Source organism: Culex pipiens, chromosome 3 (genome assembly GCF_016801865.2).
Source record: "Culex pipiens pallens isolate TS chromosome 3, TS_CPP_V2, whole genome shotgun sequence".
NCBI lineage: Eukaryota > Metazoa > Arthropoda > Insecta > Diptera > Culicidae > Culex > Culex pipiens.
Window position 1 is genome coordinate 135,624,183 of NC_068939.1, and position 258,389 is coordinate 135,882,571.

General features: G+C 38.5%; 16 protein-coding genes and 1 pseudogene across 26 annotated transcripts; 10 read left to right on the forward strand and 7 right to left on the reverse strand.

The window, feature by feature from the left end:
• Nucleotides 1-5,956: 5,956 nt before the first annotated feature.
• On the reverse strand, nucleotides 5,957-17,872 carry LOC120413761 (dynein axonemal heavy chain 8). Its single transcript, XM_039574696.1, has 2 exons — nucleotides 17,710-17,872; nucleotides 5,957-6,171 (listed from the first exon to the last, which is right to left on the reverse strand). The coding sequence occupies exons 1-2, from the start codon at nucleotides 17,870-17,872 to the stop codon at nucleotides 5,957-5,959; spliced, it is 378 nt and encodes a 125-aa protein (XP_039430630.1).
• An 8,513-nt stretch (nucleotides 17,873-26,385) lies between these two features.
• Nucleotides 26,386-31,749, forward strand: LOC120413797 (coiled-coil domain-containing protein 149). The gene is made up of 5 exons (XM_039574747.2): nucleotides 26,386-26,663; nucleotides 26,732-27,427; nucleotides 27,489-27,570; nucleotides 30,574-30,718; nucleotides 30,804-31,749. The coding sequence occupies exons 1-5, from the start codon at nucleotides 26,532-26,534 to the stop codon at nucleotides 31,348-31,350; spliced, it is 1,602 nt and encodes a 533-aa protein (XP_039430681.1). The 5' UTR covers nucleotides 26,386-26,531; the 3' UTR covers nucleotides 31,351-31,749.
• Nucleotides 31,750-39,393: 7,644 nt separating this feature from the next.
• On the forward strand, nucleotides 39,394-44,383 carry LOC120413753 (bumetanide-sensitive sodium-(potassium)-chloride cotransporter-like). The gene is made up of 9 exons (XM_039574685.2): nucleotides 39,394-39,784; nucleotides 39,976-40,081; nucleotides 40,973-41,351; nucleotides 41,636-42,174; nucleotides 42,230-43,206; nucleotides 43,287-43,543; nucleotides 43,603-43,819; nucleotides 43,878-44,148; nucleotides 44,213-44,383. Exons 1-9 carry the CDS (start codon nucleotides 39,597-39,599, stop codon nucleotides 44,324-44,326), a joined length of 3,048 nt encoding a protein of 1,015 aa, XP_039430619.1. The 5' UTR covers nucleotides 39,394-39,596; the 3' UTR covers nucleotides 44,327-44,383.
• A 3,416-nt stretch (nucleotides 44,384-47,799) lies between these two features.
• LOC120413777 (bumetanide-sensitive sodium-(potassium)-chloride cotransporter) lies at nucleotides 47,800-64,302 on the forward strand. Its single transcript, XM_039574720.2, has 10 exons — nucleotides 47,800-48,084; nucleotides 52,402-52,654; nucleotides 57,387-57,483; nucleotides 60,922-61,306; nucleotides 61,369-61,904; nucleotides 61,969-62,945; nucleotides 63,003-63,262; nucleotides 63,322-63,601; nucleotides 63,665-63,938; nucleotides 64,007-64,302. The coding sequence occupies exons 2-10, from the start codon at nucleotides 52,410-52,412 to the stop codon at nucleotides 64,118-64,120; spliced, it is 3,168 nt and encodes a 1,055-aa protein (XP_039430654.1). The 5' UTR covers nucleotides 47,800-48,084; nucleotides 52,402-52,409; the 3' UTR covers nucleotides 64,121-64,302.
• A 5,548-nt stretch (nucleotides 64,303-69,850) lies between these two features.
• LOC120413763 (A-kinase anchor protein 17A) lies at nucleotides 69,851-77,241 on the reverse strand. Of its 3 annotated transcripts, XM_039574700.2 has the most exons (6): nucleotides 77,077-77,241; nucleotides 76,493-76,678; nucleotides 75,969-76,447; nucleotides 75,655-75,912; nucleotides 75,155-75,362; nucleotides 69,851-71,591 (listed from the first exon to the last, which is right to left on the reverse strand). In XM_039574700.2, the coding sequence occupies exons 2-6, from the start codon at nucleotides 76,541-76,543 to the stop codon at nucleotides 70,032-70,034; spliced, it is 2,556 nt and encodes an 851-aa protein (XP_039430634.1). In that variant the 5' UTR covers nucleotides 76,544-76,678; nucleotides 77,077-77,241; the 3' UTR covers nucleotides 69,851-70,031. The 3 variants fall into 3 exon arrangements, with proteins under 3 accessions (XP_039430634.1, XP_039430631.1, XP_039430633.1); XM_039574697.2 differs by having other exon boundaries at nucleotides 76,493-77,241; XM_039574699.2 differs by having other exon boundaries at nucleotides 75,969-76,429; nucleotides 76,493-77,240.
• A 3,726-nt stretch (nucleotides 77,242-80,967) lies between these two features.
• LOC120413792 (chromatin assembly factor 1 p55 subunit) lies at nucleotides 80,968-82,915 on the forward strand. Its single transcript, XM_039574742.2, has 3 exons — nucleotides 80,968-81,111; nucleotides 81,240-81,416; nucleotides 81,487-82,915. Exons 2-3 carry the CDS (start codon nucleotides 81,395-81,397, stop codon nucleotides 82,752-82,754), a joined length of 1,290 nt encoding a protein of 429 aa, XP_039430676.1. The 5' UTR covers nucleotides 80,968-81,111; nucleotides 81,240-81,394; the 3' UTR covers nucleotides 82,755-82,915.
• An 8,372-nt stretch (nucleotides 82,916-91,287) lies between these two features.
• Nucleotides 91,288-93,751, reverse strand: LOC120413755 (leucine-rich repeat transmembrane protein FLRT2-like). Its single transcript, XM_039574689.1, has 2 exons — nucleotides 93,545-93,751; nucleotides 91,288-93,487 (listed from the first exon to the last, which is right to left on the reverse strand). The coding sequence occupies exons 1-2, from the start codon at nucleotides 93,577-93,579 to the stop codon at nucleotides 92,326-92,328; spliced, it is 1,197 nt and encodes a 398-aa protein (XP_039430623.1). The 5' UTR covers nucleotides 93,580-93,751; the 3' UTR covers nucleotides 91,288-92,325.
• Nucleotides 93,752-93,968: 217 nt separating this feature from the next.
• LOC120413754 (pre-mRNA 3' end processing protein WDR33) lies at nucleotides 93,969-129,850 on the forward strand. Its single transcript, XM_039574687.2, has 8 exons — nucleotides 93,969-94,583; nucleotides 106,443-106,712; nucleotides 106,801-106,952; nucleotides 108,693-108,790; nucleotides 117,154-117,280; nucleotides 117,345-117,578; nucleotides 117,638-118,191; nucleotides 128,364-129,850. The coding sequence occupies exons 1-8, from the start codon at nucleotides 94,320-94,322 to the stop codon at nucleotides 129,626-129,628; spliced, it is 2,964 nt and encodes a 987-aa protein (XP_039430621.1). The 5' UTR covers nucleotides 93,969-94,319; the 3' UTR covers nucleotides 129,629-129,850.
• Nucleotides 129,851-140,897: 11,047 nt separating this feature from the next.
• LOC120413798 (SAP domain-containing ribonucleoprotein) lies at nucleotides 140,898-142,740 on the reverse strand. Its single transcript, XM_052709353.1, has 4 exons — nucleotides 142,531-142,740; nucleotides 142,288-142,381; nucleotides 141,283-142,228; nucleotides 140,898-141,137 (listed from the first exon to the last, which is right to left on the reverse strand). Exons 1-3 carry the CDS (start codon nucleotides 142,558-142,560, stop codon nucleotides 141,357-141,359), a joined length of 996 nt encoding a protein of 331 aa, XP_052565313.1. The 5' UTR covers nucleotides 142,561-142,740; the 3' UTR covers nucleotides 140,898-141,137; nucleotides 141,283-141,356.
• Nucleotides 142,741-142,788: 48 nt separating this feature from the next.
• Nucleotides 142,789-144,922, forward strand: LOC128093395 (uncharacterized; annotated as a pseudogene).
• An 11,078-nt stretch (nucleotides 144,923-156,000) lies between these two features.
• On the forward strand, nucleotides 156,001-201,305 carry LOC120413802 (neprilysin-2). 6 transcript variants are annotated; one of them, XM_039574757.2, is made up of 8 exons: nucleotides 156,001-156,154; nucleotides 156,873-157,119; nucleotides 190,589-190,722; nucleotides 196,433-196,561; nucleotides 196,635-196,880; nucleotides 196,947-197,161; nucleotides 198,987-199,956; nucleotides 200,022-201,305. In XM_039574757.2, the coding sequence occupies exons 2-8, from the start codon at nucleotides 157,088-157,090 to the stop codon at nucleotides 200,609-200,611; spliced, it is 2,316 nt and encodes a 771-aa protein (XP_039430691.1). In that variant the 5' UTR covers nucleotides 156,001-156,154; nucleotides 156,873-157,087; the 3' UTR covers nucleotides 200,612-201,305. The 6 variants fall into 6 exon arrangements, with proteins under 6 accessions (XP_039430691.1, XP_039430693.1, XP_039430692.1 ...); XM_039574759.2 differs by lacking the exon at nucleotides 156,001-156,154 and adding an exon at nucleotides 156,210-156,230; XM_039574758.2 differs by lacking the exon at nucleotides 156,001-156,154 and adding an exon at nucleotides 156,416-156,435.
• On the reverse strand, nucleotides 184,712-208,051 carry LOC120413803 (ATPase family AAA domain-containing protein 3A homolog). Of its 2 annotated transcripts, XR_005604979.2 has the most exons (3): nucleotides 207,685-208,051; nucleotides 205,964-207,614; nucleotides 184,712-184,848 (listed from the first exon to the last, which is right to left on the reverse strand). XR_005604979.2 is itself a non-coding variant. In XM_039574760.2 (2 exons), the coding sequence occupies exons 1-2, from the start codon at nucleotides 207,902-207,904 to the stop codon at nucleotides 206,035-206,037; spliced, it is 1,800 nt and encodes a 599-aa protein (XP_039430694.1). In that variant the 5' UTR covers nucleotides 207,905-208,051; the 3' UTR covers nucleotides 205,518-206,034. The 2 variants fall into 2 exon arrangements, 1 of the variants encoding a protein (XP_039430694.1); XM_039574760.2 differs by lacking the exon at nucleotides 184,712-184,848 and having other exon boundaries at nucleotides 205,518-207,614.
• Nucleotides 208,052-208,531: 480 nt separating this feature from the next.
• Nucleotides 208,532-210,146, forward strand: LOC120413795 (guanine nucleotide-binding protein subunit beta-like protein). Its single transcript, XM_052709357.1, has one exon. The coding sequence runs from the start codon at nucleotides 208,941-208,943 to the stop codon at nucleotides 209,256-209,258; it is 318 nt and encodes a 105-aa protein (XP_052565317.1). The 5' UTR covers nucleotides 208,532-208,940; the 3' UTR covers nucleotides 209,259-210,146.
• On the reverse strand, nucleotides 209,414-209,990 carry LOC128093396 (26S proteasome regulatory subunit 6A-B-like). Its single transcript, XM_052709975.1, has 3 exons — nucleotides 209,953-209,990; nucleotides 209,638-209,815; nucleotides 209,414-209,560 (listed from the first exon to the last, which is right to left on the reverse strand). Exons 1-3 carry the CDS (start codon nucleotides 209,988-209,990, stop codon nucleotides 209,414-209,416), a joined length of 363 nt encoding a protein of 120 aa, XP_052565935.1.
• Nucleotides 210,147-213,126: 2,980 nt separating the features above from the next.
• LOC120413778 (uncharacterized) lies at nucleotides 213,127-228,068 on the forward strand. 2 transcript variants are annotated; one of them, XM_039574722.2, is made up of 5 exons: nucleotides 213,127-213,615; nucleotides 213,675-214,003; nucleotides 214,061-214,321; nucleotides 214,520-215,363; nucleotides 226,788-228,068. In XM_039574722.2, the coding sequence occupies exons 1-5, from the start codon at nucleotides 213,426-213,428 to the stop codon at nucleotides 226,841-226,843; spliced, it is 1,680 nt and encodes a 559-aa protein (XP_039430656.1). In that variant the 5' UTR covers nucleotides 213,127-213,425; the 3' UTR covers nucleotides 226,844-228,068. The 2 variants fall into 2 exon arrangements, with proteins under 2 accessions (XP_039430656.1, XP_039430655.1); XM_039574721.2 differs by having other exon boundaries at nucleotides 214,061-215,363.
• A 4,129-nt stretch (nucleotides 228,069-232,197) lies between these two features.
• LOC120413757 (thiamine transporter 1-like) lies at nucleotides 232,198-234,451 on the forward strand. The gene is made up of 3 exons (XM_039574692.2): nucleotides 232,198-232,491; nucleotides 232,858-233,036; nucleotides 233,098-234,451. The coding sequence occupies exons 2-3, from the start codon at nucleotides 232,911-232,913 to the stop codon at nucleotides 234,304-234,306; spliced, it is 1,335 nt and encodes a 444-aa protein (XP_039430626.1). The 5' UTR covers nucleotides 232,198-232,491; nucleotides 232,858-232,910; the 3' UTR covers nucleotides 234,307-234,451.
• Nucleotides 234,332-253,136, reverse strand: LOC120413756 (protein kinase C-binding protein 1-like). Of its 2 annotated transcripts, none has more exons than XM_039574690.2 (7): nucleotides 252,940-253,136; nucleotides 244,216-244,497; nucleotides 242,819-244,029; nucleotides 242,582-242,756; nucleotides 240,245-242,517; nucleotides 239,531-240,181; nucleotides 234,332-234,793 (listed from the first exon to the last, which is right to left on the reverse strand). In XM_039574690.2, the coding sequence occupies exons 2-7, from the start codon at nucleotides 244,493-244,495 to the stop codon at nucleotides 234,536-234,538; spliced, it is 4,848 nt and encodes a 1,615-aa protein (XP_039430624.1). In that variant the 5' UTR covers nucleotides 244,496-244,497; nucleotides 252,940-253,136; the 3' UTR covers nucleotides 234,332-234,535. The 2 variants fall into 2 exon arrangements, with proteins under 2 accessions (XP_039430624.1, XP_039430625.1); XM_039574691.2 differs by lacking the exon at nucleotides 234,332-234,793 and adding an exon at nucleotides 239,305-239,447 and having other exon boundaries at nucleotides 252,940-253,134.
• Nucleotides 253,137-258,389: the final 5,253 nt, after the last annotated feature.

The following is a 258,389-nucleotide window of genomic DNA, read 5'->3' on the forward strand; positions in this document are numbered from 1 at the left end:
ACACAAAACACTCAAGAAATCTTGAAACACAGCAAAAAAACACACAAAAAAATGCATAACACATTACAATACACTTGATGCTAATTTATCGAATATATCATACCTAATTGTACTTGTTGGAAACTAATGACAGCTAAAAATGTGCTAATCCTACAAACATGATGAAAACTGAGGAACAGAAACTAGGAAGAATCTGGATTGTATATATACAACTAACTTATTGAAACAAAACAAACAAAAATAATAAAGTATTTAATTTTTAAGAGCAAAATGTTCATCATTTAGGACGAAAGAAAGCCAAAGACAAAATTTTCTTCTTCTGATCATATTCCAGGTTTGAAGTCAATAGGGTCGTGGTGTTACATCGTGCTGCCACCTGGTTTTTTTAAGTGCAAGAGTGGAAAAGTGCTGAGTCATCGTCTAAAAATAGACGGCGTCCTATCTCGCCCAGCAAAATGAAGTCGATAAAGTAGTCGGTTTCGAAGGAGAAAAGGTGGAAAATGTGGTCTAAAAATAGCGACGCCATCTCCCTTTGGCATCAAAGTAAGTCTGCAATTAAGGACTAACATTTAATAGCTTCTTTTTTTTTGTCTAAAACATCGATTAAAACCCAGACATGCACTTGTACTGCACTTGGCTAGCACGCGTGCTATTTTAACGGATAGCACTGCGCTTCTGATCATAGTACTCGTCCTGGCACCCTAACTAAGATGATGTTGCCCTTTGTGTATTCGACAATTCCTGTCACGATCACTAGCAGCGCTCGTTGCACTTAAGGTAAGTGCTAAATTTGAAGTTCCCGTGCAGAGCGTGCCATTGCACGTCTGATTAAAACTCATATTGACATTTATAATTATTTTCCAAAAAAAAAACTGTATATTGTGAAAATTTTAATGATTGAATCTATAGAAATCTTCCAAACATGACTTGTAAGTGATTTTTGGCACATTTATTGAGTTTTGACTTCATTAGCCAAAGATATAAAGTTGTTTGGTATAAATATATGAATTTTATAAAATTTAGATGCTTTTTGGTATAATTTGTGTTAATCGAAGTTTCAAGTTGTCAAAATTGCTTTTGAATGTTCTTGACAAGCCATCTGCAAAAATATGTAGGTCATTCTCCTCCAAGTCACACAGCACAGTCTGCGATCAGCAGGGAAGCGAGTCAGACGTGCGTCCCTCACAAACCAAAAAAGTGCTAAAAAGTGCAAAAAATGCCTCAGGGCAAGAAAAAGAGGCGGTCCTCACCAGCAGGATCGGCAGATTTGAAGAAGCTAAAGAATGCCGAAGCGCTACCTGCAAAGCCAGGCAGTTTGAGCAAGGACGCTCAAAATTCGTCTGGAAACCAGTTCGCTACCCTCCCTGTGGACGTGAGCGAGAAGGAAGAATTTGAACGACGGGAAAAGTTGCCACCCATTTTTGTGAAAACATCGTCATCGGATTCGGTGCGAAAGTGGCTGACCGGGTTTATCAAATCTGGTGCTTTACGAGCTTTCATTCGATTGTGTGCTGATGGACTCAAAATTCTGCTACCTACCAGAAAGGATTACAACTACGTTCGAGATTTCCTGAACAACACAAAGATTGAATACTACAGCCATGACGATCCAGGTGAACGCCCCATGAAACAGGTCCTCCGAGGCCTGTACGACATGGATGTGAGTGTGCTGAAAGAAGAGCTCAAAACTCTTAAGTTGAACGTGATCGAAGTCTTCAAGATGACGAGACACAACAAGGACATCAAGTATCGTGATCAACTGTACCTGGTTCATCTCGAGAAAGGATTGACAACGCCGTCTGAGCTGAAAGCAGTTCGGGCAATTTTCAACATCATCATGACTTGGGAACGTTATCGTCCAGTGCACCGTGACGTGACGCAGTGTTCGAACTGTTTGCAGTTTGGACATGGTGGAAGGAACTGTTTCATCAAGAGTCGTTGTGCAACCTGCGGAGGTGAGCACAAAACTCAAGCTTGTGAAACAATCAACGAGAACATTGAAGCCAAGTGCTTCAATTGCGGCGGCGACCATTCGACCAAGAATCGAAGCTGCCCAAAACGAGCTGAGTTTGTGAAAATTCGGCAGCAAGCGACGACGAGGCACCAACCTAATCGTCGCAAAACACCACCAACTTTTACGGACGTGGATTTTCCTGCTTTGGCGTCACCTGTAGTGGGATCTGTTCGAGTGGTTCCAAATCTGCAGCCATTGCCGTTGAATCAGCGGCAAAAAGTTGCAGAGAATACAACACCTCCTGGCTTCAGTCAGCAACCGAGGGAAAACCAGCATCAACGGATGAAGGCAGCAGTGACCTGTTTTCACCACAAGAACTTTTGAACATTTTCATCGAGATGACAACAACACTGCGTGGTTGCAAAACTCGTGCGGAACAAGTAAGAACGCTTGGAGGATTTATCTTAAAATACAGTTCGTAGTTTACTCGTTCTAATGATTTGTGAATATTTCAATGAATTTACTTTTTTAGTTTTAAGTTAGGATTAGTTGTTAAAGTGATTTTTTTTTCTTTTTTACCCAAATGTATTCGATTCAATGCAAAAATGTAAAACAATTTGAAGTAAATAAATGAATGTGAACAGTTAATAAGAAAACGAAAAATATAACAAAGATGAAGAGCATGTAGCCATACCACTTAGAATGTAAATGAAATGTAATTATTATAAGAAAGTTCAATAAAGACATAATTAATTTCAAAAAAAAAAAATTTCAAGTCACACAGCAGTTGCCCCGACCCCTTTTCAACTTGAGTGAAACTTTGTTCAAAGAGGTAATTTTGGTCCCTGATCACAAATCCGAGGCCCGTTTTTTGATCAATCGTGACGGTGGAGCGATACGACCCCTTCCATTTTCGAACATGCGTAAAAATACGTGTTTTTTAAATAATTTGCAGCGTGAAATTGTGATGGATTGGAAATTTGGTAACTTTGATGTAAAATTTGATGCCCGATTTGATGACGTAGGGGAACTATACCCTTTTTCAGCCTATTTCTATCATCGGCCTATCAGCACTTTGATCATGAATTACAGCTTTCATAAAGTGTTTTTGACTGTTACAAAGTAATAAATAGCTCAAATAAAAGTGAGCAAGCAACTCTCCATTGTTGATACATTCGAAAATGTTGATTTAATAGCGGAAAACGGCAAAAGTGATGAGTCGAACGGCTTAGAATGATTAAAATGGGTATATTTCCCCTACTCAAAATTCTGAAAAAACGTATCTATCATCGAAAAAAATACAATAGTTTTAAAACCTCCACCATTTTTTGTCACTCGACTGTAAAGATTTTGGGACAGGTAATTTTAAGGGAAACTTATTGTAGGTTATTTGTTTCATTTAGATCAAAAAGTTTCATTTGAAAATTTTGGGTTTTTGTAACTTTGCAGGGATATTTTTTAGAGAGTCGGTTGTGGACGGTGGAGCAGCGCGCACGCTTTGCAGTTTATTCGTGTTTCGAGCGTAATTTTTTTCAATGATTGGTGTTTTTTGTGCTTTTGTTAAGATTACATTAATTGTTTTGTGATTTTAAAAGCCCATCCTATATCATCGTTGATCAGAAAGCACGGCGCCGGGTAAATTTTGCTTCAATTTTTCAAATAATGTGTTAAATTTTCACGGTGAAAAAGTCATTTCTGTAGAATCGGTTATCGAAAGACACGCTGACATTTAGGATAGACCATTAGTGCACTGGCCACGGGGACGCCCAGACTCGTTTTTGCATTTCAATCTCTTCCATTTTCATTGTATCGCTGTTTAGATTTAATTTTAAACGCGTTAACTAATTTGTAAAAACTGTAAAAATATACTGATAAGTCCATCCCATAGCACTACAGCTCGATTGGCACGCGTTCGATTAAAATTTTTTCTTAATTTAATTACCTTTCACATGATGAGCACTGCCTACTAAGATATTTTTTATGATGATAATATTTTATTGAAACATAAAAATTATAACAAGTTTTGACAAAATTCATGGGAATTAATTTATAGCATTCATTACAAAACTCTGTATGCAGTGCCCATCGTGTGAAAGGTAATTAAATTAAGAAATTTTGGAGAAAGGCACTTTTTTTTCAGGAAATTGGGCATATCTCTGTGATTGATTCTAAAATGTTTTAAAATGTAATGGTGTAATGTGGCAGAGGATTGAACAAATATTTGTTGGTTCCTATTGGGTGATAAACAGCTTATTAAATAAATAATCTATGTTTGCATTGTTTAATGCTCAAACTTGTATCCGGGCAATGTGTTGCTGTTATTTCATGACAAATTGTACAATGAAAAGATTTACTTTCGGTCGTATCGGGGTTTTCAGCTTGGAATTTGGGGTAATTTAAAAGAAAGCTAGAAATCTGGTAAATTTGGTTCGATTTTTTTTTATTGGAGATCAAATATTGGTCAAATATAGTTGGTTAGAGTCCCCAAGGCATATTCATAAGAAGTTTGAGTGATATCAACAAGAATGCACCGATTATCTGTGACTTTTTTGAACAAATATCCCATAAAATCGAAAAATAATCTTCAAAAAAAAAGTTGCACTAGACCCCCCGACGAAATATTTCGGTATACCCCGCAAAATGTCGGGAAAGAGTCCTTCTTTCACGGTGCCAAATATCAGACAAACCGATTTTTTTATCTTTGAGGTCTCGAAAAAATACACCGTGCAATGCTATGCTTTGCAGGATTATTTTCTAAAGTGTAACACCAAATTTTCATGTCATAACAATATCAGGTTGCAAATTACTGAAAAACACGTCTTTTTACGCATGTTCAAAACTGGAAGGGGTCGTACCGATCCACCGTCATGAGATATCAAAAAACGGGCCTCGGATTCGTGTTTTGGGACCAAAATTACATCTTAGAACAAAGTTTCACGCAAGTTGAAGAGGGGTCGGGGCAACTTTTTCCGATTTCGTGTGAGTTGGCAGAGAATGAAATTATAATTGTTCCTACCAAATCCGTCTACGTTGAGACTTTGAGCTCCCGCTGTAGAGGTCAGATCAATCTACAAAATGTTGTTTATAAAACGCAGATGAAAAAAAGAAAATACAAAAATCATTGAAAGTGAAAAACCAATAGTGTCAGGGAGAACTAGGGAGTTTCGTAAAAACACGGACGCATAAACATTTTTTATCAACAATTAGCTTTTAAATTGCAATTGCCCGTTTTTCAATAAATCATCATCATCATCATCGTTGTACCTCGCAAATTTATTCAAATCAACTCAATAATTGCATTTCTCTCGAATTTGTTGACAAGGACGTTCTTTCATGTTTTGATTGCCAACACAACACGACGGGAATCAATTTGCGTCCGGGTGGTTAATTTTCCCGCGGATTATTTCATTTATTGCTACAGGTTCAAACATTTGGTTTATCTTTCTGCTTCAGCTCATTTGTTTGGTATTGGAAGGTGCTCTGCCATCTAAAAGTTCAAACACAACAACGAAAAAAAATCAAATTATTCGCTCTACAACATTGCCTTGGCGTTCTCGATTGCGAGATTCCTACTCGAAACTAGGTGTTCGAAGGCTTGATTGTTGAGGCAATTGCAAACCTCTTTTACACCTTAGCTTTCATCTACCCCGGGATTCGAACTGACGACCTTTGGATTGTGAGTCCAACTGCCTACCAGCGACTCCACCGAAACAGGACCCAGGGAGACGACTCCTACACCTGGACTGAGCTAACGACCTAACCTTTAGGTTATTCCGGGGCCAACATTTACTTCCCGTCCGATGGAAGGCGTGATCAGACAAATCTCGTCTCGAAAAATGCCACCGAGACCGTCTGGGATCGAACCCAGGCCGACTGGGTGAGAGGCAATCACGCTTACCCCTACACCACGGTTCCCGGCACAACAACGCTGGGTGCTTTTTTGTGGAAATAATAAAAACTATGGAAACAAGTGCGTGTACCTACTTCATTAATATTTGACCATTATTTGATATCACAGAGCAGTGTCACACCGCGCAATGTCCAGTGCCGCGGGCTAGAGTCCGTCTCGCAGTCGATGGAACCGACGAACTTCTTGTCGGTTCGCTGCGGTATGCGGTTGATCGGACACTCGTACAGCCTCGGATCCTTGCTGGCGGTGGAGTTAATTACGTAGATGTAAATCACCGGCATCTGTTCGTACAGAATCTTGGCCTGGACTGAGGTTCCACCCCAAGTTGCACCCCATATCAATCAAGAGCGGGAAATCCATTAGCCACGGAACTTTGAAAACAATCCGATTGCTGTGGAACAAAACAAAACTTACCTTCCAAGAACAAACCACTCACGTAAACACCTTCCTGGGGGGGCGCCGTGGATGTCCTACTTGTTGTAACGCGTTATCTGATTCTGCAGAACAACCGAATCCAGCGCCCAACCTTTGTGAGCACGTGTTACTTCCTAGAAAGGGACAGACATCAAATTTCGGGTTGATTTGGAAAGTTAAATGCCACCGTGTCTTCCAAAATGTCAGATTATTTTTATTAGGACAAAGCGAACTTTATCCTATTTATTATTCGGCCAATGAAATAACCCGGTTTTGATTTTCGTGAAATTTTGGTCCCCAAAATCCAAAAGCGTCCGATATATGCATTAATCTTTCTTTGCAAAACTTTTGTTATCGTGTATGTTCAAAGTCCTTTTTTAAAGTGAAACAATGATGTGAATCTAAATTATCCTTCATGGAAATTATCTCACCAAGAGATGAGGGACCTAATCTTCAAAATATAGGAGTAAACAGTTTCAATTGTAGATTTTTTGCCATGCGATATTTTTAAATAAAAACTGCCTAATTTTTTTGGAATCAAAATAACATGAAACCAAGGTTAAAAATAGCTGTCCCAATTCACCTCTTTTGTCGGTTTGATCCCATCGTATTTTTGTATACTATTGTCTTTTTGGGTACATACACAATCAAGTTTTCACTTGACACACAAATACACACACGCATGAGCATCACTCACGTACGTGATCGTTATTAATTTACCCAACGAAAAAACTGAGTGGGGCAAAGTCAAGGAAATATTCAATTTGATATAATTTATTTTTTGCACGATTCACACCTCTAAACTGCTGCAGGGTCAGTAGATTTTCGAATCAGATATAGAATACTTATTAGACAAAGAATCCTATCAGCAGTACGCTAAGTCTTCAGGGGTATCATAGTAATTAAACCTGTAAGTAAAATAAGTTTTTTTTATAAAGCGTTAATTTAACATTACCGTACCATTGATAAGTTGTGGGTTCAAATCCCACCTGCACCAAGTGGAATCTTTTTCGCGATCTCTGAAACACTCAAACGCTCGGGTAGTCATTTGACCCCTATTTTTTCCACTTGCTAGATTTGATCTAGATTTGTATATATTTTGAACTGTCAGAAAGGGGACAAACATGGTCCATTTTTACCGGAGATATTCCGGAATCCGTTGGGGTACCTTGGCCCTTTTATTTGGGTTTTTGGTCAATATAACAAAATCTATTCCACAGAACTAAAAGCTTTATTTCTCTTGTTTTATTTTTAGTATTTTAATTTGCATATATCTTGTTTAGTTTATGTTTGTTTTTGGTAGTATTTGGCCTATTCTACCACCTCCTTTCATTACATTTTGCCAATCTAATTTATTCATGTTTTTACAGTCACTTTTTCAATTTTTTGCTTGTTTTTTCACATTTTCTGCTATAGAGTGGTACCATTATCATTTAAATTGTAAAAAAAATGCGTACACGCAGAAAAATGAGGCATATTTGAATCAACAAAACGTTTTGTTGATTTGAAAATCATGATTTTTGTTGAATCAACGCTAAACGTCAAATCAGCTTTTTCAAAACAACAAAAGACTTTTGTGGAATTGAGAAAATCAAGGTTTGTTTCTACGCAATTTTGTTGTTGATTATATTCAACAAACATTTTGTTGATTTAAACCTCGTACAGGCTGATTCTACAAAACATTTTTCTGCGTGTAGAGTTGACCCCTAAAAAAATACATTTTTAAAAATATTGGCAAAGTCACATAAAACAAGTCAAACTTCCAACCCTAAAATTTTCTAAAATTTTAAGAGTTCTTCTTTCAAATGCTTTTTGAAGATCAAAAATTGGTTAAAAAATTGATTTTTGGCGAATTTTTAGATAGAAGCCCGTCTAGAGGCGGGGTTAGGTTGTAGAGGGTTAAACAAATTAATAAAAACATCAATATCACGAAATTAAACAGAGTAATCCAGCTCACAGATGAATGGCAGTCGACTTAACACCCATTCCCCAGTCAACTTTGCCGAGCATCATCTTCACTCTTCATAACCCACTAAGAACCCACTAAACGATCTTGCTAATTAAAGAGCATCAGGATGATGAGTTGAAGAGACATGTAGCACTAGCCTCACTCACGCTTATCCGGTATGCATGGTGTTCATGCTGCTAGAGTAGCATGTCGGTGCTGGAGCTTTACCTCCTTTCTGCTCCTGACAGAAACTCGAATACACGCTGAGCACTGTATTCTGCTCCGACAGCAGGGTAGGTCGAGCTTTGCTGGGAAAATGTGAGTGAGGACGCTGTAATTAAATTAATCCTCGAAGCTTAAACCAACCGTTCCCTGGAGGTGCATTGTCCGGTTAGGAGGGAGGGAAATTGGTGGTAAATTAAATTATCTATGAAGTATCCACAAATTAACCCCTTATCAACCCGAATGTTGAATTTATTTTTATTTTAAATTTGGATATCACAATGGTACGCCAAAAACCAGCAACTATCTCCATGTTACAAGGGAAAAAACAGCAATCATTGCAGGTAAAATTGCTCCCCAGGATAAAATCGTAAAAGTGTGAGGGTTGTATGTCCGTTGTGTTTTCTCAGCTTCACAGCGAAAAAAACACGTGACCAGCCAGCGTTGGCATGACGTCAATCCAGTGGTGGTATTTCAACTTCCATACCTCATTCATAAGTAGGCTTAGTGATTTTTCACGCTGAAAAATTGCAAATTTCGCGGGGACCTTATTTTCAAAATACCAAATTTCACGGAAATCTCGCGGAGCGTGAAAATGTTGAAATAACTCTAAAAATCTTATGCTTTAATTACAGAATCTACTTTTTATGCTTCATTATATATTATTTTTCAACAAACTAAAAAAATCTTCATTTATTTTGAAAGCGACACAAAAAAAAACTTTTCCTTATTTTCAAAAAAGTTTCCACGTGGTTTATGGATTGGTTCTATATATATGTTGAAACAAAATGTAGGCCATGTGTTTTCTCATTTATTGAAATGTTTTTTTTTTTTTTTTTAATATTCGACTAATATACACCCAAAGGAAAAATATATCTCAAAATCTGAGCAATTCTCTACCAAAACCGGAAATGGATTTTATTTGTATTTTTTTATTTGACTCAAACTTTGTGGGGGCCTTCCCTATGACCAAATAAGCTATTTTGCGTCATTGGTTCACCCATACAAGTCTCCATACAATTTTGGCTGCTATCCATACAAAAATGGTATGTAAATATTCAAACAGCTGTAACTTTTGAGTGAATTTTCTGATCAATTTGGTGTCTTCGGCAAAGTTGTAGGTATTGTTGAGGACCTTTGAGAAAAATATAGGTACACGGAAAAAAAAATTTGCAGATTTTTTTATCAACTTTTTTTTCACTAAAACTCAATTTCCCAAAATACGTATTTTTTGATTTTCGAGATTTTTTGATATGTTTTAGGGGACAAAAATCCGCAACTTTTGAGCTATAGAGAAACATGGTCAAAAAATCTGCCGCCAAGTTATGAATTTTTGAAAAAATAGTGATTTTTGGAAAAAATCAAAGTTTCATGCAAAAACAAGTTTGACATTATTTTTGCCTTCCTCACTGAGGTAAGGCTATAATCCTGCTCGAAAAATGAACTTTTGAAATACAGCTCGTAGACCTATATTCATGTATACCTATCGACTCAGAATCGAAAACTGAACAAATGTCTGTGTGTGTGTGTGTATGTGTGTGTGTGTGTATGTATGTATGTGTTCAAAATTCTTGCCAAGTTTTCTCAGCACTGGCTGGACCGATTTTGATCAAACCGGTTGCATTCGACTTGGTTTAGGGTCCCATACATCGCTATTGAATTGTTTGAAGTTTCGATAAGTAGTTCAAAAGTTATATATAAAAATGTGTTTTCACATTTAACCGGATCTCATTTATATGCATGAAAACTATGTCCGGATCCATCATCCAACCCATCGTTGGTTAGGTAATCGAAAAACCTTTCCAACGAATCCAAAACACTGAAGATCTGGCAACCCTGTCTCGAGATATGGCCACTTAAGTGATATTGATGCACTTTTTGGAAGCCGAATCTCACTTAAATGTATGTAAACGAAGTCCGGATCCATCATCCGACCCATCGTTGGTTAGGTAATCGAGAGACCTTTCCAACGAGTCCAAAACATAGAAGATCTGGCAACCCTGTCTCGAGATATGTCCTCTTAAGTGATATTGATGCACTTTTTTGAAGCCGGATCCCACTTAAATGTATGTAAACTATGTCCGGATCCACCATTCGACCCATCGTTGGTTAGGTTATCAAATAACCTTTCCAACGAGTCCAAAACATTGAAGATCTGGCAACCCTGTCTCGAGATATGGCAACTTAAGTGATATTGATGCTCTTTTTGGAAGCCGGATCTCACTTAAATGTATGTAAACTATGTCCGGCTCCACCATCCGACCCATCGTTGGTTAGGTAATCGAAAAACCTTTCCAACGAATCCAAAACACTGAAGATCTGGCAACCCCGTCTCGAGATATGGCCACTTAAGTAATATTTATGTACTTTTTGGAAGCCGGATCTCACTTAAATGTATGTAAACTATGTCCGGATCCACCATCCGACCCATTGTTGGTTAGGTAATCAAAAAACCTTTCCAACGAGTCCAAAACATTGAAGATCTGGCAACCCTGTCTCGAGATATGGCCACTTAAGTGATATTGATGCTCTTTTTGGAAGCCGGATCTCACTTAAATGTATGTAAACTATGTCCGGATCCACCATCCGACCCATCGTTGGTTAGGTAATCGAAAAACCTTTCCAACGAATCCAAAACACTGAAGATCTGGCAACCCTGTCTCGAGATATGGCCACTTAAGTGATATTGATGCACTTTTTGGAAGCCGGATCTCACTTAAATGTATGTAAACTATGTCCGGATCCTCCATCCGACCCATCGTTGATTAGGTTATCAAATAACCTTTCCAACGAGTCCAAAACATTGAAGATCTGGCAACCCTGTCTCGAGATATGGCCACTTAAGTAATATTTATGTACTTTTTGGAAGCCGGATCTCACTTAAATGTATGTAAACTATGTCCGGCTCCACCATCCGACCCATCGTTGGTTAGGTAATCGAAAAACCTTTCCAACGAATCCAAAACACTGAAGATCTGGCAACCCCGTCTCGAGATATGGCCACTTAAGTGATATTGATGCTCTTTTTGGAAGCCGGATCTCACTTAAATGTATGTAAACTATGTCCGGATCCACCATCCAACCCATCGTTGGTTAGGTAATCTAGGTTGACTAGAGGTGGGCAAAAAAAGAGCGAGCCGCTCAAAGAGCCGGTTCACTGAAAAGAGCTAAAGAACCGTGGCTCACAAAAAAAGAACCGCGGTTCTTTTTTAAACTTCGTTTTTTTTAAAGAACCGGCTCAAGATGGCATGATTTTTGTTATAAACATAATTTATTGAATCTCAAAAAAATGTGAGTCTTAAATTGTTTTTGAGAGTTGAAAATGCAATTTCAAATATTTCAATGCTTATAAAAATTAATCCCAAAAGTAAATGATTTTTTAAACAACATGAAAAAAAAACTTTTCACTTTACAACTGTTTGTACATTAAAGTATTACTGGAATTTAAATTGAGCATTTCAAATTGCATAATTTGTAGAATATTTCGAAAAATCTACTGAATTTTAGAGATTTTGGAAAAAAATAATTTTTTTTGTCCTATTTAACTTAAGCGTTTATAGACTTAATCGATTAAATCAGAATGTAGGGAAGAGTTCAAAGAATGTTTTCTCCAAATAAAATATCAGCATTAGTTCAATTCTTGCAGAAATAAACGCATTTTTTTTTTTAATCGAATAATTTGCAAATCCAATGTGAAATAACTTATAAAATCACACGATTCCTAAAAAAACCATTTCATCCAAATTTTGAAAAAGAGCGAAAGAGCCGTTCAAAAGAGCGGCACTTTCTGTCTCATTAAGGTTTGATAAAAACCTATCCAACGATAGTTCGCATAGAAGACTCACACAAAATTTCTATCATGATATCTGAGATCCGACCTCCAAAAAGTGTATACAAAACACTTAAGTGCTGATTACTTTTGATAGGGTTATCAGATCTTTGATGTTTTGGGCTCATTTGAAAGGTCCTTCAATTGTCTAACTAACGACGAGTCACATGATGGACTTGGACATAATTTTCATCGAAATATCTGAGATCTGGCCTCCAAAAAGTGTATAAATAACACTTAAGTGTTAATAACTTTCTATAGGGTTGTCAGATCGTTAATGTTTTAGGCTCATTTGAAAGTTCTTTCAATCATCTAACTAACGACGGGTTGCATGATGGACCCGGATATCATTTGCGAAAAATTCCGTACATAAATTCCGGCCTGTTAAAAATCCGCGGAGAGAGTCGAAAATCCGTACGGTAAGGAAAAATTCCGTACAGTTGGTAGCCTTAGTTATGGCGCTCACGTCACATAGTCAAATCAATGAAAATTATTGATTTAGCTTGTTTATTGCTGTTATGAAGCAATGCAAAAGTTTTCAAAACATATAAAGTGATGGCAGAATTTGGAAAAATCGGCATTTTTATTTTACTTAATGGGCTGTCTCTTGGCTGAAGTGACAGAAACTAATTGTTCAGAAAGAATTTACCTACAAGATTCTGGTATTGGTTTTGATGGCAACTTTAACATGCTGCCAATTAAAATTACGACTTCCTGGATTAATATGAATACCGTAATCTGGGGCGAATCGGGACTTCAGTCTTAATACACCCAAACGAAAAATATATCTCAAAATCTGCAACAGTGGATTTGCTGCAGAAAATGTTATATTTTATTACATTTTTTGCAGCAAGCCCATGAATCATTTTTGCCCGCGTGTAAACACGTCAGCGATCTGCAGTTCTCACCAACACATAGAATGCTGGCGCGTCCCCGAGCAACACTCTAGAGAGAACATTATGTTCGCGCTCTGTCCCTCACTATTCATCAAGCGTCCATGGCGCGGTGGTAGCGTGTCGGATCAGCAACCTAGAAGTTGATGGTTCAATCCTCGTTCTGTTAAGATTTTTTTTTCTGCAATACAATCAATCTGCCGTCGGTAATGTCGATAATTGTCGGTAACGGGCAAAAATGTCATACCCCTATATCGCAAAAAATGCATGAGGACAGTTTTCATGCAGATTCTGATATACTTTCATGCCGCCATGTATCACAATCATGCGACCGACGGTTGGGTGTAGGGACAGCAGTTTTTAGAGCACTTAAAGCTTTTATATTTGGAAATGGATGTACACATTTTGTTGGTCTGAGTTTGTTCTAACCGAAACCAACCAGAAAAATCAAAATATTGTGCTCCAAAATGGTTAAAACTGCTGTCCCAATTCGCCCCATGTGTCCCGATTGACCCCAGTTTACGGTACAGAACATTATTGGTAGGACAATTTGACTCATTTTTCAAGATTTTAGAATGAAACATGATATTTTCTATGAAAACAGAATATTTCTTTAAAAAAATCGCAAATCGCGAGTTATCAACAATTTTTGGTTTTTTTCGTAGTAAGAAAATATTGTTCCTGAGGCAAAAACCTATCGAAATCCGGGTGAGCCCGAAGGTTTCCGCCACATTGCCTTTTTTTGGGACACACAAGTGAGGGTGATTATTTAAATATAATCAAAAATATCTCAAAAACTTAACCACACTTATAGTGTAAACTATCCACGTTTTCAAGCTAATAAACCAATATTTTTTGTTTAATAAGTTGCTCTTTATATTACGAAATGAACTAGCGACACAAAAAGACGAAACGACAAACACTTGAGATTTGTAAATATTTGTCGTACAAATTGAAATAAAACTTCCAGGTTTTTCCACAACCCAAACATTCCTCTCATTTAATTTCACCCTTGAACAGGCACATTGTCATGCCGTTAGTTAAATCATGCTTCACGCTTCATCGCAATACTACGCCTTGTTCCTTATCACTACTCGCACCTACGACAGCGTTCCGGTTCGGTTAAGGTAGAGTAATTATAATACCTGGACCTAAAATAAAAACTAATAACCTCGGTAACCGGCTCATAGATTGTCGCTGTCAACATTTTTAAGCGTGAAAAATTGACCAGACTTTCGCAAATGAAGTGTTATGCCAGAGAGACAAAACAGCCCCCTCTTGATAGAGGATAATAAATTATCTTCGTATCATACAGTATCGAAACATACGACCTGTCTTTATCAGAGATTTTCTCTTTATACAACGAAAGCACAGCTCTTCCACAGCACCTCACCATTCTACAGCTATGAGAGTTGAGTAAAAATGACTTTGAAAGAGAAGCGCGAAAAAAACTAATTTTTATGCAAATTCACCTCGTGTTACGCTTTTAACGGTGATGACAATCTCGTTAAAAAGGATTAGATTATTAAAAAGTGCCGCCAGTGTCACCGTCGTGTCACACTGCGTCAATCTTCCTTGGCGATTGAGTCAATTATTTAAGACACTATGATGACATCAGTAGTTCGAGCTCGAAGTAATGTTAAATTAATTGAAAATAAATGTCTACAAAAACCAACATTCACTTTAATGTTGAGTTTCACTGGTTCTTGGTTCTGGTTCTTATTATTTTTTATTTTGTCAGCATGTTTTACGTAACAAATCCGAAAATGGTAAATATTCATTAACAGGTTCTGAGTCATGAGCTTTTGAAAAAGGTGGGTTTTTTGGGGGATCAATCGAAACTAAAATACCATGCTTCTCCATAGATATGAGTACTCAGTACATTTTGCAAGACGCATGGTGCTTTAAGTTGGGTCATTCTCTGCCAACTCACACGAAAACGGAAAAAGATGCCCGACCCCTCTTCGATTTCCGTGAAACTTTGTCTTAAGGGGTAATTGTGGTCCCTAAAGACGAATCCGAAGTCCATTTTTCGATACCTCTGGCGGTGGGGCGGTACGACCTCTTCCATTTTTCTGATTTTTTAATAAGAATGTTTTGTAGCTCGAAAAGCGGTAAGAGAAAGAAATTCGGTGTCAAAGGGAATTTTAAGTGAAATTATGAAAGTGACATTTTAAGTGAAATGGGTTCCGGAAAAACGTATTTTTCATCATGAAAGTTAAAAAATAGTTTAAAAATCAAATGCCATTTCTCACAATTTAACTGTAAAAAAATGTGATTTATGTAATTTTCTTGGAAATTTAATTTAATTTTCAAATTTGCAATAACCTTAAAAGGTCATTTTTTCATTTACAACTATTTTCATTTTAAAATTACGTGTTTTTTTAACTTTGCAGGGTATCCCGTCGCTATCTTTTTACTTCTTACTTACTTTACTTTATCAGCAACAGGTCTATCGACCCAACGCTGAACTAATCGAAGATTTCCACACGCAACCTAGACTTCGGTCAAATTTACCGAAATTCTCCGTCTTTTTAACGGAAATTCTCTGATAGAGCGTCTCTATCAGAGAATGCTCCGTCAAAGCTTTATCAGACATTCTCTGATAAAGTTCATGAGGTTCACGCAGGAAGATTTGACAGATGAATTCTTTGATTGTATTGGTGAACTCCTTGGCAAAAGCTTTGTTGCCAAATCTCACCGCTTGGGCAGCGCTAGCGTCGTTCCGGTAAAAATGCACGCACACCACTGCAACAGTGTATTTGTGTTAGTAAGGCTGAAATCTTGCTTTGGGAGATTGAAAACAGGCGATGAAACAGTTTTAGAACATTTATTTTACTAATATTTTACACTATGCTATGCTATATTTATTTTACTAATATTTTACACTGTCAAAGCACACTGTTGTTGATCTGGATCTTCCGGATGAGGATTTGGTTCGGTTGGCCACGAGATGTTGGTTGTTCCAACAGAGGAAAAAATAAAGTAAAAATCTACCCGTACATGACAAAATACAGAATTATTTACACACAGCATTCAAATACACATTTATTTACACTTACTTGTTAGTAACCGCGATAGTTCAAACATTTTTTCCTTAATTTCCCTCACAGAAAATGGAAAAAAACGGCACCGCCACAGCGAACAAAACAGACGCGATATTTGATTCAATTTGTCATGGCAGACATTGGCTGCTACGATGGGATGTTCAAATACTACGATGACAAAACAAATGATAGGGTCGTTCAAATACAGTGGACTCTCTGGCTGTCGATCTTCTCGATACCAATATTTCTCCAGCTGTCAATAAATTTGTCAGTCCCTTCAAATAGATTGCTTTGATTTTTCGTTCTATAATTTGATAACTCCCGCTCTCGACGGTCCCTTCAATATTGACAACGAGAGAGTCCACTGTATTGCGTACATAAACAATTGAACAAGAAAATTTTATTTCCGTCTTTTTGCTTAAAATGTTAAAATGCCTAATCTAATCTAATCTAATCTAATCATTTTGACATTTTGACATTTTGACATTTTGACATTTTGTCATTTTGTCATTTTGTCATTTTGTCATTTTGTCATTTTGTCATTTTGACATTTTGACATTTTGACATTTTGACATTTTGACATTTTGACAATTTGACAATTTGACAATTTGACAATTTGACAATTTGACAATTTGACAATTTGGCAGTTTGACAGTTTGACAATTTGACAATTTGACAATTTGACAATTTGACAATTTGACAATTTGACAATTTGACAATTTGACATTTTGACATTTTGACATTTTGACATTTTGACATTTTGACATTTTGACATTTTGACATTTTGACATTTTGACATTTTGACATTTTGACATTTTGACATTTTGACATTTTGACATTTTGACATTTTGACATTTTGACATTTTGACATTTTGACATTTTGACATTTTGACATTTTGACATTTTGACATTTTGACATTTTGACATTTTGACATTTTGACATTTTGACATTTTGACATTTTGACATTTTGACATTTTGACATTTTGACATTTTGACATTTTGACATTTTGACATTTTGACATTTTGACATTTTGACATTTTGACATTTTGACATTTTGACATTTTGACATTTTGACAATTTGACATTTTGACAATTTGACAATTTGACAATCATACAATTAAACAGTTTTAAAACAATTTTGGAAAATTTTCAAATAATTAATTGGATAACGTCATTTTTGTATGCCCCATTTCACATAATCGCTGAATGCTCCCCGTCTGAGATGACGGCTTATGCCGATAACCACCACTTGGGGCGCAAAGATCTTTGGATGAATTAGGAGTGAATTCTCGTGTACGATACAATATTGTGCTCATGTGTGCGTTAAATTTGTTTACTTGGATGAACTCAAACCAAAAAGTTTATCAGAGAATCTCTGATAGACGATTATCAGAGATCGGTCTGATAAGCGCCAGGTTTCTATAGATATACTAACTCATCCACCACCTCATATCTTTCTCCATCTATTTCCACCTCCGAAACACCTTCACCTGCACTGCCACGCGCTCTGCCAGCAACCAGATACTTGGTCTTGGCAGTGTTGATGGTCAGTCCGATCTTCGCAGCTTCCCGCTTGAAAGGTACGAACGCCTCCTCCACTGAACGACGATCGATACCAATGATGTCGATGGCGTCAGCGTATCCAAGCAGCATGTGCGATGTGGTGATGAGTGTTTCCGTTCTTTTTACTTACTAACTGCACTTATATTTCATAGGCACTAGATTAATGATAAAGATAATTTTGATAATAAAAAATGTTTTAACAATTCATAAATGCATCGAATATCTGTTTTAATTGCCTCAGTTTCCTGTTCTCTTTTATGTTTTTTAAAGTGTGTTTCAAACCCACCATACACCATCACAAAACGCACATATCCTAGCGGAAGCCTTCCTTGGATAGCTGTTTCTAGATGTCAATGATACAAAACAACATGCCGATACAGATTCTTGTGAATGCGCAGCTCCAGCCGTCCGTAATTAACAGTTTGTGGGGTCGGTTTTTGGTCGCTCCAACGCTCCTTGCAAGATTTTCGACGAACTGGATGCCCCGGCCCGAGATGGTCCAAGCTTGTTGATGTAAGGCCGGCATGTGCACCTCGTTTACCTCCTGGTAGAACCACATCAGCTTGTTGCGCATATTCGGTAGGAACAACCGATTTATCTCGTCTAGCTGAGATCAAAAGAGTTCAGTGAAATTGGCTGGGCGTGAGCCTTCATTGCCTCGCATTCCAGAGAACACGCTTTAAGATATTATCTAGAGTGCAAGTCGACCGGTTGTCACGCATGAAAATCACCCGGCGATTTATGCAGAACCTGTACTCATCATGTTTCCCTCGAAAATGTGGTCCATGATCTGATGACTATAGCAAATCCGGTGGCGTCCATCAGTAGCTGGAAGGTCAATTCCAGCTGGTGGTCCATCTCACCCGGGCGAGCCTTCCGCTCGGCGCTGTGAATCGGGTGATTCCGTCATGACGTCGACGGCAGGTTCAAAAAACGAGTTTTCGCGCATATTTCATGAATCAAGAAGCCCGAGTGGTGTGGCGTGGAATTGTCATGTTATTTATTATTATTTTTTTTTTCACGTGATCACACGACGGATGCAAAAAAAAAGAAAAATTTAAAGGTTCAAACAACGTTTCCACTTCCACGTGCAGGGTCGGCAATGCCAGCTATGACGAATATTTTCTGTCTGTTATTTTTTTCATCCTCTGCATAATAAGACAATTCTGAAGTTGATGTCAATAAACGCTTCAGTTTCATCAAGGTCTATCATTTGGGCTCCCTAAATATGTTCCAATTGATAAAAGGATCCAAATGATTGGGTTGACGCAGGGATGCCACTCGGTTTTTTTTAAAATGTGTGTAAATAAGTCTGTGTTTGTATGTGCATTTGTCTAAAATTCAAATATACCAATGTACAGTTAATGAAATCCATCAGAAACTGCGTTTCTAAGCATTTGAAGACTCACGAAAAAAGTTTCGAGAGTTGTTTTTTACAAAATATTAATTTAATGCAGTTTTCAAAAGTCTGTGCACCTCAGAAAATGTCTGGCACAAGCACAAAAGCAGTGAAACACGGACAAACCTGTGCATCTGGCATCCTTGGGTTGACGGAGCAAAAAATTTCCAAGCCCAAACAGTTTCTAAGCAAATGTCTGCTCTTGAAAAAACAAATGCAACCGGTATATGCACTTCAACGAGTTATTTTTTTTTTGCTCAACCAATCAAACTAATTTAAGAATTGATGTCAAAATGTCATGCCAATTATTGCCGGCATTTTTTATAGTTCAAGGCCGAACAATCACTAAAATTAAGCCAAATCAGCTGCTCAATAGTAGCTCGCCACCCTAGTGCCTTCAATTAAGTTTGTTTTTAAAAACTGGGAAGTCACGTGTTTGGTTGCCATTGGCAAAATACCATTAGCAACTTCGATGGATCCGAACCACGTGTTGATATTTGTTATCAAGGGTGGCGTTACCCTCGAGCACGAAAACCGGTGCCGTAACCGTGACCTTATTTGCCGGTTGCACCAACCCCAGCACCAGCAATATTGGTAGGTTCTGCTGATGACATTCAGAATGCCACGTAGCAACAACCTGTAGTGCACAAGAAAAGTTCGTTTTGCGATTGGAAATGGACGCAGGAACAAGAGACGGTACTCTCCCCTTGATATGCAACCTAGAAAACGGACCCCGTAATCAATAATAATTCGATTATTATGTTTTCAGGTTCAGATGCGACATAAACCGGACGAAGGTGTGGGGTCGCTTACCGGTAAATAAAACCGAAGAGTTCAGTTACGGTGAAACAGGCTAAGTCACGTTATGAGGTCTCATTTCCGGTTCTGCATTGGCACTTTTCTACAGAGTTGGAATATAAATCACCCTAACCTTAACAAGTGTATCTTGATAATCAAATGCAAATAAAATTAATCCATAAAAATAATTGAAACAATACAAACACAAATATTTATTGTTTTTTTATTTTAAAGTTTAGCAGCCCCCTCAACAAAAGAAATCATTTAAATTCCCGAATCAGTTACTCCATCAAAGCTCATGCAAAATTGCTTCACGAACAACTGATTTATGTCCGAATGCAGTCATCCTTGTTAAAAACATGCACATCGTTCAGCAAACTCAACCAACTGTATATTTTTTAATTCCAGCGAATTTTTCGATGTCAGAACCATGTAATCCAATAGAAGCAACCGAACGATACCATTTGAGGCAGTGTCACAAAATAAAACAAAATCATTTTGTCTCAATTCATTTACAAATTGACTTTCGACATTTTTTTCATTACCATTAAGTTTTTTATTCATTTTTCGTCTTGTTATTATTCTTATTTTTCATTGTTTTTTTTCACACTTACTACCAGTCTTTGTGAGGGGATACTGAGCTAAATTTGCTCTCCATCCGCATTGACCTCGGTCTCGTGGCGCAGGGGTAGCGGCTTCGGCTGCCGATCCCGATGATGCTATGAGACGCGGGTTCGATTCCCGCCTTATCCACTGAGCTTCTATCGGATGGTGAAGTAAAACGTCGGTCCCGGTTTCTCCTGTCTCGTCAGAGGCGCTGGAGCAGAAATCCCACGTTAGAGGAAGGCCATGCCCCGGGGGGCGTAGTGCCAATAGTTTCGTTTTTCGCATTGACCTTTTCTCATCTATGATTTTCCTTTTCATAAGTAGTTAGAATCAAAGCCGGGGATCGGGGAGGGAGCATCAGGGCAGTGGACAGTATGCTGTAATGGCGGAGACTGGATGTGGATAGTGGAAGACCAGAACTACGTCACAAGGGGGAAATAGATAATTAATTATACAATTCTAGAGGATTGTCTAATTTCTACATCTATTGACCTCTGTCAGTCTCCAGCTGTCTGCCGCGCCCTTTTAGGCCCCCAACAGGGTGCGAGCTCTGTTTTTCCCCTTGCTCCCTTTGAGTCTGAGCCACTGTAATTCTAGGCAACCGCTACATAGGTCATCCTTGTGGCCCTGTTGGTTATCAAATCAAATCAAATCAAATCAAAACTTAAAACAATGCAATAACTTACGAAGTTCTACACAGCTAAAAAAGTAGTAATCCAGCTGCGTGTAAAAGCCCTGGGTGTTAAAGAAATATTATATTATTTTCTGCAATTTTATGTGATTTTACACCCTGAAATATGTAGCCCATCACCATCAGTATGGGAAACCTACTTGACTGAAATGTCAAGCTCATACATGCGTTTATCCTTACAGCTTTTCATCGGTCTGATGGCCGAATGGACTAAGGCGCAAATCCTTACCTTATTTCAATTTTCAATTCGGTTTTATTGGTGAATAATCAAGATACAATGAGTTATTTTGAAGTGCATAACAGAGTTTTGGAGTTCCTTTCAGCTGTGTGTTGCATCATAATCCATTTTGGAACAATTTTTTCTTTAACTAAGGCACTAGCAAGAGTAAGAAAAAATTAAAAACAAAACTTACAGAAATTAAATACTTTAGAATCTTTAAATACTTTAAATAATTTAAATATTTTCAATACTTAAAATTCATTAAATACTTAAAATGCATTCAATACTTTAAATTAATTAAATACACTAAATACTTTAAATACTTTAAAAACTTTATTTACTTTAAATAACTAAACCAAATAAAATTAAATCAAATAAATTATTTTATAAAAAAAATCCCAATATGAATATTTGCTGTACAGTACAAAAAATTACAATTGCACGAAGAAAAAAAATTAAAAACACTGCTGCTATTCCGTTGCCGACGATCCATCTAACATCTTCCGTCTGCGCCTTGAAAAACTTGCTCATTCTTGAGAGAATTGCTCTTAAAATTAAAACTCTCACAATGAACTAACTATCACAATAACCATAGCTGATCGTTTTAACACAATATGCACACATTTCGAATAAATTACAGCCAGCATTACAATCTGCCAAGCACTGACAACTTCAAAAATTCATGGAACTCCAAAACGAACATCGCCATCCACCCACTCCCTCTCTCCCACCGCTTGAACAGGTCAATTCCGCCAGTTTGTCGGACTGGAACAGAAAAATGAAACACTCTCCTAACAGACAACATTTACGATACGCAGTCACGGATGATTGCTCCAAAGATCTCCGAATTGATTCGCTGTATCATAACATCATATTCGATTTGTCACGCGAGCACGCACTCTGCTGGAAGAAAACGAGCAAACATCAAACTGAACTGTTTCCTATATCTACTTGTTTCGGCAGAACTCAGTCTGACGGGAGCCCTCGGGCCATCGTTGTCGTACTTGAAAAGCTTTAAAAACGACACCATCAAAATTTGTCCCAACACCCATCGACTGGGATCAAACAAGTGTGGGAAAGCTAAATTTCGGCGTGATCGGTCCCCCATTATTTATGTAAAAGTCTTTATGATTTATGACTCTAACGTGTGATATGTGAAGGCGTTCTTGCTCTACTGATGGATTGGTCAATAAGAGTTTTTTTTTTTTCAGCATTTCCATAGAAAAGCCGATTTAAACCATAAAAGCTTCAATGCTATTGTCGAACTTTGTTAAAGAGTATTAAACGTTTAACACGGCCTCAATTTTTAATTGACCTATTCTTAGCACATGGAAGGGAAATGAAATTGAAATGAAATTAAAATGGTGACCCAATTTCAAAATGGGTCAAAAATACTTCCATCATGCATGTACCGCAAGGGGTGCTGACTTTAAACAACGCTGTTTAGATTTATTGGACTTTACTACCCGGAAATGCAGATTTGTTCCACGACCAATTTCGAGCCATTGATGAAAACTCGGATGAAATTTGAAACTTGTCCTTTTTCTAAATTTTCAAATTGGTAGGCAATGAGATAGTTTTGCGATTACTTTTTACAAATGGAAAAATATAGCAACATCATATCAAAATTTTTAATTTCTACATTTCTGAATCTGCAGAACAAAAAGAACAAAAGGTTGGGTTTAAAAAAATTAGATTGGACAGCTATGCCTTTATGCAAAGTTTAGTTTAAAGAAGCGGTGACGGTAAATTTTAACGTAAAAAAATACAATTCAAACAAAGAATTGATAAAGCAACATTTGTTGCGAAAACAATATTGAAGAAACAGTTTTTTATAATGAAATATTTTTACAAAAATACGTAAGGATCATAAAAACCTCTTAGAATTATTTGTTTATTCAAATTAAGAGGCAGTATTTGTAAATATTGCTCGGTTTGTTCTAGAGGTCGTATCGAGGTGCTCCGATTTGGATGAAACTTTCAGCGTTTGTTTGTCTATACATGAGATGAACTCATGCCAAATATGAGCCCTCTACGACAAAGGGAAGTGGGGTAAAACGGGCTTTGAAGTTCGAGGTCGAAAAAACATACAAAATCTTAAAATTGGTCACATTTCCGTAAAACTTTATCAATTCCAACTCTCTTAGATGCATTCGAAAGGTCTTTCGAAGCCCTTCAAAATGTGCCATAGACATCCAGGATTGGTTTGACTTTTTCTCTTAGCTTTTGCAAATTACTGACAAAAAATGATTTTTTTAAAACCTTAATATCTTTTTGCAACAGCCTCCAACATCCATACTCCCAAAGGTCAAAAGATAGGTAATTTCATGGACTCTAAGCCTCCGGAATTAAGTTTTTGGCCAATCGCAGTTTTTCTCATAGTTTTTCGATTTTTCTATAACAAATATTTTACAACGTTAGTTTTTGCCCTGTAGGCCGCCATAGCGGCTCTTTTTGGTCTCAATTTTGTCATATTCGGAATCCTTGGACAATTTCACGTAAGTTAGAAGTAGTGGAGTTGTCATTTTGATGCAAAAAATAATTAAATAAAACATTTTTCAAAAAATAAATAGATACTATTAACCCTATGATCAATACATCAAATACTGTATCAAGTATTCTAAATGGCAATTTTATATGTATATGTACTCTTATGTGGTTGATCTCACTTATCGGTACGGAAGTAATGTCCGGATCCATCATGCGACCTATCGTCGCATGGATAATCGAGAGACCTTCCAAATGAGTCTGAACCCCTATCTAAAGTTATGGGCACTTAAGTAATATCTGCAAACAGTTAAGCTTCCCTGACATTTTTGAAAACATATGACAGGGGAATAATTCTCCACCAACTCACACGGAATCGATTTGCGTGATATTTACTTTTGTCCCTGATCACGAATCCGAGCTCCATTTTTCGATAACTCGAGATGGAGGGGTGGTACGACTCCTATCATTTGATAACATTCGGAAAAAGACGTGCCGTCATCTAAGACGAATCAGGACACATGGGGCGAATTGGGGCAGCTGTTTTAGCAATGTTGCAGCCTAATATTTAGAAATAAGAAAAAAAATACAAAAATTGTTTCAAAAATTATGCAATTTTTCGTTAATTAACTGTAAATTTTTTTAGCATGCGCAGGATTATTTTTCAGAGTGCAACAATGTTCTACAAAATTGTTGAGCAGGCAATTACAAAAAAATGAGGTATAAACAAAAGGAGTTTGCTTGTAACCATCACGAGTTATCACGATTTTACGAAAGAAATATCGAAAATGTTGCAACCCTGTTTCTAGTTATGATGTACTTTCCAACGAATTAATAGATAAGATGCAAATTATTTGCGGATCTTTTTCGTGATGCATTTTTGGTAAGTAGGAAGGAAGGCACCAACCTTATAGGTGGATTAGGTTAGTAAAATACCTAAAGATACTCTAGTACTATTTATAAAATGTACTTTTTTTACTTTTAAGTTGAAAAGCTCATTTTTCCCAATTTCTTTCCATGCTTCGCTGTATATCAGCTACCAAAGGTTTGATCAAGAATGTTAAAAAATAGAATGCGGGAGAGAATTTTTGAAGCCTATTTTATTCTAGATTGATGGGGATGTACACTATTTATAAGATTAAATAATAAAATAATAAATATATTCAGGGTTTTAACTCAAAGCTCAACTTTATCTAAACTTCACTGAAATATATTTTCATAATAAATTCCATTTTACATCCAAAAATGATTATTGCACTTTTTTCACTGTGATTTCAAAATTTAACAAATATTGCATTTTTTCAAAAAAACATAATTTTGCCTGAATTAACAGATCTGTCGTGCACTTTACCTCAACAGTTGACACTTGGACCGCTAAAAATTGTGAAAATAGAGTTTTTGTTATTAGAAGTGAATAATGATTTATTTAAAGTTGATACCTTGTTGATTGTAGAAAAAAGGTGTCAAAGTAGTTTCTGTTTTAAGCTGAATATACCGAAAAAATACTCAATCATTACAAAAAAAATTGTATTCGAATAAATGTTGCTTTAAACGTTTATCGATTACTGCACCGTATAATCTGTGAAAATTAATGATTTTATCTCCAACTGCCTTATCTGCCAAGATAGGCTTATCTTACCCTCTAGCCCGAGCTCCCACCTAATTCGATTTCCGCCCCCGCGTGTAAACGTCACCAAATTTTGATCTGTCCCGAAACAACCGTGCCGACACGTGTTTCGTTCCACTATGCGTTATGCTCGTATTCTCCCCCTAATTTGCTGAATGACACCATCAAGCGACCTGGGTGTATTTCACATGTGCGTGAGTTCGCTCGGTCCCCGTAGACTCTGTGCTCGATCGTAAAGTCCCCCAGCTTCCCACGTTAGAACGTTTTGGTGGGGCTCTCAAATGTGTGTAAACGTGTTTGGCCGCTTGGAAGCCCGATGGTGTCTTCCGTACCAGGTGCGATAAGCGCTTTTTCCCAACGAAAATAATTCGGAAAGTTGCGTGGGAAACTAGTTTGTATCACAGCCAATGATACAATACATTCGAAAAGTGTCTCTTACCCACTGGCAGAGCGCAAGCTTCGGTGAAGCTTTTGGGCGAAAAGCGTATTTCAGGGTTCGTCGCTCCACGTGCATGCGCATTCAAGTCTCCCTGGGCTCTTGCGGCTGCTAGCGCAAAGACGCGTCTGCGATTTGAACAAAAACCGTTGGAATGAATTTCCAATTGGAAACATTTCGACGCTCAACTTCGTCGAGTCTTTCCCTCGGTTTGTGCGATGTTTTTGAGGGGTTCAAAACAGCATAAAATTTTCCACTAACACATGCGCCTCGAAACAAGCTGGCTTGTTGTTTACGAAAAGTCACAACAGAGATTGCAACGCACGAAACATGTTGTTGGTGCACTTTTTGACGTTTCACGACATGCACTAGTAGGAAAAATCGATTTCTATCCAACTAGAAGCAAGTGTGCATAACATGTTGTCACGAAAGTGAGCTTATTCTAGTCCCATTGAGGTGTAAATATGTAAAAAAGAGTAGTTTCAATGATATCACACGAAGTTAAGTATTATGTAGATAGCGGGAAAAAATCTGGAAAGGCTAAAGAAAGCGGTGAAATGGCACTGAAAACGGGTAGTTTCGATTTTGAGGAGCATATGGAAAAATACGATTTAGAGGTACCAGATAAAATTTTAAACTTTAAAATTCTATAGAATCTTGAGCTAAGAGTTCCGACCTGTTTCAGAACTCTGCCATCCATCGGAAGCTGCAGAGCAAAGTGGAAGCGCTGCAAATCATGCGAAACGAGCTCGAAAAGTATCGCTCCGAGCGGGATCAGTTCAAGCTGATGGCGGAAACTCTTCAGATGCGATACTCGGCCATCAAGAGCAGTCTCAACTCGACCGAACTGCAAGCGGCGGGATTCGGTCACGGGTCCGCCGTCAGTCTAATCGTCAACCAAACCCGCGAACGGAACCTGTCCCTCACGACCGAGGTGGAGGCACTCCGGCAGCGGGTTCACGAGCTCGAAGGTGACATCAAAGTACTGCGGACGAAAAACTCCGACCTGAAAGCCAATCGCCGCAAACTCAAATCATCCGAGCAGGTCAAGCTCAACGCCAACGGAGACATTCTGTGGCAGGAGGAAAAGTCCAAGCTGATCGCGCAGATGGAAGGCATCAAGAAGAAGAACGCCCAACTGCAGTACGACTTCCGGTCCCTGCTGGATGAGAAGGAAGAGGTCGTCATGGAACGGGATGCGTACAAGTGCAAAGCCCACCGGCTAAACCACGAGCTGAGCATTGTACTGAAAGGGGACAAGTCCCAGCGGGCGATACTCGACGTTGATGGGCTGATTTTGGAGAACAAACATCAGCTGGAAAAGATCGCGAATCTGGAGAACGAGCTGGCGCTGGCGAAACAGTCTGCTGCAAAGTATAAGGTGTGTTATTAGAAATTGTTCTCAGTTTTTTTAATTATACTAACAATTTTCTTTTCTAAAGACCATGCTGGACACCAAACGCAAGAAGGGAATAATTAAGCTGGGAAATAACAACAACCAAATGATCATGTCGCATACGCAAGGTTACTAACAATTTCTGTTGTATAATGTTGTTGTATCGTTTCATATTTCATTTATTTCGAAAACATTTGATTTTTTACATATTTTCCCTACGAAAAACTTTACTTGTACAGTTTGGTTTTATATTTTAAGTTTTACATTTTTAAGTTTACTTGTTGTATTCAGATTTGATTTACAGTTAAACCTCGCATAGTGCGCAGGCGTTATGCTTTGTATTTCTTCGATCACTCTAAAACAACATAATATTTTTACAATCTCTTTGAAGCTCATTGTAGATTGGAACAAGACGAACAAATTGCTTTAAAACAATTGCAAAAATATTATGTTGTTTAAGAGTAATCGAAGAAATACAAACCGTAACGCCTACGCACTATGCGAGATAGTACATATATTTTGGGTTCGTTTTTGAAAAACGTACCATGAGATTGAACACTTTTTTGAGAACTATTTTTTCTCCGTGAACTCGTGATGGTTACAACCAAACCCCTTATGAACATTTTTTTTGTTGTAATTTTCTGTTCTGCAATTTTGTAGAACATTGTTACACTCTGAAAAATAATCCTGCAAAGTTTTAAAAAACACAAATTTTAAAATGAAAATTCTTGTTTAAGTGAAAAAAATACCTATCTGGGTTATTGCGGGTTCGAAAAGGTTATTAAATTTCATATAAAATGACATAAAAAAAAATTAAAGTTAAGTAACGAAAAATTGTAGAATTTTTGAAACCATTTTTGTGTTTTTTCGATGAAAAATACGATATTTCAGAATTCTACGCCATTAAATCGGTCATCCAATTTTACATAAAAGTCGCTTTGACACCAAATTTCCAAACCATCACCATTAGAGGGTGACGAGCGGAAATTCCCGGGAAATCGACCATTTTTGGACCTCTCGATTCCCGGGAAATTTGGTCGAGACTCCCGGGAAATTTTATTCTTATAAATATCGAAGCAAAATTATATAAACTGATCAGGAAATCATTTGGAAAAATTCTAAATTGTTTAGAACATTGGAAGTTCAATGTTCGATGTCCCAAAATTTATCTTGAAGCATACTTAGCAATTACACCCAGAGATGAAATCTAAAGTTTTTTTTAATTATTTTCATTTATTTATTCTAAGAGGAAAAAGCCTTTTCAAAATAATTTCAATTTCCATATCTGGAGCTTTTTTTTTTTTTGAAAAGGTCCAATAAACCAAATTTTCAGTTTTTGCTTTTAGGGTGTTTTTAAATACCCCTGACCAGACGTGCATTGGCACGCTCTGCACTGCACCTTCAAATTTCGCACTTACCTTAAGTGCAACGCGCACAGCGCTTGCCCAGTGCTAGTGCTATTATTTAGCACTCCCGGATAGCACTCTCTCACCATTTTTGAAGATTTTTCGCGATGATCTAAAAGAAATAAAATTTTGCTTGTGATTTGCATAAGGTAAAAAATTTATGCCACACAAAGAACAGAACCATGGACCTTTCACATCCAAGTCTTGCACGTTAGCACTGCACTATATTTTCTGATAAAAACTAGTGGAAATATTTGCACCACATTCTAGTGGTTGTGACAGAAGTTTTCGAATAAACAAAGGGCAACACCATCTTAGTTACCGTTTTAGTTAGAGTGCCAGGGCGAGTGCTATGATCAGAAGCGCAGTGCTATCCGTTAAAATAGCACGCGTGCTAGTCAAGTGCAGTGCCAGTGCATGTCTGCCCCTGACTCAAGGTGGTCCAGATATCCTCTCTCAAGCATAGCAATCCTCCTTAGGGTAATTTCGCTGTATCAAGGTAATTTCCTTTGTTGATGTCAATAAGTATAAGTCAATTATATTTTGGAAAAAAAACAATTGTGAACATTCGTGCTTCCCTGATAACTGTAATTTTTTCTCAATTAATATTTACAGTTAACCTTAAAAAGGAAAAAAAGTTTAAATTGTTGTTTTTAATTCGTTGTTTATCATATTACAAATATCCCGATACTGGGAAATTATATATTAGCTAGTTTTTTTACTTCACAAAAATCAAACAACAAGCTTGTGAAACTTTTGAAAAATCACTCGGTGTGAATAAAGATTCGTTAACATTTAAACTACAATTTTGAGTCCCAAAAAGCACAAGAGACGATCTAGTGTTTGCAGACTCAGAAAAAAATCAAAAGGTAGATATAGTTCCTCATTGAATTGAAAAGAAACAATATTATTACATTACCTTTTAAATTATTACCACTATTGGCATAGAAAAAAAAACTCCCGGGTCCCGGGAATTCCCGGGTAATGGCCAAATTCAACTCTCGATTCCCGGGAATTTGAAAATCTCGAGAATCGTCACCCTCTAATCACCATTTTAGGCTACTTTTTTTTTTAAAACACGTCTTTTTTCGATTGTTCAAAAATGGAAGGGGTCGTACCACCCTGATCAGGGAAAAATACCCCTAAGAAACCCAAAGTTTGAGGCAAATCAAAGAAGAGTTGGGGCAACTTTTTCCAAATTCGTGTGAGTTGGGGGAGAATTACCATTTTCAGTCACAGTTTGAGATATAACTAAATTCCAAATTGACTTTTTTGGACCTTGAAAATAATTATTCCTGTAACAATCTTCAGAGTTGACAAATCTCTACGATGTCTTTGGCAAAGGTTTTCCATGAAGTTAACAGACTCAAAAATGGAACAAGAAAACAAAAGGCATCGCTTTAATGTAGTAACCCCATTTAAATTTCGAAGCCGGCTGACACATGGAGGATCCAAAAGCACTTTAAAAGCAAAAAAAAATAAAATTTTGTTTATTGGACCTTTGAAAAACACTCTAGATATACAGGATAATTGCCCTCAAATGCAAATTTTACAGTATGTGTAACATCTTAGTAAATATTTCAAAGTCTAATTTTTATTTTTTTTATGTAGGTAGGGATTTAAAAATTTGCTTCATTTTCACAGGGCAATTAATGTTCGTTTTTTTTTGTTTTTAAAATCATAAAAATATCGATAAACTATTAACCCCATTTTCTCAACTTTCAGTAAAAGAACTTTTGCAGCGCGGCACCGTCGAAGAATTGCCACTGAAGGCGGCCACCATATCGGAGCTCAAATCTCTCTGCCTGGCTCTGCTGGACAATGTCAACGACAAAAGTCTCGCGCTATCCCACCAGAAACGAACCAACAAGTATGTTTTCGCAAACGATTCTCACCTTGATGTCTCGTTTCGAGCGCTGAAGAAACAACAAATTCTCGTTCTAAATTCGTTTCAGGCTATTGGCGGCGAAAATTTCCGAACTGGAGCAGCGAATTCAGGTTCTAACTGGTTCTAATGGGGCGGCCCTGTCATGCCTGTCACCTTCGCAGATCTTACTGAATGGCTATTCCTCGGCTACCGTTGACCTAGATCTTAGCGAGGAAATTAAGAAACTCAAGGCCTCGAGTCAGTCTGAGATGTCCGACAGTGGTGGAGGACGAGCAAGATTGGCAGCCAGAACCAACGGAGTAGGTCACTGCCTTGAGGGAACCAGTTCCAACACATCGCAAGGCCTTCCAACGGAGCTTCTCTCGTCCGAGTCGAACAAAAGTCTACCGAGCTGCTCCGAACTTGGTGACCCTGACTTTGGCAATGAGTCTTCTTCCGACTTTACGTCCAATGCCGAGGAAACCGGTGGCATTCTGCTGGAGCCGTACATTAACGCCGACCGGAATCTAAGGACCGACGGCGAGTCGACGCTTCCCGAACTGCCGCCCGAAATTGCTGAGCTGGTCCGGCAATTGTCCAAGAGCATCGATGACGGCGGCGATGGTGCTAATTGAAGACGGAACGGAATGATTAACACTTTGAGCAGCTTTTTAGCACTTTTAATCATGCAGAAAGGTGCCAGGCTGCGCGTTACATGTTTTGGACGGGCATACGTGCTTAACAAACAACTGTATAGTTGTTTTGATCACATATTATTTGAACACAATTTTATGATGATCGAAAAATATTTCCGCGTGGCACACACACAAATCTGGCGTTTTTTTTAAAAAAAGGTCCAATAAACCAAATTTTCAGGTTTTGCTTTTTGAGTGTGTTTTAATACCCCTGACTCAAGGCGGTTTCAAAAACACCCACAAAGCAAAAACTGTAAATTTGGTTTATTGGACCATTTCAAAAAAAAACTCCAGACATATTCACATAATAGCATGTAAAATAAAAGCTCCAACCATGAATCTACTCGTAACTCATTAACGTGAAAGTTGTCCTTCTCCCAAAATGGTTTTCTAGTGAAACGTCTTAACTTTCAAGATTGCTTGACGTATCTCTCCTATTGGGGCTCATGCTTAAACCACGTGGCCATCTGAGAGGGTGGGGGAGGTCTGGCGAAAATCACGATCGAAAGATGTATTCAGTAATGTTAAGCCGTTAGTAATTTCCAATAAAATCTGATTATCAATCTAAAATGCTCGGTATCTAATTCAGATTAAAAAATATCTGCCCCAGAATGAATGAGCATGTAGCGGTTCAAGTGTGGTCAAGCTTTCAGGTGCTCTAAAACCTGCTGTCCCTATTCAGCATGTAATCCCAATTCGCTCCAGATGACGGTATATGATTTTGTGAAGAAATAAAAATCGTAGCCAAAAAGTATCACAACGTGTAGAGTACTATTCTCAACAACTTGTAGATGAAATTTTTAAAAAATATTGTCAGGGAAGCAAAATTTATATCTTTTAAGCAAAAAATCATGTCACTGACAACCTGCTATAAATGCTATAAATGGTTTCTATAGGAGGTCTAATTTAGAAATTCATTTTTGAGGGATTTAATAGCTCAGTAAAGAAGTACACATATCTCAGTGCGATTCAATTTTGTATGGAAATTTGTGCGAGTAATTTTTTTTTCATTTACAAAATCCACGAATAAAGCAGTACAGTCATGCCTCGGTTTAGCACCGCATATGGGGGATGCAAAACCGAGGCGTGCATAACTGAGGCACAGTGCTTATGGGATTTTGGCTATATGGGAGACATTGGCTATAATCCTATGAAAAATCATCCTACACCCAAAACTGGCAGCGCTAGTCCGAGAGAATGATGGTCTCGAGTCGAGAGAATAGTGGTACCATTCACGGACGCAGAGAACACAGCTCGAGATGGGCGATAGAACTATTCTTTCGAGGTTCATTTGCAAAAAAAAGTTCATCCGTCAAACAAAAAACCAAAAGTGTCGACAACGGGAATCGAACCAGAGACCTTTGACAAACCAATCCAATGACTTTGCTGCCTCGGCCATCACAGCTTGGTGACCAAGGAGAAGTCAGAAGTCGATGTATGACACTTGTTGGAGATTTATTGATTCAACTAACGAATGAACTCATTTGTTATGATGGTGTGAGTTGGTACCATTATTCTATCGATTTTGGCACTGAGCCCTCAATAAATTTTGAGAGAACGATTATCTCGACTCTGAATTTTGGGTGTATGAATCGGGATGATGTCAGCTATCCATTGCAATTATAATTACATGAAAATTTTCACAAAAATACGTATTTTTTATTTTCTCAAAAAAAAACCTTTCAATATTTGTTATTGCAATATGGGTGTCTAATGATCGGGTTTTTTTCATTCATTTCGAATGTAATACCATTTTTTCGAAAAAACGTACTAAAAATTTTAACAAAACTAGGTTTTTTCGAAAAATACTCAAAATTTCAGTTTTTTTGCAACATGGGTATCAAACGATAGGAAATTTTTTTCATACACCCAAAGTTAAAGAACGAGGGGATAGTCCTCACGAAAATAAACGTGAGGAAAGTGCTATTTTGCGAAAGTATAGTCCTCTCGCGTGTTCATTCGTTCATTGGAACAGTTCATCCTATCGAGTGGCTTATATGGACAAATGACCGCCACTTAGTCACCGAACCATGGTGGCCCATACGGCAAAATCACGGTTCAATATGCCGAAAGTCTTGGGTTCGAGTCTCGGTACCGGTACTTTTTTTTATAGATGAACTTTTTTTGAAGATGAACCCATGAGTAAAGTACTCTCGGTAATTTCGGGATTTATCCTCTCCGTCGGCACACAGTACCATTTTACTACCGAATAGTGCTCTTTATCCTCTCGTATGCCGAGGCCCAGTTCTGGGTGTACAATTCGAATGTAATGACAACATTTTTTTGAAAATACTCAAAATTTTCACAAAACTACGTATTTTCGAAAAAAATACTCAAAATTTATGCAAAAAAAAGCAAAGCAATCCACTTTAACGACCCCCGGGTCTTTTGTGGTCTCTGTTGCAAGTTTCTGCTCATTTCTAGGCGTCCGAAGGTTATGTGTGGTGAGTCACCCAAAACCACTTTTACGAAAATGGACCGACGTTTTACTTCCCCATCCGATAGAAAGCCAGGAGGATAAGGCGGGAATCGAACCCGCGCCCCATAGCAACTTAGGGATCGGCAGCCGAAGCCGCTAACCACCGCGCCACGAGGCCCTCCAAAATTTATGAAAAAATCCCGATATTTCCGGAATCCCATGTTGTGAAAACTAAAATGTTTAGTATTTTTTCAAAAATACGTAGTTTTGTGAAAATTTTGAGTTATTATAACAATAATGTTGAGGATTTTTTCGAGAAACATTGCATTTTCAAAATACAGGAAAAACACGTATTTTTGTGATTTTTTAATGTAATTATAAGTGCATGGATAGCTGACATCATCCCGATTCCAAAGCACTATAATTTTTGATGTTTGCATGATTTTTCATACTTTTATAGCCAATGTCTCCCATATAGCCAAAATCCCATAAGCTCTGTGCTTCAGTTATGCACTGGGCCGTGCTTAACCGAGGCAGCTGCACGAATCATAACTGGGGTAGTGCAAAACCGAGGCGTGCAAATCCGGGGCATGACGTACTCATATATGAAAAATACCTTTTTTCGGATTTCTAACTACCGTCAGTGGGGGTGACTATGGGTCAAAAAACGATACACCTCTCGTATTTTCTTAATAACAAAAACAATTTAAATAACATTGAAAATCTCTCAACGTAGATTTGTTCTTAGATAGTTTACGAACATTTTCCCAAAATATGGTGGATTTTGATGAACACTACCTTAAATGCCAATTGTTTGAAAATTGACCCAATATCACCCCTTAGAGGGGGTGTCATTGGGTCAAATGAAACTAAAATGATGCTCAAATACGATATGGTAAAAACAAGTCATCCAACAGTGTTTCTTGTTCGAAGGAATCGTATTGACATGCTACAATGTTTGAAGTGGAGATTTTCAAACATTTGGGTAGTTTTCGAGCAATTCCAACAAAAATATTAGAAAAATGATTTTTCGAGAGGTCATTTTTGGCCAAAAACGTACCCCAACTTTAGACATCTGCCAAAATAACAGGATTTGTTCTAGGAATGAGATTTTTTCAGCGAAGTCATCTTAAGATGTCCCCTACACAACCCTTTCAAAAGAATTCATTTTCATTGAGAAGAACCTGAGAAAAGGTAAAATCCGTAAAAAATCACTTGGCCCAATCTCACCCCCAGACCCAATGTCACCCCCACTGACGGTACGCCATTAAATCAGGCGACCAATTTTCCATAAAACTTTCTTGACACCAAATTTCCAAACCATCACAATTTCAGGCTGCAAATTATTGAAAAACACATATTTTTTCGGTTGTTCAAAAATGGAAGGGGTCGTACCGCCCCACAGTCACGAGATATCGAAAAATGGATTCGGATTCGTGATGAGGAACAACAGGCTAACTTGCTTCTTAAAACATACGGTAAAAAACGGTAATATTATTACACCTTAATGAGACAATTGCATTCCTCTAATGTTAGGATTGAACAAAAAAAAAACAAATTAAATCGACCATTAAATGGTATGGTAATGGTGATGGTATCTATAAGTTCCAAAATAAATTCAAACCTTCCACCCCGGAATCCGAGCTGACAATTGCGAGTCCTGCTGTCAACCAGTGACTCTACCGAAGGTGTGTTGTTTATAATCAAACCAGGGAGACGACTTCTACACCTGGAATAGCCTAAAAACCTTACAACAACTATGGCCGGGACCGACGTTTTGATGACACATTACTCGTCTCAAGAACCCAGGCCGACTGGGGTGAGAGACTACCATGCTTACCACTAAACCACCGACCCAGACATTTTAAAGATTATCGATTAGCCAAAAAGGACCATTTGTCATTGTTTATCGTGATCGGATACCTCAAATTAAATAAAATCAATTTCGAAACATCAAATCCAGTGCAAACTGCACGCTCTAAAGACATTTAGCTAGTTAACACATTGTGACGCATTAGTTTAAGTCAACAACAAAATTGATTGTATAATTTATTAAGCAAATGCGAAAGTAATTGAGTCTGTTATATAAAAGACAAATAAATTTTAAAAATAAAGTATTTATATCAACGCATCCGTAAATGGTTCAAAACGTCTTCCAACGTGACACTTATTAGAAATTTCCTTTAAAACCAAATCTATATCTTTGGATTTAGTTTAAAAAAAAAATAAAGGTTGTTTAGTTGAGCAACCAGAAGCATTATTGAAGTTGAAATTTTAATTAAGGTGCTAACAAAGAAATTCACTAAAAATCATCAACAGATTTTCTTGGAAAAGTTCGGGAGCGATTTTCTTTTGCGTGATTTGCCTCCTCTCTCTTTCGCTTGTGAAGAAAGCTCGCAAGCAAAATTGTTTTTTTTTTTTTTTTTGAATACTTACTTTTTGAATAGGGTATTTTAACCATTAGTGGACCCCCTAGTAGAGCCGAAGCACATTTTTCACAAATTTTCAATATTTGAAGCACTTTTTCATAACCCTTTGTATAAAACAATGAAATCTGAAGTCTTTTGAACAATTTTGACTTTTTGTTTCATCAGTTATTTGTTTCTGAGCAGAAAAATTGCCAATTGAAAAAAAAAGTTTTTTTGCCTATTATGGACCCCCTTTTCCTATAGTGGACCCGGGTCCATAATCCGATTGTGGACCCGGGTCCACTATAGGCAAACTGTTATTTTTATACCAAATTTAACCGACATTTGATGTTTTGATGCACGGAGTAGGTCTAATGATAGATATAATGAATAAAAGATGGGTTTTCCTCACTTTTCATCATAAACAAATATGTCTTGTTAACAAATTTGTAAACATAAAAATAATAAAAAAAAGTAATCTTGATGCAAATTTTTCCATACACCCAAAATTCAGAGTCGAGATAATCGTTCTCTCAAAATTTATTGAGGGCTCAGTGCCAAAATCGATAGAATAATGGTACCAACTCACACCATCATAACAAATGAGTTCATTCGTTAGTTGAATCAATAAATCTCCAACAAGTGTCATACATCGACTTCTGACTTCTCCTTGGTCACCAAGCTGTGATGGCCGAGGCAGCTAAGTCATTGGATTGGTTTGTCAAAGGTCTCTGGTTCGATTCCCGTTGTCGACACTTTTGGTTTTTTGTTTGACGGATGAACTTTTTTTTGCAAATGAACCTCGAGAGAATAGTTCTATCGCCCATCTCGAGCTGTGTTCTCTGCGTCCGTGAATGGTACCACTATTCTCTCGACTCGAGACCATCATTCTCTCGGACTAGCGCTGCCAGTTTTGGGTGTATTAATTACATAAATGGTTGACTGAAACTAAACAATACATTTGTTTATAGTTGCTGATAAAACCACGCATGTTTATTGAAAAAAAATGTTTTGTTATTGATTTATTATTATAAAATATCATTTCAAACTGCAATTATGATGCTTCAGTTAAGTACAATTAACTATAGTTTTGATTAATTATAAATTCTTACGGCTTCAGCATTTTTGGTACTTTTAACATGAAAACAGCTATATTTATACCCATAATTGAAAAAAATATGCGTTTAGGTTGATAACAACAAGCATTTATTGTATGTTTAAGAGAAACTTTTGCTTCAATACACAGTTTTCATCATTTTTGAAGGTTTAATTAACAGGGGTCCACTTTTGGAAAAGTTTGGATTTTCGTTGTCCCCCCTAATTTTTGCTCGAAAATTGCAGTTCTTTGCTTTATTTTAGTAAAGATCCTTAAACTTACATTATTTCGACTTGCTGAAGTTAAATAATCAGTCAAAAAATGATTGAATGGTTAATTCAATCATAAAATAAAAATGCAGTTTTGTTGTGAAAATGTTAGTGGCCATGGCTGATTTCAGATGTCGAACTCAAAACACTTATTTTGGTGAAAAGGACAATTCAATGTCAGTCAACATTGTTCTATATGATGCTGAACATGCCAAATAAAAGATGTGTAGACAACAACACGCTTGAAATTGTGATTTTATTGAATTTTTCATCAAAAACCCTTCAGAGGGTCCACTATAGGAAAGGGGTCCACTAATGGATAACGTACCCTACTTAAAAATTTTGTAATTGAAATACGCAATTTTTGGTACCCAAAAAAGTTCTCAGCTTTTTTGGACCACTTTAATCACCAAACAAAAAAATATTGTTCTTAATGTTTGGCCAAGGAACTCCGAGGGTGACATTAGCAAAGATTTAGCTAATGACGTTTTTGGATCGAGAGAAAGCGGTATCAACCTATAAGGGAACTGGAGCATCTTACGACAAATTTGGTGAGATCAAACCATTATAAAATATTATAATTATAATACTATATGAAAACTAAATATTTCACTTCAGACTCACACTCATACTAACACATTTACAACTCATATCCTATACAAAAAAATCAATAATTTACATTGGCCCGATGAAATCCCTCTTAACCCCTTCCAAACCACCCAAAAAAATCCGTTCAATTTAAAAAGTCGCAACTAGTGAACAAAAAACACATTCCCCCAAATCCTCACGGGACTATATGGGCGTAGCCTTGGAGCACAGTGTGGAAATTTACTTTCTCCGATATTTTTTATTGTACCGGGCAACAGTCAAATTGTCTAAGAATGTTGAATTGACCATTGTGGCACCCCTTACAGCATGGTGGAGCACTTTTGTTTGACTTGGAATGGCTGAATTTATATTTAAATTAATTAGAAAATATCTTATGTTAAAACCAAACGTTCACCCAACTGGCAGTCGCATGATTGTGATGCATGGCGGCATGAAAGTATATCAGAATCTGCATGAAATCTGTCCTCATGCATTTTTTGCGATATAGGGGTATGACATTTTTGCCCGTTACCGACAATTATCGGCATTACCGACGGCTTTTTGGTTGTATTTCACAAAAAAAAAACACTTAGCAGAACGAGGATTGAACCACCAACTTCTTGGTTGTTGATCCGACACGCTACCACCGCGCCATGGACACTTGATGAAAAGTGAGTGAAAGAGCACCAACATATGCTTCTCTTGGGAGTGTTGCTCTTGGACGGGCCAGCATTATATGTGTTGGTGAGAACTGCAGATCGCTAAAATTTTTACACGCGGGCAAAAATGATCTACGGGCTTGCTGCAAAAAATGTTATAAAATATGACATTTTCTGCAGCAAATCCAATGTTGCAGATTTTGAGATATATTTTTCCTTTGGGTGTTGCAGAGGACGATAACTTTGGAACAGCGATGCAAACTTGAGCGCTACTAGATAACATGTTCCGAAGATATCCACGGAAAAGGTGCCCTTGCTCAAATAACAACAGTTAGCACTGCAAATTTAGAAAAACTGTCCCGAGCTGCCTAAAACAGAATCGCCAAAGTCGTTGCCTCGGAATATATGAGTGCCAAGGAAGGAGGAATATTAGCACCTAGGAATGAATCGTGGTGGACCAATTCATTGATTCCATAGCAATGTCTTTGATTTTAGCTATAAAAGCCAGTGCATTTTAAAGCTACACTGGTTCGGACGATCGGCATGGTCACGTTACGATCGTCCGCCGTACGAAAGTTTTCGAAATTTGTGAAGAGAATTTGGATAAGAAGGAGTAGTTTATAAACGAGTTGCCGCATAGAACGATCCTGAAACAATAAATGCATCAGAAGAAGGATTAAAAGTGTGTTATCAGAAGAGAAACCAATCGATATTGTGGTCAGTGACCACAGTTGAATTCAAAGCAAAATGAATCGATTCACGGTTAAAACAGTGATACCCATAAACGGTCAAGGGTATGAAAACCAGGCGTTTAAGCAAATAAGTGACGAAAACCACCAGAATGAACCACCATCGGGAAACCACAACTCGTTGAATGGTCTTGATGCATCCACTGCAGTCGAGGACCGGCGTATCAGCATAATGGGGATCACCAGGTAGATTAAAATTTAATGGAGTTTGGACTCAAAAGTTCAAGTGCACCCAAATTCACGAAGAAAACGATGTAAAATTGTTACCATGTGCAGTGTATCGTGATGATGCCACACGCCGATTGATGAACAAAGTGTCAAATCGTTCTTCAATTAATTAGCGTTGAACCGAGGCCTGATCGTGTATTTTATTTTAGAGATCCACTGCCAAGGTTGGATGCCTATAGGACGTCAACGCGCAAAAATAAGCGTCCATCGATTGGGGAACTGCATGGGGACAGTGATCCCAAGGAAAAGAAACAGGTAATTGTGATGGGTGTACGACCAAAACGCACTGAATTGTAACACAACCCGACACTTCAGTTTCGTTAAGGTATGATAGAATTGGGCTTCCTGAACACACTCCAAACAACAGAATATAATTTTAGTTAATTTCTGTCTTCTGACTTTCTGTCAATAAATAAAACAGTAGAGTTTTGGTATAAATATTATGGAATTATCTTCAACAACCACGGTAGCATTTATACCCGAAATATACAAATCTATTAACTGACAGAAAGTTCACTAAAAATCAATTATAACGACTTAAGTGTGTTCCGGAAGCCTAAATCTATTATATCTTGATGTTCTTTGAAGCGTTTACTCAAATCAACTTTAAAATTGTCTAGTTGTGTAATAGAACAAGAAGAGCCATGTTGCTGTACACTGGCTACACCTTAAACAAATTAAGAATTACTGGCAGACATTGACTAGCCCGTCCCGAAAAGTGAAACTCTTCAAAAAAATTATATATGTACATGAATTATTATTAGAATTCTATTAAGGCACAATGCGTCAACATGAAATTTATGTCTTCATGCATTTCTTTGGATTTGGATGTGCATGGTACTTTATTTAGTGTTATTTTTCAAAGTTCTCCCTAACCAAATGTGTGCATTTTTGCTTTGTATTAATATTTGTATCAATATTTTAAATTAAAGTCTCATGACTTAAAGAATACTATGACATAGTAAATTAAACGGTTAGTTATTATGTATTTTGTAACTTTTCTTCTTCAGTTGATTTACTCGATCCCTTAACTTTGTTCCCAACATTGAATTGATCAGTCATTTCAACGGAAGTCCATATCTCAGCTTAGGGTAATGCTCTAAATAAAAAAATATAACAAACGCACTTAATTTTCTATCCTTACAGGATGCCGACGTCGAGGAGGCTGGCCAATCCGGACACCACATTCGCCTGGGCTGGATCCAGGGAGTGCTGACGCCATGTCTGCTCAACATCTGGGGTGTGATGCTCTTTCTGCGGCTCAGCTGGGTCGTGGCCGAGGCGGGAATCATCCAGAGCTTGATGATCACGGCGCTGTCGTACGTGGTGTGCGTCATTACGACCCTGTCGCTGTCGGCCCTCTGCACCAACGGACAGGTCAAGAGTGGCGGCATGTACTACATCATATCCCGCTCGTTGGGTCCGGAGTTTGGCGCGTCCGTTGGTGTTGTGTTTGCGTTTGCTAATGCCGTGAATGCCTCGATGAATACGATTGGATTCTGCAGCTCGTTGAACGGTTTGTTGAGTAGGTTGATGGGTTGGTTTCTACACAGAAAAAAATAATGTAAATTTGGAAGCTTTAATTTTGGAAGGTTGAATATTACCTCTTTTATGATGTAATTTTACCTCAATTTAGACTGAAAAAGTGACATTACACCAGAAAAGTGGTAAAATTACACATTTCCAGAGGTAAAATTACACCTTTTTTCTGACATAAAAGATGTACTCCTTCCCAGATGTAATATTACCATGATTTTTTTTTCTGTGTAGGGGGGAAGTCTGAGTCTGATTCTGTTACTGTTCTTTCAGAAAGCTACAATGTGCAAATTGTTGACGGAGACATCAACGACATCCGTATCGTCGGGACAATTGCTTTGCTGATCATGGTGGCAATCTGCGCAGTTGGAATGGATTGGGAGGTCAAAGCTCAGAACTTTCTGCTGGTGGCCATTCTGTTGGCTATCGGAAGCTTCATTGTTGGTGCCATCATCGGACCTACGGATGATGAGGAAAAGGCCAAGGGATTTCTAGGAATCACTGGTGGAGTTGTCGACCAAAATCTTGGACCCGGGTATCGATTCAGTGAAGGAATTCAGCAGAATTTCTTCAGCGTGTTTGCAATTTTCTTTCCGAGTGTCACTGGCATCCAGAGTGGAGCCAACATCTGTGGCGACTTGAAGGATCCTGCGACGGCCATTCCCAAAGGCACACTGCTGGCGTGTCTGATTTCGGGCATTTCCTATATTGTGTTTATGGTGGTAGCCGGTATGTCTGCTGTGCGAGATGCCTCGGGCAGTTTGGCTGATTTGGTTGGAAACAACTTCACCTCATGCAGCACGGAACTTAATGTAAGACTATTAATGGTTTTGTACAAACACAACTTTGAAGTTATTTTTTCCACAGAACTGTCACTACGGTCTAAACAACGATTACGGAATACTGCAGCTGATGGCGATCTCCAGCTGGTTGACCTACATCGGATGCTGGGCAGCTACTCTCAGTACTGCACTAACAAATTTGCTCTCCGTGCCACGACTTATTCAAGCTCTTGGTATCGATCAGATCTACCCGGGTCTGATCTTTTTTTCCAAAGGATACGGCAAGCACGGAGAGCCTTACCGAGGATACGTTCTTGTGTTTTTGGTGTCGTTTACATTTATCATGATTGCTAACCTGAACGTGATTGCACCGTTGATCACCAACTTCTTCCTGGCGGCTTACGCCCTGGTCAACTTCTGTACCTTCCATGCAGCCACGGTGAAGCCTCTCGGATGGCGACCAACCTTCAAATATTACCATCCCTGGCTGAGCATGCTCGGAACAATCCTATGTATTGCCATCATGTTTTTGATCGATGTCGTATCGACGTTCTGCGCCCTCGTCATTATCTTCATGCTCTACCTGCTAGTCATCTACCGCAAACCGAACGTCAACTGGGGTTCCTCAACGCAAGCGGCAGCCTACAAGTCGGCACTCAACGCTGCCATCAATTTGGAACAAGTCGGAGAACACGTCAAGAACTACAACCCACAGCTGCTCGTGCTCACAGGAAAACCACTTCATCGACCATCGCTGCTGAACTTTGCGAACTTGATAACGAAAAACCACTCGCTCCTGATTGCCGGACACGTGATGGAGGAAAAGCTAACGTTCAAAAAGCGCCAGGTACTTATGACGGAGGGGAAGAAATTGATGAACGAGCTTAAGCTGAAATCTTTCTACACGATCACGGACGGATTGCCCATCGAGGATGGTGTTCGCACGATGATGCAGTCGACTGGCTTCGGAAAGCTGACGCCCAATATTCTGATGGTTGGCTACAAGACAACTTGGCGCTCGTGTAACTCCGATGAGCTGAAGCAGTACTACAACATTTTACAGTAAGTTGTGGCAGTTGCAAACCCCTTTATTTCTTGTAAGGCGCCAACAATCACCAATAACTTGGTTTATCTACCATCAGTACGGCGTTCGACAATCGGCTGGCCCTCACCATCCTGCGTCTGCCCAACGGAATCGACTGTTCCCATCTCATCCCGGATAGTGATACCGTGGACCCGCAGGATCTGCAACCGGGAGCGGTTTCTCCGGCAGCTTTCGCCAACAGCCCGGCTGCTCAACGGCTTCAGAAGGGACTGATGCCGGTCAACTCCAACCTTGACCTCCACGGCATGGTTCCAAGCAGTGGCCAAAACACGGTTACCGCACCGAATCCCGAAGGTTAGTATTATTTTTAACTTGAGATTTCAGTCAAATTTGACCGTTTGTTATTTCCACAGCCCTGCAGAAATCCACCCTCGCGGCTACCAAAGAATTCTGCTTGTTTACTGGAAAGCAACCTGCCGGTTACATCGACGTCTGGTGGCTGTACGACGACGGTGGACTCACGATTCTGCTTCCGTACATCATTTCCACGCGGTCCAAGTGGTCCGACTGTCAAATCCGGGTGTTTGCCCTGGCCACCAACCGGGCCAGCATGGAGGAGGAACGCAACAAGTGAGTACTTCAAAAGCCTCGAAATCTTACTGCATCTAATCATAATCGACCCCAACAGCATGATAACCCTGCTTGAGAAGCTGCGCATCAATTACGTCACGCTGACGATGGTCACGGTTAAGGACAAACCCCAGGAGGCCACCATCCAGATGCACCGGGCGCTGATCGACACGGTGCTGGAGGACCAGGAAACGGATACCTTCGTGAGCGAGTCGGAACGAATTCAGCTGGAGGAGAAAACCAACCGACAGCTGCGGCTGAGGGAACTCCTGCTGCAGTACTCCAAGAACGCATCGTTGATCGTGCTGTCGATGCCGATTCCGAGAAAGGTAAAAATGAAAGTTTGTTCGTTGAGGTTGGGCATTCTTCTGATCGTTTTTTGAACGCTTACAGGGAATCGTATCGGCACAGCTATACATGTCCTGGCTGGAAATGTTGACGAAAGATATGCCCCCGTTCCTGTTGGTTCGAGGAAACCAAACTTCGGTGCTGACCTTCTATTCATAAGTGAATAAAATTCACAATATGATGAAATAAAATGCTAATAATTTATTGAAAAAAATATCCAGTTTTATAAGTTCCAACTTTCATGAAATCCGAAATATGAAATAAAACATACTGCGCCCCCATCTCCATCACCTAGACATACTCAATTTATGGAGACGCATGGTTCAAGAGTCAACCCGATTGCCAATTACCCGCAGACAACCTCGATTGGCTCATGGCAAACCTTGCTCTATTTTCCCACAACTCGCGGTTCATCAGCTCCCGGCTGGGCATGTCACGCGGCTGTTACACACGCGGCAGTACGAGAAAAAAAGCACATCGGCACCGTGCGTGAACAGAAAAGCTAAATATTTAATCGCTTGTTGGCACCCAGCTGCCTGCGGAAAGTCGTTGTCGTTGAAGATCTTTGTGACATCAGCAGCCCGGAACGATACCAGAAAACAACAATATCTCCCACAAATATACACTATCAATACGTCACACGTTAGGTGGCCGTTAAGTTCTAATAGGTAGCAGCAATGATTACCCGGACTAAATTCTCTCCATCAGGGAATGTTGACCACAGACACTTGTTGTGATAAGACTTGATCAATGGTAAAATTGTACATGGATACATTTGAAATAAATAAAACACTGTTGAAAAAAGAAAAAATGGCCTATACTAATAACTAAAAAAGTTTGTCAAAAATAAGGGGTTATTACGAGTAACCATGCGCCTCCTTCAAAATGAAAAGCTGGTATGAAAAAAAAATTGCGACGGATATCTTTTGCTTATCTCTTTTCCGATGGTTTGTCAAAAAAAGCCATTTTGAATTATTAGTTCGTTTATAGAAGATTTCATCAAAAAATAAATCTGCATTCATACTAACGTGGAATGAAAATATTCGAAATCTATACCTCGGTAAGCAAATTAACGATCAATTTGATCTTTTCAGTTAAACTTAAAGATTCCCATCTCGTACCATTTTTTTCAAATCATTTTTGGCCATAACAAGACAACTTTAGACGTCTTTGAATAACGAAAATTTGCGCACCTAATTTTCAATTTATCGCAATCTGATTAAAAAAATGCGGTGCGTCGAAAAACATTGATTTTCATTAAAAAAAATCTAGGCAAATAAAACTCCATCATTTTTGAAAATTATTTGTAATTTTTTGGCCCTGGTGGAGGTTTCAGCATTTTAAGTTTGCATACGACTCTTTTAAAAATATGGCTAGATTTTGATGACTTCAAACTATTTTTTTCTGAAAGCTCAATAAACCATCTTTCGGAGTAATGTTTTTTCTAAATGTGGTTTTTAACATTTTTTCGGACCACCCTAGAACGGCAAAGCAAGGTTTTTTCGCACGCTTGCATTCCTTGCTTTAGAATCAGACTATCATCCCTGAAAAGTTATCAGCAAGTCAGCAAAAATTTAAAAAAAAATCTATGGAAACTTTGCTTACAAAAATGATAAAATTCATTCTGGAAGGTTAATAATTGATTCTGAAAAATAGGAATTCAAAATAGAACAGAAAGATATTTGAACAAAAAATATGTCAATTTTAGGGCCTTCGTAACCTCCAAGACTACTTTGTATTTTTCTCTAAAACAAAACGAACTTTAATTGATCTTCAGTTGAAAGCATTTGGATGACTTGAAGATGATCTAAATATTTTAGATTTTTTTGTTAATAGATCAAAAACCAATCGAAAAACAGTTTGTTATGTATAACAATGGATGAGTTATGAGGCCGTCCCAAAAAAAATGAAAAGTTGTCAAATCTTCGGTGCTCACCCCTAGAATGATAGATTAGGATGTCAGGAACAATGTTTTCATACAACAAAAAAATCCAAAAATGGTTTACAACTCGCGCGCGGAACTTGAATGAAAAAAGTGCATTTTTCGAGTATTTTTCAGAAATGCGAGTAACAATCATACTAAAGTCATTCAAATTTGGTCGCCTTGGGCTTCAAGTTATAGTTTAATGTCCCCTGAACAAATTCCTGTACAGACATAGTCCATAAAAGCTTGTGTTTGGGCATAACAGGGCGTTTTAGGGAGAAAAAACTGTATTTTTTAGCCAAAAAATTTCAAAAATCACTCCCCAAAATGAGCCAAAAAAATTTGCAGCCAAAACTAATGCATTCAGCTTGTAGGAAATTTTACGGAGATCATTTTGTTTTTTTTTAACATTCAATTTATGTCCACGCAAAGCCGATATATTTGCATTTTAGTGAACAAAAAGAGAAGAATTTTCAAAATTCTTGGTATATGAGCGTTTTTAGCATAAAACATGGGCTACTATGATTACAATCGGGAAGGAAATTTGGAAATTTTTATTTTGCTCGCTCAAAAACGATATTTGTTAATGATATTTCATGAAAAAACATGAGAATTTCTCACAATGTGACGTAAACGACATATTTATAAGTACTGCTCGGTGCTCTTCTCGATATGAACAAATAAAGCTCTAATTGGTAACTTTTTTGAAAAAATAAGTTTTTTATAAATGATTTTTTTTCATTCGAATGTACATACGTCACATTATGAGAAAATCTCATGTTATGAAATGTTATTAACAAATATCGTTTTTGAGCGAGCAAAATAAAAATTTCCAAAATATATGCCTCTCCGTTTGTAATCATAGTAGCCCATGTTTAATGCTAAAAACGCTCAAACACCAAGAATTTTGAAAATTCTTCTCTTTTTGTTTACTAAAATGCAAATATCTCGGCTTTGCGTGGACATAAATTGAATGTTAAAAAAAAAACAAAACGATCTCCATAAAATTTACTATAAGCTGAATGCATTAGTTTTGGCTGCAAATTTTTTTGGCTCGTTTTGGGGAGTGATTTTTGAAATTTTTTGGCTAAAAAATACAGTTTTTTCTCCCTAAAACGCCCTGTTATGCCCAAATACAAGCTTTTATGGACTATGTCTGTACAGGAATTTGTTCAGGGGACATTAAACTATAACTTGAAGCCCAAGGCGACGCATTTCTGAAAAATACTCGAAAAATGCACTTTTTTCATTCAAGTTCCGCGCGCGAGTTGTAAACCATTTTTGGGAATTTTTTGTTGTATGAAAACATTGTTCCTGACATCCTAATCTATCATTCTAGGGGTGAGCACCGAAGATTTGACAACTTTTCATTTTTTTGGGACGGCCTAATGAGTTATGTTTGTCTTTGCCATTTATTTGAGAGAAATTGACAAATTGACATTAATGAGATTTTTTAAATATTTAAAGCATTTAGCTGTAAAAAAACAGTTAAATGAGTCAAAAAATTAAGTCGAAAAATAAATAAAGCCACAACAATCTTTAAATAACAGAAAATATACTAAACCTGGTACAGATTTTCACCCCATCAACCCCTGCGTAGTGTACCGACTAACCGCGCGCGCCCATTGTGGGCGGCTAATTTACACCCCCTTTGCTGGGCTAGAACCTATATATAATGGGTAGGCGACTAATGGTACTTTTCACAGTTGATCGCGTCGCGACAGTCGCGAGGGTGGACTCCGTCGGGCAGTCCTCAGCAATTTCCAAAAGAGACAGAATAGTCGTGTTCGCGCTCGGTGGTGGTGGCGGGTGACTTCTACGCTGGTTCCAGAAAAGAACCCTTATCTCGGTGTTTAAAACAGGCTTCTGAAGTGATGCGTAGAAGTTTAATTTGGAACGTGATTTTCGGTGTTTTACTAAGGCCAGTGTCTCATCGTCAGGTGGGCGAACCTGCGTCGAGGAAAACTTGGACAAACGTTTAGTTGTGATTAGTGTAAGTGTGTCTGGGAATGATTACGACTGGTGATGCATAAATATACAAGCGAACAAAATGTTCCACTAAAATCCTTGTGACCGATAGTGCTTGAACGGAAAAAAATGAAAGTGATCAGGAAAACATTATAGGTCAAATCAGTAAAATTTTAATCATAAGATTTGGATTAAATTTGGTTTAGCAGTTGTTCGGCCGAATAGTAAGACCAGTATTTTCTGAGAAATTTTTTATTTATTTTCTTATTTAGCCACTAGAGTGCTCCTAGCCGAAAAAATGCGTTCATGGACATGTTTCGCAAAAGACGTAATTTTGAAAGAGGGGAAAAAAACATCCGGATCGACTTTCAGCGGTTTGAACAAAATTTACTCAATTTTAAAGGAAATATACGTTGATGATCGAAATATCTTGAAACAGATCAATTGAAACTTCTACATTTTTTTAAAGTTTTCCCCAAACGTGGAAAACGTTGATCATCATAATTTTTTGACATAGGACTATGTCTTTACTTACTACACTGGGGGGCCAGTTCAAAATTTCGATCCCAAGCGTCACATTTGGCGAACGTTATTTCAAACGGTAATATCTTCATCCAGACACATTGGAATTACATATTTTTTGGACCATTCGATTCGGAAAACCTTCAGCAATTTTCTATAAAATTCTCAGTATTGGCAGAATAGTATAACTTTTCGAACAATTCAATGTTTTAAAATGCTTAGAAATAGCTAACAAAACGAACGCTCTTGAGGGGAAAACCGCCGCAGCAGAACTGGTCGTCGACGATCGTGAAAAGAGGGGAAGTAATAGCGAAGTAGAAGTATAAAAATGCGTTCTTCCCTTTCCACTGCACTTAGTTGCCACCGAGATGCTGAACAAGTCGGGTCGGCTCATAATATCTGAGCCGCAGACGGGTGAAGCAACAGCAGCAATGAGAGATAGAGCCCTAGCAACGCAAATTCTCTCTTCCGGAGAAGGATTTCTTCTACAAAATTACCTTTATTTTCTAGAGAAAGAGAGAATCGGAGAGCAGCACCGAAGAGGGCAAATTGTGTGCGAATGCCGTAGAATGACACACCAAATGCCGTAGGATGGCAGATTCAAGAAAATTGCCAAATGCGCGTTCACCCACACATACCACACACACTCCCGTTTCATAGTACACGCTGATTGGGTTCGATGCGTCGAGTTTCCCTTCCACGGATGTTCGATTGATGTATCTAAATTCGTCACCTGAAAAGGCCATCAGAGACTGCGACCAACTACAGATACACCCGGGGACGAGCAAAACCGCCAGCGGAGGCAACTTTTAAGCAGTGGAGTAAAATCGCTTTACCTAGTAGACTGTGTGAAAATTGTTGTAGCCCTGTTGTATGGGTTAGTACAACGAATCTACTATGAGCTCGTGTAATTGGTCACGGCCCCGGGATGCACAGCCGGGTTAGTCAGGAAGCTTCCCCCAATTCGTTCGAAGATTTCGTTTACGCCAGTGGTGGCCACAACCTGGAGTGGCCGGTGCCCTCAAAGAAGGTTCCCCCGGGGCCTGGGGGGACATTCACAGAACCATACGAGTTGTGGCAATATGGGTATAAAAATTCATGGTTTTTGATACTGAATATGAGAATGGCCATTCCCCTGCCCTCAAAGAAGGTTCTTCCGGTGCCTGGGGGACATTTACAGAACCATACGAGTTTTGGCAATATGGGTATTAAAATTTATGGTTTTTGATACTGAACATGATAATGGGCATTTCGACAGTGGTGGCCAAAACCTGGAGTGGCCGCTGCCCTCAAAGAAGGTTCCCCCGGGGCCTGGGGGGACATTTACAGAACCATACGATTTGTGGCAATATGGGTATCAAAATTCATGGTTTTTGATACTGAACATGAAAATTGCCATTTCGACAGTGGTGGCCACAACCAGGAGTGGCCGGTGATCTCAAAGCAGGTTCCCCAGGGGCCCGGAGGGCCTTTTACAGAACCATACGATTTGTGGCAATATGGGTATCAAAATTCATTCAAATAAAATAATCCTATTCCAGATTTCACTAGCAATCCAAAAACTCATTCAAATTGTTTGGTCCTATGTCTTTCGGTTATGTCTCTGACATACCATCTTGAACTTTTTTAAGTGGGTACAGAAAAACCATCATTTCGAGCTGGAAATCTAAAAGAAGCCTTGTCATATTTTCAGATGTTGTTGCCAAACTTGAGTCGATTTTTTACCTCTTCAATGCTATTTAATGCACACGAAAGTTTGGCACATCCCCTTTCATCGCTTGATGTTTTTGAATATTTTGCCTATGGGACGAATTTTCGCCTGTTTTAATTTTGTAGTGTTTTTAGGCCACGCTGACATGATTTATGGTTCAAATCATATCAATTCTTATAGGAAATGATGCAGGGAAGCACGCCTTTTTTATATTGAAATCATTGTTTTGATTAATTCTCTTCTGAGAACCGTTTTTGGGCTAATTGAGTGTACACTACAGAAAAGTTTAATTGGTTGGGTTTATAGTCAACTGTAAGGTATTCTTTTTTTCAATTTTGGATGTTAGCTGAATCAACATCTTTTGTGTGCTTTAGTTATAAAATGTAACGTTTTCATGATATTTCACAATTTTTATTAGTCTTATTTAAACTTATTGGATATCTCGAATCGAAAAAAAAACAATTATTTTATTGTATTTTTCTAGTTTCAAATTCGGCTGCCAGACTTAAAGCTCAACTTAGTGATTTTACCTTGATTTTTATACAAAATTTATGTTACCGTCAACTGGAGCGAATTGGAGCTACAGTCTGAATAGGGACAGGATGTTTAAAAGCACTTGAAAGCTTCAAATCCGGAAATGAATGCACACATTTTGTTGCTCTGAATCTGGTCTAACCAAAATCACTCAAAAGTACCAAAATATTAGGCTAAAACATTGCCAAAACTGCTGTCCCAATTCGCCCCATGTGTTCTGATTCCCCCAAAATGACTTTATTACAAATAATTGCAACTTTAACTTTGTATATTTTTTTTTGCCCAAACGGACATAAAAATTTGCAATAGGAAAGAAATAGAAACCCTGTGATTTTGTTAATAGTGCAGATTTCAATCAGACAAAATAGTATTTTGAAAAGGCCACTGTATAATTTCACCAGATTCTGTTAGTCGCAGAATCCGAATACGGTACCAACATTTATGAAAACAGTAGTAGTAGAAACAGTAATTTTCTAGAATTTTGCAAATTTTAATTCCAATTTTTTTATTTGAATGAAATTTTGTCCAGAGAATTCAAGTCACTTTTTATTACTCAAAGTTAAGTTCCCAAAATATTTTTTTTTATTTTAGGAATTTACCGATCAACAAAGATTTATAAATAAAAATTGTTCTTTTGCAAAAGTGCATTCCCTTAAACTGAAATAAATCGAACACTTTAACATGAATTGCTTTCAACATGAAAAAAAGTAATTTTCGATTGCAAATTTTATTTTTGCCAAAATGTTTTTCTATGACCACATTTCGTTATTTATTGCAAAATCAAATTTTTTCGCACTATCCTAAACTCTGGTGCTAAAGATGCCTTTTTAAATTCCCTTTTGGGATTTTTGAGAAATCATCTATTGTGTTAAAAAAATAAAAAAAAATTCTGGACAGTCCTCATCAAAGCCAACAACTTTGCCGAAGACACTAAATCGATCACAAAATTTCTTTCCAAGATACAGATTTTTGAATATTCACATATCCATTCTCATGACCAGCCAATGGCTTCTTTTGACATATTCCCTGTGGACAAAGTCTCATGGAAATTTTAAAAAAAAGCATAAAGTGAAGTGTATTTGTTAAAACGTAGAGAATTACTCAATTTCAAAATCCTATTTACAGTCTTGCTTATTTTTTTAACTATTTGAATTTTGGAGAATCATTTTGATTCTCAGTTTTTAAGCGAATAATCGTGTCACAATAAAGTTGTGGGGTTCCTTTAAACTATGTTTTACATCAAAGTTCATGTTCAAACTTCCGCAGGTAATAAATTCATTATAACTAAAAAGTTAGAAGAAAAAAACACTTAAGATTCAATACAAATTCCAATCTAAAGAAAGAAATACCTCATTGACTCACACTAAAAAAAATCATGTATCACAGAACAATGCAATACAATGCTAAAATTACGCAGTATATACGTGCTTCAACCCACTCTACCCAAAGTGGTTGTCTTATCTTGTTCTCGATATCGAAGAAAATCTTCCACACCCGATTACTTCATCGTTCCCCGTCGACGCGAGATAAACTGCGTAATAATGCTCATCATGATCTATATCTAATACGGTGCAGGTCCCACGATGAAAGTCGATCGTTTCTCGATAACTCGCATCAGCAATCGCATTCTGGGCAGTTTCACCGGCGGCAGAAGCAACAATGCCAACATCAGCAACACTAACAACAACAGCGTAACTCTGGAACCGTCGGCTACTTTCACCATCAGTGGGACGGATGGCGGTTCCACGGTGGACATTGACAGCTATACCGTCTCCTCGGTGGGGTCTGATGACAACGGGCGGCGGTACAGCTACAATCATCTCACGAGGTGAGTCATTTTTGTCAGGCGAGGTATTATCTGTTGTACACTTAATTTGATTCATTTAAAATAATTGAGAAATTTACAACGCTTTCGCAAATCAAAATTGTTGTGTCTTTTAAATGAAAATGTTTTTAAATTTTTATCTAGAAAGCCAAGTATTTAGTTTACACTAAAGAGGCTAGGTCTTAAAAACAATACGCTCGGTTTTTTTTATTTCTATCCAACTACAACCTTAATTTAATTTTAAGTTCAAAAGTAATAATGATTGTAAAAAAAATATTTAAAAAACCATTCGCACCATTCCATTACCTGCTATTGCAACAAAAAATCATTTTAGTTCAGCGTTGTAATCAAAAACGATAGCACTCTTCGACCAAAATCAGCAGGTTGAAGTACACAGCTGCCAAATTTATAACAGGGGTGACCCAAGTGCGGCCAGCGGGTCGAATCCGGAAGCTAACCGGTTTGGTCCAATCCATGCGACGGTTCTAATAAGCTTTATTGGGCCAAGAACCCCGCAAACAAGCAATATATTTTGTGAAATTTTGACAACTTTAGTCAGGCTCAATCGCAAGTAGAGGTAACTGATTTGAAAAGTTTAATCAATATATTTAAAGTACATTATAGTCTATTTTTACGATTTATGTACAAACAAAAAGATATTCAAACAATATTAATAAAACATATTTTTTTGAATATATTCGGCTATTACATTAATATTTTAATAGATGCAATGGATTCCAGCTATCGGCAGTCGCGTATTTGAATATTCTACACACTTTGTAAGGGCACTTGTAAGAAACGTCAAAACACGTAACTACCGAAGGGATAAAAAAGGGTTTTTTCTAATATCCTTTCTATCGAAACTTCTCTTATTTTAAAAGCAGTGTTGGAACTCTTCAAAAAAGTCATTGCTTATAAACTTTTGGCTTGGTTGAAAATAATTGTGCGAGCGTTTCAAAAAATCTAACTTTTTTTTAATTCTAGGAACTTGTTGTGCTCGCCAATCAAAGCAACTTCGTTCAAGACGCAGGCATTTCATTCCGTAATCTACGACTTCTACGAGCAAGTTTACCAAAGCATCAGAGCAACCCATCAAAATCAGTTTTTCACATACATATAGCAATTGGGTCCTAACATCGAGTTGTATGGCTGTTTCGTCACACACAACGATAAAGTTTTTTTTTCTGAGCAAAATTTCATTTTAAATTCTTGACAGAAATATATGACCGAGCCACGTAGCCCAGTGGTAACGCTTCCGCCTCGTAAGCGGTAGATCGGGGTTCAAATCCCGGCTCGGACCAACACAACTGGTGATCTTTTTCCTTCTGGAATCGATTGCTTAGTAAAGGGAAGGTAGTGTATCGTCACAAACTGGACCTTATCAGGACACCTTAGGGAGGCGACCTATGGAATGTTAACATTAACCTTAACATGTTAACATTAAGTTGAGAATGTAACTGCCACTGAATCCGCTTTGTAAATACCGGCCCCGATACTCTTCAAGGGTGTTCCCCTCAGGAACTGGGAAAGATTTACTTTTACTTACTTTTACTTACAGAAATATATTGTTTAATAAATTGTTTGAAAACTCGTTCAAGAGTGCTTAAAAAAATGTGGGTTTACACAATTATTATTGAACCGCTTTATCAATAATAGAAAGTTAAAAATATTGAACCAGTAGTAAATATGAAGACTTTCAAGTGAAATTCTCCGGAAAAACGATTCCCGAGGACCATTTTTGAAAGTTTTGACGTTTTAAGCATTTTCAAAATAAGTAATGGTGCTCATAGGATATTTTTTATAAGATACAAGCCTTACCCGACAAACTTCGTCCTGCCTTTTTTCGTTTGTTGACGTTTTTAACTTTTTGGCTTATTCAGCCTCCTGTGATCAAATTTTGATTTTTCGTAACTTTTCCCATACAATCTGCAGATTTTCCGGAATCGGTTCCAGAGTGGCCAAAGTTGTAACTTTTTGGCGTAAGAACCTTCCTTGGACTTATACAAACCTAAAGCAACAAAAAACACCTCGTTCCGACGCTTCGTATTGAAATGATTCGCGCTCGAACAAAACCGTCGACTTAAGTTATATAGAAGATAGGGGAAAGTGGGGCTAAGTACCTAGCTTAAAAAAAGCTCGGTAAAACCCATAAAAACGTGAAAAATCAGTCGGATATTTTGATTATCATCTTATTTCAGGTCTTGAGATTTCTTTCGTTTTTAAAGGAGATAATAATATCTTATTATTAACTTTAACTTTTTTTTCAAAAAACTAGCATTATTCAGAAGGTAAAATATAAATACCATATCATATCATAATATTTTGGGATATTTTTTTTACATTTTTTTATCAGTATTGATGCAACTTTATGTATTCGTTACCCACCAAGCTGAGTTGTTTCAGTAATTCGTACTTTTTTTTTCATAATAAAAATCCGTATGGTATACTTGCACCACCAAAACAAGGGTTTTTACATGCTCCTGATAAAAAATAACCAAATGATAAACCATACTTTAAAATGGGTGCAAATTATTGGTAGGGACACTGCTTATTTAGGAAAAAAAATCATTTAGATATACAGCAATTCCCCACGAAAACAGCATGGAAAAAAAACAAAAATGCTCAGAACGAGCTCAAAAATTTTCTGGGGGTTCCCTGGCCGAATTAATTAGACCCGTATTTTTTTGTTTGGCCATTAGGGTGACCTACGCCGTGTTAGGGTGGTCTGTAAAATGGCCATTTTCGTCGATTTTCGTAAAAACCACTTTTTTCAAAAAATCATAACTCCTCGCCATTTCAACCGATTTCAATTGTCTTATACGCAAATGAAAGGTGATAAGTTGGCCTTTCAAAGAAAAAAAAAGAAGTTTCAAAAATCTAGCCTAACATATGAAAAGGTCGAATGAAACTTTAAAATGCCGTTTTGACGGTGTCTGGACCAAAGAGCCTATGTCTGGAAATATTTTTATCGGATTCCCCGGACATTTTTACATAACATACTAAAAAATGGGAGGAGTTCATTAACAGGATTCCGAGATATGATTTTTTGAAAATAAAATCTGTGTTTTTCGACGCGCCGCGCACAAAAACACAAAAATGACAAAATCGGCAAAAAATCAACTTTTTCCACTAAAACTGCGATAACTTAAAAATTTCAGCGATGACCTATACTTGTCTGGGTACCAAAAGTTGCGTCTTTCAATTACAAAAATTTTGGTACCCAGACATTAATAGGTCATCGCTGAAATTTTTAAGTTATCGCAGTTTTACTAGAAAAAGTTGATTTTTTGCCGATTTTGTCATTTTCGTGTTTTTGCTCGCGGCGCGTCGAAAAACACGGATTTTATTTTCAAAAAATCATATCTCGGAATCCTGTTAATGAACTCCTCCCATTTTTTAGTATGTTATGGAAAAATGTCCGGGAAATCCGATAAAAATATTTCCAGACATAGGCTCTTTTGTCTAGACACCGTCAAAACGGCATTTTAAAGTTTCATTCGACCTTTTCATATGTTAGGCTAGATTTTTGAAACTTCTTTTTTTTTTCTTTGAAAGGCCAACTTATCACCTTTCATTTGCGTATAAGACAATTGAAATCGGTTGAAATGGCGAGGTGTTCTGATTTTTTGAAAAAAGTGGTTTTTGCGAAAATCGACGAAAATTGCCATTTTACAGACCACCCTAACACGGCGTAGGTCACCCTAATGGCCAAACAAAAAAATACGGGTCTAATTAATTCGGCCAGGGAACCCCCAGAAAATTTTTGAGCTCGTTCTGAGCACTTTTGTTTTTTTCCATGCTGTTTTCGTGGGGAATTGCTGTACAAATAACACAAAAACAAATTCTTAGCCTTATTTTGTGCTTGTCAAATGTTATAAGGAAGCAAAGGTTTTGAAAAAAACCTCATTCAATCTTATGTCCCGTGGCGTTTATGTCGTTTTGGTGGTTATGTGGTAGTAGAATCAACTAATTGCTAGCAACAATTCCTCATACTGGAAATATCAAACTTGTAAAAATTTAAGGCCGTACGAGCGATGGTTCCTCTTTCTCCATATGATCGTCTTGCCCCACATTCCCCTAACTCTAATCACGTCTTTGTTTCATGTTATCAAAAGACCTCCTGACAAGAATTAAGAAAAAACTGCCCTTGGTGAAGCAACATTCAACTTTGCAGATTAGCTTAAAATATATACAGACTACCCAGATTAAATCATGCCTAGTAATCATGGTCCAATTTTGGATGCAATAATATCCGAGGCCAAGGCTCAAATACTCCCGAATCCGGGATGCATTTTATCACCGAGCAATAGCTAATTTACAACCGCTCTTGATAAGAGTAAGAGCTAAGAATTGGATTGAATGAAGCCATCCAGGTAGTACTAAGCTACCATCAGGGCGCACGGTTGTTATCACTTGACTTGATTTTTGCTATTCCGCGAGAAAGCCCTTTTCTAAAGCTTGGAACGAAAGGGTGGAAATATAATTACTGTGGGATCCACACAATTCAGTTCATTCAGTAAAGGGTGTTCAATGAGTGCACACAATTGACGGTTAATTTCCGTTAGCTATTAGTGACTTGTTTCTTTGTTAATGCGAAAATGACACGAACCGGGAGCTTTAAACATGCGGTGATATTGGATTTTGGCAAACTAGTGTGTAATGTGACTAGGTTAGAAAGTGATTGAAAACTGTGTGTGGTTTTTATTTATTCTTCATTTGTTCTAATCGTTTTTAGAGAACCTCTGCCACGCTTAGAATATTATCGAACATCAAAACGTGGCCTGAAACGGCCATCGATTGGGGAGCTACATGGAGACCTCGACAGAAAGCCGGTAAGTAATAGGATCACTTTTTTTTATTTTTATGTGCAAAAACAATGATCGGCAAGTTGACATTTTGCGATTAACCCTAAACTGCCCAAGTTTTTTTTTCCAATATTTTTATTTTTCGTTTGTTCATGTGGTAATTTTGAGGAACTTTTGTTCTACAAAAACTTTACTTCTCTTGTTTTATGTTTTTCTTGTTTTATTTTCAGTAACTTTGCATTTATCTTGTTCAGTTTATCTATGTTTTTGATAATTTTTGGCCTATTCTACCACCTCCTATCATTACATTTTGCCTTTCTATTTTTTTCATGTTTTAAAGCCACTTTGTCTCAATTTTTTGCTTGTGTTTCACATTTTCTGCTCTAGAATGGCACCATTATCATTTAATTGTAAAAATGCATAGAGGCATAGTCTGGGGCACTATAAAAATTACTACATACTTCTTATTACTTAAAAAATAAAGGACTTGTTAGTGAAAACACAGCCAGTCTTGAAATGATTTTTTTTTAAACATTGCATTTCCAATGCTTTTAAAAGATCAAAAATTGGTTGGCAATTTTTTTTAGATCGAAGCCCGTCTAGCGGCGGGATTTTGTTGTAGAGGGTTAACTATAGTCCATTTTGATCGAACAAATTTGAAACCCATTTTAAACTTTTTTCATTTAAATTTTGTATTTCGAGATAGAATGTTACCATTTTGTTTCTTTCGAGCTTGTATAGAGATTACGATTTACTTTACAACTGTTTCAGATACTGACTAGGTAAGTTTCGTAGAAATCTTTTGTATCAAAACTTGAGATTTAGGAAAAGGGTGGTGTGGCTTTCAGAAATGGTAATAAATAGTTATGATAACTGCTGTTCAACTTGTTTGCTACTATTTCTTGTGTGTTGTTGAGTTGTGTCAAGTTGTCAGTTGAAATTAAATGCGGAAGAAATTATGTTCAACAAAAATCACTTTTCCACTTCAGATTGCCATAAATAACAGTCAAGTGGCGCTCTACTTTATTCAATTACGGCTGGTTCAGATAATAAACTTTAGACTCATTCATAACAGCTTGCTAGACATCTTATCCTATACTGCTTATCGCAAGTCAAACACATTGTAAAGTTTTACGCAGGAACTCCATTTCGGTGGCAACGAACCGTACTGCTCTTTGCAATCGAGAAGTGCGTTCCTTTTTTTTTGCAATAAAATGCACCGTTTTCTTGTTATAGCCTTTAGAGGGTTAAATTCAGGTTAAAATATGTAATTTTTAGGTTTTTTTTAATGGCGTCCATGTAGTCCAAACTAGCTGAGTAAATAATCTACAATTTTAATTTTTGGGGTGTTCAAATCGCTAAGAATTTAACTTTAGGCAAATTAAGATTTTGAATTGTTTTCATTTTGCCTTAATTTTGCAACTGACGTAAATTTATCGTCTTTATGAATTTTTCCAATCTTACGGTAAATAAGTATTTCAGAATCAGTCTTAAAATATGTAATGCAGAGTGGGGCAAAGGTGCGCACCTAATGTCAATCGTTCTGTCACCAGTGAACATGCAATATTTTTGATTCGTTGTATATACCAAATGGTACCCTTGTCTATGGCCTTGTCCCGAACCAAAAAATGATGTGCGCACCTTGCCCCGTATGTAAGGCAAAGGTGCGCACTATGCGGGGCAATGTGAATTTTTAGTTAATTTTTGTGTAAAAGTTAACTTTTCATCAAGTTTTCAATTGAGGGTTGTTTTTTACCACAAATGAAGATAATTTTATGGTACAGTAACTTATTTAAACTAAGTAGTACTCATATAACTAAAGTTTAATTTTTAGGGTTAATAACCTTCCCTTTTTCGCATAAGTTATATTTTTTGGTCCTATTTTTTCAGAGATACTATTGTTTTGTGATTTTGAATCAATACCATTAGAAATAAAAGTTATCCAATGTGTTTGAATTTTTTCATTCAAATATGTAAGGATGAACCTTTTGCCTCGCAAATTTCTTTTTAGGAAAAATTATGGTGAAAAATAAGAAGAAGAGGAATTTCAATAATTCTTTAAGGGTTAGCAAGGTAATTGACTAGGCTAAACACTAGTTAAATGGTTTCAAAGATTTAGTGAACCTGAAGTTTTGTAAACTTCAAATATAAGATCAAAATAGCCCAAAAGTGACTTTTCCCATTACCTTCACAAACTTAAATTTTTTCACTTTATTTTTGTAATTACATAAATTTACCCTAAAACAAGTCGAAACCCCAAATATGAGCTTTTTAGGGTTTTTTCATAAAATTATTTTAATTAGGTCCTTTTCGGTACTGGGACCTGGTTAGGACAGAGTCGGCTTTTGTAATAACATTGTTCTTATTGCTAAGAGTAATTACAGAGCTTTTTAGGTTGAAATTAAGCATTTTAAACAGCCGGATCCTGAGATGACAGATTTCGTGAGTTGCGCGTATTCACCGACAGATGGCCAGTGGGCCTCGTCGGAGTCCGCCCATTAAATACGCAACTCAACATTTGCAAGGGAAACTTTTTTTTCGTGACGGTTTTCGCGGCACGCTCACTTCAACTGTTCTAAACTAATATTTGAACGTGGCGTATCTCTAAACAAGTTTTTAAGAAAATGATTCTTGACTGCCAATTTTGTCGTTTTACACCGAAACAAGACAAAAACAATATTTATTTAAACTATTTGCCATTTAAAAAAAATAATTGCTAGATAATATCAAAGGCCGCTATCTTAGGCCCACTGGGCCCACAAAAAGGGGTACGCTCAGTTTGTATGGGAGCTGTCAACATGCTCCCGGGCTGATTTAAAAGGCTGGTGTGCACCTTCGCCCAGTGCGCACTTTTGCCCCGTACTACTCCAAGCTTCTGCTCGATCCTAATAGTTCGAAGGCTTGAATGGGGAGAGCACCCAAACCTTTGTTTACTCCAAAGATCCTTCAACCCCAGGATTCGAACTGAGATTACGAGTCCAACCGCTGACCAGCGAATCCACTCCATTTCAAATCGTGCAGTGGGCCGATGCATATACACTCAAACCCCGATGGTTTGACACCAACTGTTGTCAAACAAACGGGGTCACGTTTTAGTGTGACACCCCTTTTACACGCAGTTCACACAAACTACTAAACGTTTGTTTTGATAGTGTGCGTGAGCGCCGTGTAAAAAAAAGTGACAGTTCGTCACTTTTTAGTTTGACTTTGACCAACCAAAGGGATATAGACTAAAACCAACCACCGAGGGTTAAGTGTAGATGCCTCTGTGCTCTCTTATGCTAGAGAGCCCACAGACATCGATGTACTGAAGCGGCCAGCCCCACTTCTTGAAATGTACAGCAGAGGTGATTCTTTGAACTGGGCACAAATGTTTTTTTTAACAACACACGCAATTTTCCAGGTTGCAAATCATGGTTTATTTATCATACTTTATTACTTTATCCCGTTTTCCCCTCCCCCCAGGAAAAGCAAGAAGAGGAGGAAAAACCAGACGCCCACGGCCACGGCATCAAGCTGGGATGGATCGAAGGCGTACTGATCCCGTGCCTGCTCAACATCTGGGGCGTGATGCTGTTCCTGCGGCTCAGCTGGGTCGTCTCACAGGCCGGAATCGTCGAGTCGCTGATCATCATTGGCATCTCGTACCTGGTGTGCGTCATTACGGCCCTCTCGCTGTCGGCCATCTGCACCAACGGGCAGGTCAAGGGCGGTGGCATTTACTATCTCATTTCGCGCTCGCTGGGACCGGAGTTTGGCGCGTCGGTGGGGGTGGTGTTTGCCTTTGCCAACTGCGTCCAGGCCGCGCTCAACACGATCGGGTTCTGCAGCTCGCTGAACGATTTGCTTAGTACGGTTGATATTGGTGGTTTTTGGATGGTGGGATATTTGACGAGTTCTTTTTTTTTTCAGAATCCTACGACACTAAAATCGTTGATGGTGGAGTCAACGACGTGCGGATTGTGGGTTCGATCGCGATCGTCGTGATGGTGATCATCTGCGCCGTCGGCATGGAGTGGGAGGCAAAGGCGCAGAACTTTCTGATCGTCGCCATTGTGATCGCCATTTTCAACTTCCTGATCGGAGTTGTGGTCGGACCAAGTTCGGACGCATCGGTGGCGCAAGGGTTCATGGGCTTCTCTTCGGCGGTCTTCCAAGCGAACATGAAGGCGGACTACCGGTTCAGCGAAAACTCCCAGCAGTCTTTCTTCAGCGTCTTTGCGATATTCTTTCCGAGTGTGACGGGCGTCCAGGCTGGCGCGAATATCTGCGGTGACCTTAAGGATCCCGCCAGTGCCATTCCGAAGGGCACCCTGCTGGCGCTGCTCATCTCGGCGATCTCGTACGTAACGTTTGTGTTTTTCGCTGGTGGAGCTGCCCTGCGAGACGCTTCCGGCAACATTACCGATCTCGTCAACGGGACGTTCGTGACGTGTACGGCGGAAAGTGTGAGTAACTGAGGTGGGGTGTGAGTTATTGGGAAGGTATTCAAGCGAACTTTTCCGTTTTCAGAACTGCGCCTACGGACTGCACAACGACTACACGGTGATGCAGCTGATGTCGCTGTCGTCGGCCATCATCTACGCGGGATGCTTCGCGGCTACGCTCAGTACCGCTCTGACCAATCTCCTCTCGGTTCCGAGGATCATCCAGGCGCTGGGTATCGATCGCATCTACCCGGGATTGATTTTCTTCTCCAAGGGTTACGGCAAGCACGGAGAGCCATACCGTGGTTATGTGCTGGTACTCATCGTGTCCGTACTGTTCGTACTGATCGCGGATATCAACGCAATTGCTCCTCTGATCTCCAACTTTTACTTGGCCTCGTACGCGCTGATCAATTTCTGCACGTTCCATGCGGCTACGGTGAAGCCTCTCGGCTGGCGACCTACGTTCCGGTTCTACCATCCGTGGATCAGCTTGCTCGGTTCGATCATGTGCATCGTGATCATGTTCCAGCTGAACTACATGTTTACGATCGTAACGGTAACGATCATTTTTGTGCTTTATCTGGTGGTCGTCTATCGTAATCCGGACGTCAACTGGGGTTCCTCTACCCAAGAGCAAATCTACAAAAGCGCCCTCTCCTCTACGCTCAAGCTGCAAAACATTGGCGATCACGTCAAGAACTACCACCCGTCGATCCTGGTTCTAGCGGGTAACCCGATGAATCGACCACCCCTCATCGACCTTGCTAACCTCATCACCAAGAACCACTCGCTAATGATCGTTGGCGACATCATCAAAGAACGTCTCTCACATCGCAAGCGCAAGCAACTCAACTCCGAGTGCACCAAGTTCCTGGAGATTCGCAAGATTCGCGGCTTCTACCAACCCATCGACGGAATGTCCATCGAGGAGGGCGTCCACGCGTTGATCCAAACCTCGGGCGTGGGCAAGCTCTCGCCCAACATTGTCCTGATGGGCTACAAGGCCGACTGGATGACCTGCCCGGTGAAGGATCTGCTCACGTACTACAACGTCCTGCAGTGAGTACAGTTAAATTGAGTTCAACAATATTCACCAAACTGATTGTTTTCCCGCAGCGATTCCTTCGACTGCCGAATGTCGCTGGCGATCCTGCGACTCCCGAACGGATTGGACTTTTCCCACCTCACGACCGAGATCGTAGCGGAACCTGCCGGAATGCCAGCCGCCGTCGGTAGCAACTCCAACTTCCAAACCATCTCGACCGTCCTCACCGACGGACTGCGCCCACCGCGCAAGCTCATGCACGTCGACTCGAACCTCAACCTGGACTCGGCGAACGGCAGCAACGACAACACGCTCACCATTCCGCAGCAAGGTAGCGGCGTAGACATTGCTGGATGTAACTTCCCTTACGCAAGATATTTCCATTAACAGCTCCCTTGCCGAACCGGCGTACCCTCGAGGCCCAACGGAACAGCATCGTCTACTCGACGCGAGGGGGCTCGAGCGTCCCGAAGGAGATCCTGGACCGGCTCAGCGTGTTCCAGAAGAAGCAATCCAAGGGCACCATCGACGTCTGGTGGCTGTACGACGACGGCGGTCTAACGATGCTCGTTCCGCACATCATCTCGCTCCGGTCCAAGTGGTCCCAGTGCAAGATCCGCGTGTTTGCCCTCACCAACCGCCAGATGGAGTTGGAGGTGGAAGAGCGAAAGTGAGTACTCGTAAACTGTCTCAAGGTCGAGGATCATTTACAATTTCCCCACCCCTGCTTCAGCATGGCAAACCTCCTCACCAAGCTACGCATCGACTACTCCTCGCTGACGATGCTGCAGGGCGTAACGAATGCGCCGCGTCAGGAAACCGTCGACATGCACCAGCGGCTGCTGCAGCACTTTACCGAAAGCGACGGCACCCAGATACCGATTGGCGAGCACGAGCGGGTGGCGCTGCAGGAGAAGACGAGTCGCCAGCTGCGGCTGCGCGAAATGCTGCTAGAGCACTCGAACGGGGCGAACCTGATCGTGATGTCGATGCCGATGCCGAGGCTGGTGAGTTCTTCATATAGATATTAAAACACAAGAGTTCACTAATCGCGGCGATTGCCTGCTTCTTCCAGGGAACCGTGTCCGCTCCGTTGTACATGTCTTGGCTGGAAATGCTCACGAAGGACATGCCACCGTTCCTGTTGGTGCGCGGCAACCAGACGTCTGTGCTCACGTTCTACTCCTAAATTTTGTTGCTATTAGTGCAGAATATCGTTATCAGTATTATTGCTCTGTTTTGTTTATTAGGATTAGTTTAAAATATTTCACGTTTAAGTGCCAAATGTAGACTATTAAAAAATAGTATTTGCCAAAAAATATAAAATCTTGCTTACTAACTTATAAGAGCACAATGCATTTATGCTCCAAACGCTTGCAGGTTCTTCTCGAGCATTGTCGTGCCCGTAGTGAACGGCCAGTCTTACCAGCATTTTGTACATGGTGCACTTTGTACGTCGAGATTGTGCGTGTGTTTGCGAGCAATACAATTAGGGGAAGGGGGGGCAGAATGGACCAGGGGGGCAGAATGGGCCACCCTTGGTTTTGGGCTTTAGAATGGATTTAGACCAATTGTAAGGCAAGGGTCTTATAAAGGACGTCAAATAACTTCACCATACCGAAAACGACGTTCGAATTCATTGTATTTTTCGAATTATGAGCAAAAATGTAAATTATTGACAAAACTACGTAAATGTTGTTTATTTCGAGGTTTTTAAATAAGCTTTCTGAAAAGCTGGAATGTTTGAAAAAGTTTGCTCAATGCTTATAACGTTACTAGATGCTACTACCAAGGTATACAAACAACAACGGAACCTTAAAATCATTTAGAGACTTGGTGGTGGAAGTGTTAAATTAAAATCCACTTAGGGGCAGAATGGACCACCCTTATCCTGCCTTCTAAAAACAATCAAAAGTTATGAAATTTGGATTAAATGGATTATTTCACTCCTGGTAGCTTCACAAATCACGTTTAATGCAATATTAGTTGATTTTTTAGTTGTTTTGATGATTATTTGTAAAAATAGTGTCCTTTTTCAACATATTAACACTATTTTCAAAAAAATTGTTTTGATAAGTGACTATTTTTATTAAAGTGGTCTAACTTCATGGAAACTATGTTAGAAAGGTACCTTAAGTCATTTCTTATCTCCCTTCAACGTTTTATTAGACAAAATGGCTTGTTTTCTAAGGTGGCCCATTCTGCCCCGCACCCTGGAAAAAAAGTCGAAAAAACTTTTTTTTTTAAAGTGGCTCAAAAATTGTTTTAAGCTAAAAAATTTCATCAACCAAGTATACAACATTGAAGGGAACATCCCAAAGCATAAGCCTACTACACTGAATTCATAAGTTTTCATGTTTTTCTATGGTTTTTGGCGCATTTTACTTAGGCGGGCCATTCTGCCCCCCCTCCCCCTATCAACGTGGGAACCTTCTTTGGTGAATCTATCTGTTCGCTTATATAGTATCGCACGGTATGTTGCTGCTTCCACACACCAGAAAACTGTTGCGTTGCAGACATCATCTCTACTTGGGACGTAAGATTCAAGTACCTAGTAAAAGTCGCCGAGGACATTCGATGGTAATACGCGGCAGCTTCAGGAATTTTGGATTGACACCGTAGACAGGACAAAGTTCTGTACAAAAAAAGCTCTGCTAAAAATTTATCTATGCTTTGCGCCGCAAATGACATGACTCTTTGACGTGTTGGGTATGTTACAGAGTGGCATTCATTGCAAACTTGTAACGTGAATTAAATGTCTAGTGAAAGTAAATTCATCAGAAAAAAACACTTCCACGCAATAAACATTGCCAGTATTTTGCTAGGTTTCCTTCGCAGTATTTGAACTCACACCTTGTATAACTTAACGGTTCAGAACGAGGTTCAGAAACTTCTTCTACTTTTATCGTTGGATAGATGCCGTAATCGATGCCTAGACACACAAAAATCCACTGATTTTCCAATGTTACCAAAACCAATAACTTGGTACCCGCGTAATACTCAGTTTCTCACTCTCCTTTTTTTATAACTTCACTTATTATTTCCGCAGATTCACTCTTCACACTGATATCCATATCAGTTTTCCGTTGTTAACTTTCGATCGCCCTACCAACGAATGGACGAAAGGTTCTGAAAATAAATTAAAATTTTAATTTTAGGGTTATCCACACTAAGAGAAATTGTGTTTACATAGATCATAGTAGTAAAATAGTAGTTTATGCAACAAGTTGGAAAAAGAACTTGATTTTTCAGCACTCGTCTTATGTATGTACTAACAGGGTGGCCACTCAAGTCGGGAAATCGGGAAAAAGTCGGGAATTCGCCAAAATCCGCAAAAAATCGGGAAAAAGTCAGGAATTTCTGATTTTTTGTCAAAAAGTCGGGAAAAGTCGGGAATCCTCTATTTTGAAAATTATTTTCTATATCTTGAAAATTATTTAAATATTTTGTACAGTTTTCAATTTTAATTCACTCAATTCTTCCTTAGGATTTAAGTCTTTTCACTATTTCAATCTACTTGAGAATGAAGCGGTTATTTAAGACATTAAAATCCCGAATAAATATTTGTTGCATTTGACACAGATATTCATGATATTTTTTATGAAACAAATGATTGATTTTTATTCATTTTGTCAAATTGAATCAATGTTTGAAAAAAGATTTAAGTTTGCTTTTTTTTGTGGTAAATATTTTTGATTGTTTTACTAAATTCATTAAGTCACCTCAAATATTTTTTTTTACAAATGTTTCCCTTGAACTTTCTGTGAGTATGGGTAAATTACTATAGATATAGCTTGATTTTGGTTATCGGAAAACTTAAATATCGAATGAAGTCCAAGCGTTGTTCTTTATGGAAAAAATGGAAAAAAAAGTTATTTTCGTTTTGAAAACATGAAAAAAAATATTGCAATTGCAAACAAATATTAAAGTAATTTTTATTTAAAAACGAAAACGAAGTTGACTTTATAGCTGTCGGCCACCATTGCTAGTACCAACCACTAGTGTCTTCCTTTTTATCTACAAGGACTTCGCCGCCCTGGGCTCCTAAGTGTATAAAAGTATGGCACGGAGCGACGGCGCCGAATACCCATATTTACACAAAGAATTTTAGAGCGCCCGCCGCGGGATTCGAACCGGCGACCTCTGGATTGGGAGTCCAGTGCGCGGTCCGATTGATCCACACGGGCGGGAATTTTTATTTAAGTTATTGCAAATATGTTTAAAGAATTTGTCTCTTTAAACATTTCGCCTAAAATAAGTGGTGAAACATAGAAACTTACCAATCTGAATTTTTAATTGAAAATAATGAAACCCGTTTAATACTGACAACTATGTAAATCTAAATTGATTGAAAATTCCAATATAAAAATTTACAAAATAAAAACAGAACATTTTGAAATCTTTTTTAACCAACTGAACAAAAATAATTAATTTCCTTATTTTACGAAAATTGTCAATAGTTTGATTCGCTATAATTCATTTGGATATTTTCGATGGTTGATATTGACTTTTTTTATAAAAAGTTTATATTTGTTTTAAATCATTTTTTAGATAAGAAATGTAGGGGAGAGTGGGGAGATTTGATCCCCTTTTTTTGTATCGCACATAACTCTGTCAATTTCCACAAAACTATAAACTTTTTGCATGAATTGAAAGCTTAAACATTCATCTATGTTTGGCTAATAAGGGTATTTCATCAGATGAACTCTTCGAATCATGCCAAGCGTTTTAAAAAAATATTTTAAACCGCCATTTTCAAAATGTTGGGGGTAATTTGATCTCCCCATTCAACATTTTGAAGAAATCTTAAGCAAAAGTTTCTTATTCATCCAAACTTTTAATTTTCTATAAGTTACAGCAATTTCACATAAAACCTGTACGTTTGTGTTCAAAATATAACAAGTTTAGTATGTCAAATATTTAAAAACTTAAAATATTATTTTTTAGACCACAATTAAGCATGTTTACAAAAGCTGGAAATTTTTGTTTACAAAACTTTTGAAAAAAGGTTCAAACTGCAGTAAGTTATGTACAACTATACTAAAGGAAACTATGTATGAAAACCCAGCCCAATTAATTAATCTTGAGGCTGATTCCAGTGACTGTAAAAATGCAAGGATCAAGTCTCCCTAAGCGCACTTTTTTAAACAATTGATTGTAAAAATAGTATGACGATAAATTTAACATCAAATGCGTAAGGGTTTTGGAGTTGATAAGTTTATCAAACAATTCATGTATAAAAAAAATTTTTTTGAATATTTTTTGAGTGTTTCTATACATATCAAAACAAAGAAAAAAAGATCTCTTGGAAGTTTTTTGCAGCTCGTTTTAGAAAAATGTGTGTAACTCAATCTAAACATTTTTAAATTTTTTTCTTTGTTTTCTACAATGAGTTTTAGTTAATTTCGCACAACTTTCTAGAACAAAGCTAATTGTTTTACCCGAATGCTGACGAGATTCAGGCTTGGGATCAAGTCTCCTCACTCTCCCCTATATTATTTGAGTGTCTGGAAAAGTCGGGAATTTGAAAATGGGATTTTAGTGGTCACCCTGGTACTAGTACTAGACTGGTGCTGCAAAAAACCTAGTTTTGCTACGAGTTGCTTACAATAGTTTTTGCAATTCCCAAAAACCCATTTTGATTGGCATTTTGTGTCACACATCCTTGTATTAACCCGGGCATGGTCTTCGGGTCTATATGACCCAAGAGCATCTTAAAAGTTATCGTAACTTTTTACCATTGGCACCTACACTCAAAATCAGAAGTATCCCTCAAAAGGATACTTTCTATCCTTTTTTCAAGTTCACCCGGCGTCACCCTTTCAAAAGGGTATGTGAAAATCAGTACATTTTCGATACCCTTTTAAAAGGGTGATGACGGGTGTACTTGAAAAAGGATACTTTTGACTTTGAGTGTACAGAGCTAAAATTTGATGACTCTGTGTAAGACCCCCAAAAAAAGAATTCGGAATCTTAATGTTAATAGATGATGGTGTCTTCACTTTTGGGGCAATGGCTGTAAATGATGCTTCTAAATTCAGGGTCCAGAAATATGTAGTAAATTGAAATGAAAAAATAATCACTAACTGCTTGTACAAATAACACAATGAAACCCATTTTTTGATTGATACATTCTGAACCAAGATTTTAATGTTTTTTCTAAAACAAACATGGCCGCCAAATGGCCGATCGGGAATGATGCTTATCAGAGCCTTAAGCCATTTTGAATGTCTTGGCCGCAAATGAAAGGCTAGGATGTCTGCTTCAGAATTCCGACTCGAAGAACTGGTTTTGTACACTGTGGCAATCGGGAACCTGCTACAACGAAAAAAGGCCTTTTTGAGGCCCCGACTTTGAGGACCTGTATAAGAGATAATTTGTCCAAAGTAGACACCGGTTCCGTAACCATTTCTTTTTTTTTTTGTTTTTTGTAAATCATTACATACTCCCCTGACTGTTTGGGAGCGGTTCCGGCCAACTGTGGCCAATCTGGAACCGGTTCCGGGGTACTAGCAAAACGGTTCCAATAATGGTCTCGATAGAAACCCGTCGTGTTGCATAGTAAACTTTATGCATTGAAAACTATGACCATCTAAGGTCACGCAAAATTCTTTGACCCACCCTGGTGACTCCGGAACCGATTACCGGTGGCCACTGGAAGACACTGTTGGAATATGCTAGGCACCATATCATGCGACATGTCAAACATCATGAAATTAAAAATTCTGACCGTCTAAAGTTATGCAGATATCCACCGACTCAACCTGGTCACTCCGGAACCATCCATTTTAACGACCCACAGATTAACATTAGAATTAAAAATTCTCTTGACCGCGTATCTTCGGAAATCCGCAACTATTAGCTATAAGCAAACTAGCAATTCATGTGATTTGTCACTTGGAGAGATAAAAGGCCTTCCTTTTGTTACATTCATCTTACTTTATTCTCGTAGAAGCTCTGAGCTTACGACTCGAAAAGGTCCAATCGTTTGCAGTTCAATCCTTACCGCATATATTAGCATTCAACACATTTCACTTGCATTTGCATCCTTCTATCTAAAGTTCTAAAATAATGAGAAACGGAAAAAAAGAAAACAATCTCTACTTGGAACTGACCCGCTCCTCGCGCCGCTTGGGCGACCGGCGATGCTTCGGACTGTCGCCGCCATCCACCGATTGGGACTTGCGCTTGCGGTCCGATCGCTCCGAGTGCGACTTGTGGCGTCTGCGGCTGCTCCGTTCGTTACTTCGATTTCGCCGCTTGGAGTGGCGCTCATCGCCGGACGAGTCGTCATTACGTCTTTCGCGGCCCTTCCGAGCTTCTGCTTGGGGTGTGTTGGAGCGGGACTTGGCGTTGGTCTTGGAAGGGGAGCGCTTTTGTGACTTTGAGCGGGTGCTGCTGCTGCTGCGGGAAGTTCTGGCCCGTTTGTGGTTGTTGGTTTCGGAGGTGGCGGCGGCGGCGTCCTCGGTTTGTTCGTCCAGTTTGTTTTGTTCTTGCTCGGCCTTGCGGTCCTCTTCCTCCTGCTGTTTGCGCAGATGTTCGCGAACTTCTTCCTCGATTTCCTTGGCGCTGCGGACGAGCTTGTCGGTTTGGAGTACGATGCGGTGCTTGCGGAAGGATTCGGGCACGGTTTCGTCTTCCGGTTCCTTGGAGTGCGAGTGGCGGTGATGGGACCGGGTGCGCTGCCTTGAACGGTGCCGGTAGCGGGACCGGGAACGCGATCTTGACTTTGTCTTTGAGCGTGAGTCTCTCATCGTGGAAGCTAGGTGTTTGGCGGTCGGTTTGGACATTTGGACGAGTTTTTTCGACTTGGAGTTGGACCGGCTGCGCGACCGTCTGCTGCGGGTACTCGAGCGGCTTCGGCGGCTGCGGCTGCGAGATCTGCGACGACTTCGGCTTCGGCTACGACTCGAGCTGCTTCTGCGACTGCGGCTGCGCGACCTGCGACGGCGGGACCGGCTTCTGCTTCTGGATCTGGACCTGGATCTTGAGTACGACCTATCGCGGTAGTCGTAGTCTCCGTCTTCCCTATCGCGGTAGTCGAACCGGCCCCGGTATCCGCCTCGTCCTCGGCCACCTCCACGTGGATATCTGGAGGCACGAGGAGCGCCACGATAGCCGCGGTACGCCATCGCGCTGGCATAGTAGTTCGCTCTCTGCGCGTAAAACGGATCGTACGCGTACGGATATCCCATCGCGGCCCAATCGAAGCCCGGGTACATCCCAGGATATGCTCCCGGTGGCATGACGGGTGGGACCGACGGATACGGAGCCACCGCTCCGGCCCCTTCCTGGTGGTTTTCAGCATGTTCGCGCTGCTTGCCGTCCGCCTCCGACTCGGAAGAGCTCAAATCGGACATTGATTTCTTCTTTTTCTTCTTCTTTTTCCCATCCGACGGTTGATCGTTCAGAATGCTGTCGTCGGAGCTGATCGTGTTGACGCTGGGCGAGCGCGAACGTGTGGCCGAACTCTGGCCGGACGTTCCGAGGAAGTTCTTTAACAGGTTGCCATCCTTGACCTGCTTCACCCGATGACGCATCTTCTCAATCTCCTTCTCCTGAGCGGCCTTCAGTTTGTCCGCCTTCTTGTTGGTCGACGCGCTCGACTTCTTCGCCGGATCCACCTTGGACTGCTTGCCGTCAAACAGCTTTTGCTTCAGCTGAAAGAAAAAAAATCGTTAGACTCAGGGATGTTACAGGAGAAGTTTAGAAAATTCTGCGCCAAATCCACGCCGTCCCAAAACCCAATCCTCGCGAAATCCGCGCCATATTATGAAAAAATAATTCGCGACAAACATACAAGAAAGTTTCGATTTATTTTATTTTTTATGAAAAAAAGAAAGAATTTGAAAACAAAAATTAAACTCGTTTTCTGTTAAAAGGCGGAAGATATGCCAAAATCACAAGCAATTCTCTACGAAATCGGTTTTTTGCATCATTAGTTTGTCCATATAATTTTCCATACTAATTTGGCAGCTATCCATGCCGAAGACACCAAAGCCCTACAACGTCATCCAACAAAGTTAGATTTTGGTTGACACCCTGGAAGGTCGTCACCCTGCATGTCAATAACTAAGATAGCCCTTATCAAGTACAACAACTCTTCCGAAGACACCATTTGGCTAGGACGTCAAATAAAGGAGTTATCAATTTATTCCACTTAATTTTGCCATTCCGAACACTGTGCAGTGTCCTGATGCAAACAATGATCGAGCTCGAGCTGTCACAGCCTTGCGAAGTATGTTGGCTGACATATCGGGCTGACAAAAAACTTTTGCTATAGAAAGAGATAGGAAACCTGATGCAAACAAACGTCCAGGCGAGATGGACCAACTATGGTATCAGCAGTCGTATGACAGAAACAAAAAAAAATCAAACCTCCAGCTGTATTGTAAACATACTTTGAAAGTGTTGGTAAATTTCTGACTAGAAAGCCTTATTTTTGCGTTCAAAAAAATTTTTTTTTCTGCAACCATGGATTTTTCCAACCTGGTTCAACCTGCATTAGTTTATAAAGAATGTTAACTTATAACCATTAAATCTCATCCAATTTGGTCGATTCAGTTACAAGTAATGGTGAAAAACCTAAAAAACGTAAAAAATCTCGATTTTGCTCTGGGCGGGAAGGGGCTAAATCAGTATCGAATAAAAAATGCATAACTCGGTCCAAGAAACTTTTTCCACAACCTGGAAATTTCTGAATAGTTGGCATTTGATGTCCCCTAAAACATGTCAAAAAAAAATAGTGTTTTTTTGCAAATCAAGTTTTAGTGACAAAAAGTTGAATTAAAAATCACCAATTTTTTTTACCGTGTATCATTTTTTTCAGTGTAGTCCTTATCAATACCTACAACTTTGCCGAAGACACTAAATCGATCAAAAAATTCCTTCAAAAGATACAGATTTTTGAATTTTCATACATCATTTTTGTATGGACAGCTGCCAAATTTGTATGGAAAAATATATGGACAAACTATTGCATCAATGGCTTCTTTGGGCATACCGAAAGCACAAAAAAAATCGAATGACCAAAATCTGAGAGAATTGCTCAGAGGGTTAAAACAAAAATGCTCCAAAGTTATCAGATTTTCTTTATTATAAGATGGTGACAAATAATTATAGTATTTAAAAATTCAGCAGTTTTATTCATTTTGTTTAAAAGGTCTAGAATTTGAAAATTAGAAATTCAAGAATTTACGAAGTTAAGAATTCAAGAATTAAAGAATCTAAAAATTTAAGAATTTAAGTATTTTTTTTTTTTTTTTTTTTTTTTTTTGGGAGGGTGGTCCAGCCGCACATCGTTGATGTTGAAACCTCTAAACTGGGCCCTCGTCCTGTCACGTCCGTCAGTAGTCTTGTCGTACATTACAACTAGAATCAGATCTGCCAATGAATTAGTACACTTCGACCAAATAAACACTGACGCTGTATGGATCTGACTCTAGAATAAATGCACAGTGGTGTGTTATTCATAAGTCCAACTTATTCAATTATTCATTTAAGTCCAAATATTCATTTGCTAACTACTTTGGATTGAAAATCTAAACTTTAATCTAAAATCCTCTAAACTTAATGTTCAAAAGCAAACGTTCCTTTAACTGTTGTAGTACTACTTCTATCAAAAACAATAATAATTTATGAACTGATATACAAATAGGATAGAAATCAAGATTTGAAAAAGAAATGACCATTTACGTCAAAAGATCCGTAGTTCCTCGATTCGCAACAATGGTCGATACAACCATAATCCGAAAACCGTTAGTTCAACAGATCAACGAATTTTGTCCGATATCATTACATTATTGATTGATCGAGACTCTATGGGCAATTTGACATAAAAGAATGCCTAGTATTCTACATCAATCAAAGTTTATTGACAGCATTACTCTAACTTAACAATTGCAGCTAACTTTAACATCAAATAGATTTGGAAAGGATATAGATTTATATTCAATGCTAATGCTAAGCAACAAATCAATTGTACTATCCTGAAGTCCCAACCTAAATCCCACATTGTGATAGTGAAAAAGTCACAGAAGCAGCGGTGTCTTGTGCAATTGTGATATTTTCACTATCGGAGAACTACCTAGTTCACGAAGACAGCTTATCGGTCAACGCTTAAGCCCTGGGGCTGCGGCAAAGCGAGTTCTCGTAGCATGAAGTGGTGTCCATAGTGCTTATAAAAAAGAATGTATACCCAAATTTTAACTAATGCACTAGGATCAAATCATGCCCCTTGACTTTACAAGGCCCAGGGAAAAATTTAAGAATTTAAGTATTTAAGAATTTAAGAATTTAAGAATTTAAAATTTAAAAATTTATAAATTTTAGAATTTAAGAATTTAAGAATTTAAGAATCTACGAATTTAAGAATTCAAGAATTTGAGAATTTAAGAATTTAAGAATTTAAGAATTTAAGAATTTAAGAATTTAAGAATTTAAGAATTTAAGAATTTAAGAATTTAAGAATTTAAGAATTTAAGAATTTAAGAATTTAAGAATTTAAGAATTTAAGAATTTAAGAATTTAAGAATTTAAGAATTTAAGAATTTAAGAATTTAAGAATTTAAGAATTCAAGAATTTAAGAATTTAAGAATTTAAGAATTTGAGAACTGAGGAATTGAGGAATTTAAGAATTTAAGAATTTAATAATTTAAGAACTTAAATTTTTGGTGTTTAGAATTTAAGATTATTTAAATTTTGAATTTCCGTTTTTTTCTGAATTTTTAAGATTTTGATATAAAAAAAACCCGCAACAATCAAACAAGTTCTGAAGAATATAATTCTAAAAATTTGAATTTTGTGTATTGGAGCTTTAATTTTTTAATGTTTTTATCTCTTTAATTTTTTTCCTTACGAATGTATAAATTTAGAAAAAATGTCCTTCTACAGGTTAGGGGAAATATACCCATTTTAATCACTCTAACCCGTTCGACCAATTCTCATAACTTGTGTAGTTTTCCGCTATTTATTCAACATTTTCAGATACATCAACAATGGAGAGTTACTTGCTCACATTTAATTGAGCTGTTTATTACTTTGGAACAGTCAAAAACACTTTATGAAAGCTGTATTTCATGATCAAAGTGCTGTTAGGCCAATAATGGAAATAGGCTTAGAAATGGTATATTTGCACTAATTCCCATCTAAATTTCAAAGGCCGAGAGAAACGCAAAATTAGCCAGCAAATCCGCGCGATCCGCGCCTCGTCCTCAACCTCACCTTGATCCGCTCAAACAGCGCGTCCAGCAACCGGATACTCTCCAGCTTGCGCTGCGTCTCCATCAGCTTGCGCTCCTCCGCCAGGATCTTCAGGCTGATTTCGTCCGTTTCCTTCTGGCGCAGCTTCTGCAGGTGCTTCTCCTTGCGGCGTTGCTCGCGCTGCATCCGCTTCAGCTCGTCGGCCTTGCGCAGATCCTCCTGGCGCTTTCTGCGAATCGAAAAAAAAACGGTACAAGTAGGGGAAACCATACAGAAATGTCCGCCGTCAACCCGGCGTCCGGTTCGTCACCGTTATTTTATAGCACTTTACACTTTTATCGCTTCCGACAGTGCCGCTGTTGGAAAGAACTTAAGGGGGGTTACGGGGTAAAAGGGGGTGGAAGGACGCCCCGGTGATCGAACCTTCCACTGCTGGACTCGAGCCCACCCAGGTGGGAGGCCCAGGGGAAGGTAGGACACCGTGGCGAACGCGCTGCTCTGAAAGTAAGATGAATTCAAACCTCTCGCGGTCCTTCTTCGCTTCCTCCTCGGCGAGTCGTTTTTTCTCGAGTTCCTCCTTTTCGCGATCGGTCGCAATCAGCCGGTCGCGCACGATCTTGCGCTTCTTGATGGTCGAATCGCTGAGGTGCTTGGTGCGGTCAAACTCGACCGCAATGGACACGGCCAGGTTTTTGTCGCCCTCCTTCCGCACCAGCTTCATCCCGCGGAACTCGTCCATCGCCTTGACGAAGCCCACGTACTCGGTGAACTGGACGTAGCTGCGAGGGGAAGTTATCGATCACTCTTGAACAACAATCTGAACCAAAACTCTCACCCCTCAAAGTACATCTCCTGGTCGAAGCTGAACTTTTGCATGCCGGACATGTGCGCCTTCATCTGGGCCCGGTACGGGTCGCAGATCGGAATGTCCACGCAGCGCACGTCGCCAAACTTTTCAAAAATGCGCTTGAAGATGCTCTCGCTCGGCTTGGCGTTGTCCTCGTTCTCCTGGTGCCGCGGACAGAACCACTTGATCGGCAGGTTCGCAAAGTGGATCGTGTCCGGCCGCTCACCCGCCTTCATCTCGTCCATGTTCTTCGCGTCCCGGAAGAACGAATCCCAGTCGTGGCGCGTCGGGAAGTCTTCCTTAGCCTCGGACGCGCGCAGCTTCACCGACTCAGAAAACCCCGCCAGTCGGATCGGACGCCCGTCCAAACGGCCCAGCACATGACGCAACTTGCTGCGGTCCTCCAGCTCGCCCTCGAACCGGATTTGGCCAACGGTGCTCTTGGATACCTGCGACAAAGAGCGAATCTGTTCAGAAAGGGGTAAGTTTCCCGCGCAATCCGCAGAACCTACCTTCAGCACCGAAAACTTGTCCGGCAGTATCATCTGGCGCATCTTCTCCATGACCTCGTAGTTGGAGATGCTCTTTCCGGTGATGGCATTCGGCAGGGCCACCGACACATTAAACTTGGCCGACGGCTTGAGGTACAAACTGTGCGGCAAATACAGCGCCACACAATCGCTGACATCCTGGATCGTCTGTATCATTTCGTCGTTTTTATTTTGTTTCAATCACCAGTGTTTATGGTTTTTTTCCGACACCGAATTCAAAGTTCATTTCAAGCACCAAAATAGTTTCATGGTTTTCGTTCCAAGTTCACACACACGGTTTTCACAAATAGTCGCAATTTTTGAGTGTCCCCCGAAAGGAAAGAGGAAAAAATCCAAACATGAGAGTGAAAGAAAGCAAAACAGAAATTAGTGTGCCCTTAAAAAGAGGAATCCCGTCCCACAGCCCGACCTCCAAACCTAACGGTCCCTGAAAAAAGGTATTAAACACTTCCGACGATGTCCCGCGCCAAGGGGCGTAGTCCCGACCCCCCTTCCGTTGATTCCACTTGAAACCTCCTCCTCAAATGAGGCGAAACGATACCGACAGGAATGTGACCTCAGCAGCTTCCGGCAAATCCGACCACCGTTTCTGGGCGGCTGGTCGCAGGTTCCGTTTCTCCGACGCTCAAGATGGTGAATTTTGTCCGCCTGCACCACGCACTGTCTGAGATGGTGAAGTTTTGAAGACCCACTTTTTTCTTTTATTTCGGTTTGACAGATTTTGACACATCGACCGTCAGCGGAGGGGGATTCGCCATCTACTTGGTCATTTTTTGAAGGAATCTCGTGCAGGATTAGGGGAAATTTGCCTATTTTTTATCAGTAACCTATTGAAAATATAAAAAAAAACTTAAAATAGTTTGAACCCCGTTGGTAAGTCAAAGTCAAACTAAAAAGTGACTTTTCACTTTTTTTTTCATTTTAATGCAAAAAAAAAATTGACAAGACAACATGGTCCCCTTGGAACGAGCTGTCAAGTAGGAGCTTTTCTGTCAAGAAGGACCGCGAGGTTAATTTTTCAAAATTGATTTAAAAATCCATTTTAAAATCTTTGTGGTCGTACAAAGGGTCATTGAACTCAGAAAAATAAGCTTTATCGCTGTGAACAATAATATCAGCAATCTAAACTTCACTTTAGGTTTTTTTTATTCTTATTTTTATTTTTTTATTGCTTATTGCAAGATAAAATCACGTTTCTCCTTCGCTGTGAGTGACAGGAGATTTTTGTCGCCTAACCACCGCAGTGTAAAAATCAGCAAGTTGAACTGAAATTTTGCGTTGAATTGGCTGTCAACTTGGCTTGTTTTGAATATTTTCCAAAAAGTCAGCTGAAAATTCAAGGCAACCTTTGACAACAGCGAAAAATTTGTTCTGCGGTTGTCATGCGACCATTATCTTGCGGTCGTATCACCGCGCGTGAACTCTAATTATTGACGCCCGCAGTATTATATTCATGTATTTCTAGACCTTTTTTAGGTCCTATTATCAAATGTAAACATTGATTTTGTACCAGGGGGACGACATCTATATCTCACTACAGGCAGCTCGACCGCAGCCATCACAGCACAGATCAAAAGAGAGCTGTCATTTACGGCATCATAACAAAGCAACTGTGCACTGTAAAAAGTACAAACATTGCAGGCATAAAATGAAACGAATTTATGTGAAATTTAACCGCAATTTACGTTTAAAACGGTAGTGTATGTTTTTGACATGATATTTCTCAATTTATGTGCAATATAAACTACTAAAGTTGGGATCATAAAGAACACATCTGACCGATGATTTCATTTAAAGTTGTACTATTAAATGAAACGTTTAACCAAAGATGAAGTTTAACTACTGTGAAATCTGCCTTTAATACAGTAATTCTGGAGTTTTTTTTTTTTTTTTGATAGGTCCAATAAACCAAATTTCCAGTTTTTGCTTTTTGGGTGTTTTTGAAACCGCCTTGAGTCAGGGGTATTAAAAACACCCAAAAAGCAATAACTGAAAATTTGGTTTATTGGTCCTTTTCAAAAAAACTCCTGAATTCAGCATTTACGTTTCAAAAAATTTTAATATTTAAAATTAAAAAAATATTTTTGTTTTTCCTGTGTGCAGTTTGCTGGCGATATCAATCTCAACCCCCTAGATGGCTGCCGTTAACATTCCCTTGTTTTGTTCTAAGCTTGCTGTTTTTCCTATCTATAGTTAGCATAAGAGAGCACAGAGGACTCGATTAGTTTATAGAACCTAATAAAAAGTCAAGATATTTTTTATTTTAGATTTATAAACTTTTTAAACTTTTCAATTAAAAAAATATTTTAAGATCTTTGTTTTGTTTTAATTTTTAAACTTTATTTCCTTTTTGATTTTTTTAAATCTTATTTTTTCAATTTTTAATTTCTTTAATAAAGAAAATCAATTGAATATTTTTTATTTTGTTAATTTTTAAAATGAAATACCCGATTCAAGCGAGGAGGACGTCACTCCGCGATAACACACTAAAACGCACAAAAACGAGCTCGAAAAGCATCAACGCTACTCATCGTGCCGAGTTTTCACATAACGCCACCTTAAAGCAAGTTATCGCAAGTTAACGCGCGTTAAAGCGGTCAGCGACTGCTCGACTTTGAACTAAGCAAAATCGTTCTTGCAGCCTTGCCATCTCAAATCGAGTAGTTTTTAATCGAGTTTGGCAACTCGGTGTTTGTTTTGCTTTTCCTGCAGTTTTTGTAAATAAACAAAGCAATCTGCAATCCGCGAGTTTATTTTTTTTCAGGTCGGTGACAAAAACGCTGCAGGTTTGACGCTCCGCTGGCGGTCCCAAGGGACAGGGGGAATATTCCCGAGTCAGCGGTACGAGGAGATGTTTTCACCGATGGCTGGTCCGGCGAATTCGGTTTGACAGGGCAGAAGCAAATGCTTCAGGTTTTGTGGAGGAGCCCGCAGAACCAGCGAAAGACGGTCTACATCTCGGTGGAGGAAGGACCGAGTGGAGATGGTGGGGCACATGCAGGCCACGTACGACACGAACACGTTTGATTCTAGAGCGAATCGGGCGTTGGAGATTGACACGCCGGAAGAAGTTGATAGATTTTTGGGACCGTGAGGTGAATACGGGGATGAGGAACTTGTATCGAGGCTGAACGGGACCGAGCGGGTTGAGATCTTGGAGACACCAAGGACATTTCCGCCATCCGGTTGTTCCCTGCTAGGGCCACCAGCAGGCCAAGCGGGTATAAGTTCGTGTCGGGTACGTTTGCTACCTCAAGCTGTGGGACAACGAAACGGGCGACGTCGTGTCACACGTTAGCTCATTTCAATTTCGATTCAAGTGGTAGTTTGACAGTTCGCTCCATAAGAAATACATTACTCACTACCAATACCAATCGGGTACTCCATTATCTATTTTTTTTAAGTTTGCCCCTAGCGCTTGAGAGTGGAGATTTAGCGTCGATACATCAGAAAATTATTTTACTTTGGAGTCAAGTTTGGAGTATTGCGCAATTCTCACTAACTTGGACTTCGCACTAAATTATTGCTATCGATCGCACTATAGAGTTATCTACGTGCGCATGTATTGCGTGTACGTACCAAGGGGTTGGAAACTCGTAGAGCTATAATTATTATGTTAACCAGTATATCAAAATATATGTTAGTATACTAATTATTTCCTTTACATATCGCCAGTATACTAACCAATATATTGAGAGTATCTTAATATACTAACAGTTTATTGCTTTTCGGTTAGTATACTAACAAGTATACTGGAATATCGTTAGTATACTCAGTATTCTTAAGTAATATTAGAGTTTCCAGCCCCTTGGTACGTACAGGAAAAAAGATTGAGGTGAGAGTTGGCCTAGATAACTCTATTGCGACTTGTCAAACTGGCTTGGAAAATTTTAATTTTCTCAAAAAATGATCAAAGCGAGCCGATGTTGCTCACCTGTCAATCGCAATTTTATAGTGCGAATGTCCAGTTTGGTGGAAACTGCGACTGAAAATGTAAATAAACAACTGCTGGTTGCCAAGTTTTTGGAAATTTTGTTGCCAAAAGTGCGGGCCAAATCCAAGTTACAGTGAAAGGATTAATATTTTGGGAGTATGTAATTTTTTAAGTTAGAGACCCAAACATGCGAACTCAAATTCTGCATTTTGAAATTTAATCATTAATATTTAAAAGAAATCAACGTTTAAATTTTAAATTATGTAGATATTTTGAAATCAAAGGTTTTGATTTTCGGTTCAAAGATCAGAAATTACTCACTCATTGCCGATCCTATCTTTGCCGACGCAACCATTCGTGGGCGAACACGACTCGCTAGCTGACTACCTCCGTCCGAGACTCCGTCGAACTCGAGCCAAATCGACTCGAGGCTCGATCCAAAATTCTCATCGAGGAGCTACGTCATTTCCAGCTGGTCCCTTCATCGTGACATTTGAAACGACCAGGTAAAAGTCCGATGCCCTCCGGTCCGTCCTGCTGTCAAAGTACGCAGCCAGAGCGTGCGGCATTTTTGCACAAAAGAAGCGCCGAATCCTCACTTCAACAAGCTGCCGTCAGAAAAGTCGCCCGGTGCCTGGTGTCGCAAGTAAGTTATTTGCAAATTTTGCTTGTTTCAATAGTTGCTTTTGCGTAAAATTAATTCGAAAACGATGGTTTAGTAGTTGATTGCACGGAGGAAGTTGAAAATAACCGTTAATTTACACCATTTCCCAGGTAAATCTCCGGTCAATCGACGAGCGTGTCTGGCAAAATCGAGTGCAACGGAAGGTGGAGGAGAAGGGAAGTGACAAGCTCTTCAATTTGGCGGGTTTTGCTCTTTGCGCGAAGTAGAAGAAGGAGGAAAGCAAGCCGAACAAGTCGCAGTCAAAATGGGTGATCGTGGAGATGGAGGTTGGTTGTTTGGATTTCTGCGTTTTATTTTTGATGATTTATTGATGTTTTTTTGTTTTGTTCGGAACAGCTGAAGCCTTCGATGATGCCGTTGAGGAGCGGGTCATCAACGAGGAGTACAAGATCTGGAAAAAGAACACCCCGTTTCTGTACGATCTGGTGATGACCCATGCGCTCGAGTGGCCTTCGCTGACGGCGCAGTGGCTGCCGGATGTGACAAAGCCGGAAGGCAAGGACTACTCGGTGCACCGGTTAATCCTTGGAACGCACACTTCGGATGAGCAGAACCATCTGCTGATTGCGAGTGTCCAGCTGCCGAACGAGGACGCTCAGTTTGATGCGAGCCATTACGACAACGAGAAGGGCGAGTTTGGCGGGTTTGGATCGGTTTCGGGCAAGATTGAAATCGAGATTAAGATCAATCACGAGGGCGAAGTGAACCGAGCTCGGTACATGCCCCAGAATCCGTGCGTCATTGCCACCAAGACGCCGTCGAGCGACGTGCTGGTGTTTGACTATACCAAACATCCGAGCAAACCGGAACCAAGTGGCGAATGCCATCCGGATTTGCGCCTGCGAGGACACCAAAAGGAGGGTTACGGGCTGTCGTGGAACCCGAACCTCAACGGCTATCTGCTGTCCGCCAGTGATGACCATACGATCTGTCTGTGGGACATCAACGCCACCCCGAAGGAACACCGGATTATCGACGCCAAGAACATCTTCACCGGTCACACGGCGGTCGTTGAGGACGTCGCTTGGCACTTGCTGCACGAGTCGCTGTTCGGTTCCGTGGCCGACGACCAGAAGCTCATGATCTGGGACACGCGCTGTAACAACACCTCCAAACCGTCCCACACTGTCGATGCACACACGGCCGAAGTCAACTGTCTCAGCTTCAACCCGTACTCGGAGTTCATCCTGGCGACCGGTTCGGCCGACAAAACCGTTGCCCTGTGGGATCTGCGCAACCTCAAGCTCAAACTGCACTCGTTCGAGTCGCACAAGGACGAAATCTTCCAGGTCCAATGGTCGCCCCATAACGAAACCATCCTGGCCTCGTCCGGCACCGACCGGCGGTTGCACGTGTGGGATCTGTCCAAGATCGGCGAAGAGCAGAGCGCCGAAGACACCGAGGACGGACCGCCCGAGCTGCTGTTCATCCACGGCGGCCACACCGCCAAGATTTCCGACTTTTCGTGGAACCCCAACGAACCGTGGGTCATCTGTTCCGTGTCCGAGGACAACATCATGCAGGTCTGGCAGATGGCCGAGAATATCTACAACGACGAGGAACCCGACGTCCCGGCCAGCGAAATCGAGGCGGGTGCCCCGTAAGTTGTGTATTTTTTAATAAACCTTGTTTTAACTTCTTTTTACAAACAATAATTGTCCAAACAACAATTCATACACACAAACACACATTGTAATTCCAAAACTGTAGCGTAGCGAGTAAGCAACATAAATCTAATAAACGTCTTAATGTTCTATGAGAAGCAGTTATTGATTATTTTTTGTACTAGTTATGTTGAGAAATTCCCTTGTTTTGTATGTCGGAATTGGAAAATTGGAATCTGTGTAATGTAAAATGTTATAGAAAACTATCATCGGGTTCGATTTACAAAATTTTAGATTTTCTAACAAATATTCCATTATTTTTCGTCAGAAATAGTAAAACTGTTTTATAGTAAACTCATATGATATTTTAATCGAAGATGGTATTAAAAATTGATTTGCAATCAAGTGATAATTATTTTTGAAAAATCGTTCATGAAAATCCGAACTTGTGGCAAATGGGCAGTATTCATGATTGCTGAGAGTCGCAGGACCCTCGCCCTTTGCTATTAGTAAGTATCCAGCAAAACAAAGGGTATAGCATGCATTTGATACTGTCAACTCCCATTCGGCTGTGTTCTCGTCGCTGTCATGTTGTAAACTGGAGCCGAGGGAGGTCCTGTTGTGAATTCTAGTTGGAGGTGATCCGAAGATCATTGAAGAAGGTAGAATTCGCCATCACCCAAGACACGAAGGCACGAAGGATAGACCATGTCTTGGGGGGTGAAAGGATGATAGGAATTAGTGATAATACCACAATTTAATATTTGTCTTTCTCTCTTATTTCAGACAAAATGTCTGGTCCGAATCCAAGGTGTTGCAGAAATCTTCCACTATACAGAATGGGGTCTTCCTTCTATCATTTCCTGTATTTTGAAAAAGGTGGTGCCCCGAATGTGGACATATAGTTTATCACATTTACTCCATACGGTGTGAACGTGACATGCTGTATGTTTGCTCTTGGTGCATTGGCTATTTTCAAAACAAGATAGATGTTTCCTATTCTTTTAAGATACAATTTAGTAAAATCTATCCATCTATTTATTTTGCTCTTGCTATAACTTGTCTCTTACCCCCTAAACTTTAAATACTCAATTATTCTAACTTAGAATCGCAATTCATTATTGTAGAAATGTAACTGCTGAAAATAATTTGGTAAGAAATTTGGGCATAACTGTTTATATGATTAAAGGTACGTTCAATCTTTTTTAATATATGTATATGTTAACTATTCAAGTTTGTTTGTCTTGTCCCATATTTCACAACTTCAGTTGTTATCTTGTAAACTTCTCGTTACAAGTTGGTAGTTCTGTCTAGTTGCAAAATAAGGTTTCTGTATTCTTTCTTTCTGTGTTAGTCTGTTATTCAATGTTCGATTTTATTTTACATTGTACTTATCCCATTTTTTCTCTTTTTCTCTTTCATGTACCTTGCGAGCATACGATGACCGAAAAAGTCATTGTTTCAACCAACACACGTGTATTTTTCAAAAAGTCGCGAAACAGAACAAGTATTTTTATAAGTGCGTGAATATCAATCGGTCGTTGAAGCTCAAAAAAATGTGAGAACAATATCGCGCCGTGGTTCAGTGATAATAAGGCGAAGAACGTAGACGACGATTCCGCATGAAGAATATAGCGGAAATTATGTGTTAATTGCACAATGGATGAAGGTTTGAGGTTGACACTATCAAAAGGGAATGGTAAGATGCAATAGTAATATTGCTAGGTTTGGTAGTGTCAAAAGGTAAGATCAAGGAATAAGGATTATATGAAACTATATTGTCATAATTATTGTATTCACTGAAATATCTATCCGCTTTCTACCCCCAATGTGTCCTGCACTGGGGGTGCCTGGGGTAACTTCGAGTTGACCTGGGCCGCCCGAGGAATTATGTCGTAGGTGGCTCGTGTACAGGTTCACTCACCTCTCCTCGCGGCAAGGTTTTCCGTAGGTCTACACTCGAACATGCAACATGGGACAGCATGAATCTTCAGCTGAAGCCGGACGAATGTATTCCGAAATTACAGAATTACAGAAAAATCGTTCATGAAAATCCGAACTTGCTCTCACTTCAGCATTTATCAAAAGATGCTTTATCCTCCTCAACATTACCTTGGTTTGGTACGGTATCTCCACGCATCCTTCCTCCCCTGTAGATTCTGTGTAATGAGATCCGTTCTCAGAATCCTCTCTGCGGTAAACACAACGTAGTAGGGCTGGCCGCTATAATTTTTGTAATACATTTTAGAGTGTTTTCGGATGTACTACAAATATTAATATCGACAAGAAAAGTGCTTGGGGCGTAATCTAATCAAAAGACTCTCCACCATGCTTTCATCGGACTGGCTGCGTTTGTGTTAGATTGGATTAGATTAGCAGGGTGGCCACTCAAGCCGGGAAATCTGGAAAGTCGGGAATTCACCAAAATCCGCAAAAAATCGGGAAAAAGTCGGGAATTAGTAATTTTTCGTCAAAAAGTCGGGAATCCCAAGCATACTCTTTTCAAAATTATTTTCTAAATCTTGAAAATTATTTTAATATTTTGTACAATTTTCAATTTAAATTCACTCAATTCTAGATTAAATTTTCAAAAGGTCCTATCTGCATAGGAAACTCATGAGGGATAGGTTGTTTTGAAAATTTAAACTAGAATTCTTCCTTAGAAACTTACATTAAATTCGATGCCAACATTTCAAAAAGCATCATGTACAAACTATGCGTTTTGAGAAAATGTTGAGCATCCATTTTCAATTCCCATTTTAATATAAAAGCAAAATAAGATGTTCTAATGGAGTCCGTTTTGCGATGCCTGTCCGTCGGGTCGCATGTTTTTTCGCGATGTTCTGCCGTTCTACGCATAATTGTCCCATGTCAGTTTTGGACGATTTTGACTTTATGACATTTTTAAGTTTAGTCTGATGTGACACATAAAATCTGGTACTTTGTTCGGAAACTCATTAAAAACAACACCAAGTTTGTTTGTCCCTTCGATAGACTTCTACGCATAATTGTCCCACCAAGTATTTTCTTACACGGAATCATTAGTTTTACTAAGCATTATGTCTTGTTTACCTATTGTATAGCAAGAGAATCACAAATAAGGGTGATAAACTGCTAACTGGGCCAATAAGGGACACATAGGGCGAATAGAAACCCACGGGACAATTATGCGTAGAAACACAGAAATCGGTTGAAAAATTTCAATCGCGTTTTTCTGAACATGGGACAATTATGCGTAGAACGGCAGTGTTCGTCGTCGGTTTTTTTTATGTATGTTTGTCTATTCCTTTCTATTGACGTGGCTATTTTTTCTTCTTCTTAGTTAGATTGTAAAGTTCAAATATCGCGATCGTCTTTCTCGTTAGTCAGTCGGGTTTCTTTGTTCTATGATTCGCGATTGTTTCATGGGAAGATTCGTTCTTAATTGCGTTAGCATAATATAAATTATATTTGACCATTCGTTTCCCGCGAAAATACCTTTTAGCATTATAGCTCGTAAAGCACGGTGACAAATATTGTTTCAACGCGATTGTTCAAGTCCTTCAGATAACTCATAACTCATCAGTAATTAATTGGTCGCTCATCTAATCTAATCTAATCTAATCTAACACAAACGTAGCCAGTCCGATGAAAGCATGCTGGAAAGTCTTGTGATTAGATTACGCCGCAAGCACTTTTCTTGTCAATATTAATAATTGAAGTACATCCGAGAACACCCGAAAATGTATTACAAAAATTAAAGCGGCCAGCCCTACTACGTTGTGTTTACCGCAGAGAGGATTCTGAGAACGGATCACATTTCAGAGAATCTACAGGGGAGGAAGGATGCGTGGACATACCGTACCAAACGCTCCGATTTATGATTGCATGTTTTGTATGGTGTGTCTAGTGTGCGGTTAAACAATAATATATAATACAAATATAATATAAAATAGAATATAATGTAATTGGAAAGTCCTCACCAAGTTCCTCGATGATGCTGCTTTTCCTATTTGAGTCGTTCCTCTCTAGACTCAAAGATAAGATGAAGCGACGTTTCCAGTGCTATCTTGCGTCACCGGAAAATTAGCGCAACAGCTACACCCTTCGATCACGCTAATTTCGCTATTTTTCACGTTTTTCAACCCGTTTCGTATACACCGTCGTCCAATCAACCAAACCAAATTTCCAAGACTATTATTACACTCATCTCCCCTAAACAGCAGAAGTCTGCCACGAATACAAAAAAGTCTGCAAATCGACGGTAAACACACTGGTCAAAGTGACGCTTGTGACGTTCGTTCGTTTTGACATTTTGGCTCTTTTTTCCGCACACGTTCCCAGAATCAAGATGGGACGGGAAAATTACGAAACCGAATGATCGGTGCAGTACAAAAACCAAGAACATATTTGGACACATTCTAAACAACAACGAAACGCCTTTTTTTAACTCATGCAAATTTCCAGCCTGCGGTGTCATCGTCCAACCAAATATGCACTCAATGAGTGCCATTCTCAGCTCTTCGTTCTTGCCAAGAGACACCAACACACTCCAACGCTCTCACTCTCACTCTCTTCTTTATTTTCTTCGAAACGTCAAACACCACGAGCATGATCGAAAACAATTTTATCGAAAATCACTATAAAAACACTTTTTTTCAACTAAACTTTATCATCTCTGCATAGATGCCATCGTCATGAATCGAATGACATTAGTTTGGCTTGGCTGAAACTTAATTTTCAACCAAATAAACGCGTTTTTTTTCCTGAACTACGCGACGACGTGTAGTGCACGTTCGACTTCTCTCGTCCTTTTCTTAAAAAAATTGGCAAGATTTTTTCCGTAAACTTTTTCTCAACAGCCCTCCAAAAGTTTCAGGTTTCCGAATATTTACGTACCATTTTTGTAGAGACAGCTGCCAAAATAGTATGAAGACTTGTATGGGTAAACCAATGACACAAAATTACTTCTTTGGGTAGATCGCCCTCAAATTGATTTCCGGTTTTGGTACAGAACTGCTCATAAGAGAATTATCAAAGTAAGCTTAACTGGTTTTTCCAGTAATTAATTGGTCGCTCATCTTATAAAAACTAAAAAGTATAAATAGTCTCAGGTCAACTCTACGTAAATGTGTTACGCTGAGTATAATATTTCACCTTTTAATTACACATCATTTTGATTCTATCTTTCCACAGCCGGCTGTCTAAGATTGAATCATTTATGCTAAACTCAACACCAAATAACCGGGAATGGTCTCATCCGCATCCGATTGTTTGCCTTGAGAATGCATAATACATCACACCATTAAACAAAATTTATTGATTATTGGGTCGCATCATCATCCTCTATGTTGATTCCTGGTCATTACCCTTTCGCACTAACAAAATCCCAAGTAGAAGTAGTTTTCCGGCACACGCGGGGGTGTGGATATCGTATAGAACCCACCCTTGGTAGCAGCCTGTGCTAACTAACATTCCCGTCCCATCCCCTCGAGATCTACAAACTGATATGGCGGGCGCCGTTGGTGGCCAACGACTGTTTCCTGTTAGCAACGGCTCTAGTTTTGATGATCGTGATGTTTTATCTTTTCAGCGCATTCATGCATGCTGTTGATAAGGGAAACATCATTTGATCGTTGAAGCGTGTGACCGGTTGTGCTGATGGGATATTATGGTCCTGTTCAGCAACGGAGAAGGACAACCATGGGTGGTCTCTCATGCTCATGCTCATGCTCAAAAGCAAAATAAGATGTTCTAATGAGCGATGAAAGCGTTGCTTTTATTGATACTTGATCATCCAAATTCAATAAAATATTATTTCCGTAATTTTATTTGAGAAAAAAAAACATAACTTCTTTTGAAATCACCAACGTCTATATCACCCTGCTGTCATTGAGGGGGACGCTTTATTATGATTCGTTTTTCTTCGCCGAATGTACATGGCGCTTTTTTCATGATGCTTTTTTTTCGTCACGAGGTTCATGTAGTCTTTTATTTGACAGGTTGACAGGGCTATATAAACAGGCACTGCTGATGGCAGAGATTTTGTTTATGTTACTTTATTTAAAATCATGATTAAACAGACTTTACTGAAGTAACTTTTGCTCATTTTTGGTGGAGAGGTAGCTTATTAGGAGTACTTTCAGAATATGCAATAACCCAGAAAGTGTCAAAATGTACATTATGCCTTTTGAAATGTTACCGTCGAACTTACAAAAAAAAAACTAACTATTCCTCCCCATTATCCAACAGATTTAAACCTGTTCCTAACAGATTTTACGAACAAGAATATTGAGATTCAAATAAAAAATTCAATATATTGCAAAAAGCTGTGATTTCTATCAACACAAGTATGAAACGACGGCAACGTGTCGCTCCATCTCCGGGGGGGAATCCCAAGCATACTCTTTTCAAAATTATTTTCTAAATCTTGAAAATTATTTTAATATTTTGTACAATTTTCAATTTAAATTCACTCAATTCTTGCTTAGGAACTTACATTAAATTTATGGTTTCTTTTCACTATTTCAATCTATTTGAGAATGAAGCGGTTATTTAAGACATTAAAATTCCTTATAAATATGGGATGCATTTGATACAGATATTCAATATTCATGATATTTTTTATGAAACAAAGGATTTTTATTATTTGTGTATATCAAACATGAGATAACATCTATCTTAAAACAAAAGATTCAAACTTGAGTTTGAAGTTTGTTTTTTTTGTGGTAAATATTTTTTATTGTTTAACTTAATTCATTAAGTCATTCCCAATATTTGTTTTACAAATGTTTCCCTTGAACCTTCTGTGAGTATGGGTAAATTACTATAGATGATAGCTATTGGAAAACTTAAATATCGAATAAAATCCAATCGTTGTTCGTTCTGAATGCAAAAAAGTAATTTTCGTTTGAAAACATAAAAAAATATTGAAATTGCAAAAAAAAATATTTTTTTTTTCGATGGTTGATATTGACTTTTTTTTAAAGAGTTTTTAGTTTCTAATCATTCTTTAAATAAGTAATGCCTATTATTTGAGTTTCTGGAAAAGTCGGGAATTTGAAAATAAGGTTTGAGTGGTCACCCTGGATTAGGAGAAATTCTCATCTGTTTGGCAGGTTAAGCGTTCGCTCCTAACTCCTGAACTTTGCTGATTTTCACTATTAAAGAAACTAATTTTGTTAAACTATTGAAATAAACTTGCTTGCTCACTTCCTAAATGAGCTGTTTATCACTAGCTGGATTTCAGTTGAAAAAGCTTGCAATTGAACGTCAAAGAGCTGATATGCCAACATTAGAAGCACGATTGCATTAGATACTGTTCCCCTTATTAGTATTGGAATATTATTTAAAACAATCACAACAAATTAAATTTTGATGATTTATTATGTAATTTTTTTAAAAGAAATATCGATCGTCTTTGTTTCCGGGAAAAATATTCCGGATAAAGTATTTTTTTTTTTTAGTTTATTTATTGTCTTTTCCAGATAATAATGTCAATTCCGGATAGCGTACATTCCGAAAAACTTATTATCCAGAATACGGGATTCTGGATTTTGTCATAGAATCAAAAATTGAAGAAATCATAATTTCAAGCTATAAGTGAGCGTTATTTTGGGATTTTTTTTTTGTATGGAAATTTTCCATGACGGGGATTATGGATGGTCCCTTTTATAATGTAACGCACGCTGGCTCCAAATTCAATGAATCTCCTACATCTGAGAATTGATAAAGATTGGACAACTATTGCGCTCTCCACATGTAAAAAACTGAAACAGTTGCTTTTCTCCATACATTTTGGCGATTTTCCCCATATAAACTTCAAGCGATTAGAGGGAGGGGTTCCCGTGGTCAGAATGAGCTCAAATTTGGAATTTAGCCTAGTCAATCTTTGTTTTAGGGGGTAGCCCCGAGAAAGCCCGAATTTAGATTACCCTACTGTCCATACAAAAATGGTTTATGAAAATTAAAAAATCTGTATCTTTTGAAGGAATTTTTTTGATCGATTTAGAGTCTTCGGCAAAGTTGTAGGTATGGTTAAGAACTTCACTGAAAAAAATAAATTATACACGGTAAAATTCTTTTTGGTGATTTTTAATTTCACTTGGTCACTAAAACTTGATTTGCAAAAAAAACTATTTTTTCTTATATGTTTTAAGGGACATCAAAATCTAACTTTTCAGAAATTAGAAATTAGCTCTTTTAGGGAAAATAAATTTTGAGAAAAAACCCTAAAGCTGAGAAAATTATTTTGTTTTTGTGAACTTTGTTGATACGACCCTTAGTTGCTGAGATATTGCCATGCAAAGATTTTAAAACAGGAAAGTTGATGTTTTCTAATTCTTACCCAAACAACCCACTATTTTCTAATGTCGATATCTCAGTGTTAAAATATGAAACATTCGTGAAATTTTCCGATCTTTTCGAAAACAATATTTTTTTAAATCAAGACTAACATTTCAAATGAACGTGATATTATTATTGTCATCCGGAATACCTAGACAAAATTTCAATCAAACCAAAAAAATATGTACTAAGAAAAGTCGATTTGCAATATAGTAGAGAACCAGTTTATTGTAAAGGCTATAAAGGCCTTGAGGATCCCCTGTCCTAACCTGGTCGTAGTACCTAAAAGGACCTAATAAAAATAAGTTATGAAAAAAGGCCTTGAAGATCAAGACAAGGTCTCTTTCCACCACGATCCGGGATCGTGTTAAGTCGTCTTCTAATGAACTATTGCTCAAGTGTTCTACAAACTGTGTTTAATTATTCGCCATGTCTCAACACTTGTCATATCGATTTGGAAAATTGATGAAAGAGCAATTTAAATAGGTAATGTTAGTATGTCTATGGCTTTGATGTTGTATAAACATCCATATTCCTTTGTTTAACAAATTAAACCCGCCATCATCATACACACAGAATTTATTTTGATTCGTTACCAATTCTGGGGGAAACTGTACCAAACCAATCCTGCTTCGGCGGAGTCGCTTGTCAGCGCTTGGACGCGTAATCCAAAGGTCGTCAGTTCGAATCCCGCGATTTAAGGGTTCTGGGTTTGAAAAGAGATTTTGGTGTTCTCCACGTTCAATTCTTTGAGTGCCCAGTGGCGAGCAGATATTTGCAATAGAGACCTGTGGATTGTAAATTTGGGATGGTGTTCTCGTTTGATTCCCCCAGATATCTCGGGATCCTTAGGTTTATGAATTGGATCAAAAAAAAAAAAAAAAAAAAAAAACACTCGATCATACCTTGAAGCGTCTTCGACTCCGGTTTCAGAAAATTTAGCGACTCTGACTCCAGCTTTCCAAAAAAAATCTGACTCCAACAACAAATTACGATCAAGCGACATAAAATTATATTTTGGTGTAAATGTACCAACATTTATAAAAGCTTTATGAACACTCGGAACAAAATCCTTATAGGTATATACGTTTTTCTGCCACAGACGAAATGTTAACGATTAGCATTCAGTAAGGCAGATCGGCAGTAGATCGATTTAGTTTTGGTGAACTGTGAATCACAGTTCGAAGCACTTTTTTTTCAATATGATTTGAAAACTTGTCCTGAAGTGTTAAGTTTATGTTTAGCCTTATGACAGTTCCAAATTTCCCGGCGGCACCCGATAGTTGCTCGCAGCCTTTTTCTGCTGATTTTTCCACACGACAATCCCTACGATGGCCGCAATAACGAGCGCAGCCACGCCGGCTCCGACGCCGAACCACAGCCAGCTGGGTGCAGAACCGGCGTCATTGTCGCCGTCTTTTCCGGCATCCGGCACGGGTGTCGGTGGGACGTTGGCCCTTTCGGTGGTCGTTTTCGGATCGATTGGTCCGGGTGTTGTTGGCTTCGTTGGTACAGGTCCGGTGCAGCAAAAGCCGTCCATGATTTTGGTCTTGCACGGGTACGGTCCACCGGGTGGGGTTTGGAGGTTGTTGGCTTGAAGATGTTGCAGCATTCGTTCGAGGTAGGTGCAATCAAAGTTGTTCCCGTTGAGGTAGACCGTTTTGAGCGATTTGATGCTGAGCAGCAGGTTGTAGTCGAGTTGGGCCATGAGATTGTCGTTGAGCCGGAGAGTTTGTAGCTTGGTGAGCGGGTAGAAGATTTGGATGTTTAAATCCGATGGAAGGATGTTGTTGTGGGATAAATCCAGATCTTCCAGTGATTCTAGATTTGTGTTGCCCGTGTTATCGATGTAGTTTATCTCGTTGCGGGCTAGGACAAGCTTGCGCAGGTTGTTCATCCCCTTAAATTTGTTCAGCTCCAAAGTGTCTCCAAGATCATTTCCACTTAAATTAAGAGTTTCCACAGCTTGGCATTTGGTCACGTTGCTGATATCTTTGAGGCTGTTTCCGCTTAAATCTAACGTCCGGAGTGGCCCGTCCGGTCCACTCTGGTGAACGATGACCGTTACAATTGTATTGTCTTTGGCGTACAGAGCTTCCAGCCCACTGCTGATGGCCACCGACTGCAGGCCACAGCTTTCAACCCGGAGCACTTTGAGCTCCGGACCGGCTAGGTTCAAAAAGTTTGAAGGCACCTGTTTCATGCTGCTACTTAGAAAGGCCACGTGAGTTGGCTTTGGCGCGCCGGCCGGATAACTAAACTTTGCGCCGGCAGTCGCTGCTTTGAGGTTCACATCCCGGAACACGCAGTGCTCATCCTCGCTGGAATCGATCTTTTCCAGCGAGCACTGGAACTCTTGACCCGCGACTAGGTGGAGCGTTAGCAGCGATGTGATGATGATTGGTAGCCTGCCAGCATTTTATTTATAGTATTTATTTTAAAATAGGTATATTTTCTGTTCTTACCTCATTTTCAAGGGCGTTGCTAAAATTAAATGCATTCAGAAATATCCCGCGAAATCACCGGATCTTTTTTTGTGTGACTCATCCAACTGATTGGATAAATTCACGACAATGTTATGAAAAGGGCTTACAGTGTAATAAGAGAAAATATTACTAATTGTCTTGATTAAACTTTATTAACGAAAATTCCACACCTAAGGAAAAATAATAATAATTATAAATTATTATTTTTTTGGGATATTTGTACAAAAATAACGGTCGACGTTTCGCAAAGCAATTGTGTAAACAAGGAACACTGAAAAAAAATTTGTTCCGACAACAAACTGCCGCAAAGCACGCACCCCAACTGAAAAAAACCCCGCTGAACGGTTCCAACCCTGCGACGAGCATCGTTTCGCTTCTGTCGGCACAAAGCAAACGTCAACCCCTAACTGTCAAACGGTAAAAAGATGGTCGCTTGTTTCACGCGTTGCTCGGAAAAGTCGCGGTGAAATTTTTCGCGAAAATCGTTCATTTTTGCGGGTAATTTCGGGTGAAAAGTGCTCCGTTCGAAACCGGATCGTGTCGCGAGTGTTTCAAAGTTAATTTCCGCCACTTTAGCCACCATTTAAAGCGCTTATTCTGGACTCAAAGTTGGTGTTGCAATTTTGCATGGTGTCACACGAACAGAAAGTGGGCTGAAAATGTTGGACTAGCGCTGACGGAACGGGACGCAGCATAGAGTAGAATAAAGAGTGTGAAATTGTTTAATTTTTGCCAAACTAGCGTAGCGCAGAGGATGGAGTTCTCCCAGCCTCCGCCGGACCCGATGGCGGGCCCAAACTTTGCGAATCCGCCGCCGACGACGCGGATCCTGAGCTATCAGGGGCCGCAACAGCAGCAAAAGCAGCACGGCTTCTACCACCACCGGCCGTACCACCACTTTAATGGGTTCCGCGGTGGGCCGCCCATGACGCAGGACGACTTTGACGGCAAGCGGCTCCGGAAGTCGGTGATGCGGAAAACCGTCGACTATAATGCGTCCATCATTAAGGCGCTGGAGGTAAGAAGGGAAAGGGGTGAAAGGACGCGTCAGGAAGAAGAGGAAAATTTGCAGGGTGGCACCTGGAATTGATATAAGAAAGGTGCTACAAATGAAAATATGATTTCATTTGAATGTGAAGGCTGCATACTAGGATGTGACAAAATGGGTCAATTTTGAGGGCATTTCAGTGAGAGTATGAAAGTATGAGCTTGATTGGTTGCGACAGGACGTGGCGCTTTGACTTTGAAGTTTAAAATTAGATTTAACCCGTAAATCGGGTCTTTTTTGGTTTTTGCCAAATTTGAGTCCCTTAACGATTTTCAAGCTCTTCTGGCTGCATGATCAACTTGCTTGGTTGCATGGGAGCAATTCTCTGAGATTTCGGTCATTCGATTTTTTTTGTATTTTTTAATCCGGCTGAAACTTTTTTGGTGCCTTCGGTATGCCCAAAGAAGCCATTTTGCATCATCAGATTGTCCATATAATTTTCCATACAAATTTGGCAGCTGTCCATACAAAAATGATGTATGAAAATTCAAAAATCTGTATCTTTTGAAGGAATTTTTTGATCGATTTGGTGTCTTCGGCAAAGTTGTAGGTATGGATATGAACTACACTGAAAAAAAATGATACACGGTAAAAAAAAATTTGGTGATTTTTAATTTAACTTTTTGTCACTAAAACTTGATTTGCAAAAAAACACTATTTTTAATTTTTTTTATTTTTTGATATGTTTTAGAGGACATAAAATGCGAACTTTTCAGAAATTTCCAGAATGGGCAAAAAATCTTTGACCGAGTTATGATTTTTTGAATCAATACAGATTTTTTCAAAAAATCGAAATATTGGTCGCAAAAAAATTTCAACTTCATTTTTCGATGTAAAATCGCATTTTCAATCAAAAAGTACTTGAGTGAATTTTTGATAAACTGCACCGTTTTCAAGTTATAACCATTTTTAGGTAACTTTTTTGAAAATAGTCGCAGTTTTTCATTTTTTTAAAATAGTGCCCATGTTTGCCCACCTTTGAAAAAAATATTTTTGAATAGCTGAGAAAATTCTCTATATTTTGCTTTTTCGGACTTTGTTGATACGACCCTTAGTTGCTGAGATATTGCCATGCAAAGGTTAAAAAACAGGAAAATTGATGTTTTCTAAGTCTCACCCAAACAACCCACCATTTTCTAATGTCGATATCTCAGCAACTATAAATCCGATTTACAATGTTAAAACATGAAACAGTCGTGAAATTTTCCGATCTTTTCGAAAAAAATATTTTCAAAAATTTAAATTCAAGACTAACATTTCAAACGGACCAAACATTCAATATTACGCCCTTTTGAAATGTTAGTCTTGAATTTAAATTTTTGAAAATATTTTTTTCGAAAAGATCGGAAAATTTCACGTCTGTTTCATGTTTTAACATTGTAAATCGGATTTATAGTTGCTGAGATATCGACATTAGAAAATGGTGGGTTGTTTGGGTGAGACTTAGAAAACATCAATTTTCCTGTTTTTTAACCTTTGCATGGCAATATCTCAGCAACTAAGGGTCGTATCAACAAAGTCCGAAAAAGCAAAATATAGAGAATTTTCTCAGCTATTCAAAAATATTTTTTTCAAAGGTGGGCAAACATGGGCACTATTTTAAAAAAATGAAAAACTGCGACTATTTTCAAAAAAGTTACCTAAAAATGGTTATAACTTGAAAACGGTGCAGTTTATCAAAAATTCACTAAAGTACTTTTTGATTGAAAATGCGATTTTACATCGAAAAATGAAGTTGAAATTTTTTTGCGACCAATATTTCGATTTTTTGAAAAAATCTGTATTGATTCAAAAAATCATAACTCGGTCAAAGATTTTTTGCCCATTCTGGAAATTTCTGAAAAGTTCGCATTTTATGTCCTCTAAAACATATCAAAAAATAAAAAAAATTAAAAATAGTGTTTTTTTGCAAATCAAGTTTTAGTGACAAAAAGTTAAATTAAAAATCACCAAATTTTTTTTTACCGTGTATCATTTTTTTTCAGTGTAGTCCATATCCATACCTACAACTTTGCCGAAGACACCAAATCGATCAAAAAATTCCTTCAAAAGATACAGATTTTTGAATTTTCACATATCATTTTTGTATGGACAGCTGCCAAATTTGTATGGAAAATTATATGGACAAACTGATGATGCAAAATGGCTTCTTTGGGCATACCGAAGGCACCAAAAAAGTTTCAGCCGGATTAAAAAATACAAAAATTAAAATTAAAGAAAAAAGACCGATTCCGTAGAGAACTGCTCATGGGCGTTGCGATGCCTGCCTCAATCCATGCAGTGTGATCTAGTTGTGAGCTGAGGTTGTGAGTACTGTTTTAAGGGAGAGGGAACGTTTTCTTGGAACTTTTCTTCACCCTCTCTGGCTTGCTTTAGCTCCCGTTGCTTTCCATTTAACATTTGGCTCTAAAAAGTATCATTCCCGGTCGGCCATGTTTGTTAAAAAAAATAACATTAAAATCATCATTCAGTGTACTGCCGTTCTAGGCATAATTCTGGAGTTTTTTTTAAAAAAAGGTCCGATAAACCTAATTTTCAGTTTTTGCTTTTTGGGTGTTTTTTAATACCCCTGACTCAAGGCGATTTATGTGGTTATAAGGCATAATTGCCCCTTGGGTTTCTATTCATCCTACTTGTCCCTAATCACCCCAGTTAGAAGTTTATTAAACTCATTGGTAATGCTCTTGCTATACAACAAGTAAAAAAGATACCATGCTTCGTAAAACTAATTATTACATGAAAGAAAAATACTTGGTGGGACAATTATGCGTAGTAGTGAAACAGATTTGGTGTTGTTTTTTTAAAGAGTTACTAAAAGGTATACGTCAAACTAAACTTGAAAATGCTAAAAAGTCAGAATCGACCAAAAATGACATGGGACAATTATGCTTAGAACGGCAGTATACTTTCCGAAAAAAAGCATAAAATCGACGCCAACATTTCAAAAAGCATCATGTACAAACCATGCGTTTTGAGAAAAACGCATTTGAATGTTGAGCATCCATTTTCAATTCCCATTTTAATATAAAAGCAAAATAAGATGTTCTAATGATAACAAACGATGAAAAACGTTGCTTTTATTGATACTTGATCATCCAAATTCAATAAAACATTATTTCCGTAATTTTATTTGAGAAAAACAAACATAACTTCTTTTTAAATCACCAACGTCTATATCACCCTGCTGTCATTGAGGGGGACGCTTTGTTATGATTCGTTTTTCTTCGCCGAATGTACATGGCGCTTTGTTCATGATGCTTTTTTTTCGTCACGAGGTTCATGTAGTCTTTTGTTTGACAGGTTGACAGGGCTTTATAAACAGGGACTGCTGATGGCAGAGATTTTGTTTATGTTACTTTATTTAAAATCATGATTAAACAGACTTTACTGAAGTAACTTTTGCTCATTTTTGGTGGAGAGGTAGCTTATTAGGAGTACTTTCAGAATATGCAATAACCCAGAAAGTTTCAAAATGTACATGATGCCTTTTGAAATGTTACCGTCGAAATCTAGTACTTTGTTCGGAAGCTCAATAAGGGAACGTTCTTTTATTACGTAACACAAAAACTATTTTTGGACCCCCCCCCCCCCCTTGTTACTATTTTTTTATACAAATTAAAAAAAATGGAGCTTAACACGGCCCTTTCACGAATGTTTAATATTTTAACATTGAAAATCGGACCATTAGTTGCTGAGATATCCAATTTAGAAATTGGAGGGTTGTTTGGGTGAGACTTAAAAAACTTCAATTTTCTGTTTCTTTTTCTTTAAGCCGTGGGATTTTTTTATGCATTTCGAATGCAATAACAACATATTTTGAAAACACTCAAAATTTTCACAAAACTACGTATTTTTGAAAAAATATACTCAAAATTTCAGTGTTTACAATATGGGTATCAAACGATCAGGACTTTTTCATACATTTCAAATGTAATAACAACTTTTTTTTAAATACTAAAAATTTTCTCAAAACTACAAATTTTCGAAAAAATACTCCAATTTTCAGTTTTTTACAATATGGGTATCAAACGATCAGGATTTTTTCATACATTTCAAATGTAATAACAATATTTTTTTTGAAAATACTCAAAATTTTCACAAAGCTACATATTTTTGAAAAAATAACCAAAATTTCCGTTTTAACAATATGGGTATCAAACGATTGAGATTTTTCATACATTTCGAATAAAAAAAAATTGAAAATAATTTTAAAAAAATTTGAGTATTTTTTCAAAAATAAGTAGTTTAGTGAAAATTTGGAGTATTTTCTCAAATTTGCGTTATAACTTTTGAAATGTGTAAAAAAATCCCGATCATTTGAAACTTTATTGTTAAAAACTGTAATTTTGAGTAATTTCTCGAAAAAAAGTAGTTTTGTGAAAATTTTTAGTTTAAAAAAAAAATGATTGATGAAAAATGTATGAAAAAAAAATCTGATGTATTGATACCCATATTACAATAACAATATACTTTTTTTGGTTTCTTCGAAGAAAAAAAAATGCATTTTCAAAATACAGGAAAAATACGTAGGGTATATGACCCTATTTTGGACCTAGTACCTATTTTGGACCTATTTTTATGAATCGAGGTAGTTCAGGCTTTTAAAGTACGAATTCACTGAATCCAACCAACAGAAAGTGTAGGCAGGATCGTTTTGTATCTTACCTCTCCCAAAAATGTTAACATTTTTGATTATTTCCGCTTTTTCAGCCACTTTTTCCAACGCCATTCGAACTTCCTTTCATTTTCCTAGCACATCGATTAGGTCCAAAAATTCCGGCCTCGTTGCTTATCAGATTTGGCTCGCGACACCATGATGATTTTTTCTGTTTTGCACTGACACCAAGCAATTTCGTCCGGTTTCCGAGCAATGTAACTGTTGTTTATTTCATTCTTTCTTGTTTTTCGTCACTAAACCATTGAAATAACTATTCTATTATCGAAAAAAACTCATTTCAAAATATTTTTTCAAATCAGCCGCGTTGGATCAGTTTTTGGAGCTACTTTGCCGTCGGTTCAAGGCTATCACCAACACATGCATAACAAGGTGTTGCCAGTTTTGTTTATCAATTTATTTCGATATTTCATTGAAATTGATTGAAATGTTTTAATTTAATATTATGAATTGAATTAATATTATGAATTGAATTGATGTTGATTTATTTTTGTCTTAACATCATTATCACCAATTTAGCCGCATATATTTTTAATTTTTGCTTCAAAAAATGCAAACTGGCTACCCTGTTGGAATTGAAGGGGAAACGATTGAAAAACCTAAAGGGTCTAGTTCATTAAATCGTCAGCTGTCACCGTGACAGGAGCTGTCAACATCGCTTACGAGTGGTTTTTGAAAAAGTCGTATGAATTAAATTTAAAAAAATCTTGAGGTAGTTTTAAAAAGATCCTAAGCGCTAGTTGTAAACAAATCAATTTTTCGATTAGTTCTCGATCAATTTACGAATTATAAATAAAAAATGCTTTGAATTATCATCTGCACTTCTTTTAAATGCTCTTTACTGGAAAACAAACAAAATTTGGTTTGGTTCAGAAAAAAAATCAAATAAGTGTCGGAGATCGTGATGGCTTTTACGACGTATTGCAAACTAATCAGAGAAATATACATATGGAAAATATATTTTTTGTAAGTTTTAACTGATTTTTGCATATTGGTGCGTTGGTTTATAATAAATTACACTTTTAAATTTTACCGTGTCAATCATGTTAGAAACACAATTAAACCAGCTAGAAAAATAAAAATCTTCGAAAAAAAAATTAGCATAGGAGGTTAATGCGATGTTAACATTATGAATTTTATGATTTGAGACATACAGCCGGGGTGACTTTGATAGGTTTGATATTTTTCCGCAAAATGAAGAGTACAAATTGAATACGTACGGAATGGTATGGAATCATACTGACCGTGGTAGAGAAGTGCTAAAAGTACCTCATGAAGAACTTTTCATGAAATTTTGAAAAGTTTAAAAAGTTACTTAACTATAACTAAGAAAATGTTGATTAATAGCATTATTTTCATCTTCTCAACGTGTCATGATTTTTTCAATGAACATGATTTTGAATCGTAAAACGGAATGCATTTTCGGATTCTTCGGACAATCTTCTACTAGGAAAAGGTAAAATAAGTTATATAAATATTATTAAATATTATTTGTTTTTGAAACATAATTTAAAAAAATCTCATAATTTAAAGGCATTTCCAGTAAAACAAATTTCATATAAAATGTGAAAACTTTTGATTCGTTCTTTAAATTCAGTTATACATGTAATATAAATCCATAATTTAATAAACAAAACTAATTTCAACGAATTTCAGGCAAAGTTCTGAATTTGTAACAATATTACCTAAAATTTATATGTATTATGTTAAAAAGCTTATAAACATAGTTAACTAAGTATTGACATAAATGATTTTCTTAAAAATTATATCAGCAACCTAAGTGATGGTAAGTTCGAAGTAAAAATAATGTTTGAAAACCTCAAATCTGCTTTTAACAAGACAAACTATGACTATCAAAGGCACCCTGGTATTCAAACAAAGATTTTTTTCAAATATTACATTGTTTTTAAAGTGCAACATGTAGTTAAACTTTTTGTCAAGCAACTGTAAAGTTTAACATGACAGATGAGAAAGTTTCACACCAAGTTACAAGCTATAATCTCCCTTTAAAATTTCTTGATTGTTTAATAATATTTGAACATAAGCTCTGCGTAAAAATTAGAACCTTTTTTCATTGTAACTTGTTATGTATCTGTGTCATTCATTTAATTTTAAGATAAGGTGTTTTTATTGCGAGTAATAACGGGTTGTCTTTTATGTTCTAATGCTTGAACAATTAGGTCGTAAGAATATGCAAATTGTAAATAAGACAGAGACCTGCTAAAGATGCGTGAGTTTCCATTCAATATGATTAAAACACGTTTTCAAATTCAAATCCATTATTTCATCATAATTGTTTAATTTCTGAAATAAATATTTTCCAAATTATAATCGTGGATAGGCCCTTTGGTTTATCAAACCGAGTTTTTGTAAGTGTGCGTGTTGCCGCCGCACGCCGCAATTCGAGTTGTCCAAATTTCAACCAATCAGAGTGTGGGTCCAAAATAGGTTCAGCGATGTCTCCAAAATACATTCAATAAGTCCAAAAAGCATCCAAAAAATGTTTTACTTGAAATGCTCATTACAATGGAATGGTTAAATTATTTTAAATTTTCAATAGTACACTTTGTTAAGCATAAATTAAGGCACAAAACAATCCTGAAACGAGCCAAATTAGTTAGTCTGTTCCTGAGAACTATGCGAAATATGTTGACGCTGTGCATAGTAGGTCCAAAATAGGGCCATATACCCTATTTTTGTGAAAATTTTCATGAAATTATAATTTTAATGGATAGCTGACATCATCCCGATTCCAAAACACTATATTTTTTTGATTTTTGCATGATTTTTCATACGATTATAGCCAATGTCTCCCATATAGCCAAAAACCCATAAGCTTTGTGGTTCTATCCCATTACCCAGAATCCCATTCCCCAGAATTCCATTTTCCAGAATGGTCCATTCCCCAGAATCCCATTCCCCAGAATGGTCCATTCCCCAGAAACTCATTCCCCAGAATTACCCATTCCCCACAAAAGTTTTTTTCTATTACAAATGTACTTTATTTCAAAAAGTGATCAGTTTTAAAGTTTTAGCCTTTATTGTGATAACTGCTGACAAAAGTTGAAATTTCCCTTAAAAGTTGTATTTTCCATTCTTTAAAGATGGGAAAACTCTCTCGACTCTCATTACTGCTGACAAAAGTTTAACTTTCCTTTTAAATTGGAATTCTCCCTTCTTTTTTTTTTTTTTTTCATAAAATTATTTTTATTAGGTCCTTTTCGGTACTGGGACCTGGTTAGGACCGAGTCGGCTTTTGTAATTACATTTGGCTTAATAATTACAGAGGATCTTGTGTGTAAATGTTAGTGGGAGGGGAGCCGATTACCCGCGGCCTACTCGGGGTTAGTAGGGAAGGGATTGATGTTAAAGACAAGGCGTGGGAAGGGAAGGGGGATTGTGTAGGGGTCTTGGTTGGCTCTGCTGGCCTTTGCGTTTTGTCCTCAGCCGCAACTCGGTGTCCAGCTGCTGGGGCGTTCTTGCAATTCTCCCTTCTTTAAAGAAGGGAAAACTCTTTTGACTTATGATAACCGCAACATGCCGACATAAGTTGAATTTTCCTTCAGCAGTTACCCCTAGTAAAGAGAGTTTTCCCTTTTTAAAGAAGGAAAAAATCAATTGAGGAGCGGCCGTGACTGACTGGTTATGGTGTTCGCTTTGTAAGCGAATGGTTCTGGGTTCGATTCCCATCTGCTCACAACGAGAAAGTTAAGAACACATAAATTTGAATGATGAATATGAACGAAAAATCAAAGTCGCCCGAGTCGGGGTTCGATCCCCCGTCCTTTGGATTGGTAAGCAAAAATGCTAACCACTACGCCATGACGACTTGGTGAAACCTTCTTAGCATGGTGCTCCCAACGAATACAACAAAATCACGGAGCGTATGGTGGTGTGTCCCCACGCTTCTTCCTCCCCTGTCGATTCAGAATTGTGTTGTTGTTCGAACACTCAATGCTCAAACTCAACCCAATTACGAGTCATCTCTGCGATACGGCTTTACGCAGTAGGCCTGGCCGCTTTAACGCTTGTGATGTTTCAATGCATTCTAATGCAATGGCGCACTACAATGTTAATAAATGACAAGAAGAGTGCTAGGCGTCATCTAACCTAAGGCACTCTCCAGGATCTCTTCGAAAGATTGGCTGCGCTAGGGTCTGATTAGATTAGATTAGATTTAAAGAAGGAAAAAATCAATTAGTATCAGCAGCAGTCACGATGTCATCTTTAAAGCGATTCTAATATTGAATTAATGTTGAAAATGTAATATCATTATGCTAATTGACCATTATGCGCCATTACGTTATGCCAAACGGCGATATGCTAAATGGCATTATGTCAAATGGGAAATATAACATGTTTTTCAAGGTCCTAAACATTTCTGGGGAATGGGCCATTCTGGGGAGTGGAATTCTGGGGAATGGGTCATTCTGGGGAATGGCATTCTGGGGAATGGGATAGAACCAGCGTGCTTCAGTTATGCACGCCTCGGTTTTGCATCCCTCATATGCTGATTTCTAATTGATGAAATATTGTGAGCAAAAAAACACCGAAAAATATAAAGCAATTACAAAACCAGGTTGAAGGTTAAAAAAAATGCTCAAAAAATCAAAGGTTAAACTTATTCTTCAACATGTGTCCAAATTACCCCACAAAAGGTGTCCATATTACCCCACAAGGCATGTCCAAATTACCCCATAGGGGTGTTCATATTACCCCCACACAAAAATGTGGGGGTAATTTAGACACCTTTTAATTTTTGCGAAAAAATGGGGTTTTCATCAAAATTTATCGAAATTAATGACATTTTTCTATAAAATATGGTCTCTATTATTCTCTGGTGTCATCCACATTCCTTTAAAATATCCATACAGCCCGTGGTAGAGCAATTTCCTTAGGGTGTCCAAATTACCCCACACTCCCCTATGAGTGAACCAATGACACAAAATTACATCTTTGGTCATAAGGAAGGCACCCACAAAGTTTGAGCCAAATAATAAAAAAGTAAAATCCATTTCCGGGTTTGGTGTAGAATTTCTCAGTTGTGCACAATGTTTTATTGCGAAAATCAACATAAATTAAGAAGCATTAAAGTAGAGTTGATGATAATGATGTGTTTAATCGAATGATCAGTAAAAATACCACCAATCAAGCTTCTTTTTGAAGTAATTTTTTTCAACTCTTTCCCAGTGATTTTCTCGAATCGCGTTTTTGGTTTTATGCGTAGTACGGCAGTACAATGAAAATGGTTTTTCTATACATGTTGTTTTTAGAAGCTTTTGGGTCCTTTCGTGTGAAGCGGCTCACCACTTGTAACCGACTTTTTTTATCATAGGGAAAATATACCTATTCTTATCAAACACCATATGGAGAATTTGTTGCTCGAATGAAACTGAGTAAAAAGTAAATCTTTCCCAGTTCCTGAGCGGAACACCCTTGAAGAGTATCGGGGCCGGCATTTACAATGTGGATTCAGTGGCAGTTTTTAACTCCACTTAATGTTAACAGATTAAGTTTAATGTTAACATTCCATAGGTCGCCTTCCTAAGGTGTCGTTGATAAGATCCAGCTTGTGACAATGCACTACCTTCCCTTTACCAAGCAATTAGTTTTGCAGCTGCAAACATTAGTTTTGGTTGCAAAATTTTTTGGCTCGTTTTGCGGAGTAATTTTTGATTTTTTTTTTTTAACAAAAAAATACAAAATTTTCTATTTAACACGCCCTGTTATGCCCAAAAACTAGCTTTTGTGGATTATGTCTGTAAATGAATTTGTTCAGGGGACATGAAACCATAACTTGAAGCCCAATGCGACCAAATTTGAATGACTTTAGTATGTTTGTTACGTGCATTTCTCAAAAATACTAAAAAAATGTGTAATTTTAGTATAACAAACACAGATGATACTGGAGGTAGCTATTGAAAAGGTGCAACCCTTACGCTACCACACTCAAAGGAAAAATATATATCAAAATCTGCAACAGTGGATTTGCTGCAGTAAATGTTACATTTTATAACAGTTTTTGCAGCAAGCTCATAGCTCATTTTTGCCCGCGCGTAAACATGTCAGCGATCTGTAGTTCTCACCAACACATATAATGCTTGCGCGGCCCCGAGGAACACTTCAGAGAGAAGAATATGTTGGTGCTCTGTCTCTCTCAATTCATCAAACGTCCATGGCTCGGTGTTAGCGTGTCGGATCAACAACCAAGAAGTTGGTGGTTCAATCCTCACACGCCTAAGATTTTTTTTCGCAATACCAGCAAACAGCAGTCGATAATGTCGATAATTGTCGGTAACGGGCAAAAATGCCACACCCCTATATCGCAAAAAAATGCATGATTAACCCTCTAACGCCCATGGTTACTCCAGAGCACCACTAATTTTTGTCTTCAAAATCAAATTTCTCTACAACCATGCAATTTCCAACTTGGTTCAACTTGCGTTAGTGTATATAGAATGTTAAGTTATAACCAATAAAATTTCATCTAATTTGGTCAATTAATTACGAGTCATAGAAAAAACCGGAAAAAATCTCGATTTTGCTCTGGGCGGGAAGGGGTTAAGATCGGACGACAATTGCGCCCTCCACAGGTAAAAAACTGAAACAGTTGCTTTTCTCCATACGTTTTGACGATTTTTTCCATACAAACCCCAAGCGGTTAGAGGGAGGGTTCCCGTGGTCATAATGAGCTCAAATTTGGAATTTTGCCTAGTGATGGGACATTCTTTGACTTCAGGGGGTAGCCCAGAGTAAGCCCGGATTTGGACCACCCAAGTGAAACTGCAGCTGAAGATAAAACATTATTTTATTTTGTTATTAATACCTAGTTTTTAAGGGAAATACATGTTTCAGAGGGGGTGGGGCTGGTATTTAAATGTGAGGTTTTATTCAAACAAATATTCATATTTGATTCCGTTAGTGGGTCTGGGAAATTGTCGATTGGGTCAAAGTGATTTTTCCTAGTTTTGCAACAGCCTTATTTATTTGTAAAATCTACATGTTGCAATTAGGGGTCGGAGGCTGTGTTACGCTCCATACAAAATTTAAATAAATTGTATGAAAATTTTTGGACGAGGGGGGGGGGGGGGCGGGGGTTGAGTGTACAGAGGAATTTGCCATCTAAAATGCTCGTATCTCTCCCTATCTTGCAGACTCGCACCTGGCAACGCGACTACCGGGACCGGCGTGCCCTGCAACCGGAAAGTATCTACCTGCCGGAGATGTTGCCTCCGCCGAGCTACATGGACAATCCCATCAACGCCGTCACGACGCGCTTCGTCAAAACGGCCACCAACAAAATGCGCTGCCCGATCTTCACCCTGGCGTGGACTCCGGAGGGCCGCCGTCTGGTGACCGGTGCCAGCTCCGGCGAGTTTACCCTCTGGAACGGGCTCACCTTCAACTTTGAGACGATCTTACAGGTAAGACTGCGTCGTCAAGTTTCGGTTGGATTCTCGGAGTGGGGTTGTTGTTAACCCTCTTTGTTTCTCCCCTCTTTCTCGCCGACAGGCTCACGACGTTTCCGTGCGGACCATGGTTTGGTCGCACAACGACAACTGGATGGTGACGGGCGACCACAGCGGCTTCGTCAAGTATTGGCAGTCCAACATGAACAACGTCAAGATGTTCCAGGCCCACAAGGAGCCGATCCGTGGAATCAGGTACTACTGCGAGCGCTGTTGGTGCTGGCGCTGCTGCTGCTACTGCCGGCGTCGTCGTCCCCGATGCGACCGCTGCGGAGCTGCCAGTTTCTTGTACCACCTTACGATCCTTCTTCTGGTCACGATTAAGTATACCATTTTTATTCTCTTGATGATATGCGCTGCCCCTGCTCTTCGGTTGGTTACCGCAAAAATAATAACCGATCTACAGTTACGTGCTGGTTCGTTTGTTCTTGCCTTGGTCCCAAATGAGAAACTGTTGCACAATAAAAGCGTCCCAGACTTCGTCCCTGTCCCCCCGAGTCTCTTCCAAAGCTTTAAGCGGGTATCTTTTACTTTATGTTTGAATGAATTTTAGATTCATATGTGAATTAATGAACAATTTGATTCTTTTAATATTGGCTTTTTTATGCTGATGTTGAAAAAAATACATTTACAAATATTATAACTTATAACCCACCAATTTCTTTAAGAATTGTCAAAACATTTCTTGTAGAGAGAATCTCTAACCTCAAAACTCTCTCAAACAATCGCTTATTCTGCTTTCGAAAATCTCCAAGAAAATCAATCTGCTGATGATTTTTTGTGAATTTCCTTGTCAGCACCACTTAATAATATTTATTTCACTTTGTTTACACGCATAGCCTATCTACAAAATGTGACAGGTCATTATCGACGTGTGACGTTACACTTGCAAGTGTAGTAGTGAAAAAGATGTTCCACCGAATAATCAAGATGATGTTTTTTTAGATTCTTTTTACCGATCTTTCGTGCGCGAGAGAGGAGAGCCATGCTCCCTTCGGATTTTTTCTCTTGATGAACGTCCAGAGATTTTATATGAATTACTCATCATCTACAACTGAAAAGCTAGCCTTTTCAGCTCCAACCGTGTCCCTATAAAATAAATATTATGCTGAAAGCTGTCCTTCCTGACTTACAATCCGAAAACAGAATCGAATAAAGATCTTTACTCATCTCAATAAAGAACTGCTAGTGTTTAGGAAACCAAAGCGTGGTGATAAGAAAATCTGTGATATTTTCAAGACTGAAATAAATATATCTGTTCTAGATTATGTATTGGAAAATTTTAAAAGTATCTATTTTTGTAAACGATTTTAATAAAGTAACAAATAAAGAATTCAGTTAAAGTCCCGTCTCTTAAAAAAATAAAAACTTTTGTTCCCCTCTTTCATAATTGAACGTAATAAACAGACTTCAAGTTGCAAAATACTTTAAACTCGGGCTTTTCATTTACTCAAATTTCACGCGCCTCAAACCGACCCGAAATAGCAACCAATTAGAAGGTCCGATATTCGCCGATTCTCAATTCCTTGCTCTTCTTTTCCGTTGCCCTTGATTTTAGTTTGAGAGAAGAAATAAAGAGATTTTTTGTTGTGCTAGAACTCGACTAAACCCCAACCCAAATAAACAACTTTCGAAAATAAACCCATTCAATCTTGGATTTGGACACCCGCGCAGCATCCCAGGCACGGACGGACCAGCGGCAAACAGCAAGAAAACACCACGCGTTGTTGTAACGATTTTTTGTTCTGTTGTTTACTTTGGAAATAAAATAAAACATGAAGAGAATAAAACCATGGTCCCTGCCCCCTGCTCCCCTTGAAATAAAGAACCATTCGTCTGCACCAGAACGCGATCTACCCCCATGAAATAAAGCTCACACAAGATATCTTCTCAACCCATTTCTCCCGCAACTTCCCCCTCACTCGCCACTTTTAGCTTCAGCCCAACGGATTCAAAGTTTGCCAGCTGCAGCGACGACGGAACGGTGCGCGTTTGGGACTTTTACCGGTGTCAGGAGGAGCGCGTCCTCCGAGGTATGTTGGCGCATCGCCGTCCTACGGTGGAATAATGGATGTTTGGCAAAACTCTACTCTACGTTTACTACACGCATTTTTGGTTTATGTTTAATCCTCATTTAACACTGGCGAGTTATAACATGTTTTGCTGTAAAACATTTTAAAACTTGCCAGTGTGAAATGGGGCATAATATTTCAAAGCTTCAAAAGATTGCTTGGATGCCAGTTGGCTCAAAGCTGCTCCGTCTGGCGGTTCCTTTAATAATTAGGAAAATTTCGTAAAAATACAAGACTCATGGAATATTCTCAAGTCATACAATTTTTCTTAGTGTTCCGAGAAATGCACAGCAAAGCAAAACAAACAATTGTTCGCTGTACAGCAATACCTTGGCGTTCTCTATTGCGATATTCATATTCCAAACTAGGTGTCCGAAGGTTTGAAACGGTGAGACAATCCAAACCTATTTATACACCTAAGCTTCCATCCACCCCGGGATTCGAACAGACGACCTTTGTATTGTGAGTCCAACTGCCTACCAGGGAGGACCTGGACTGAGCGTACGACCTTACCTCTAGGTTAGACCGGGGCTACCATTTACTTTCCCATCCGACGGAAGGCGTGATCAGAAAAATCAGACCAACTGGGGTGAGAGGCGACCACGCATACCACTGCACCACCGATACCAACGCACAGCAAAGCATTTATAGATAAATTTAGAAGAATCGTTTTATCGCTTTTATTTCAACTAAAAAAGGAATGATAAAAAAATATGTACATTCCAGACTCAATTGGGTCCTAAAATTAAGCTTAAATTTGTGATATTATTTTTCTCAACGATAAAGCTTATTTTTCTTTGTAAAATTACCCTTTGTACGACCGCAAAGGTTTTAAAATGGATTTTTAAATCAATTTAAAAAATAACTTCGCGGCCCTTCTTGACAGAAAAGGTCCTACTTGACAGCTCGTTCCAAAAGGAATATAGTTGATCCATAAAAAAAATTGTCCGGTCAATTTTTTTTTTTTTTGCATTAAGGTGAAGCCGTTGATCATTTTCGAAGAAAATTGATCATCACTGTAAAATATTCTGTATTAAATTCAATTTTACAAATTTCAGCACCAAAAGGAATCAGCATGTGCCGGTTGTTGCCATCTTGAAGCCACTGAAATCAAATAATGCTTCAAAATTTATATAATTTTGTGGCACAGTCATTGACGTCCTAGTTGGCAATCATTGATTAATGACGATTTCCTTATCTTTACAAGGAATGGAATAATCGTTTCCAAAAGGAATCAGCATGTGTATTATATCTTTGAACGAAAAATCATGACAATGATGGAAGTCTTCACGTTAAAATGGTTTTAAGCGTGTTTTTTTTTTTACAGTTGTACATAAAAAATTACATGGGGCTTTAGGACCCTATTATCCGAAGGCTTTGGAAAATTTTCACATCGGATAATCAAATCTTCGGATAATCGAATCACGAGAAAAAAAGTTTTTTCGTTGTCCTATTTTTGACAACATAAATTTAAAAATAGGGGAAGGTGGGGCAAGACGACCATATGGGGCAAGAAGAACAATCGCTCGTACGGCCGTCATTTTTACAATTTTGATTATTTCCAGTATGAGGAATTGTTGCTAGCAAAGCAATGCAATTAGCTGATTCTACTACCACATAACCGCCAAAACGACGTAAACGCCACGGGGCATAAGATTAAATGAAGTTTTCTTCAAAACCTTTGTTTTCTTATAATATTTGGAAAGTACAAAATAAGGCTTCGGGTTCGTTTTAAGGCTCATTTTATCAAAATGCTATTTTTCCTAGATCAGCAGAGTCCCTACCAATGACATGCACCTATTATAAAGTATGGTTTAACTTCTGGTTATTTTTGTTGAGAACTTTTAAAAAATCTTGTTCAGGTGGGGCAAGTGTACCATATGGATTTTTAGTATGGAAAAAATACGAATTGCTGCAACAACATATTTTATTGGGAAATAAATACATAAAAGTACTTAAAAACTGATACACAATTGTTTAAAAAATTGTCCATGCAAAATATAGCGATATTATGAAAATTTACTGTTTATCATCTAAGTAATTTTTTTTTTCGTAAAAACGATCAAATTTTTAGTAAAATATTATTATTTAATCTAAAAATGAAAGAAACGTTTCAAATACATTCTAATCTGATGTATCTAAGTGATAACAGTTCCATTGTTAGCAAATTAACATGTTGTTTCATGCATTGTTCCTCTTGCCCCAACGTGTTGTTCGTCTTGCCCCACTAGTTGAGTAGAACGTACGGAAAATTAAAAATTTTAAGTCCATTTTTTACATAAAAAAAACGGATTTTTTTAAAACATGTTCTATCAAAGTCTTAGTCAAGACCTGGAAAAAGATGATTATGAAAAAATCCGACAGATTTTTTAACGTTTTTAGTGGGTTATAACGAGCATTTCCTTAGCTTGTTACCTATATTTAAAATTTCGACTTGATTCGATTATTTGAAGTTCCATACAAACCTTCGGATAATCGAGCCTCGACTGTATGTTACTTTAAAAGTTCTACCATATCAAAGCAATTTTTTTCTCGATAAATTGATAACAGAATGTTGCTGTCAAACTTTGATTTTAGCAATTTCTTCTTTTGGAAATTTCCAATCCATAAGCCGCTGACCGGTAGCGAAATTATGAACAAGTGTAATTTAATTTGTCCCGCCCGTGTGGATCAATTGAACCGCGCACTGGACTTACAATCCAGAGGTCGCCGGTTCGAATCCCGCGGCGGGCGCTCTAAAATTCTTTGTGTAAATATGGGTATTCGGCGCCGTCGCTCCGTGCCATTGTGCGCAGTTTGCGCGCGATAATAATCGCAACCCCCAAAATGGCGGCCTTTAGCATCCCCCTGGTCTTTACATAGAAGCAAGCACCAGAAGGATCCTCGATCTATAAATAGACTTCCAAACCCCGGATCAATTTACTCCTAGAGTGTTAAACTGTTGATGGCCGCCTTGTGTAAGCGTACCATAACGCCACAATCGTGCAATGCGATATCTCAACCTGATTCAAATTGTTTTTTTTTATTCATATTCTATGAGCATTGCCTATGTCCCAATTCCAAGGGTACCGACCGGAATCAGTTCCCTGAACAATCTGCTTGTGTGACAGACAATGCTTGAAAAGGGATCAATCACTGAACGGGACTGCTCGATATTCGATAGAACTTTCTGTCAGCGATCATTTCCCAAAACGATATTTGATCGCTGACACACAACGCCTATCATGACCGTCATTGCTTGGCGACGGTCGATGAACGTAAACACGAAGACGAAACGAACGAAAAATTCCTCAAGCTCAAGCTGCCGCCCGAACGAGACAACGTGCTCTTTCTCTTTCTCTCGTTTTTGTCTCCCTCTTCCTAATGTATGCTGCATTGGTGACAGGAGTCATATGATTGCTATCATTGGAGAGATGATCGGAATCTCGGTAGAATGTCAAACGACCGCTCTCGAAGCGATTTTTCTCCTGGAGGGAAGTCAATGATTGTGTGAGTGACTTTGCGTAGCACTCATTCCTTTGTATGTGAAACGAACGAAAGTAGAATGTAAAAATCAGGTTGTCGTGGTGAAGACGATTGGAGTGTTCTGTCAGCTATCACAAACAAAGTCGAAATTTCGCAAGCCCTGGTGACAGATGCCGCAACCATTAAGCCACGGAGCTGGATGATTAATGGCTAAAATAGAAATGAGATGAAACATATCCTGTTTATTGAGAATCTCTAAATACTATCTAAATAATAATAATAAAATATTAGCTTTTAATTTAACACAAGAGACGGAAATAGAATCTGATCGTAATACCACACAAAAACATGATTTCCCCTTAATAACCTTACAATGAGCACAAAAAAGGTAAAACTGGTTTTAGATAACGTTGTTTATACTCAACGAAAAGAATGAGTCAAACATTCCTTGAATAGTTTATGCAAAGTTAAAGAATTAAATTTGTCTGCACAAACTTGAGATAAGAAATGGAATTTATCGGCGCGTGATTTCAGAAATCGAGTTGAAAATGATTTTGTAAAATTAAAAATGATGAGACTTTTTAATATTTTTAAACATAATCATATTTTTTCAATGTTTTCTTAAATTTCTTTATATAAATTTCTTTTAGTTTTTAGTTTTTGCAAATAAAAAAAAACACAAGTATTTAATAATTTTTTTGCCGTCTTCCGAACGGATAGTCGATTTTTCATTTTGAAAACATAGATCGGTTTAGATTTATTTTTATGAAACTGAATTTAATTAAATTAGTTTGGATATTTAAAAAAATAGTTTTAAGTGATTGGTTTTCATAAACCAACTCTTATAAACTGTATTTATTTGCATTTTTTCTAAAGGGAACAGTTTTTTTTAATTTTGTTTAAGAGCGGAATTTAATGACACTTTCTAAATTTTTTTGCATTGAAAAAATTGTCAATTTCACCGATTTTAGCTCTCTTGGATGCAAATGAAAGGTGAATAGATAGGCTTTTAAGGAAAAATAGTTGAAATTTTTTATTTGTATTTTTTTTTCTTGATTTTAACATCAAATTCAAGTTCTGCGAATCAATTTTAGTCAAATTTGAGTTGTTAATTGCCTTTTAGCATACCAATTACATTTTCTTAGTATTTTAATACCGCCATTCGGCCGCCACCTGGATTTAAAAATTCTAAATCACTATAGAGCATGTTTGGAGTCATATTTTTGCTCAAAAATCAAAAACAAGACAGCGAAAAAAAAAACGTTTTTTCGTGACTCAATTATTCGAAGTGATATTTTTCCGAGGCCTTCACTGCCGTTCTACGCATAATTGTCCCATGTCATTTTTGGTCGATTCTGACTTTTTGCCATTTTTAGGTTTAGTTTGACGTTTACTTTTCGAAAAACACATAAAATGTAGTACTTTGTTCGGAAACTCATTAAAAAAACACCAAGTCTGTTTGTCCCATCGTTGTAATTCTACGCATAATTGTCCCACCAAGTATTTTCTTTCATAAATTATCAGTTTTACAAAGTATTGTGACCTGTTTACCTATTGTATAGCAAGAGGATTACAAATAAAGGCTGATAAACTGCTAACTGGGATGATTAGGGACTTTTGGGGTGAACAGGGACCCACGGGACAATTATGCGTTGAAAAACAAAAAACGGTCGAAAAATTTCAATCGCATTTTTCTCAGTTGCACTTTTTTGAACATGGGACAATTATGCGTAGAACGGCAGTTCACGTAATCGAGCCTGCACTGTACTAAAATATCCGTAATTGGAAGACGGAACTACCTTGTGGACGTTTCGAAGGTTTTTTTTTCGTTTTTTGTTGTTGCTTTTTCAAAAGTTGGAGTAATAATAGTTACAAATAATAATACAACATTAAAATCTATAAATTTAGACAAAAATTAAATTAGCATTATCCATCAAAATCCCAAGAAAAGTCGCGTGAAGCTTTTGTCTTCCTCACTTCACTAAGGAAAGGCTATAAAGTCACTCGAAAATTGAACTTCTTAATTTGACGTCCTAGACCCACCTTCACGTATACATATCGACTCAGAATCAAATTCTGAGCAAACGTCTGTGCGTGTGTAGGGATGTTGATGGAACAATTGTCACTCGATTATCTCCGGACGGGCTGAACGGATTTTGACCATTTTGGTCTCAGTCCGTCCGTCTTGTGTTCGCCTATGTAGCTATCTATAAATCATGAAGTTTAGTTAAGTACTTCAAAAGTTATGCTAAAAAAACTATTTTTGCTAAAGTTCGCTAGATTGTAGAAAGGGTGGTTTGTTAGAAAACCCAGCATGTTATATATATTTTTAAAGGTATTTGAAAGACCTTTCTAACGAGTCCAAAGCATTGAAGATCTGACAACCCTATCAAAAGTTATTAGCATTTAAGTGTTTTTAAACACTTTTTGGAGGCCGGATCTCAGATATTTTTGATGAAAACGTTGTCCGGATCTAGTATGCGACCCATCGTTGGATGGGTAATCAAGACCTTTCCAACGCGGCCCCCCCCCCCCCCCCCCCCGGGATTCGAAGCGGTCCGATTGATTCACACAGGCAGATTTCGTACTCTACCTTATATTTGAAATTCACCCAATATTCCTCCTTCCAAAATCATGGTCAAACTCAATCATCCACAAAGACAACTCGTAAAACAACATGCGTTATTAGAAGCTAAATTTTTGAAACATTAGAGTACGTCCATGCAGTTGCCAAATAGTAGTTTATGCAAAGAGTTGCAAAATGAGGTATTTTCCAGCAAGAGTCGAACCTACAAAGTAGAGGTGGGCAAAAAAAGAACGAGTCGCTCAACGAGCCGGTTCACTGAAAAGAGCGAAAGAACCGTAGTTCACAAAAAAAGAACCGCAGTTCTTTTTAAACTTCGGTTTTTTGAAAGAACCGGCTCAAGATGGCATGACTTTTGTGTAACTTATTGAATTTCAAAAAAAAATGCAGGTCTTAATTTATTTTGAGAGTTGAAAATGCAATTTCAAATATTTCAATGCTTATAAAAATTAATCCCGCAAACAAAATGATTTTTTGAACAACATGAAAAAAAAATCACTTTACAACTGATTGTACATTAAAGTATTACCGGAATACAACTTTGAGCATTTCAAATTGCATAATTTGTAAAATATTACCAAAAATCTACTGAATAGTTAAGAGATTTTGAAAAAAAAATCCTTTTGTCCGATTAAATCTCAGCGTTTATAGATTTTATCGATTAAATCAGAATGTAGAAAAGAGTTTACAGAATGTTTTCTCCATTTAAAATATCAGCATTAGTTCAATTCTTGCAGAAATAAACGCAATTTTAAAATCAATATATTTAAGTTCGGATGCCATTCTATAACTCGAATGTTTAGGATCGAGTAGGAATCCGCTAAGACCTATGGTTTTCAAAAGCATCTTCTCGTTTTCAGTTTTAATTTTTTTTTAATTTGTAAAAGTCCAATGTGAAATAACATATAAAATCACACGATTCGTAAAAAAAACCATTTCATCAAAAATTTTAAATAGAGCGAAAGAGCCGTTCAAAAGAGAGTCGAACGGCTCCTAAAAAAGAGCGGTTTTGCCCACCTCTACTACAAAGTAAGGCTTTTCCATTCAGCACCCGTTTAAATGCTGCAATAGTAGTTTATGCAACAAGTTGCAAAAAGAGGATTTTTTCAGCACGAGTCGAACATTTATCCAACGAGGTTCACCGAGTTGGATAAATACGACGAGTGCTGAAAAAATCAAGTTTTGCAACGAGTTCCATACAACATTTTTTGCAATTTCGAAAAACACCCATTGAGTGAAATTTTAAGTCGAATTTTCATGTATTTTGTCAATAAATCGTTTAAATCAAAAAAATGTTGAAAAGTGTTACTTTTCGAAACAAGTGCTGAAAAGTTCAACTTTTCAGCACCCATTTCAGTGCTGAAAAGTAGAACTTTTCAGCATTTATTTTGAAAAGTGTTGCTATTCGATTCTGTTATTTTTGGTACAGAAAAGTAGGCTATATCGTCGTTCAAGAATGACAGGAAAAGTAAGTAGTTTTACGACGGAATTGCAAAAAGTTCTTTTTTGCAATTCCGTCGTGAAACTACTTACTTTTCCTGTCACACTGGAACGACGAAACGGAAAAATAATACATTTCAACAACAGTGCTGAAAAGTACTACTTTTCAGCACTGAAATGGGTGCTGAAAAGTTGAACTTTTCAGCACTTTTATCAAAAAGTCAAATTTTTTAATATTTTTTAGTTTTGAACAGTGATTTTACTAAATACATGTTTGCCATACATAAAGTGTTTTCATAATTGCAAAAAAAAAGTAAGCAACTGTTTGCAAAACTTGAGAGCATCTGAATATGGGTCAGGTTTTGTTATAGCGTGTAACGTGGATTTTTTAAGTATCAAAATAAAAAAAAAAGATTTTTATCATACAAATTTATATGGAAAATTGAATCGCTTTGCGCAAAGTGAAGACTGTACCAATCGTTCTCAAGCTTTGGGGAGTTGTTTAGAACCCCACAATGAACTGAAAAATTGCTATGCTAGAAAATCGATTTTGTTATTAGACTCTAATGACCCATAGGGTTAAAGTTTCCCTAATAAAATCAGCAACAATTGTTCTCAGAACGTGTTTTTCAGCAAAATGTTTCATTGATATCGTAAAAACCGTTAAAAGATTACTTTAGCCTAATAAGCAATAATAAAAAGTTAGGTCAACAGAAAAGTTGCCTCATGCTTGATATTTTAGATTAAAATGTTTAAGCCAAACGTCCATCATTCCACCGGGTTCGTCGTTTTAAGTTCCACCACTCCCCACTAACACATTCTCGCCCGCATCCAGGTCACGGCGCGGACGTCAAGTGTGTCCACTGGCACCCCCAGAAGGCGCTGATCGTGTCCGGCAGCAAGGACAACCAGCAGCCCATCAAGCTGTGGGACCCCAAAAGTGGCCAAGCACTGGCAACACTGTAAGGAATAACCGGAATCCTTTTTTAAAAGTTCGTTGAGTTAATTCAAGTCCCTCCGTTTCAGGCACGCCCACAAGTCGACCGTGATGGACCTCCGGTGGAACGACAACGGCAACTGGCTCGTGACGGCCTCGCGCGACCATCTGCTGAAGCTGTTCGATCTGCGGAACCTCAGTGAGGAGGTGCAGGTGTTTCGTGGTCACAAGAAGGAAGCGAGCGCCGTGTCGTGGCATCCGGTGCACGAGGGTCTGTTCGCGTCGGGTGGTTCGGACGGGTCGATTCTGTTCTGGAATGTTGGGTGAGTTATATTTATTTTTTTTGAGGGTTTTGTTTTATTTTTTACGATTGTTGTTGCAGCACGGACAAGGAGGTCGGAGGAATCGACAACGCGCACGAAAGTATAGTGTGGACGTTGGCGTGGCACCCATTGGGCCACATTCTGTGCTCCGGGTCGAACGACCACACGATCAAGTTCTGGACGAGGAATCGGCCGGGTGACCAGATGAGGGACAAGTACAATCTCAACACGCTGCCGGCGAGTTTGGCCGGGTTGGACGAGTGTGAGCTGGATGACCACGTGGCCATTCCGGGCATGGGACCTGAGGATAAGATCGACATGGCCGACAGCTTGGGAACGAACAACAACGGGGTCATTCCGGGGTTGGACTTTGCCAACGTGACCAACTTTAACGATAAGATGCGCGAGAAGAAGATTCCGTACAGCAAACCGATTCCGCGAAACTTCCAGGCCCAGTGGAACGAGGCCAACAAGTACGACGATCACCACGTGGCATCGGACGAGATCAAGGACGTGATATCGCAGATCGTGGAAAGCAATCCGGGTGTGGCGCCACTGAAGAAGATGGCCCCGTCGGCGATCATCGTGTACGATAGGGTGATACAAGTGCAACGTAAGTATCTTCATCTTCGAGAGTGGCTCCATAATGACAGCCAAAATCACAACTTACTTTGAATTTAAAATTCCTCCTTATGTTTCATCTCTTTGAGTATGAAAAGGCTGTTTAAGACATTTAGAAAATATATTTGATGATTATGATTATGCATATGGCAAAGATTTCTATAAAACTTTTTTTATATATCAAAGATTTTTATTTATTTTTTTACTAAATTTATCAAACAAAAGGTAACAACAAACTTGAATGATACGGAGCTCGGAAGAACGCAAAACTCCATATAAAAAACGCACAAGAAACGGCCAAGGAAAGGGTCACGAAAAGATTTGAATGCGACTGAAAATTACAAACGAATCAATTACCAGAGGGAAAGGCCTAACAATTACGTGAAATTGTCTGGCAAAAAAAGTAGATATATTTAAATTACTGCGACTGAAATTTATAAACTAAAAAATTTAGTTATAAAAAATAAATCAGAAATTTGAAAATACAAATATACAATTCAAAATATAAAAAAAATACATTAAATTAAAAAAATTATGAAAATCCATTAAATTAAAAACAATGAAAATACATTATATTTAAGAATTAAAAAATTTAGAAATTTTAAAATTCTATGACTTATTGATCCTTACATTTTAACTTGGACATTCGCCCTTTAAAATTGCGATTGACAGGTGAGCAACATCGGCTCGCTTTGATAATTTTTTAAGAAAATTAAAATTTTCCAAGGCAGTTTGACAAGTCGCAATAGTGCGATCGATAGCAATAATTTAGTGCCAAGTCCAAGTTAGTGACAATTGCGCAATAAAAACTTGAAGATTAAAGAGATTAAAAATGTTTTATTCAAAATATTCAAAAAAAAGCTAATTTATAACTAAAAAAATAAATTTAAAATTTTAAAATTCGAAAATATGAAATTTTGAAAGTTTAGAACTTATATATTTAATATTGCTACAATTGAAAATTTTAAGATTATTTCAAAATATTTAGTGAATCAAAAATTGTAATAATTCTTAAATTTAAAATTCAAAAGTCAATGTTCTAAGCTAAAAAAAACTACAAAAATGTCTGATTTTCTGGCGGAAATTAACAATTTATTGTTGGAAGTCAACCCTAAGTGCGGCCCTGGTGATTAGTTTAGTTTAGCTTTAGGCGCAGTAGGCTTTGCCACGCGCATTCTTTATATAAACACCACCCACTCTGTGTTAACTCTCTTTTCCCGAATAAACACCAACTCGTCAGGTTGTGTGGCCCAGCAAATCGCGTGGCGCGTCGCCAAGGAAACCGCTAACGGAAGGAAAAAGTTTTGTTTTCATGTGCGCGAACGTCCGGGAAGGTGACGCAATTTTCGCGATCGGAAAGTGAGTTGAATTTTTGGGAAGTGAGACGCAAAAAGAACGTTTTCTAGTGCGATGGAGTACGAATTTGTGTCGCACGCGTTCGACGGGACGAATTTCTCGTGCTGGAGTTTCCGGATCGAAGCGGATTTGAAGGCGCAGAAACTCCACCACTGTATCGAGCGAACGCTGGAGGAGGAATCATTTTTCACGGTGGTTGCGGAGGAAGGCGTGGCGGAGCGGGTGCGGAAGGAAGCACTGCAGAAGTCCCGGAAGGAAGAGGACGAAAAGTGTAAGTTGTTCCTGCTCAAGACGATCGCCGAGCCGCACCGGGAAGTCGTTCGCGGAATGTCATCGCCGAAGCTGATTTGGAAAGCCCTGGAGGAAAAGTCGGACCGGAAAGCAGTGCGTGCCGGAAGTAACGGAACGTTTCCGTTCAAGTGTTGCGTCTGCGGGAAACCGGAGCACAAGAAGGTGGACTGCGCGCTGAAGAAGAAGGCGAAACACGCTGCCGGAAGTGTGCAGCAGCCGAAGAAGGGGAAGGTGCATGCGGCGGAAAGCAGTGCCGGTGCCAAGGAAGACGTGCTGTTCGTGCAAGCAGAAGAAACCAAATGTGTGGAAGCAGACGAAAAGTTCCGGTGGGTGCTGGATAATGATGTTTCCGAGCACATGATTGGTGATCGGAATCTGCTAGTGAATGTGCGTCGGATGGAAACCCCGAAGGTTGTCAACGTGGCGGAAACAGGAGAGCCGCTCGAAAGTCGCTACGTCGGAGAAGTGAAAATGAAGGCCGTCGTCGGAAAAAGGACGTTGAACTGTACGGTTCACGACGTCCTTTACGTGTCTGGATTGACGACGAACCTGTTCTCCGTGAAGAAGGTGGCCGAGCGCGGAATGGAAGTCACGTTTGGCCGGAATCATGCTCGAATCTCGAAGAACGGAGACGTCAAGTGCACTGCAACGTGGAACGGAAGTTTGTACGTGCTTGACGTAGAGCTCGAGATGTGTGGATCGGCCGTGGTGGCTGAGTTGGAGAGTCAAGAAGATGTGCCGGAAGATAAAGTGTGCACGGACGATCAACTCGACAGTGAAGAATCGGATGCAGATGACACAGTGCAAGAAGAAGAAGAAGTGCCTGAAGAAAACGCAGTACCAGAACTGGAGGAAGCTGCGGGAGAAAGAAGAGGTCGCGTGAAGAAGCATCCGGCTGGGTTCCCCGAACTCGAGTTGGAGCGGAAGTGGCCGGCAAGGCCCGACCACGAGTTGAAGCTGAAGTGGCCGGCAAGGCCCGACCACGACGTCTGCGTCGCCGCCGAGGCCTACGTGGACGAGAATCTCGACACCAATGAAGCGCTGCAGAATCGCAACGACCGGCCGCTGTGGAAACGTGCTATCAACGGCATGTTGCGGTCGAAGAAGGAAAACCGCACGTGGGACCTCGTGAAGGCTCCTGATGGTCGCCGAGTTGTGTGCTGCAAGAGGGTGTTCAGGATCAAGAAGGAAGAAGACGGTACCGCTGCCAGGTACAAAGCTCGTCTCGTCGTGACGGGGTGCTCGCAACGTGCGGGGTACGACTACAAAGAAAAGAACGCCCGAATCGTCGCTCGTGAGCTGCCGGCAGAAGCGGTGGAACAGCTGCACCAGACAGAAGTACGGAAGCCTCCAAGATTTGAGAGGGGGAGTAAGGTGCGAAAGCTGGACAAATCGCTGGTTGGCTTGAAGGCGCTGCAAAACAGGCAAAAGCGGTACAAGTTCCGGTTGCTGTTCAAGAAGATCTCGAAGCTTGAAGGAGCGCAAACGGAACGAGACCGTCGATCCGCTGCTGGGAGTAGCGGGCGGAGACCGAGGGAGCGACATCAACGATCGCCGCTCAACATTCTGTTCTGCCTGCGAACCGATTTGGCCGATCGGAATCGCCATCAACTCTCCGGTGGCAAGCCAAGAGGAGAGCAAGTACACTACGAAGAAGATCTACACGACCGGAAGCGGATGAACCTCGGAGCATCCGCAACAACAACATCCGTGATAGCTGGCCAGGAAGAACTCATCAAGTTACCAGTTCCTCCTGACAAGTGACCAGCTCGCCGATGTGTTCACCAAGGGCCCAAGCTGTTTCGACCAAGAAGCATCGTAGCACTTTAGGTTTGAGAGGGGGTGTTGGAAGTCAACCCTAAGTGCGGCCCTGGTGATTAGTTTAGTTTAGCTTTAGGCGCAGTAGGCTTTGCCACGCGCATTCTTTATATAAACACCACCCACTCTGTGTTAACTCTCTTTTCCCGAATAAACACCAACTCGTCATTTATGAATATAAAAAATCAAGAAGATTAGAGATATGTAGTAATTTGATATTTTAAGCATCTAAGAATTTAAAAATTTAATTAACGAATTTGAGAAGGGATTTGAAATTTAAAAAATAGTTTTTTTTCCAGATCTCCAAAAATAGTTTTTTTTCTAATTTTTTGTTTTTGTTTTTATTTAATTTAAATTTTTGGTCAGTTCTTAAATGTTTGAATTTGTTTTATTTTTTTATTTCGGATTTTGAATGTTTTGCTCTTTTTTTTCTAAATCAAATATATATTTAACAAGCCTTACCCGACAAACTTCGTTCTGTCTTTTTTTCGTTTGTTGACGTTTTTTTCTTTTTTGCTTATTCAGCCTCCTGTGATCAAAATTTGATTTTACGTAACTTTCTCCATACAATTTGCCGATGCTCCGGAATCGGTTCCAGAGTGGCCAAAGTGTCAATTAGTTAGCGTATAAACCTTCCTTGGGCTTATACGAACCCAACGCAACAAAAAGCACCTCGATCCGACGCTCCGTATACACTCAAACCAGAGAGAAGGGAAATGAGAGGGTACACTGGCTATTTATTTTTGACCCCGTTACGCGGTACACAGGTACACAGCCCTTCAGTATAATCTCAGCAGCCAAGCGTGACAAATTTTTGTTCAGTGGAGACTTTAGGCGTTACTTTTTTGGTGACATTTTCTTATGTCAAATATTTTCATCTCTTTGCAAAATAAACTGTCAAATCGTTTTTTATGTCAAGCAGGGAAAATCACTCTAACCAACCTTATTCAGCTCTTTTGTAAAATTTAACCTTACCGGTGTTTGCGATATATTTTGGATAACTTATTGAGGTCTCTTGGGTTTAACCGGTGCTGGTGTGACCACAGATCCGATAAAAATAATTGTAAAGTAAATCGCAAATCATTTTTTTTATTTCTAAATTAATTTGCAATTCAATTTAATTTGATAATGCTGCTTTGTTTCTGTAATTATCTTTTGGATGCTGTCTGCCCGAGACACCTCTTCTTAGCCCGAAGGAAGGACCAGTGGAATGTATGATGCAAGATTCACTTGCCACTACGAGGTTCTGGACTAAAAAAAAAACGGATTAAAACGTATAAAAGCGTGTGGTAGAGAATTTCTCTGGCCGTGCGCAAGATCGGCAGCGTAGCAATTCTTGAAGCCGACGGCCGAATCAGCCGAATGGGGTTCTTTAGAGTCACAAGCTAATTTCACCCTCAGCGATGTGTTATAAATAACATTTTAGACAATTTTTAACCTTTATTTGTGCATTTTTTTATATATATAATTTACATTTTATATAATAGAACTGTTTTTTGAGTAAGCAGCAGCGGTGTTCGTTTTTACCACGGAGTTCATCGTCGATTCCCATCGTCCCGTAATTTTTTTAGACTAGTCGACCTTCAATTATCCGTGGACCTGCGTTGAGGCCGACTTAGGTTACGGACTGGGTTATGGCAAGGGTGGTGACGATAACGGAGACAATGGTGAGGAACATTGCCAGCTCTTGGCAGGCCGTGTAGAACTTTTTCTTGTTGACTCGTGCCACCGTCTTGGAGTTGATTCCGCGAAACATTAGAGGCCGGATATGTTAGTCGAGCCGAGCCGCGAACTGCACAGCTTTATGCGGATACGCTTTCCGATTACTTTCCCACGCGAAGTTAGTGTTGTTCGCCGTTGTGCTACTGCTGCTGGTGCTGATCATGCTACAATCCGACGACACTGCCGAGTTGCTGCCCACGAAACTGAACGTCGGCATCATCCCGTTGGGTGTGCTTGCCACAGAACTACTTGAATGAGAAGTGCCTCAGCGTTTACTTTCTTTTGCCGTTCTGTGAAAAAAAAAAATGAATTAATTGTAATTGATGGTGATAGTTCACAATTGTACTCACCAGATCATAATTTATGTAGATCGCGAGTTTTTTTGCGTGGATCGGGGTTTGTTTATTTTAAAACTGTCACTGCTTGTTTGAAGGAGATTGCTGTGATGAAAAAAAAATCACCTTCCACTTTCATAACGCCTGAAAACAGTAACGCCTCATCGAAGGCGTTACGGTTGTACCTTTGATTGGTACCATGAATTTGGCGGATATTTGCTCCGAGTCCGCGCTCTATTTTCAATTCTCTTTGCTCAAACCCCGATGGTTTGACACCAACTGTTGTCAAACGAACGGGGTCACGATTTAGTTTGACACCCCTTTTACATGGAGTTCACACACACTACCAAACGTTTGTTTTGATAGTGTGCGTGAGCGCCGTGTAAAAAGTGACAGTTCGTCACTTTTTAGTTTGACTTTGACCAACCAACGGGGTACAAACTAAAAAAGTGTCAAACGAAAAAGTGACCAACCACCGGGGGTTGAGTGTAGAACTGATTCGCGTTCGAACAAAACCGTAGAAATTTTTTATATATATTTATTATATATATATATATAGATATTGCTACAATTAAAAATTTTAAATAATTATAATTTCAAAAAAAAAATAAAAATCAAAAATTGTAATAATTCTAAAATTTAAAATTCAAAAGTCATTGTTTTAATCTAAAGAAATACCCCTAAAATGTCTGATTTTCTGGCGGAAATTAAGAATTTTACAATATAATAAAAAAATCTAGATTTCCTAATGTAATAATTTTAAAATTCAAGCATTTTATAATTTAAAATTTAAGATTTTAAGAATTAAAAAACGAAAAAAAGAGAATTGATTTGAAAATTTTAAAAATTGTTTTGCTAAGTCTTTAAAAATTATGTTTTTTAGAATTTTTGGTTTTTGTTTTTAATTAAAGTTATTTTTTTGGCAGTTCTTAAATTTTAGAATTTGTTTAAATTTTTTATTTTAGCATTTTGAATATTTATATTTTTCTCTCCCAAGAAGCCTTCTCTCTTCAAGCGAGCGCACGGGTTGCACCACATTTCTTGACAGCGTTCCTTCCGATCTCGGTACTTAGCTTTAAAGGCTAGTACGCTGATCGGAAGGAAAGGGGTCAAGAAACAGCTTTACGAACAGCAGAACAAAGGAGAGGGAGCGATTTCTTGGGGCTTTTCTTCACCCTCTCTGACTTGCTTGCGCTGCCGCTGCTGCCCGTCTGATTTTTTTCTTGACCGGTTCCTTCCGAAGTGCGTATACCGCTTAAACAACAACAAAGTAAATGAAAAACCAATATGACAATAGGTCTATTCCCGTACTTGCAGAATTGCAGAATTTCTGCAGCTTCTGCAGAATTCTGCAGCCAACATAAGTCACTTTTTTGCAGTACGTTCCCGTACTTTTCAGCTCGCTCTCTTCATCTCTCTCTTTTGCAGAAGTTTTGCAAGGAGAGAAGCGGCAAAAATTTTGCCTGGGTAGCGCGTTCCAGTACTTTTTCTGCAATATTGTACACAGTTGAGTGGATTTACTCAAATTGGGTATTATTTCAAAATATTAAAAAAAAATGGTTGACAAAAAAAAACAATTGGGTACTAAAGCCCTATGTCAATTTTTATGTACAACGGTAAAAAACACGATTAAAAACCATTTCTGATCACTTTTTTTCATTTTATTGCAATTTTTTTTTTTTGACTAGACAACATTTTTTAGATGGATCAACTATGGTCCCCTTGGAACGAGCTGTCAAGTAGGAGCTTTTCTGTCAAGAAGGACCGCGAGGTTAATTTTTCAAAATTGATTTAAAAATCCATTTTAAACTCTTTGTGGTCGTACAAAGGGTCATTGTACTCAGAAAAATAAGCCCTATCGCTGTAAACAATAATATCAGCAATCTAAGCTTCATTTTAGGACCCAATTGAAAGAAGTTTACCTTTAGAACTGGGTCATTATTGTTTTATGCAGCACAATATTTTATTTAAAAAATCAAGGATGTATTATTTATTAAGTAACTAGCTTAGGTAGAAATCATATATTAGAAACAACATAAAAATGTTACATTAGGTAAACAATTTTACAAATGAGAGTGGCAGGTACGTTTAATAAATATGATAAAAAAAGACAAATAAAGGTTTTATATAAATACCTGTTTAATAGAAGAATGTTTGAAAGATTATTCAGGATAACATAAATAAATTATGGCTGGATGTCACATGAAAGAACAACGGTGACGCAGCAAAATTGACAAATAAAAAAAAATATCACAAACTCAAAAAAATTTAAACACTTAAACTAAACAATCTAGAAATTAAGAAATCCATAATTAAAAATATTAAAAAAAAAACTTATATTTCCACATTGAGAAACCTTAAAAACCGTTCAATCAGATATTTGAGAAATTTAAAAATGCAAATAATTATATCTGAAAAAAAAACAATAAATCACAAATTCAAAGCTTACAAAAATCAAATAATTAAAAACTAAATATTTCAAAATGATTAAAGTTCAAAAAAATCTTAATTTTAAAAATTAAAAATAAAAAAAGGTTGAAAAACAATTCGAAATAAATTACCAAAAGTTTTTTAATGTTTATGAGTTCAGAACACAACAAATTCAAAAGCTACAGTTAAAAATAATAAGATAGAAACTTAAAGAAATTAGAATTTCAAATACAAGTAAAATAAAAAAAATCTGTAAATCAAAAAATTTAAAACTCAAATATACATACAATAGAAACAGTCAATATTTCCAATCTCTAAATTTGAGTTTCTAACCTAAAATATGACTCCAAAAAATGTGTATTTATTATGATTCAAGATGGCATAGAAATTTAATAATTTAAGTATTTAAGAATTTAAGAATTTAAGAATTTAAGAATTTAAGAATTTAAGAATTTAAGAATTTAAGAATTTAAGAATTTAGGAATTTAAGAATTTAAGAATTTAAGAATTTAAGAATTTAAGAATTTAAGAATTTAAGAATTTAAGAATTTAAGAATTTAAGAATTTAAGAATTTAAGAATTTAAGAATTTAAGAATTTAAGAATTTAAGAATTTAAGAATTTAAGAATTTAAGAATTTAAGAATTTAAGAATTTAAGAATTTAAGAATTTAAGAATTTAAGAATTTAAGAATTTAAGAATTTAAGAATTTAAGAATTTAAGAATTTAAGAATTTAAGAATTTAAGAATTTAAGAATTTAAGAATTTAAGAATTTAAGAATTTAAGAATTTAAGAATTTAAGAATTTAAGAATTTAAGAATTTAAGAATTTAAGAATTTAAGAATTTTAGAATTTTAGAATTTAAGAATTTAAGAATTTAAGAATTTAATAATTTAAGAATTTAAGAATTTAAGAATTTAACAATTTAAGAATTTAAGAATTTAAGAATTTAAGAATTTAAGAATTTAAGAATTTAAGAATTTAAGAATTTAAGAATTTAAGAATTTAAGAATTTAAGAATTTAAGAATTTAAGAATTTAAGAATTTAAGAATTTAAGAATTTAAGAATTTAAGAATTTAAGAATTTAAGAATTTAAGAATTTAAGAATTTAAGAATTTAAGAATTTAAGAATTTAAGAATTTAAGAATTTAAGAATTTAAGAATTTAAGAATTTAAGAATTTAAGAATTTAAGAATTTAAGAATTTAAGAATTTTAATTTCGACAAAATAACATATTTTTTTTGGTTCATATAAGAATACAAATTGGTAGCACCGTTGAAGGTACAATTTATTATTTGCCAATTAAATTTACCTGTTATTTCAACACACATATTTAGTATATTCTGAGGTTTATTCAAAAACAATTGAAGATCAAAAATTGTTCCTAAACAAATATTCATTTGAAATTATTAAACACAAAAGAAATATGTCTTTTAAAAGTATTAAAAAACAATTTGTTTTTATAGTACAATTTTTTGTTGGGGTACTAGCCGGCTTAAGTTATCAATTTTTTATCAGGTAAACATATTAACACTAAATAAATCGTTTTATCATTTACATGAATGAACTAAGCCTGAAATCGTTAACATAAACAAATCGTTCTCAATAAAACCAGACATAAAAAAAAACTACCCCAAAATCATTCATTTTTACAACTAATAATAAAATCCTTAATTTCACCCAACTTGCAGAATTTATGTAAGCGTGTAGTCAACATCCATCACACCAAATTGCAGTAACTTTTCAACAAGAAAGAGAAGAGAGAGCTTGCAGAAAAGTACGGGAACGGTTTTGCTGCAACTTCTACCTCTCTCACTGCAGAAGTTCTGCCTGAGAGAAAAGTTACTTTTGTTGCAGAAAAGTACGGGAACGCTCTGCTGTCATTTTTGTGCAGAATTGCAGAATTCTGCAGTACGGGAATAGACCTAATAATTTCAACGATTATGGCCAGCGTTAAGTTATGATTCTGTTTCATTTAGTCACACTGCCTAAAAATTTGAAAAACGATTCCAACCTGAGTTTGGCAATAGTTTTTTTATTGCGGTAAATACGTAAAATTTCTTGAACTTAATTTAAAATTAAATTAAAATGCGTACTTTGTAGAACCTTTTTTTTTAAATCGAACTCCGAGATACTTTGAAGTTCTTTTAAAGAATAATTACCGTAATCCATATTTGTGCTGTATAATTCAAGTCCGCTTCTAATTTTCAGCTGGATCTGAGCTGGAATCCGTGACGCTGGAGGGACCGGAAGCGCTCAACCGGTACATCATCATGGGTCGCATCCCGGAGCTGCACGACATGATCCCACCGATCACCGACGATGAAATCCTCCAGATCGAGCAGAACGGGTTGGATATTTTCGCGAGCCGGGCCAAGCTGGACATCGATCCGACCTTCATCTACAACAAAACCACCAAGATAGAACCGACGGAACCGCCGGAAGCTACCGAACCCCTTCTTTCGTCCACATCGCTGATGAAACGGCGAACTCCACCGCCGACAGCGCCTGATCCAACGGCGGGCATTCCGTCGCTGCTTCAGCTGGACATTAACCCGCCTCCGGACGTACGGTTCAACACGGATGAACTGGAGGACGAAATCGCCCTGCGGAACAGCAAAAAGGGTCGCGAGCGGGAAAAGCAAAAAGAAAAGGAACGTCGCGAGCAGCAGGAAGAGATGAAACTGTGGGCCGAGCAGAACGAGTGCAACTGGGACGACGATGGTGGTGGCCTCGGCGGTGGCGACGACAGACCCACGTTCAAGTCTCGGGACCGATCACCGATCGACAGCCACAACAGCAACAGCAATGGCAACTGGTCGACGTACGATCGCGACACCGGCGGAGACACGCTGGCCACCGGCGGCAGTTACCACAGCGCGGACAACAGTCGCGACAACGCCAGCAGTCGGGACGGGTCCGGCTTCGGCGCCAACAATTTTGGCAGCAACTTCAACCAAGGCGGCGCCGGCGGCTTCGGTAACACCTTCAGCGGTGGTCCCAACAGCTTCAACCAACCACCAAACAACAGGCCAAACAGTTACAATTCCGGACCGCCCACCAACTTTGGCCAAGGTCCCAACAGCTTCAGCCAAGGCCCTCCCTACGGTCAAGCACCGCCCAACTTTAACGGACCACCGCCAAACTTCAACGCCGGTGGTCCACCGCCCAACTTTAGTTCCGGACCGCCGGTCAACTTCCCGCCCGGCAACTTCAACTCGGCACCGCCCGGAAATTTCGGCAACTTCAACTCCGGACCTCCACCTCCGCCGCCAAATAACTACAACAACAACAACTTCAACAACGGTGGTGGTGGCGGCGGCGGGAACAATTACAGCGGTCCAGATCACGGCGGAAATGACGATTGGAACAGGGGGGGAGGTCGTGGCGGCGGTGGTAGGAATAACATGCGAGGGGGTGGGCGAGGTAATCAGCGTGGCGGTGGGGGCTTCCGAGGGGGTAATCGGCGGAACTAAGGCTTTTTTTTCTAGCGAATAAAACATGTTTTTTTGAATAAGAGAGCGCGCGCGCGTGAGTGTCGAGTGACGAATGTGGTGTACAAATAGTTTCGATTTCGCGATGGAAAATTTACGAAAATTGTTTGTAGAAAATTATTATTGAATGGGCGGGAGGAGGGCGAGAATCGTTGCCTGGAGTGTGAAAATTTATCCGATAAGAATAAAAAATGTATGTAAGCAGCATGTTGTTTTATTTGCGGTTTCCTTTTTGTACGTTAAACATCACAAAACAATCTAGCAATAAGGTTATGATACCATAAAAAAAAGAGATTTACAAAAAAAGTGTACACGTGGTGTATATGGTCCCATTGCGAATTTTGTAAGAACTATTTTAAACATCTTTATAAATTATAATTCACTATCAGAAATTGAAGTTTCTGAAATTCATTTGGGGTTTACATAGAAAACTGCATTAAAATTTCAATGACAGAGTTTGCAAAAAGAAACTATGTTTTTCAAAAAGCATAAGAAAAAATGCCAATTGAGTTAATTTTAAAAATGTTACAAATATATAACAATATAGAGCAATTCCAGCTCAAGCCTCTCCGATTTCAAAGACACTTTTTAGACATGTTATCCTAGGCTCATATAAGCCATTTTTGTGTATATGGAGCAAGTTGCACTCGATAATGACATTTGAGAAGGGCGTAAGTTATTTAAATATTTTTGTATTTCGTAATTTAAATATTGCTGTATCTCGAAGCCGTTGCATCATATCAAAAAGTGGTCAGAGACAAACTTGTAGGAAATTGGACGGGCTTTCTGAGACTTGATTTTTCAGTCTCGTCAGTATTTTTAACGGAAAGCTCGTCCAATTTCCCATAAGTTTGCCTCTGACAGCATTTGAATTGGATGTATGGGCTTACATATATAAGCTTAATTACTTTGCTCGTAACTGAAAAGAGTATATTTTTTTCAGTGTGGTAGAAACCGGGATAGTAAATAAGCTTACGTAAATATTAAAACGAGTCAAATTGAAATGCTGTCAAAGGCAAACTTATGGAAAATTGGACGAGCTTTCCGTTAAAAATACTGACGAGACTGGAAAATCAAGTCTGTCATATATAAATTGCCAAAAACCACCAAAAAACCTATTTTTTCAACATTTTTATTTTTTTTAAATCGCCATATCTTCACAAGGATTGGACATAGGACAATGGTCAATATAAGGAGACTTTAATGTAAAATTGTCTGGGGAATCGATTCCCACTATCGGCTTTTGAAAATTTTGATGTTTAGACCACTTTTCAAAAAAACAGTTTTAGTAAATGATTTTTGTATTTTTTCAGGAGAGACATACTATCCTGCATTTTTCGTGAGTCTTTTTGTAACATCTTAGGCTATTTGCTCAAAAATTATGAACGAAATAAAATCTCGACATCACCTTTAAATTTAACTTTTAAACGTAAAAATTGAATATTCTCATAGAAGTGGCGTGTATTTTTCTTGCAGTGTATTTTTAACAGAAAGCCCGTCCAAATTCCTACAAGTTTGTCTCTGACCACTTTTTGATATGATGCAACGGCTTCAAGATACATACAGCAATATTTAAATAACGAAATATTTAGCATGACGGGCTTTCTTACAAAAACCACCTTTTTACAATCTTCCGGACTTTTGTTAAAATTGTTTTTTAAGCATAACTTTTGAAGTACTTTTCTAAACTTCATAATATTAACTAGGGTCTTTTATTTTATAATTTCTAAAGATGATAACTGGACTAAGTTCAATAACTGAATACAGTACTTGTTCGGAAACTGGGCTGAGAACGTAGCCCAGTCACCGAATGCTGTTCGAAAACTGGGCTGAACGAAAAATAAAGAGGGGACTACCGATGCAAATATATGAAATATAAAAATAAAAGTAACTCAAATTTATTTACAATGATTACTTTTCATATTTATTTAATTGTGACTTGAAATTACATAAAAGTTTGAAAAAGTTTGTTTTATTTGTTGAACATGATTTTTGCATCCATTAACCCCTCGATAATTTCGGTTTGTTTAGGTTTTTGACGTTTGTCTGCTTTTTAAGTGGACTACGGCCCAGTTATCGAGCGCCCAGTTAAAAAGCAGCCCAGTTAACCCTCTACCACCCAACCCCGCCTTTAAACGGGCTTCGATTTCAAAAATCACCAAAAATCAATTTTTCATCCAATTTTTGATCTTTAAAAAGCATTGAATGGAAGAACTTTGAAAATTTTAGAAAATTTCAGGGTTGGAAGTTTTACTTGTTTTATGTGACTTTGCAAATGTTTTAAAAAAAGTCATTTTTTTAGGGGTGAACTTTGGCTGTGTTTTTTACTAAAATTTCCTTTACTTTAAGTTAAAAAAAGTATGCAGTAATTTTTCTAGTGTCCCAGACTATGCCTCTGCGCATTTTTTACAACTTAATTGATAATGGTGCCATTTTATAGCAGAAAATGTGAAAAACAAGCAAAAAATTGAAAAAGTGACAATAAAAACATGAAAAAATTTGATAGGCAAAATGTAATGATAGGAGGTGGTAGAATAAGCCAAATACTACCAAAAACAAACATAAACTAAACAAGATAAATGCAAATTAAAATACTAAAAATTAAACAAGAAAAACATAAAACAAGAGAAGTAAAGTTTTTCGTAGAACAAAAGTTGCTCAAAATGACCTCCTGAACACGGGAAAAATAAAAAATTTCGAAAAAAAATTTGGGCAGTAGAGGGTTAAACAACGCCCAGTTACCGAACAACTTTTGTCTGACATCTCACTAAGAGGAACAACTTGTACTTGGTTAGGCAATTAATTCGTCGGCCTTCCAAAAAACCGATTGTTCAAATGAACTACACAATTTAGGAAAAATGGGCAAATTATTTTTTATTAAATATTTTAAAGATATATAAAACAAATTTATTTTAATCAAACCTCCTAAGTCTTTTTTGAATATGTTATAAATAAAGATTATTTTAATTTGATAAAATAGTAAAATAGAAGTCAAGTCTTCAAAGCTTATTTGAATTAAATAAAAGGATTATTAATTTATATTTGAAATTAAAATCAGATTGAATCAGAAAGCGGACTACATGTTCGAATTCTTTGTGACATTTATGTTTTTAAATTTAAATACATGGATGTTTCTATGCATTTTCATGAAAACAAATCTAGATTATTTTATTAACTATTGTGTTTCATATGTTTATAAGTCCTTTTTTTTTAAAAAAAAACTTTGGAAATGTAGTTGTTCAAGTTAAATAGTTTCGATTTATGCTTAAAACTTTGTTTAAATAGCAATAGGCGATATTCAAAAAAATTGTTTATCAGATGGAAATTTCAACTAAATTGTAAAATTAAATGATCAATTTTAAATGAATTATATTTAAAGTTAAAACAAAATGCCAAAATGAAATTCTTTATTCGATCTCGTAGACCCCCCTTCACGTATACCTATCGACTCAGAATCAAATTCTGAACAAATGTCTGTGCGTGTGTCTGGATGTGAGTCCGTGCACCGAAAAATATGCACTCGATTATCTCTGGACTGACTGAACCGATTTAGACCGTTTTGGCCTCATTCGATCCGTCTTGGATGAAAAAAGCACACAAATTCTTGCCGTGGATCGCAGTTTGGTGATCAATACATGAATCAAATCAAAAGTTTAATCAGAACAAACTCTGTTGCTTCTAGTGTGTTTCAACATTGGTATTAATAACCAGCTTGCAACGCCCGTGTGGATCAATCGGACCGCGCACTGGACTCACAATCCAGAGGTCGACGGTTCGAATCCCGCGGCGGGCGCTCTAAAATTATTTGTGTAAATATGGGTATTCGGCGCCGTCGCTCCGTGCCATACTTTCATACATTTAGGTAGGAGCCCAGGGCGGCGAAGTCCTTGTAGATAAAAAGGAAGACACTACCCAGTTAACTCAATCCGAATTTTGAAACGGAATCTAATTAGAATATTATACAAATTCCGTTTCAAACGCAACAACCGGTTCCGTGTTCGAACCGGTTGTTGCGTTTGAAACGGAATTTGTGTACGATTCTAATTAGATTCCCTTTCAGAATTCGGATTGATTTGACTGGGTAGTGGTTGGTAGGGGCAGAATGGACCGCCTAAAGGGAAATGCACCTATTTTTGAGCCTGTGGGGTCCTCGCCATTCCGGACGCAGCTCGCAGGCTGCCGATCATCCTCCCGACCGCCCTCTGACCACATGTCCGGAGTGCCGCACACTCGATCACCATCGCCGCCAGCACCGTCCTCGTTCACAGCTACCACTCAACTAACTCTTTCTCTTCGGTTTTTCCCCACACGCTGTTCTCTCTCAGCTTATCTGCCAAGGGGCATGACACTCAGCGGATCAGACCCTACAATCCCCCCTTGGTTTTATTTGAATGATGTTGAGCTAGTGCAAAACCTAACAATGTCAATAGAAATCTCTAACTTCTTTAAAATAAAATAGTATCTGTCAAATGTGAAACTCTACTCTAACTTACTGCTTACTGTTATACATATTATCGTCTTGAGACCTGTTTTACCCATTCATGGTAATAATGTGATGCAGATCGTGAAGATGACCTATCAATTATGCTACTCTAATGTATACATCTTACACAACAAAAGTTGAATAAATTCTTCTTCTTCATCTGTTGATGCATAATCAATTTCCATATACATAAACGCTTTTACTATGTTCAACCTTTTGTGAACTTAGCCATGTTACATTAAAAATTACTGATTTAACATTTGTTTATCTAGGATACAGAATCTCTATTTGTTTTAATATTGATGATGTCGGTAATCACATCAAGATGTACTCGAGAACTATATTTGTTTGACTAAATATATCACTGGAATATATTCTCCAAGTAGAACGTCTACCTCAGCACAATATCCTGAATCAATAAATTTAAAAATATATCCGTTATGGCCCTTGCGCAATTCACTATATTCGTCTTACACAACGTCTGAAAATATATAACAAAACACACCAACACAACGTAACGGGAAAACATCCCATGATCTTAATCTCAGTTATATCCTGCTTTAAAGGTAAAATATTGTATCGATGGGCTTGGTTTCGATTTCTTCTTCAACACAAGAATAATTCGTTGACAAATAAATTCTAATTCAGATCCTATCCAACCCTCGAACAAAATAAAGTTGAAACAATATTCCAATGAATCAGTATCAAATGCAAATGTCAAATGTCTTATGTTGAAACTTCATTGAGTTATTCAATATCACCTCATATTAACCACAATATATTTCCTCAGTCAAAGCAAAAAAAAAGCAAAGCAATCCACTTTTACGACCCCCGGGTCTTTTGTGGGCTCTGTTGCAAGTTTCTGCTCATTTCTAGGCGTCCGAAGGTTATGTGTGGTGAGTCACTCATAACCTCTTTTACGCAAATGGACCGACGTTTTACTTCCCCATCCGATAGAAGGCGTGATCAGGCAAATCTCGTCTCGAAAAATGCCACCGGGTCCGTCTGGGATTGAACCCAGGCCTGCTGGGGTAAGAGGCTACCACGCTAACCACTAAACCACCGGACCCGGCTTTTCCTCAGTCATAATTGCTCAATTCCTGTCACAGGCATGCATACTGTTAGACAAATGAGTGCCACTTCGTCTAAGTAAAGTGAAAATTTCCTAAGATTTTATAATAAAACATACTTATTATTCACAATCATAGTTCACTACTTTAAACTATCAAACAAATCTAGTTCAACAAAACATATAGTTTTGCAATTCATAAACATCGATATTGTTATTCAGAATTAAATCAATTCTAAATTTCCTATGATTGTTATAATGCTTAGAAACATCTAAAAATTTATTTATATAATATTTAATCGGACAGAAAACTCACTATCAATCAATTTAATCTAAGCCATGCATCTAAGCAAAATTATATTATATATGCCCGAATCAGAAACAGTTATTTGAAATGAGAACTACAGTTTCAGACTTTCTTGATGCCCTTTTATAAAGTAGTGATTGATAAACTTCAGTTATGTAACTAATCAGCACTTTTACCACCCAATGCTTAGTTAGCCTACTATATTATCCAGTAAATAGCATTTATTCTAGTGTCGTACCATCGTCAATAATTTAGAAACCTCTCGATAAATCTTCAACCATGTACCAACATCTATCTATTCTTCTGAGCAGTGAAAACTTCAGAAACTTTAGTAAGACATTTTTAAACAAAGTCCTGTGCAACAGTGTTACAAGTAATGTTCAACTATGTCATCTAAAAATCTATATATCTAGCAACTTCGAATAACATTCCATACAATGAACATGAACACTTCCGAATAACCTCCTTACTAGAAAATCCTCTTATAACTTAATTCTTACTCAAAATATTCATTAAAGTTATCTAAGTCCAGACATGTCTTCGAAACAACAACATAAACATACCGTCAGTTTTACAGTTAATACCCTCACCCTGGCTAGTGAACATCACTAGTCAAATTAACACCAGGCATTCAAGAAACATTAATTACATGACCTTCACTTTTCTCGAACCTCCGGAACATTGGCAGTGATCCTCTCTTGAATTAACATTTTCATCTTAGAACAAAATATATATAACCAATTATTGAACGTAACAAATGTCATTCGTTGAAGCATTAGAAATTACAGATTAAACCAACTTTTAACCCAAGAACTACTCGTGAATAAACCCTTCTGCTCATCTCTTGTGACAATTCACACCTTCTTTTAACTTACTACTTGGAGAGTAAACTGATTTACCACCTACAATAGCTGTTACGATTCCTCTAGAAACCCTCTGACACACCATTAAACCATTTAAAGAGTCATTACGGTTTGCAATCAATTGCATACTCCACCCTTGAACATCCCATGTATTCATCACCTATAACGATGATTTCAGGAGCAATTCTAATTTAATTCTTGAACAGCTTGACAACTGAACATCTTACCCGTGAACAATCCATTTGTTCACCACCCATAACAACAGTTACAGGGACAACTACATAACAATTCGTGAACAGCTAGACAACTGAACACTTTTCCCGTGAACAACCTTTTGTTCACCACCCATAATAATTATAGGGACAACTACAACCAATTCGTGAACAGCTAGACAACTGAACACTTTTCCCTTGAACAACCTTTTGTTCACCACCCATAATAATTATAGGGACAACTACAACCAATTCGTGAACAGCTAGACAACTGAACACTTTTCCCGTGAACAACCTTTTGTTCACCACCTATAATAATTATAGGGACAACTCATTACGATTCGTGAACAGCTAGACAACTGAACACTTTACCCGTGAACAACCTTTGGTTCACCACCTATAATAATTATAGGGACAACTACAACCAATTCGTGAACAGCTAGACAACTGAACACTTTTCCCGTGAACAACCTTTTGTTCACCACCCATAATAATTATAGGGACAACTAGATCCAATTTGTGAACAGCTATACAACTGAACACTTTACCCGTGAACACCCTTTGGTTCACCACCTATAATAATTATAGGGACAACTCATTACGATTCGTGAACAGCTAGACAACTGAACACTTTACCCGTGAACAACCTTTGGTTCACCACCTATAATAATTATAGGGACAACTCATTACGATTCGTGTACAGCTAGCTTTACCCGTGAACAACCATTTGTTCACCTCCTATAATAATTATAGGGACAACTACAACCAATTCGTGAACAGCTAGACAACTGAACACTTTACCCGTGAACAACCTTTGGTTCACCACCTATAATAATTATAGGGACAACTCATTACGATTCGTGAACAGCTAGACAACTGAACACTTTACCCGTGAACAACTACATGTTCACCACCTGTTCAACTACAGAGACATTTACCCGTGAACAACTACATGTTCACCACCTGTTCAACTACAGGGACATTTACCCGTGAACAACTACATGTTCACCACCTGTTCAACTACAGGGACATTTACCCGTGAACAACTACATATTCACCACCTGTTCAACTACAGGGACATTTACCCGGAAACATTCCACCCGTGAACAGCTTTCTGTTCACCACCTGCAACCAATGTTACAGGGACATTATCTTGGTGCCTGACTTACCAACGACTGTCTAAACCCGGAATAAAGTAAACCATCCCTCCACGCTCCGCGTGTAAGCTCGTCTTTTTGTTGCTTTAACTAGTACCGCAACCCAAATTTCAGGATAACCTATTTTCGTCCTACGTCAAAATAAAACATAGTTCTGCGTCAAAATGATTGTAGTCCTACGATAAAACAATTAAAACTCTATGTAAAAATCAAAGTAGTCTTCCGTAAAACAATTAAAAATCTAAATCGAAATCACTGTCATCCTGCGTTAAACTACTCGCATATCTACGTCAACATAATAATCCTACAATGAAGCAAACGAAGTTCTACGTCAAAAAATATTTTTCTCTGTTGATAAAACTTAAGTTCATTGTCAAAGTTGTATTAGTCCTACGTCAATGTAATTGTAGTTCTACGTCAAAATTATTGTAGGCCTACAAGATCATTCGAAGTATCAGTCATAATTATTTTGATCCTCTAAGTCAAAACTAACAAAGTTTTACGTCAAGCTTATTGTAGTCCTACGTTGAATCATCGAATCCTACGTCAAGCCAATCTGTCAACTATCCTTCTTGGTCGTGGAACACTAAACGCACCCGAGCATTTGACTTTCCCATGTGTGTGTGTCAGAAAAATGTAAACAATTCGTTGTGAATCCATAAACACAACCAACCAAGGCACCACTACCATCATCAAGTTCAACACCTTCTTTCAACTTTACAAAAACTAACAGCTTTATGACGTTTCGCATACGCACACCAGCGCACGATTTGCCTTTGCTGCTTGCCGACAAAATCCAAGCTCACTTCCCCTAATGCACGCACACGCAATACGTGCGAACCAGAGTCTCGGCCCGAAACTTCAAACACGAACAAAAGCAGCGAACCGAAGATTGGCAATGACGTTTTGGAATTTTGACAGTTTGGAACGCATGAATTACCCCATTATCGGTTTCCCGCATGGGTGATGTGGAAATTGTTGCACATGGTTGAAGTTGGGAATTTTGCAACTTATTTTAATTTATGCTAAATTTCAAAATTTAAACATGAATCTACAGCGAATCGTTGTGAAAACTAAATATACACTAAAGGTACGATGATTTGATGTGCAATCTTTATCAGAATCGCGATAAAAGAGGATTAAATTGAAAAATAATAATAAAATAAATTCTGGTCTAGAATTTAACGAAATTGTGTCTGTTTTGTAAGACTTAATGTTATTGCACAATGGTTATAGAATTTTTTACAAAAAAAAAGTAATTTTTTCGGTTCGTCCACAAACAATCTTATGTTTGTAAACAAACGACGCCATATTGCCAATGTTGTTCGGTAGCTCATATCAGGCCATCGCCGGGGCCCTGGTGCGAACGAAAATAACTCGATAAAGGAGAGAGAGAGAGACCGTTACTCCTCCTCCTCCCTTCCTGTTTTTTTTTTTGTAGATCACTTGAAAATAACGCCACCATAGGCGGCTTCAAAACCATGGCCTGACTTAGCACTTGTACCTTAAATACCTGTAGTTAATCCTCGTCGCCAACTTTGTGGGGTCCTCGCCATTCCGGACGCAGCTCGCAGGCTGCCGATCATCCTCCCGACCGCCCTCTGACCACATGTCCGGAGTGCCGCACACTCGATCACCATCGCCGCCAGCACCGTCCTCGTTCACAGCTACCACTCAACTAACTCTTTCTCTTCGGTTTTTCCCCACACGCTGTTCTCTCTCAGCTTATCTGCCAAGGGGCATGACACTCAGCGGATCAGACCCTACAGAGCCACTTTAAAAAAAAAGTTTTTTCGACTGACTTTCCAGGGGCAGAATGGACCACCTTAGAAAACAAGCCATTTTGTCTAATAAAACTTTGAAGAGAGATAAGAAATTACTTGAGGGACCTTTCCATTATAGTTTCCATGAAATTTGATCACTTTCATAAAAATAGTAACTTAAAAAACAAAGATTTTTGAAAATAGTGTAAATATGTCGAAAAAAGACACTATTTTTACAACTAAGCGTCGAAACAACTAAAAAATCTACTTTTGTTGCATTAAACGTGATTTGTGAAGCTACCAGGAGTGAAATAATCCATTTAGCTCAAATTTTTTAACTTTTGATTGTTTTTATAAGGCAGGATAAGGGTGGTCCATTCTGCCCCCAAGTAGATTTTAATTTAACACTTCCACCACCAAGCCTCTAAATGATTTTAAAGTTCCGTTGTTGTTTGTATACCTTGGTAGTAGCATCTAGTAACGTTATAAGCATTGAGCAAACTTTTCCAAACAATCCAACTTTTTAGAAAGCTTATTTAAGAACCTCGAAATAATCAACATTTGCGTAGTTTTGTCAATAAATTTCCTTTTTTGCTCATAATTCGAAAAATACAATGAATTCAAACGTCGTTTTCGGTATGGTGATGCTATTTGACGTCCTTTATAAGACCCTTGCCTTACAGTTGATCTTAATCCATTCTAAAGCCCAAAACCAAGGGTAGCCCGTTCTGCCCCCATGGTCCATTCTGCCCCCCCTGCCCCTACTAGCAATGGTGGCCGACAGCTATAAAGCCAACTTTCTTTTTATGTTATTGTTCTTTTTGCTTTATTCCAAAGATTTTATTATTTAGTTTGAACCAATTAAGATTGAGTCGAATAAGATAAACAAGAAATTAAAATGTATTATTAAGATAATTTTTCATGAACATTGATTATATTACTCAAATAACATTTTTGAAGCCATGAAACAAATCTGACAAATATTGAATAACAAATTGACAAAAATTCTTGCAATATTTTCAACAATGATAATTGAAATTGTCACAAGCACTCAATTCCAGATCAAGACACGATTAGATATTTTCAAAGAATTAAATTAAACAAAAAAATGTATTGAATAAAAAAATATTTTTCGGTTTTGTAAATCCGCGTAATCCGCGAAATTCGCGAAAGTGTAACCACCCTGGAAATGCACAGCTCGAGCAGGTTGTTTCCGATGACAACCCGTTCAATAATTATCCGCTAGATTATTATAATACGAACTACTGAAGCATATCTTAGAAATCATCCAAGAGTTCCGGTCAACAATAATTGTATACTTTATTGTCATAGAATCTCTGAAAAGAACACGAAGTGTCAATAAATGGCTGAAGTTGGGATTTTTCAAAGTTGACACATATTTTGCTTACTGCTGGATTTATTGGATCTCTCTTTCATGATGATTACAAATGTATGTAAAAGTTTCACATGAACGTTACAGTATTTTTGTTAGTTTGTTTGAAGATGGTAAGAACTAGTAGAGGTATACAATAGAAGTGGAAGGGAAATCCCAAAATTATAAGCAAACCAAAATTGAACTCACAACTCTCTCTCGTCCGGAAAAGGGGGGTTTAAGAAAAAACTACTTTCTAACACTTCATTTCGTGCTTTCCATTTCATTAGGGCACCAAACTTTTGTAAACAAGAGTGTATCCCTCTCATACCTTATGCGAACTGTCATTCGAGTGAAAGGGATACACTATTGTTTACAAAAGTTTTGTGCCCTTTTGAAATGTTAGGCTCCATTTGTAGTTTAACCGTTAAAACTAATGTGTGTGTTTGTGGGACCACGATCCGCCGCGAATTTGAGTATGAAATTAAGCCGTGTTTTTGAATCTCTCCAGCCGGAGGCGAGCCCGCTCGGCGTAGTCGGTTTTCGAGCTGGAGCTGCTGCTGTTTGCGGTAATGGCCACCTTGCCCGTGGCGGTCAGCTTCGGCGTGGTAACGGCAACGGTGCTGCCGGCCTCGGTGGTGGTCGCCGCGGCTGCCGGTGCTGCTGCTGCCGTTCCAGCGAATCGTTCCTGACGCTTCTGAAGCTTTTCCTGCTGATCGATCTTGGTGAGTTTGTCCGAAACGGAGACGCCGAACCGTTCGGCACGCTTCTTGAGTGCTTCCAGGCTAGAGGTCGTCGTCGTGGTCGTAGTTCCTGCTGGAGTGGTCTTGGACTCTGAATCCAGCCCAAAGCGGGCTGCCCTGGCTTGGAGTTTCGACTCCGATACTGGGGCGGCCGCTCCAAATTTCTTGGCACGCATTTCAAGCCTTTCCAGAGCCGTCAACTGGGTCAGCTTGACGACTTTCTTCTCCGGTTCGTCCGACTTTTGGTCCGTTCCGTTTTCGTCGTCGCCGTCCTTTTTGGACTCTTCGGTGGCGGCTGCCGGGACGGTCACCGCTGCCGGAGTTGGCACCGAAATCGATATGTTACGCTTCAGGGCCACCTTCTTCTGGGGAGCGGCCGCCGCTGCGGTCGACGAATTTTCTTCGTCTTTCTTGGTTTCGTGCAGCTGTTCGGTAGACTTGCTCAACTGTTCGGGCGATTCCGACTTGGAAGCTTCACTGGGCGTGGGAGACTTGAGCATCTGGTCCTCTTCGGCCGTTACGTCCGCGTGTTTATCCTCCTCCTCCTCCAGGATGTCGTCGTTCAGCTCGTCATCTTCCAACAAATCCGATTCCTCCAACGGATCACCACCATCTACAAGAAGCAAAAATTTATATCTCGTACAATTTCTCGAACCCGCAAAGACCACATACCAATCAGTGCCCCCTGCAGACGGTCCACCAGCTCGTTCTTGTTCCCCAGCGTGCTGAGTCCTCGGTTCTTCAGCTCTTTCTTGAGATCCGCAACCTGCGAGCAAAAAACAAAACAAAACTTTATTTCACCCTTCAATCGTAGACGGCTGCGGCCACATAACCTGCAACGAGAAGCGTCAACCATTTTTCTTTTTTCTCCTGCGAGGCCACCTTCGCCAAATCGAAAGGCAACCTCAAACTTACCTTCATTTTCGAAACGTCGTGATCGCTCATCGTGCTGGCGCTTCTTCCTACCGTTCAGCGATTGTCTCAAAACCCGAAATCACTCGATAAAAGATTATTTTTCTAGAAAAGTATTCCTACTTGTAGCAGACGAACTTTTTTTTTGCTCTCCGTTTGCAGTTGTTCCACTCTCTCCGTCGCGGCGACTTGCGAATGCATCCACCGCAGTTTTGTTTACGTTTGACGTTTTTGACAGTTCGGTTTATTTTTTACGCGCAGATGGCTGCGTCCTGCACGAAAGATGGTGCTGGTTGCAGGGGTGGAATTTAAGCTGAAATTTTGGATTCCGTTTCAGAATTCGGATTGATTTGACTGGGGGACGTCACACGCTGATCCAAAAAAGTTAGGAGTTGGGTTTGAATTGGGTCCTAAAATGAAGCTTAGATTGCTGATATTATTGTTCACAGCGATAAAGCTTATTTTTCTGAGTACAATGACCCTTTGTACGACCACAAAGAGTTTAAAATGGATTTTTAAATCAATTTTGAAAAATTTACCTCGCGGTCCTTCTTGACAGAAAAGCTTCTACTTGACAGCTCGTTTCAAGGGGACCATAGTGGATCCATCAAAAAAATGTTGTCCTGTCAATATTTTTTTGCATTAAAATGAAAAAAAGTGATCACACACAAAAAAATATTACTGTAATGGCAAAAGTAACTTACTGTTGAAATAAAAAGTAGCCAAAATTTGCTCCATTAAAAGTTTTTTTCTTGTTTTGAATATGAAAACTTTTACTGCTACAGTTTTTGAAAATCTCATTGCTAACTAATTTAAAAGTTTTCACTTTTAATTCGACTACATAATTTCTTTCATTTCGTCGTTCTCGTGTAACCGTGTACGCCTAAGTACAAAAGGTAAACAAACATTTTGGTAGTGCCGGTGGTGAGTGAGTTGTCCACGAAGCGAATCAAATCCGGACGCGGCCACAGCCAGGAGTCGGACGCGGACACCTTTGTGAGCCAAAACAGCAGCAGCGGAAGGTGGGTGGCGCCGGTGCGGGACGAGGTCGGGGGGAAGGTTGGTTTTCGAAAAAGGACAAGGCCAGCTTCCTGCAGGACCTGCAACTGTTTCACGACCGGAGTCGGTAAGAAGGAAGCTTGGGTGTTTGGTGGCGTTTGTGATTAAATTTGTTTGTTTTTGTAGGACGCAGTTTATGCGGTTGCCGAAGATCGGAGGTCGGGATGTGGATTCGCACCGGTTGTATTCGGTGGTGGTGGCCAGGTGGACGAAATTGAAGTTGAAGCAGATTTACATCCGCTTTTCGAACAAGTACGATAAAGTAAATTTTAACGGTGAGGAGAAGGATCCGATGGAAGAGGGAAACGACGAGAAGCGCCATAATCGGAGGTGGTCAGTGCGGATGTTGCCCTCGGTGCCGGCGGTTTACGACCATCAGCAGCATTATGTGCCGGAAGTGATGACGGGACAGTGTGGGATGTCCTGAGGGTCCGCAGTCCATTTCTCGTTGCGGGACATGTTTGACGATTATTACCTAAACATCCAGAAGAACAGTTTGCACCAGTTCTGGATGGACCGTCTGTACGAAAGCCGCAAGTCCTGGAGTTGACGTACTCGGATTACTTCCAGAGGTTGGAGCGAGATCCGATGAACCTGATCAACAACATCTACCTGGAATAAAGAAGAAGTCACCGGTGAGTATTGAGAATGTGTTCAGTGTCGCACCAATTCCATTTACTTTCAAACTCTTTCAGCAACTACCGCCCACAAACGCAGCTTCGGCGGGATGAATGAGGACGAAGTGATCGGGAACTATCCGTTCAGGCGCTTTACTTCCCAGCCGGAAAACGTCGACTTCCCTTCCCTAATCATCAACCAATGGCCAACTCCTCCAAGCCTGTCCTGATGATGGCCGGCAACGAGACCACAACGCTGTCGCGCTCCAAAATGAAGGCCGCGATGTTGCTGCCCAACGAAACGTCCATCCGTAACCTGCTCAGCATGGGGCCTTCGGACGTGACCGGTGGCGTACCGTAAGAATCGGTTCAGCTTGGACGCGGAAGTTAGCCTACCATAAGCAGATGCGTTGAATACAAAAAAAAACGGAAACAACTGTTTTAATATTAAAATATTGAAATAAAATCCATTACATTTTTCGAAAATCATCACTGTAATGTTAAATGTTATTTATTCATGCCATAAAAAGTTTCTTCTTAAATTAAAAGCAAAAAGCTTTTAACGATACAACGATTTTGTTCCAGAAATGCATGGTAGTATCAACAACTTTCCAACTTTTAAATTAATAAGTTTGAACTTTCTACGAATATTCACCAACGCGAACTTTTAATCCAACGAACGATCTTTTTAAATTTAGAGTATTTTTTCTTTGTGTGCAGAAATGGTTTTTAATCGTGTTTTTTTATCGTTATACTTAAAAATTGGCATGGGGCTTTAGTACCCAATTTACCATTGTTTTCTTTGTACCCTAGTCACGACGTTCTAGCAGCATTCTAGCAGAGTTCTTACAGCATTCTAACAGAAATGTTCTACCGTTCTAGCAGGATTATGACAGAACCAGCTCTGCTACACTGTAACTGAAAATCGCATTTTGCAAAAAAGACCTTCCCGCATAGTCATGAACTATATAACTGCTATTTGCCGTATAGTTACTCGATTATTTATGAAGTGGTCAATACCATTTATTTTATTGTGAGCCAACTATATACGTACGATATATCAAACTGTTGATGGCATTTCCCGAATAGTTTTGGTTGATTTAACTATATGAGAAATTAGTTGTTAGGCAGAAAACTATATCGATATACTCATACATTTTCTTTTATAAACGGGAATTGTATCACAAATGGTATCCTGTTTAAAAGTCTCACTATTTATTAAACACTATGCATATATTGGATCGATCCCGATGCTCCCCTATACACTTTTGCCATGATTTAGGCCTCACCAATACATTTCCAAACTACCATTCAACCAATGGTCAAGAAATTGTTAATGCAAAAATGATACAATTTCAAATAATATTCTCGCTGTGCTTGTGTAATTCAACTCGGAAAGTTTTTTTCAATATTCTTCTCTCAAATTTGCCAAGTACGAGCAAAAGTTACTACGTGCCAAAAGTTTTAACACATCTTGACTGACGAAATGCCGCCGAAATCGCGAAAACCCCGCATGGGCCATCTCTTTGCCGGAAGGGTGTTGGCCAACGGAAGATCCCAAATAAGAAAAGTAAGTCTTTTGTGGAGTAAAATTGAGATAACTGAACTAATAATAAAATAAACACTTTCTTACAGAGTCGTGCAAAGGCAGCGCTTGCAGTTATCCAACTAGTAAGTAAATAGTGTTCAAATGCGTTATATAAAAAAATCGGTAACAACTAATTTCCCACATAGAGCAAACTATTTGTGGTATAGTTCACTATATCACAAATAATTTTTATTTTACGGGAAATAGTTGTCAGGCATCTTGTATAATGACGGTTTGCAATGGTGTCATTTAAAATAAGGTACAATTTTCGTCGAAAAACGTTCATCGCAAATATTGCAAATAATTCTAGAACTCTTTGACAAATAGTAACTATAAAACAAACAGTCCACAAATAGTTCTGAATAGTCAAAGTTATTTTTTTAGAAATGAAAATACCGCTTCAACGATAGTTACCATTTCTCAAAGTAAAATTTTATGATCCAAATGGTAGTTGTTTATCCTTATAATTTTATGTGGATGTAAACTTTCAATACAATTATTATCATTTTGACGAAGAACTTTTTTTTCCAATAATCAACACATGTTATTTCTCTTACAGAAAGCTGCCGCTAGTGCAAGTACACGACGGCCCCCCACCAAAGCACCCAGCATAAATGACGTAGCTGATACCAATCCTAATCCCAGTATGATGTATGATCCAACAGTGCCATGTCACACCAGTGAAGGAACAGAATCTGACTCTGATGTACGCTCGGACGTTGATTCAACTTACACCACTTCTGAATTTGATGAACAACTAAGCGACGACGATGATGATCCTCAATCTGATTACCGAAAAGTATTTAAAGTTTATCTAATTATTTAGACCATACTATAATTATTTATTTTTTAGGATATGTTTGAAGATTTCGTTCCAAATTCAGCCCTCACCAGAACGGAAGTAATGATGATCATGCTGAACATCTTTATGAGACACAAACTGACCAACTGTGGATTAGTAGATATACTAAAACTGTTAAACCTCATAATTGGATCGAATGCGTTTCCGGACTCGTACAAAAAGTTCTCCGAGTTCTTCAACGAGAAAGGTTTTACTCGCCAGTATTTATGCGCCGATTGTGGTTACTTCATGGGGACCAGTCAAAAACGTTGCGTGAACTGTAAAAGCGACAGGACCAATTTCTTTGTTACGCTGGACTTTGTGACGGAACTTCGGAAGGTGTTACACCGGAATTGGTCGAGCATCACTGCCTATTGCCAAAAGGTGGCCAGTGCTGTTGACGTGGTGGACATCTTAAACGCTGCGGTCTACAAATCTCGGAATATTGTGAATGGGATTACATTGACGTTAAACACAGATGGTGTGAAAGTGTTCAATTCCGCGAAAATGAGTCTCTGGCCAATTATGCTCCAGATCAACGAGCTTCCTCCTGCACTAAGGTTTCTACGTAAAAATATCGTCCTGGCCGGCCTGTGGCTAGCCAACTCAGAACCGAATCTAGACACATTTTTAAAACCGTTCACACAAGCATTTGTAGATCTTTACGAGAAGGGCCTAGAGGTTGGGACTGTACACATTGAGACGGTACAGATCATAGCTTGCGCGGTTGACACAATGGCGCGTTGCAAGATTCAGCAGTTTAAACAATTCAACGGCTATAACGGTTGTGGTTACTGTCTTCATCCGGGTGATCTTAGCGGGAGGCAAGTGCGATATAGTTTTAAGCCCGAGATGCAGCTAAGAACCCACCATGATACACTCCGCTCGATGCAAATTAGCATGTGTAGGAATGAAGCAGTAAACGGCGTAAAGGGCATTTCGCCGCTCATCCGAATCCCGGGGTTCGATTTGATAATTAATCTGCCAATTGACTACATGCACGCTATTCTTTTAGGGGTGTCTAAGCTATTTTGTAATATTTGGTTTGAAAAGACTTCAAGCCCATGTTACATCAAAAAGAAATTACCGACTGTAGAAGCTGTACTAGCATCGATTGCACCATTTGAAGAGGCATCACGCGGACCCCGGAAATTAGCTGATCGTGCCTCGTGGAAAGCGAATGAATATTTGAACTGGCTCATTCATTTTAGTCCGTTGTGTATGTACTTCGTACTTGATGTAAATTACTTTAACCACTACCGACTCTTAGTAGATGCTATTACACTTTTACTGCAAGAAAGTATTAGTGACGAAGTTTTTAATATTTGCGAGGATAAATTGATCCAATTTCTATCACAATTTGAATCCCTGTACGGCTTAGATGAAATGACTTACAATGTTCATTTGGTTTCGCATCTAATTCAAAGTTGTAAAAACTATGGACCCTTATGGTCATGCTCTCTGTTCCCGTTTGAAGACCTAAACGGAGTGTTTAAGAAATATATTAAAGGGCCTAAGGAACCTTTAATACAAATAGCTAACCGTTACTCTCTCCAATCAAAAATTTTTAACCCAAATACAAAGAAATGCAAGAGTGCAGTAGTAGAATTTATACAAAATATAAATCAAATGCAAACTATGGCTACTACAATAACTACAAAAACCATTAAGCTACATAACGCGATAATTAACAACTACTCTAGTAATAGAATTTTCCATTTAGTAACTCGATATAAGCTTTGCAATTATATCTTCAAGTCTAGTTATCAGCAGTCTAATGTACAAAAACATAAAAAACGCGAACATAACAACTGTTACTTTGTTACTGGCTCTGGCAAAATAGGCAAGATTTCCCAAATAGTCACAGATAACACAAATACGTACTTTATTTGCAAAATTATAAATGTTGAGCCTGTTCAAAATAATATTTGGAAGACCCATGACAGTTCCAACAACGATTTGATGTTGATAAAAGTCGAGAAATCATTTGGAAAAGTGATTAAAATGTGTCACAACAACGAGGAATATTTCTGTAAACTTATGTACAAACTACACGTAGATTAGCAAACTGTAAACATTTCCAAATAAACATAAACAAACTACTACAAAAATGCCTTTTAATGTTTTTTTTTTCTGTTACAAAAATGTTGAGACTTCGGGAAATCGTGTGGTGTACAGTAAAACGATGGTTGAAACGATTAAGCCTATGCACAAATTGTATGCTGAATGATCAAATAACAGTTGGAACCATTGAGACATATAGTTAGCGCAAAACTCTAAAAATCTTTCTAAATTATATGCTGAATAGTCAAATAACAGTTGGAACTATTGAGACTTAGCGAAAAACTCGTGAAACCTGTCCAAATTGTATGCTGAATAGTCAAATAACAGTTGGAACTATTGAGACTTAGCACAAACAGTCATGAAATTTGTGTAACGTACCACAAATAGTACTATAAAAAGCACGAATAATCCTTATCGTTAAGTGTACAGTTAGTATGTGACAAATACTTCGTAAATTGTTTAAACTAAATAAATCTTGAAATAAAATATTTTTCAAAGATTTCACCATTTGGCAATCAAGTATGTTCTACTATACCAGATATAGTAGGTTTTTAGTTCATACCATAACATACAAAATTTGTGGAATTTTACTATGATTGTTCTCAATAAAGTTGATGAACTGTTTGAACTATTTTGACTTGTAAAATTTTTCGAAACCATTCAAACTGTTCAGTGTATCGTTATTGTACCCCAAATAGTTCAAAAACAGTTAGAATCATTAGACTTTCTTCAATAAAAACGTCATCATTTGACGATCAGTTTCGTTATAGTTTTGTATAGTGCCGTAACTATATCATAATCGTTAAGTATGTGGTAACTACTTCTCTTGTAGTAGTGATATAGTTTGGACTATTCCCTCGATGGTTTTTGATTATGCGGGTTGCGTTACGCGTTACAGGAGGGATCGATCATCTGTTTAGTCTGGTCTACAATCCCAGTCACGAAATATTCTAGCAGAGCTGGTTCTGTCAGAATTTTGCTAGAATGGTGGAACATTTCTGCTAGAATTCTCTAAGAATATACAGCTCTGTTAGAACTGTGCTAGAATCCTGCTAGAACGTCGTGACTGGGATAGGAAACTCGCAGGATTGCAGATGCAAGCGCATGTTTTAAACACATGCATATCAATCTGATCTTCTGCAATGACAATGCTGGACCGCAGGTCGCAAGTTCCAAATTTTGAAATAAATGAAAATTTTGCAGGATTTCTGCGTTGACAGTTCCAAATGGGAAATCACAGCAACCAACGCAGCCCATGGTAGATACTCGCAGGAAAGTCTGAATTGAATCGCTTTGCGCAAAGTGAGGACTTATAAACGAATCTTTGAGGACTCGAAGTCCTTGTAGATTAAAAGGAAGACACTAGTGGTTGGTACTAGCAATGGTGGCCGACAGCTATAAAGTCAACTTCGTTTTTCGTTGTCAAACGAATGGGGTCACTTTTTAGTTTGACACCCATTTACACGGAGTTCACACACACTACCAAGCGTTTGTTTTGATAGTGTTCGTAAGCGCCGTGTAAAAAGTGTAATTTCGTCACTTTTTAGTTTGGGAGCGTTCTTTTATTACGTAACGCGAAAAATCGTACTTTTAGACCCCCTCCCCCCCCCTCGTAACAAAATTTCCATACAAATTTTAAAAATTTTGTATGGAGCGTAACACGGCCTCCAACCCCCCCTCCCCCCCTACTGCGTTACGTAATAAAAGAACGCTCGACTTTGACCAATCAACGTGGTAAAAACAAAAAAAGTGTCACGCGAAAAAGTGACCAACCACCGGCGGTTGAGTTGTGTTGTTTGATTTGGATGAACCTTTGTCCATACATTCCCTATGTCAAAAGAAACAATTTTGCATCACTCGTTTTTACATACAAGTCTCCATACAATTTTGGGGGCTGGTCATACAAAATGGGTATGTAAATGTGTGAAATTCTGTATCTTAAGAAGAGATTTTTTTTAAAGATCTTATTTTTTTAATTAAACTTTTTAATACTTAAAATTAAATTCCCAAAAAAAGTTTTTTTTATTTTAGATTATTTTTTAATAAATCGGCTGCTACTTTTACCTAGGTATAAATATTCGATTTCTTAATTTTTTTAGGCGTCCATAATTTTAAGGAAAACTGATGGTCACTATAACATGCTCTATATAATTACTCTGTGATATAACTGTATTTAACTAAATTATACGCTAACTAACTAACTGCTAACTGATCACTATTTTTCATTTCAATGCAAAAAAAAAAATCGACTAGACAACATTTTTTCGATGGATCAACTATGGTCCCCTTGGAATTAGCTGTCAAGTAGGATCTATTCTGTCAAGAAGGGCCGTGAAGTTAAGTTTTAAAAATTGAATTAAAAATTCATTTCAAATCCATTGCGGTCGTTCAAAGGGTCATTGTACTCAGAAAAATAAGCTTTATCGTTGTGATTAATAATATCACAAATTTAAGCTTAATTTTAGGACCCAATTAACAAGGAAAATCGTCATTAACAAGAACTTTTTCAAAATATTGATAGTGAAACAAAATGTATTTCGTTGGACGAAATCTAACGGCACTGATAAATCTCAATGATGAAAATGTATTATGTGTTCCAGATTTTCCGATTTCTTGCACTACTACACAACATCGGGACCGGTTTTGGCAAAAACAAACTAAACCTTTTTATAATCAAATTGACCTACAAAGACACCAGATTTTCGGTCTTGGTTCACCCTTTCTTCGGATGATCGTTCTTTTTGTATGTACAGACAGAACCACGCCAGATTCAAAGTGTTCTTCGAATGTCCAAAAGGTGTGTGAAGGCAAGGAATTAAGTTATATCAATTTGCTTTCTTTTTATTGTTGTTCGGTTATGTTGTTAGGGGATGTTGGAGATCTTAACTTTTTTTATATGGAATTTTTTTTTCAGATCGCACTTTTTGCTTATTTGAAAAAATTTACCTTTTTGTTAAAGTTTAAATGATCAAAATAGTTTGATTTTAGATGACATCGAACTATTTGAATTGGAATCATTAAGAAGATAACAAACAGATTTATTTCATATTAAAAAAAGTTGAACACAAAAAACCTGGCCACTGTATCTCCTATCATCAATCGAAAAATTTTGATTGATTTCTCCTCTCTATCCTTCTTTTTTTAGATCGCTACGATTATGAATTTATAATTAAGCCAATATGAAGTGAACTCCTCGATCCTTGCGCCCGGCGTGGGCCTGCACAAAATTTAAAATTCTTGGCGGGCGTTTCTTTTTAACTGTATTCGCATAGCTAGAATGATGACGACTAACGGTTCAATTAAACGATTATGGCCAAAATCGGCTGTTCTGCCCGTGTTTCATTAAGTGACTTGACTTTGCAAAATTGGATGTCTCTTGCTAAATGGTTTTTTTTTTTGCGTATTAAACTGTAAATTTTGTTTGCGATGAATTGTGATTTCAACTAAAACAAAACAAAATTAACACGAGTCGGTACTGAGCGAAAGTCAGTCAAAAGGCAAAATTTCATTCACAAAACGAAATCACCCCACTGACGGTGCAGGTGGAGGCGGTGATGATGCGCGGAAATAACGGCTGCTGCTTGTATTTTACAACACGATGCCATATTATAGCAAATAAGTCACAGGAAAGAAAACACTCGTAGATTTAAAGAGCTTAACGCTGGTAAACGATGGCGAAGGAGAAAGAGAGAGAGCTGATTTTTTTGTTGTTGTTTGAAACATTTAAATCTAATGAATGAGTTTAATTCTGGACGCCCAGACGCTGAAATGGGACGCGAATATTTTTCTGTTTATCAACAAATTATTTTGGAAGGCCAAGGAGATTTGTACACTTGTCTATCTTAGATTAAAATAAGATTTTGGAAGTAGCCATGCAACGCTTTTAAATATTCAGCAGTTCCATTATATGAAAGTTAAAAAAAGTGCTTCGAGGTGGTTCAAAATGGATGAGGGTCCTTTTGTCGAAATACGCCGTGTTAGGGTGGTCCAAAAAATTACCACTTTCGTCGATTTTCACAAAAAAAAAACATATTTAACATATCTACCAACTCACACGAAATCGGGAAAAGTTGCCCCGACCCCTCTTCGATTTGCGTGAAACAAAAGTTACCCCATAGTGTGACTTTTGTACCTGATCACGAATCCGAGGTCCGTTTTTTGATATCTCGTGACGGAGGGGCGGTACGACCCCTTCAATTTTGGAACATGCGAAAAAAGAGGTGTTTTTCAATAATTTGCAGCCTGAAACAGTGATGAGATAGAAAATTGGTGTCAAAGGGACTTTTATGTAAAATTTGACGCCCGATTTGAGTAAACCCCTTATGTTTATATATCAATTTTTTTGTAATTGTCTGCTTTACAACTTTGTAGAACATTGTTACACTCTAAAAAATAATCCTGAAAAGTTAACAAAAACACGGAATTTTAAAATGAAAAATTTTGTTCTAAATGAAAAAATGACCCTTCTGGGTCAATGTAGATTCAAAAAGTGCATTAAATTTCCCTTAAAATTACATGTTACAAATTGTTTTACAGTCGAGTAACGGAAAATGGAAGAGTTTTTAAAACTTTTTTGTGTTTTTTCGATGAAAAATACGTTTTTTTAATTGTGAGTACGCCATCAAATCGGGCGTACAATTAAAAGTCCCTTTGACACCGGCGGAGAATTACCCAAATACATTGGATAATTTTTATTTTTGACAGAATTGATTAAAAATGATTAAAAAATAGTATATTTGCCAAAACAAAAAAATAAAACTTATGCAAACATAGTATAGTTTTTAACCCTAAAAATTAAATTTTAGTTGTATAAGTACTGCTTAGTTCAAGTAAGTCAATATACCATAAATTTATGTTTAATAAACAACACCCAAATGAAAACTAGATGAAAAAATAACTTTTACACATAAAATAAGCAAAAATCCCTTTGGCCCGCGTAGTGCGTCATTTTTTTAGAGCAATTGCCTGGTTCTTGAGATACAAGCGATTTGTGGTAAATCCTAGCACTACGCTATGAGGGTACGCTTTGGTAAACAAGTCAAATCCGAAATATTTAATGGAGCCCGGTGATAGAATGATGGTCATTAGGTGAGTACCTTTGCCCCGATCTACTCTATTTAAAAATTGGCAAGATTCCGAGATATTCGCGACGCGCGCGAAACGGAAAAATGACAAAAACAAGAAAAAATCTTTTTTTCTCAAAAACTGCGATAACTCGATAATTTTAACGATGACCTACAGTTTTTTGGGTACAGTCCAGACTCGATTATCCGAAGCATCGATTATCCGAAGGTTTGTATTTGACTTGACCGAGCCACGTAGCCCAGTGGTAACGCTTCCGCCTTGTAAGCGGTAGATTGGGGTTCAAATCCCGGCTCGGACCATCACAACTGGTGATCATTTCCCTTCTGGATTCGATTGCTTAGTAAAGAGAAGGTAGTGTATTCGCATTCGCATTCGCATTCGCATTCGCATGGAGATGGTGATCTTAGCGGGTTGCAGACTGGATTTCGTCATGTATATGTGTTGATTATCCAGCCCAGGTTGCTTAGAAATTGATTAAAGGGAATTAAAACCAATTCTACCAGAACAGGACAGGCAGCACCATGAAAGCCATCCATTGCCGGCCGCTCCCATCTCCACCATTCACCGGGGCAGGAATAAGGATGAGGAGCACGGGAAGTGTTGATGCTAAACTTACTTAGAAAAAGGTAGCGAAACCGCAGGCTCTTTTTCCCAACCCTAGCTTAGTAAAGGGAAGGTAGTGTATCGTCACAAACTGGACCTTATCAAGACACCTTAGGAAGACGACCTATGGAATGTTTACATTAACCTTAACATGTTAACATTAAGTTGATTAATAAACTGTCACTGAATCCGCTTTGTAAATGCCGGCCCCGATACTCTTCACGGGTGTTCCCCTCCGGAACAGGGAAAAGAAAGATTTACTTGTATTGGACTTCGGATAATCGAATCACGAACATTTTTTTCTGTGATTTTAATTATTTTCTTACTTTTAACATCAAATTCGAGTTCTGTGAACCTATTTTAATCAAATTTGAATGTTGATCGCCCTAAATTAAAAATGCTTTTGTCAATATTTTATCACCACCATGGTAATTGAATAATTTGCGTAGTCAATATTACTATGTCCAGGGTAAATTTAACCATATTTGCGTTTACTTTCACCGAAATGCCACGGTTATTTTAAGAAGCAGCACTTTCAGCAAATATTTTTATAACTACATTCCAGACTCGATTATTCGAAGCCTAGATTATCCGAGTTTACGATTATCCGCAGTTCGATTATCCGAAGGTTTGTATGTATGAGACTTCGGATAATCAAATCACGAACAACCAAATGTGTTTCCGTATTTTTTTCATTTTCTTGTTTTAAACATTACATTCGAGTTCTGCGACCCCATTTTAGTCGAATTTAAATAGTTTATTTCCTATTAAATAATAAAATGCATTTTTTTTTCAATATTTCATCACCGCCATTTTGGTCGCCATCTAGGATTTAAAATTTTGAATCTTTTAAGCTTATTTCAGGGGTCATACTTAAGCTCGACAATCAAAAATATGCCAACAAAAACATTGTTTTTTTTCGTGATTCGATTATCTGTAGATTTGATTATCCTAAGTTTTTTTTTCGAGCCTTCGGATAATCGAGTCTGGACTGTATACAGTCTCGACTCAATTATCCGAAGTTTCGATTATCCGAAGGTTTGTATGGAACTTCGGAACAAAGTACTCACAGCCAAAGATATGTTTCAATAATTTTTCTGTTTGTAAAATGTCAGAGAGATTGATTTAGTATGAAGATTATAATTGAATTTATAACATCGCATCCCAAATTTCCAACTCTTCGTTCGAGATCATCTGCAATTTTATAACTAACTTTCGCTCTCAAATGTGAATTAGTGGCTCAGCTACCATGCACCTCCTTTGAACCTTGAGCTACCATGCGTTTCCACCAAACTGTTTTGAACGTAATTTATTAGTGAAGACGCATGGTAGCACGACGAAAAAAATCTATTAATTTTTCACAAGCAAGCTCGAAGATACAGAGCAACTTTAGTTATTTAATAAGTACCTTTAAATTACACCACTCACCTTACAACAATTCCAGCGAAAATCGCGACAATCCTCCGCCGATCCAAGAACCCTGCGTCCTCTTCAAACTTCGCGACATTCTTTCCAGCAGCCGACGCCGACTGACGACTCTCTTCGCAGAAGAGCCTCGGTGTTGATGCTGCCGCCTGCTGCTTGGCCTACTGCACGAACTTCGCGCCGGCCCCGCCACCTCGTATAAAACCGTCGCGAAGCCAACGTGAATGTTTAGTTCTTCCGCAGCCGGCCCACTAGTCGGTCGAGCTCTCTGTCCGTCTGTCCTCCTGCTGTTTGTTTGTGGTTCGCGGGTCTTTGCTCGGGGCCCCTTCGTGGTTGTTTGTGGTGGTTAGTGTACACTCTTGGTCACAGGAAGATTAATTGACACTTTCTTTCGGGGTGGTTTGTGTTTACCGTGTGTAGGGTAAAGTGGCCGGTTATCGGTTTGGGGAGTTTGAAGAGAGAGCTTGTTGTTTGCCGTGTTTTCGCGTGTTTGATTAGTAATTAACGAAGTGTGTTGTGTCGGTAGTAGCTCAGATCTCGGCACTTTGAACGGAGCTTCAGAGTTTGGTCAGCGTGCTGAGAGTTGAGCCAGACTCTACGTTGATAACCCCGGAGAGACCCCCGGGGTAAGGTGTTGTATAAGCGACTAGAGGAAGTGAACGAACAAAAAAATCGCGCGTAGAATTCGAAAGTTTCTTTGTCAAAACGTAAATCATTTACTTTCCGGGGAATGGTCCAACCAGGCGGTGACCGCGGTCCAAAGATTAGGTTTTACGCTTGGTTCCGTTTTTGGTTTTCATTTCGGAAACCGCCGGCAGGTGCCTCAATTAATTTCTTTCGCGTTCGCGCGTCGAGTTGCGTGTCGAGATTGCTCTCTGATGTATTAACTCATTAGCGTGTTTTTTTGCACAACTAAACACACCACCTGGTCGGATAGCGATTACGCGCGCTCGGGCACGTGTTACTTTCTCTCTAGCCTAATAGGACTTGCAAGCTGAACGCCCACCTCTCCGGGGGAGGGATCTTCAGCTCTAATTTGGACAATTTTTCTCCCTCCACACAGTCCGCGGCGTTTGTTCCGGGATAGGAAGAGATCTTGGGATCTTCCCACCAAGTTCAGGAAGTCAAGCCGGTGAAGAAGTGAACAAATTGGCGCTGCAGAAATTAGCATTGTGTTCGAACAGAAAATAGGTAGTGTGAATCCGGAGTGTGTTGAGTAACCTCCGTACCGCTGTGAGGTGTGTTTGGCGGCGCGGATTTCTCTTTTGAGCCGACGATATGACCAGCACAACAATGCAAACCGTAATCAAGTACGTATATTACCTGCTGCAACTAACCATGCATCTTCGTTTGACCCAATCTCGGCGGAGCGTTTTCTAATTTATTGTAATCACGTTCATATTCATAACTGCTGGCGAGCGGGCGAGCGCGCGGCTTAATCGGAGTTTGTAATTGTGAATATGGAACTTTGGCTTGGGAGGGTATCCACACCGGTTCGCGGTGCTTAATTTGAACTGATGACGTATTATTTCGTGTGCATCTGAAACCCCTTTGCCCATGTGTGCTGGATAAACACTTGTCGTCACACATTCCGCAGAAATCGTGGTTTTTCTCAGTGTAATTGCCAGTGGGCAGTGATTTTGTTTACATAAATCAAGTTCTTATCAATTAAGCAACAGTTCTGGTGAATATAAGAAAATAACAAACAAATACAGATTGCTCATAACAATTTTATGTTATCTTATCAAATGATCAATTGCGTCAAGATTTTTTTTTGGCAAATTAGAACCTTTGATTCGCATACTCCTGTAAATTGTTTTTTTAGGACAAGATAAAAATGTTAAATGTTTGACGTTTGGAAAACTTGATGGTTGAATATTACATCTTTGATTTACCTCGATTTTTGAGGAGTATATAAAATTACAGCAACAATCCTCGATGTTATATTACAATGATTTTTTTTACTGTGTAGATCAAACATGTAAAAATAATTTAAATAATTATTGTTGAGTCAAAACAACACAAGGCCTCGCAAACGGTTTACTTAAGACTATTTTTTACACTACATAGCAAAAAAGTAGTAATTGGGTCCTAAAATTAAGCTTAAATATGTGATATTATTGTTCACAACGATAAAGTTTATTTTGTGAGTACAATTACCCTTTGTACAACCGCAAAGGATTTAAAATGGATTTTTAAATCAATTAAAAAAAAAATAACTTCGCGGCCAGAAAAGGTCTTACTTGACAGCTCGTTCCAATGAGACCATAGTTGATCCATAAAAAAAATGAAAAAAAAATCAGAAATGGTTTTTATAACATAAAAAATTACTTACTTCGTGTAAAACGCCTTAGAGTAACATTTTTTCAGAAATATTATGCAATATTTAACCAAGAAATATGTAACCCATCGGGATAGGAAACCTACTTAACCTGGATACTAAGCTCATATCGATGTTTATCTTACCCACACAGTAAAAAATGAATGATTGGCCCTTTGGAAATGTTAGTCTTTATTTAAAATTTTGAAAATATTGTTTTCGAAAAGATCCGGAAATTTTACGAATGTTTCATGTTTCAACATTGTAAATCGGACCATTAATTTCTGAGATATCGACGTTAGAACAATTTTCCTGTTTTTAAATCTTTGCATGGCAATATCTCAGCAACTAAGGGTCGTACAAAATATAGAAAGTTTTCTCAGCTCTTCAACTATTTTTTTTTCAAGAGTGGGCAAACTTGGGCACAAATTTTAAAAATTGATTAGCTGGATATAACATGAAAACGGTGCACTTTATCAAAATTTCACTTAAGTACTTTTTGATCGCAAATTCGATATTACATCGAAAAATGAAATTGAAAAGTTTTGCGACCAATATTTCGATTTAAAAAAATCAGTATTGATTCAAAAATCCTGGAACCTGTAACCAAAACTGGAAATTTCTGAAAAGTTGGCATTTGATGTCCCCTAAAACATATCAGAAAATGAAAAAACAATTAAAAATAGTGTTTTTTTGCAAAACATGTTTTAGTGATAAAAAGTGAAATTAAAAAGCACCATTATTTTTTACCTTGTATCATTTTCTTTCAGTGTAGTCCTTATCCATACCTATAACTTTGCCTAAGACACCAAATCGATTTGTATGGACAGCTGCCAAATTTGTATGAAAAATTATATGGACAAACTAATGAAGCAAAATGGCTTCTTTGGGCATACCAAAGGCACCAAAAAAAGTTTCAACCGGATTAATAAATACCAAAAAAAATCGAATGACCGAAATCTGAGAGAATTGCTCAAAAGTGGTAAACTTAAACATTTTTAGATGCAAAATTACACATTTTTTCTGACATAAAAGGTGTACTCATTCCCAGATGTAACATTACCATGATTTATTTACTGTGCACTCTTCATCGGGCTGATAGCCGTGTGGGCTAGGGCGCAGTCTTCTCCAAGTGTGCTGGGTTCAAATCCCACATATTTTAAATATGTTTTTGTTTGCAGAAAAAACAGCGTTTCCTGTGCTCCATTGTACCAAGCTTGCTGGGATTCCTATCTAGATAGAACAAGAGAGCACACCGGCATCGGTATATTAAATTACTTTTCTCGAGAAGGTGATGTCCATGCTTTTGCATGCTATTTTGACATCAGTTTTTTTCCGTCGGGAAACATAATTACTACTCTTGGATAGGACCCCAAACATCAAGTACACTCACAAAAAAGATGTTGAGAATGTACTCACAAAAAAAAAACTTTCAAAGCAATCTGATTAAAATATCCTTTTTTCTAAGTCTCAATGTGATGACTTCCATCATTGCCATGATTTTTCGTAAGACGATATAAATTTAGATTCGTTTACAATATTTGCTCAAAATTCTTTCCACAGGTTGTAAGAGGAGTTGTTGCTGTTACTTTTTGGTAACGGTTTACCTTTTCCTTGTAAAGTTATGCAAATCATCATTAATTGATGATTGTCAACCAGGAGTTTAATGATTGCATCACAAAATTATATAAATGTTGAGACACATTTGATTTAAAACAAAAAAAATCCTTCAACACCTTCAAGAAGGGTACAACTAGCAGATGTGTATTCACTTTGGTGCAGAAATTCGTTAAATTTAATGAGAGCATTACACAGTGATGATCAATTTTGCAAGAAAATGAAACCAAGAGTGTTGTTTTCGCTAAGTAACAAATTTAAAAAAAAAGAAAAAATACGTTAATCTTAAAATATGTAAATAAGTGCGCTAATTAAAAAAGTTATTTTGTTTTTTTTTCTTAGAATAGATTTTTTTTCGTAAAATAAGTTTCATTAGTTTCATGAATAATATGCAACAAAAAATTAAATAACAATCACTTTTTACTAGCTTTTTTTTTATAAATTAATTCGAACACAGGAGGTAGAGCTGTTTACAACAGTATCTTTTTTGCTATATTTAGGACATGCTACTAATGAAGAAATCTAGAGTTTTTTTTATTAGGTCCTATAAACATATGAAAGACAATAGTTTATTGGTCCTTTTAAAAAAAACTCTGAAAATAATCATATTAGATTTGATGAATCCTATTAAAATTTTGAAAACAGAATGCACCTTATACTGCACGACCTGGTCCGAAAGTCAAGGTGTTCTCATAATACGCTGAGGCTCACCAAGCTGGGAGGGATGACCAACAAACCGGTCCAAACGGTGTTTTTTTTCGACTAATTAAACAGAAGATGAAGAAGATGCCACTGTCCATCGGCTTCAGCCCGCCGCGGCTGTCACCGGCAGAACTGGTTCTCTGCTCGATCCGAAGATTTTAAACCTTTTTTTTTACCTTTCCGTATGTATGCTGATCAGCGTTGGACGGAGATTTCCAAATTGACTTATGATTGGGTTAAGGGAAATCCACTCGCAATGGCCTTTTTTAATCATCCAATGAGTGTGTTACATTAAGATCAAAAGTAGTGCAGGTCAGCTCGCTGGACTAGAAAAAAAAGAACATAAACCATGGGGGAATTCCATCGATCGCAGATCGTCGAGCTTTTTTTCTCTCTCTTGCCAATAGGGCAAACAAGCTTTGCGCGGCGGACAGTTAATTTGTCTGTGAGGTAAAGATGAAATACTTTGCCCAAACTCGTCATCGACGAATACGCTATCACAAACGGTGGAGAACCGGTTTCGGAGATCGCGAGAGACTGTGTGTTCACAAAACACTGTTATGGCCGCGCGTCCATGTACCAGCTGGTCTCTCCAAGCCGTATTCCAGCACTCGATCGAAAATTTTCGGTAAAGCTTTAGCTTAGTATTTCGTCGCCATTTCGGCTAAACCAAACGTATTTGGTATTGTTTATGTTTTGTGCGTTATTTTTCTGTTTTTTTTAAACAAAAAATGTTTATTTTCTAGAAACGTCAAAAATCGTCATGCGACGAGATAACACGTTCCCGACGATTTCAGCATGGATCGAAAAAGACTCAAACGAATCGCTTGAGTGCTGGAATAGAGGCCAGGGATCGGGCGGATCTTGATGCGTATTTGTGATGTGAAGAGAGAGAAAAAAAAAAAAGGTTGAAGATTATCAATTTGTAGGTTGTGGCGAGGTGTATAGAGGACAAATATGTGACAGGTATTCGATGGAAGCATTCGGTTAGAAAATAGCAAAAGGCAGGTGAATAGCGATGATGGTCAGCGGCGGGTTATGCAATTGATCGCGTTTTATTTCGCGCTTGTTGTGGGAATGATTTGATCGAAAAGCGTGGAGTGCTGTGTGAAGTGAAAAGGTCAGTTTTTTGCTTATTTGTCAAACTTTATCATTGAAAAAAACGAAGTTGACTTTATAGCTGTCGGCCACCATTGCTAGTAACAACCACTAGTGTCTTCCTTTTTATTTACAAGGACTTAGCCGCCCTGGGCTCCTAAGTGTATGAAAGTATAGCACGGAGCGACGGCGACGAATACCCATATTTACACAAAGAATTTTAGAGCGCCCGCCGCGGGATTCGAACCGGCGACCTCTGGATTGTGAGTCTAGTGCGCGGTCCGATTATCATTGACGGATCTCAAATAGAATATTGCTTTTAGATTGATGAGCATTATATTCAAAACTTGACAGTAGTGCTTTAATTTTAAATCACACTGGAAAAGAAAATGACGATTTTTTAAACGTTTTGCAACAGGCTTAAACCACCATCCTTTCCTTATTTGTGTTGTAGATTTGGATATAAAACTAGTAAATAATACTTTAAGTATAGTAGGAAAAATATACCTCATTTCAACACGTGTTATTATCGTCCTATTCGCACTTTGGCCATAAATTACAGCTTACAAAAAGAGTTTTTGACTTTTTCAAAGTAATAAAAAGCTTAAATAAAAGTTAGCAAGCAACTCTGCTTTGTTGATTTTCTCGAAAAAAAATAATTTGATAGCGGAATACTGTAAAAGTGATGAGAATTGATCGGAAAGTTTGGTGTGCCGAAAATTGGTAAAAAGATAATTCCCCTAAATTGATTTATTGATGCATTTAAATTTAAACGCGAATAACATCGGTTTCAAACAATTCACAAAATTACAAATATTTTGTGGTGTTGTTGTCCTTTGAAATTAAAGCGAAATTCTGACAATATATTGCGTCATCTCATGAAATATGATACGTATTCCATAAACTCTAATTACGTAATAAAAATCTACATACAAGCCAATGACTGACTAAGGTATTCAAAGTCAATCGCATCGTTGATGGCATTCCAATGAAATTTAGCATTATCAAGTTATACAAGTCGCATTTGATTTAAAATAAAAACAACCACAATCTATAAATTCAACACATATTTTTGTTAGAACGTGATCCGAGCAATCATTTCCGAATTCCGGAAATGGATTTGTAATTTTTAATTTGGCCAAAACTTTGTGGTTGCCTTCCCTATGAACAAAAAAGCCATTTTGTGTCTTAATAGTCAGGACCCGGTGCCTGCGATTCCCGTTACAGTTTATATGGAATTCCAATAAGAATGTAACAGAAAAATCAGGCATCGGGTCCAGACTGTTAATTAAAATTGTTCGCTCTACAGCATTTCCTTGGCGTTCTCTATTGCGAGATTTCTACTCAAAACTAGAGTTGCATTGTGGTAAATTTTCTTGAGATAATTCGTTGGCGTCGAACTGTCAAAAATTGATCGCGGTGGATACTTTTCTACCACAGTTTTTTGTGTGATCAATTTGGTTAATGCTTTGGTGGATTTTTGACAGTTCAAAATATTTCAAGAAAATTTACCGCGGTTAACCAAAATCAAATTAACAATGCTACTTAGGTGTCCGAAGGCTTCAAACGGTGAGGCAATCCAAAACTTTTTTTACACCTACACAGCTAAAAAAGTATTAATCCAGCTGCGTGTAAAAGGCCTGGGTGTAAAATAAATATTGCATTATTTTATGCAATTTTATGTAATTTTACACCCTGAAATATGTAGCCCATCAGTATGGGAAACCTACTTGACCGAAATGTCAAGCTCATATATGCGTTTATCCTTACAACTTTTCATCGGTCTGATGGCCGAGTGGGCTAAGGCGCCAGTCCTTACTGTCGGTGCTGGGTTTGAATCCCATCGGTTGCAACTTTACTTTTGTTTTTGTAAAAATTGTACATGGAGTGTGTAATATTAAGTGTTTATTTTGACAAAGGTGATGTGCATGCTTTTGCATGCGATTTTACCATCGTATTTTTTACTGTGTATGTTCCCATCTCATCTTCCCACTTTTCAATTTAACTCGTTTTATTATTGACCTTAGCTTAAATAATATCCTGGTAAAACTATTTATGAGACTTAAAAATCAAGTCGGTCATAAAGCAATGGCCCAAAACCACATAAAAATGCCAAAACCCATGTATTTCTACATTTTAATTTTTGGAACCGCTGTATCTTCACAAGGATTGGACAATGGTCAATATGGAGACTATTATGTAAAATTTTATAGAGAATCGATTCTCTTTGATACGATGCAACCGCTTCGAGATACAGCAATATTCAAAATGTTGTAAAAACAAAACTATTTAAATAACTTACGCCCTTCTCGAATGGTATTCTCGAGTGCAACTGGATCCAAATACACAAAAATGGCTTATATAAACCTAGGATAACATGTCTACATAGTTTCATAGAAATCAGAGAGGGTCGAGTAAAAAGGAACCCGAAAAATGCCTGTTTTGGGCTAGAATTGCTCTAATGTAAAATCAATTATGCACGAGAAAAGTACTTTACAGAATTTTTTGTAAAGTGCGCCGATTTCGCAATATAGGTTAATGTTTGATTTTAACTGAAAAACATTTTTTCGATTTTTCTAAATAGCCTCCATGAGTGTCCATTTCTAAACATATTTTCGTCTAAGAAATGTTCCAGAAAGTTTAGCGGAGGGAGGGAAGGGAGCGTTATTTTATTACGTAACGCAAAAAAAAATGATTTTTGGACCCCCCCTCTCCCCCGTGATAACGCAATAAAAGAACGCTCCCTAACGTGTTTATTTGGAATGTATTAGTGAGATTTAATATCCTCCTTTCTCCTAACTTTCTAGATACCAAATTGTTTGTAACAAAAATCTCGGTGCAAAAAGCTCTGGTTGATGTGCACGGTTAAATCCCAAAATCCATTCGTTTTATCGATATATCTTAGTGAAACTCTGTTGAAGACTGTTTTTTTTTATTGTTGGCGAAACCTACATCAAATTGTTAAGATTCAATTGTTTAATATTGAAAAAGAAAAAAAAATTGCAGTGCTTATAAACCAGAGTCTGGTACATAGAAAATTTTGTTATACAAATTTTAGTATCTTTAAAACTACGAGAACAATAGCTTTTTTAGCTCTAAAGTTTGATGGATTTACAATAAATAAAGTTAGACTATTTTTACAATCAAATTGTTTCAGGATAATGTAGGAAAATGTAGCAATTTTGAAAGAAGAAGACAATTACTACTACGGTTGATGTGTATTCTAAATTTGTAGCAACCTGACAATCAATCTCCAAACTCAACAGTCCAACCCATCCAAAGTTTGGTCCGAATGTTAACAACAAACATCCTCCAAAACTGCTACCGGTAGCTTCCCATCGCCAAAACGATATTCCGATCAGGTGCACTCACCAATTTGATTGTAGGTCAATTATTATTGTCGTCTTGCTTCACGGCAGAATAAATTAAGAACTCAACCCGACATTCAGGTGCCACGAATTTTGTGTTTTTTTGTTCCACCTCACGTCCCGTCACCAATCGCAGATCATCGACTGTCTGTTTGGGTTTATTACACGCAGTCTCGGTCCCCGGTAATTTCACAAAACGATCGTTTGGGGGACAGAAGCAAAAAAAAAACGCCAGAACTAACGCGTTGAATGCCACTTTGGATCCGGTCAGGTGGTATAATGTGGCCGATTACAGTCAGTGCAATGGTGCAGCTATACACGACCGACGGGGACTACCTGAATATGCAAACAGCGTGAAATGAGTAAGGTAAACAGTTCCAGTTCAATAGCACCAACCGATTACCGCATTACCGATGGCAACTATAGCGTCACGCCATGCGGTGCTAAACTTAGAGAAACCTGTCTTTTTCGCGCCAATTTTAACTAATCGCGGCTGGCCGGGACTAATCCGACTTCATTCAATACTTGCAAGGTGTTTGTAGTAAAGCGGATAAGTAAAGTAAAGCTTCTTCGTCTTGTGACAGCAGTTAGTTACTGTTTCTTTAGATGCACTGTCACTAGAAGTAATTCACGTGACGGTTCTACCATAGATAAATATTCAAGACAAAACGAGCATGTTGAACTAAACGACATCAGATGTACTGTAACATTTACAATGTGTTGGTGTAATAAAAGTTAAAACTTGCTTTGCATGAGATCTGCGCGGATTTTGAAGCACGTGACTCGTCCTCACAACAAGTCGATGCAGTGCATAGATAAAGCCAACGACCGCACCCCGTCGTCGTCGTCTTCGCAAGGATGATCGGCAAGAATCGGTATTGACAAGCTGTCGTCATTAGAAGAAACCAGGTGTCGAATAGCAATGCAGGCAAAAGGCGAAAGCTCTCCTTTGTAGTCTGAGTACAGCGCACCTTCAGGGATACTTGCGCCGTACCTGCACACATCAGGTTGTGTCAACGTGTGACGTGACAGTTTTACTTCCCGCCCAAGATATTACGCCGTTTGATATATGGGCAAGGATAAGGCCCCCGGAATCGGTCAGGAGGAGGAAAGAAAAAAACAAACACGGTAACAATAATGAATATAAAGTATACGTTAACGCTAATCGGAGAAGTTAAACCCGGCGGCGACATTACGATTCAAGACCACGCGAAAGCATTGAAAAACAATGCCAAGGGTGCTGACCACCACGTGCGAAGGGCGTTACTTTCCTGCATCAGTTGCATCGGGAGTTGAGTTCAGTTTTAGCAGGATTGCTTGAAGCGCTCAGAACAAATTGCGATGTCCTTTCGGATAAGGAAGAGATAAAAAAAAGTTGTATTTGGGTGATGTAGACGAAGGTGAAAATTTATTTGTTATTTCCAATTGTATTTGTTATATACAATTGCAATTATTCGTTTGATGTTATTTAACCCATAATTTTACAACGACTAAAATTCAACAATTTTTTTCGACAAATTGTTTTGCGATCGTATTTGCAATGCCAAATTTTATAGTGACAATCAGATAAAATTTTAAAAAATTGTACACGGAAAAAATAACCAGCTTTTGATTATAACTTTTTGTCCTCAAAAATTCCTTTTTGACAAACTTCGATTTGTTTTTTTTAATGTTTTAGTGGACTAACATTTTAAAAGGGATTGAATCTAATTATTCTTATTGGCAAACTATTTTATAACCTGAAAATATTATTTTCAAAAAAATGACAAAAAATCACACGAGTTTCACTTTTTAATATTGAAAGCGGGTCAATAGCTTTTCATACAATTTTGAAAAGTTCAAAAAGTTAGTTAACTATAGTTGGGTAATTCTCCGCCAACACACACAGCAGTTGCCCCGACCCCTCTTCGATTTGCGTGAAACTTTGTCCTAAGGGGTAACTTTTGTCCCTGATCACGAATCCGAGGTCCGTTTTTTGATATCTCGTGACGGAGGGGCGGTACGACCCCTTCCATTTTTGAACATGCGAAAAAATTAGACGCCCGATTTGATGGCGAATTCCGAATTCCAAAAAAACGTATTTTTCATCGAAAAAAACACTAAAAAAGTTTTTAAAATTCTCCCATTTTCCGTTACTCGACTGTAAAAAATTTTGGAACATGTCATTTTATGGGAAATTTAATGTCCTTTTCGAATCTACATTGACCCAGAAGGGTCATTTTTTCATTTAGAACAAAATTTTTCATTTTAAAATTTCGTGTTTTTTCTAACTTTGCAGGGTTATTTTTTAGAGTGTAACAATGTTCTACAAAGATGTAGAGCAGACAATTACAAACATTTTGATATATAGACATAAGGGGTTTGCTTATAGACATCACGAGTTATCGCGATTTTACGAAAAAAAAGTTTTGAAAAAGTTGGTCGTCATCGATCATGGCCGTTCATGGTCACCCGCGACAGACACGGACGACGGAACAAAGAGAAACGCAAAAAGTAACTTTTTCAAAACTCAGGGACTTTTTCAAAACTCAGGGACAAAAGTTTCACGCAAATCGAAGAGGGGTCGTGGCAACTTTTCCCGATTTCGTGTGAGTTGGTAGAGAATTACCCAGTTAAGAAAATTTTGATGAAAGTCATTATTTTAAACTTCTCAAAGTGTCATGATTTTCTCAATGAACATGATTTAAAATCGGAAAACGGAATGCATTTTCGGAATCTTTAGACAATTTTCCACTAGGAGAAGGTTAAATAAGTTTGTAAATAATAAATAATATGTGTTTTTGAAACACAATTAAAATAAATCTCCAAATTTATAGGCAATTTCAGTTGAACAAATTTATACAGATATAAGAGAAATATATTGATGTTTTTTTTGATAACAGAAGTGGGCATTGTCCCTAATTCTAACATCAATGTATTAACAATTGAAATTCATCAATGTTTAGGACTATTCGGCAAAATATGTACACGGAATAAAAATTGTCAGTTTTTAAGTACCTTTTTATCACAAAACTCCATGTCGACAAACTTTACCCCTTTGATGTTTTTTTTCATTTTGTATATACGTATTAAGGGACTTACATTTCTAAAGGGCGTAAATCGAAATATTTAACCCATGATCATGATTTCAAAAAGCATAAAATATTTATTTCAAAAGGTTAACAATGTTTCATTATTTTGTTGGGTTGAGTAATAAAATTATTTAATTTGCCAACAATATTACGTCAATTTTAAAAAGATTTCATTACATAAAAGCATTCATGGGTGCATGTTTTCAAAAGGCTGAGGAAATATGTCTGAGATTTTTTTTTATAATATTTCTGACCTTTTCTACAATTTTTTTTTTTTTTTTGGGAGGGTGATCCAGCCGCACATCGTTGATGTTGAAACCTCTAAACTGGGCCCTCGTCCTGTCACGTCCGTCAGTAGTCTTGTCGTACATTACAACTAGAATCAGATCTGCCAATGAATTAGTACACTTCGACCAAATAAACACTGACGCTGTATGGATCTGACTCTAGAATAAATGCACAGTTGTGTGTTATTCATAAGTCCAACTTATTCATTCATTCATTTAAGTCCAAATATTCATTTGCTAACTACTTTGGATTGAAAATCTAAATTTTAATCTAACATCCTCTAAACTTAATGTTCAAAACTAAACGTAAAGGAACTGTTGTAGTACTACTTCTATCAAAAAACAATAAAAAATTGTGAACTGATATACAAATAGGATAGAAATCGCGATTTGAAAAAGAAATGACCATTTACGTCAAAAGATCCGTAGTTCCTCGATTCGCAACAATGGTCAATACAACCATAATCCGAAAACCGTTAGTTCAACAGATCAACGAATTTTGTCCGATATCATTACATTATTGATTGATCGAGACTCTATGGACAATTTGACATAAAAGAATGCCTAGTATTCTATATCAATCAAAGTTTATTGACAGCATTACTCTAACTTAACAATTGCAACTAAATTTATCATCAAATAGATTTGGAAGGCATACAGATTTATTTTAAATGCTAATGCTAAGAAACAAATCAACTGTACTATCAAAAAGTCCCACCTAAATCCCACATTGTGATAGTGAAAAAGTCACAGAAGCAGCGGTGTCTTGTGCAATTGTGATATTTTCACTATCGGAGAACTACCTAGTTCACGAAGACAGCTTATCGGTCAACGCTTAAGCCCTGGGGCTGCGGCAAAGCGAGTTCTCGTAGCATGAAGTGGTGTCCATAGTGCTTATAAAAAAGAATATATACCCAAATTTTAACTAATGCACTAGGATCAAATCATGCCCCTTGACTTTACAAGGCCCAGGGATTTTCTGACCTTTTCTACAAATTATTATCGTTTCAAAATCTAGCCCTACTTTTGTAAAAAGGGTATATGTCCCTAACAATTTTTTTTTAACAAAATTGTGCATTTCACCGAATCTGGCAGACATCTGCAACTTGAGAATATATATATCTCTTTACTTTTTTTCTTGGAAAATTGCTAGTTGCCCATTAGGTCTTTCAACCAATCTGAAGGTGGGTCGAAAATAGACACATTGAAAGCCGGTTCCTAGGACCAGTAGACCCAGAATAGGGAAAAAAAAGTTTAAAATTTTCGGGCTTATGCAGCGATATAATGTATGTATTTGTTATCAAAAATGTAACATAAGCTAGGCTGCCTATATGAGCATTTGAGAATAACACCAAATTAAAGTGCGCTCTGCTTAGTAGGCCCATAATAGGGACAAATGCCCCACAAATACTATTGAGCTGAAACGATTATAATATTTTTGTTGAAAAAATCTGAAAATATCACAAAAACATTTTTTCTCAAACACATCTTTTTAGCCTTTTGAAAACATTTTCAGTGTTTTTAGCCGTTAAAGAAATAATATGTTAAATTTTGAAAATATTTTAAAAAGATCAGAAGTTATATCCCCGATACTGACCAACAAGACTGGTGATAGTTACCGCTCTGGATTCAAATTGCCTTATCAGGGAAGGTATAGTAAGTGGAAACTGTCGAAGTAATTAATACCTGAAGACACTAGATCTAAAAACTTCATCTCATCGAATCCGCCCAAAGCTAGAATGATTCATTGTTTACTGCTCGCGTTTGACATTTGCACAATCAATCGACACCGGAAACGTTTATCTTTATCATCGCTAATATCTTTCACCTCTCAGCTAGAGTTTAAATTCAGTATGCTAAAAGCAACAAAAAAAAGTGAGAAGTCTTTGACACTTTTCCCCATGCCGATTCATCCTCCCCTCGAAGGACTATTAATCATTTCCTCAATCAATCATTGAGTTTTTCTCCTGTAAAGAGGTTTGTAAAACAGGAGTTAAAGCACTCTAATCACTTCAGCATTGAAAATGCTTTTTGAAAAACAGATGACAGACACGTATCTGCTATAAAAAAAGGTTCTACAAACCACAGGTCTCTTAAGGTTGCTTAAGCGGAACACGGATCTCCTTAATTTGTTCAAAACGTTTTGCCAGGGTTGAAGTTGCTCTTTGTAATTATGTTTGATTTTGATGGCAATAATTAAATAATAATTTAAGAGATATATTTAAAATTGCTTCAAACCCTTCTACAAAACCATTATTTGCCTATTCGCTCGATCTCTCCGCGCAAATGTTTGCACTTTTTCCGCGACAGTCAGTTGACATGGTACTGCTGCTGCAGTGACAACACGACGACAAACCTGTAATTTTATTGCTTATCACCTTGGTGCTTCCGGGTGCGCCAATCTCGTCGCGGAGATTACCTCTCTCCGGTAATGTTGTGGTGTGCCATGTGCCGCCAGCGAACCTCTCGGAAAAGTGTGTTTATGTTTTCACCTGGGAGCCTCAGCCCACCACCCCCTCCTTTCATTTCCATGGTATCAACCCCGTCAAGCTAATCTGCCCTGTTTCTTGCGCACCAGGCCGCAAGGTTATTGATGGCACATTAACCGTTTTGTGATTTATTTTTTTGATAAAATTTATGAATGGCGCGAAAATGGGCGCGGGACGTGAGAACGTGAGCTAGAAGGTTGGAGTATAAATCCCGGTTTACTTGTACTTTAAAGTTTGTTTTTTTTTTTCAGATGGTTTGAGATAAATTAAATTTCAAGGGAGTTTTTCTAGTACTTTTTGGAATTAGAAACCAAATCTAAATGAATGTGCATTAGGGTGACAAGAAAAATTGAAAATTTCGGAAAATCGCAAGAGATACCCCCTGGATCGATTCTTTAGGCAAAAACAAGTAACTGTGCCAATTTTGAGCCAAATCGGTTAAGGCTAAGGGGTCGCTGTTCATCGTTGAAGTTTATATGGGGAAAATCGCAAAAATGTATGGGGAAAAACATCGCTTCAGGATTTTTGCAGCAGGTGGCGCAGGTCTCGCCCAAAATTGTCCAAGTGTGAGATTCTTGTAGGAAATTTAATTACCTACAACTTTGTAGAAGGGTGCAAGACGATCCGAGTTGATCCTGATGAGTTATTAGCAATGCGATGAAAAGAAATCGGCTTATATACTTGAAAGTATACAAGGGGTATATAGGAAGTATATAAGAAAATATTTTTTTCTAGAAAAATCACCAAAAATCAGGATCAACTCGGATCGTTTTGCACCCTTCGACAAAGTTGTAGGGAATTAAATTTCCTACAAGAATCTCACACTTGGACAATTTTGGGCGCCACCTAGCACAAAATTACTGAAACGATGTTTTTCCCCATACATTTTCGTGATTTTCCCCATGAGCAATTCTCTGAGATTTCGGTCATTCGATTTTTTTTTTTGTATTTTTTAATCCGGCTGAAACTTTTTTGGTGCCTTCGGTATGCCCAAAGAAGCCATTTTGCATCAATAGTTTGTCCATATAATTTTCCATACAAATTTGGCAGCTGTCCATACAAAAATGATATGTGAAAATTCAAAAATCTGTATCTTTTGAAGGAATTTTTCGATCGATTTGGTGTCTTCGGCAAAGTTGTAGGTATGGATATGGACTACACTGAAAAAAAAAAATTGGTGATTTTTAATTTAACTTTTTCTCACTAAAACTTGATTTGCAAAAAAACACTATTTTTATTTTTTTTATTTTTTTGATATGTTTTAGAGAACATAAAATGCCAACTTTTCAGAAATTTCCAGAATGGGCAAAAAATCTTTGACTGAGTTATGATTTTTTGAATCAATACAGATTTTTTCAAAAAATCGAAATATGGGTCGCAAAAATTTTTCAACTTCATTTTTCGATGTAAAATTGAATTTGCAAACAAAAAGTACTTTAGTGAATTTTTGATAAAGTGCACCGTTTTCAAGTTATAACCATTTTTAGGTAACTGTTTTGAAAATAGTCACAGTTTTTCATTTTTTTTAAAATAGTGCCCATGTTTGCCCAATTTTGAAAAAAATATTTTTGAAAAGCTGAGAAAATTCTCTATATTTTGCTTTTTCGGACTTTGTTGATACGACCCTTAGTTGCTGAGATATTGCCATGCAAAGGTTAAAAAACAGGAAAATTTATGTTTTCTAAGTCTCACCCAAACAACCCACCATTTTCTAATGTCGATATCTCAGCAACTATAGGTCCGATTTACAATGTTAAAACATGAAACATTCGTGAAATTTTCCGATCTTTTCGAAAAAAATATTTTCAAAAATTTAAAATCAAGACTAACATTTTAAACGGGCCAAACATTCAATGTTACGCCCATTTGAAATGTTAGGCTTGATTTTAAATTTTTGAAAATATTTTTTTCGAAAAGATCGGAAAATTTCACGAATGTTTCATGTTTTAACATTGTAAATCGGACCTATAGTTGCTGAGATATCGACATTAGAAAATGATGGGTTGTTTGGGTGAGACTAAGAAAACATAAATTTTCCTGTTTTTTAACCTTTGCATGGCAATATCTCAGCAACTAAGGGTCGTATCAACAAAGTCCGAAAAAGCAAAATATAGAGAATTTTCTCAGCTTTCTAAAAATATTTTTTTCAAAGTTGGGCAAACATGGGCACTATTTTAAAAAAATGAAAAACTGCGACTATTTTCAAAAAAGTTACCTAAAAATGGTTATAACTTGAAAACGGTGCACTTTATCAAAAATTCACTAAAGTACTTTTTGATTGCAAATTCAATTTTACATCGAAAAATGAAGTTGAAAAATTTTTGCGACCAATATTTCGATTTAAAAAAAAAATCTGTATTGATTCAAATAATTATAACTCGGTCAAAGATTTTTTGCCCATTCTGGAAATTTCTGAAAAGTTGGCATTTTATGTCCTCTAAAACATATCAAAAAATTAAAAAAATTAAAAATAGTGTTTTTTTGCAAATCAAGTTTTAGTGAGAAAAAGTTAAATTAAAAATCACCAATTTTTTTTATCGTGTATAATTTTTTTTCAGTGTATTCCATATCCATACCTACAACTTTGCCGAAGACACCAAATCGATCAAAAAATTCCTTCAAAAGATACAGATTTTTGAATTTTCACATATCATTTTTGTATGGACAGCTGCCAAATTTGTATGGAAAATTATATGGACAAACTAATGATGCAAAATGGCTTCTTTGGGCATACCGAAGGCACCAAAAAAGTTTCAGCTGGATTAAAAAATAGAAAAATTAAAATTAAAGAAAAAAGACCGATTCCGTAGAGAACTGCTCCCATATAAACTTCAACGATGAAAAGCGACCCCTTAGCCTTAACCGATTTGGCTCAAAATTGGCACAGATACTTATTTTTGCATTAGGAATCGAGTCAGAGGGTATCTCTGATGTCGATTTTTTTTATTGTCACCCTAATGTGCATATTTAAAATTTCTCTATTTAAAAAAAAAAAGGACAGTCCAGACGAGATTATCCGAAAACCTCGGAAAAATTTCACTTCGGATAATGGAATCTTTGGATAAACGAATCACAGAACATTTTTTTTCATTGTCTTATTTTTGAATGTTGAGCTTAAGCCTTAACCCATTTACTACTCTAAAATGATTTAGAATTTCTAAATCCAAAATGGCGGCCAATATTTTAATTTAATAGGCAATCAGCCACTCAAATTTGACTAAAATTGGGTCGCACAACTCGAATTTTATGTTGAAAGTAAGAAAACAATAAAAAAAAACTACGAAAAAACATTTTTTGTTCATGATTTGATTATTCAAAGTTCTATACAAACCTTCGGATAATCGAAACTTCGGATAATCGAGTCTGGACTGCAATACCACATGCCAAAACCCAAGTTTGCTGGCGGCATTTCTCAGAAACGAAAGAGGGCAGTTAACCCAAACTCTAAGCCGAGGTTCCCAATTTAATTAATTTAGTTATTTAGCGCTCTTCAGTTTGACGTCAGTCTTCGAATTTTAGAGACCAGTTTTGCATAATATTCCAGATCCTGATCTTCCAGAATGACGCAAATATGAAATGGAGCATATCATAGCACTTTTATCAACAGGAGACGCTGTTTATTACACCGTCTTCGACAAGACTGAATATCTTAAAAGTTATCTGACGTCAGTCAAGATCTGAAATATAATCCTAAAATGTCAGTAGAAACTTTATTCAATCATGTGAAGGTCGTAGATTTTATCCTAGACTTAGTCAAAAATAATAGTTTTATCATTTTTAGACTACTTGGTCCCTAACTCTTATCTCATTTGTAAGATAATAACACGTGAAATTTAATCTCAGAGTAATTCTCGCTGAAAGTGGACCACTATATACACAAGGTGCTCAAACAACATTAAATTGGAACCCAGAAACATAAATATTAGTCAATTATCGATAGTGCATCTCGATCCTTGGACAATGAACTATCATTTAAAAAGTGGGCATCTTAATTTTTTGACAAAACCTTAAAATGGGGCAAGCAAACTGCAAAATTTTGGGCGCCCGAAATGCGAACGGAGGGCTGCGCTCGCGGAATCAAAATTAGATTAAAAATGATTGGAGCAACTTACACCTTAGATTTGTTGGTCCTTTATGTAAAATCGTCTCAACTTTCGAATGGATTTGTCAGTTTTTCGATAGAGCGGGGCGCTGGCCTTCAAAAATGACTTCTAAAAATACATTTCTGTTTTGTGGCAAAACAATGTATGGAGCGATATTTTTCTGACAAGTGCATTCGAAAGCTCTGCTCATTTCCTTTCCAAAACACCCCTAAACATCAAGGGTTCATTTAAGTTTTGCAAAGTTATTAGGAATTATGTAGACGCGCCTAAGTCAAAAAAATACCATTTAAAAAAAATGTTTTAGCTTGGTGGCGCCCAGGGGAGCACAAATTTAACCAACCAAACATGGTTTCATTCATAACTTGGTGGAGGCTATTGGAAAAGTAGATTGCTTTTGATTTTTGAGCACCTTGTGTAAATAGTGGTCCACTTTCAGCGAGAATGAGTAATATGAAAAAAAAAAATCTGTATCTTTTGAGGAATTTTTTGGATCGATTTGGTGTCTACGGCAAAGTTGTAGTGTATTTTTTTAAATCAAGACTGACATTTCAAAAGGGCGTAATATCGAATGTTTGGCCCTTTTGAAATGTTAGTCCTGATTTAAAAAAAAATCACGATTGTTTCATATTTTAACATTGAAAATCGGACCATTAGTTACTGAGATATCGACATTAGAAAATGGTGGGTTGTTAGGGTGACAAAAAAGTTACCTAAAAATGGATATAACTTGAAAACGGTGTACTTTATCAAAATTTCACTAAACTACTTTTTGATTGCAAATTCGATTTTACATCGAAAAATGAAGTTGAAAAATTTTTGCGACCAATATTTCGATTTTTTGAAAAAATCAGTATTGGTTCAAACATTTAAAACTCGATCAAAGATGTTTTGCCCGTTCTGGAAATTTCTGAAAAGTTGGCACTTAATGTCCCCTAAAACATATAAGAAAACAATAAAAATAGTGTTTTTTTTGCAAATCAAGTTTTAGTGACAAAAAGTGAAATTAAAAATCATTTTTTTTTACCGTGTATCATTTTTTTCAGTGTAGTCCTTATCAATACCCACAACCGAAGATGCCGAAGACACCAAATCGATCAAAAAAAATCCTTCAAAAGATACAGATCTTTGAATTTTCATAAATCATTCTTGTATGGGCAGCTGCCAAATTTGTATGGAAAATTATATGCACAAACTAATGATGCAAAATTCCTTCTTTGGGCATACCAAAGGCACCAAAAAGTTTCAGCCGGATAAAAAAAATACAAAAAAAAATCGAATGACCGAAATCTCAAAGAATTGCTCAGATGCGTTTGTTTCTATTTTGTTAATGACAAAAACATAAAAAATATATAAAAAAAGGTCTATGACAAGACAAAAATATAAAAAAAATATAAAATTTATACGAATCACAGCATTGGAATGTTTTATTAGAGAATTCCAAAATGGATTTGGTGTAACACACAGCTGAAAGGAACTCCAAAACTCTGTTATGCACCTCAAAAGAACTTATTGTATCCTGATTATTCACTAATAAAACCGAATTGAAAAAGTTTTATTAGAGAAAACTTTTCGGGTTTTTTTTTAAACAAAACAAGCAATTAAAGCACCATGCGTCCCCATAAAAAAGTTTTATTTTTTTCATAAAATTATTTTTATTAGGTCCTTTTTGGTACTGGGACCTGGTTAGGACCGAGTCGGCACCATAAAAAAGTACTGGAACCTTATTTCTATGGAGAAGCATGGTGCTTTAACTCCCATCAATGTAACGAAATCCGATGAATTATTAATAAATCTCGGAATCTTGTAAGCATTTTTTTATATGTAAAACATAGAACATTCTGAAATATCACAAAAACAATCTTTTCCGCTATAGGCTATTTGAGCTTTGAAATCAGAAAATAATGTTTTCATTTGAGCTTTATGTTTATTACAAAAAAAGTATTTTTCCTTGAAAGCCCAATTTATCATCTTGCTTTTGCAACGCTAAGCTAAGATTGGTTCAGTCGTTCTAGTGATATGATCACCATAATCGCTAAACAAAAAACCGATCTAATTATTTTGACCAAGGAACTCACATGCCGAATTTAAGCCGAGCACTTTTGATTTGGATCTTGCTGGTTTGACGTGGAATCGCTGAAAACTCTTACAACAACAAAATATGCCGGATGCTAAGATAGTCCAAGAAATTATGTAAAAGATATTGATTTGAAAATTGTTGCAAAAAAACCTGGCACACCCATAGGAATAAAACTCTAAAGAACGTGTCATCCTGGTAGTGGTGCATTAAATGATGGGTTTTTTGTCTAAATAAGCATGAAAAGCACTAATAGTCATAAAATTAAGAACTATACATCATTTCAATTAAATTTAAACAGTTTTCAATAACCCTTCTGGAGTGGCGAAAGCAATTGCAACTATCAAAACTAATTCAATTGACTGAGCGCAGACGAATCTTATCTCCAATTTATCAATTGTGTGCAACTTTTTACGAGGCACCTTTCTGGCCGTGAGAGCTTCGGCTTAGAAACCGCGTTCATCCATATCAGATAACGCGTGTCTGCTAGGCACAGTAAATAAGACTGTTGGTAATGTTTCGGTCTAGTTTGGCTTCGCAAAATTGGCTTATAATTTGAAGAAGAAAAATGCGTTTCATCTAGATGTTTGCCCTTTTTTCAATTTTCACAGTGCACTTCACGTTAATGTGCAACTTTAGCACTCTGTCGTTACGCGTTTGAAGTGCACTTGCAGTGGTAAATGTGCAATCGTCTTTTTAGTTACATTTTTGACATTTCGCGTAATAGTTTATCGTTTCGTTCGGCGGGCAACTTTCCTAAAACATGTAGTCTTGAACGCGCATCGAAGAAGAAAAAAAAAGAAACGCGCACAAACATTGTAGATCAATCGCGATTTGCAGCTAATAAATTTTGCCCTTACGTTCAGTTCCGTAATTATGGCTTTTCCTAGATTTAATGTCGTCATTTGAAGAGTGGCGGAATGTGTTACCGTCAAATGGACGACTCAAGTGGTGTTCCCCTGGCTAGGAGGAGAAAGAGTGTAGTAATTGCTGGAACTGTGCTGTAGTGTACATCTCCGTCGAAAATCGATTACGGTTCCCCGGGGGAATAATGGTTTTCCAATAAACTGCCTTTAGTTTGTTTCTAAGATACGCTCGTAACATTTGAACGACCTTCCGGAATGCGTCGCGAGAAATTGCGCGTTTTCGTCGTTAAATGCTCAATTAGTCAGCGGTGGTCAGTTCCGCGCGATGTCAACAACGTCTACGGGAACGTCCAACAAAGTGATGTTTTAACTACCAACTTGAGGGGGCCAAGATTCACTTGCGCTGGAAATAGTTTTCTTCGCCTAATCAAATTGCGACAATCGTATAAATTAAATGCTGCCGGCATCTCCGAGATTGAAGCGCCATCGTCGTCGTTGTTCGCTGCGGCCGGAGGAGGAAAGGTTGGCCAAGGTCAATTGGCACACTTTATCGTGGAGGGGTCCAGTGGGGTTAAACGATAAACACGAACGCAACTCCATCAAGCATGTCAGCCGCCAACGACATAATCAATTGCCCGCTGGATATATTGTCGGCATGCAACGATGGTTGGTTATTTAGCAAACAATACTTGTCACAGTGATTCAATTGAGCTGCTGGCAGGAAAGTTCAAAGTGATTAAAATTTGTGGTATTTTTAGCGCTGAATAACTTAAGATTTCATGCTTAAATGGCAATGACTAATTAACGAATACGCAAAGTGATTCGTAAGAAATGTTTATGGAACCGTGATCAACCCCAAACATGTGCCAACGATAAATTTATTTCACTAAGGCTGTGGCTATATAAATAGTCAGAGCAATATCCGTCGGAAATAGTTGATAAAATCGTAATAAGGGTGGGTGTGGCAGATCAGACGATCACGAATGGTTTTAGTTGGTGATTAGGAATTTAGCTGATAAATCAAAATCATCAGAAACAACGAAACATATTTTCTAAACGACACGGCTTCAAAATCAACATGTGTATTCATAAGATTAAAAAAGAATATTTAATCCACGCTTGAATCTTTTTTTTATAAAAATGAAATCTTACTTGTCCGACCTACGAGATTCCTTCCTCACCCTTTCTAATTATAAGGTGGCCATAACAATGAAAGAGTGACCGAAGGTCTTTCAATTTCCCACCCAACGATGATAGCTCACATGTTCGATCCTCCTGCATACGAACAATTTTTTTTTTTTCGCTGAAATTCAGTAAAGTTTTTTTTTTACTGCATTCTCAGTTAATTAATATTTGTCACATTGACAGATGATTTTTTAAGAAATTTCAGTAAAATGGTTGTCAAAACAAATGAAATTTAAGCAAAAGAAATGTCAAATGATTTTGCTTAAATTTTCAGTAATTTTCTTGTGTCAGTTTGACAGATCATTTCTAGTGTTTTTTTTAATAGTTCCTATAAACATATGAAAGACAATAGTTTATAGGACCTTCTAAAAAAACTCTAGATTTGCTGAAGATTTAGCAATCGATGCTGGTTTGTCAGTCTTGCAGTTATGTTTTATAAATGTTTCTTATGCTGTTTTTGATACATATTTTTCTCAAATAACATTTGAAATTAAGCAATACCATAAAACAATATTTTTATCAGCTGTGGTTCCAATCCGAATTATGTTCTGACTTGCCGTAATTATTGTTTTTCGTGGTTTAAGCAATCCACAAAACCTAAAAAAACAACTTGTTAGCTTTTTAAATTTTTCATACTTGTGATTTTAAAAATCACCATACAATATTTAAAAATCAGACAAAACACATTTGAAAGCGGATTTTCACTTGACAGCATTCAAACAATAGGTCAGTGACATTTCAGTTTGACAGATCAACTGTTTACTGATTTTTCAGCAATGATTTTGTATCATCGCCGAATCTCAGCAAAATTGATGTCAGTAAACATCGCATTCAGTTATTATATTATGCTGAAATGGCAACCCAAAATTTAGTGTGTAAGCTTATGCAACAAGTTGCAAAATGATGAGTTTTTCAGCACGCGCTCTACCGAATTGGATAAATACGATGAGTGCTGAAAAATGTCAGGATTTAGATTTTTCAGGACTCATCGTATATTTCAATAAAAAAAGTACGACTCGTGCTTAATTATAACTATAGTTTATGCAAATTGTTGCATAAAATACTGTTAAAAAGCGCATGTTACACATTGTCCAAACCTTAATCAACAAAAAAAAATAGCGCCCCAATGAAAAAACAATAACAAATGCGTTTTATTTTACTGACCAATATGTGCAATCAATCGATGTTTTAAATTGTTTTAGATTTTGAAATCGTAGCTTGAAAAGTTTCTCAGCTCTTCAAACAGGTTTTTAAAATATTCAAACATGGCCAACGTAAAATAAACAAGAATATTTCAGATAAAGTTACATTTACAAACAAGGAAAACAAGCCCCACCATTTTCACTCCCTACAACGGAAGATAATTCAAATAAATACTGCATTCAAAAAAGTGCACACAAAGCGCTCTTTCTTGTGTGATAACAAAAACACACCAAAATTCCTTCCTAATTAGTGGCGAGAGTTGAATCAACTCGATTGAATTCTACCCAACTCAACAACGAAAAATGTGTCCACCAACGCAAACAGATGGTATGATGCGTACGATTAGTAATGGTTTTAAACTTTTAGCCCGGTAATGAGTCCAAAATGGAACAATCATACGCTTTTAAACTGAGCGATTCAATTGTGGTGGCCATGAGTTTGATATTTTTATTTTTTTGCGGATACTCGCTTTTCCACGGTTAATTGACGTTATTTGGACCGGAACAAATTTCGTCTAAATTTTTTTTTCCTGCAATGTTTCAACATTTTCAACAATGCGTAACATTTGCATGGTATTGCTGTAAGCGTTAACATTGTGCAACTATGTGGATTTATAGGGTTTTTTTTTATCGAGCCGAACTCCCGTTACAAAGGCCCGTTGACAGTCACGTGCGGCTTATTGGAAACGTCCGATATGCCAAACAATAATGATAGTGGATTGCAAAAACGGTGTCCACACGCGCGGGTTGGTCGAGCGTCGTCGGAAGGTAAACATTTTGCAGGATGCACTGAGCTTTTGCATCGTCGTTTGAATATTATGGCCACAAATGTAGTTTAGGTTGATCGTAAAGATAAGTTATCTCAAACGATAAGATGGCGGGCTTAACTTTTTACAGTCTTTAACTGTCGTTCTACGCATAATTGTCCCATGTCATTTTTGGGCGATTTCGACTTTTTATCATTTTTAAGCTTAGTTTTACGTATACTTTCAGAAAAACACATAAAATTTATTACTTTGTTCAGAAAATCATTGAAAACAACACCAAGTCTTTTTGTCCCATCGTTGAACTTCTACGCATAATTGTCCCATCAAGTTTTTTTCTATCACGAAATCAAGAGTTTTACGAAGCATTTCATCTTGTTTACATGTTGACCTGCAAGAGTATTACAAATAGGAGTGATGAAATGTTTACCGGGGGGATTAGGCACATATAGGGCGAAGAGGGAAACACGGGACAATTATGCGTAGAAACACAGAAATCGATCGAAAAATTTCAATCGCCTTTTTCTCAGTTGCCTTTTTTTAACATGGGACAATTATGCGTAGAACGGCAGTTAACCTTTCGGAAGTCGCGTATTTTGGCTTTTCTTACAAGATACCGTCATCTGTGGCGAATCGATGCTAGTCTGAATAGTTTTTTCTTCGTTTTAGGTATTTTTATATGCATTTGACTATTAGCTGGTTTTCTTTTTTGTACGATTTTCGATTTTTGAGTGTTTTTCACAATTTTTAATATAAAATTTCTCGTACACTTTTTCAAAAGGTCTTATCAACAACGGGGATTTTCGCAAAACCGGGAATTCCCGAATCCCGGGATTTTTATATTTTATCCTAGTTTTCCCGGAATTGAAAACAATATATGATATTTTGGTTTGAAAACAAAAATTTAGTTGTAAAAATAGTGAAACAGTTGAATACTAAGTAATCGATAGAACTTTTAAATCAATAAAATTTATATTGAATATTTATCTGCAATTATGTTGGCATATTAAAGGGTTTTTTTTATTTAAGGGTACCAATCCGCAAAATGCCACACTTTTTAAATATTTTCTATGTACTTTCTATAATTTCAATAGATTGGGTATATTTTTTTCTAATTCGAGATAGGTTAATCAGGACAAATGTAACCAATTGGAACAGTTGTTAAAGGCATATGTTTTGCACAATTTTATGATTTTTTTGATTGATTTAGGATAAAATAGGAACACAACAAATTAGTATCCTGTCCCTATTAAGACTGTTGATCCGATTGGCCACAGTTGGTATCAGTGACTTAAATGAAGATTTTAAATTTATAATTATATAAACATAATTTTCTTTGTTTCCATTTCCGTGTCAATTTGTTTATTTTTCTGACATGATTGAAAACGATAAGAAAAAATAAATAAAATAAAGAAAATAAATTTATTTATTTTATCAATTTGCCATCAATCTGGGAAAATGGGACACATGGTGTGAATTGCGACAGCTGTTTTAGTCTTATTACTACACAATATTAGGATGTTTTTGATTGTTTTAGGATAGAACAGACACAGATCAACAAAATAAGTGCATTGATTTCCGAATTTCATGCTTTTAGGTGTTCTCAAACGTGCTGTCCCTATTCAGACTGTAGTTCCGATCCGCCCCAGATGACGGTATATCAATATAATAAAAAAAAAAACAGTTTCAAAGCTGTCTATAAAATGCTGTCTATGATCAGATTGTAGTCTAGATTATTACCAGTTAATGATTATCAACTTAATCTAGGATTTCAAGCTTTAAAATCTTAACAAATGTATTGAAAAATGGTTTTTATTACTATTTAAAAAATATCCCGGGATCCAGGGAAATCCTGGGATTTGAAAAATATTTTTCCCATTTCCCGGGAAATTCAAAACCCGAGAAAATTGGACGCTCTAAGGAAACACATGAAGCATAGGTTGTTTTGCAAAAGTACTCTAGATTCCACAAACAGCGCAGACCACCTGTTAGGGACGTCATCTAACCAATTTGTCCTAAATTTTCAGGGGTTGTTTGGACATATATAGCTAGCATCAAATCATAATACGTTTGTAACTCAGGCAAAATTCAATTAAATTTCAAAATTCAAAAAGGATTAAAAAATGCAACAAAATGAGAGGCAAAGCATCCCAATTGGTTAAATCTATAGGGAGTTATAAGCATTTTAGCGAGAAAAAAGCACAATTTGGAACTCATATAAAAAGTGTTCCATCCAGATATCAACTAAATTCGACCTGGAGCTTGTAGAGGACATCTGGCACTACCATTTGAGACTGAGAACGGTTTTGTTAAATTGACGCTTTTCTTGTATTAAATTTTTCAGGTGTAGTTTTTGCTCGGGAGACCCCTTAAATCCAATTTTCTGGAGATAATTTTATCAATCCGAGATCCTGAGCCAATTTCACAATATAGAAACATGCATAAAAATGTTAATTTTCATCAGATGCTATAGATATATATGTCCAAGCAACAGATTGGCAAAGGTTTTCAAATTGTAATCAATTCGAATCAGCGAATCCACCCTATTTATCATTTCAAATCGCAGTGCAAAGTTCCCTGCTCCTGTAACGTTTGACACAAAAAATATTCGTTATACACACAACCTGAACATCAGGTTATGATAATGATAACCATCAATCGTGCCTGCGTAACATACAAAATTTGCATCAACCATCATCCGAGAGCCTCAGAGCAGATCGGTCGATCGGTCAGTAAGGCAAAGCAGTCAATCCGCCTGTAACCGCCACACAAACAAACCAGATCTCTCACTCTGTCGCGTCGCGATCCGATCTCTCGATCATCATCATCATCAGCTGCAGCGCAGAGCCAATGCCACTGTGGTTGGCCATAATAGCCCCCCTCGTCACTGTAATGACGCGTTATATGACCGCAACAGCAGCAGCACACATATCGGAAGTGGCCAGAGTTGATCGACGACGACGACGAAGACTACTTTCTAGCTGTCGTCGACACCCCTTACTGGGTGGTAGAACTAGTCTTGGGGCCGTTGCTCCGTTAGGGCCATTAGAGTTAATAAGACGATTTTGTTTTCTTTGCTAATCGATAGTCGTCACCTCAGTGAAGTCAATGCAAATCAGCTGTCGCGTAATGGCATTATGTATTGAACGGTTTAGTAACTGTACAGTTTATAAACAATTAGTACAGAGGCAGGCTTTATCCAGGACGTGTCGTCGGCCATAACCGATCGAAGCCACTTCACTGTTTGTTTCAAAGCACACACGGTCAGTGGGTTTCAAACGTGACATCGCTTCTGCATACCCTGGTTCGTCTTCGAGACTCAATATGCGGATATCCATCGGCAGTTGAAAACCACTGATCCAAAGCAGTTATTATTGAATTCCTATTGCCGCCACAAACACAAACACGGCACGTATTGACAATTGCGTCGATTTACTGCCTGCCGCGGAACGACAACCGCGACTTTACCTGCGGTACAAATTGCATGTCCGCGCCACTTCATTCGGACCCCCAGAAACCACTCACCAGCCTAATGTTACACTTTTACTCTGTACGTTTTGGATTTCCGCCTCTGCATATGCATCGCGTGTTTGTGGCGAGTTCCTCTCGTGTGCTCTCGTTCAACACACTCCCACACACGATTTATTAAGAGTTTTTCACGTGCCTGTGTAATTATGGTCGCACGGTGTGCATACAACAGCAATGTCGACACATTTCCCCTCATCGGGCGATGCTTAATCTTACCTTAGTTCCGAAAACGGTGAACCAGAAATATCTCTCAGGACACAGAAGCAGCGCAGCTATGGAGGTCTTGCATCCGGTCAACAGCAGTCAGCAGTTGCTGGTCAGCACGGAGGATATCTGCTTTAGATTCGAGCGATCGCCAAAGTAAGCTGAAATGATGTAGATAAGAATTTATGAATTAAGATATCATTTGAGACACAGCGGTAGAAGTAGATTTTGTCAATTTAAACCATGTTTCATGTTAAGCAGTCCTGCTTTTTCAGCCTATGTGGATAGAAAACTTCCAATCATGTGTAAAAAAATATGAGTACTTAAAACAGGGGTGCTAAAAGTTTTTGAATGCCGGGCCAAATTTGAAGCAAACATGAGCTTGCGGGCCAAATGTAAAAATTGTTTATTTGAAAAAATACTTTATTTCAATATATTATACCGAAAGAAACAACGACAGGGGATTTTTTTTCTAAATTTCATGTTTTTTTTTCTTTGTACAAATATTTGATAACAAAAAAATACTCTTTCTAAACAGTTTTACTCGAAAAAGCTTCCAATCAATTGGTTCCAACTTATTAATCAACAAAAAATAGCAAAAAATATTATGTGTAAGCTTTTAATTGCAATATTAGAGCCAAGCATTAAATCACTCAACACATTATGTTTGTAAGAATTTTAAAGGCCAAGGTCTAGTCAAGGTGGTTGAACATTTTATGTATAAAAACAATCATATTTTTACAAAAGTAATGACATTGAAAATTAAATTCACTTGTTTTTTCAACGTCTCTTTTAAACTTAAAAAACATTTAACACGGACTCTGAAAAATTATGGAGTTTAAATAACTTTTAAGGATTTTTTATCAATTCTTCCTCCAATTTCAATAAAATTTCAACATTTTTCTGTCTGCCTGAATCAGATGTTTTGCACTCAGATTCATAGCTAATTGTCATTAATTCAAATCCCGAGGTAGCTTAAAGGAGCAAAATAAGATTGAGGAGTAGTCCTTAAAAAATGGTGCGTAATGATTTTTGAATTAATATGGATAACCAATACTTTTGCTATCTTTACAATTTCTACTTAAGTCAAATTAGCATTCTGTTAAAACGCTCAACCAAACTACAACATATTTGTTTTGTGCAATCGAAATCAAATATGGATAAACCTTTATTTTTATATTTAAAACATTTAAAAAGGTTCATGAAAAAAGCTTGAATTTTTTTTAAGAATTTCAAATAACTTTACAGATTGGTCAAAGGGCCATTTTACGTTTTCACTCAAAGTGGGCCCGCGGGCCACAAAATACCACCTCGCGGGCTACATTTGGCCCGCCTGCCATATTTTGGTCACCCCTGACTTAAAATGTTTCATCAGCAGCAATTTACACCAATTGATGCATTTGATTTCAGGTACGTCTGGATATTTTAGAGAAACAAACAGGAAATAGGTATAATCTTTTCAAGGCCGAAAGTTATAACATTCAATTCAATTCAATTCGGTTTTATTGGTGAATAATCATGATACAATGAGTTATTTTGAAGTGCATAACAGAGTTTTGGAGTTCCTTTCAGCTGTGTGTTGCATCATAATCCATTTTGGAACAATTATTTCTTTAACTAAGGCACTATCAAGAGTAAGAAAAAAATAAAAAAAACTTACAGAGAAAATAAAAAAAAAACTTACAGACAGTTATAACATAGTTCGACATTTTTATTCAGTGAAAAGGTATTATAGATTTGGGCTCCCTGAATATGCTCCAATCAACTGATTTCAATTCTAGAGTTTTTTTTAAAAGGTCCTATAAACTATTGCCTTTCATTTGTTTATAGGTCCTATTAAAAAAAAAACTCTGGAATTTGAGATAATTCCCAGACAATAAATAAAATTGTAAAATTTATACATAAATGCTACAGAATCATGTTTGACAACCATGCGCACCCTCCTATAAGCAACCATGCACACCCCCTTATTTTTGCTACAGATAAACGTGGGGGCACATGGTTGCTCAATATAATTCTAAAACATTTTATAGCAATCTTATTAATTGGCAGAAAATCCACTGAAATTCAATTCTGTTGATTGGACCATGTTCAGGAAGCTCAAATCTACCATACGTTTACGAAACTGAAGCGTTTAATGACATCAACTTCAAAAATGTCGAGTTGTGTAATCATTGATGATAATAAACTATTTAAAACATCATCAGTGTACTTCGTTGAATATGCATAGACGCACAGGAAAGAAATGTTGCAAAATGTGTCATCCTGGACTTTTTTTGCTCTATATACGAAAAAACTTGACTTCTCTTGATTTATGTTCTACTTATTTTATATTAAGTATTTTTATTTGCATTTAAATTGTTTTGTTTAAGTTTGTTTTGTGGTTTATTATATTATTATTATCTTATACCTATTTCTTGTTTTCCATGTTTTTTTTTTATAAAACTTTTGTTTTCCCGCTATCCTCCACTACCCAATTTTTTTTCGAAGAATTCTTTTTTCCCGTGTTTAGATGGTCATTTTGAGCAACATTTGTTCTACGAAAAACTTTACTTCTCCTGTTTTTATATTTTTCTTGTTTCATTTTTATTATTTAAATTTTCGTATTTCTTGTTGAGATTATGTTTGTTTCTGATAGTATTTGGCTTATTTACCACCTCCTATCATTACCTTTTGAATATCCAGTTTTTTCATGTTTTTATAGTCACTTTTTAAATTTGCTACCATAGAACGATACCATTATCATTAAAATTGTATTGCTCAAAAGCATAGTCTGGTACACTACAAAAATTACTGCATACTTTATTTCACATAATATCGAGGAGATGTTAGTAAGAAACACATTCAAATTTGACCAAAGAAAAAAATACATTTTTTAAACATTGGCAAAGTCACATGAAACAAGTCTAACTTCTAAACAGTTAATTTTTTTTAAATTTAAGAGTTCCAATGCTTTTTAAAGATCAAAAATTGATTTAAAAATGTATTTTGACGAACTTTTAGATCGAAGCCCGTGTAAAGGCGGGGTTGGGTTGTGGAGTGTTAAAAAAAACTTTTCAGCACTGTTATTTTAGACGATTTCATCACTGTAGAATGACAGAAAAGAATAAGTATTTTAAAAACAGAGTTGCAAAATAATAATAATAATGGGAGATCAAACATGCTAATAGTATATGCCTCAATTTGCATATTTTCTGCACGAGTCGTACATTTGTCCAAAGAGGATAACCGAAATGGATAAATAGATTTTCACAAAATATTTTTTAATTGGTATTTTTTCGATTTCGATGAAATATTGTCCCATGCCAAAAGAAGCAATTTATCATATTTTAAAAACATGCAAAAAAAAATAAAAGCAAAATCAAATTTGCAATTGAAAAGTATTTTGCCGAATTTTTTGATAAAGTGCAAAAAAAATAACCAGCCATCCAGACACTTCAATAAAAAGGCAAAGAAATTTTTTTTGTCCTCTGATTTTTCAGACCGTTTTTGAAAGGGAGAAAAATAAAATAATTGGGAAATATTTGCATATCCTAAAAACTTTCGGAAATTTTAACGCTTTCTGTTTTTTTATATACTACTTCGATTTTCAATGTTTACAAATTCAACTATTGTAAAATTTTGTGAAGAGATGTGAAAATTCCACAAGAGTTTAATTTTTAAACATTGAAAATCAAACCAATAGTTTCCGAGATATCGTTAGTTGAAATTTACAGGTAAATTAGGCGACACTTAGAAAAACTTATTTTCATCTTTTCGAATTATGTATGTGTTTGGCTGTGGATCAGTTATTGTGTAATCTTCAAAGCCTCAGAGAGATAATCGTTTTCATCGCTTGAATGTTGTTTGCGTCCAAAATAAATGTTGAATTCAAAAATAGTATCAAAAATATTACTTTAAAAAAAAAAAGTGTTGAAAAGTTGAATTTTTCTGTTACGTTCGTATCTGCAATCAATTTCTTTTTTTTTACTTTTTGTCAATTTTTAAACCACAAATTATAAAAAGACACTTTAAAAAATCATGCTTACACACATATTTTGCAATCTTTTAGAAGTATAATTATCAGGAGTGTAATTGTAAAGCATTGTGTAATACTATTTCATGATTTTGTTTAAACTTGGCTTGACATTTGTTTCCCCCCCCCCCCCCCTTCGAATTAAATTGTTTTTTCCCTACTTCGAATTAAATTTGTAAATCCCTAAAGTTTCCAATATTTATTTTTACTCAAAATAATAATCCTTGAAATGATTTGGTCTAGGTAAAATTCAAAATATTGAGTAAAGCAATCTAAAACACAAACTTTTGTTGATTGATTTCGGTGGTTTTTTAGTTACCTTTAGTAGCTCAAATTTCTATAATAAATCATGTGGGATCTTTCTATTAAACCATGCGTCTCCATGTGTTAAAAGGGATATTCAGTGGAGGCGCTTGGTTTCTTAGGATGATTCCATTTCATTTTTACTTGAAATGAGCTATAAGTTTTAGGAGGGATATGAACTTTTAAAAATTGAATTGTATCAATTCTAATAGCTTCGGGGCGCAACAAACAGCAGTTACTAACACTGATTAAATTTAGAAAACGATTTCGAGCCAGCTAAACCGAATTTAGAATCCGTAAACGGTAGTAGAAAGAAATTACAGCCAAACGAAAACTAGGGGAACAGCATTTAACTTCATCGGGCACTTCATATTAGCTTTTTACATTTTCAACTTAAATCATGTTATAAACAGCTCATTAGGAAGTGAGCAAGCAGGTTTCCGTCAAAAGTTTGGCAAAATAATTTGTTTTAAAAGTGAGAAACAGCAATTTGAATTGAAAAAGGATCGAATCCTTGACCTGGCAAACTTTTCCCCCAATTTAGTAAAATATGTTTTTTTTTTGCGATGAATCTCAAATACAACTTTACACTCATTTTCTGCACAAGTAGACACCGTGGTGATTCATAGTCAGTTATCATGACGGCTTTAAATTTGTAAAAAGAAAACTCTCTTTCCATCTCTAATACTTGTTGAAACCGCAGCTTCGGTCAAACAATAGTCCCATTGTAAGATCAAAGGCCGTCCAATTCGGCCCCGAATTTTCAAGGTCTACCCTCAGCAGAGTGCAGTGTGTGAAGATCAACCAGTTCCACGGTGTTGTTCGTTTCCGCTGGGGGACAGTGTTTCGTTTGAGTCATAATTATGACGGTCCCGTCCGGCCTTGCCGACCCCAAGAAGTCGGTGAAATATGTCCACTTGTCGAGGTAAGCAAGTTTTTTCTCTGAGACCACGTGGTCAGCGAATAACTGAAGTTGACATTGAAATTGTCTGCCCAAAAAAGAAAGAAAGAAAGATGACTAGGCCAAAGTTTCAGTCGGTTTAAGGTTGCAGTTGCAATTTTTTTTTGTCGCGTGCTGATACCGCGACAGGCCTGCCTCAAGACCTCCAACGGGGCAGAGTTGTAAGCGGCTTGCCGACCCAAGAAGAAGTCTGTCTGCTGTACAGCTGATGGCTGACCAAACTTCGTTCCGATCGGTGGGAAGAAGCGAGGTTGAGGTCACCAAGACACTGGGGCTATCATAATTGAAGCCATCAAAAATACACTTGTTTAATCGTTGCTCTTTAATTGACGAGTAAATGGCCGTACTTAGGCTCGCTATCAGCGTCAACAGAGTAGTACGAATCGTCCACACTGGCAGTGCTGGTGGTGGTGGCGATTGTTCCTACTGTTGCTCTTGCTGTAATCATCGCCGAGTACAATACACTTCCCGGCGCTTTACGTCCACCGTGCCAAGGAAAGTTGTTTACCCACGGGCCTCGATTCCGGACGGACGAGATTTACATGAAGCTGCGATTTAAAAAAAACGGTTATCAACAACGTACTAAGACACCCTTCTTTTCTTGTTTGTTTCGATTTTACAGAAATCCCAGCTGGTGGAGACGCAGAACGGCACTGGAGAAGGCGCTCACGCTCATCAGCATCGTGTGCGGAATCGCCGTCGTGGCCCTGCTCGTCTCGCTGCTGTCGGTGCTGCTCAGCGATCGGATACAGGAACGTAAGTATTGTAAAAAACCTAACTCTCCTGAAAAAAAACTAGAACCTAGATCCTTGGTGTTCGGAGTGTTAAAAAATTGTAAAAAAAATGGACAAGATATTTTACATTTAGAAATAGTAGTTTATGCAACAATTTCAAAAAGATGATTTTTTCAGCACATGTCGTAAATTCAACCAACAAGGTATACCGAGTTGGATAAATACGATGAGTGCTGAAAAAACAAGTTCCGGAATTGCACATTTAATTGCAATTCCGGAAAACATCAAAACAGCATCGTGCTGTAATGGTTAACTTTTCAGCACTGAAATTATGCTGAAATAGTAGTTTATACAAAAAGTTGCAAAAAGCAGATTTTTCAGCACTAGTCGTACATATCCAACGAGGTTCACCGAGTTGGATAAATACGACGAGTGCTGAAAAAATCAAGTTTTGCAACGAGTTCCATACAACATTTTTTGCAATTCCGAAAACACCCTTTAAGTGGAATCATAAGTCAAATGGTCATAAAAAAAATCAAAAAAATGTCGAAAAGTATAACTTTTCGAAACAAGTGCTGAAAAGTTCAACTTTTCAGCATCCATTTATTTCAGTGCTGAAAAGTAGGACTTTTCAGCATTTATTTTAAAAGTGTTACTATCCGATTCTGTTATTTTTGGTTCAGCAAAATATGCTTTTTCATCGTTCAAGAATGACAGGAAAAGTAAGTAGTTTCACGACAGAATTGCTAAAAGTGCTTTCAGTACTGTTATATTTGGCGATGAGCGTTTAGGAACTCAAAACATACATAAGCAAAATCAAATTTCTTTCTATAATGTTATGTTAGGGGGAGAGGGGGTAATATGCACCCCCTGCTTTTCTCGGTATTTGGAAGAATTTTCCGGGAAAAAATCATAGAAATTGGAAGCTTAACATTGCTAAACCATGCTGGAAAAATTTGAGCATCGTAGTATAAAAACAGCTTAAGTTATTTGCAAAACTTTAAAATGTTGTGTTTTCATCTAATTTTCATTGAACTTTCATTATGAGTTTTGGACAATTTAAAAAGCATTTATTCATATTGTTTGTGTTGAGGTATATAGTTTTTGCCAAAATCTTCATTATTCTGTAGATAGATGAGTCCAAAAACATCAAAAAATGCATTTTTAATTAAATTTTCTGCAAAAAGCGTGGTCGGAGCAAAATGCACCGCTGTGAAGCTCCTTTGTAAAAACAGCGGTGTCATCTAGTGGTGACTAGTGAAAACTGCTTTTACCCGGTGCATTTTGCCCCATGTTGTGGTGCATTTTGCCCCGTTGTTGCGGTGCATATTGCCCCGCATGGTTGTTTGAAATGAATCAAAAATGTTTTTAGAAATTTGATATTTTCGATTTTGAGGTTTTTTAAGACTTTTTTCACATGGATGACGAAGAATAATGAATGAATAATGAATGACAGTTTTCCCTTAGGGGGTGCATATTACCCCCTCTCCCCCTGCTAAATTTTACTAATTTAGGGAACTTTACTGTTTATTTCACGGTTTGTTGAAATTGATTTAAAAAAATTGTCGTTTTTTGATTTAAAAGTTGTCGTATTCGATAAAATGTGTTTAATTTAAAGCGTTGTTTTTCGTTGATTAATTTGAGAACATTTTAATGACTTGGTTGGCATGGCATGGCATGGTTCACGATCAGGGTATTTTAGAACATCTAACTTTAAAGAAATGTTTTTTGGAAACTAAGTGAACTAATCTCATAAACCCATTCAACCCATAATACTTCCAAAAAATCACATTTTGACACGTTGGCTCAATCTGGTCAACATTTCTGTAAAGTACTTTTCGATTGCAATTTTTATTTGACATTTACAAATTTTGTTAAAAAAAACACTACTTTTTTCCACTGTTTACAAAAAAAAATATTTTTTTTTTGTTTTTTTTTTTTTTTTTGTTAAATTGGCAGCAACGTCGAATGATTTTTTTGCAATTCCACTGTGAAACTGTCAACTTTTCCTGTCCTTCTGGAGAAACGAAACGGCCTACTTTTCCCTACCAAAAATAACAGAATGGAGAATTAATACCTGAAATTAAGCACTGAAATGGGTGCTGAAAAGTTGAACTTTTCAACACTAGGATCGAAAAGTAACATTTTTCAATATTTTTTTTTTGTTTTGAATGATGAATTTACTAAACACATGAATTTATGACATAAAATTCGATTAAAGAAGCGTTTTTTCGGAATTGTAAAAAATGTTGTAAGCAACTCGTTGCAAAACTTGATTTTTTCAGCACGAGTTGTACATTTATCCAACGAGGTTTACCGCAACTTGTTGCATAAACTACTATTATGAACTTGTGCCAAAGCTCAATAGTTGGCAATTTTTGTCATCAAAAACATTTCCAAAAAAGAGAATTCATAAACAATATTTTGCTGAATTAATTGTTTTGTGTGCAAAGTGGAATTGAAAAAAATGGAAATTTTTGGAATGCTTTTTTTCTGAGAAGTATTTTAATAGTTTTTTTTGTAGGACAGGCTGCTAAAATTGTATGGACGAACTAATGGTGTAACATTAAACGTCTTCTTTAGAAATAGAAAAAGTTCAAAGAAAGTTTCCCTAAAATCAAAAATTAATCTAATCTAATCTAATCTAACACAGACGCAGCCAGTCCGATGAAAGCATGCTGGTCTTGTGATTAGATTACGCCCCAAGCACTTTTCTTGTCAATATTAATAATTTCAGTACATCCGAGAACACCCGAAAATGTTTTACAAAAATTAAAGCGGCCAGCCCTACTGCGTTGTGTTTACCGTAGAGAGGATTCTGTGAACGGACCACATTTCGCAGAATCAACAAAGGTGGAAGGATGCGCAGACAAAAAAAATCAAAAATTATTTAAAAAAAATATTTCAAAAAAACATACAAATTAATCGCATTTTGATTTAAGAGCGAGTTTTTTACCAGTGTGTAACAGGGCGTATCGAGGTGCTCTGATTCGGATGAAACTTTCAACCTTTGTTCGTCTATACATGAGATAAACTCATGCCAAATATAAGCCCTCTACGACAAAGGAAAGTGGGGTAAAACGGGCATTGAAGTTTGAGGTCAAAAAAACATAAAAAAAAATTAAAATTTCTCGCATTTTCGCAATACTTCATCAATTTCAACTCTCTTAGTTGCATTCGAAAGGTCTTTTGAAGCCCTTCAAAATGTGCCATAAAAATTCGAGATTGGATTGAATTTTTCTCATAGCTTTTGCAAATTGGATATTTTTTTATAAAACCCCAATAACAATATCTTTTTGAACAACTTCCAGCACCCATTCTCCCAAAGGTCAAAAGTTAGGTAATTACATGGACTACAAGCCTAAGGAATTTACTTTTTGGCCAATCGCAGTTTGTCTCATACTTTTACAATTTTTCTATAACGATCTTTCTACCCCGTTAACTTTTGCCCTGTAGGCCTACAAGACGGCACTCAATGTTGACATATTCGAAATCTTCAGAAAATTCTACGTAAGTTTAAAGTGTTGGAGTAGTAAATATGATAGAACAAACTGCCATTTACAATTATTTAAATTTTTAAGGAGCTGGTAACACTGCAGCCACCAACAGCAAGTGTTTTGGTGCTCCGCGGATATCGTTCGTTTTCACGGTTAAAGTGTAACAAATTACCCGCGAGTTAACTTCCCCGCGATGGGAAAGAACGGTCGTGGCCGTGGCAACTCGAGTTCACTTCGGGGACGCGGCCAAAATGGTTCTTTACACCGCACCAAGAAGTCCTCCTCGCCCGACCCAAGACGCCCCAGCATCGTACTTACGGCGGCAGTTGATTCGAGTAAGTCAACTTCGAGCGTCACCGTTCCGAGCTCGATCGTGACCAGGCAGATGGCCAACCGGAACAAGCAGCAGCAGCAATCTGGAGGTGGTCAATCCACCAGCAACCCGGGAACTTCCACGTTGACAATTCCAACCTCAAACGATTTCGAGCTATTGTCCGACAACGATGACGACGATGAAGGAGACGATGATAAACAATCGTCAACTAACACACCAATACCAGTGCAAGGTAAAACCACGCCGAAGCTAAAGCGTAACCCACCCATCAGTGTTCTCGACCTTCCTGCTGCAAAAATTGATAAAGTTTTGATGGATGGTGATTGCGAATTTGCGATGCGAATTCTCAGAACGTCGGTCAAGGTTTACACCTTTGGTCGACCAATGTTTGAGAAATCGATGGAAGCGTTGGCGAAAGCTGGCATTCCTTACTACACGCACGAGCCGGCTGACCAATCGGCAGTCAAAGTAGTGCTGAGCGGGTACAACATACCAAGCACGCCGGAGGAGCTCAAAAAGTCCCTCAAAGAGCAAAACGTTAACCCTCGAGAGGCCAAGGTGCTCTCGCGCAAGAAAACAGTCACAGGGAATCATTTCCTGTGGCTGTTGTACTTCGACCGGGGATCGGTGAAAATCCAAGATCTCCGCAAAGTGAAGGCTGTTGAAGGTTTTCTGGTCGGGTGGAGGTACTTCACCAAGCGGCCGACTGACGCAGCACAATGCCACCGGTGTCAACGCTTCGGACACGGGTCCCGGTTTTGTACCTTGGCGCCAAAATGCGTCAAGTGTGGTGACGCTCACCTCACGGCGAGCTGTGCGCTTCCCCGGAAGGAGTTCCTGGACAAGGATAAGACCGCTGAGCAGCAGAAGGAAAAAGTAAAGTGTGCGAACTGCGATGGCAACCACACGGCAAACTACCGCGGGTGCACCGCGCGGAAGACGTACCTTGAGGCGCTGGAGAAGCGGAAAACCCCAGCGACGCATCAGCCTCCTAGGACTTCGACTGGTCGTCCCTCGACCGGTAACCCGAACCCGCCAGGATTTAGCCGCACTTACGCCAGCGTGGCGGCCAACGGAAACGGTCCGGCTCCGGACAACACGAGTGATGGTGGCCTCTTCACCCTCACAGAATTTCTCTCGCTGGCGAGGGATATGTTTAGCCGTCTCAGTTCCTGCCAATCTAAGCTTGAGCAGTTCTGTGCGCTGCAAGAGCTGATGGCGAAGTACCTGGGGACTGCCTAGGTCTGAAAACCACGATGTGAACTAGCTTTTCGACGTCAGAATAAATCTGACATTTATCCCTCTGTGATATAGCTTTAAGTTTCTCTTCCCTCTATCCACCTATTAGCAATTTTAGCAGTTTTTTTGTAATTAATTTTTTCTGCTTTCGTTAAATCTCACCAAGTATAACAAATTAATTTAATCCAATGATTACTGATAATGCTGTAGCTGCAAGGATCTCCATAACTCTACACTAGTTTATAAGTTAAAACAAAATGTATTATGCTTAGTACAAGAAATAAACATGAATTGAATTGAATTAAATTTTTAAGTACAAGTCGGTAAAATTCATAAAGCTTTTCAATCCAAATGCCGAGAAAATACAAACTTTTGCATGAAAAACTTTAAAAATTAACCACCGTTAATTTTTAATTTAATCTTTGTCTTACAAATACGACAAAAATGGGAAACCGATCAAAATGCATTTCTTCCAAATTCAGGTCACAATAAGAAGATTACCGTATTGATTATTGCGGAGAAAGTTACCCCACAAAAATAAGAAAAACACATTAAGTTTATCCCAGCCTCACGCCGCTCGAAATTCGCAGCAAAATTTATTCAACCATCGCCAAATCCTTTCTCCTTTCGCACCTCGTTTATTATTATTTATTTTCTTGCAGCGGACAACAACGGTTCATCGCAGTCACCGCTGGCCCTAACCGGTTCCTCCCGGCGGGGCAAAAAACTCTTCTCAGGCGACGTCAAGGGGTCCGACAATCTGTGCCTCACGCCAGGATGCATCCACTCCGGTTGGTGATCATTTTCAACGTTTTATTAATCGCTCGGATTTTAACGACTTTTTTATGTATTTGTCTTTGATAGCGTCCAAGGCGCTGGACCAGATGGACACCAGCGTGGAACCGTGCGACGACTTCTACAACTACGCCTGCGGCAAGTTCGTCCAGGAGACCAACATCCCGGACGAGAAGGTGTCGGTGAACACGTTCTCGGTGATCGGTGACCGGCTGCAGGAGCAGCTGCGCTCCCTGGTCAGTGAGGAGATTGGCGAGAACGAGGGAACCCCGTTCAAGCTGGCCAAGAACCTGTTCAAGCTGTGCATGAACAAGAGTGAGTAGAGTTGTAGAAGCGCTCCAAAGACTTTGTTTTATCTATGGTTTGAAACGGTTTCCGCAGCCCGCATCGAGGAGAAAGGCATCCAGCCGCTGCTGGACATTTTGGACCGTCTCGGAGGATGGCCGGTGCTGAAGGGCGACTCGTGGAACCAGGACTCTTCGTGGACCTGGGTCAAGTCGGTCAAGGATTTCCGCGAGCAGGGTTACAGCACGGATTACTTCTTTGACTTTTCCGTTGGAACCGACCTGAAAAACTCCACCCGTCGGATCATTGATGTAAGGTTTAGTGCGATCAGCGTCGGTTTTTATCAACTCACACGTAATTGGTAAAAGTAGGGAGTACTGTTTTGGGATTCAACCATCCGACGACTTTCCAGAGTTACAACAGAGGTCGTTAGATTTTTACCCGGGATTATACTTGCATTTCTTTAGTTAGTCCCCGAAGTTCAGACCTGTACGTCTACTGCCGAAACCATCGCAAAAAATGTGTCGGTTTTCGACCCCGGAAAATACTCGCAGGACTTCACTGTACATGGTAAATAACCTTCTTGTTATTTTGGAATGTTCTGGATCATCCAAGGACTCTCTGGAGTTTAGTTCTGTGTATATACCGCCCTAACAAGCAAGAGGTCGTCGGCTTTTGACTGCGAATCTTGCCCGCATAACCTTAGTGAGTTATGTGAACTACATTGTTGGTGTTTCGGTAATCTATTGGTTATCCTAGCATTCTTTGAAGTTAATATATGTGTGTCTACCGCCGTAACAAGGTAACGGATCTTGCTCGCATAACTTCAGTGAGTAAGGTATTCTACCGTTGTGACTATTGCACTCGATCGTAATATTTTGATCGTAATTACTCGACTCACGATTTAGATTTCTCGATAGTAAGATTTCGATCTACCGTCAACCAATCTCGATCTACCATCGACAAATTACTGTCGACTCTCTGGCTGTCGATCTTCTCGATATCAATATTACTCCAGCTGTCAATAAAGTTTTGATTTTTCATTCTATAATTTGATAACTCCCGCTCTCGGCGGTTCCTTCAATATCGACAACGAGAGATTCCACTGTATTTTGTAAAATTATAAAATTCGAAAGAAAACACAATAATAATCGCCGAGCTATCGTGGCCGTGAGGTTACGGGTTTCACCTTATAAGCGGAAGGTGATGGGTTCGATTCCTGTCTGGCTCGGCAAAGTCAGATCCCTTAAAAGAGTAAATATGATCACTGGGAATACTAACCGGTAGGTTTCGACTAGCGGCATGCTGTCGTTTCCAATCCAGAGGTCTTGATTTCGATTCTCGTATCGGGATGATGAAGTTTAAAAAAAAGTTTTTATAAAATAAGGCCGTTTTACAAATGGAAATTAAAAAAAATTAAAATGAAAAAAAGTGATTTTAAAAATACTTGTAGTTTTGTGTTATTTATGTGCTTGTTTTTTAAATATTTTTTTATTTTTGAAAAAGTTTTTTGGTTTGTTTTATTAAATTGGAGCGGTTGTTACGGTATGTCCACGCATCTATACTCCCTTGTAGATTCTGTGAAATGTGATTCTTCCTGCGAATCCTCTATTAATGCGGTAAACACAACACTGCAGGGCTGGCCGCTTTTATTTTTGTAATACATTTTCGGGTGTTCTCAGATGTAGGTGCTACAGTTATTAATAATGACAAGAAAAATGATTTTTTATTGTTTTTTTGTGTATTTTTTTTATATTTTTGAATTATAAAAATTACAGTTTTATGATAAAAAAAATGTTTTTTGCTGTTTTTTTTATTTTTTTATATTTTTTCTTTTACTTTTTAGTATTTTTTTATTTATTTTTTTAAATTTGATAAATTTGAAAATAAATGATTTATTTACTATTTGTAAAGTATATTTTAGTTTTTGTAAACTACTTTCGTGCTACGAAGGGCCTGTATGGTCCCCTGTATGGTCCTTGAATTCAAATTTATATGTAAAGTGTCGTTACAAGGTAAAGGTTGTAGGATTTCGAACCCAGATCAGACTGCCATTGCTACAGTAGCCAAATTGCTGTGAGAGTTGATATAGAATGATCCTCAGTGGTATTAAACTAACGCATATTCGCTCCACAGACCGACCAAGCTGCGCTGGGAATCAGCCGTGAATATCTAGTCAAGGGCTTCGACAGCCCCATCGTGTCCGCGTACTACAGCTACATGGTGGACATGGCCGTGCTGCTGGGTGCCGACGAGGAACGCGCCAAGCGTGAGCTGAAGGATTCGCTCAACTTTGAGATTGCCCTGGCCAACATCTCGCTCCCGAACGAGAAGCGCCGTAACGCCACTGCCCTGTACAACCCGATGAGCGTGAAGGACTTCCAGCACAAGTACCCGTACACCAACTGGGTCGAGTACTTTAACGTGATCCTCAAGGACACCGGAATCGCGATCGATGAGAATGAGGTTATTATTGTGAGCGTGCCGGCGTTCATGGAACAGCTGGGTCCGCTGCTGCAGAACACGCCGAAGCGAACCATGGCCAATTACGTGATGTGGCGCATCAGCGGATTTTCGTCCTTTTTCCTGACCGAAAAGCTGCGCAAACGACAGCTGCAGTACAGCACGGCACTGAGCGGCAAGCAAGAGCAGGAACCTCGCTGGAAGGAATGCGTCGACATCACCTCGGGCAGTCTGCCGATCTCGGTCGGTTCGCTGTACATCCGCAAGTACTTCCGCGAGGAGTCCAAGCGTGCCGCCCTGGACATGGTCAACGACATCAAGGCGGTGTTTGTGGGCATCCTGAAGAAGGTCGACTGGATGGACGAAATTACGCGCAAGTCGGCGCTCGAGAAGGTCGACTCGATGGTAACGCACATTGGCTATCCGGACGAGCTGATGGACAACACCAAGATCGCCGAGTACTACAAGGATCTGCAGTTCAAGCCGGAAGATAACTACCTGAACACGATCCTGTACATGAACCAGTTCGGAACTACGAAGGCGTTCAAAAAGCTGCGCCAACCGGTCAACAAGACCGACTGGATCACCCACTCCAGACCAGCGGTCGTCAACGCGTTCTACTCCTCGATTGAGAACAGTATTCGTAAGTTTTGATCGATAACTCGTTCATTTTGGTGTTATACTAAACATCGCCCCTTTTACTTCTAGAATTCCCCGCCGGTATCCTCCAGGGTCAGTTCTTCTCGTACGAGCGGCCAAAGTACATGAACTACGGCGCAATCGGATTCGTCATTGGGCACGAGATCACCCACGGCTTCGATGACCAGGGCCGACAGTTTGACAAGAACGGAAACCTCGTTGACTGGTGGCAAGAGGACACCAAGACGGCCTACCTGGAAAAGGCCCGCTGCATCATCGAGCAGTACGGCAACTTCACCGAACCCAACGTTAAGCTGAACCTCAACGGAATCAACACCCAGGGCGAAAACATTGCCGACAACGGTGGCATCAAGGAGGCGTACTACGCGTACAGAAAGTGGGCCGAAAAGAACGGCCCCGAGCCACGGCTGCCCGGTCTCGATCTTAGTCCCGAGCAAATGTTCTGGCTGTCCGCCGCCCAAACCTGGTGCTCGGTGTACCGGCCGGAAACGATGAAGATGCGCATCACGACCGGCGTTCACTCGCCCGGCCAGTTCCGAGTGCTCGGACCGATGAGCAACATGGTGGAGTTTGCGAAAGATTTCAACTGCCCGGCCGGCTCGCCCATGAACCCAACGCAAAAGTGTGAAGTCTGGTAGAGCCCCAACTTCCCCTTTCACAAACACAAACAAAAAGCGAGACTATCCCCGTGCTTATTCTGTTAGTTTTTGTCTGTTTCCGTTTCAACTATTGTCGTCCCCGTTGTTTTTTTTTTCACACGCGTGATACTAGTAGAAACTCTCAGTCATTTACTTGTTACAAGTACTTATAACTTCTACTAAAAGAGGGTTCGATACTTCCTGCGGAAAAAAAATGACTTTCTTACTTAAGAAAAACTACTTAAAAACCCCCCGAGAAAAAGAAACACAAAAAAAACATAATTTATTCCTACTGAATATGGCAACTGATTTAAAAGTTGGGCTAAAATAAAAAATAAAAAATCATTAATGACAAAAAAACAAACACATTCAAGTTAAAAATAAACGTTTGTGAGTAGTAGGTAGAGATGTGCTGACTTCTTCATTGTTGGAGAAATTTTCGGGACAGCAGCAGCCGCAGCAGCGCTGCAACGTTAATCAACATACAAAAATCACACTACAAAATAATCTGCACTCTGTCGTACATATGAATGTTGCGAGTTATGCGCGCAGCGGCGATCATCGATGTCATAATTTTATGGTACATTAGCCATAGAAAACATAAACAAAAACCCACATTGTTTGTATTTTTGTATAAGCGTAATGTTTTAATATGATAGTGTCATACAAACAATAAACAAATATTTTCTATTAACTCGGTTGTGCTTTGTTGTCATCATTGCCTATATCACGAATCCCGTTCTACATATTTATTCTAGTTGAATCAAGTTAGGTAATGGCTCCTTCCGACAATAACCTTCAAAAACTCCGAAAAAATCCATAAAATTGTACAACTAATCCACATCCAGTCTACGCCGTTACAGCATAATGTCCACTGCCTTGATGCTCCATCCTCAATCCCCGGCTTTGATTCTAACTGCTAATAAAAAGGAAAATCATAGATGAGAAAAGGTCAATGCGGATGGAGAGCAAATCGAGCCCCTCACAAATAGTGGTATGCAGTAGTGCGAAAAAAACAAATAAAAAAATAATTAAATTTGCAGAAAGACAAGATGAAAAATTAAGAGATAGTATGTCAATGCGGATGGATCGATGATCCCTTCACAACAAAAAATGAAAAGAAAATCAGAAATAAGAAACAGTCATTACGGATGGAGAACGAATTGAGCTCAGCATCCCCTTCAAAAAGACTTGTAGAAAAGGCGTTGAAAATGTTAAATACAAGAAAGTCAATGCGGATGGAGAGCAAACTGTAGATTGAAAAATTCTCAACGCACTACCTCATTTTTTTTTATTAAACAGTAATGCAAAAAGGGAATTCCTCACCAGGTTTGAACAACACGATCCAGAACCGCCGGGTTGTAACGGAGAAGTCGAAAAAAAATCCACGCCGTCCCAAAACTCAATCCGCACCATTGAAAAAATCGCGACAGACATACAAAGTTTAATAATAATTTAAATTTTTCAATCTCAGAACGCATATTCTTGATTAGCCGAAAATTATATGGACATTTTTTTTTTAGTTTCAACATTTAGAAATTAAGATCTTAAAACTAAATCAAATCTAAATTTAAAACAAATACATAAAATATATTTTTTTTAAGATTTAAAAAACAATCCAAATCTTGAGATCTGAAAAATTAAAATACAGTTCGTACTCGATGATCCTCACCAGTGTTGCAAATGAGTGATAGAAAAGCTGTCAATTGATTATCTCTGCACCAAAAATATCCGTGAGTATAGCGGCTGTCACTATAGCTTGTGAGATCTCTTCTTGTGTCTCGTAATTCCCAGCGATATCATTCTCTCTCTATCACTCCTCCCCTTTTCCTCGACTATGCGCTCTCACCGTTGAGTCTCTCAATCTCTCCGAAAACTGCAATGAGAGAACGCGAGCGAGATGGCTATTAGAAGCCGATCACGCATGACGTCCCATAAAACTGCGCTTGCAGAAATTGGTTTTGTGTCGGCTTTTATGGTTAAACGCTGTGAGGGTTGAATAATCGTTCAAGCGGGAATGACAGAGAAAAGGAAAATGTCAATCGCGAGTGTGTAAACACGAAAACGTGTTCGGCTATGTTCGGCACTCAGAGTTTCAATAAGGAGAGAAAAGCAGTTGTATTTGAGGCATGAATATTCAGGCGGGATAATTATAGTTGCTGAGAGCTGATATTTTGATATTTTAACAACCCTGATCCTCACCAAAGGGTATCTCAGAAAAAATCGAAGCACGACATTTTCATTATTTTTGTTGTAGCTGTTGCTAGGCTACAGTGAAAGACAGTTTGTTGAGTAACTGTGGTTTATTACGTCCGACTTGTTGGGTGGCCGGGAACGAACTGTGCTGGGAGTGCTGGTAGTTAGCATGGCCTACTACATCTCCCCCTTTAGGAGATTTGGCGGACGGCCAATCTTCCTGCTACTGAACTGCTTCACCGGTGGACCAGTTTCCGGTTGTAGCCGTTTCCGATCGTCTCGCGGCGGCCAAGCCAGGTGTGGTCCGCGATCGATGTATGACGGCTCGAGATGATTCTTCAACCAGGCGATGTTTGTGGAATGATCTGTGACCGCTTTTCCTCCTTCGGCGAGATTTTTGAGACCTCTTGCAGCCGTTGAAGAGATGCGATGCTTGAAATACGTTGAGAGCTTCCGGAAAGTCCGCTGGGCAACCAACCAAGGATGAGGATCCAGATGCCCGGCGTTGGCGCAGGAACTGGTGTCGGCAAGCTTGATGGCGTCGCTCGATGCCGGCGACGGACGATGATCGGGTCCGGGAACACTGTCGGAGGGCTCCGTGCGGGGATCGTCGTAGGTTGGACTTGAGACGGCCAGATCGACGCGTTGATCCGAAGCGACAACGGCGTCGTTGTCTTGCGGATTGTGTGTGCGAGCGCTGTGTCCAAGCGGTTCCGAGGATGCTTCCAGATTCTTGGCACGCAGAACTGTCTTGCAGCGTCCAAGCGATTCGTGGTGTTGATCCGGATTCATGGCACACAGCGTGGTGTCGGAAGCAGTATCCAGCTGCAGCGGTTCTGGTGTACCGTTGAGCGCAATGCGGATGTGCTTCTTCTTCTGCTTCAGGTCCGTCTGCACGACCTGCTTGAGGTTGGCCACACGGTTGCATTCTTCCGTAGCGTGGTTTTCCGGTGCGCTAGACACAGAGATGTGTGCTTCGTCCTGGGGCTCGTTGTTGGCAGGTTCGGAACTTGGCGAAACTTGATGTTTCTCCAACATCAGGTTCTGCTTTGCAAGGAGCGCGTCCAGCCTGAGGATAACTTGCCGAAGATCCACGTCAGACATTTTCCTGGGGGGCTTGAGTTGACTTCGAGAAAGTTCCAGGAAAATTTTCTTCTCCTCGTCGCCAAATGTTGTAGCTGTTGCTAAGCTACAGTGAAAGACAGTTTGTTGAGTAACTGTGGTTTATTACGTCCGACTTGTTGGGTGGCCGGGAACGAACTGTGCTGGGCTGGGAGTGCTGGTAGTTAGCATGGCCTACTACAATTTTCTTCTCAGAAATTTTCTTGCATGAAAAATTACTCCAATGTTATCAGATTTTCTTTGGTGACAAAACTGGTTTAAGAATTTAAGAATTTTGCATTTTTTCATTTTGTAAAAAGTCCAGAATATAAGAGTTCTATAGTTCTTATTTTAAGGCCCAAAATATATTTATTTAATTTTTTAATAATTCTCATGTTTGTTTTTAATCTTTTTTTTATTTTTTTTTATTTTGATTTTTTAATTTTTAATTTCTTTAATTTTGAATTTTTTGAATTTTTAATTTAAAAAAATTGTGGAGTTTTGAATTTCAGATTTTTTAAATTAAAAAATTAAAAAATTCGAATTTTTAAAAATTTTAAATCTTAATTTTAAGATTTTTTAATCCAATGAAAATAAAAAATGTTTTGATTTTTTTTTATCTCTGAAATTTAGAATTTTGATTGATTTTTTTCCCCCCCAAGAATGTTAAAATTTGGAGAAAAAAATTCTACGGGTGAAATTCCATTCTATATCTCCGGAAAAAGTTTGAAATATGATTCACAAGATTAAAAATTGAAAGGATCCAGTATGAAATGAACACTGAATAAAATTATAAAACATTACTCAAAATTCAAAAGAAATTAAATGTTTAGAGTCGGTAAGCAGATGTTGAAAAATGAGTTGAGTGTAGTAATAAATTTATTTAAGAAATTCTCAACAATACATTTAAAAAAAGTCTCTTCATTATTTTAATTCGCACAAAATCCGCGCCTGAGCAAAATTAGCTAGCAAATCCGCGCCTTCCCTAACAATCCTGGAACCGCCACAGAGAGGCATAAATCCATTCTTCATCTCGATCATAATTCGGTCGCAGCCGACCCGGGAGGATCCAATATTTCAGCTAGCAACTTCTTCCAGTTATGTTACTAGCTTAGGACGCAAATCAATGCTCTACGAATCCAAGTCTACCTAAATATTCGAAAATCTGTATCTTGGGAAGTTATTTTTCGGATCGATTTGGTGTCTTTGGCAAAGTTTTAGGTCTTGTATCAATATGATAAGGACGCTAAAAACATCAACTTTTTCTTTATTCTTTTCTGGCAGCACTTGCTGCTGCTGCAGAAAAGATTTTTTTAGATTGGCGTCAGGACGCTCATGCGACCAAGCAAGCTGATGGTGCTCCCAGAAGAGAGTGAAGAAAAAGTTGAAGTTTTCAGCGGCGGTGATATAAATTCTGTAACATTCTTAATAGTTGACGAACTCTTCGGCAAAGTTGTTCCCTAGAACACAAACTGTGAGCTCGTGAAGTTTTTTAAAGGTAGCGATCTCCAATGTAACATTAATCAGATGTTAGGTTTTTTTTTACGATCCGTCGACATTTTCCAAGGGATTTTCTCAATCGTTTTCCAAAACTTGAAACACCTACGCATTTATATATTAATTAATTGGTTTTAATATTTTGATAACTTTTCAATCTAAATCTAATTTCATTTCCCCAATCTATACATTCGTCGATTTTTTCTTTCTCCAGATACATGTACACAAAACGAACGCTAGTGCAGATAATAAACGTGCACGAATCGCACTGTAGAATGCCTATTTTGAACACATTCGAGTTCACCGTTAATGCAAAATGATGCTAAATGCATTAAACATGGTTGTTCATGGGCCTGGTACAAACCGAAAGCAAGTCGTCGTCCGCGGCGCCCGTTCCAAGAAGTTTAATATAAATTTCCCTGAGGCGAACGGTCACGATGGCGCCACTCTCAAATAATAAAATAAAAGCGGAAATCCGTTCCAATCAAACCACGCCCACGCGGGCCCGGGAGGCATGGACACCTCGTGAAAACAATAACAATCTCAGTCGGGTCCTACCTTTCTGGGTTTCTCCCGCGACGGCAGGTTCGCTGAATTTGCTCTCTCTCTCTTACACACTAACGATGCTCTTAGTTCTGCTGCGGCAGGAAGCCCTTGCCGCCGGTGATGGATTTGTGGTCGAGCTTTTCCTGCTCCGACAGCCAGGCCATCTTTTGCTTGTGTTGCCGCACGGACGCCTCGCACCGGTCCAGCACCATCTGCTCGGTGAGGACGCCCGCCTCGGACGAGTAGCAGGCCGCCTGCCAGGACACGCCCAGCTTGGAGATCTCGCGCCCGGACATGCCCTCGCACAGCTTGGCCATCCGGCTGCAGACGGCGCTGTAGTCCCACTGTTCGACCTTGAAGCGTTTCTTTCCCTCGGCGGCCGGCTGCAGCACAAACTTGTCAAAGTACAGCCGGATTAACCGTTCGCGTTCCTCCAGTCCGGGCAGCGTAAACTCGACCATCTCGTCCAGCCGATCGTTGATGGCGTAATCGAACTGTTCGGGCGTGTTGGAGGCGAGCACCAGCATGAAGCGCGGGTTCTGCTCGCCGGTGCGGTACAGGAAGGCGTTCAGGGCGGATCGCATGTCTTCGGAGATTTGCTCGGACGAGCGTTTGCGCAGGAAGGCGTCCGCTTCATCGATGAACAGGAGCAGCCCGCGGCGGCTCGTGTTGGCCCAATCGAACACCTTGTGCAGGGCAGTGACGGCATCCCGTCCCATCGGGCCAACGTCACCGCCGGTCATGATTGCGTAATCCATGCCGGAGTGAGATGCGAGCTTCTTCGCGAACATGGTCTTACCGGTTCCGGGCGGTCCGTGCATCAGAATGTTCCGGTACAGACCCTTGTTGTTCTTGGTGTTTTTCGTAGCGATGGCAATGTCTCGCAGACGTTCCTCCAACTTCGGCTGCAGAACAACACCTTGCAGGGCATCGGTGGGTTTGGGCTTGAGCCGTTTGAGCGTGTCGATCGGGTGGCGAACGGCTTCCAGGAGTGAAAACCGCGATGTTTCGTTCACCAGCGATGGTTTGCCGATTCTAGCTTCGACAAACCGGGAGGCAACGCCGGTGGCACCCTTGGCCGAGTACACTCCCAGCGCCAGCAGCGACAATCCACCAACAGTCGTAGCGACCTTGTTCCAGTCCGTCAACAGCGCGGTGGCTCCTTGACCCAGCACGGATCCAGCGGTTTTAATGCTCTCCATAACGGTAACTCGATTCTCTTCCGCCTTCAGTCGAATCTGCTCCAGCGTCAAGTCCCGGTTCTCGCGATCAACCTTCGCCTTGGCCCGCAGCTCGGCCTCCAGCAGCTTCATCTTGTTCTTCTCGCGCAGCTCCATTTCATGCTCAACCGTCTTCCGACGCATCGCTTCCTGTTTCGCTACACTTTCCTCCTGCTTCCGGAGGTTCTCCTCCTGAACTCGCTGCTGCTGGGCCAACTGCTCCTCGTATCGCTTCCTCGCCAGCTGATCCTGGTACTGGGCACGCTGCTGCTGCTGTTTCGTCTCCTCGGCCAACGTCTTACGGCGCTCCTCGTGGTCAACGCGCTTCTGTTCCACCTTGGACTGCTCGATGTGAGCCTCGTACTCCTTAACCTTGGCCATGTACTCCTGCTGGCGGGTCCCTTCCTGCAGCTTGGACAACTCCAACGCTTCGCGGGCATGCTCTAAAAAAACCAAAAAAGAACCCATTCAACAAAACCCCAACTCCAAGATTACGCAATCATATCGTCATACTCGACCGTTCCAACGTCCTCGCCGCTTCCGCAGCGCGTTCCAGCGCCGAAGAATCGAACCGATACGCCTCCATCGCTTTCCGCTCAGCCTTGGTCAGGTTCTGGTCGCCGGCCGCTTGGCCAGCCGAGGCCGGCGAACCTGCAGCATCACCACCTTCCCCACCGGGAGGCGGCGGACCGCCCTGGGGCACCTGGCTCTTGTAACCGAACAGCCACGACATTGGAACGACACTGCTTGTGTGCGATTGCCTGCTTGCTAGTGAATGTGGACCGGATTACAAACGGAGAAACACGGGAAATAACACGGAATGCAGGAATCTCGGCTCTGAATATCGCTCCCGGTCAAGGCCGCACGACCGCACCACCACGATGTTTGCGCAAAAGTTTTTAAGTGATGTGACAGTTGCTGCGGGGAGAACTGTCAATCTTGCTTTAGATCACTTTCGGGATGTTTTCGAAATGAACGCCAAATGATTTTTTGTGTAATGAATGAATGCACACGCTCATTTCAAATAACTCCTTTCTACGTATTTTATTCACACGCTCAGCAGCCGATCGCAGTTTTTTAGGGTTCGCAAAATCGAGTTTGATTCAACCATCTCAACTTTTGACATGAGTTCTTTTGTTTACATAATCATTTTTTTTTTTTACTAATTTGTTTCATGTTCTGGAATTCAGCGTGAGCGCTGTTGGAAAGGAGAGCAGGTAAGACAAGTTGCGCTTTCTTTTCGTGTCCCTCCTCAGGGCCAATACGCACATCCCACGAAAACCGGTCAAGAAATGGCTTATTACAAAGCAGCAGAACCAAGGAGAGGGAACGCTTTCTTGGGGCTTTTATTTACCCACGGGGTTGGGCACATGCTTGATCCGTATGGCATTTAGAGCAACTCCAGTAAATAATGGTAAATACGTGGTAAATATGGATGCACGTGATGCACGAGAAGCGGGGTGAGAATTTAAAAGAAATTTTTGATCAGTGTGGGCTGTGACGTTTCTAAACGTCATTGGCATGAACTGTCACTTAATTTGTTTCGGTCTGCGTTTTTGAAAAAGATCCGGATGGGGCAAAAAGTAATCCGAAATTTAGCAAGGACTGGAGCCGGGAGCTGAGAAATTCGGTGCTGTGTGCAAACGAACCCCCCAAGCAAGACTAAAGGCTATACATTTTTTTTCCTTCGAAAAATGGAATAGAAAGCCACGCATTCCGCCGCAAACTTTTAACTTTGACACTTGCTCAAGTGAAGTATTTAATCAAGAATGACCGAGATCTTGACCGAGATGCAGCCTTGCGGCCAGTTGGTTGGCCATTCCTGCTGTCTCACTCAGATCGCGAACGACTCCAAGTACACGGACATTGTCCTGTCCTTTTCGAACGACATGACCCAGATCTTGTGGAAGCTAACCCGGGACGACGCCAACTACGACATCCCGCAGAAGCGTCTGACTTTAGACGGCAACAACGCCATGTCCGATTCCTGGGACAAGACCTTCCGGCTGTGGGGGTTGGCCGCTGTCGGGTCGACCGCAGCTCCGGAAAAAAAGCTAAGGAGGCAAGGTTGTCATATTTATTTGTAGGTTGTTCATATTTAACAATACAAAAAATAAAGCTTAAACCACAAAAACTAATAAAATCCAAGGCGACTTCAATGTTCGTCTCTCGTCGAAATCCAAGATAAGGAGTGAGGAGACCAAATAAGGTCAAATAAGTTTAAAACATGCATATGCAACAGCTAGATGCGTCTGCAGCGTAGACGCGTGCAGGAAGTAATCGCCGGCGCCTTTTCCTTGGCCAGTTCGAACGCGTCCCGGACGAGCTTGGCACCGTCTCCGGTGGACATCTGCACCAGCTGTGGCCCGGCCAGCTTCAGGAAGGTCGACTTTGTTTACGTCACACACGTACGAGTCAACAGCGTGCAGCACTCCCTTCGGCGGATGAATTCCCAGGTTCTTGAACTTGTCCTTGCGCGGCATCGACAGCACGACGGTCCAGCCTGCCAATGTCCGAGTACTGCTCGGTGGGCCGTTCGCCCACCTCCATCGACTTGACGCGCGCGTCGTACTCGGCCGGAAGTGTCTCCAGGATGAGGTACGAGTCCAGTTCACGCCCACCAAATCGCCCGGCTTGAGCTTCTCTGGATCAACCAATCCAATTACGGGAAAAAAGTACGTCAGCCGTGTCGATGTCTTAATGACGGTGCGTTTGCCATTCCGCTATGAATCCAGCACCACCACCACCCCGTCGTCCTCCGTCTCCTGCGGGTCCACGTACAGCAGCTCGATCGACTTGTCCTCCAGGGTTGCCGCCATCTCGCTTGCTGGTGCCTTACTGAGTCCGGAACACGCACTAAATTCAACACAAAACAATGGAAAAATCGGATTTACTACGACGAACTTGACGACGAAGCTGCTGCCTCTGGAAATTGCCAGATGATAACAGAACGCCAGCGAATCTCCCGGCCGGGAAATGTAATATAATACATACATAATCGAACTCGATTTCGTGTAATGCCGATCCTCCGTGTAGAGACAGATTGATTTTTTTTGTTTGTAAACAATCAGCAGTGCGCGCGTTTTCCTGTCATGTGAAAAACACTGAAATAAAATTCATAGAGGAATGGTGTATGCACGTGAATATGGATGCACATACGGATCAACTTATGAAATAAATGCAATATATTTGGAGTGACCACCTCGTGTATTTACCCGTTCTGGCTTGCTTTCACTGCCGAAAACGAAGTTGACTTTATAGCTGTCGGCCACTAATTGCTAGTACCAACCACTAGTGTCTTCCTTTTTAACTACAAGGACTTCGCCGCTCTGGGCTCCTAAGTGTTTGAGTAGGTACGGCACGGAGCGATGGCGACGGATACCCATATTTGCACTTAGAATGCACTTAGAGCACCCACCGCGGGATTCGAACCTTTTCGCTTTCACTGCCGCTGCGGTCAATTTCAAGTTTCCCTTGACTGGATCCTTGCGCTTGTGATTCTTGTCGGAAAAAAATTAAAAAAAAAGTTCAAAGATTCCTAAATAAAAAAAAAACTACAAAATCAAAACTATACAAATGAAAAGTGGAGAGCGATCTAGAAAGTGTGGGTGCACCACGAAATTGGAAACATGCAGCCATGGACCGAGCTTGTTGGCGCAGAATCGTGCAGCAGGCCATGTTAATGGTGTAGCGCCAATAAAAGTAAAGTAAAGTAAAAATAAAAAAAATTAAAAATGAAAAATTAAAACCTAAACATTGAATTACTTTAAAAAAAAACAAGTATTTATTTTAAAATTAAAAATATTATGAATCCAAAACTTCCAAAGTTTTTACACTCAAGTTTAAAAATTGAGAAATTTTAAACTTCCGACATATTTGAAAAAATTTAAACATTTGAAAATTAAAAAAAAATCGAAATGAAAATGTAAGAAATCATAAGCGGTAGACCGGGGTTCAAAACCCGGCTCGGACCAACACAACTGGTGATCTCTTTCCTTCTGGATTCGATTGCTTAGTAAAGACAAGAAGAGTGCTAGGCGTCATCTAACCTAAGGCACTCTCCAGGATCCCTTCGAAAGATTGGCTGCTCTAGGGTCTGATTCTAGGGGGGTGCCACTTAGGTTCTGGCGGGTTTCTCACTTCTGAAACTGCTGAAACTGCGTGATCGGCTCCGTCGGCTCCAGATCCGATCTGAACCCACGATTTTTTCCAAGCAAAGTTAACTGAATCCATCTAAGCGTGTATCACTCTGCAGAGCTGTCAATCGTTTTGTTGTTTTGTTTTCCTCCAGTTTCATCACAAAGGGCGAACGTGTTCAAGTTGAACGGTGTTTTGTAGGTGTTTGGCCAATTGAGTCTGTCTGTCTGGTCTGATTAGATTAGATTAGATTTATATTATTTTTATTATTTTATATTATTTTTATTATTATTATATTTATATTATTTATATGCTATAGCATTTTTTAATTTTTGCGTTGCAATTGGGTACTAAAGCCCTATGTCAATTTTTATGTACAACGGTAAAAAACACGATCAAAACCCATTTCTAATCACTTTTTTTAATTTTAATGCAAAAAAAATAATGACAAGACAACATTTTTTCGATGGATCAACTATGGTCCCCTTGGAACAAGCTGTCAAGTAGGAGCTTTTCTGTCAAGAAGGACCGCGAGGTTAATTTTTCAAAATTGATTTAAAAATCCATTTTAAACTCTTTGTGGTCGTACAAAGGGTAATTGTACTCAGAAAAAAAAAGCTTTATCGCTGTAAACAATAATATCAGCAATCTAAGCTTCATTTTAGGACCCAATTAATGTGCCAATGTGGAGTTCGTCGTTGTTATATTTGTCCCCCAACTGACAGTTCAAAATATGGACAGATATGACAAATCTCGATGTTTACAGTAGTCGGGCATGTACGTTTGTCAAACACGTTCTGACATGAAGTCCCTTTGTTCAGTTATCGCACTTACAGCAAATTTTTAGGGTGTGTCAAGATACCACGACAAGATTGAAACCGATTGAAACTTCTTTCATATGAAGAGCGACAACAATGCACGGAGTTTTTCCGTTTTTTATTGAATATCTCAGGATTGAATTCTAGTTTTGGGGATTTGTGAAGGTCAAAAGGCTGCACGAAATGGCGTTCTTAGCTTATCAAGCAAAATGCACGTGCGACAAGATAACACGACAACGACGATTTGTAAACACATCGTCCAACTTGCTCAAATCAGTGTATTTACACGCACGTTCAAAACCACTCAAAGAGCTATGTATTACACTACCACAAACAAACTCGCACTTTTTCGTGTTTGACAGTTTGCCAAACTCGCAAACTTGTTTGCGGCAAACTCGCATAAGGCTAGTATGCAGATCGGAAGGAAAGGGGTCAAGAAACAGCTTTACGAACAGCAGAACTAAGGAGAGGGAGCGATTTCTTGGGGCTTTTCTTTACCCTCTCTGGCTTGCTTGCGCTGCCGCTGCTGCCCATTTGATTTTTTTCTTGACCGGTTCCTTCCAAAGTGCGTATACCGCTATACAAAGCAAACTGACAAACTCTCAAAAGGTGCCAAACTGACAAACTGTCAAAAGGTGCCAGCGAGTTTGTTTGTTTGTTTGCCGTAGTGTAAAAGCTCCTTCAGTTTTCGTCAAAACAGAACCTACTCAGAAATGAGTAAAGGGGACATCTGTCAAATTTAAGTAAATTTCACTCAGATCTGGGTGGATATCCCTAAGTTTTCGTGAAATTCTAAGTGAAATTCACTCAAATCTGACAGATGTCCCCTTTACTCATTTCTGAGTAGATTGCAGATCATACTGCTTCACAAATCCACATTGGCCGATTCACATTGTTCTGCTTGACATAAATTTAAACCCCTCGTCGCGTATTTTGTCAAACAAGTTCAGTACGTCATCGCCGAACGGCCCACATAAGTTTTTGTTGACGTTCGTCTTTTGCATTCGTCCCCGTCCCGCTGGCCGTGCAGTGTCGTTTCGTGCAACAAAAATCACAATAAAAATCGTAAATTTCTACCGTCGATTCCCCCCGTTGTCGTAATTAAGCGACTCTAATTGGCACCGCGCGTGTTGCCCCAATGCAACAGTAGACGACCTCCGGTGGAAAGCAACGCAAATTGCAATTTCGTGGTGTGAAAGTTCCGTATCCGCGAATCGGCAAAAACTCGCGAGTGGTCGTGTGTGTCCCACTTTTCCTACGCGCGGGGCCGGGAACCGTGATTCCGGTCGGGTAGCCTAGATGAAAATGAGCGCACCCCGGCTGGTCGCCCGGGCTAGCCGAAGCCGATTCTTCGTGGGTCTCGGCATCCTCATCCTGATGGTGGGCTTCGTGGCCATCTTCCACAGCTCCCAGCAGCAGCTGGACCAGCTGAGGAACCTTTCGATACGGTGCGAGCAACAGCAGGAGGCCATCTCGGCCAAGATGCAGGGTACGATGAAAGAGGGTCTGGTTGAAGGGCTTGCGTTTAATAGATTTGTCTCTTTACAGTTGTCGTCGACCAGAAGCTCCGGCTGGAGAACTCGCTGCAGTCGGAACGGCTGGTCCACGAGCAGAGCCGGGTCGAGCTGCAGCACAAGGTGCACGACGAAAAGGAGCAGCACACCAAGGCGGACCAGGAGGCAAACATCCGGTACGCGGCGCTGCAGCAGCATTACACCCTGATGAAGAGCCAGCTGGACGATTTGACGGATGAATGTTCCAAGAGCAAGCGGAAGCAGCTGGAGGAGATCAACTCGTTGCAGCGCAAGGTGACCGAACTGCAGGGAAAGGTGGCCCTGCACCGGAAGGAGTCGGCCAGCGATGTCGAGCAGATGAAGGTGGGAAGTTCTAGGGGTTTTCTAGGGAGTTGCAATTATTCTGTATGATTTTTTCAGGCCCAACTCGCTCAGGCAAAACAGGAAAAGGTCAACCTGGAGAGTACCTATCGGCAGAAGCTCGCGTTCAAGGAGAAAACCATCGAATCGCTGAAGCAGCTGAACGAAAAAATGGAAAAGGAAAATTCGCAGTACATCGAGCTGTGCAAAATTCCTCCGGGGCAGATGCCGCACCACTACAAGGCGGCGGAAGTGTTTGAGCAGCTTCCGCCGGGCATCCCGAACTCGGGCCCGCTGCGGAACTTTGCCGAGCAGATTTCCGTGAGTGAAGATTTGTATAAAATTCCCGTAGTTTTGCGCAATCGAACAACTTCTACTAACGGTGTCGGTGCTCCTCCGGGGAAGGCCAGCGAGGAAACGCGCGGTGTGATCGCTAAGCCGTTCGAAACTAACGCCGTCAGGCCAAGGCCAGCTTCCGCAGCCGATGGGGGCGTTATTAATTCTGTGGAAAATTTTCAGATCATTCCCAAGCCACTGCCGCTGGTGTTCGAGGACGAAAGCAAGAAGCAACAACCCAACAACCAGAACGTTCTGCAGCAACCGCAGCTGTTGAAAACCTCCACGTCCATTTCGTCGGCGTTAAACAAGAAAACTTCCGAAAGGAACAGTAATCTCCAAGTGCCCATCCTGGCCGCACCGACCGTAGTCTCCCCGGAGGGCAGCAAATCGTCCTCGTCCACGACCAGCACGACCACCGCCAGCAACGGCCTAGTGAAGAAACCCGTCAGCAAGCACCGCTTGCTCCCGGAAGGCGTCGTCCCTTTCCCAGAAAACATGGAAGACCTCATGAAGGTCGACGAGAACAACAGCGAAAACGCCATCAACAATCGGTACCAGAACGCGGCCTCGCACCCCAACGCGAACGGCGCCGACAAGCGATCGCGCAACGACAAAGATCTCAACTTTATGAACGCCAACGTTGAGCTGGAGAACGGCGCCCAAGAGGTGGACGACTTCAACCTCGGAGGCGGCGGCGGCGCGGCTGCAGCCCACAACGATCAGCTACAGCAGCCGAACGTGAAGGACAACGGCGGCGACAATCTGAACGCCGCCGAAGAGGACACCAATCTGTACGAGCAGAAGCAGTTTGCGAATCAAGGGCAAGGCCAGCAGCAGCAGCACGGTGGATTGGACTATAACGAGGTGCATCATCATGGTGGAGGCGCGAAGGGAGGAGGCTTTGGGGAGAAGTTGATCAATGAGATTGCGCGGGATCACGGCAAGGAGGGGGACAACTACCCGAACGAAATGGAGGAAGATTTGCATCTGGACGGGCAGCAGGAAGCGGAGGAGGAAGGTGATGGTGAGTAGACTGTTTTGTTTTATTTGTTTTTTGGTCTTGAAGGAATTATTTACTGCCAAAATAACCAATCATTGTGACGGTAAACAAGGGCGTCTATGTGAAGTGCCCATAAGCTGAATGGCGACCCGTTGTTTGGTTGCTAATCGTAAGGCCTTTTTGATGAAACTATGAAACCCTACCTTATGTCTTATGACCATTCGAAATTTTTAGCGAATGCATGGTGACTGAGCACTTCGTTCTTCTTCACTATGTTAACCTAATTTTGCCATTGTGCATTCGTTTGTTCACACATCGAGGTACATAATAGATTATTCACCGTGTAATCCGAAAATATCATTTACATTTTATTTTTCTTAACAGGAGTAGTGGTGTGGTTGACTTTGGTTAAATGGACCGCTACACCACCATTCCTTTCAAAAATAGTAAATATTACTTTCAAAAAATAGTTGTCACGGAAAGCGATAATACCTTTTCATATTGGCTGATGCCCGAAGTGATTTGTTTACCTTTTTTTGGTACACTCCGCAACCGTCAAACCATACAAAATTGCTGCCGGATCTTTTCCGGGAGAGTACCGGAAAAAAATCCGGCAGCAATTTGTATTGATTTGACTATTAGGTTTTACGCCGACTCGATTTGGAGGTTAGAAAGGAGTGCACTGTTTACATGGACTTAGCACAGTTCGATGCGGTCGTCGATTTTGTTCGGGGAAATTCGTTGACAATCGACGAAGACCATGTAAACAGTGCACACGAACTGTCAAATGACGTCACGGTGTAAAACCTAATCAGGTTTTACACCGTGACGTCACGAGCGCACACGCACACACATTTTTACTTAGACACACGTGCAAAAAATGTAAACAGTGCAGCCGAACTGTCAAATTTCTAACCTAAAAATCGAGTCGGCGTAAAACCTAATTGCTGATGGTGCCAAAAAGTTTGGTTATGTTCTGCTTGCAAAAGACTATTAGGTTTTACAGCGTGACGTCACGAGCGCACACGCACACACATTTTTACTTAGACACACGTGCAAAAAATGTAAACAGTGCAGCCGAACTGTTAAATTTCTAACCTAAAAATCGAGTCGGCGTAAAACCTAATACAGTACTTTGACAAACGTCAAAAATCAATAACAAAGAAAAATTACCGAGGGGTCGGTGGATGCAAAAATTAATATCAACAAATTAAAAAAAAGGTCCTATAAGCTATTGTGTTTCATATGTTTCTAGGACCTTTTCAAAAAAAAACTCTAGAAGTGAATGAAGTTTTCATGGATTTTAAAAGGGTACGCTCTAGAAATTTGTTTGAGTTTTTTTTATTATTATTTTTGTTTAAAAAAATTTACCTTCCATGTTCCCCTCGTCATGTTTTGATCAGCCCAGTCAGCGAGCAGAAGCATGTATACACATGGTGTCGATTTCTGGAAAAGTCAGGGAAAACCTGGAACTGTCAGGGAATTTTATTTGACCTGGAAAAGTCAGGGAAAGTCAGGGAATTTTAAGCTGGGTCAGGGAATTTCGATGATCTTAAAAACATTACTACAAAATTTCATTTCTTTTTGAAAATTCGCCATTGATGATGTATTTGAAAGTCTTTCAGGCCAAATTTTGCAACATTGATAATATTTAATTTTATTATATTGGTCAGTCCGGAAGGAACGCAAAACTCCATATAAAAAATGCTTCAGAAAAGAGTCACGAAGAAAAGGAACAGCAACGAATTACTAGCGCACACAGGGTGGGACAATATGAGGCTGTTGCCCCACCATCCTCAGAGATTTGTTCTATAATTGGTCGTTTGCTCAGCATATAGGGACCATAGAGAAAATCATACATTTTGTCAGAAAAATTAAATGATTCAAAAATTCTAATGTTGAAAAATTCGAACAATTGAAATAAATAAAAACCTGAAATTCTAAAGCACAAAGGTTCTAAATTTTGAAAATTTTGATATTTTGGAATTGTTGATTTTTTAATTTTTTAAATTCTTATTCTAAAATCTAAAAAAAACGTAAGGTTAGAAAATTTTCTAAAATTTCACTTTAGTATTCGTTAACTAAATTTTTATTTTTCTTAAAATTAAACTGAACTATGATTTAAAAAGGATCCAAAGTAATCTTATTTTGTGTAATCTAAAATGTAAGCAAAATAGTGATGGTGAAATGGAATTAAAAATTAAAGAATTAAATTCAAGAATTGAAGAAATAAAACAAAAATTTATGGAATAAACAGGGTTGTTACGGACGGCGCGAAATTGGCGCGGATTTCGTGGTAGCAATTTTGATTTAAAAAAAATATTGAGAGAGATAAAATTACTTTCAACATATAAAGAAAAATATTATCAAGAATCAGGATAGTTTGTTTTTTTTTTTCGTTGAGTGCAAAAACTTCGGTTTCTTACTAATTGAATTTTCTTCCGAAAATTTTTGTTTGTATTTTCTCAATAAGAAACGTCGAAAGATGAAGATTATGAATAGATATTTTTTTTTAAATGTGCTGTTGAGGATTACCTAAATAAATGTATTACTACACTCAACTCATTTTTAAACATACTGACTCTGAATATTTAAATTCTTTTAAGTTTTGAGTAATGTTTTTTACCATTATTAAGTGTTCTTTTATACTGGATACATTCAATTTTAATCTTGTGAATCTTAATCATATTTTAAACTTTTCCTGAAGATACAGACATTAGGATGTAACAAAAAATATTATTGGGGCATGTTCTAGTGGGTGTACTGTGCTTATATCCCAAATATGAGCTTGATTAGACGTAACAGAAGCTGGTCTCCGCCTTTGAATTTTAGATGGGATTCAACCAGTAGAAATATTTTTTTTTAAGGGTGCACAGCAACCAAGGAAGTTGTTGTCTTCTTATACCAAACATGTCGAACTTACGGACCCAATCCTGCAAAAATCTGATTTTAAAAATAGTCAAACTTTGTTGTAAATTATTTGGTTGAATGTACTTTAGGGGAAGAATCAATAATTATATCGATAGTTCCCGTAGTTTTGAAGATACTAAAATGTCTGTAACATAAATCTTGGTGCAAAAGCTCTGGTTGATGTGCACCGTTAATTTAAACATTCTTGAAGAAAAAAAAATCAGAGCATCAAAAAATTACAGCTCCAACATTCCTAATTGAATTCATCAGAAATTAGTAAATAAAATTTGGAAAAATAAAATTTGGAAAACCCAAAAAAATAATAAATTCATATTAAAAAAATATTAAAAGATCTGAAAACAAAATCAAAAATATCTATTTTCAAAAATAAAAAAAAATCAAGAGAACAAAAAGTTTATTTTCTTAAATTCTTAAATTCTTAAATTCTTAAATTCTTAAATTCTTAAATTCTTAAATTCTTAAATTCTTAAATTCTTAAATTCTTAAATTCTTAAATTCTTAAATTCTTAAATTCTTAAATTCTTAAATTCTTAAATTCTTAAATTCTTAAATTCTTAAATTCTTAAATTCTTAAATTCTTAAATTCTTAAATTCTTAAATTCTTAAATTCTTAAATTCTTAAATTCTTAAATTCTTAAATTCTTAAATTCTTAAATTCTTAAATTCTTAAATTCTTAAATTCTTAAATTCTTAAATTCTTAAATTCTTAAATTCTTAAATTCTTAAATTCTTAAATTCTTAAATTCTTAAATTCTTAAATTCTTAAATTCTTAAATTCTTAAATTCTTAAATTCTTAAATTCTTAAATTCTTAAATTCTTAAATTCTTAAATTCTTAAATTCTTAAATTCTTAAATTCTTAAATTCTTAAATTCTTAAATTCTTAAATTCTTAAATTCTTAAATTCTTAAATTCTTAAATTCTTAAATTCTTAAATTCTTAAATTCTTAAATTCTTAAATTCTTAAATTCTTAAATTCTTAAATTCTTAAATTCTTAAATTCTTAAATTCTTAAATTCTTAAATTCTTAAATTCTTAAATTCTTAAATTCTTAAATTCTTAAATTCTTAAATTCTTAAATTCTTAAATTCTTAAATTCTTAAATTCTTAAATTCTTAAATTCTTAAATTCTTAAATTCTTAAATTCTTAAATTCTTAAATTCTTAAATTCTTAAATTCTTAAATTCTTAAATTCTTAAATTCTTAAATTCTTAAATTCTTAAATTCTTAAATTCTTAAATTCTTAAATTCTTAAATTCTTAAATTCTTAAATTCTTAAATTCTTAAATTCTTAAATTCTTAAATTCTTAAATTCTTAAATTCTTAAATTCTTAAATTCTTAAATTCTTAAATTCTTAAATTCTTAAATTCTTAAATTCTTAAATTCTTAAATTCTTAAATTCTTAAATTCTTAAATTCTTAAATTCTTAAATTCTTAAATTCTTAAATTCTTAAATTCTTAAATTCTTAAATTCTTAAATTCTTAAATTCTTAAATTCTTAAATTCTTAAATTCTTAAATTCTTAAATTCTTAAATTCTTAAATTCTTAAATTCTTAAATTCTTAAATTCTTAAATTCTTAAATTCTTAAATTCTTAAATTCTTAAATTCTTAAATTCTTAAATTCTTAAATTCTTAAATTCTTAAATTCTTAAATTCTTAAATTCTTAAATTCTTAAATTCTTAAATTCTTAAATTCTTAAATTCTTAAATTCTTAAATTCTTAAATTCTTAAATTCTTAAATTCTTAAATTCTTAAATTCTTAAATTCTTAAATTCTTAAATTCTTAAATTCTTAAATTCTGAAATTATGAAATTCTGAAGTTCTGAAATTCTTAAATTCTTAAATTCTTAAATTCTTAAATTCTTAAATTCTTAAATTCTTAAATTCTTAAATTCTAAAATTCTTGAATTCTTAAATTCTTAAATTCTTAAATTCTTAAATTCTTAAATTCTTAAATTCTTAAATTCTTAAATTCTTAAATTCTTAAATTCTTAAATTCTTAAATTCTTAAATTCTTAAATTCTTAAATTCTTAAATTCTTAAATTCTAAAATTCTTGAATTCTTAAATTCTTAAATTCTTTAATTCTTTAATTCTTTAATTCTTTAATTCTTTAATTCTTAAATTCTTAAATTCTTAAATTCTTAAATTCTTAAATTCTTAAATTCTTAAATTCTTAAATTCTTAAATTCTTAAATTCTTAAATTCTTAAATTCTTAAATTCTTAAATTCTGAAATTATGAAATTCTGAAGTTCTGAAATTCTTAAATTCTTAAATTCTTAAATTCTTAAATTCTTAAATTCTTAAATGCTTAAACTCTTACAAATTCGAAATTCTTAAATTCCTAGGTTCTTGAATGCTGCCATTTTTGTTACCATCTTAGATTACAGAAAACCTGATAAAATTTTAAATATTTTTGGAGTTTTTTTTTCGGTAAGAGAAATTTTGAGAAGAAGATTTAGGAAAATTTGCTATGATTTTTCTAAGTGACGCTTTGGTAAGATTATCGAGTTAGAACTGTATCTTAAATTTAAAATATCAAGATCAAGGATTTATTACAATTGTTATTTTTTTTTATTTTTCTTTATTCAGATTTATTTCAGTTTTTACATCTTAATTTTTGAATGTTGAAATTTTTGATTTTTTTGCCAAAATGTTTGTTTTGGGATTTCCCTCTAGTTTACCTAATCCTAGCAAAAATACATTTTCAACATTTCAAGATTCAGCGTTCTGAGATTACAAAATTGAATGTCTTATGAAACTCTTTTGTATGTTTGACGCAAAATTATTATTATTTTTTAATGACGCGGTTTTTGCGCGGATTCGGTTTGGGATGGCGCGGATTTTTTTTTTTCGGTTTCTCCGTAACAACCCTGAATAAAGGAATTCAGGCATCGGGTCCAGAATGTCAAACATCCGAGATTTCATAGGGATTGTACAACTACATTTTACATATTTTTCCCAAACAACATTCAAGGGACAAGGAGGAGTTCCCGTGGTCAGATCGAGCTTAAATTTGGAATCTATTCTAAAACACCCAAATATCTAAGTTTTTGCTGAATCCATCGTTAAAAAAATAAAATAAAAAAGTCATTGGAGTTTTTCAATATCATAAATTTCCAATTTCCAAGGGAAATCCAAAGGCTCCAAACAATATTCTGTAATTCTGTAATTCTGTAATTTCGGAATACATTCGTCCGGCTTCAGCTGAAGATTCATGCTGTCCCATGTTGCATGTTCGAGTGTAGACCTACGGAAAACCTTGCCGCGAGGAGAGGTGTATGAACCGGTACATGAGCCACCTACGACATAATTCCTCGGGCGGCCCAGGTCAACTCGAAGTTACCCCAGGCACCCCCAGTGTAGGACACATTGGGGGTAGAAAGTGGATAGAATTTTCAGTGAATACAATAGTTATGACAATATAGGTTCATATAATCCTTATTCCTTGATCTTACCTTTTGACACTATCAAACCTAGCAATATTACTATTGCATCTTACCATTTCCTTTTGATAGTGTCAACCTCAAACCTTCATCCATTGTACAATTAACGCAGAATTTCCACTATATCCTTCATGCGGAATCGTCGTCTACTTTCTTCACCTTGTTATCACTTAACCACGACGCGATATTGTTCTCACATTTTATTGAGCTTCAACGATTGTTATTCACGCACTTATAAAAATACTTGTTCTGTTTTGTTGCTTTGTATACTTTAATTTTGGACATGATTATCTTTTCACTGTGAAATACACACTGTTGGCTGATACAATGACTTTTTCGGTCATCGTATGCTCGCAAGGTACATGAAAAAGAAAAAGAGAAAAAAAAAGAGAAAAAATGGGATAAGTACAATGTAAAATAAAATCGAACATTGAATAACAGACTAACACAGAAAGAAAGAATAAAGAAACCTTATTTATTGCAACTAGACAGAACTACCAACATATAACGAGAAGTTTACTAGAAAACAACTGAAGTTGTGAAATATGGGACGAGACAAACAAACTTGAATAGTTAACATATACATATATTAAAATAGATTGAACGTACCTTTAATCATATTAATAACAGTTATGCCCAAATTTCTTACCAATTTTTTTCAGCAGTTACATTTCTACAATAATGTATTGCGATTCCAAGATTGAAGAATAGAGTAATTAAAGTTTGTGAAGTAAGGGACAAGTTATAGCAATAGCAAAAAATAGATAGATAGATTTTACTAAATTATAATTATAATAATAGGAAAAATCTAGCTTGTTTTGAAAATAGCCAATGCACCAATTGCAAACATACAGCATTTCACGTTCACACCATATGGAGTAAGTGTGATAAACTATATGTCCACATTCGGCGCATCACCTTTTTCAAAATACAGGAAATGATAGAAGGAAGACCCCATTTTGTATAGTGGAAGATTTCTGCAACACCTTGGATTCGCACCAGACATTTTGTCTGAAATAAGAGAGAAAGACAAATATTAAATTGTGGTATTATCACTAAATCCTATCATCCTTTCACCCTCCAAGACATGGTCTATCCTTCGTGCCTTCGTGTCTTGGGTGATGGCGAATTCTACCTTCTTCAATGATCTTCGGACCACCTCCAACTAGAATTCACAACAGGACCTCCCTCGGCTCCAGTTTACAACATGACAGCGACGAGAACACAGCCGAATGGGAGTTGACAGTATCAAATGCATGCTATACCCTTTGCTTTGCTGGATACTTACTAATAGCAAAAGGCGAGAGTCCTGCGACTCTCAGCAATCATGAATACTGCCCATTTGCCACAATTTCCAAGGGAAATCCAAAGGCTCCAAACATATTGTTCGTAAAAAATAGAAAATAAAAAAAAATGGTGGTCTGGAGAGGTCAGGGAAAAGTCAGGGAATTTTATTTTGGGATTTGGATCGACACCATGATACAATAAAAATCTCTCCCCACTCACCAAATGGGTCCGGGAAGGAACTTCATCACAAAAGTTGGCTTCTGTCCGGGAGACCAAGCCCTTCCGCTGGCCATACGGAGTCTGTGCCCGAGGACGCAGCCTTGTGGCGATGCTCATCTTCGCGGTCACAAACCGGGCAGGCAATTTACTGGACTGGAACATGGCGGCAGCGAACTCACACGGTCTGCGAAGAACGATCACACCGGACCGCCAAAACTTTCGAATGAGGAAACAAAGCAAAGTCTCACGAAGCTTTCGTGAAACTGCATTTCAAAACAAAACAAGATCAATTTCAAGTGTTTTCCTCATCACTTTGAATAGTTCAACACAGTGGGGCAAATTCATGAGCAAAACACTTGAAAAATGTGAGCCACCCGAATGAAAATAAGGAGTCAAAAAATACCAAAAATCAATCGCCAAAACACTTGAATTTAATAATGGATTGGATTGAAATGGAAACACAAGCAAATTAGATCTAAGATGCGGCTTTATTGAATCATTCAAGTGTTTGGGCACTTGGAAAAAAAGGGTGGCGTATTTTCAGTGTGGTGCTAATTTTTCGTTCGTTTGTGTTTCCGTTCACCGACCGTCGTCAAGCAATGACGATCGTGATAGGCGCTGTGTGTGAGCGATCATATTTCGAGCATTCATGCACACATTCACAATCATCCCCCCTCAACAGAGCGTAGCCGCGACAAAGTAGAGTTTGCCAGCGCAGTTTAACGAGACGTAATGCGTGGTCGATTTCCAATCTCTCTCTTGCGTTCTCTCGGTGCGGTTTTCTGAGAAAACAAAAGAATCTTCGGCGAGTAAACGTGAACTAGAAAAATAGAGAAGGTTTAATACAAAGAGAATGCTCTTGCTGGCAATCACGAGATAAACGAAGAGATCTCGGTCATTCGATTTTTTCTTTGTATTTTTTAATTCGACTGAAACTTTTTTAGTGCCTTCGGTATGCCCAAAGAAGCCATCTTGCATCATTAGTTTGTCCACATAATTTTCCATACAAATTTAGCAGATGTCCGTACAAAAATGATGCATGAAAATTCAAAAATCTGTATCTTTTGAAGGAATTTTTTGATCGGTTTGGTGTCTTGGGCAAAGTTGTAGGTATTGATAAAGACTACACTGAACAAAAAATTAAACACGGTAGAAAAAAATTTGGTGATGTTTAATTTAACTTTTTGTCTTAGTGACAAACTTGATCTGCAAAAAAAAACGCTGTTTTTAATTTTTTTCATTTTCTGATATGTTTTAAGACAGCGACGAAACCGCGCCACTGCCGAAGCAATGACAGGAGGTGGATTCTGCTACAGCGTCGCGAGTGTTGGGTCAAACGTCATTCGATGTTGGGGTGTAGTTTTCGAGAAGGGCCAAATTTGAACATGCAGACTTTCTGCAAACCTACAGATTTTTGATCGAATGGGCCAAAAAGCAGTAAGAGAGAAAGTTCTGCGTCGTGCCTGGATATGGTCGTCGTGTGTGATGGATATGATCGGGGTGTGCGCCTCCAACCCATCGCTTGTCCGGCGCAGGGATGTGGCTCCACTGGCCTCGTCGTCAGCTGAGTGAACTTGCTATGAGCTGCTGCTTGCCGTAATCGTTGCTGGACTCGGGTGAGAGCGTTCTTTATTTTACTTTTTTCTATTTTTAGTTTATACTTTTGTCGCGTTCGGTTCCTTTTGTTTATTTTTTTAATTATTTTAACTGAATTTAAACAGTATTATATCATTAGTCATACAGAAGCGGTGCGCACGTCACAGTTTCCATTGTTTGCTCATTTTGCTCACAGCAAGGCCGGTTTCGTGATATTCTTTTTGAGTCTCGTGTTTGGTCGGTTCGATTCGGTGTGCGTTTGTTCAAGCATGTTTGTTCGATTTTTTTGCGTCACGTTTATTGAATTTAATGTTTGCGCATCCTTCTTTATTACGAATTAAATTTTATTTTATTTTTATGTTTTGTATTCATAACTTCATCGCTTCCGTAAACGTAAAAATGAATCGTACTGGAATACATGATGATTGAAATTTAGGCGCATGGATCTTTTCTTTCCACAGCCGGCTGTCTAAGATTAGATCTCAAACAAATGTTCGCGTCGGGATTAAAATATAAAATACACTGAAATAATAATAACACTTTCTCAGCAGCAGCATCCGACTGCTTGCTTTGAGAATAAATTTTCAATCCTGTTAAAATAATAAACTTTACTTAATCTAAACGGGAATTGTCTCAACAGCAGCATCCGATTGCTTGCCTTGAGAATAAAAATCTAACAGTTAACATCATTTATGCCAATGGTCGTATCGCTTGCTTAGGGCGAATCCCAGACCTTTACCCATCACAACTACCAACTCCACGCGACATTTACGCATCCTTGTTGTTTAAATTCAATTAAATTTGATCAAATGGTCAGTTTGATCGAGTTCCACAATAAGGTTGGGAAAAAGAGCCTGCGGTTTCGCTACCTTTTTCTAAGTAAGTTCAGCATCAACACTTCCCGTGCTCCTAATCCTTATTCCTCTCCCGGTGAATGGTGGAGATGGGAGCGGCCGGCAATGGATGGCTCTCATGGTGCTACCTGTCCTGTTCTGGTAGAATTGGTTTTAATTCCCTCTAATCAATTTCTAAGCAACCTGGGCTGGACAATTATCACACATACATGACGAAATCCAGTCTGCAACCCGCTAAGATCACCATCTCCATGCGAATGCGAATGCGAATGCGAATGCGAATCAAATGCCAACTTTTCAGAAATTTCCAGATTGTGCAAAAATCTTTGACCGAGTTATGAATTTTTTAATCAATACTAATTTTAAAAAAAATCGAATTTGCATTCAAAAGTATTTTAGTGAAATTTTGATAAAGAGCACCGTTTTCAAGTTAAAGCCATTTTTAGGTAACTTTTCTGAAAATAGAAGCAGTTTTTAATTTTTTAAATTAGTGCACATGTTTGCTCACTATTGAAAAAAATATTTTTGAAAAGCTGAGAAAATTCTCTATATTTTCCTTCTTTGAACTTTGTTGATGCGACCCTTAGTTGCTGAGATATTGCCATGCAAAGGCTTAACGGTGCACATCAATCAGAGCTTTTGCACCCAGGTTTTTGTTGCAGACATTTTGGTATCTTCAAAACTACGGGTATTATCGGAATAGTTTTTTATTTATCCCCTAAAGTACTGTCCACGATGTTTTTTACAACAAAGTTTGACTAATTTTACAATCCCGTTGATGCAGGATTGGGTCCGTAAGTTTGACAATTTTGGAATAAGAAGACAACAACTTCCTTCGTTGCTGTGCACCCTTAAAAACAGGAAAATTGATGTTTTCTAAATCTCACCCAAACAACCCACCATTTTCTATTGTCGATATCTCAGCAACTAATGGTTTGATTTACAATGTTAAAATATGAAACATTCGTGAAATTTTTCGATCTTTTCGAAAACAATATTTTTTTAAATTAAGACTAACATGTCAAAAGGGCGTAATATTCAATTTTTAAACCTTTGCAAACCAAAATTTATATTTCTATATTTTTCCATTCATCCTTTTACGTTTCCCCCAGTTGGTGAATACGATGATCCTACGGCGCTAAAGCAGGGCCATGCAGAGCGCAACTAGATGACACGTGCGTCATCATCGCAACTTCTGGAGAATCACAGCATGATGGTTTTTGCGGATATTAGATTCCCCTTTTTCAGGTTCCGTACTCAATGACAAAACACAAACACAACAAAAAAAAAAAGAGAGAATCTATTTTCTACCACACACAATTAGTGATGATAATTATGCTGATGATGGTACGAGGTTTGTTTCTAGTTAGTGCAGTTGTAGTAGATGTTAAATGAAGCCAAGATTTGCGTAAAATTGTGTATCACGAAAATTTATTGTAGAAGAAGCAGAAAAGTTGCATTTCGTTGTATAAAATACATGAACCCACGGGAAATTGTGACACAACTCGACCTTACTCAGTTGAGATTGTTCGAATATTAGTATATTTTACGCTAACCAATTTCCCAGTGGCGATTATCAAATGGAGAACATAGACCCATTTATTGAGATTTATTTAGTAAACGCAATACTGATATAACAAAATTATGAATCGAGTGCGTACCACCAGCGCTTCTTGCAGCGGTATCTTCCGTACTTGTTAGATTTAAGAGAGACCGGGTTGATTTTTCTTCCTAACTGTGAAAGTGTAACGAAACTAGCGTTTGTGTTACTTACGCCGCACAATCATATTATTAGTTTATTTGCGTTTTTTGTTAAATTATTCGAATTGAGTAAAAAAATAAATCGTGTAACCGTTCCACTAAATTTAGCAGTTTTCAAAATTATTTAACTTATGCTATAGTCTATAGTTTACTCAGAAAGACTCTTACGCTAAACGATGTTCGTCCTTTAGATCCTTATTTTGTTAAGATACAAGCTCAAACGTGATTATTATAATGTCAAGCTAAGTTTAATTTGGTTTAAACACGTCTTTTGTGCATGCATTATCAAATGCAGTCTGTTAGTGAGATTCAACGTGGTAGCTTCTTTTTTTTTTAATTATTGGTTCCTCTTCTCATTGCCATACATAAAGTCTGTATTTTCGGTGTTTTATTTTCCGAACAATTGCATAACTGCGAACGCAAACCGAAAACGGAACCTGTGTAGAAAGATAAGTCCACCTGTTTAAAACATTTGGTAAGCTTTTAAAGAAACCTAAACTTCACAACAACAACAAAAAGAAACATAATGCAAGTGCAGATCTTCTCACTGGTAGTAGTGAAACACCCAAAATTCATGTTAGTTTGTTTTAGGGACATATTTTTCCAATTTTATTAAATAATTTACAAACAAAGACGTGATTTTTGCTGTACGAAAGTATTGAGAAAGCCTAAGCATGATTAGTTTTATTCGAGATTTTAACAGCTTGTTTGCAATGCGATCGAACAGACCATCCCATAACATCGCAACTCGGAAGGCAATTCGTCGAGTATGATATGAAACATTTGGCTCCTTTGATCAAGCCCTCAGAAATTGTAATTCCTTACGTTCCTTACTTTGTCTTTGTTATTTTTTTTTCAATCAAATTTTGTCCGCGCATTGTCAAACAAGCAAAGGGGTGGGGAGAGGGGGTTGAGAATTTCAAAAAATGTCCACGTGGTTTATGGATGGTCTCTAGAATAAATTGTATGATAATTTTACAAATAAAAAGTGACTTTAAAATGTACCTTTTAACAAAAAATGATTTTTGGTTTAGGTTGTTTTTACAATATTTGGAGTTTTTTTTAATGTAGGGGAAAGTGGGGCAAGTGTAACAAGCTAAGGAAATGCTCGTTATCATTAAAAACGTTGAAAAATCTGTTGGATTTTTAAATAATCATCTTATTCCAGGTCTTGGCTAAGCCTTTGTTAGAACACATTTTTTTAAAATCCTGTTTTTTAATGTAAAAAATTGATTTTTTTTTATTTTCCGTACGTTCTGCTCAACTAGTGGGGCAAGACGAACAACCCGTTGGGGCAAGAGGAACCATGCATGAAACAACATCTTAATTTGCTAACAATTGAACTGTTATCACTTAGATACATCAGATTACAATGTATTTGAAACGTTTGTTTAATTTTTAGATTAAATAATAATATTTTACTAAAAAATTTATCGTTTTTGCAAGAAAAAAATTATTACTTAGATGATAAATAGTTAATTTTCATAATATCACTATATATTGTATGGATTTTTTTTTAACAATTGTTTATCAGTTTTTAAGTACTTTTGTGTATTTGTTTCCCAATAAAATATGTTGTTGCAGCAATTCGTATTTTTTCCATACTAAAAATCCATATGGTACACTTGCCCCACCTGAACAAGATTTTTTAAAAGCTCTCAACAAAAATAACCAAAAGTTAAATCATACTTTATAATAGGTGCAAGTCATTGGTAGGGACACTACTGATCTAGGAAAAATAGCATTTCGATAAAATGAGCCTTAAAACGAACCCTAAGCCTTATTTTGTACTTTCCTAATATTATAAGGAAACAAAGGTTTTGAAAAAAACTTCATTCAATCTTATGCCCCGTGGCGTTAACGTCGTTTTGGCGGTTATGTGGTAATAGAATCAACTAATTGCATTGCTAGCAACAATTCTTCATACTGGAAATAATCAAAATTTTAAAAATTACGGCCGTACGAGCGATTGTTCCTCTTGCCCCATATGGTCGTCTTGCCCCACTTTCCCCTACAGTAAAAACACATTTTAATTTTCTGTTTTAGTTTTTTTAATCCGCCTTTCATAAGGGTTACCTTTGAAAAAACTCTAAAATCTTTGGTAATTGAACTGAAATCAAAAGTAAAATAAACAAATGGTTTTTACAGCTTACAACTTTACCGAAGACACTAAATCGTAAAAATCCCTTTCTAATACCTTTTAATTGTTTTTTTTTTTAAATTAAAGTTTTATCTGCTTTTTAAAAAATTTAATGTTTTAAAATATTCATAGATTAAAATATCAAATTTGTTAAAAAAATTATTTTACCTGTTTTATTTTTTTTTGTTTATTGAAATTTTTAGGATTTTTTTAATATCATTGAATTATTTTTTGTTTTAAAATTTTAGTTTTTTTTAATTTTTAAATCAGTAGTGCTCAAAGTTTTTTAATGGCGGGCAAAATTTAAAGCTCATTTGAATGAGAAAAAAATGAAAAAAAAACAATTTGTAAAATTGAAAAAATATTAGAAAACAAAAAAAAAATAAACAGTTTTGTACAAAAAAAGCCTGCAATCAATTGGTTAAACTTTTTAAAATAAGAAAACCAAAAAAAAAATACCCACACAATTATTATTTGTATGCTTTTCATTGCATCTTTCGTGCCTCAACAATCGTGATTTCACAAATATAAGGAAAGATAAAAGAGTGTATTTTAATTGATTGTTTAAATATATTTTAGAAGGAGTGACACAAACTTTGTAAAAGTGTGTAATTTTATTTTTAAATAATGTGATATCTTAATGGCAAATAGTTGCTTGAGGATTTTCTTAAAAATATTCCTGTAATTTCAATAAAAGTTTAATTAATTTCATTCTGCCTTAATCAGATGTTAGGTACCGTCAACTGGGGCGAATTGGGACACATGGGGCGAATTGGGACAGCAGTTTTAACCATGTTAGAGCACAATATTTTGATTTGTCTGGTAGGTTTCAGATAGAACAAACTCAGACCAACAAATTGTGTACATCAATTTTAAAATGGCTATAAATATGCGTAGAAACAATCAAATTTTAAAAACCAGGGGTGTTTCAGAAAGGGGAAAACGTGAACTTTAAGATACATGTATTGGTTTAGTTGTTTATTCAATAGTTCTTTTGTAAAATAGTCAACAAAGTAGCTAATTTTGGCCTAAACTAACATTTCAAACGAGTGTATCTCAAAATTGGGACCATTTGGAGCAATTCGGGACCCGGATTCGGATTCAGCAGGAAAAAATCTACTAGGAACACATATTCTCGTCTCAGAGACAAGAAACATTTGATTTTTTGTTGAACTGTGTTATTATTTATATATATTTTAGATATCTTTATAGTTTCCTGCTTTAAACAAATTCGAATGTTCTATAAGGCTGGTACAAATTTTATTTTAAGTTTTTGTCCCCCCCCCCCCCCCCTTCAAAGTTGGCTCGAAAAATCAGGGGGCAAAAAAAATATTTTTTCAAAAAACTCTAATATTTCACTGAAAATTTAAGTGCCATCAGTTGAAATTAATTTTGAATGCATTCCCCTGCGCTTAGAATCATTTTCAGCATGTTTCGGTTGATTTAAAAATCATTTGAATTTTTGAAAATTTTCGATGTTTGTTATCGCAAAAAGTTTTTTTTCGCTAAAATTTTGGTTTTCGTCAAATTTTACATTTTTTGAAAACTAATGATTGCAAAACAACTGAACTAGTGTAAAATGCATTTTAAAACACCTTTTCCGTGTAAATGTTGAACATATGGCTTGTTATTTCAATATTTTATTTTTTTTATTTTTTTACCCCCCCCCTCGAACCCGGCCCGAGCCGAGGGACAAAAACTTTGAAAAATATTTGCATCGGCCTAACTCACTTCCAAAAATATTTGATGAAATTTTTCACAAAATTGACTCTTTTTAATCTCATTTAAACGTGTGGAATTCGGATACAGTAGTTGTTCGGTAACTGGGCTGAGAACGTAGCCCAGTCATCGAATGCTGTTCGCTAACTGGGCTGAACGAAAAATAACGAGGGGACTACCGATGCATAATATTTATTTGATGAAATATAAAAATAAAAGTTACTCAAATTTGTTTACAATGATTACTTTTCATATTTCTTTAATTGTGACTTGAAATTACATAAAAGTTTGAAAAAGTTTTTTTATTTGTTGACCATGATTTTTGCATCCATTAACTCCTCGGTGATTTCGGTTTGTTTTGGTTTTTTGACGTTTGTCTGCTTTTTAACTGGGCTACGGCCCAGTTATCGAGCGCCCAGTTAAAAAGCAGCCCAGTTAAACAACGCCCAGTTATCGAACAACTACTGTACAAAATCTTATTTTTTTAACATTAAATTTAAGTTCTGTGACCACATTTTAGTCAAATTTTAATAGTTGATTGCCTATTAAACAGCAAATTGCATTTTTCAATATTTCATCGCCGCCATTTTGGATTTAAAATTTTCGAATCACCTTAACGACTATTTTACAAAAGAAAAATTGTACTGCCCAATGAAAATTTCAATAATTTAATTCAGCGAACTATTTTTTTTGTATCATTTTTTAGGTTTTTTTTCATCATTTTTGAGGTAAAGACTCCGATATTGTCCCCATCGAGTCACCGGTCATATCAAATTGATTCCAATCACGCGCGTGCGCTCATGAAGCGGTTGTATTTTGACGTATTCACCCGCGACAGAAAGGGCCAATCACATGAAAAAAACAAAACAACAACAAACAGCACACTACGATGCATTTCGTCACATTGTAAACCGCGCTTGCACGTGGTCTTGCTTTTGTTTTTATTCTTCTCCGTTTCACACACTCGATTCCCTACACATGCGACGAAGGAACGTGTCAAAAGAAAAAGTCCAATCAAATTCGAATATCTGTGCTGTGATGTGATGTGTGCGCGCGTTCTTCAGGTCGTCGTCGTTCATTTTGTGTCCAGGCTTTTAATTCAACCTGATAGTTCAATAAGGTGCAATAGAGTTGTGTGATAACAACGAGAGCGCAGTCTGGTCGCTGCACTGCTAGCGGAGTGTGGATTGATGTATGTAAGTCGTTTGATTTAGTGATTCCATCAATTAGACTTCTAGTGCTAGTTTGAAATTTATGTTCAATTCATGTGTTATATTTGTTTAAAAAAGTTAATATCAAATTGTTCGAATTATCATGTTCAAGATTTGAGGCATCTTAAAGAATTGAATGATTTGAATTAAGATTGTTTTTAAATCTACATTATCTTATCAAATAACTATGAAGAGTGCAGTATGGTTATTGTCGATTGCTCTCACGTTATCACCTTCATTTTTACCATAATTCTCACTTTGTCCTGCTACCAAGTCGTACAAATACCTGCGCTGTGTAACAGCAGCAAGCAACGCTAGCAAGTAGGTATTTAAAACAATATCTGCTTACAGCAATCGACCTCATTCCCCAAAAATACAACTCAAAACAGTCGCGGTCCGCAAAGATGCAGCAATGGCAGAAAATTTCGCTTATGCTGTGCACGTTCGGCTTCCTGAAGGAGATTCGACCCAGCGAACCGTTCATCGTGGACTACCTGGTCGGGCCATGGCGCAACCTGACCATGGATGAGGTTTGTCGAACATTTAATAACTATTTTGGGTTGAACTCTACCTGTTTGATGTTCGTTCCAGGTCATCCAGGAGGCGTTTCCGATCGGAACGTACTCGTACCTGGCCCAGCTGGCCGTCATCTTTCTGATTACGGACCTGCTGCGGTACAAGCCGTTGATCGTGGTTAACGGGCTGGCCGGGATCGTCATCTGGAGTATGCTCGCGTGGACGACGTCGCTGCAGTCGCTCAAGATCTTGGAGGTGTTTTACGGGACGTACTGCGCGGCGGAGGTGGCTTATTACAGCTACATCTACGCCAAGGTAGACCGAGAGCACTACCAAAAGGTAACGTCGCAAACGCGAGCCGCCATCTACAGTGGGAAGTTCTTCGCGGGTGTGTTGGCTCAAGCGTTGTACTACTTCAAAGTGATGGACTACAAGCAGCTGAACTATTTGTCGGTGGCGGCCCAGATAAGCGCGACGGTTTGGGCGTTGATGTTGCCACCTGTCCAGACGAGCATGTACTTTCACCGTGCCGCGATTGGGCGTGCGGACGTCGGAGAACCAACCGATGAGCAGTCCTTTGAGAATGACTTGGCCAGCGATAAAAACTCCGTCGCGAGTTCTTCCTCCAAGAGGAAGGTCATCTCGGCGTTCGTTCTGATCTGGGTCCACTTCAAGTCGTCGTTCACCAACCTGACCGTGCTGCAATGGAGCATTTGGTACGCCCTAGCTATGGCCGGTTACATCCAAGTGCTCGCGTACATTCAGTTCCTTTGGAGCAACGTCGACCCCGCCCAACCAGCCGTCTGGAACGGAGCCGTAGAGGCCGTGGTCACGCTGCTAGGTGCCATCGTGTCCCTGCTCGCCGGATACATCCACAACGGATTCCTGCGACCGCGGAGCAGTCTCTTCGCGCTGTCAATCCTATCGCTTGGCCAGAGTGCCGCCATTCTCCTCGCAACGACGACCTCCAGCCTCGCCGTGTGCTATCTGGGTTACGTCACGTTCGGAGTGCTGTACGCATTCACCATTACGGTCGTCAGCGCCGAGATCGCTAAGAACATCTCCGACGACAGTTTCGGCCTCGTTTTTGGCTTCAACACGCTCGTTGCCCTGTCGCTGCAGACGCTGCTGACGTACGCCGTGACCGACTCCGACGGATGGTTCGCGCTGGACATCTTCGGCCAATTTACCGTCTATGGGTACTACTTTGTTGTGCTCAGCGTTATCTACGCGGTCTTCCTGCTCGGAGAGATTGCCAGCAGTGTCTGCCGAAGGAAAGATTAGCACCAAATGATACTCCATTTAGCTGAGTAATGTCTTTTATTTGCCTTGTTTTAGCCATATGTACATCAATCATCGTTGCGATTTACTTAAGCTGTAACATTTAGTACAAAGTAGACTGATTTTTGAAATATATCTCTAGACTGAACGTTGAGTTTTACTCGTGTAGGAAAATATGTCAAAATTGCCATTCGTTGAACTTTGTTAAAATCATTAACATAACAAAAATAAATTACACCTCTTTGTACAACCTCGTCGAGGGTAGGCGGCCCAGGTTCCCTCCCTGGACGGCCGCCGCCACCACACTGGACGAGGCCATTATGCCGACCGGAGTAGGGGGAACCGACGTTGGTGGCGTGCCAATGCTTGCGACCGTCAGGGACGTTGCGGCCGAACAGATCGACGTGATCCACTTGTTGCTGTTGCTGGGGGCGCTGCTCACGATGGTGTTGTTTCCGCCACCGCTACTGCTGCCTCCGGGGTTGATCATCTGCGCATTTGTTGGAGCGAGAGAAGGGATGGGGAAGAGTGGGTGGCTTGTTATTTGGATGGAGATCGTGTTTTATGAATCAAGATGGGGGATCAAACATGGAATTACGCAGTTTTACAAAAATATACATAGGTGGATTTAAAATTTAAAAGCAGATATCAAAGTTTTTAAGGAGATACAAAAAATACCGTCAAAAGAATGATTTTATTTTACTTACTTGGCGGTTTAAAAAACACGCAAAATTTTAAAAAAAACGTTACTTAATCCACCCTAGGGTGGTTGGTGCCTTCCTCACATTTAAAGGGTGCTGTCCAAAAAAGACACAAAAGGGCGGTGTTTTTCAGTGTTTTATCAATTTGACTTATTATTCATACCACTAGATTGGGTAGTCAGAGCTTCATATTGCAGGGCACTTAGGTGCTTACAACTTATGATTGGGTAGTCAGATCTCCAATCTAATTCGTGCCCGTTGAAAAGGTATTTTGATTACCTATCCAACGACAGGTCGCATGAGAGATCCGGACAACGTTTTCATCAAAATATCTGAGATCCGGCCTCCAAAAAGTGCATAAATAACACTTAAGTGCTTATAACTTTTGATAGGGTTGTCAGATCTTCAATTTCTTGGACGCATTGGACAGGTCTTTTGATTACCTATCCAACGACAGGTCGCATGAGAGATCCGGACAACGTTTTCATCAAAATATCTGAGATCCGGCCTCCAAAAAGTGCATAAATAACACTTAAGTGCTTATAACTTTTGATAGGGTTGTCAGATCTTCAATTTCTTGGACGCATTGGACAGGTCTTTTGATGACCTATCCAACGACAATTCGCATGAGAGATCCGGACAACGTTTTCATCAAAATATCTGAGATCCGGCCTCCAAAAAGTGCATAAATAACACTTAAGTGCTTATAACTTTTGATAGGGTTGTCAGATCTTCAATGTCTTGGACGCGTTAGAAAGGTCTTTCAAATACCTTTCTAAAAATGTATAGCATGACGGGGTTTCTTACAAAAACCACCCTTTTTACAATCTTCCGGACTTTAGTCAAAATCGTTTTTTTAGCATAACTTTTGAAGTACTTAACTAAACTTCATAATTTTCAATAGGGACTTATGGGACCCCAAGACGGATCGAATGAGACCAAAACGGTCCAAATCGGTTTAGCCAGTCTCAAGATAATCGAGTGCATATTTTTTGGTGCACAGACCCACATCCCTACACACACACACAGACATTTGCTCAGAATTTGATTCTGAGTCGATATGTATACGTGAAGGTGGGTCTAGGAGGTCAAATTAAGAAGTTCGTTTTTCGAGTGATTTTATAGCCTTTCCTCAGTAAAGTGAGGAAGGCAAAACTCGGTATTGCGACTGGAACGCGGCGGAGGGGGACGCAACGGGCAAGGTGGTTGAACCAAGTGGAGGAAGACCTGAATCGAATAGCAACACTTTTCAAAATAAATGCTGAAAAGTTCTATGGGTGCTGAAAAGTGCTTCGAATTTTTTTTTTATTTAAACGATTTATTGACAAAATACATGAAAATTTGACTTAAAATTTCACTCAATGGGTGTTTTTTGGAATTGCAAAAAATGTTGTATGGAACTCGTTGCAAAACTTGATTTTTTCAGCACTCTTCGTAATTATCCAACTCGGTGAATCTCTTTAACTACTTTAAAGTGATTTAGAATTTTTAAATCCAAAATGGCGGCCAAAATGGCGGTGATACTTTTTGCATTTTATTTTTTATAGGCAATCAACAACTCAAATTTGACTAAAATGGGGTCGTAGAACTCAAATTTTATGTTAAAAACAAGAAAATAAAAAAATACTACATTTTTTTTTTGTTTGTAATTCGATTATTCCGAGTTCCATACAAACCTTCGGATAATCGAAACTTCGGATAATTGAGGCTTCAGATAATCGAGTCTATACTGTAACTGGAATTTTGTTTTTGTTCATGATTCGATTATCCGAAGACCCATACAACCTTTTGATAATAGAGTCTGGACTGTATTTCTAAAATTCGGAAGCATTAAAATTCTGGAATTAAATTCTTAAATACTTAAATTCTGAAATTCTTAAATTCTGAAATACAGTACTTTTTAAGTAACTGGGCTGAATGCTGCTCGCTAACTGGGCTGAACGAAGAATTAAGAGGGGACCACCGATGCATAATATTTTCCTGAAGAAATACAATAATAAAACTTACTAAAATTAATTTACAATGCTTTCTTTTCATATTTCTTTAATTGTGACTTGAAATTAAATAAATGTTTGAAAAAAGTTTTTGTATTTATTGAAAATGATTTTTTTTTGCCTCCATTAACCCCTCGGTCATTTCGGATTGTTTTGGTTTTTTGACGTTTGTCTGCTTTTTAATTGGGCTACGGCCCAGTTATCGAACGCCCAGTTAAAAAGCAGCCCAGTTAAACAGCGCCCAGTTAAACAGCGCCCAGTTACCGAACAACTACTGTACTTAAATCCTTTAATACTTAAATTATTCAATTTATAAAATCTTAAATACCAAAATTATTCAATTTAAAAAAATTCCATTGTTAGGTTCTAAAATTTCGCCAGTAAATCAGACATTTTTGATGTCATATGTTAGATTAATTTTGGATTTTTCAAAATCTGTGATTAATTTTTTTTTTATTATGGAATTAACAAAATTCAATTGTATCAGTATTGAATATTAAAATTTTTAATGTTGCAAATTTAAGTTTTTTTAATTTTCAAATTCTTAACTTATGAATTTTAAATTTTGAATATCTGAAATTTTTATTTTGAAGTTTTTTTTTATATTTTGAGTAAAGAATTATAAAACTTTGGAGATTTTTGATATCAGAATTTCAACCGTTTTGGATTTCTTAACTTTAAATTCTTTGAATTTTTAAAATAAAGATTTTTTGAATTTTCAGGGTGGCCACTCAAATAAAATTATCGATTTCCAGACTTTTTCCCGACTTTTCCAGAACCTCAAAAAATATGATTTGAAAAAGAGAACATCTACCACTAAACATAGTTTCTAAATAAAAAAAAAAATATCAACTGCCTTAGTAAAAACAGAAACTTAACAACAATGGAAGCCCTAATAATTTCGACAAAAGGAGAATCAAAAACAATTAAAAAAAAACTCAAATTATATAAGATGTTCTGGTTCATTTTTAGCATGATTGACAAACATTTCATTAGTTATTTGGTTTCAACAGGAAAAGAAAAGAGAATGTAAAAAAATAAAAAAATTACTTACTTTATAATTTCACCATTATTTTTTCATGCGTGATATATGTTTATCAAGTCGTTTTTTAATTTGTGTATTTAATGTTAAATTATAATAAACAATGTTGATTTATTGAGTTGTCAGTTTTTCGTGTTTTATATTTTTTTTAATCAAAAATCCAGTTTTATAAGTACTTTATTTCTAACATTATTTAACATTTTTGAAGAAACTAATTCTTAAACACATTTTTAAATACTTAAATTTAAAAACATCTTGCATTTTTTCGATCATTTTTTGATATTTTCAAAAACAAAAAAAAAGTTTAATTGGTTTTTATTGAACACGAACAACGAAAGGATTGAAACTAAATAATGCATCAATAAGTTTGTTTTTTTTTAAATAACAGGCATTTTTAGGACAAAAAATGAAAAATTTCTAACGATTTTATTGAAAAAAAGTTTCCAATCAGTTGATTCAAAATTCAAATCAACAAATAAAATCAAATATAGTGAAAAGAACCTTAAATTTGTTGTTAAGTGCTCCAAACAAATTGGGTCTCTTTGAATTGAAACTTAACAAACTATTTCAAAATTATTCAAAAAATAGAAAGAATTTTGCAATGAATATGCTTTGAATTCCAAACTTTTCTCGACTTTTTGGCAAACAAGCACAAATTCCCGACTTTTTCCCGATTTTTTTTGTTGCGGATTTTGACAAATTCCAGACTTATTACCGACTTTCCCGATTTTCCGACTTGAGTGGCCACCCTGAATTTTCTATTTGAATATTTTGAATAAAGAATTTTTAAACTTTGGAAATTTCCAAAATCAGAATTTTAACAAATTTAACCTTGAATTTCTTGGATTTTCCATGGTTTTTTTTTTATTTTTTTAAATATATTTTCAATTTTTTTTTAATTTTAAATTGAAATAAAATAGTATCTAAATTTATTTTTTCTTTAATTATTATTTTATTGATTTTTTATGTAACTTCTTCGAACTAAAATTAAAAATGATAAAAGTCAGAATCGCCCAAAAAATACATTGAATGTTGAAGGAAAAGTGTCCTTAGGCAAACTATTGTCAAGTTGTTAGAAAAGTGATCCATGAATCCGAATATGTGGGATGACTGTACCTTCGATGTTTAAAAATAAATTTCTTGTTTCCAAAAATTGGTTGAAAATTGATTTTTGGCGTTTTTTCAGATTAAAGGCCGGGTTGGGTTGTAGAGGGTTTAAGTAAAGGGCAACTATCTTTCTCAAACGAAAAAAAGTAAAACTATGTTCAATGATACTTCATAAGTTCATATATTGTTGTTTGCAACTTAAAAAGAATTTCCCCATTACTGGGGAAGCTCGCTCTAACTACGCTCTACTGTTAATAATATACAAAATCAATTTATAGTGTTGAAACTGAACAATTATCGCTACAAAGAGGAAAACGGAAAGAAATAAAATGACAGTTAGCAAACCATTGTGCAAAAAAGTTTTAAAAACAATTTCAATTTACCAAACGTTGGAAGGTTTGTCCTTTGCCAAGTTGAGCTCCGCCCCGGGCGGATGTAATAATCAGCTGTTGCTGCTGCTGCTGCTGTTGCGAGTGTTGCTGCGCCGGCTGGATCGTCAGCCCGGACCGTCCGTTGAGGTTCAACGTTTGCACGGTGGTAATCTTGGGCGTCGTGATCTGCTGCGCCGCCATCAATTTGCTGTTGAGCATGTTCTGCTGCGGCTTGTTGGCTATGGCCGTACTCGGCAGGTTGAACTGACTCTGGGTGCACTGATTCATGTGGGTGGCCCAGTGCTGCTGTTGGCACGGGTAGTCGCAGTACGAGGTGTTCCAACAGCAGTAAAAGAGGGCCTCTTTGCCGCAGTTGACGCACCACTGTTTCTTCTTGGCTTCTTCAACGGAACGGATGCGTTCCATGTCGCACTGCTTGCGGATCTCGTTGATGAGGCGTGTCTTCTCCAGGTCCATGTTCTTGCGCATCTCGCACAGCACCAGGTCCGAGTTGTGCTTGAGCTTGGAGATTTCCTGCTGGTGGCAGTGCTTAAGCTTTTCGATTTCCAGCTCGAGCACCTTAACCTTGGCTTCCAGGGCGCCACTGTTGTTGGACAGGTCGGCCAGCGTGTCCTCGATGACGGAGCGGAAAAAGTCGGCCATCTGGAAATTGACATACGAGGTTAGAAACGTGTTTATACGCCTCATGACATTGCTGTAACTCACCTTGTAGGAATTGTTGATCAAAATCTTCGAAACGGGTCCCGCCCCCGACGGGTAGACGCAGTCCCCTTCGGAGCGGAGCGCTCCGCTTGGGCGTGACTGCAGCTTCGGTGGTGTGGACACGATCGTTTCGGTGACGGCAACGGCCAGACTGGGCGTAATGAAGCCCGCCATCATGTGTTGACTATCGTCGGGTGTGGTGGGCGTAGGATTTGACGTTCCTGCCGCCGCCGTCGTCGACGACGAAGGCCCGGCAGTGGCCGAGGTGGACGCGGTGGCGCCATCCGAAGAGGTTGTATCACAGTTGGGCGTCTGCTGGGCGGGTGGCCGCGTTGAAGGAGATTGAGAGTTGGCCGCTCCACCGCCGTTTGCCGTTACAGGGTGGTGATCGCTGGCCGTGGGAAGCGGACTTGGAATGTGAACCATGTGCATCATGTTGTTACCATTTCGAGCCGGTCCCGACGTCGATGACGACGGCATGCTTCCTCCGGGGTTGGTTCGGTTGAGCGAAATCGTGGCGATCGTTGATTGCTGCGGCTGATTCGTGGGGAACGAGCGACGCATCTTTTGCTGGGCAGCAACGCCGGCTGGCAGCACCTTGGGCATGACCTTTGCCATGAGTCCTTTGGGCTTATCGACGGGCGTAAGAATCACCGGTTGACCAGAACGGGCGGTAATTTGGGTGGTCGTCATTCGGGTGATATCTTTCACCATGATTCGATTGCCGGTGCGGATCACAACTTGGTTCGGGTTCAAGGTCTGGTGGGACGTCCCGCTTGCGCTGGGAATGACCTGGGGCTCCGTTTCGTCGTCAGACAGCGGTTCCAGCTTGATCGGAAGCAACTGCTGAGGGGCGCTTTCGGTAGTGCTCACGGGGACGATGCTGGTTGTCGCCTCTTTTTGGGATGGTTCAGCAGTGACGACCTTCTCCGCGGGGGTTGCTTCACCGACTGCCTTTTCAACAACAGGTTCTTCGTCGACTATTTCCGTTTTGATCTCTGTTGGGGCCATCGGAACAGGTGCTACGCTTGCGGGCTTTTCTGTTACGGTAGGTGTCTTCTCTGCCTCTTTGCTAGCCGCCGGTTCGCTCGTAGGTTCGGGTTGTTTCGCAGCTTCAGGTACCGACTCTTCTGGTTGCTTCGGCGTGACATCGGCTGGTGCTGGCGGCACATCTTCCTTCACTTCAGCAGGTTCCTCCGACGACTTGGAGTTAATTTTTTGTTTCTTGCCAGCCGGCACCGTCTTCCAGCTGTCCGATTTACGCTGAATCACCACCGATTCAACTTTGTCCTGCTTCGGTTCCGGGAGGGGACTTTCGCTTTGGCGCTTTCTGCTGCTGTTGGCGTAGCAGCGTGGCCCGTTCGGTTCCGGCGTAGCGGCACCACTCCTATCGTCCTCCTTCGTCTTGTTCAGCACGGTGGACGTTGCCCGACTGCTGCGTCTTCGGTTATCCCATGAAGCCTTTTCCGCAGAATCCTTGGGTTTAGGTTCGTCGAAACTGCCGGATCGTTTGCGCTTTCGCGTGGTTCGCGTGGCCGGATTTTCGCTGGGTTCGGGCGTTGAAACCGAGTTACGAACTTCTTCCTTGATGCCGCTGGTGTCCTCGGACTTGGGAGTTCCCGTGGATTTTTCCGTGCACTTCCGCTTCGGACTCGACGTTTCGTTGGCGACTTTTTCCGCTTTTGGCGTTGATGTCGACGGAGGGCTTTCCGATAGGGGCGATATCGATAGGAAGTTATCGGCCGTTTTGATGATTCGCAGCATAAGCTTAGTCTTCTGGGAGTCTTCGTTCTCGCTGATTCGCTTCAACACCCCGGGAATCATCGCTTCCAGATGTTGCTCCAGCCGATTGGCTTCAACCTGCGTCCGGAACTCGGCGTAGCGAAACTGGCCATATTTGCGCTTCAGCTTGCCAATGTAAGTCTCGGCTTCGCGCATGCATTCGGCCATGTTCGTACGGCGTTGCATCTTTGTGTTGGGATCCTTTTCGCAAAACAGCAGACACTCCTTAATTGGGACCCAGGCGCGGTCGTGATCCCCGAAGAAGCGCACGTCCACCAACTGGTTGCTGTTGACGGACATCAGTTTGGCCGGCCAAAAGGGAAAACCCTTGAGCTTGGCCCAAACCAGCAGGTGCGGCTTGGTGCACACCTCGGTGAACCACAACTTGCACGTGTTGGCATTGAAGTAGCACTCGTTGCACGCCTCGATCTCGTTGATTTCCTGCTTGCAGACCTTCACCACGGCCTTCGCAATCGGGAGCAGCTTGTTATTGTCTGGAAATGGACGCGTAAAATTAATCACAAACTCAACGACGGCCTCACGGCCAACCGAACTCACTGGGATAGATAGAGGCGTTGTGCAGCATCCAGCTTACGTCCGCCATGAACTCGTCGGTCGTGCGGTACTTTCGCTCTGCGACGCTCTTCTGTACCATCTCCAGATCCATGTGGTTCGTCACGTACTCGTCGTAATGCGGAAATTGCTGCTTTTCCAGCGGGTTAAAAAGATTGCTCTGAAAAAGAAAACGATCACCTGTAAACTCAAACAAGAAAATCAACACCGCGAACTACTCACCCCCTTGAGCATCTGCATCCGCTTCAGCGCAAACTTGAGCGACACGGTGAGGCTGTCAATTTTGAGTCGGTCCTTGGCCGGCTCGTCACTCGCCGGCTGCAGCTTGATGCACTCCGGGCAGTTCCACTTCTTCTCGACGATGAAAAACGCCGGGTTGAGCTTCAGGCAGACCGGGTGGAAGCACCGGATACATCCGGCGCACGTTTCCAGCCCCGGCTCGGACGTTTTGCAGCGCCAGCAAAATTTGTCATACCCAGCCCTTGGCGCAGCCGGCACCAACGATGCAGGACCCGCCGCCGCGACCTTCTCCTCCTTTGGCGCATCACCACCCGTCGTCTCGTCCCCATCCGGTGCAGCGGCTTCATTGTCCGACCCATCCGACCCGTCGCTGTGCTGGTGAATGCTACTTAGAAATTTGCGCTGCTTCAACGAAAACTCCACGTTCGCCGAACGCATTCCGGTTCGCTTGGTTCCGAGCGACGGACTTCCCTTGCTGTCGTCCAGATCTTCCTCGTCCCGACCCGACAGCGAGTACCGCTTGAGCGAGGTCGGCGTTACACTGCCACAGCTACGGCTGTCCTCGCCCTCGCAGCGCGATCGGTGCCGCTTCCGGAGCTTGTCCGCCGACGAGGAATCCTGCATAAACTCGGACAAGATTTTCGAGTTGCTCTGGGAAGCCTTGAGGCAACGCATTTCGCGGGACATTTTCACGCTGCTCGCGTTGATGCTGTCGTTCTCGACGTCAACGTCCATCGTCGTAGAGCTTTCCATTTGCTCCAGAGTCGGTTCTTCCGATATTTCCGATTTACATGGTGTCGAAGTGCTCGTCGTCGACAACGTGGTCAGCGTCAGGTTGCTGGATGTCAACGAAACGGTGCTGCTTACGGACGTGACCGGTTCCGGCTCCTTCTTGTCCGGGGTTTTGCCAGCACCAGTTGGCGATGTGAGCGTGGCACTCGGAGGGGAAGCTACCGGCGGAATGGGGCGCAAGCCTTGGACGCCCCTGGCCAGTGCCAACGTGGTCGGCGAGAGATTGCTTCGCGAAGCTACCGGTGTCGATGGAGCTGGAACCACTTGCGGTCCGCTGGGGGGCATTTTGGGCAGCATCTTGACCAGCACGATCTTGTTTTGGGCGGTTTTCAGCTGTAACGTTGGCTGCTGAGCCAAGTTGATGCTCAATTTTGGTGGCGAAGGCTTATTGTCTGTTTTATCTGAAACGAAGTTAGATTTTTTAGCACTTTTCTGCAGCTGGTCAGCAGCGATGGCCGCCGGAGGTTTCTTGATGAAGAACGTTTTAATCGTGTCACGCTTAGTGTTAGTTGCCGTCGCCGGTTGCCCATCCTTATTGATTACGATTAGTGACGAAGAGGTGCTTTTCCCGGAGGAGGATCGATTACCTGACGGCGGAGATTGTAGTGATGGTGGTGGAGGTCCGGTGATGATGGACTTTGTATAGCCAAGCCCTTTTCCACTTTCATCCTTGGTTAGTCGTATCTTGACGATGTCTTGACTCTGCTGTTGTTGCTGCTGACCGGCCAACATGGTTTTGACGGGCGAAATCTTGTAGGTGTTCCGACTGTCGATCATCGAACCGGAGTTCGAGTTTGGTGGAGAACTCGGTAAAGCTGCTTGCGGTGCCGGTTTGGCCACGTCGTTTACTGAATTGTTGGCAGACATGTCTGTTTAGGGAAAATGAACGATAAATGTATGTACTTAAATAGCTTAGAAAACCTATTATGTCTCGGGTTTCCATTAAATTAACTAAAGAATGTCGCTTGGCTTTGAAAAAAAAAACTGTTTGCTAGTATCAAAAAACACCACGAACTTCTTTTGCGTTATAACGAGTACAATACATCAAAAAGGCCATGTAACTTTTTTAACAGTAAATCGAGATGCTTAACTTGAGAGAGTGTGCGTGCACCATACAGTTATCTAAGCCCGATCTCACGCACACTAGCGCACCATTAGTTTTGCTGGTCGATACAAAATTTAACCTGGTCAAAGCAGTGTTGAGTTATCGTGGCACCCGTGTTTGAAACTGTTTATACTAATAGGATTTAACTCGGCAATGATTCAACCAAATTATTATTATTATTATTGACACTTTACCATAATTTGGCATTCGTGTCAATGCAACCAAATGTTTTCAATTTTTTTTTTGTTAATAATTGAAAATGAATATTTTAATACCAACCCTTAAATTTTTAGCCAATTTACATGTATGTAACCACTTATTGAAAAAAAACCCATAAATTTTTAACACAGAGCGGATTCGTTAATAAGAATTTCACTACTTGAAAAAAATGCTCACGCAGAAAAATAAGGCATATTTGAATCAACAAAACGTTTTGTTGATTTGAAAATCATATTTTTAGTTGAATCAACGCTAAACGTCAAAGCAGCTTTTTCAAAACAACAAAAGACTTTTGCGGAATCGAGAAAATCAAGGTTTGTTTCAACGCAAAATCGGCGTTGATTATATTCAACAAAAATTTTGTTGATTCAAACCTCGTACAGGCTGATTCTACAAAACTTTTTTCTGCGTGCTCTAATTCGAACAAGTTGTCTGACTAGAGGTTACACATTTCGTGCTTGCCATTTCATTAGGGCACATAACTTTTTTAGACAAGAGTGTGTCCCTTTCACACCTTATGTAAACTGTCATTTGAGTGAAAGGGATACACAATTGTTTACAAAAGTTATGTGCCTTTTTGAAATGTTAGGCTCCGTTTGACCCCTTCCCAAGTAACATTTGAGGCTTTATCAAAGCTGCCACAACCGCTATAAAACATCCAAAATCAACATTTAAACTACTTAGTCGTAAAAGCCTCCCCAGAACCCTGATAAACCTCTCTTAAAACCCAAAAGGACCTCCGCAAAAGGTTGTCACGGCCTATTTATAAAAACTACAGAGCAGTTTAAGGCTTTACAATTGAATCCTAACAACCTCCTCAAAGCCTTAATAAAACCTTTATCAAAACCCAGTCAGGAGTTACGGAAAATGACATTTCATACGTTTACAAACGTCTATGCCAGACAGCTTCCCAAGTAACATTTTTAAACCAACTAGCCACCACCAAGTTTTACTGAGGTTTTATTGTAGCATCATGATTGCTTAGTAGTTTTATTTGGGCATTCACCGCACCCAACAAGCAAGAGCCAATCAATAGGTTCTAACAGGGTTTTATGCCTCGGACATAAAACCGGGTGGAAATCAAAGCCGACTGGCTTTCAATAAGGTTTTATGAAAGTTTTAATAGAGGCTTAAAAACCAGATGGCAATGCCCTGCCAAATGGTTTTATCGCATGCTTTGTTAAAACCTAGGGTGTTGTAGCTGTCAAGTGCCATTAGGCATGTAAAAAGCTCACTTAAAACCATAAGCTCCTAAAAGAGCATTTATCGCGGCCAAATAGCAGTGCATAAATATGGCGCTAAACGCGTGCTCTGATTGAATATGATTGATCGCGATCTTTATTGAAAAAATAGAAAACTGAAAAATTTGATTTAAATTTGATGAAAACACACATTTATGCTGAATTTCTGGTATGATTAATATAGTGATAGATTTATCAAGGTTCTGGGGAGTTTGTTACGACTTAGGGGTTTAAATGTTGGTTTTGGCTGATAGGTTTTATAGCGGTTGTGACAGCTTTGATAAAGCCTAAAATGTTACTTGGGTTTTATTCTGGCAAAAATAAGTCTTCGTCTTGCCAAATGTTATAATGGAGATGGCTTGCAAAAATGGCGATGATGAAATCTAGATCAAAATATGTATTGGAGGTAGTTAAAATAATTTGAACGATTATTTCTCGCAGGTGGTAGCTTAATTTGGGGGAGATAGTATAAAATAATTCTTTTGTCGTTACAATTTTTATAAAAAAAACTTTTTTTTTCATTTTTTTAAGTTATGTTCAACTTATTTTTGAACTCCGATGGTTATGTCAGAAATTCAGCATAAATTTGTGTTTTCATCAAATGTTTATCAAATTGCTATTGCTTTTTCTATTTCTTCAACCAAGATGACGGTCAAACACAGCGCCATATTTATGCATTGCTTTTTGACCGCATTTAATGCTTTTGCTTATGGTTTTAAGTAAGCTTTTTTGCATGCTTAACGGCACTTGACAGCTATAACACCCTTGGTTTCAAAGAAGCATGCAATAAAACCGTTTGGCATGGCGTTGCCATCGGGTTTTCAAAACTCTATTAAAACATTCATAAAACCTTAATGAAAGCCATTTGGCCATTATTAGCACCAGGTTTTATGTCTGTATTTGATCAGGTCAAGTTACGAAACAAAACTTGATAAAAGAGAATTATGTTTGACGTATTATTATATTCGAAGAATCAACATTATTGAACATAAACATTATGATTCTAACCAAACACATCTGCCCAAGCCAAAAACGCAGTCAAATTCGCGATTCGCAATGCGTGAGCTTTGCGCAAAATGGATTGTTGCGCCGCGCTGCTACTACTAGTCGCTCATGTGGCAAGGAAGACTATACCATCACAAGCCTCAACCCACGACGACCACACGCCGGGACAAATAATAAGAAGGAATCGCGCACAGAAACGCGAGAGGCGGTGGCGGCGCCGTACGGCGAATATTATTTTAAAAGAGACCACAGCAGGGCCTCTAAAAAAGTTCAAGATGGTATGTCAGAGACATAACCGAAAGACATAGGACCAAACAATTTGAATGTGTTTTTGGATTGCTAGTGAAATCTGAAATAAGATTATTTTATTTTGTTTCATAGATTTGTCGGCAAAATTGTCATAAATGTTCTCCCAAGGTGAACCTTCTATGAGGGCACCGGCAACTCCAGGTTAGGGCCACTACTGTCGAAATGTCAATTTTCATGTTCAGTATCAAAAACCATGAATTTTGATATCCATATTGCCACAACTCGTATGGTTCTGTAAAAAGTCCTCCGGGCCCCGGGGAAACCTGCTTTGAGATCCTGGTCACTCAAGGTTGTGGCCACTACTGTCGGAATGTCAATTTTTATGTACAGTATCTGACGAGTTGGCGTTTATTCGGGGAAAGGGAGTTAACACAGAGTGGGTGGTGTTTATATAAAAGATGCGCGTGGCAAAGCCTACTGCGCCTAAAGCTAAACTAAACTAATCACCAGGGCCGCACTTAGGGTTGACTTCCAACACCCCCTCTCAAACCTAAAGTGCTTCGAAGCTTCTCGGTCGAAACAGCTTCGGCCCTTGGTGAACACATCGGCGAGCTGGTCACTTGTCAGGAGGAACTGGCAACTTGGTGTGTTCTTCCTGGCCAGCTATCACGGATGTTGTTGTTGCGGATGCTATGAGGTTCATCCGCTTCCGGTCTTGTAGATCTCTTCGTAGTGTACTTGCTCTCCTCTTCACTTGCCACCGGAGAGTTGATGGCGGTTCCGATCGGTTCGCAGACAAAACCGAATGTTGTCCGTCCGCAACTCCTAGCAGTGGATCGACGGTCTCGTTCCGTTTGCGCTCCTTCAAGCTTTGAGATCTTCTTGAACAGCAACCGGAACTTGTACCGCTTTTGCCTGTTTTGCAGCGCCTTCAAGCCAACCAGCGATTTGTCCAGCTTTCGCACCTTACTCCCCCTCTCAAATCCTGGAGGCTTCCGTACTTCTGTCTGGTGCAGCTGTTTCACCGCTTCTGCCGGCAGGTCACGAGCGACGATTCGGGCGTTCTTTTCTTTGTGGTCGTACCCCGCACGTTGCGAGCACCCCGTCACGACGAGACGAGCTTTGTACCTGGCAGCGGTACCGTCTTCTTCCTTCTTGATCCTGAACACCCACTTGCAGCACAAAACTCGACGACCAGCAGTAGCCTCGACGAGATCCCACGTGCGGTTCTTCTCTAGCGACCGCAACTCGTCGTCGATAGCGCGCTTCCACAGCGGCCAGTCGTCGCGTTTCTGCAGCGCTTCATTGGTGTCGGTATTCTCGTCCACGTAGGCCTCGGCGTCCAATGCAACGGCGACGCAGACGTCGTGGTCCGGCCTTGCCGGCCGCTTCCGCTCCAACTCAAGTTCGGGGAACCCAGCCGGATGCTTCTTCACACGACCTCTTCTTTCTCCCGCAGCTTCCTCCAGTTCTGGTACTGCGTTTTCTTCAGGCACTTCTTCTTCTTCTTGCACTGTGTCATCTGGTTCCGATTCTTCACTGTCGAGTTGATCGTCCGTGCACACTTTATCTTCCGGCACTTCTTCTTGACTCTCCAACTCAGCCACCACGGCCGATCCACACATCTCGAGCTCTACGTCAAGTACGTACAAACTTCCGTTCCGCGTTGCAGTGCACTTGACATCTCCGTCCTTCGAGATGCGAGCATGATTCCGGCTAAACGAGACTTCTATTCCGCGCTCAGCCACCTTCTCCACAGAGAACAGGTTCGCGGTCAATCCAGGCACGTACAGGACGTCGTGAACCGTGCAGTTCAACGTCCTTTTTCCGACGCCGGCCTTCATTTTCACCTCTCCGACGAAGCGACTTTCGAGCGTCACTCCTGCTTCGGCCACGTTGACCACCTTCGGGGTTTCCATCTGACGCACATTCACCAGCAGATTTTGATCACCAACCATGTGCTCGGAAACAACACTGTCCAACACCCACCGGAACTTTCCGTCTGCTTCCTCATAGTTGGCTTCTTCCGCTTCTGGCACGAACGGCACGTCTTCCTTGGCACCGGCACTGCTTTCCGCCGCATGCGCCTTCCCCTTCTTCAGCTGCTGCACACTTCCGGCAGCCTGTTTCACCTTCTTCTTCCACGGGCAGTCCAACTTCGTGTGCCCCGGTTTCCCGCAGACGCGACACTTGAACGGAAACGTTCCGTTACTTCCGGCACGCGCTGCTTTCCGGTCCGACACTTCCTTCAGGGCTTCCCACATCAGCTTCGGCGATGACATTCCGCGGACGGCCTCCCGTTGCGGCTCGGCGATCGTTTTGAGCAGGAACAACTTGCACTTTTCGTCCTCTTCCTTCCGGGACTGGTGAAGTGCTTCCTTCCGCACCCGCTCCGCCACGCCTTCCTCCGCAACCTCCGGGTAAAACGATTCCTCCTTCAGCGTCCGCAGGATACAGTGATGGAGTTTCAGCGCCTTCAAATCCGCTTCCATCCGCAAACTCCAGCACGAGAAATTCGTCCCGTCGAACACGTGCGACACAAATTCGTACTCCATCGCACTGTTCTTTTCGCGTCTTACTCCCGAAAAACTTAACTCAAAAATCGAATCGCGAAAAATGGCGTCACCTTCCCGAACTCTGCGCACGTGGAAAAAACTTTTCCTTCCGATCGCGGTTACTATGGCAACGCGCCACGCGATTTGCTGGGCCACACAACCTGACGAGTTGGCGTTTATTCGGGGAAAGAGAGTTAACACAGAGTGGGTGGTGTTTATATAAAAGATGCGCGTGGCAAAGCCTACTGCGCCTAAAGCTAAACTAAACTAATCACCAGGGCCGCACTTAGGGTTGACTTCCAACAGTATCAAAAACCATGAATTTTGATACCAATATGCAACAACTCGTATGGTTCTGTAAAAAGTCCTCCGGGCCCCGGGGGAACCTGCTTTAAGGGCACCGGCCACTCCAGGTTGTGGCCACTACTGTCGAAATGGCCATTATTATGTTCAGTATAAAAAAAAATGAATTTTGATACCCATATTGCCAAAACTCGTATGTTTCTGTAAATGTCCCCCCAGGCCCCGGGGGAACCTTCTTTGAGGGCACCGGCCACTACTGTCGAAATGGCCATTATTATGTTCAGTATAAAAAACCATGAATTTTGATACCCATATTGCCACAACTCGTATGTTTCTGTAAATGTCCCCCCAGGCCCCGGGGGAACCTTCTTTGAGGGCACCGGCCACTCCAGGTTGTGGCCACTACTGTCGAAATGGCCATTATTATGTTCAGTATAAAAAAAACCATGAATTTTGATACCCATATTGCCACAACTCGTATGTTTCTGTAAATGTCCCCCCAGGCCCCGGGGGAACCTTCTTTGAGGGCACCGGCCACTCCAGGTTGTGGCCACTACTGTCAAAATGGCCATTATTATGTTCAGTATCAAAAACCATGAATTTTGATACCCATATTGCCACAACTCGTATGTTTCTGTAAATGTCCCCCCAGGCCCCGGGGGAACCTTCTTTGAGGGCACCGGCCAATCCAGGTTGTGGCCACTACTGTCGAAATGGCCATTATTATGTTCAGTATAAAAAACCATGAATTTTGATACCCATATTGCCACAACTCGTATGTTTCTGTAAATGTCCCCCCAGGCCCCGGGGGAACCTTCTTTGAGGGCACCGGCCACTCCAGGTTGTGGCCACTACTGCCGAAATGGCCATTATTATGTTCAGTATCAAAAACCATGAATTTTGATACCCATATTGCCACAACTCGTATGTTTCTGTAAATGTCCCCCCAGGCCCCGGGGGAACCTTCTTTGAGGGCACCGGCCACTCCAGGTTGTGGCCACTACTGTCGAAATGGCCATTATTATGTTCAGTATAAAAAACCATGAATTTTGATACCCATATTGCCACAACTCGTATGTTTCTGTAAATGTCCCCCCAGGCCCCGGGGGAACCTTCTTTGAGGGCACCGGCCACTCCAGGTTGTGGCCACTACTGTCAAAATGGCCATTATTATGTTCAGTATCAAAAACCATGAATTTTGATACCCATATTGCCACAACTCGTATGTTTCTGTAAATGTCCCCCCAGGCCCCGGGGGAACCTTCTTTGAGGGCATCGGCCACTCCTGGTTTTGGCCACAACTGTCGAATTGACCATTTTTCATGAGAACCGCCGCATCATAGCGACTTCCACGCCGTCCGCTTCGCTCGAATTTCCTCCTTCTGCTGCCGGTGGTTCTTCCTTCTGGTTGCTGGTCCTCTTCTTCTATTGGCCGCTGTTGCTGCTGCTCCGCGCCGGCCCGACGTGCACAGTTCGAGTGCTCGTTCCAAAGTGACTTGCTTTTGGGAAATTTTCTGCTTAAATAGCGGCACAGCCGGAGAACGGCACAAAAGAGGCGCGGTCTCGAATGCATACGCTCGCTCTGATTGGTCATCTGTCCGATTTGTACTGAAAAATTACTCATTTTGATTGCATGTTTTAAGTGCTTTAACTATGTTTAGTCAGAATATCTATGTAGTTAAACAATAGCTGAAGTCTTCCTCTTTCGATTGGTGGTCCAACCATCTGGATTGATTCACAGGGAAAAAAGATATAAGCGTTCAAAATGTCCCCTTTTTTAACGCTTAAAAGTGACGCTTTGGATCGAATTTCTGAACTGGCCCCCCAATATAGTAAGTAAAGACATAGTCCTATGTCAAAAGCAAAAGCCCACCAACACAAACACACACATGAACGGTGTGTGTGTGTGCGTGTGTTTGTGCGCGAGGGTAATGCAAATGAAAATAATGCACAAGTACGACGACTTGTGAGGAAATATTTTTCATGGAGAAGTTTTATTGCGATTGTAGGACTACGAATGTCGATTACTCATTACTAATTTAAGGCTTGTACATGTAATATTTTGGAATTGTTATAAATTTTAGTAATTTTGTAGGATCACTTAAATAGTAGGCCGGGCATTAGTTCACTGTCGTGTGCGCCGAGGGCGACATCTTGGCGGACGAACTGAGAACTAGAGGCGAAAAAAGGAACCTCAAATGCAAAATACTAACTAGAGCAGCGTTTAACCACGTCTACTAGATCTAGTAGCCTATGGGAGCGACTTACCCAAGCTGAAACTTAAGTTCCAAAGAGCGATTTCGCAGCTCCCAGCATAGGAAATGTCAAAACTCCGTGCCTACTGCGATTGGCAGTGCTCTGGGAGGGGAAGAAAAGCCTTGCGGAGTGTAGTTCCGGCGAATCTACCTCTAATTTTACCTTATTGTAGCAATGATTTAAGCGCAAATTAAACTACCCCGGCAATGGGCCGATGCTGTTGGAATGTACAGAACGCGTCGAGTTCTCCTCCAATCGCGGGCATAGTGGCAGTGCCCCCGAAAGCATAAAATGGAAACCGAGACATAACCAGGCGATGAAAAAGAGAGGAGGAAAAAAAGTATTAGCACATTCCGAAAACGTAATTCAGCCACTTACCTGCGTTTGCCCGGGGTCGAAAATATGTCCAAGCTGAAGCTCGCGTTTCGCACTACGTACTTCCGCCTAGTCCGGGGCCGGACATTGCCGCCCAAATCCACACCACGGGGCTAATAATTTTCTCGTCCAACACTCGTCGGTCGTCCTGCGCTGCCCGTTCCAACTTTCTCTGCGAATAATGTGTCTTTTTTCCACACACACGGCCCCTACTCACTTGCTCACGGCTTGCTTTGCTTTGTAATGTGTGAGCACTGCTCGCCAAGACCAAGAATAAACTGTGTGTACGACGACGACGACGATGGCTACAGAGTTATCTACGTGCGCATGTATTGCGTATACGTACACGAAAAAGATTGAGGTTAAATTTTGTACCCGCCAGCAAAACAAATGGTGTGCAAGTGTGCGTGAGAGCGGGCTTAGATAACTCTACTGCGATCGGGGAGCAAAGAGTACGTGAGTCTGTGTAAGGTACCGCGTGCCGGTGAGAGTGTGTGCGTGAGGCATCGACCGACTTTTGTGCCATGTTCCGTCGGTCGCACTTGTGTATCCCTCATCGCAGCAAGTTCTGGGCGATGTGTGTGAAGATGGCTTGCTTGGGTTTCCCGGCGGCCCGGAAGAATAACATCAGCAATAGCAGCAAGCAAATCGAGTGGTGTGGCAGCAGTGAGCTACTATCATCGAGTTTTGTCAGGTTGGTATTATTGGAGCAAGCCATGATTATTTTAAAATAGGTATTTAAATCTTTATTGATTTCCTTATGCATTGTTTTACATTTAGATTTATTCAATTAATTAGCAGCTAGTTCGCTGTTGATTGCGCTCCTTGTACCTATTGTATATGTTTTACTTCATAGTTTTTTGACAAAGAACTTTGTCCTAAGGTTTCCTAAGGTTTGTTTACGTGGTGTCAATCCAAAATTTTCGCGAAGCGAAAACGTTACGTGACGAATTCCCCTCTCGGCAAAGTTCCCCTCTATTTGGTGCACGCTGGTTGGATGAACGAACGTTTCCCAATCAGTCAATCGAGAGACGTGAGATTGATGTATCTAAAATCACCCCCTCTCCACCTCATAATTTTCGGATCTTCGACGAGCCAACAAAACTCGGCTTGGTCGGTCCCGAAAATTCATTCTATTGCTGGACGACGACGAGGACACATCAGAAGCAGATGGCCTGGTGGCCCGGTAGCAGACGGCCTGGAGGTCCGGGAGCAGATGGCTTGGAGGCAAGGACCAGCTAAGACATGCCGGTCGCGTGAGTCGATCATTGGAACTGGCCACCACCTGGAGTGGCCGGAGGCCCCGCGGATGTTCCGATGGGGGGACATTTGCCGGACCGTAAGAGTTGGGGCAATATGGGTATCAAACTTTATGGTTTTTGATACCGGACATGAAATTTGACATTTTGGCAGTAGTGGCCACAATCCGGAGTGGCCGAAGGCCCCGCGGATGTTCCGATGGGGGGACATTTGCCGGACCGTAAGAGTTGGGGCAATATGGGTATCAAACTTTATGGTTTTTGATACCGGACATGAAATTTGACATTTTGGCAGTAGTGGCCACAATCCGAAGTGGCCGAAGGCCCCGCGGATGTTCCGATGGGGGGACATTTGCCGGACCGTAAGAGTTGGGGCAATATGGGTATCAAACTTTATGGTTTTTGATACTGGACATGAAATTTGACATTTCGGCAGTAGTGGCCACAATCCGGAGTGGCCGGAGGCCCCGCGGATGTTCCGATGGGGGGACATTTGCCGGACCGTAAGAGTTGGGGCGATATGGGTATCAAACTTTATGGTTTTTGATACTTGACATAAAAAGTTGCATTTGGCCATTATCTGAAACTAAGCAGTTAAAATATATTGCTTATTAGGCAGGAAGTAATAAATAGATTACTGCGATGCACATTTTTTTGTGCCACTGCGAAAATCTGTTTCTGGAAATTTAAAATAACTATCTCGTAATCATTAAGAGCCCTGTAAGGGTAGTTTTTAATGTCTGCTGTTCAAATTTCCTTTACTGCCGCCAATTGCTTGCAACAGCCTTGCAAAAACATTTCCGCATCTTGGTAACTTTCGAGTGGTGAAGGAAAGTAAATTGATTTCACTTCGATTTCTATTTCAGCTCCACTTGCAATTTCCGTCCCCTTAGTTCGATAGGACGGTTATTATAAGGGGGGAATTTGGACCGGACATTCTAATCGAAAATTTCAACAATCATCTTGCAAAGTTCTTTGTCATACTGGTCATGTGTAACATAACCACCTGCACCTTTTTTCTACATTTTACCTCAATATATCCGTTCAAATGATTGTCCTTGGTATAGTCATGAAGCTTACAACGCATGTGTTGATCGTGATCTTGCATACAGGAATTGGAAACATAACAGGACAGTTGAAAATAAAATTATTTTCAGACGTTTTCGTAACAGAGCCAACCAGTTAATCAGAGATGCCAAAGTTAGTCATTCAGCAAAAATGTTTGACCCTTCCCTGTCAGCAAAAGCACTTTGGAACAATTTTAAAAAACTTGGCTACAAAGAGGAAATCAGCCCTTTAGACGATCAGTTCAATTCAGATTTAGTTAATAATTTTTTTATTGATAAAGTCAACAGCTACCCATCTGGAAATCTACAAGCAGCTCTTGCAAACTCACCCATTTATGATGACGATGATGATAAATTTAAGTTTAGAGCAGTTTCAGCCGATGAAGTTCATAAAGCCATATTAAAAATAAAATCTGATGCAATAGGTTATGATGGCATCCCACTTAAATTTGTTAAAATGTTCATTAATATATTACTGCCTTATGTTACGTTAATCTTCAACAAAATCATTGTTACAAGTTCTTTTCCTTTAGTTTTCAAATTATCTATAGTTAGACCTTTAGCCAAAGTTAAATTTCCAGCAACACCGAATGATCTCAGACCAATTTCCATTTTACCAACATTATCGAAGGCATGTGAGAATCTTTTTAAGGATCAAATAGTACAATATTTAACATTCAAAAAGCTTATAACCCCTTTTCAATCTGGTTTCCGGGAACATCACAGTACATCTTCAACCGTTATTAAAGTTTGTCAGGACATAAATAAAGCTTTAGACAGTAACATGGCAACAATACTTGTCCTCATAGATTTCACGAAAGCTTTTGATCTGATTGACCATAACATTTTTGTAGCTAAACTGGAAAAGCAATATAATTTCTCAGCAGAAGCTTGTAATTTGTTTAAGAGTTATTTAGGAGGAAGACATCAACTGGTTGAAATCAATGGAAGTCGATCACAATTTAGACAAAACGAACGAGGGGTTCCACAAGGATCCGTTGGAGGTCCCTTAGCCTTTACAATGTCAATTAATGATCTCCCAAGACATGTTCGTTATTGTAGTATACAATCTTTTGCCGATGACACCCAAGTTTATTTATCTTGTCCTATTTCAGAACTTCCTCACTATATTTCTTTGCTAAACGCTGATCTTTTATCCATTTTAAATTTTTGTCGCAATAATGGTCTAGTACTTAACGCATCTAAAACAAAAGCCATAATTTTTACTCGTCCTAATTCTGATCTACCTGTATTACCGCCCATTACAATAGACAACGATATAATTGAAATAGTTGATAAAGTAAACAATCTTGGAATAGTTATGAACAAACACCTAACCTGGAACGATCATGTATCTTTTATTATTAGGAAGGTTTATACAACTTTACGAATTTTAAACCAACATAGAAACACTTTATCAATTGATACTAAAACAAAACTAGTAAAAACTCTTCTTTTACCTCACTTTATTTACGGTAATGTAATTTTCTCTCATTTGTCAGCAGAAACTGAACGTCATTTAAAAGTTTGTTTCAATAGTTGTATTAGATTCATTTACAATTTACGCAGATATGACCATGTTTCTCAATATCAGTCGTCAATTCTTGGCATACCTTTACAAAAATATTTTCATTTGCAGCTTCTTGTTTTTTTGTTTAAACTTATTAAATTCAAAGAGCCAACTTATCTATATGAAGAACTTTCCTTTAGTAGATCACAACGTACACATAACATTCTAATTCCAACTCATCATACTAATTATCTGGGGAATTCATTCGTAGTCCGTGGCGCACGCCTGTGGAACGCTTTGCCTCATCGTCTGAAAAATCTTACTTCTATTAGTGATTTCAAGCAACAGTGTAGGGAATATTTAAGGAACACTTGATAGAAACAGTTTCTTGACCAGTTTATTTTCTCACCTAAATTCTTCTTGTTGAAGTCATTTTCATTTGTTTTTAGGTTAAGTTATTTCTCTTTGTTTATACAATGATCATTTCATGTACTCTAACCTAATTTTTAGTTAGTTTTAAGTTTTTTTTGTTTGTAGTTTTATCATATTCGAACTAAATGATGTCTCTGTATACGATAAAAGGCTTGCCCTTATGTATATTTTTGAAATAAAAATACAAATACAAATACAAAATATTGATAAGTCAGATTGTGATATTGTAGAAGTCATCAACAATGATAATAATAATTGATTATTGTGATATTGATTACGATAACGCCATCATTATTTCTTAATTATTTACTTCAATCAAATTTATTCCGCTCATTTTCCAAATACTGATTAACTTTACAGATTATATGGCGGCGAGTCACTTACTCTTGTTTTCTTATTTATGATTTATTTTTTTCTGATGCTTCATAATTTTGCATTATGTAGATTGATTTAGAATATATGTAACAACACTGGAAAAGGGTGAGTTTTTTCAAAAATATTCAGGCAGGGCCTAATGGTTTTACTCCAAAGTTTGTATGGAGAACTAGTGCTGTTAGCGACTCTCACATATTGCATGCAATTTTTGCTGGTATGCAATTACAATAAACCGCCCTGATGCAATGATTGCTTCGAAAAATTCTAATTTCTTGAGACATGTGATTTAAATCAAAAATTTATCCGGCTTGGATTATTTTAAGCATCTATGCTAATTTTGGGCAAAATTTGTTAAGCTTAACCCATTGATATGTACTCGAGCTTGAAGTTGATGAAAAAAATGTTTTTCATGCAAAAATGTCATGTTCAAATCGTCAATAACTTTTCAGGATCGAGTTTTACAGCTTTGGTATAAGCATTAAATGTCCAATTAGGATCTCACTTTTGGGAATATTTGGATGGAAATAGCGCACCGTGCAGAAATAGCAGAATCAGCTTGTGGAGCGAGGTTTTGAAAAAAAAAAATCCATATTTTGGGCACCCTACTGTCCATACAAAAATCGACGCCAACATTTCAAAAAGCATCATGTACAAACCATGCGTTTTGAGAAAAACGCATTTGAATGTTGAGCATCCATTTTCAATTCCCATTGATCATCTAAATTCAATAAAACATTATTATTTCCGTAATTTTATTTGAGAAAAACAAACATAACTTCTTTTGAAATCACCAACGTCTATATCACCCTG

Coding starts and splice junctions, on each gene's coding strand:
- LOC120413798 (XM_052709353.1), bottom strand. CDS start 142,560: ATGAGCGATCACGACGTTTCGAAAATGAAG. Junction 142,382..142,530: donor ACGACGTTTCGAAAATGAAG/GTAAGTTTGAGG, acceptor TTTTGCTCGCAG/GTTGCGGATCTCAAGAAAGA. Junction 142,229..142,287: donor TCTGCAGGGGGCACTGATTG/GTATGTGGTCTT, acceptor TGCTTCTTGTAG/ATGGTGGTGATCCGTTGGAG.
- LOC120413755 (XM_039574689.1), bottom strand. CDS start 93,579: ATGCATTTAATTTTAGCAACGCCCTTGAAAATGAG. Junction 93,488..93,544: donor GCAACGCCCTTGAAAATGAG/GTAAGAACAGAA, acceptor AAATGCTGGCAG/GCTACCAATCATCATCACAT.
- LOC120413756 (XM_039574690.2), bottom strand. CDS start 244,495: ATGTCTGCCAACAATTCAGTAAACGACGTGGCCAAACCGGCACCGCAA. Junction 242,757..242,818: donor GGATGCAGATGCTCAAGGGG/GTGAGTAGTTCG, acceptor TTTCTTTTTCAG/AGCAATCTTTTTAACCCGCT. Junction 234,794..239,530: donor GACAAACCTTCCAACGTTTG/GTAAATTGAAAT, acceptor ACAAATGCGCAG/ATGATCAACCCCGGAGGCAG.
- LOC120413763 (XM_039574697.2), bottom strand. CDS start 76,687: ATGATACAGACGATCCAGGATGTCAGCGATTGTGTGGCGCTGTATTTG. Junction 76,448..76,492: donor ACAAGTTTTCGGTGCTGAAG/GTAGGTTCTGCG, acceptor CTTTCTGAACAG/ATTCGCTCTTTGTCGCAGGT. Junction 75,363..75,654: donor GCGAAGAAGGACCGCGAGAG/GTTTGAATTCAT, acceptor TTCGATTCGCAG/AAAGCGCCAGGAGGATCTGC.
- LOC120413792 (XM_039574742.2), top strand. CDS start 81,395: ATGGGTGATCGTGGAGATGGAG. Junction 81,417..81,486: donor GGGTGATCGTGGAGATGGAG/GTTGGTTGTTTG, acceptor TGTTCGGAACAG/CTGAAGCCTTCGATGATGCC.
- LOC120413753 (XM_039574685.2), top strand. CDS start 39,597: ATGAATCGATTCACGGTTAAAACAGTGATACCCATAAACGGTCAAGGG. Junction 41,352..41,635: donor CTCGTTGAACGGTTTGTTGA/GTAGGTTGATGG, acceptor CTGTTCTTTCAG/AAAGCTACAATGTGCAAATT. Junction 43,820..43,877: donor ATGGAGGAGGAACGCAACAA/GTGAGTACTTCA, acceptor CGACCCCAACAG/CATGATAACCCTGCTTGAGA.
- LOC120413778 (XM_039574721.2), top strand. CDS start 213,426: ATGAAAATGAGCGCACCCCGGCTGGTCGCCCGGGCTAGCCGAAGCCGA. Junction 214,004..214,060: donor GCGATGTCGAGCAGATGAAG/GTGGGAAGTTCT, acceptor TGATTTTTTCAG/GCCCAACTCGCTCAGGCAAA. Junction 215,364..226,787: donor AGCGGAGGAGGAAGGTGATG/GTGAGTAGACTG, acceptor CGTTTCCCCCAG/TTGGTGAATACGATGATCCT.
- LOC120413802 (XM_039574752.2), top strand. CDS start 178,060: ATGCGTCGCGAGAAATTGCGCGTTTTCGTCGTTAAATGCTCAATTAGT. Junction 190,723..196,432: donor CAGCGATCGGATACAGGAAC/GTAAGTATTGTA, acceptor ATTTTCTTGCAG/CGGACAACAACGGTTCATCG. Junction 197,162..198,986: donor CCACCCGTCGGATCATTGAT/GTAAGGTTTAGT, acceptor TTCGCTCCACAG/ACCGACCAAGCTGCGCTGGG.
- LOC120413803 (XM_039574760.2), bottom strand. CDS start 207,904: ATGTCGTGGCTGTTCGGTTACAAGAGCCAGGTGCCCCAGGGCGGTCCG. Junction 207,615..207,684: donor GAGGACGTTGGAACGGTCGA/GTATGACGATAT, acceptor TGGTTTTTTTAG/AGCATGCCCGCGAAGCGTTG.
- LOC120413761 (XM_039574696.1), bottom strand. CDS start 17,872: ATGCTGCTTGGATACGCTGACGCCATCGACATCATTGGTATCGATCGT. Junction 6,172..17,709: donor CAGAGCGCGTGGCAGTGCAG/GTGAAGGTGTTT, acceptor GTGGAACCTCAG/TCCAGGCCAAGATTCTGTAC.
- LOC120413795 (XM_052709357.1), top strand. CDS start 208,941: ATGACCGAGATCTTGACCGAGATGCAGCCTTGCGGCCAGTTGGTTGGC.
- LOC120413797 (XM_039574747.2), top strand. CDS start 26,532: ATGATATCACACGAAGTTAAGTATTATGTAGATAGCGGGAAAAAATCT. Junction 27,428..27,488: donor AGTCTGCTGCAAAGTATAAG/GTGTGTTATTAG, acceptor TCTTTTCTAAAG/ACCATGCTGGACACCAAACG. Junction 27,571..30,573: donor GATCATGTCGCATACGCAAG/GTTACTAACAAT, acceptor CTCAACTTTCAG/TAAAAGAACTTTTGCAGCGC.
- LOC128093396 (XM_052709975.1), bottom strand. CDS start 209,990: ATGGCGGCAACCCTGGAGGACAAGTCGATCGAGCTGCT. Junction 209,816..209,952: donor GACAAGTCGATCGAGCTGCT/GTACGTGGACCC, acceptor TGGTTGATCCAG/AGAAGCTCAAGCCGGGCGAT. Junction 209,561..209,637: donor TCGATGCCGCGCAAGGACAA/GTTCAAGAACCT, acceptor ACGTAAACAAAG/TCGACCTTCCTGAAGCTGGC.
- LOC120413754 (XM_039574687.2), top strand. CDS start 94,320: ATGGAGTTCTCCCAGCCTCCGCCGGACCCGATGGCGGGCCCAAACTTT. Junction 117,281..117,344: donor GGCCAAGCACTGGCAACACT/GTAAGGAATAAC, acceptor CCTCCGTTTCAG/GCACGCCCACAAGTCGACCG. Junction 118,192..128,363: donor TAGGGTGATACAAGTGCAAC/GTAAGTATCTTC, acceptor TCTAATTTTCAG/CTGGATCTGAGCTGGAATCC.
- LOC120413757 (XM_039574692.2), top strand. CDS start 232,911: ATGCAGCAATGGCAGAAAATTTCGCTTATGCTGTGCACGTTCGGCTTC. Junction 233,037..233,097: donor GCAACCTGACCATGGATGAG/GTTTGTCGAACA, acceptor TGTTCGTTCCAG/GTCATCCAGGAGGCGTTTCC.
- LOC120413777 (XM_039574720.2), top strand. CDS start 52,410: ATGAAAGTCGATCGTTTCTCGATAACTCGCATCAGCAATCGCATTCTG. Junction 61,307..61,368: donor CTCGCTGAACGATTTGCTTA/GTACGGTTGATA, acceptor TTTTTTTTTCAG/AATCCTACGACACTAAAATC. Junction 63,602..63,664: donor TTGGAGGTGGAAGAGCGAAA/GTGAGTACTCGT, acceptor CCCCTGCTTCAG/CATGGCAAACCTCCTCACCA.